The sequence below is a fragment of the Ovis aries genome, chromosome 14, assembly GCF_016772045.2.
Source record: "Ovis aries strain OAR_USU_Benz2616 breed Rambouillet chromosome 14, ARS-UI_Ramb_v3.0, whole genome shotgun sequence".
Classification (NCBI taxonomy): Eukaryota; Metazoa; Chordata; class Mammalia; order Artiodactyla; family Bovidae; genus Ovis; species Ovis aries.
In genome coordinates, this window is record NC_056067.1 from 60,035,491 (window position 1) to 60,323,848 (window position 288,358).

At 42.0% G+C, this 288,358-nt stretch overlaps 4 protein-coding genes, 1 long non-coding RNA gene and 2 pseudogenes across 39 annotated transcripts; 2 read left to right on the forward strand and 5 right to left on the reverse strand.

Moving 5' to 3' along the window:
* Window positions 1-7,038: 7,038 nt before the first annotated feature.
* Window positions 7,039-176,144, reverse strand: LOC105605893 (zinc finger protein 665). Of its 23 annotated transcripts, none has more exons than XM_060399045.1 (9): window positions 45,980-46,619; window positions 44,373-44,459; window positions 36,965-37,023; window positions 33,794-35,224; window positions 26,173-26,251; window positions 25,259-25,419; window positions 24,526-24,608; window positions 19,163-19,289; window positions 7,039-9,904 (listed from the first exon to the last, which is right to left on the reverse strand). In XM_060399045.1, exons 7-9 carry the CDS (start codon window positions 24,538-24,540, stop codon window positions 7,656-7,658), a joined length of 2,391 nt encoding a protein of 796 aa, XP_060255028.1. In that variant the 5' UTR covers window positions 24,541-24,608; window positions 25,259-25,419; window positions 26,173-26,251; window positions 33,794-35,224; window positions 36,965-37,023; window positions 44,373-44,459; window positions 45,980-46,619; the 3' UTR covers window positions 7,039-7,655. The 23 variants fall into 23 exon arrangements, with proteins under 23 accessions (XP_060255028.1, XP_060255015.1, XP_060255017.1 ...); XM_060399032.1 differs by lacking the exons at window positions 44,373-44,459; window positions 45,980-46,619 and adding an exon at window positions 38,422-38,471 and having other exon boundaries at window positions 33,794-33,886; window positions 35,143-35,224; XM_060399034.1 differs by lacking the exons at window positions 44,373-44,459; window positions 45,980-46,619 and adding an exon at window positions 38,422-38,471 and having other exon boundaries at window positions 26,173-26,299; window positions 33,794-33,886; window positions 35,143-35,224.
* LOC121816406 (ATP synthase F(0) complex subunit C2, mitochondrial-like) lies at window positions 20,117-20,515 on the forward strand (annotated as a pseudogene).
* Window positions 77,978-90,041, reverse strand: LOC105605777 (zinc finger protein 665-like). Its single transcript, XM_027978694.3, is given in 5 exon segments — window positions 77,978-79,544; window positions 79,546-81,448; window positions 83,224-83,350; window positions 86,561-86,631; window positions 87,139-90,041. Coding segments are annotated over 4 exon segments (2,181 nt in total). The 5' UTR covers window positions 86,618-86,631; window positions 87,139-90,041; the 3' UTR covers window positions 77,978-79,450.
* Window positions 145,891-232,543, reverse strand: LOC101108416 (zinc finger protein 160-like). 8 transcript variants are annotated; one of them, XM_042231178.1, is made up of 6 exons: window positions 202,780-203,109; window positions 201,906-201,992; window positions 173,902-173,960; window positions 168,439-168,521; window positions 160,140-160,266; window positions 145,891-151,066 (listed from the first exon to the last, which is right to left on the reverse strand). In XM_042231178.1, exons 4-6 carry the CDS (start codon window positions 168,451-168,453, stop codon window positions 149,385-149,387), a joined length of 1,824 nt encoding a protein of 607 aa, XP_042087112.1. In that variant the 5' UTR covers window positions 168,454-168,521; window positions 173,902-173,960; window positions 201,906-201,992; window positions 202,780-203,109; the 3' UTR covers window positions 145,891-149,384. The 8 variants fall into 8 exon arrangements, with proteins under 8 accessions (XP_042087112.1, XP_060255053.1, XP_060255052.1 ...); XM_060399070.1 differs by lacking the exons at window positions 168,439-168,521; window positions 173,902-173,960; window positions 201,906-201,992; window positions 202,780-203,109 and adding exons at window positions 211,826-211,952; window positions 212,907-212,989; window positions 232,463-232,543; XM_060399069.1 differs by lacking the exon at window positions 173,902-173,960.
* Window positions 202,103-215,535, forward strand: LOC132657786 (uncharacterized). 3 transcript variants are annotated; one of them, XR_009596441.1, is made up of 4 exons: window positions 202,103-202,760; window positions 204,742-204,812; window positions 204,998-205,074; window positions 215,157-215,535. It is a non-coding gene; the product is annotated as an uncharacterized LOC132657786 (long non-coding RNA). The 3 variants fall into 3 exon arrangements; XR_009596439.1 differs by lacking the exon at window positions 202,103-202,760 and adding an exon at window positions 203,149-203,464; XR_009596440.1 differs by having other exon boundaries at window positions 204,742-205,074.
* Window positions 203,464-232,543, reverse strand: LOC121816390 (bolA-like protein 3; annotated as a pseudogene).
* LOC101112635 (zinc finger protein 665-like) lies at window positions 225,353-238,965 on the reverse strand. 4 transcript variants are annotated; one of them, XM_060398976.1, is made up of 4 exons: window positions 236,387-237,112; window positions 235,809-235,879; window positions 232,463-232,589; window positions 225,353-230,300 (listed from the first exon to the last, which is right to left on the reverse strand). In XM_060398976.1, exons 2-4 carry the CDS (start codon window positions 235,821-235,823, stop codon window positions 227,707-227,709), a joined length of 2,736 nt encoding a protein of 911 aa, XP_060254959.1. In that variant the 5' UTR covers window positions 235,824-235,879; window positions 236,387-237,112; the 3' UTR covers window positions 225,353-227,706. The 4 variants fall into 4 exon arrangements, with proteins under 4 accessions (XP_060254959.1, XP_060254960.1, XP_060254962.1 ...); XM_060398977.1 differs by lacking the exons at window positions 235,809-235,879; window positions 236,387-237,112 and adding an exon at window positions 238,915-238,965; XM_060398979.1 differs by lacking the exons at window positions 232,463-232,589; window positions 236,387-237,112 and adding an exon at window positions 238,915-238,965.
* Window positions 238,966-288,358: the final 49,393 nt, after the last annotated feature.

The following is a 288,358-nucleotide window of genomic DNA, read 5'->3' on the forward strand; positions in this document are numbered from 1 at the left end:
ATTCTTGGCATTTGGGGATTAATAGCTATTTGCACCACTGCTGCCATCACTGGCATTGCTTTACAAACCTCAATTCAAACACATAATTTTATCCAAAATTGGACTAAAGATGCTCATACTACGTGGGTCACTCAGGCTCAGATAGATGAGGATATTCAAGATGAAATACAGGAACTAAAAACAGTCATCAACTGGGTTGGAGATCCAATTAATAGATGTACAAAAACAGGTGAAGCTAAAATGTGATTGGAATTCTACCCAATTTTTTGTTACACCTGTTCAATTCAACAATAGTACCTAGAACTGGGAACAAGCCAAATTTCATTTACAAAACATACATGACAATGCTCTCTGAACGTACAATTATTACAAACTGAAAATTTTGAAACCTTTTCTAAAAAATCTGCCCTCTTCCACTAATTTGGAAACTTTAGCTGAACAAATAGCTGATTATCTGGGTTAGACCCACGCGGATGGTTTCAAAGCATTACTCCCAGCACTGGGTCTGGAACTGTAATTTTGGTGATTGTCTTGACAATTATATTTGTCGTTCTTCGTTGCCTTCATGCAAAATTATTAGAACTAAACAAACTCAAATGGTCAGAACCCTTTTTACAAATATTATAAATAAATGGGAATTGTCAGGGAATGTTTAACAGGAGGATTCCAACGTGCTATTCCTCATAAATCCTCTGTTCCTTATCAGTTTCTATTGTCAGAAACCAGTGGAACAGCACGCCACTTCCAGGACTGAGGTCATAGGATGAGACAGGCTTGAAATGCCTTCAGTAAACATTCTCCTTATGACAAAACTGCTTAGTCTCGATCCTCTTTCTTGAGATATGGATTGTCTCCTGAGCTTGTGACCATTATTAATCCCTTGTTCCCTTGGTAATGTGCCGGGGGCCAGCGTGAGGAATTCCGCCCATGGCAAAGGTCATGAGGAAGGAGGCTTGGCATACGCAAAGGCATGATCAAGCCTCAGGAAACCCCCTGTTCCCGAGCATCTAACCCCAAAACCAGAGTCTGTTTCATGCTCTCACCTACACCTCTGACTTTACGGGGGGCTCTCCCCGATAACCATTTCTCTCTGAGAAGGAGTTAACTTGAAGCTCCAAGTCAATAAAAATTCCTGGGCGTGACCAGAGTGTTTCAACTTACGGACTCCTCTAAAGGTTATCTAGCCCACCTGTATAGGTTCGTCCACCCACGTGATTGTTTACAGCCTCCCAACCTGAGAGGCACCAGATGTTTTAGACTTACTAAAGGCAAATTCTTTTGGGGAGTTAGAAATTATTAGTATAGTGGGTTGGTTAGGAATTATATTGGTGAAGGGTTTTTCATTTTTTGTGCCAATAACTACTGCTAATTCCCTGCCCTGGGTGTGACAAGGTTGTCTCAGGTCAAACCTCTCTGCTGACAGACTAGCTTGTGTGAAAGGATTATCCATACTCCTGCCACTACTCACATGATTGTTTACTACCTCTCAACCATAAACAGCACAGAGTTTTGGAGTATTTTGAGAGTCTTAATTAGCATAGGGCTTTTCTCATTGTTGAGTCAATGATCGCTGCCAGGCCTCCATATCCTTAGGCACCTGGGAATATATTAATCAATGTATTTGGAATATAGAAAAGGAAATATAGTAGTTTTTAAGGTTAGCAATACTAGACTTTTTGAGTTAATGAATTTTCTCTTTTGTAATAGATCACTGTACTTTGTTATAAATCACTGTGTCCTTGCTATGTAAAAATGTAACTTTATCACTACCTTAAGACTAAATAGAGGAGAGTGAAAAAGTTGGCTTAAAGCTCAACATTCAGAAAACGAAGATCATGGCATCTGTCCCATCAATTCATGGGAAATAGATGGGGAAACAGTAGAAAGTGTCAGACTTTATCTTTTTGGGCTCCAAAATCACTGCAGATGGTGACTGCAGCCATAAAATTAAAAGACGTTTAAAGTAAAAATAAAAATTAAAAAAAAAACTTACAACTAAAAAATAAATAAAATTAAAAAAATTAAAAGCAGAGACATTACTTTGCCAATAAATAAATAAATAAAATGTATGTAGGATACATATATATATAATTACAACTGATTCACGTTGATGTATAGCAGAGACCACTGCAACATTGTAAAGCAATTATCCTCCAAAAAAGAATAAAAGAAAAAAGTATGTATAAATGGATAAAATAAAAATATATATATAAAAGACGTTTACTCCTTGGAAGACAAGTTATGACCAACCTAGACAGTATATTTAAAAGCAGAGACATTACTTTGCCGACTAAGGTCCGTCTAGTCAAGGCTATGGTTTTTCCTGTGGTCATGTATGGGTGTGAGAGTTGGACTGCGAAGGCTGAGCGCCAAAGAATTGATGCATTTGAACTGTGGTGTTGGAGAAGATTCTTGAGAGTCCCTTGGTCTGCAAGGAGATCCAACCAGTCCATTCTGAAGGAGATCAACCCTGGGATCTCTCTGGAAGGAATAACGCTAAAGCTAAAGCTCCAGTACTTTGGCCACCTCATGCGAAGAGTTGACTCATTGGAAAAGACTCTGATGCTGGGAGGGACTGGGGGCATGAGGAGAAGGGGACGACTGAGGATTAGATGGCTGGATGGCATCACGGACTCAATGGACGTGAGTCTGAGTGAACTCCAGGAGATGGTGATGGACAGGGAGGCCTGGCGTGCTGCGATTCATGGGGTCGCAAAGAGTAGGACACAACTGAGCAACTGAACTGAAGACTAAATAGATCTTAAGGAGAACATTGGTGAAAGGATTTTCATTTGTTGGGCTGATGTTTGCTGCTAAATCTCCATATTCCCTGCCCTTATAATGAATGTAACTAGCATATAGGAGAAATAAGTATTAACCTTTAAGATTAATCATGTTAACCTTGGGTTAAATAAATTCCTTTCTTGATTGTAACTGGCTACACCCTCACCCTATAGGAATGCAACTTTATTTGGAGGCTGGTTCGTGGTTTAAGAAAAAACACCCCTGGGAAAAATAAGTTTTTTGGTTATCAGAAAGAAAGGGTCTTAAAATGTCAGCAGGTCTCATGGCCAGAAGATGATGTAAAACCCTTAAGCCTTTTTTTTTTTTAATAATTTATGTAAAGCACCTGATTTTGATAAAGCTCAGGACTGCTGACCCCCACGTGACTCTGTATTCATCCCTATGTGCAACAAAAGGTATATAAGCAAACCCAAAAATAAAGAAATCGGATCAGTTTCCAGAAAAACTGATACCCCCATGTCACTTCTTTCTTGCTCTCCATTTTTCTGGCAGAATTCCCATTTGGTGCATGGGTACCCACCAAGGCTGCCTGGGCTTCTAAGATTGGACTGGGGTGGGGTGGGGTGGGGGGAGGGGAGCCTCAGTGCCTCCTCTCCTTCCGGAGAACGGGAAGACGCCTGCGGCCTATGAAGGTGGTGATTGGTATTCCATGTAAACCAAGTCATTCAGCCTCTTTTTCTCTGCTAATTTTCTAATACCTCTCTATCTGTAATTAAATAAGTTATTTCCAAGGACGCCAACTCCGTCCCCACCTTCAAATCACCCTGGATCCACCGGCAGTAATGGTTGCTGTATGTTTAGTTTTCTGATTTTTATCGAAAGAAATTTCTTGTACAACAGCCTGTATACACTCACAGAAAGATCATTAAAGCACCTTTGCTCCATCAGAGTTTGGGTGCCAGTGTCTTTCTTTCTCTTTCTCTTTCTTATCACCGACTCTGGACCGCCAGGTTCCGGTCCATTAAAGGACCCCAACAGATTCCAACACAATATACTCTTTAATCCTATAACTATTGTTAATACAGCTTTATTTGCTTAAAACTTTTAAACTTGCCGCAAGCGGATACTTTGACAAAGCAGAAAAACATATTGAGGCATTGAAGGATACCTCTCTTCCTCTGCCCATTTGGTATCAAGACGGGTTGACTAAACAATGGGAATTGGAAAATTAATATTACAGGGAAAGTGGTATGCTTGGATTTCTCCAGATGGACCCAACGAAATCAGTTGGCTCCCTCTTCGGAAGATCCAGCCCAGGGGAGCCACCAGCATAAAAGATAGAGAAGAAACGGCGAAATCCCCAGGAGGAGGAGTTTCCAGTACAAGCCATGGCGACTTGAAAATTTCCAAGAAACGCTACACTCAAGGTCATCGACCTTACGATTTCCCCACTTGGGGACAGATTAAAAACCCTTACTAATCAAGCTGAAAATCTGGTTTTTCAACAGGGAATGCCTCGGAATCCTAAAAATATTTTTGTCACTATGCTTGCTTTTGCTTCCCCCGCTCAGGCTGACTTGATTAATCACACTTATTGGGCTTATATACCTAACCCCCCTTTACTGCAGCTTGTAGAATGGACAGATGTAGGACCGGCTGTATCCACTAATGACTCAGTACATATGCCTCTTCCTTGGAGCTTGGAGGGGCACTCTCATCCTGAGGATGAAGGAAGATTAACATTTCTCTAGGCTATAAAATCCTTCCTTTATGCATGGGCCTAGCAGAATTATGTATTAATGTTAGTCGACAGACGTGGGCTTTCATCCTGCCTCCAAAAGAGAACTTCCACACATTGTTTAGACTGTTTACTGCCCTGTCCTTTTATGAGAACCATGGCAATACTACCAAAACTCTAGGACAAGGACAAAAGTTGGAATGTAAGGGGTTTACTTATAACGATTTTAAATATACTCCCGTTTATTGAGATAGATGTCAAGCTAAATCATGGAAATTCATGTTTGTGGCCAATTACACCATTGTTGATTGGGGACCCTATGGTATGTGTTTATCTAACTGCTCAGATGATATTAACAGTACTATGTGTCATTATGTTACTCAAGTAACATGGAAGATTACCAACAGTTCAATGGAACACTTCCATGACAAAGGACTCCTTGGCTGGTTTGATGGTGGAATGGCACCTCCTCGTCCTCAAATTGTCCTCAATAAACAAACTGGCCCTGAACAATGGGACATCTGGAAACTTGCTACAAATACTGAAAACTGGGAACCTGGACTGGATATTTCACAGAGACCAGTCATAGTCACAGTAACTATTCCTTCTGTTATAATCATTCATATTTTATACAAGCTTGTGTTCCCCTTCCTTTTGTTATCGCCATAGGAAACTTACAACTTAATAAGACTTTACATTTTGTGACTTGTATAGATTGCAAAGTGTATACTTGTCTTAATTCCTCTATTTCTCTAAAAACACGAATCCCTTTTGATTGTTCAATCTTGAAGTACTCTGTGGTTGCCAGCAGATCTCCAACGACCCTGGAAAGAGGATCCCATGGCAAGACTTACGTCCCAGTTACTCATTAAATTACTCTGATGATCTAAGCAATTAGAAGCTTGATGCTTGGCATTTTGGGTTAATAGCCATTTTCACCACTGCAGCTGTCACAGACACTGCTTTACTAACTTCAACTCAAACACAAAACTTTATTCAAAATTGGACTAAAGATGCTCATACTATATGGGTCACTCAGGTTCAAAAAGATGAAAAAGTTCAAGATAAAATTCAGGAATTAAAAAACAGCCATCCAATGGGTTGGAGACCAATTAGTAGATTTACAAAAACAAGTATTATTAAATTGTGATTGGAATTCTACTCAATTTTGTATCACTCCTCTTCGGTTCAACCATAGTGCTTACAATTGGGAAAAAAATCAAATTTCACTTGCAAGATATGCATAATAATGCTTCCTTAAATGTACAATTGTTGCAAAAGGAAATCCTTGAAACCTTCTCTAAGAGTCTACCCTCTTCCAACAATTTGGAAACCTTAGCTGAACAACTAGCTGATCAATTATCTGGGCTAGACCCTCAAAGATGGTTTCAAGGCATTACACATAGTATTGGATCTGGAACTATAACGCTCATAATTATCCTGGGGATTATAATTTTAACATACCAATGCCTTTCAACTAAAATTGTTCAAACTAAGCAAACTCACTTGCTCAGGGTCTTTTTCACACAAGTATCTACAGTCATCTCCAATTATGAAAAAGTAAAAAAGGGGGAACTGTCAGGGGACATTCAACTTTAAAGGGTCCAACATGATATTTTCTTCTTTTGTGTGCCGATTCTCAAGGACTCTATTCTTTATCAGTTCCTGGAAAACAGGAATGAGCAGAGCTGCACGCAGTTCTCAGGACTGAGGTCATGAGAAAGAGCATCTGCTTGGAATCCAATCGGTGACTCCCTTCAGTGACCTTTTACTTGAAGGTAATCTGTTCAGTTATGCCCCTCTTCCTCAGGATATGGAATGCTTTCTGGCCTTTTCAAGACTGTTATTTGCTTCGCTTTGTTTTTCCTCAATGTTTTTACTGCCTAAAGCTGCCTTGTATAAAGATATATAAACATGCGTTTTGGCAAATAAAGCACCCCTGTTTCACTCGAGACTTGGGTCCCCTGCTTCCTTCTTCTCGTCGACTCCATTCCTCAGGTCCCGGTCTACAAAGACCATGACAGCTCTGTCTTCAATTTCCACAAATAAGAGTAACTCTTCTTTAATCATACATACAACAGTTATTTCTATCCAATGGAGAATATGACCCTATTCCTATGCATTGTTCCTAGCACACCATCAGTCCTTGGTAACTATCCCTGTCCTCCTACAAAAAGCCCAGGCCTTTAAACATCTTGCCTACTCTGTTCAAGGTCAGTTGGTAGAACATTATGTTTTATAACAGGCTGGACTATGTACAGAAGCGCTTCCTGATCCTACTGACTATGAGTCATGTCCTAGTTTTACATTGTTTTCCACCCTCCCTGTTGCTAATTCACATACACTATTGAATTTTGTAATTCAGGCTGTGTGTTTTTCTAGGGAACATGGATGTGAATAAATTGTATCTAATGACGTCAGTCCCTTCATCTCATTGATTCCTTCCCAGAGATCATCGTGAAACGCATGTAGCAAATGCATTTGATCAGTGTATTACCAAAGTCAAGCTCTTAGAGCTCACCACACAACACGCCAATAAACTGAGAGACTACTTATTGGGCAAGAATAGTGATTTATTCAGAAAGCCAGGAGACCAAAAAGATGGCAGACTACTATCCCAAAGAATCATCTTTGCTGAATTCGGGTTTCTTTTGCACGAAAAGATCTCTATAGCTTCTCTTCAAATATGGACTTACTGCAGTTCCTGAGTACCTGAACTAAAGCCATCAGAGAAGACAAATAGTGAAAAAGGTAAAGAATTCGCTACAACCACTGAGTCTGGGAAGTAGAGCTCCACTACATTCCTATTTTGTGACTTTGGGGTAAGATCTTTGCCACACATATTACACTGCTGTGTGATTTCTTCAGGATAAATAGTCTGATACTACTGGTGAGATGTGAGCATAGGGTTATTTATTTTTTTAAAACATTTGTGAAATTGGTGAGGAATCTTTCTAGAATGAATTCATGTTCTAAAGACCTGACTAATAAATACATATATATCTGGCTTCTATCCAGTATGAATTTTCTCATGAAGCCTAAGATGTTGCCACACTCATGATATTTGTATGGTTTCTCAGTAGGATGAATTCTCTGAGCAACAGCAGGGTGTGAATTTTGAACTTTAAATTTTGAAGACTTCTACCATATACCACATTCACATGAGTTTCGCTCATGTATGGATTTTCTGATGTTTAGTGAGTGCTGAGACCTGAGTAAAGGATTTTCCACAGTTGAAACATTTGAAAGGTTTCTCTATATGTATTCTCCAATGTTTTTTAAGGAGTGAACTTTGACTGAAGAACTTGCAACACTCATTACATTTGAAAGGTCTCTCTCCAGTATGAATTCTCCAGTGAAGCTGAAGATGTGGTTTTTGACCGAAGACTTTTCCACACTCCTCACATTTGTAAGTTTTCTTACCAGTATGAACTGTCTGATGAGTTAAAAGGGTTGACTTTACATGAAAGGCCTCGCCATTCTCATCACATTTGTAATGTTTCTCTCCAGTATGAACTGTCTGATGCCTTAAAAGCGTTAACTTTAGACGAAAGGCCTTGCCACACTCATCACATTTGTAAGGTTTCTTTCCAGTATGAACTGTCTGATGACTTAAAAGGCTTGACTTTATATGAAAGGCCTTGACACAATCATCACATTTGAAAGGTTTCTCTCCAGCATGAACTGTCTGATGACTTAAAAGGGTTGACTTTACACAAAAGGTCTTGCCACACTCATCACATTTGTAAGGTTTCTCTCCACTATGAACTGTCTGATGACTTAAAAGGGTTGACTTTACACGAAAGGCCTTGCCACACTCATCACATTTGTAAGGTTTCTCTCCAGTATGAACTGTCTGATGACTTAAAAGGGATGACTTTACACGAAAGGCTCTACCACACTCATCACATTTGTAAGGTTTCTCACCAGTGTGAACTGTCTGATGAGTTAAAAGGTTTGACTTTACAGAAAAGGCCTTGTCACACTCATCACATTTGTACGGTTTCTCTCCAGTATGAACTGTCTGATGACTTAAAAGAGATGACTTTACACGAAAGGCTTTGCCACACTCATCACATTTGTAAGGTTTCTCACCAGTATGAACTGTCTGATGACTTAAAAGGTTTGACTTTACAGCAAAGGCCTTGTCACACTCATCACATTTGTAAGGTTTCTGTCCAGTATGAACTGTCTGATGACTTAAAAGGTTTGCCTTTAGACGAAAGGCCTTGCCACACTCATCACATTTGTAAGGTTTCTCTCCAGTATGAATTGTCTGATGCGTTAAAAGGATTGACTTTTCACGAAAGGCCGTGCCACACTCATCACATTTGTAAGGTTTCTCTCCAGTATGAACTGTCTGATGCCTTAAAAGGGTTGACTTTACACGAAAGGCCTTGCCACACTCATCACATTTGTAAGGTTTCTCACCAGTATGAACTGTCTGATGCCTTAAAAGGGTTGACTTTGCACGAAAGGCCTTGCCACACTCATCACATTTGTAAGGTTTCTCTCCAGTATGAACTGTCTGATGACGAGCAAGATTTGAATTCTGGCTGAAGACTTTGTCACATATATCACATTTAAATAATTTCTTTCCTGTATGAATTTTCTTATGTCTCCTGAGGTCTGAGCTGTGAATAAAGGCCTTGCCACACTCATTACATTTGTAAGGTTTCTCACCAGTATGAACTGTCTGATGAGTTAAAAGGGTTGACTTCAGGCGAAAGGCCGTGCCACACTCATCACATTTGTATGGTTTTTCTCCAGTATGAACCGTCTGATGACGAGCAAGGTTTGAATTTTTGCTGAAGACTTTGTCACATATATCACATTTAAATAATTTCTTTCCTGTATGAATTTTCTTATGTCTCTTGAGGTCTGAGCTGTGCATAAAGGCCTTGCCACACTCATCACATCTGTAAGGTTTTTCCCTGTGTGCTTTGAGTTCTTGTGTTATTCCTGAAGGATTCATAAAATCCTTCCCAGATATATTAGAAACACTGGTTTGGACACAAGGAGGAATTCTTTGAACTGATGAAAATGAGAAACTGTTGTTGACAGAACTCTTAACTTCATTATATTCAGAACTTATCCCGCCAGTCTGAAATATCTGCAGTTTATCCTGAAAGATAAATCCAAACCTCTTTCCAAAGGGCTTGATGACTGCATCCTTTCTATCATGCGAATCTCTTTCATCAGGCACATTTCCATTAAGGCTTACAGGTGTCCCTTTGTAATTTCTTTTGTCATCTCTCCTCTGATGCTCAAAGTCACACATATTTTCCTGACTTTCCCAAAGATGAAAATGTTTGATTTCACAGTTTTCAGGGCTTCCCAGCATCAATGTTTGGAATGTTTCTCGTTTATCACTGTTCACTTTGGGTTGTAAATGCTTGATCACATGTGTAGGAGAGATATCTACAAGATAAAAAGAATCATAGGTATCCTGCTCACAATAATTCAAAAATAAATGTTTCATGTTGAATATATATTACACCAAAAGCAATACTTACATCAAGTTATGAAACACCACAATGATGACCTTAAGTGTTTAGAAACACTAAGGGAATAGAATTCTTAACTTAAGAAAGCGTAACAGTAATTCACCGTTAAGGTAGCCTACTTTTAAAAACCATATGCCAAACACACTCACACACTCACATCGGACAATCTTATGCCAACTCTCAAAAACAGTATTTTTCTACCAGGACCCTTAGGAATCTATCAATCAACAGTTGTCTCAAATTGAAAAGAAAAATATTACACTATCATTTATTCTGCAAACTTACTGTACATAAATAAATTCTAAACAATATATTATATATTGTAACAGTAAATAATCCAAACCAAGCTTACGCAATTAATAATTAACTATTCACAAGTGGTTTACAATTGAAAACAAATGAGAAATTGAAGAATATGACTAAAACAATTTTTTGAAACAACAGTTTTCTAAATCTGCTATAGAACTACGTACCCAAAAAGAAAAGGCATTTTACAATGTTAACAAGTAGTATGTGTCAGCTGTATTGCAGAATACACACTAAAAGACCATCATCTGTAAATGACACATAAATTAAGATGTAAAATATTCACTGGTTTTCTAACAGCCAATAAACAATGCAACCCCCACCTATGTTGTTGTTCAGTCGCTCAGTCGTGTTTGCCTCTTTGTGACACTATGGACTGTAGCGCACCAGACTCCTCTGTCCGTGGGATTTGCCAGGCAAGAAAAGTAGAGTGGATTGCCACTTCCTTCTCCATGGGATCTTCCTGACTCAGGGATCAAACCTGCATCTTCTGCATTAGCAGATGCTTTACCACTGAGCCACCAAGGAAGGCTAATTTCTGCTGCTGCTGCTGCATTGCTTCAGTCGTGTCCGACTCTGTGTGACCTCATAGATAGCAGCCCACTAGGTTCCTCTGTCCCTGGGATACTCTGGGCAAGAATACTGGAGTAGGTTGCCATTTCCTTCTCCAATGCATGAAAGTAAAAAGTAAAAGTGAAGTCACTCAGTCTCTTAGCGACCCCATGGACTGCAGCCTACCAGGCTCCTCCATCCATGGGATTTTCCAGGCGGGATTTCCCAGGCAAAAACAGTGGAGTGGGTTGCCATTTCCTTCTCCATGGGATCTTCCTGACTCAGGGATCAAACCTGCATCTTCTGCATTAGCAGGTGAATTCTTTACCACTGAGCCACCAAGGAAGGCTAATCTCTAGCCATGCACTATTCTTAATTACCTAGTTTAATGGCACCAAAATATAATAAATAAAAAGTGAGTGCTTTGTGTATTTATTGACTAGGGTCAGACAAAATATTGCTGAAAAATGTTGCAAGTGAAACGCATACAAGATATAATGTAGTTGAGGTTTAACAGAAAACAAAATTTGGTAAAGCCATTATCCCTCAATTAAAAAATAAATGAAATTTTAAGAAGATATAATGTAGACCTAGAACAAATAATTTCACAATTTGTATGGAAATACAAAAAACCTCGAATAGCCAAAGCAATCTTGAGAAAGAAGAATGGAACTGGAGGAATCAACCTGCCTGACTTCAAGCTCTACTACAAAGTCACAGTCATCAAGACAGTATGGTATGGGCACAGAGACAGAAACATAGATCAATGGAACAAAAGAAAGCCCAGAGATAAATCCAGGCACCTATAGATACCTTATCTTTGACAAAGGAGACAAGAATATACAATGGATTAAAGACAATCTCTTTAACAAGTGGTGCTGGGAAAACTGGTCACCACTTGTAAAAGAAAGAAACTAGATCACTTTCTAACACCATACACAAAAATAAACTGACAATGGATTAAAGATCTAAACAGAAGACCAGAAAGAACATAGGCAAAACACTCTCTAACATACCTCACAGCAGGATCCTCTATGACCCACCTCCCAGAATATTGGAAATAAAAGGAAAAATAAACAAATGGGACCTAATTAAACTTAAAAGCTTCTGCACAACAAAGGAAACTATAAGCAAGGCGAAAAGACAGCCTTCAGAATGGGAGAAAATAATAGCAAATGAAGCAAATGACAAACAACCAATCTCAAAAATATACAAGCAACTCCTGCAGCTTAATTCCAGAAAAACAAACGACCCAATCAAAAAATGGGCCAAAGAACTAAACAGACATTTCTCCAAAGAGCACATACAGATGGCTAACAAACACATGAAAAGACGCTCAACATCACTCATTATCAGAGAAATGCAAATCAAAACCACAATGAGGTACCATTTCACGCCAGTCAGAATGGCTGCAATCCAAAAGTCTACAGGTAATAAAATGCTGGAGAGGGTGTGGAGAAAAGGGAACCCTCTTACACGGTTGGTGGGAATGCAAACTAGTACAGCCACTATGGAGAATGACCCAGTAATCCCACTGCTGGGCATACACACTGAGAAAACCAGAACTGAAAGAGACACGTGTACCCCAATGTTCATCGCAGGACTGTTTATAATAGCCAGGACATGGAAGCAACCTAGATGTCCATCAGCAGATGAATAGATAAGAAGGCTGTGGTACATATACACAATGGAGTATTACTCAGCCATTAAAAAGAATTCATTTGAACCAGTTCTGATGAGATGGATGAAACTGAAGCCTGTTATACAGAGTGAGTAAGCCAGGAAAAAAAAACAATACAATATACTAGCGCATATATATGGAATTTAGAAAGATGGTAACGATAACCCTGTATGCAAGACAGCAAGAGACACAGATGTATAGAACAGGCTTTTAGACTCTGTGAGAGAGGGAAAGGGTGGGATGATTTGGGAGAATGGCATTGAAACATGTATAATATCATATATGAAACGAATCACCTGTCCAGGTTCAATGCATGATACTGGATGCTTGGGGCTGGTGCACTGGGATGACCCAGAGGGATGGTACGGGGAAGGAAGAGGGAGGGGGGGGTTCAGGATGGGGAACACGTGTATACCTGTGGTGGACTCATGTTGATGTATGGCAAAACCAATACAATATTGTCAAGTAATTAACCTCCAATGAAAATGAATAAACTTATATTAAAAAAAGATATAATGTACATAAAGTCATATCATAAAGAATATGACAGAATATAGATATTACCTTTTTTAAACAAATAAATTTTGAGTATTTACTATAAGACATTTATTACTGACAGCACTAATTTGCTTTAAAAGGCTTGAGGTAAATTAACATGTTTTTCTCTAATCAGAGCAGGAGACACACCTAATTGGCCCACAAAGTGGTAACAGAACCAGGATATGAATCTGAACCTACTGGGATGACTGAAAAAACTTATTTGTAAACATGACCATCCCCCGAATGAATAGACTAGAAAATATTAGACAAAAAAAAAAAAAAATACAAGAAACATAGAAGGAAAATATCAAGGAAGATACAAGACAGAAGTAGTCTGTTTATTATTCAACCATCCCATCTCGAAATGGGTTGTGAGTCATCATGGATGCACAGTGATTTAGGTCATGTCCTGAGAAATGTGTTCAATAAATGATCAGACATTATCTTTACAGTGAGAGTATGTAGAAGGTGGAGGGATGTGATAGGTAAGAACAATGTTTCCATCCATATCAAGGTACTACGTGAGGACTGGTCAGGACTAAGAAAGGGCCTGCGCAGAGCACAGGGTACACAGGTTTATGTCAGATATCACCTTGTGACTGCATGTCTTTGTGAAAATAACTGAGAGTGCAAACTAATATACTGACCTTAAGAGAAAAGAACTGGTTCAGCAACTTTATGGGCATTATACTATGGGTATGGGACAGAAACAAGAGAGATTTTAAAAGTGACTGTGATATATGGAGAAAGCAGGATAATACCTGTAATACTATTTACAATGTAATGTATCTAACTGTGAATTTTGTAAGTTACAATGGAATGCTTATATTCAAGAAAAACATACACAATATTCCAGGATATTGTGTAACAATCTTATTAGCAGAAATCAGAAGGAAAATCCAGGAAAAGGCTATCTAAACCTGGGTTCCTCTGCCAAGTATGATTAACCGCTCTACTGGACATTTACTTCGTTTCTTCTTCCACACATGGTCATCTCAAGATCGAGGAGTATCAAAGGAAAGGAGGGACTGACACTGACTCTGGAAGACCTTCCCAGTTACAAAAGCCTTTCTGAGGCATCCAACTCTTTTTTGTAGAAAAAGGCTTTATTCTCCTAGACCTTCCCTGAGTTCAAAAGAGCAGATTCAAACAGTTACTAACACATTAAAGGACATTCAAGGATCATACCATGATCAAGTGGGATTCATTTCAGGGATGCAAGATTTCTCAATATCCACAAGTTAATCACTATGATACACCACAGTAACAGTTGAAGACTAAAAGCTGTATGATCATCAATAGACGTAGAAAAAGTTCTGACAAAATTCAAGTGCCATTTATGATAAAAACCCTTCAGAAAGTCAGCACAGATGGTCCCTACCTCAACATAATTAAGACTGTATATGTCAAACACACAGCTAACATCATACTCAACAGGGAAAAACTGAAAGCACTCCCCTTGAGTGCAACATGAATAAGACAAGAATGTTCACTACTGCCACTTTTATTGAACATATTTTTGGAAGTCCTAGCCACAACTATCAGAAAAGAAAAAGAAATAAAAGGTATTCAAAGTAAAAAAATAAAGAAGTAAAACTGTCACTATGATGCTACACACAGAAAATTCCGAAGATGCCCCCAGATGACTACTAGACCTCATCAATGAACAGAGTAAACTTGCTGGATACAAAATATATAGAAAACTGCTGCATTTCTATACACTAATAATGATATATCAGAAAGTGAAATTAATGAAACAATCCCATTCACCATCTCAGAGAAAACAATACAATTCTAAGGAATAAACCTACCTAAAAAGTCAAAAGAACTGTACTCATGAAACTAGAAGATGCTGATGACTGATACCAAAGATGACACAAACAGATGGCACAAACATATACCATGTTCTTGGATTGAAAGAAGTAACACTGTCACAATTACGATACTATCCAAGGCAATCTACATATTCAATGCAACCCTTATCAAATTAACAATGACATATTTCATAAAACAAAGAAAAACTTAATTTGTACCAAAATACATAAGACTCTGATATCTAAAATGATCTTGAAAAAGAACAGAGCTGGAGGAATCATGTTCCCTCAGTTCAGACTATACTACCAACTGACAGTCAACAAAGTCAAAGTGAAATTGCTCAGCCGTGTCCAACTCTTTGTGACCCCCATCGACTATAGACTACCAGGTTCCTCTGTCCATGGGGTTTTCCAAGCAAGAATACTAAACTGGGTTGCCATTTCCTTCTCCAGCAGATCTTCCTGACCCAGGGATTGAACCTGGGTCTCCTGCATTGTAGGCAGATGGCTTTACTGTCTGAGCCACCAGGGAAGTGGTATGATGATGGCACAAAACAGAAACACACATCAGTAGAACAGGATAGAAAACCCAGAAATAAACCAACTTACTTAAAGTCAATTATTCTATAACAAAGGAGGAAAGAATACAGAATGAAGAAGTCTCTTTAATAAGTGATGCTGGGATAAATGGATAGTTACATGGAAAAGAATGAAATTATAACATTCTCTAACACCACATACAAAAGTAAACTCAAAATGTCTTAAACATCTAAATGCAAGACCAGATACTATAAAGTTCATAGTGGAAAACAAATGCAAAACACTGACATAAATGTCAGCAAATTCTTTTTGAATCTATCTCTTAGTCATGGTAATAAAAGCAAAATCAAACAAATGAGACCTAATTAAATTTAAAACCTTTTTGCAGAGCAAAGGAAACCAAAAAAAGAACAAAAATTCAACTTTTGGACTAGGAGACTATATATGCAAATGACCACGGACTTGATGGACCTGAGTCTGAGTGAACTCCGGGAGATGGTGATGGACAGGGAGGCCTGGCATGCTGCGATTCATGGGATCGCAAAGACTCGGACAGGACTGAGCGAATGACCTGAACTGAACTGAACTGATAAGGGATTTATATCCAAAATATACAAACAGTTCATACAGCTTAATATCAAAACAAACAAACAAACAACCCAATCAAAAACTGGGCAGAAGATCAAAATAGATACTTCTCCAAAGGAGACAAACAGATGACCCACAGTCACCTGAAAAGATGTTTGACGTCTCTACTTATCAGAGAAGTGCAAATCAAAACCACAAAAATGTATCACCTCACACTGGTCAGAATGATCACCATCAAAGTTTACAAACGATAAATGTTTGAGACGGTGTGGAGAAAACAGAACCCTCCTACACTGTTGGAAGGAACATAAATTGGTACTGCCACTTTGGAGAATAGCATGGAGGTTCCATAAAGAACTAAAAATAGAGCTATCACATGAACCAGCAATTCCAATCCTGGGCATATATCCAGAAAGGATGAAAACTAATTCAAAATGATACATGCACCCCAATGTTTTTAGTAGCACTATTTATACCAGCCAAAACACAGCAGCAACCTAAATGTTCACTGACAGACAAAGGGATAAAGAATATGTAGTACATATATACAAGGGAATATTGTGAAGTGAAAGTAGCTCAGCCATGTCCAGCTCTTTAAGACCCCATGACCTGCAGCTGCCAGACTCCCCTGCCCATGAAATTTTCCACGCAAGAACACTGGAGTGGGTTGCCACCTCCAGAGCATAAAACACAATGAAGTAACGCCTTCTGCAGCAATATAGACAGACTTAGGGATTATTCTAAGTGAAATCAGACAGAGAAAGACAAATATCATAGGATATTATATGTTGAACTGAAATAAATGATACAAATGAACTTATTCACAAAATAAACTCACCAGAATGAAAAACAAACTTATGGTTACCAAAGGGGATAGTACAGGATGGTGATGGGGGCAGGAAAGGGAGAGATAAATTAGGAGTCTGTATATTTACAAACTAATGTATATAGAAAATAGATAAAACAACAAGAACTTACGATATAGCTCAGGGAACTATATTGAGTATCTTGTAAACAGCTGTATACCTGAAACACAAAATTGTAAATTAACTATACTTAAAAAGTGGAGAAAGAAATGGCAATCCACTCCAGTATTCTTGCCTGGAGAAACCCAGGGACAGAGGAGCCTGCTGGGCTCCCATCTGTGGGGTTGCACAGAGTCAGACATGACTGACACGACTTAGCAGCAGAAGCAGCAGCATACCTAAAAAAGAATGGTTAAAACAAAAACAGCTCTTGCAGAGATGTTCAAAAGATGTTTCACAAGGGTGTAAAAGCTACTAAATGGGGGAAGTAGTCTATGAAACAAGACATGTTGACAAAACAGAATACTCACCAGCAAAAGAATTTACTTGGAACATTATCTTACACTACAGACAAAAACGAATTCAAAATGGTTCAAAGACCTAAACCTAAGTCCCACGTGTATAAAACTCCTAGAAGTAAACGTGCAGGAAATGTTTCTGGAAATTGGACCCACAAATGATTTACCAGAAATAACACCAAAAGCAGAGGCCACAAAATAAAACCAGATATTAATAAATTGAACTATATCAAAATTATAAACTACTCTGCATTAAAGTGCAGGGAGTTTGAAAAGACAATCAACAGTAAAAGAGAAAATATGTGGAAATCATACATCTGATAGTAAGTGAATACAAAGAATATATAAAGAATTTTGAGAGACTGATCACCAGTTCCACCATAGGGACCATTCCCCAATCAACCATCCAATGCATTGCAAATACAAAACAGAAACACTAACAGTAACACAGAAATTTGAATTCAATGATAAAATAAAAAATACCTACAATACACAGAACAACAGTGCAGCCAATAGCTTCATAGATATAAGAATGTGAACTTGGACAAAGTTGTCCTGGGATAAATTCCCATACCATTTACAGAGGCTAAAATATATGGTCCTTGATACACATCAACAACACTGTCATGGTGCCCTTGACAGAGTTTCCAAAGCCAGAAAATAACCTGGAAAGATGTATCAGGCTCTCATGACATGTTCTCTCTCATAACCCTAGAACATACTGACTACTCTACTGGATAGCTTCAAGTGGTGACTTTGTACAGAGCAAGAAAATAACATTAGGAATAGTGTTTCCATCACAGTTTTCTGTTACCTACTAAATCCACTACACAAGACTCACTAGAGGCTGCCAATAAAACATAGGTGGATTATCACAGCAAGGAAACCAGATAAAATTTCAGACCCTCAGATATATATTTCAAAGACACTGAAGAGGTAAAATGATACAAAGTAAGGAGAATGGAACATCAGGAACAGTTGACATTCCCAGACGGGGCAGAGCAGCACAAGAGTAAAACTAATACAACATGAAGGTCAGACATTATAGCATCTTGAGATGGGACCACGCACTCGACCTACAGATGGCAAGCTAAGAGCCTGCGAGATTCACATGTGCTCTCCTCGTAGGATCTAGGATCAAAAAGATGATCTCTCTACCCACTCTTATATTTTCCTAAGTAACAACCACAGAGGATGCAATCCACGAACTTGTCCCACTCCTAAACAGAAAAAACCAGCCCTTTGAGATACTCATTTTTCTTTATATGTTGGTAGTTTTGGCTATTTTACATCACTCTCCACTGTCCAGAGCTTTTTCTCAGGCTCCAATGTGGAGATAATATTCAGACCAGACACAGAAATTCTGGGACTCCCCTGGTGATCCAGTGGTTAAGACTCTGCATTTCCAATGCAGTGGGTGCAGGTTTGATCCTCACTCAGGGAACTAAGATCCCACAAGCAGAATGGTGCAGCCCAAAAAAAGTAAACAAGCAAGCAAAAACAAACAAGTAGATATTCAGCATTATCAGAAGAAAGAAATCTAAAGTGCTGTGGATTTTTCTAAACACTGAGCCAAAAGTCAAAAGGTAGAAATTAGGAAATCAGGTTTTTTGGTATTTCTTTTAACATTTGCTACTGAGCTTTGCAGACAACCTCAGATATGACATGAAACAGACACAGCATCTGAAAAGGGTCAGTTTAACCTGATGAACCTGTGTCATGGCTGAGTCACCAGAACTCTCAGATTAAAGACATCAGGGCCTCCCAAGGGGCACACAGGGAAAATGCAGATACCCAAGGGCAGCTCTGGAAGGAAGTCATCCTCACCCACAGACAGCAGGTTCCTGTAGGTCTCCAGCATCACGTCCCTGTACAAGGCCCTCTGAGCAGGATCCAGGAATTCCCACTCCTCCTGAGTGAATTCGATGGCCACATCCTCAGAGGTCAGTTGTTCCTGAAATGAAACCACATGTCACCAAAAGGGCCATGAAAAGTTCTCATTTTCATGAAAAAGAGAAAGGGTGGTAAGGGGCAAGGATTGACTTGGTTGAAGTATGTGTTCTAACAGACCCCTGCAGGGGTATCTGGAGAAAGTATGGATCTCTAATTTTAATTTCTTATGCTTTTTCCTAAGACCTTATGAGATCCTCCAATTAATATGGATTTTTCATCATTGTTCAAAATCCATGGAATATATAAAAATAAAGCTCAACACTGTATTGGCTATACAGAAGTGTCAGATATTATGTTCTACCCAGTGAGTGCAATTCATTATCTTGATGAGGTACAGCATGAGTGGTGTCTTCAGAGATGACAAAGTCCACAGCACTTTTAATGGAAAGGTCAAAATTTTCAGGTATGATGTTGATAACAGCAGCAAGGACCAAAAGTGTCTGAGGGCTTCCTGTTGCCCTAAATTACTGTAGTATTACTCTAAACATTAAATAAGTACTTTACAGGCAAGAACCTGTCATCAATATAATAGCTCATTAAAGAACCATCTGTTCCCACCTTAGAGAAGAAAACCTGGGTCACAGACACTCTGAGAAACTCGACTCAGATCAAGAAGGGAAATGTTACATGAAGCACCTGAACTCAGAAGCTTGGGCTCAGCAACTGAAGCTTAAGCATCTAACAGTTAATACAGACAACATTAAAAGTCCTTTGACAGAAGGCTCCTAAAGAAAACTTGAAAGAAGTCCAAGGTGAGCCTCCTCCCTGCCCCTCTGTCTTCTCTGCAGGGGGAACAGCTCTCGGGCCTCGGGCCTTCATCCCCTGAAAATGGACACCTGTGCCAAATTAGTCTCTACCCTCTCCCTGATTGAGAGAACCTCCCCCCTGTTGAGTGATCACTGTCCACAGTGGTGGTGAAGGACTGGAAACACTGACCGATGAGAGCCACAGCAGCTTGGTAGTCCCAGGTCCCTGGACCATCTCACTTATTCCTAGCCACAGCTTCCAAACCAGTGCCATTTCAAAGCACTCTGACACAGCAGCCAAGTTTCCTGGAGCTGGAGCTGCCACAGCAAGGTTGGCTGGCTGCAGGGCTGGAAGTGGGACTGTGTTTGGGAGCTTCATCACTGTTATGCTAGGAACCCTTCTCTGAAACAGTAGCTCTTCTACGCCATGGGCTTGGCCCTCTCAAAGGCCATGGGGCTCCGTTGCTTGATGGTGGTCTAGCTCATCTTCTTCATGATGTGAAGGAGCTGTTTCCACCTCCCACAGTTCTTTCTCCTGTGTTGGCCCTGTATGTTCCCTTTCCTATAACTCCCCAGGCAGCCTGGGGAAAGTGGTGAGCTCAGGGTTTGACAGAAGGAAAACAAATAAATATTGTATTAATGTGAAAAAAAAAAAAAAAAGTCCAAGGTGAATAATGTGGAATGGCATGAAAGGTCATTATACACGTGGATATAGAAACACAAGTGTTAGTAATTTACTACTTAAAACACTAACAGGATTGCTTAGAAAATTTCAAGGCCACAGATTATACTGATAACATAATTTCAACTGAAAAAAAAAGGTGATATGTAGTTTTTAAATCATGATGTCCTCTATCTAAACCACAGACTTGCACATGCATGCATACTTATCTATAAAAAATTAACTGACATGAGAGGATTCATCTTTTGGCAGATTTTTTGGACAATTTTATATCATCCTTTTATTCACATGTATTTCAGCATCCTTCAGATGATAAACATGTATCCTTCGTACTCAGCTGAGTTTGTCAACAGGATTCTATACCAGGCTACCAAAAAACTGGTAAAAATATTAAAAAAGAAATACTTGAACTCAATTGATAATAAAATTACCATATACAAAGATACAATTTTATCCATTTAAATTTACACAGCAAGGCATTAACAGAAGCCAAAGACTTTGCCTTTTTTCATTAATAAAAGTGATTTGAAATTAGAAGAGTCATTAGATTAGTCATTAGATAGTCAAAAGAATTATCACAACAGCAAAGTAAAAAAAACTTCTCGGAGAATTAAAAATCATGGCAAAAAATAATATGAAAAAAAATACAGTTATTAAGCAAGACTATCTGAAGAAACATCATGATAGGAAGGGAACATTCAATACATTCCTTCTGAAATTACAGTGGCACAAAAGGAGCTGTCCAGGGTGCCTGTCTTTCACCACCATACGATGCACAGGAGCAGGGGCCACTAGAAGAAGTAAGAAGAGGTAAAACACAGGGCAAGAGACACAGAGTTTGTCAGAGAGTTGAAACAGGTGGTACTCACAAACCTAAGGACATGGAAAGGTGAACAGTGAAAGGATGGAAAAAGACAGTCCATCCTAAAGAGAGCAGGGGAGACTGTTGTATCAGACAAAATAAACTTTAGAAAAAAAAAAAGTGCAATGAGATAAATATTATATAATGATAAAATGGTCAATTTACTAAAAAGCTGTAACAAGTAAAAAAATATATATATCTAACATTAGATCTCTCAGAAAAATGAAGCAAACGTTGAAAAGGCATGTACAGATCACACGGCCCAACAAAAGCAGAAAACACATGTATCTCAAGGACACAGAAAACATTCTTTATGAGAGACCACATGTTAGGCGAAAATTAACCATTTTAAGAGATTGATACCATAAAAGTATCTTTCCTAACAACAACGAAATAAACACAAGAAAAAAAGAAAATTCCTCAAATGTGAACATTAAACAACTCATTCTTACACCATAAAAGGGGCTAAGAAAAAAATCACATGGAAATTATAAAATACATGGATCAAAACGAAAAGACAACATTACAAAATGTGTAACACAGAGAGACCACTGTACTAAAAGGAAAGTGTGAAAGGTTAAATGCTTACATTAAAAAAGAGAAAAGATTTTAAACCTGAAATGTATTTTTAGACGTCTAGGAGGTAGAAAACGGAAAACAAACTAAACTCAAGTTTAGCAGAAGGAAACATGTAAATAAGAAAGATTAAACCAGAGATACAATAGAAAGTAGAAAAATATAAAATATCAACAAACCAAGAGTTGATGTTTTTAAAAAACTGTATAGGAAAACCCCCACCTAGACTAAGGACAAGAGAAAAAACTAAAAACAGATATGAAACAGGAGTGATTACAACTGATGTCAAAGAAAGTTTCTAAAGATAAGGAAGTACTATGACCAATAATGCCTATAAATGACAGTATATAGGAGATACTGGCAAATTCTTAGAAATATACAAACTATTTTACTTATCAAGAAACAAAAAAATTGAGAAGTTTTGAAAGTGAAAGTGTTAGCCACTCAATTGTGTCTGATTCTTTGTGACCTCATGCACTGTAGCCCACAAGGCTCCTCTGTCCATGGAATTTCTCCAGACAAGAATATTGGACTAGAGAGCCATTCCTTTCTCCAGGGAATCTTCCAACCCAGGGATAGAACCTGGGTCTCCCACAATGCAGGCAGACTCTTTATGATTTGAGCCATCAGGGAAGCCCATTATAACTAGAGAGATTTAAAAAGTGGTGAGAAACCTCTAAGAAAAATACAGGACCAAATTCTACCAAACATTTACAGAAGAATTACCACTAATCCTGCTAATTCTATGCAGCAAGCATGATTCTAATAGTTTGCTGATTTCCCAAAGACACAAGAAAGGAAAACTAGAAACCAATACCCCTGATGAATACTGATGCAGAATTAAAATACTTGCAAACCAACTTCAACACATATTAAAAAGATCTGGAGAAACAGACACAGAGAACAGATGGAGGGGGAAGGGGAGGAAGGAGAGGGCGAGATGTATGGAGAGAGTAACATGGAAACTTTCATTACCATATATAAAGTAGAGAGCCAATGCGAACTTGCTGACTGACTCAGGGAACTCAAACAGGGGCTCCTAACAACCTACAGGGGTGGGATAGGGAAGAAGATGGGAGGGAGGGGACATATGTATACCTATGGCTGATTCATGTTGGTATTAGGCAGAAAACAACAACTTCTGTAAAGCAATTATCCTTCAATTAAAATAAATAAATAAAAAGATCTGACACCATGACCAAGTGGATTTTATTCCTATAAGGCAAGGGGAAGTCAACATACAAAAATCAATTAATATGACACACTACATTCAGAGATTAAAGGGGAAAAAAAACAGGATCATCTCGATGCAGGAAAAAAAAAACATTCGACAACAATTTGACAACCTTTCAAGATGGAACACTCAACAAACTACAAACAATAAATTATACCAACATCAACATAACAAATGCCATTATGAAAAGAGCACAGCAATGGGGGAATAATGAAAGCTTTTCCTCTGAGGTCAAGAAGAAGGCAAGGCCGCACACTCTGCACTACACTTCAACAAAGCACTGAAATCCTTAGAGGAACTAGATGAGAAAAGGAAATCAAAGGTCCCCAAATTGAAAAAGAAGTAAATGTATCTTCTTTCCCACATGACAAAGTTTCATCAGTAAAAATCATAAAGATTACAAAAGAAACATGTAATATCAAAAATGACTCTTTAATAACCACACAAAGGGTCAATCAACCAATTAACTCATTATCAAAACTGTCATGGCAATCTTTGTAGAAGCAGAATAAAATATGGTGAAAGTCAGAACTATTCAAAGAGGAAACAGCAAAACTCTTGAAGAAGGAAGATGGAAGTCTTTCTATTTCAACACCTATTACAAGGTAATCAAGGTGATGTGGTACTCGTATAAAAACAGATAAATAAACCGACTGAACAGAACACAGTACTCAGAAATAATTCTTTGTGTATATATATATGCAAGGTATATTCACAAGGATGTCAAGATACACACAAGGGAAAGGACAGGCTCAACTGATCTGATTCCCAGATTTTACCAGCTATTGTGCATACTAACACCTGACTTCCATGTGCAGTTTCCTTACCCTGGTTGACAGAGCAGACAGCGCATCCAGATAGGCCCTAAGCAATCCCTGCTGCCCAACAGCACAGAGACCCCAGCTCCAACCCGTGGGTGAGAAGCCCTGCCCTGGATGGTGCCCAGGGGAGCCTCCTCACAAGGGCCAGGTCACCGGGTCATGGGGAGACAGGATCTAAGTGGAGACTACAGGGCCTGAGGGAAGGCCTCGGGTGAGTGTGCATGTACAGGAGTCACACAGGACACTCCAGAATCAGACACGATTAGTGAGTCCAGAGAAGGGCATTTCAGGAAGGACAGACTAAATATGACCTTACCTGAGAAACAGCCATGCCTGACTCCTTTTCTTTCCTCTTCCTTAACTTCAGGGCTTCCTCAGGCAACACGAGTCTTCAGAGGCCTATCATGAAAGTGGAAAACATGCTGTTTAATGTTTACAGTCAACACATCCCCTTCCTGAGCCTCAACCACACACACACAGGGAAGCCCTCACCATGAGGAACAGACAGGCCCCTGTGGCCACTGTCTCAGAAGGGACTCAGGACAGTCAACTTCCGCAGAGAGACCAACATGGGACTTTCCCACACTTTCCCTCTGATCACATTCCCCTCCTGCTGAGGCCTCATGTACACAGCAGCAGGAGGCACCTCTACTGACCAGGCAGTCTCCTTCAGGTCACACAGCAGGCCCTGATCCATCCCCACTCAGAACGGAGGACCCCCTCCTCAGCCCAGATCTCAGCCCGCAGGACTGGGAGGACTCAAGAGTCCTGATGCTCAGTGAGGGATCCAGACTGGAATCAACTGGCCATGTTAAACATTCTCAAGCTGTGGACCAACACAAACTACCTGAAGGGGAATCTCTGGTCAGAGGGTACAAAACTTGTGTGCCGGAGCCACGTTACGCATTACTGACAAAATGGAGGCACGGCCCCAACCCCCTCTCCTTATCCCGCAGGCACGGCCCCAGGATGAAGGAGTTAGGTCTTGTGATTCTGACTTTTTTCCGTTCCTCGGTTGAGTTGACTGAAAAGAATCTTAAGGTGCTTACTGTCCTTGAGAGGAGCAGAAGGCACAAAGCCTTCTGCAGTTGTGCCCAGAGAATCCATAAAGTTAACCATTGATATTTGTTCAAGGGTCTTTACAAAGAGTGTTCCAGGATGATCATGTAGGCTGCAGCTTGAGGCCTTGGGAAGGACTGTCATCTGAGACCTATTTGTGAGGGAAATGTTTATGGCAAAGAAAGTTTGCTGAATTTAGGGTTTAGGAATAATTAAGAATAGTTAGAAGCTAAAAACTTAAGGAATGTGGTAGTGCTAGCATGTTTTACTATATCTTATACAGATTAGGAATTTCAGAGATACTAATAGCTGCTGCTGCTGCTAAGTCGCTTCAGTCGTGTCTGACTCTGTGCGACCCCATAGACGGCAATCCACCAGGCTCCGCCGTCCCTGGGATTCTCCAGGCAAGAACACTGGAGTGGATTGACATTTCCTTCTCCAATGCATGAAAGTGAAAAGTGAAAGTGAAGTCACTGAGTCATGTCCAACTCTCAGCGACCCCATGGACTGCAGCCTACCAGGCTCCTCCGTCCATGGGATTTTCCAGGCAACAGTACTAGGCTGGGGTGCCATTGCCTTCTCCTTATTAATAGCTATAAGTCTTTTTAGGAGATAGTGAGCTTAGGATGCTAGGGGCAAACAGAATTTAGAAAGATAAGAAACAAACTGAGGACTGTGGTATGCAGCCCAGAAATAAGCATGAGTTACAATGTAATCACAAGTTAAAGTAACCAGGATTCTGACAGAATTGCTGAAGCAGAAACTCTGTTTGAAGAGCAACAATGTTTTATGGAGACAATAAATCTGGGTGAGGAGAAACTGTAAATGCCAAAGCTCTGACCTAACGCTTTTGTCAAAGTATAAAAGAGAACCTGAAGCTTGAAATAAACATGCAGTCCCGAACCTTCCATCAGAGGCTGCATCATTCTCCGCCAACACCGCTCATCTCTTCAGGCTGATTCCCTGGCTGCTGGAGCTGGACTCTGGCAAAATGCATCATCAGTGAAACGTGAAGCCTGGACTGAGCACCACTGAGAGGAGAAAAGCACCCCCCAATTCTCTTTTTCTTTCCCAGCCTTACTAAGGTGTAACTAACAAAAATGGTATAAACGTACTGTGTACAAAGTGATCATGTGATAGACTCATACAATGAATAATTATTATAGTGGAGTAAGTTACACTTCCACCTGTGACTACACTGTATTATTTCTCTCTGGGCGAATTTCAAGGATATAGAAACACTACCGGCAGCATGTGGTATCTCAGATCCCCAGAACTCACTTATTTTACAACTGAAAATCTCTACTGTTTGACTACCAGTGCCCCATTTCCCCCTCCACTCAGCTCCTGGTAACAGCCTTATTACTTGATGGCTGTATGAGCTTGACAATTCTAGTTTGCACATAGGGTCTGTCCTCCTTTGTCAGGCTTATTTAAGTTGACATGATGTTCTCTAGGTTCATTCATTCTGGCATAAATGCAGGATTCTTGATTTTTATATTTATATACAGAGAAAAAATAGTTCATGAATATACAGTATATAATAAATATTGCTATACCACACTTTTGTAACCTATTCTTTTGTCAAGAGACATCTGGGCTTTGTCTATGCCTTGGCTACTGCAAATCCAGTCACACTCATGGGACTGTGGACATATCCCTGAAAAACTGATTGTTTTTACTATGGATATCTGTCAGAAATGGGTTTCATAGACTGTACGCCTGTTCTATATTAATTTGTTAAGGAACTTCCATTTTATTTTCCAACATAGTAGTACCATTAACATTGCCACCAACAGTGCAGTTAAGATTCTGTGTTTTCTGTACTGTGCCTGTATTTGTGCTTATTTTGGGAGGGACAGGAGTGGATAACACAGAACCCAGCCTGGCAGCAAGACAGTTGCAGCTGCATCTTCTAGAGGACAAGCCTCCAGGCTGCAGATCACTGTGGCATTGCTGCCCTCTTGATTTTTCGGAGCCATCCTCCCCTATGTCACAGAACTTTATGACTCTTCTCAGGTTGGGCCCAGAGATCCCTACCCAGCAGGACCACCTTATAACAAGCATTCTGTGATCTTAACCTTAGTACTCCTATTTTCCCAGCAGGACTCACACAAACTTACAAACTTTCATGGTGTCCAACAGAGTGTCCACAGAGCCCATATGAGCCTCTAATGCTCTTATACAAACACAAAGCATTCCAAGCCCTGATAGCTCATGCATGAGGCAAAATACAAAAGAGGACACCCAAGGATCCACAGACACAAGACACCATATTTTCATTTACAGTGAGTGATCCAGGTCAAACATTGAAATCTCCAAAGACTATGAAAAAAAGGGATAATTCCAATGATGCACATGGCCCACTGAGACCTCAGCATCTGCCAAGGAAACACTCCAGATTCTCTTGGTATTTTCCCAAATGCACATGAATCTTTCTGCACCAGCAACCCCAAGTACACAATGATATGAAAGTTGATGCAAAAAAATGACCTGAGATTTTCCGTTACTCTACGGTGCCTGCCTGCTAAAAGAGCCAACAAAAGCCAGGGACTGGAATGGATGCTGGGAGCACCTGCTAGAACCAGCCTCTCAAGCCCAAGGCTCCCATCCTCCTGCACCCACAGGTGCCTGCGGGCTCAGCCCAGGCCACAGTTCTAACAGCGGAAAAGACTTCTCTTGGCTCAATTCCACGTCCTTCATTGTTGCTCACGCGTGGTCACACAAGTTGTCAAATCAAACCTGTGCAGGCACACGTCAGCCTCAGCACTGCTGTCCCAGGGAACACGAGCTCAGGCAGTAGAACCTTAAACCACTCCATGCAGGCTCTCCAACAAACCCGCTTCCAGTTGCTCCAGCCTGAATGGAGACATTCTCTTCCAAAAGATCCACACACCCCTTGTCCCTGCAACTACACTTGGGATGGGTGCACACTCCATTCACTGGGCTCACCTTGATGCTCCCAAGTACTGCCACAACCCTCCTGCAGACCCCACAAGGCTCCCTCCGCTTTCCCCATTTGTCTACCTCTCCTCCCTGCATGACTGGACTAAGCAAGACTAAAGAGCACAGGGGTTTCCGGGCAAAGGGGGTCACAAGAGGAGTGCCCACGAGCTACCACCCAAAGGACACTGCACATGCAGTATGAAAATCAAGAGACTGGCGCTCCTGTTAAAGTCTGCCACCACCTGGGGACATTATGGAGTCGACGTACAAAGGCATTTGAGATGAGGAAGTCTCAAAGGAAGGGTCTCCAGGTCTCACTCTCTCCTGTTTTCTCCACTCACACCTACCTGGAAGATATTCTAGCTCTTGGGGGGCGCAGGGGGCAGTATCTCCTTCCTGCCCCATTAGGTTTTGGATTTCTGCTCATCCTCAGTGCACTGCAATCACAACGCTGACAGAGAGCACATGAACTCCTATATGGCAAAGCTGCTGTCCACGATGGTGACTGCTCCTGGATGGACAGAGCTTAGATCTGGGGGCTGCAGAGGATGAAACCCAGCAGACTAAACATGGGGACATCTTAGCCCACTGCTTGAGGACACCAGTTCTGTAGGGCTTTTCAGGACTTCCTATATTTCTTGGATCATCTTTTGAGTAATTAAGTAGTCACATGGGGTAAAGATCAATTACAGCTGAAATGTCCAGAACATGGGAAACATCATCACCTGCCCTGTTCTCTTGGTCTTCCCTGAGGATTATTCGGCCCAACCCATAGTCCTGTCATCTAAAGACATTTCCAGTAACAGGTACTGCAGCCATGCTGGGAAGAAGAGGAACACTATGAGCCCTAAAAAGAGGGGAACCAGGAAGGACTCAAAATAACCCATGAAGAAGGGCGCTAATTTCTGCTGCTGGCGACAGTCAATAAACCTGGGTAACATGAGAGAGACTGTTAGGAGGGGATGGGGAGACCTCCCTGAGCCTAGACTTGAAGGGTGACAAAGGGCCTGAAGCACAGCGACCTGAAGGTGAGAAAAGGAACTACAATGTCAGACAGAAATGGTATTTGGAAACAGAGAAAAGGTATTTGGTATTTGGAAACAGAGAAAAGGTAAATGAGACCAGGACAGGCTGAACCATGAGCAAAGGGTCAACTCCCAGGATGAGGCTGGAGACACTGACAGGGCCCTAAGCTTGACAGAGGGCTGTGGAGAAACAGCGAGGAGTCAAGCTTTTGACCCAAGAACAAATGAGAGCCAGTGGAGGTCTGAACGTCAGGATGTAAAAAAAAAATCTCCGTTCAGATTTAGCCTTAGTCATAAAAGTCATCTAATTCTGAGCCTGTGATCCTGCCTCCATCCTAGTTTTCCTTTCTGGTTTTCATTCAGGGAGGACTGGGATCTATTTAAAATTCTCATTACCACCAGAAACTCCCTCCAAACCAGAACTGCCACACACAGACACACAGCCAATATAGCTAATCATTTCAGGGGTCAGTGTTGCTCACGCTTAGAGATTCCGGTCTAGTCTCTCATCTGCATGTTACAAGTGGGCTCCCTCAGGCCCAGAGAGAAGCCATTTATGAGAAGGTCTGAGCTGAGTGAAGAGAACCGGGTATAACTGAATAATGAAATGGGAGGCTGAAGGGCAAGGGGGCCAAGTTTGTCCTTATTGCCCATCCCATTTAAGACCAGGAACATCTGTCATGTATCTGAGCAAAAGAAACTTTTTTTTTCAAGACTGGGTCAAACTGATACCAAGCAGGTAATTCTTTATTATAAGATTGCAGTAAAATATTTTAAAAATACAGAATTGTAAATATATATCCACTGGTACAAAAAACATTGTAAGGGGTCAGCTTGGAAATAGGATCTGAGCAATCTTTTTCATTATGAATAGAGAGGCTCTGTTGGAAAGTTCCAGGTCAATCCAGCCCATCCTTCCTCATCTGCACAGAAAAGTCACAAAGGGACCTGAGGGAAACATCTTCATATCACCACACAGCTCACTTTTTTTCACTGATCATAGAAAATGGAGAAAACAGACCATTAGACTAACCAGTTAAACTAGGTGTTGTTTTTTTTTTTTTCTTGTTTTGAAAGGAAAGAATGAAGCATTTTGTTGCTTTTATCATGTTAAATGTTCATTTTTCCATTTCTCAAAGAAATGCCTTTAATTTCACAAGATCTAACGTCATACCTCCGTTATTCTCTGGTAAAGAGCTGAGACCAGAAATATCCATTTGTGTGTGCACACATCAACACATACACACAATTCATGTCTTTGGTAAAACCACAGTCGAAAATATGTCTATTTTATTACAAGATGCTGAGAGAGTAACAGGCAGGATGGCCAGGGGTCTCCAAATGGAGGAAATAGGCTGCAAGTGTCAGGCATTTTTATCTCTCTTAAGCAGCAGGAGGAAACAAATTAGCGGTATTTTTTTCCTTCGCTATACAAATCTAAAAGGAGGTTTCTCTTAAAATACTGTGTTGTCATAATGACACCTGGGGTCAGACTCTCAAGACAATCAGGACTCAAGGTGCCCAGGGGTCCCCACACAAGCTCCTGTCCTAATTACACCTGAGGAACCCCAGGTACTAATAACTGTGGGGGGCCAATCCATTGATTTCCTTTTAGATACTGGGCAACTTACTCCATGCTTACTGAAGCCCCTGGCCCACTTTCTTCCTGATCCGCTTCTGTATTGGGACTGTCTGGACAAGTCAAAGGGTATTATTTCAGTTATTCTTTATGTTGTAACTGAGATTCTGGGCTATTTTCACACGAGTTTCTGATTGTGCCAGTCTCACTCACCCCTTTTGGTGAGGAATATACTGAACAAGGTCCATGCCTCTGCTTTTATAAATATGGAGCCCTCCCTTTCTCTCCCTTTAGTTGAACAAAATGTAAATCCTAGAGTGTGGGATGATGGAAAATCTGTGGGCCAAGCACAAAATGCTATTCCTGTAGTTGTTAAGCTCAAAGACTCACTTATTTCCATATAAGCAGTATCCACTGAAACCTGAGGTTAAGGGTTAAAGCACATCATCGAAAATTTAAAGGAGCAGGGACTATTAGTTCCCTGTAAAAGTCCATGCAACACTCCTATTTGGGGTATAAAGAAATCAAATGATAAATGGAGACTAGTTCAAGATTTACAAATAATAATTGAGGCTGTAGTTCCTTTACACCTCATGGTGCCTAATCCTTATACTCTATTGTCTGAAATTCCTCAACGAGCCAAATATTTCTCAGTAATTGATTTGAAAGATGCTTTCTATTCTGTGCCGTTGGTGGAGTAAAGTCAATTTCTATTTGCCTTTGAAGACCCTATGCAGCCAGCTTCTCAGTTAACCTGGACAGTTTTGCCCCCGGGATTTCGTGACAGTCCTCACTTATTTGGACAAAGTTTGTCACGGGATCTACAAAACTTTAATACCTCCGAAGCGGTGGTGTAACAATATGTAGATGGTATTTTGCTCTGTGCTGAGACAGAGGAAGCTTGTTCAGGAGCCTCAGATTTCATAAACGTTCTGGCAGGCTGCAGTTATAAGGCATGAAGAGAAAAGGCTCAGCTTTGTCAACAATCTGTTAGATATCTGAGCCTAATCATATGAGAAGGGACTAGGGCCATAGGCCCTGAGAAAATTAAACCCATACCAAATCATCCCCTATGACTTTAAGACAATTGAGAAGATTTCTGGGAATCACAGGCTACTGTCATATTTGGATTCTGGGTTATGGGGAACTTGCCCGGCCTTTATATAAACTTATAGTTGAAACTCAGCAGGCCCAAACAGACAAATTGCTTTGGTCTCTAGATACTCAAAAGGCTTTTAAGGTTCTTCAGACTGCCCTCCTGCAAGCTCCAGCTTTGAGCTTGCCCACAGGGTCAGGATTTAATTTGTTTGTTACTGAAACAAAAGGTATGGCCTTGGGAATTTTGACACAAGCCCGAGGGTCTCACCGGCAACCTATTGCTTATCTAAGCAGAAAATTAGATGTAATTTCACATGGGTGGCCCCACTGCCTAAGAGCAATTGGGGGCAGAGGCTTTATTAGCACCTGAAGCTTTAAAACTAATTAATCAACAAAATCTTACTGTCCTGACTTCTCATGATGTGAGTGGAATCTTAAATTCTAAGGTTAATATTTGGATGACAGACAGTAGGCTTCTTAAATATCAGTCTTTGTTGTTAGAAGGACCAATAACTAAGCTTAAAGTCTGTGGACATTTAAATCCTGCCACTTTCCTTCCTGAGAAGGAAAATGAAACACCTGATCACGATTGTTCCCAATTCCTAACTTTAAACTATGCAGCTTGGGAGGATCTAATGGATACCCCATTAGACAATCCTGACATGGAAGTATTTACAGATGGCAGTTCTTTTGTTCGGGATGGAAAGCATAAAGCAGGTTACGCCATGGTGACTGCTGAACAGGTTTCAGAAACAAAATCTCTCCCCCGAGGAACCAGTGCTGAGTTAGCGGAGCTTGTGGCTCTGACCCGAGCTCTAGAGTTAAGCAAAGGGCAGCGAGTAAATATCTTCATGGATTCTAAGAATGCTTATTTGACTATACATGCTCACGCTGCAATATGGAAAGAAAGACAGTTTAAAACAGCAACAGGAGAATCTATTAAGCATTTCAGAGAGATTGAGACACTTTTAACTGCTATGCTGCTGCTGCTGCTGCTAAGTCGCTTCAGTCGTGTCTGACTCTCTGCAACCCCATAGACGGCAGCGCACCAGGCTCCCGACCCTGGGATTCTCCAGGCAAGAGTACTGGAGTGGGGGGCCACTGCCTTCTCTGTTTAACTGCTATATATTGTCCTAAAGAAATAGCTGTTTTGCATTGCAAAGGGCACAGCAGAGATGGGAGTAAAGCAGCTGAAGATAAGCAGCTGGCTGACTGTCAAGCCAGAAAAGCTGGCACTTTATGAAACCCCTTCACTGTAGACGCCTTTGATCTGGACAGATCCTGTGGAACAGGAAAAAACACAATATACTGAGGAAGAATTAGAAAGACATGAGAAAAGACGAGCAAAGATTACAGATAAAGGATGGTTACAATCTGAGGATGGATGATTAATAATTCCTAAAACTGCTCAATGGAAAATTCTTAAGGGTGTACACCAGAGTTTTCATTTCGGTGCAGAGAGTACTTATCAGATGGCTTCTAGTTTGCTTGAAGGCAAAAATGTAATGAAAACTTTAAAGAACATTATCAAAAGGTGTCAGGTTCATCAGAAACATAACCCAAAGCCTGAGAAGCTAGCAATATCTGGATTACAATGAAGTGGAAAGTATCCTGGAGAGGGCTGGGAAATTGATTTTACTCATATGCCAAAAGCAAATAGATATTCTTGCTTACAAGTTTGGGTAGATACTTTTACTGTATGGATTGAGGCTTTTCCCTGTTGTAGTAAGCAGGCTAAGTAGGTTATAAAGATTTTAATCCATGAAATTATCCCCAGGTTTGGGCTGCCATGAGCCTTCAGAGTGACAATGGCTCTGCATTTAAAGTTGCTGTAACTCAGGGGGTATCTAAAGCTCTAGAAATAGAATATCACTTACACTGTTCCTGGAGTTCCCCTCTTCATCATGAAAGGATTCCTGTGGTGGACATCTCCACTTCAAGAAAAAGACTTTCTCCAAGTCTGTGAATACCTTCGACAACAATCATACGTGATGCCTCTTCTTCATCTGATGACATCTACCAACCCTAAAATGGACTGGTGCAACACTTTGTACTTTAACTATGGACATAATGTGACTTTTAATTTTGATTATGCATTGCCTCAGTTTAATGACTATTTCGCTACACATAAGGCAAATAGGTCTGGATCTAATGCTTTTTTACCTGACGTTTGTCAAATATGGGATGAGGTTATATGGCTAACTCCTCAAAAAGGACGTCTAGTATCTATTACCCCTATATGCTGGGAACAAACAGAGTCATCCCCAAAAATCAAACCAACAACTTCATTACAATGATTGGAAACAATTGGGATTTTGACCTCAGGAACTATGCAACGTAATCATTCCCGTGTTTTCCAACCCCAATTCAGGTCCTCCCTTTGTCTGGCCAGGCACTAATTGGGACTGGATATCTTAGTCAGCTGGCTTGCTCCAAACAGGACCTATTGGATATGTGGCTCTTACCTATGGGCATGGCTTCCCCTTGGTTGGATAGGGAGATGCACCCTGGGTCTAGCCTTTACTCACGGCTTTATATTTTCAGAGCTTCCAGAAAAGCCTGCTAATTTACTCCACCTGAAAACTCAGTGGACAAGGGCTGTGTTTCACTGGTATGATTATTTGGCTGCAGTCTTTGTTCCCTCTTTGGGAACTACAGATGTTATGCTACGAGTGGATCTTAGACTAATTTTACTCAACAGGCATTACAAGATTCTCAGAAAGCTATTGCAGCTCTTAATGCTGAACAAGCACAAATTAGAAAGGTGGTTTTACAAAACAGATTAGGTTTAGATATTCTGACAGCGGCTCAAGGAGGAACTTGTGCCATTATTCAGACGCAATGCTGTACATATAAACCTGATATGAGCACTAACGTTATTCACTTTACTAAACACATGAACAAGATGACTGGGGCTATGGATATTCTTGAAGCCTTAACTGCCTCATTTTGGGAGATGTTAACTAATGCCCCATGGTGGAAAACTATCTTATTTACAATAATTTTGATTGCTCTGTTTTTGCGGTTTGCTCCCTGCATCTGTAACTGTGTAACTGGATTTGTTTCTAGTTGCTTGAAAGCTTTTAAGTTACAAATGGCTGTGTTAGGGGAAGCACACTGATTGAAACCGCCCACCCTGGCCAGGCACCATAGTAACCATTTGCATGACTTGTTTTATGACAGGAGATCCTGATAAGGAATACGGAACTAATGAACCACCACCGGCCTGAAGAGTTTGGGAAAGGTCAAAAGGAGACACCGAGTGTCTGTCCACGTCCCAGAATCCCTCTCACTAGCATCCATCTTGGCTGAGTGATGCGTGTGCCACCAGGAAAGACTCCAAATTAGAATGATTGGCCAAAGACCACCCGGAAACTAATCTCATCACCATAAAACCCGAGACTGCGACCCACGCGGCAGAGCAGTTCTCCTGGGTTCCCTTACCCTACTGCTCTCCACCCAAGTACCCTTCCCAATACAATCTCTTGCTTTGTCAGCACATGTGTCTCCTCAGACAATGCATTTCCGAGTGTTAGACAAGAGCCCAGTTTCGGACATTGGAAGGGGTCCCCCTTCCTGCAATAGATGCTCAAACTCCTGCTTCTGCTGCAGCTTCTTCCAACTACTATTTGGGGGCCCTGGATCAGACATCTTCGGTATGAGGGTTAGGAGAATATGTTGCCTCACCAATTTAGGGACAACACCCCTTGTCAGCTCGGAAGCAGTTATGGAACGAGAACGATGCCCCTTGTCCCTAGGCAACATAATTCTTCTAAAACAAAAGGGGGGAATGAGAGGGTAACAGCCAGGAAAGCCAGGGGTCTCCAAATGGAGCAAATAGGCTGCAAGTGTTAGACATTTTAATCTCTCTTAAGCGGCAGAAGCAAACAAACTAGCGATACTTTTTTCCTTCTCTATACAAATTTAAAAGGAGGTTTCTCTTAACTTACGTGTTGCCATAATGACACCTGGTTTCACCTGAAGTTAACTATTCTCAAACCTTGAGGTAACCAATCCATTTTTCTTATGGAAAATGATTGTCTTAAGCTACGTTAATGGACAATGGACTACGCATTTACCCCAGACTCTGTCTTCAAGTCAGTTCCGCCTGATGGCTGAGAACCTACTTCACAAACCAGTATGTTATACTCAGATATTGTTCCCCTAATCTATGTAAACAAAACTATTTGTATGGTAATCTGCCCTTCTACAAGATTCAAGTTAATCATTTTATGGCCTGGGATGACTCATCTGGTGCCAAGACTATCCCAAAATGCACTTTATGGATGAGGGCCCTGGTGCCATTTTAAAACCTTCCTTTCCTTCATTAACAGACTGCTAGTGACTATAATGGCACCCCACTCCAGTACTCTTGCCTGGAAAATCCCATGGATGGTGGAGCCTGGTAGGGTGCAGTCCATGGGGTCGCTAAGATTCTAAGAGTCAGAAACTACTGAGGGACTTCACTTTCACTTTTCACTTTCATGCACTGGAGAAGGAAATGGCAACCCATGCCAGTATTCTTGCCTGGAGAATCCCAGGGACAGAGGAGCCTGTTGGGCTGCCGTCTATGGGGTCGCACAGAGTCAGACACGACTGAGAAGACTTAGCAGCAGGAGCAGCCCCTCCATTCTGAACCCCCTTCCACCTCCCTCCTCACCAGATCTCTCTGGGTTGTTCCAGAGCACTGGCTTTGGGTGCCCTGCTTCGTGCACTGAACTTGCACTGATCATTCTATTTTACATATGGTAATTTACATGTTTCAGTGCTATTCTCTCAAATCATCCCACCCTCAACTTCTCCCACTGAGTCCAAAAGTCTGTTCTTTACATCTGTGTCTCCCTTTGTTGCCCTGCATGTAGGATCACTGGTACCCTCTTTCTAAATTCCATATACATGCATTAATATACAGTACTTGTCTTTCTCTTTCTAACTTATTTCACTCTGTATAATAGGCTCTAGGTTCATTGACCTCATTAGAACTGATAAACGAGGTGACACTTTTGCTAAGTATGGCACAAAATAGTCTAAGATGATTTACTACTTACCAAAGAAAATTTCAAATGTATGAAATGAAGGGAAGAAAGCACTCAGGCAAGGAATGAATCTGAAAAAAATTTGAAACAAAAACCTGAGAATTATTTTTAATCTAAAAATCTGGTGTTAAAGTTTAAAAAAATGTGGAGAATAATCATATTTAGAATAGGATGATAAGAGTAGAATACTGGAAACTAAAAAAGCTTATTTCTGAAGTTAAAAATGAGTACAGAAACTGAATGAATTAAGACCTATTCCAAGACACAAAAAGCACCATACATAAAGAAAGGAGAAAATGTGAATCCGTTTTTTAAAAAAAGTGTTCCTTTAAAAATGCTACCCAATAATGATACAGTGGATAAGAATCTGCCTGACAATGCAGGGGACATGGGTTCTATCCCTGGTTCAGGAAGATCCCACAAGTACAAGCAACTAAGCCTGTGCACAACTACTGAGCCTGTGCTTTAGAACCTGGGAGCCACAACTCCTGAGCCCACCGCACAGCACAGCCAAAAAAATTCATTAAAAAAGAAAAGCTACCACAGAGTGACACTTTAGAGTCAGTCATTTCCTGCCCCAGGTCTCTTCTTCCCTGACCTCTATCTTATGATAGGGCAAGGGAAGAGGGTCACTCACATCTCAGTGAATCAAGTCACTGCCCCAGGCTCAACAGGGTTTGCAAATGAAAGTGATCTTCTGCCACAACTAATAAAAAAAGACACAAGCCTTATAGACAAGAGTTTTGAAATTCTCAGCCTCCTCTGTATAACTGAAAAAATCATCTGTATCCAAACAACTGGCCACACCTGGATTGAGCTTACCCCTCTGTTCACCTATCTCCCTATTTCATCTGGGTCTCCGTGTCTCTTTTTCTCCCCCTCTGCTCTCCTGCTGCTCCTGTCCTATTTCCTCCCTCACAGTGTCCTGTCCCAGGCGGCTGCAATTCGTTCCCCCTCGAAATGCTCTCTATCTCCAACCTTCCTGAGTCTTTCAAAAATCCATACCTATGTCTGCCTCCTTCTTTCCCCATTTCGGCTCAGGAGAAGCGAGGACAGAGGGGCTGGGAGGGAGGGGGCTCGGGAGCGGGGCGGCCTCTCCGGAATCCCAGGACCGGGAGAGGGCGCGCGGCCTATCTGGGCTCTGCCTCCAGCGGTCGAGAAGGCGACGCGGCGGGCGCGACTCCAACTCGCGAGAGGGCTTTACTTGGCGAGGCCAGAGGTCAAAAGGGGTTTTAAGCAGGAATATGTAGCCAGAGGCGGTGTCTACACTCACCGAGGGCCGAAACCGCCTCAGCAACACTTAAAACCCAAACGAAAAGATAACTGGGCCGCAACGGCAGCGGCAGTGTTTATTCGGGGCCGAGCACCGGGTGCCAGGGTGTTCAGGTCGCTGGCAATTCCCACACCATGAGGACGAGTGAGCGGGGCGGAGGTGGGGATTGGAGGGGTGGCGAGCTCTGCAAACTTACTCTAGAAGGAAGCGTAGGCGCCGCTCGGGAACCTCGGCTCCGCGCTCTCCGACTTCCGCCTCTGCGAGAAAGGGCTTTTTGTATTAGAGCCGCGGCTTCCGACCAAGAGCTGGGCGAGCACCCGCTGCGCGCAGAGTTGGTGGGAGGGGCGGGGCGCGGAGGGGGCGGGGCCTGTTACCTTGACAGCATTAAGTTACCCTCTGCTCAGGTAACGGCTTCAAGTTTTGTCGGAAGCCAAGATACTTCCTCTTAAGACTAAAAGGGCTTATTCTCAATAAAAAGCTGTTTTTCACAGCATTTTCTGCTCAGATCCTGCTAGTGAGGCTGAAGCAATTCAGGGATCTGGGGACTTGGGCAGCTTTAAGAAACAAGAATGGGACTAGTCTCTATATTACAAATACAAAACTCTGTTCAGTTCAGTTCAGTCGCTCAGTCGTGTCCGACTCGTTGCAACCCCATGAATCGAAGCACGCCAGGCCTCCCTGTCCATCACCAACTCCCGGAGTTCACTCAGACTCGCGTCCAAGGAGTCAGTGATGCCATCCAGCCATCTTATCCTCTGTCGTTCCCTTCTTCTCCTGCCCCCAATCCCTCTCAGCATCAGTCTTTTCCAATGAGTCAACTCTTCGCATGAGGTAGCCAAAGTACTGGAGTTTCAGCTTTAGCATCATTCCCTCCAAAGAAATCCCACGGTTGATCTCCTTCAGAATGGACTGGTTGCATCTCCTTGCAGTCCAAGGGACCCTCAAGAGTCTTCTCCAAAACGACAGTTCAAAAGCATCAATTCTTCAGCGCTCAGCCTTCTTCACAGTCCAACTCTCACATCCATACATGACCACAGGAAAAACCATAGCCTTGACTAGACGGACCTTAGTCGGCAAAGTAACGACTCTGCTTTTGAAAAAGCTATCTAGGCTGCTCAAAACTTAGAAATGGGCTATTCCCTACTCATACCCTACAAAACAGCAAACTTAGCATAGTGCTGAGTTCAATAAACTCAAGGTTAGTATCTGGGTGTCTGAGATGGAGGACTTAAGGGATGTGATCATTTGGGTCACTAACCACAGCCTTTTAAGACCAAGACACTTTAAATGATCACAAACTGCATAATTATTTCTTTTATCCAACACGTTTTAATTATTTCCCCTTTCTAAACCCAACTCTTTAAACAGTGACATAAAGGGGGTTGTATAAGCAACTCTTACAATGACAAACATCATTGTGTAAGTTTAAGCTACAGAGAAAAAATTCACTGATATGTATACTGTGAAATGATTATCACAATGTTTGCCTAGCATTCATAATTTCATATAGATAACTTAAAAGTGATTCTTGACAGTGGATTCACCAATGATTTATCAGATACAAACCAAAAGCTCACACCAACAAAATAAAAAGAGGTAAATTGCACACATCCTAATTATCAAATATTGTGCAGTAAACCATCCTCAGCAGTGAAAAAACAATGTACACTATATTACCAAAAAATTGCCAAGCATATATTCAGTAATAGTTTAAATCATCAAGAATAGATAAAGAAAATAGTTTAAATAGTTTAAATCATCAAGAATACATAAAGAACTCTAAAATGTACTGATCACCAATTCCACCATGGAGTGGGGGAGCTTTCTTTGCTTTTTTTGCCATCCTACACATGGCAAATAAAATACAAAGAGTAACATAAAATAGGAACTTAATGACAAAAATAAAAGACCATCATTTATAATGCATACAAATATAAAAAAAAAAAGGAAAGTAGCTATGCCTTGAAAAAAAACAAATGATGGTTCATCACTGAAGTTATCACTCCACTACATAAGCTCTGTCATTAAGTTGCTACAAAATTAAGTGTGGAGGCAGAATGATCAAGAGCATCCAGGTGACAAGCATGCAGCATCAGCAACAGTTTAGTCAACAGCCTCACAAATATGAGGGTGAACCTGGACAGTACCCTTGTCAGGAGAAGTTCCTACACCTCTTGGTGAGGCTCAAAGGGCATGGTGATAGTACACGTGGACAACACTATCACAGTGCCCTTCATGCAGGCATCTCTGACATCACTCAAAGCCAGAAAAAGATGTACAGGTCAAGGTCTTCAGATACTTTCTCATATCACAGAACACGCTGACCTCTATAGTAGAGTAGCTTCAAGTGGTATTTCTGTATGCAGCAGGAAAATATTACAACCAATAAGGGAAAGGATTCTCCTTTAAAAATTTTCTCTTACCCAGTAAACCCACACCACAGAGAGTCCATGAGGAGCTGCCCCATAAACACAGGCGGATTACCACAGCAAAGAAACTGGACATGACTTCAGACCCTAGAGCCACATACTTCCAAATCAAATTTAAAAGGAAAAATTATACAAACTAAGGGGAAAGCAAAGTCAGGAAGAGTCTACACTCTCTAGTCTAGTCTCCCAGACTAGATAGACCAGTACAAGAGTGGAGAACTATGAGATATGGGGGTCTCATATCCTAAGACCTTGAGATGGTACTATTTGGTCCACCCAGAGATGCCAAGCTAAGAGCCTGAAAGAGTCACACATATTCCCTTTGTTGGACTGCTGTCCCTACAGTTTTCCTAAGTAACAGGCACAGAAGATCCAATCCACCAGCTTATTCCACACACCCTGACATGTATGGCAGCAAAAGGAGAACAGCAGAAATGGCTGAGCGATCTCAAGAGGCAGACAGGGACTAAGACAGTTCATTACAGGTTCTGAGGTGCCAGATAAAATTAAAGAGCAGCCAGTACTTTCCCATTTGCCGATTCTATCTTCCAAATATGACAACTGTGATTAAAGCAGCAGTGGATCAGGGGTCAGATGCTTGGGGCATCAGCTGTGATCTATATGGACTAAGAATAAAGTAGCCAATACATCCAAGCCCACAAGGAGAAGAGGGGGCAAGGCAGCCCACCTCATGCTCCTCACACTCAAGAACAACCAGCTCACAGCAGGGAGACCGCGAGTGTTGCAGATACAAACCTTGCCTTTGTGTCTGATGGAGCTGCAGCACCACTGGCGGGTGAAAGAACACATGATACATGTTGAAGGACAGGCTGAGGACTCGGGGAAAGGTTAAGCTTCCTCTGGGACTTTAATAAACAAACTTCTCTTTGGTCAAAGAATTAAGAGAGTCAATTCCTAGGTAGGTTAAGAAGTCCAGGGTACCCAAGGAAGAGAAAGGGGTCTGGGGCTCTCAAGGAGTATAGAAAGTGGCCTGGAATTCTCAAGGAGGAGAAAAGGACAAACTTTTTTCTTTAAGCCCAGAGCTGATGATTACACAACAAAACAACTCCGCCTAAACTCTGTACTAAGCAGAGACATTACTTTGCCAACAAAGGTCCGTCTAGTCAAGGCTATGGTTTTTCCAGTGGTCATGTATGGATGTGAGAGTTGGACTGTGAAGAAAGCTGAACGCTGAAGAATTGATGCTTTTGAACTGTGGTGTTGGAGAAGACTCTTGAGAGTCCCTTGGACTGCAAGGAGATGCAACCAGTCCATTCTGAAGGAGATCAACCGTGGGATTTCTTTGGAGGGAATGATGCTAAAGCTGAAACTCCAGTACTTTGGCCATCTCATGCGAAGAGCTGACTTATTGGAAAAGACTCTGATACTGGGAGGGATTGGGGGCAGGAGGAGAAGGGGACGACTGAGGATGAGATGGCTGGATGGCATCACCGACTCGATGGACATGAGTTTGAGTGAACTCCGGGAGTTGGTGATGGACAGGGAGGCCTGGCGTGCTGCGATTCATGGGGTCGCAAAGAGTCAGACACGACTAAGCCACTGCACTGAACTGAAGATAATATAACAACAATGTGTCCTCCTTGAGGACAGGTTTCTCCTTCTTGAGAACCTTCTGACTAATCCTGTCATCTTGAAATGTCAATTCTGGGCATGGGTCTGGTAAGACCTTTACGACCTTGAGACATTCTTTTGACTTACTGTAATAACCAGTTGAGAAAGTATATAGCTCCCTTGCTAAGACTAGTGAGGGGGGGCATTCTCCATCCCCCTTCTGATGTCTATGTCAGAAGCTTTCTCTGTCCTATTTCATACTTTAATAAAACTCTGCTACACAAAAGCTCTTGAGTGATCAAGTCTGGTCCCTGGTCCCAAAACTATATCTTCTTCTTTGGAGATGATGAATCTAACGTTGTTCACTGTAAGCTCTCATCTCTATGTACCATTACAAGAAGTTTCCAACCACTGTTAATGTTGTGCTTTCCTCTCTGCCCTGAGATCTCATCTCTGTTCACACTTTTGATACATTCCCATCCATTTGGGGGTTTTGTTTTGTTTTCAAAACAAGTATCTCAAACTAAAATATATGATGTATGAAAAGAGCACACCTAACATTGTTCTCAATGGTGAAACACTGAAAACTTTTCCTCTGAGATTGGGAAGAAGGCAAGGACGTGCACTCTGCATCACTGTTCAGCAAAGGACTGAAACCCCTAACCAGAGCAATTAGACAAGAAAAAGAAATCAAAGCTTCCCAAAGTGAAAAATTAGAAAGTTACCTTCTTCCCTAGAGGACAAGGTCTTTTGTGTATACACTGTAGATTCCACACAGACACAAAAAACCTCCTGCCACATCAAATAGCAATTTTAGCAAACTTGCAGGATACAAAAGTCCACGTGCAAATCAGCTGCATTTCTATACACAATGAACAATGTAAAAAGAAAATCACATAAAAATTTTATTTACTATTGTATTAAAAATGGATGAAATATTTAGGAACAATTCACCAAGGAGGTGAAACATATAACTGAAAACTACTTAACCATTTCTAAAAGAAATCCAAAATAAACAAATAAATCTAGTAGTCATGGACTGGAAATCTCAGTACTCTATATTTCCAAATTACTCAAAGTGTTCCACAGATTTAATGAATTCATTATGAAACTTACAATAGAAATGTTTGCAGAAATAGAAAAAACTTGCCAGAAGTCATAAAGAGTCTCAAGGGGACCATAAACTGCAAAAGTACTCTTCAATAAGTACAAAGATGAAAGATGAAGGCCAACCTTTTTAAAATTTCAAGCTGTACACAATATCATCCAGATGGTGTAGTACTGGCATAAACACGGATTTATACACCAAGGGAACAGAAGTGAATTTTCAGAAATAACCATTTGCATATATTTTCCTATATTTAAAATATAACCATATGCATATAAATATTTGCATATATTTAAACTCTAATTACAAGGATGCTAAGAAAACCCAGTGGAAAAAAGACAGCTGCCATAACAAATGGTGAATCTATGGGTTAAACAATGAAGAGGAAACCTCACCTGCATCAAAAGTAAAAACATCTCTGTGCCAAACCACAAAATGAACACAGTGAAAAGACAAAATCTCAAGAATGAAGGCAATGTAAGTGAATTTCCAGCTCTCAGAGATTTAGATTCATGTCACAGTTTCAAACAGATGATGGAATAGCACACTATCACTGATACCTGACTCTGGATTTTCCATCCCATTTCCAATCAAGATTTTGAAGTCAGTGACTCACTCACTTAGCTTCAATTACCTTAGAACAAATTTCCCTTTTTAGGTCTGCTTCCAGATTTTACCAGGTACTGTGCATGTTAATACCTGACTTCCACCCACAGCTTCTTAATCCTGATTGACAGAGAGCAGACTGCACAGCCAAAAGGACCCGAGGTAATCCCTGCTGCCCAAAGGCACTGAGACCCCTTCTCAAACCTGTGGGTGTGAAGCCCTGCCCAGGATGGTGCCCTCCACACAAGGTCCAGGACACTGGGTCATGGGGAGATGCGATCTGAGTGGAGATGACAGGCCCTGAGGGAAGTTCCCTGGTGAGTGTGCATGTACCAGGGTCAGGAAGGATACTTCAGAGTCAGAGATGATTAGTAAGTCCAAAGAAGGGATTTCAGGAAGGACAGACAGAATCAACTGAGAATATGATTTTACCTGAGAAAGAGCCATTCCTCCTTTCTTGCCTTTTTTCCTCCTCTTCCCAGCTTCTTCCTCACACAATCTAAGTTTTTAGAAGTTGATCTGGCAAGTGGAAAACAGGCTGCTTAAGGCTTAGAATCAACGTCCCCCGCTCCTTTGCCACAACGAGAAAAACAGGAAGACCTCACTATGTGAAACACTCCTTTGGTGTCCACTGCCTCAGGTAGGATGCTGTTTCTGCCCTCCTATTTCTTCCCTCAAACCTCTCCTGCCCCCCTCAGCAACTTGTTTCTCCTCTTGCTCCTCTTCTCCCCCTACCCTTCTAATTGTCCTTAACATCTATACATCTGTCTCTTTCTTTCTCCAACTCTGCTCCCTCTCTGCCTTCTAGTCACACCCCTTCTCTCCCTGTTACACTCCCACTCTAGGGCACTCCAGGTGTCTAGGCTTCCTTCCTTCTCTTCTCAGTTCAGTTCAGTTCAGTTCAGTCGCTCAGTCCTGTCCGAATCATTGCGAACCCAGGAATCGCAGCACGCCAGGCCTCCCTGTTCATCACCATCTCCCGGAGTTCACTCAGACTCATGTCCATTGAGTCCGTGATGCCATCCAGCCATCTCATCCTCGGTAGTCCCTTTCTCCTCCTGCCCCCAATCCCTCCCAGCATCAGAGTCTTTTCCAATGAGTCAACTCTTTGCATGAGGTGGCCAAAGTACTGGAGTTTCAGCTTTAGCATCATTCCCTCCGAAGAAATCCCAGGGTTGATCTCCTTCAGAATGGACTGGTTGAATCTCCTTGCAGTTCAAGTGACTCTCAAGAGTCTTCTCCAAAACGACAGTTCAAAAGCATCAATTCTTCAGCACTCATCCTTCTTCACAGTCCAACTCTCACATCCATACATGACCGCAGGAAAAACCAAAGCCTTGACTAGACGGACCTTAGTCGGCAAAGTAATGTCCCTGCTATTGAATATGCTATCTAGGTTGGTCATAACTTTTCTTCCAAGGAGTAAGCGTCTTTTAATTTCATGGCTGCAGTCACCATCTGCAGTGATTTTGGAGCCCCCCAAAATTAAGTCTGACACTGTTTCCACTGTTTCCCCATCTATTTCCCATGAAGTGATGGGACCGGATGCCATGATCTTCCTTTTCTGAATGTTGAGTTTTAAGCCAACTTTTTCACTCTCCACTTTCACTTTCATCAAGAGGCTTTTTAGCTCCTCTTCACTTTCTGCCATAAGAGTGGTGTCATCTGCATATCTGAGGTTATTGACATTTCTCCCGGCAATCTTGATTACAGCTTGTGCTGTTTCTCTTCTAGGATCACCCCTTTCAGCCCTCCTACCGCAGACGCGGGGACCCTGTTTCCTTGTCTCCAACTCCTGGAGATCCCACGCCTTTGTCCATTATTCTTTCACCCACCCGTTACTTTAAGAGCTAAGTCTATTTCATTTTACCATCCCTTTGCAACTGCCTCAGCCATCCTGGGCGACCCCGTGGGTTCTCTCATTGTTTTCCACTTCTGAGTTTGCCTTTCACTCTCAGTCCCCGCTTCTTCTGATCCCCCTCGCCCACGTATCTACAGAAATGATGAGTAAATGAAACGCCCGCCTAACAAAAGAGCACCTTTTCCAAAGAGACGGACTCGTGACGGAAAAACACTGGGTGTCACACGTCCAGCCCAGGGGTGAGGAAAAGGGACTGACCAGGAAGCGAGGCCTGCGGGGCAGAGCGATCGGCCTGAGGAGACCGGGGGGCAGAGAGGGTGGGAGCCAGAGGGGTCTCGGGCCGGGCGGGCTCTCCAGAATCCCAGGACCGGGGAGAGGACGCGGCTTCTCCGGGAGCGGGGCTGCTGAAGCGACCTCCAGGGGCCGACAGGGTGAGGTGGTGGAGGTGGACGTGCCCGAATGCCCCTACGCCCGGGGACTTTACAGGGCACAGGCGTAGGTACTAACGGTTAAGTTTTAAGCAGGAAAATATCCCGAAAGGCGGTGTCTCTGGGGCCGAAGGCCGAAAAGCAAACGGCAAGGACAAGCCTCAGAGCGATTTCGAACACTCGACCTGCAACCGCGGCCTCTGGGTTTATTTGGGGCGGACGGCGGGGTGTTGGGATATTACTGCCGCGGAACCACCGGGACCCTGAAGATGGGCGTGGCGAGGGCGGTTGGACGGCTCAGCGCGCAGCACACCTTTACACTGGGAAAAAAAACCTCAAGGGCCGCCCGACGACCTCCTCTCGCGGCCTTCCGCTTCCGCAGGAAAGTGCGCACGCGCGGATTCCGAGGCGGAGCTTCCGGGTCGGGGGCTGGGCGGATCGCTGCAGGCGAGTGGCGGGGCGAGACAAGACGGGAGAAGGGTCCGCGAGGTGTTTAACAGCCATGTGATGCCCCATAAATTACAGCCTGTTTTTTTAAGTTTGTTGCCTTTAACGTCTAAATAGATAGCATATTCTTCTATACTTACAATATGGAAATGTCTATGAATAAAATAAACTTTCTGTCAAATGTTGAGGAAAGAACAGTGGTAGTAGTGAAAGTCGCTCAGTCCTTCCGACTCTGCGACCCCATGGTCTATACAGTCCACGGAATTCTCCAGGCCAGAACACTGGAGTGGGTAGTCTTTCCCTTCTGCGTGGGATCTTCCCAAGCCAGGTATCTAACCCAGGTCTCCCGCGTTGCAGGCAGATTCTGAGCCACAAGGGAAGCCCCTGTTAGTAAGATTCATCCAGTGTTTTAGCAACAAGATCTAAGCAGCCCAGGGTATGGTCAGTGTTTGGGGACAGACTTAAAAATCTGCAATCCGTGCCTAGCTTTGATTTCTTCTTTTAGTGCCTGTTGGCTGCTAGACAGTTCTCTTCTTAAATTCTTCCGATTTAATTTGAATTTTATACATTCCCCCACAGTCTCCTGGGAATTTTGAGGATTTGGGTCACTTTGAGCTCCCCTTCGGGATGCGAGGAAAACATGCACTGGGCACAGTGGAGAGGAGGAAGCTGGTGGGTTCCGCGGAGCAGAGGCACCGCTGTGGTGGGGCTCCACGCAGCCGTGCAGGCAGAGGCGGCCGGCCTTTCCAGGTCGCTGTGTCCCCCGATACACTTTTAAGGCAAAACCTTATAACTTTGGAGACCAGTATGTTGGAAACTAGGCTATGTCCTCCTAACAAGTAGAAAAGTTTCAATAAAGATTTTATTTTCCTTTCTAAAATTTTTTGAAATTACGAAAGTATGACAACACATTTACATGAGGCTTTCCAAATAGTTAGACAGTTCCACTATATATTACAATTTTTACGTAGACAAATTAAGATTTTCAGTTGGAATTTCAATATTAAACTCTCAAAAATTAATAGAATGGACAGGAAAGTAGGATATACTAGACCTGAAAAGAATTGTGAACCAATTCAACCTGATTAAGACTTATACACTTTTCACACAAGAGCAGGATACAAATTTTATTCAAGGTCCCATAGACTATTAACCAGGAGACACTGGAACATGACATAAAACAAGGTGCAAAAGTTTCATGGCCTAAATAAAGAGTATTGAAATCATACAGGGCCTGCTCTCTTATTGCTGTGAAACTATGTGAGAAATCAATACCAAAGGGTACTTGAAAATAACCCACATAGTTTCAAGTGCAATAAATAAATAAATGTTTTTGTCAGCAGGTTCTTGCCTGTCCTGTTCCTGGCACTTCAGGGGTTGGGAACCTGGGTCTCTGAAGAGTTCTTGTAGGGCGGTAATTGGATGCAGAACATTTCCTGCCATTAGAATAATTTAACCATCTTAAGAAAACAAGAAATTTTTCTGGATTTCTTTCTGTACTGAAAACTAAAATAAATATAAAACTATCCCTGGGGAAAATATGCCATTTTACAGTGACATCCTGTATCACAACTTTTCCTCTTTCCACATGGCTCAGTTCCAGAGACACAAGGTCAAAACCTATAGTCTGAGACTGGAGGACTAAGGTATGTGATGGGAACTTCCATCAGTACCTTGTTTTTTTGTTTTTGGTTTTGTTTTTGAAATTGACAAAGTTTACTAACCATTGCTTTTAAAAGAGCAATTTTCGTTGATCAGTTGCTAAGTCGAATCTGACTCTTTCCAACTCCATGAACTGCAGCACACCAGGCTTCCCTGTCCTTCACTATCTCCCAGAGTTTTCTCAAACTAGTCTTCATTGAGTGGGTAATGCCATCCAACCATGTCATCCTCTGTCACCCTCTTCTGCTGCCTGCAATCTTTCCCAGCATCAGGGTCTTTTCCATTGAGTCCACTCTTTGCATCATGTGGCCAAAAAGAGCAATACATCTTTAAAAATTGATGAAAACCGCATTGTTCCTTTAGTACACATTCTAAGCTTCTACTGCTCTCCACACAACAGGCCAATAATTGAGAGACAAGTTGCTGGGGCGGGAATAATGACTTTATTCAGAAAGTCAGCAAACCAAAAATATGGTGGACTTGTAGCCCCCAAACCATCTTATCTGAGTTAGAACTCAGTCCCCTTGTATACTAAAAGAAGAGGGAGCAAAGTCAAGTCAAATTCCTTTGAACCTAAGGAATCAAACAGTTAAGTAACAGAGCATAAAAGTCCATCAATAAGAGTTCCCTGAACAAACTAAAATAACATCAAGGAATTTGAAGAGCAATGGAAGGCCTTAAAAGGTCATTGTATAGGGTCACTCCTCAACCTCTCCCCCCCAACATAATATCAGTAATCTTATTACTATTTAAATCATTCATGTGCTGGGGTAGAAAAAATTTAAGGCTACATAATATATTTAAGATATAATTTCAACTGTTAAAAATTACAAAGCTTATTTATGAGATGATGTTTTGTAATAAAACCATGGAGTTGCATATCCATGCACACAGGCATGCACATGTAAACACACAACTGACTGAAATGAAGAGTTGCCTCTTGACACATTTTTAAATCATTTTCTCATTATCACTTTTAGTCATATGTATTTCAGCATCTCTGGGACCATGAAAATGAATCAACTGTACTTAAGTTTGTCAAACTACTTTTTTTTTAAAAACATGTTTATTTATTTAAGTTGTGCTGGTCTTTGTTACTTTGTGTGGCTTTTTCTAGTTGCACTGAGCAGGGGATACTCTGTAGTTGTGGTGAGTGGGCTTCTCACTGCAGTGGCATCTCTTGTTACAACAGGTTGCAGGTGGACTGCAGGCACAAGGCTTCTGTAGTTGCAACACATGGGGTCTGCAGTTTCCGCTCACAGGCTCTTGAGCATGGGCTCAGTAGTTGTGGTGGATGGGCTTAGTTACTCCTGGGCATGCGGAATCTTCTCGGACCAGGGAGATCAAACCCATATCCCCTGCATGGGCAGACACATTCTTATCCACTGCACCAATGCGGAAGTCTCAACTCTAATACTATATTAGTTATAAAAAAAAAAAGAAAAGGTAGTATACGTATAAAAAACATATATAGAATACTTTGAGTGCAATCTCTATAAAATACCTATATTCAAAAATAATATGAGGGCATCTGTCCTGGCACAATGGTAAAGAATCCACCCACAAATGCGGAAGACATGGGTTCTGCTCCAGGATAATGCCACATGCCTCGGGGCAACTAAGACCAAGTGACACCACTACTGAGCCTGTGCTGTAACGCCCAAGAGCCCAAACTACTAGGCCCATGTGCTGAAGCTACTGAAGCCCAAGCATCATACAGCCATGCTCTGCAACAAGATACCACAACGAGAATTGCATGCACCAGGGCTAGAGAACAGCCCCCACGGCTGGCAACTAGAGAAGAGACCAAGCAGCAACAAAGACCCAGAACACCTAAATAAATAATTTTTGTAAAAAAATAATTTTATCTGCAGTTAATTTTAGGTATGAAGTTGCTAACAAAATCCAAAGTTTATTTGTTAATTCCACAATAAAACAATGAACCAAGGTTAGTAAAGTTGGGGACTTCCCTGGCAGTCCCGTGGCTAAGACCTCAGGCTTCCATTTCAGGAGTTTCAGGTTCAATCTATACTCAGGGAACTAAGATTCTGCAAGCTGCACCATGTGACAAAGAAGACAAAAAAAATATCAGTGAACTTGGATTTCATAGTGAAAAATAAATGATGGAATGAAAAGCCCCCTAGCCCTGAGGTCTCTTTCTGTACTTTCCACTCCATTCCCAAACAGCAAGATTTTCAAGGAGGTCCTCATTTAGTTTTAAATGTACTATAAATAGTCAGCACTGATTTCCCCTTATTGGCCTCTTTTCCAGATTTTACCACATATTCTGAGTGTTAATACCTGATGTCCACGTGCAGCTTCTTTACCCTGGTTGACACGGAGCAGACAGTGCATCCAGATGGGCCCTAAGCAATTCCTGCTGCCCAACAGCACTGAGACCCCATCTCCAACCCGTGGGTGAGAAGCCCTGCCCAGGACGGTGCCCAGGGGAGTATTCTCACAAGGGCCAGGTCACCGGGTCATGGGGAGACAGGATCTAAGTGGAGACTACAGGCCGTGGGGGAAGGCCCCGGGTGAGTCTGCACATACAGGAGTCAGACAGGATTCTTCAGAGTCAGACACAATTAGCAAGTCCAAGTAAGGGCATTTCAGGAAGGACAGACTGAGAATCAACTGAGAATATGACCTTACCTAAGAAAGAGCCATTCTTGACTCTTTTTCTCCCCTCCTCCAAGTTTCTTCTCAGGCATCCTGCCGAGATTGATACTGAAAGTTGAAAACATGCTGTTTAATGCCTACAATCAACATTCCCCCTTCCTGAGCTCCAACCACACATACAGGGAAACCCTCACCATAGGGAACAGACAGTCCTTTGTGGCCACTGTCTCAGGAGGGACTCAGGAAAGGCAATTCCCACACAGAGACCAACCTGGGAGCTTTCTCACACTTTCCTTCAGATCACAGTCCCCTCCTGGTGAGGCCTCATGCACACAGCAGCAGGGGGCACCTCAGCTGACCCAACAAGTCCCTTCAGATCACAGAGCAGGCCCTGGTCCATCCCAACTCAGAACAGAGTGGCCTCCTCATCCCTGGGGCTGATCTCAGTCTCAGAAGTGGAAGCTAAGAGCCTTGGTGCTCAATGCAGGATCCCGATCAGATTTGCTGCACTGTGAACGTACCTGGGACTAGGACCCACACAAGTATCTGAGGACGTCTGATAGGGCAGGGGGTACCATACATGGTTTCACAAAATGCTTCATGGATCTCATGGGAAACACTGGGTTGAACACCACTAAAGGTGGCAAACCCAGCCCACCTCCTACTTTCTTCTTTTCCAGCCTTACTGAGATAGAACTAATCAAATGGATATGTGTATTCTTATCATGCATGATGTGACCATTTGAGAGATGTATATACTGTGAAATATTTATCACAATCCAGTCATCAACACATCCATCAACTCCCAGTTCCCATGTTTTGTATAGTGACAACACTTAAGATTTACGCTACTGGCACATTTAAAGTATTTAGTAACATAGAAGAATTTACTACAGTTAGAATGGTGCACATAGCTCCCCAGAACTTACTCATTTTACAACTCAAAGTTCATACCTTAACATCTTCCCATCTTCCCCAACTCCCAGATCCAGAAAACCACCATCCTATTGGCTGTTACTGACTTTCACTCTAGTAGATTCTACATGTAAGTGAGATCATACAATAGCTGTCTTTCTCTGCCTTAGTTCACTTAGCATAATGTTCTCTACATTCATCCAGGTTATCCTAAGTGGCAAAAATCTTCATTTTTTAATGGCTCAATAATATGTCATCTACTACTCCTTCAGTGACTATTCTAAAGCCTTTGACTGTGTGGACCTCAACCCACTATGGGAATTTATTAGAGATGGGAGTACCAGACCACCTTACCTGTCACCTGAGGAACCTGTATGCAGATGAAGGAACTGAACTAGAATTGGAACAGCTGGCTGGTTTAAAATTAGGAAAGCAGTAAGTTGTCACTCGGCTTATTTAACTTATATGCAGAGTGCATCATGAGAAATGCTGGGCTGGATGAATCAAAAGCTAGAGTCAAGAGTTCTGAGAGAAATCTCAACAACCTCAGATATGCAGATGATGCCATCCTAATGGCAGAAAGTGAAGAGGAACTAAAGAGCCTCATGATGAGGGTAAAAAGAGGAGAGTGAAAAACCTGGCTTAAAACTCAACATTCAAAAAACTAAGTTCATGGCATCTGATCCCATCAATTCATGGCAAATAGATGGGTACAAAGTGGAAACTGTGGCAGATTTTATTTTCTGAGGTTCCCAAGTCACTGTAGATGGTGACTGCAGCCTATGACAAACCTAGACAGCAGATTTAAAAGCAGAGATATTACTTTGGCGCCAAAAGTATCTGTAGTCAAAGCTATGGTTTTTTCCAGTAGTCATGTACAGATGTGGGAATTGTACCATAAAGAAGGCTGAGCACCAAAGAATTGATGCTTTTGAATTGTGCTAGAGAAGACGCTTGAAGAGTCCCTTAGACTGCAAGATCAAACCAGTCAATCCTAAAGGAAATCAACCTTGAATATTCATTGTAAAAACTGATGCTGAAGGTGAAACTCCAATACTTTGGCCACCTGATGCAAAGAGCTAACTGACTGGAAAAGACCCTGATGCTAGAAAAGATTGAAGGAAAAAGGAAAGGAGACAGAGACCATCACTTAGCTAGCATCACTCACTCAATGGACATGAATCTGAGCGAACTCCAGGAGATAATGGAGGACAGAGGAGCCTAGCATGCTGCAGTCCATGGGGTCACAAAGAGTTAGACACAACTTACCAACTGAACAACAAAAAGCAGCAGCTTGCAGAATTTTATTTCTCCAAACAACTATTGAATTCCAGCCCCTGGGGAATAAAAGATCAGTCTAACCACTGGATTGCTAGAGCATTATCTAGGTGATTTATTTATAAGTTATAAAGATATAGTCATGGAGAGGAGTAATGCATTACTCACACCTTATTTGGCAAAAGAGTTCTCATGGCCTTGTATAGCGGCACAGTGGCTGTGAAATTAAGAACACACATTGCTATGTATTAGGAATGAAGAAAGTCATTACACTGTAGTGATCTTCAGTGTGAATTTATATGTGGATATAAAAATGAATGAAAGAACTGAAAATAGCAAGAAAAAACTACTTCATGTCTTTGAGACAAACTTAAGTTCAAATATTGAAATAATAATTTAAAATAATTTCACAACTATAAACCGTTTATATATCTATTCCTCAGGCTCAGGTAGGGTGGTATGTATGACATCCTAAAATGGATTTTTTTTTTCATTTACCTACTTTGATGCTAGAATCAGAATATTTATATTAAAACTTAGAGACTCATTTTAGCTTGTTAAGATTCAGAAAAAAATCAAAAGGGAAACAAATCTGTGAGTTTAAAAAAAAAACACACAAAGGCCTCATTTAATTTTAAACACTCATTTGGGACAAGGAAGAGACTGGCCATGGGTTACATGGGGTATTTTACACTGAGGATAGACAGTGGGTTGGTTTATCTCTTTGAATAATTTTCCTTGACTGCCTTGTTATTTGGGGCTTCCAAGATGGCTCACAGAAGTTCAAGCTGGTTTTAGAAAAGGCAAAGGAACCAGAAATCAAATGGCCAACATCTGCTGGGTCATGGAAAAAGGAAGAGAGTTCAAGAAAAACATCTATTTATTGACTATGCCAAAGCCTTTGACTGTGTGGATCACAAGAAACGGTGGAAAATTCTGAAAGAGATGGGAATACCAGACCACCTGACCTGCCTCTTGAGAAACCTATACACAGGTCAGGAAGCAACACTTAGAACTGGACATAAAAAAACAGACTGGTTCCAAATAGGAAAAGGAGTACATCAAGGCTGTATATTGTCACCCTGCTTTTTTAACTTATATGCAGAGTACATCATGAGAAACCCTGGGCTGGAAGAAGCACAAGCTAGAATCAAGATTGCTGGGAGAAATATCAGTAACCTCAGATATGCAGATGACACCACCCTTATGGCAGAAAGTGAAGAGGAACTAAAAAGCCTCTTGGTGAAGGTGAAAGAGGAGAGTGAAAAAGTTGGTACCTCATTGTGGTTTTGATTTGCATTTCTCTGATAATGAGTGACATTGAGCATCTTTTCATGTGTTTGTTAGCAATCTGTATGTCTTCCTTGGAGAAATGTCTGTTTATTTCTTTGGCCCACTTTTTAATTGGGTTGTTTATTTTCCTGAAATTGATCTGCATGAAGTGTTTGTATATTTTGGAGATCAACTGTCAGTTGTTTCATTTGCTATTATTTTCTCCCATTCTGAAAGCTGCCTTTTCACCTTGCTTATAGTTTCCTTTGTTATGCAAAATCTTTTAAGTGTAATTAGGTCCCATCTGTTTCTTCTTGTTTTGATTTCCATTACTCTGGGAGGTGGCTCATAGTGGATCTTGCTGTGAGAGTGTTCTGCCTATGTTTTCCTCTATGAGTTTATGGTTTCTGGTCTTACACTTAGCTCTTTAATCCATTTTGAGTTTATTTTTGTGTATGGTTTTAGAAAGTGTTTCATTGTTTTACCAGGTTTCCCAGCACCACTTGTTAAAGAGATTGTCTTTTTTCCATTGTATATTTTTGCCTCCTTTGTCAAAGATAAGCTGTTCATAGGTCCATGGATTTATCTTTGGGCTTTCTATATTGTTCCAATGATCTATATTTCAGTCTTTGTGCCAGTGCCATAATGTCTTGATGACTGTAGCTTTGCAGTGCAGTCTGAAATCAGGAAGGTTAATCCCTCCAGTTGCATCCTTCTTTCTCAAGGTTGCTTTGGCTATTTGAGGTTTTTTGTGTTTCTCTGACATTATTTGTTCTAGCTCTGTGAAAAATACTATTGGTAGCTTGACCAGGATTGCATTGAATCTCTGGCTTGCTTTGCATAGAATACTCATTTTCACTATATTGATTCTTCCAAGCCATAAACATGGTATATTGCTCCATCTATTTGTGTCATCTTTCTTTCATTAGAGTCCTATAGTTTTATATACGAAAGTCTTTTTGTTTTTTTAGGTGAATTTATTCCTAAGTACTTTACTCTTTTCACTGCAAAGGTGGATGGGATTGTTTCCTTCGTTTTTCTTTCTGTTTTTCATTGTTAGTATATAGGAATGCAAGGGATTTCTGAGTATTAATTTTATATCCTACAACTTTACTATATTAACTGATTAGTTCTGGTAAGAAAAGGAGAAAAGGAAAGATATAAGAATCTGAATGCAGAGTTGCAAAGAATAGCAAGAAGAGATAAGAAAGCCTTCCTCAGTGATCGATGCAAAGAAATAGAGGAAAACAAGAGAATGGGAAAGACTAGAGATCTCTTCAAGAAAATTACAGATACCAAGGGAACAAATCATGCAAAGATGGGCTCGATAAAGGACAGAAATGGTAGGGACCCAACAGAAGCAGAAGATATTAAGAAGAGGTGCCAAGAATACACAGAAGACGTATACAAAAAAGATCTTCATGAGCTGGATAATCACAACGGTGTGATCACTCACCGAGAGCCAGACATCCTGGAATGTGAAGTCAAGTGGGCCTTAGAAAGCATCATTACGAACAAAGCTAGTGAAGGTGATGAAATTCCAATTGAGCTGTTTCAAATCCTCAAAGATGATGCTGTGAAAGTGCTGCACTCAATATGTCAGCAAATTTGGAAAACTCAGCAGTGGCCACAGGATTGGAATAGGTCAGTTTTCATTGCAATCCCAAAGAAAGGCAAAGCCAAAGAACGCTCAAAGTACTGCACAATTGCACTTATCTCACATGCTAGCAAAGTAATGCTCAAAATTCTCCAAGCCAGGCTTCAGCAATACATGAACCATGAACTTCCAGATGTTCAATTTGGTTTTAGAAAAGGCAGAGGAATCAGAGATCAAATTGCCAACATCTGCTGGATCATGGAAAAAGCAAGAGAGTTCCAGAAAAACATCTATTTCTGCTTTATTGACTATGCCAAATCCTTTGACTGTGTGGATCACAAGAAACTGTGGAAAATTCTGAAAGAAATAGGAATACCTGACCTGCCTCTTTAGAAACCTTTATGCAGATCAGGAAGCAACAGTTAGAACTGGACATGGAACAACGGACAGGTTCCAAATAGGAAAAGGAGTCCGTCACCCTGCTGTATATTGTCCCCCTGTTTATTTAACTTATATGCAGAGTACATCATGAGAAACGCTGGCTGGAAGAAGCACAAGCTGGAATCAAGATTGTTGGGAGAAATATCAATAACCTCAGATATGCAGATGACACCACCCTTCTGGCAGAAAGTGAAGAGGAACTAAAAGCCTCTTGATGACAGTGAAAGTAGAGAGTGAAAAAGTTGACCTAAAGCTCAACATTCAGAAAAAGAAGATCATGGCATCCGGTCCCATCACTTCATGGGAAATAGATGGGGAAACAGTGGAAATAGTGTCAGACTTTATATTTGGTGACTGCAGCCATGAAATTAAAAGACACTTACTTCTTGGAAGGATAGTTATGACCAACCTAGATAGCATATTCAAAAGCAGAGACATTACTTTGCCGACTAAGGTCCGTCTAGTCAAGGCAATGGTTTTCCAGTGGTCATGTGTGGATGTGAGCGTTGGACTGTGAAGAAAGCTGAGCGCCAAAGAATTGATGCTTTTGAACTGTGGTGTTGGAGAAGACTCTTGAGAGTCCCTTGGACTGCAAGGAGATCCAACCAGTCCATTCTAAGGAGATCAACCCTGGGATTTCTTTGGAAGGAATGATGCTAAAGCTGAAACTCCAGTACTTTGTACACCTCATGCGAAGAGTTGACTCTTTGGAAAAGACTCTGATGCTGGGAGGGATTGGGGGCAGGAGAAGGGGACAACAGAGGATGAGATAGCTGGATGGCATTATTGACTCATTGGACGTGAGTCTGAGTGAACTCTGAGAGTTGGTGAAGGACAGGGAGGCCTGGTGTGCTGCGATTCATGGGGTTGAAAAGAGTTGGAGACGACTGAGAGACTGAACTGAACTGAAGTGAACTGAGTAATTTTCCGGTGGTATCTTTAGGATTTTCTATGTAGAGGATTGTGTCATCTGCAAACAGTAAGCATTTTACTTCTTTTCCAATCTGGATACATTTTATTTCTTTTTCTTCTCTGACTGCATGGCTAGGACTTCCATAACTATGTTGAATACCAGTGGTGACAGTGGCACCCTTGTCTTGTTCCTGATTTTAGAGGAAATAGCATGCACAACTTTTGTGTGGTTTCTTTGAAAGACATAGGTATTTAAGTCTAGTACACTCTAAAGTCTTGAGAAAGCCCTTGCAGACACAGTTCATGACTTCTCTTCAATATGGACTCTTATTGCATAATACTTCAACTCAAGCTGAAATTTCTTGCACTCCAGTTACATCTATAAGGGAGATGCAATTGCTCTAGTATTGTCCCCAAAATTTGCTGTTTCAGAAAATTCTTTCCCGCAAACATATTTTTGTGGCTTGTCTCCAGAGAGTGAGAGAGTGAGTAGTAATTGTAAAAACTGCCATAGTCATTGCATGTCTAAGTATAAAGTATTTGATGAATCCTGAGTTTAAGGCAGCACCTAAAAGCCTTGCCACATTATATACACGTGTAAGTATCTCCCTAGTATGTATCATCTGATGATTGGTGAGATATGAGCCCTGAGTAAATGTTTTACAAACTCATTATCACTTGTAAGCTTTTCCTTCAGAATGACTTCTTAAGGAATCTTAAATTCAGACTGTTGTCTAAAAACCTTGACACACTCGTTACATCAACATCAGTTCAGTTCAGTTCAGTCACTTAGTCGTGTCTGACTCCTTGCAAACCCATTAATCGCAGCACGCCAGGCCTCCCTGTCCATCACCAACTCCTGGAGTTCACTCAGACTCACGTCCATCGAGTCAGTGATACCATCCAGCCATCTCATCCTCTGTCGTCCCCTTCTCTTCCTGCCCCCAATCTCTCCCAGCATAAGAGTCTTTTCCAATGAGTCAACTCTTCGCATGAGGTGGCCAAAGTACTAGAGTTTCAGCTTTAGCATCACTCGTTCCAAAGAAATCTCAGGGTTGATCTCCTTCAGAATGGACTGGTTGGATCTCCTTGCAGTCCAAGGGACTCTCAAGAGTCTTCTCCAACACCACAGTTCAAAAGCATCAATTCTTTGACGCTCAGCTTTCATCACAGCCCAACTCTCACATCCATACATGACCACTGGAAAAACCATAGCCTTGACTAGATGGACCTTTGTTGGCAAAGTAATGTCTCTGCTTTTGAATATGCTATCTAGGTTGATCATAACTTTTCTTCCAAGGAGTAAGCGTCTTTTAATTTCATGGCTTCAGTCACCATCTGCAGTGATTTTGGAGCCCCCAAATATAAAGTCTAACACTGTTTCCCCATCTATTTCCCATGATGTGATGGGACCGGATGACATGATCTTGGTTTTCTGAATGTTGAGCTTTAAGCCAACTTTTTCACTCTCCTTTTTCACTTTTATCATGAGGATATTTAGTTCCTCTTCACTTTCTGCCAGAAGGGTGGTGTCATCTGCATATCTGAGGTTATTGATATTTCTCCTGGCAATCTTGATTCCAGCTTGTGTTTCTTCCAGCCCAGTGTTTCTCATGATGTACTCTGCATAGAAGTTAAATAAGCAGGGTGACAATATACAGCGTTGATGTACTCCTTTTCCTATTTGGAACCAGTCTGTTGTTCCATGTCCTGTTCTAACTGTTGCTTCCTGGCCTGCATACAGATTTCTCAAGAGGCAGGTCAGGTGGTCTGGTTTTCCTATCTCTTTCAGAATTTTCCACAGTTTCTTGTGATCCACACAGTCAAAGGATTTGGCATAGTCAATAAAGCAGAAATAGATGTTTTTCTGGAACTCTCTTGCTTTTTCCATGATCCAGCAGATGTTGGCAATTTGATCTCTGGTTCCTCTGCCTTTTCTAAAACCATATTGAACATCTGGAAGTTCATGGTTCATGTATTGCTGAAGCCTGGCTTGGAGAATTTTGAGCATTATTTTACTAGCATGTGAGATGAGTGCAATTGTGTGGTAGTTTGAGCATACTTTGGCATGGCCTTTCTTTGGAATTGGAATGAAAACTGAACTTTTCCAATCCTGTGGCCACTGCTGAGTTTTCCAAATTTGCTGACATATTGAGTGCAGCACTTTCACAGCATCATCTTTGAGGATTTGAAACAGCTCAATTGGAATTTCATCACCTCCTCTAGCTTTGTTCATAGTTATGGTTTAAGGCCCACTTGACTTCACATTCCAGGATGTCTGGCTCTAGGTGAGTGATCACACCATCGTGATTATCCAGGTCATGAAGATCTTTTTTGTACAGTTCTTCTGTGTATTCTTGCCACCTCTTCTGAATATTTTCTGCTTCTGTTGGGTCCCTACCATTTCTGTCCTTTATCGAGCCCATCTTTTCATGAAATGTTCCCTTGGTATCTCTGATTTTCTTGACAAGATCTCTAGTCTTTCCCATTCTGTTCTTTTCCTCTATTTCTTTGCATTGATCACTGAAGAAGGCTTTCTTATATCTTCTTGCTCTTCTCTGGAACTCTGCATTCAGAGGCTTATATCTTTCCTTTTCTCCTTTGCTTTTCGCCTCTCTTCTTTTTCACAGCTATTTGTAAGGCCTCCACAGACAGTCAGTTTGCTTTTTTGCATTTCTTTTCCATGGGGATGGTCTTCATCCCTGTCTCCTGAACAATGTCACAAACCTCCGACCACAGTTCATCAGGCACTCTATCTATCAGATCTAGGCCCTTAAATCTATTTCTCACTTCCACTGTATAATCATAAGGGATTTGATTTAGGTCATAGCTGAATGGTCTAGCGGTTTTCCTACTTTCTTCAATTTCAGTCTGAATTTGGTAATTAGGAGTTCATGATCTGAGCCACAGTCAGCTCCTGGTCTTGTTTTTGTTGACTGTATAGAGCTTTTCCATCTTTGACTGCAAAGAATATGATCAATCTGATTTCAGTGTTGACCATCTGGTGATGCCCATGTGTAGAGTCTTCTCTTGTGTTGTTGGAAGAGGGTGTTTGCTATGACCAGTGCATTTTCTTGGCAAAACTCTATTAGTTTTTGCCCTGCTTCATTCCACATTCCAAGGCTAAATTTGCCTGTTACTCCAGGTGTTTCTTGACTTCTTCTTTTTGCATTCCAGTCCCCTATAATGAAAAGGACGTCTTTTTTGAGTGTTAGTTCTAAAAGGTCTTGTAGGTCTTCATAAAACTGTACGACTTCAGCTTCTTCAGCGTTACTGGTTGGGACATAGACTTGGATAACTGTGCTATTGAATGGTTTGCCTTGGAAATGAACAGAGATCATTCTGTCTTTTTTGAAATTTCATCCAAGTACTGCATTTCGGCCTCTTTTGTTGACCATGATGGCTACTCCATTTCTTCTGAGGGATTCTTGCCTGCAGTAGTAGATATAATGGTCATCTGAGTTAAATTCACCCATTCCAGTCCATTTTAGTTCGCTGATTCCTAGAATGTGGACGTTCACCCTTGCCATCTCTTGTTTGACCACTTCCAATTTGCCTTGATTCATGGACCTGACATTCCAGGTTCCTATGCAATATTGCTCTTTACAGCATCGGACCTTTCTTCTATCACCAGTCACATCCACAGCTGGGTATTGTTTTTGCTTTGGCTTCATCCCTTCATTCTTTCTGGAGTTATTTCTCCACTGATCTTGCGAAGCATATTGGGCACCTACTGCTCTGGGGAGTTCCTCTTTCAGTATCCTATCATTTTGCCGTTTTGTACTGTTCATGGGGCCCTGAAGGCAAGAATACTGAGTGGTTTGCCAATCCCTTCTCCACTGGAGCACATTCTGTCAGACCTCTCCACCATGACCTGCCCGTCTTGGGTTGCCCCGCAGGCATGGCTTGGTTTCATTGCATTTGCCCCACTCATTACATTTGCTTTCTCTGCGTTATGAATTCCCTGATGATGTAACTAATGAGACTTGTATTGAAGCACTAGTCACATATATTACATTTACATCCTTTCTTTCATGTACAGGTTACCTTATGGTCCCTTTAAGATTTACTGCCTTCTAAATGTGTGGCTTCTTTTCAGTATGCTTTTTTTCCCCATGATTTGTAACGTTTGAATGACTTCTAGAACACTTGCGCCAATCACTGCATGGGTAAGGTCTCAGAATTCATTATATGACGGTTAGTTAGGTCTGAACTCAGAATCCAAAGCTTTGCCACACCCACCATTATTTGTGCAGTTTTCTTACAGTTTGACTTTTCTGAAGGTCAAAAGGATGATATACTTTACTGCATTTATTACATCTATAAGGTTTCACTCCATTATGGATTCACTGATTATCTGCAAAATGATTCCTGTGACTGAAGGCTTTGACATATAAATTACATTTATGTGGTTTTGCCTAATGTGCAATCGAAGCTTTGCCAAATTATATTTGTATGATTTCTCTCTGGTATGAGTTCTCTGATGAATTAGAAGGCCAGAAACCTGACTAAAGACTTTGTCACACATGTTACATTTGTAAGGTTTCTCTCCAGTATTAATTCTCTGATGACTTCCAAGGTTTTCATTTTGAGTAAAGCACCAGCCACAAATATCACATTTATATGGTTTCTCTCCAGTATGATTCTCTGATGTACTGTAAGGTGTGCATTATGACTAAAGGCTTTGCCACATACATCACATTTAGATGGTTTTTCTCCAGCATGAATTCCAAGGTGTGCATTTTGAGTAAAGCACTGGTCACACACATCACGTTTATATGGTTACTCTCCAGTATAAATTCTCCAATGAACCGTAAGATAAAACCTGTAAAGGAAGGCTTTGCCACATAAATTATATTTATATGATTTCTTTCCTGTAGGAACTGCTTGATGCTTGGTTAGAGCTGAATGTGCATTAAAATCTTGGTCACACTCATTACATTTGTAAGTTTTCTCTCTAGTATGAATTCTCGGAAGAATTCCAAGGCTCGCATTTTGAGTAAAGCACTGGCCACAAACATCACATTTATACGGTTTCTCTCCAGTATGAATTGTCTGGTGAACTAGAAGGCGTGCAGTCTGACTACAGGCCTTGCCACATATGTCACATTTATATGGTTTCTCTCCAGTATGAATTCTCTGATGAACTCAAGATTGGCATTTGGACTAAAGGCCTTGCAACATACATCACATTTATAGGGTTTCTTTCCAGCATGATCTCTCTGATGAATTCCAAGGTGTGAATGTTGATTAAAGCATTAAAGATGGAAAGAAAAATACTTCACAAATTCATTCAGTCTCTGCCTCCTTCTGATGCATAAGGAATAGTACAATATGAAAATATCTATTACTTTTAAAGAACTACTAAACCAAGACTATAGGGGTAGAAAATAGGAAATTGGATATTTCAAAAGGTTGAAATCAGCTTTATAAATACTTAAGCTCTGGAAAAACTCCTGTGTATCATGTAGTGGACAGATCACTGAAGAAAGGACAAGTTTAAATTCCTAATGCCAATCATGAAGCTTTTCCTGTCTGAGTCAACAGGGCTTTGACCTAGGTCACAAAAAACGGGCTACCAAGAGGCATGGAGAGAAAATGCAGACACACCCCAGGGCAGATCCCAAACTTCAGAGGCAAGTTATCCTTACCCACAGAGAGCACATTTCTGAGGGTCTCCAACATCACATCCCTGTACAAGGCCCTCTGAACAGGGTTCAGGCATTCCCATTCCTCAGGAGAGAATTTGATGGCCACATCCTTGAAGGTCAACTGTCCCTGAAATGAAAATACATTTCACCAATAGGCCCTGAGCAGTTTTTATTTTCACACAAAAGGAGAAGAAGAAAAAGAGGGAAAGATCATTTCAGTAGAAATAATATTCTGATAAATCCATGGAAAGCTATTTGGAGCAAATTCTTGGTCTCTAATTCCCTACATTAAATATTGTTTCTGAAATAAATAATGAATCAAAATTAATAAAGTTGGGACTTCCCTGGTGGTCCAGTGGTTAAGATCCTGCATTTCCACTGCAGGGGTTTTAGGTTCAATTCCTCCTCAGGAACCAATATCCTGCAAGATGCAACTTGCAACCAAGAAGAAAAGACAAAAAATATTAGTAAACTTGATTTCATGGTTTAAATAGACAATGGAAAGAATTTTAAAAGAAAAAAAAAAGAAAACTGAAAAAGAAGAAAAAAGATAAAACAGACAATGATATGAAACACCATCTAGTCCTGAGATCTCTTTCTGAACTTTCCATTCCATTCCCAAACACTACGAAATTGAAGTAGGTCCTCATATAGTTTTAAATGTACTATAAAATGTCAGAACTGACTTCCCGTTTAGTTGCGTTTCCAGATTTTTCAGGTACTGGGCATGTTAATAACTGACTTCCAGATACAATTTCATTACCCTGGTTGACAGAGTGCAGACAGTTCATCCAGCTGGGCCCTCAGAAATCCCTGCTGCCCAACAGCACTGAGACCACAGTCCCAACCCATGGGTGTGAGTGAAGTCATGCCTAGGACGGTGCCCAGGGGAGCCTCCTCACAAGGTGCAGGTCATTGGGTCATGGGGAGATGGGATCTAAGAGGAGATGACAAGCACTAAGACAAGGTCTCAGGTGAATGTGTATAGAAAGCTGTCAGGTAGGATACATCAGCGTCAGAATGATTAGTTAGCAGAGAGAAGGGCATTTCAATAAGTGAGAATAAATTTATAATATGACTTTACCTGAGAAAAACCCATCCCTGACTTTTCTTTCTTCTTCTTCATCTTTTGAGCTTTTCCCTCAGGTATCATGAGTCTTTAGAGGTCTGTCATGCAAGTTGAAAAAAATTTTGTTTAATGCTTACAATTAAATGGTATGGACCTAACGGAGCAGAAGATATTAAAAAGAGATGGCAAGAATACACAGAAGAACTGTACAAAAAAGATCTTCACAATCCGGATAACCACAATCGTGTGATCACTCATCTAGAGCCAGACATCCTGAAATGTGAAGTCAAGTGGGCCTTAGAAAGCATCACAATGAACAAAGCTAGTGGAGGTGATGGAATTTCAGTAGAGCTATTTCAAATCCTGGAAGATGATGCTGTGAAAGTGCTGCACTCTATATGCCAGCAAATTTGGAAAACTCAGCAGTGGCCACAGGACTGGAAAAGGTCAGTTTTCATTCCAATCCCAAAGAAAGGCAATACCAAAGAATGCTCAAACTACTGCACAACTGCACTCATCTCACATGCCAGTAAAGTAATGCTCAAAATTCTCCAAGCCAGGCTTCAGCAATATGTGAACCATGAACTTCCAGATGTTCAAGCTGGTTTTAGAAAAGGCAGAGAAACCAGAGATCAAATTGCCAACATCTGCTGGATCATGGAAAAAGCAAGAGAGTTCCAGAAAAACATCTATTTCTGCTTTATTGACTATGCCAAAGCCTTTGACTGTGTGGATCACAAGAAACTGTGGAAAATTCTGAAAGAGATAGGAATACCAGACCACCTGACCTGCCTCTTGAGGAATCTGTATGCAGCTCAGGAAGCAACAGTTAGAACTGGACATGGAACAACAGACTGGTTCCAAATAGGAAAAGGAGGACGTCAAGGCTGTATATTGTCACCCTGCTTATTTAACTTCTATGCAGAGTACATCATGAGAAACGCTGGACTGGAAGAAACACAAGCTGGAATCAAGATTGCCAGGAGAAATATCAATAACCTCAGATATGCAGATGACACCACCCTTATGGCAGAAAGTGAAGAGGAGCTAAAAGCCTCTTGATGAAAGTGAAAGTGGAAAGTGAAAAAGTTGACTTAAAGCTCAACATTCAGAAAACCAAGATCATGGCATCCGGTCCCATCACTTCATGGGAAATAGATGGGGAAACAGTGGAAACAGTGGCAGACTTTTTTGGGGGGGGCTCCAAAATCACTGCAGATGGTGATTGCAGCCATGAAATTAAAAGATGCTTATTCCTTGGAAGAAAAGTTATGACCAATCTAGATAGCATATTCAAAAGCAGAGACCTTACGTTGCCGACTAAGGTCTGTCTAGTCAAGGCTATGGTTTTTCCTGTGGTCATGTATGGATGTGAGATTTGGACTCTGAAGAAGGCTGAGCGCCGAAGAATTGATGCTTTTGAACTGTGGTGTTGGAGAAGACTCTTGACAGTCTCTTGGACTGCAAGGAGATCCAACCAGTTCATTCTGAAGGAGATCAACCCTGGGATTTCTTTGGAAGGAATGATGCTAAATCTGAAGCTCCAGTACTTTGGCCACCTCATGCGAAGAGCTGACTCATTGGAAAAGACTCTGATGCTGGGAGGGATTGGGGGCAGGAGGAGAAGGGGATGACGGAGGATGAGATGGCTGGATGGCATTACGGACTCGATGGACGTGAGTCTGAGTGAACTCCGGGAGATGATGATGGACAGGGAGGCCTGCCGTGCTGCGATTCATGGGGTCACAAAGAGTCAGACACGACTGAGCGACTGAACTGAACATAACACATTTCCTTCCTGTGCCCCAACCATACACACAGAGAAGACCTCACCATGTGGAACAGACAGTCCTCTACTGCCCACTATCACAGGAGGAACTCAGAACAGTAAACACCCACACTGAGAAAAACAAGGAGTTTTTACACACTTTCTTCAACCATACTTCCTTCCAGATGAGGTCACACATAAACAGCAGCGCTGGGGACCTCAGCTGAGCCAATAATTCCTTTGAGGTCATAGACCAGGCCCTAGTCCATCCTCATGCAGAGTGGAGCACCTTAGCCTTCAGGAGTGAAGGACTCAAAAGTCCTGATGCTCAAGGTTAGATGCACTGGGGCCCCTTAAATATCACTGGGAATCAGCCCCACCCAGACTTTCTGAAGGAAAATCTCTAATCAGGGTGCAAAGGTATTTGCAAAATGCCTCACTGCCATAATTTACAGCCTGGATGAGCAGCACTCAAGAAATCAAGCCCTGCATACTGCCCACTTTTCCAGTTTTATTGACTTGAATTGTCTAATGAAAAGGGTATGTGTACATATAACATGTGATGATATGATATATGCACACTGTGAAATATTTATCACAATCCAGTAATCAAAATGGGCTTCTGGGGTGGCTAAGTAGCAATTTGCCTGCCAGTGCAGGAGTTTTGGGTTCAACAACCCCCTCAAAAAGATCTCCTAGAGAAGGAAATTGCAACCATACCAGTATTCTTCCTGGGAAAACCCATGGAGAGAGGAGCCTGGCGGGCCACAGTCCATTGGGTCGCAAAAGAGTTGCACATGAGTTAGCAACTCAAAACACACATCAACTCCCAATTCCCATGTTTTTTTTTGTGTGTGTGTGTGCAGTGAGAACACAAGATTTCCTCTCTCGGCAAATTTCAAGCTGTTGTAACAAAGTAGGATTAACTATAGTCAGCAAGCTGCACATAGCTCCCCAGAACATACTCATTTTATGTCTGAAAGTCTCTACCTTTGGACCAAGATCTCCCATATATCTTCACCATGTCCCGCTTCCAGATAACTACCATCCTACTGTCTGGTACTACTAAGTGTCACTTCTTCATATTCCACATGTAAGCTAGCACATATGTGTTTTCCTCTGTCTTAATTCACTTAGAATAATGTTTTCTACATTCATTCCACTTGTCTTAAGTGACAAAAATCTACATTTTTATGGCTGAATAATATGTCCATATATATATATAATATATATACGCACATACATGTATATGTGTGTGTGTTTGTACATAACTTACCTGGAACCTTGGGGTCTTTAATAACTGGAAATAATTAACAGACCAGAGGACAAATTCAGACAAGGCTTCATTGGGGCTCCTGCCGCAGTAAGAGCAAGAAAAAGTAGCTGCCGTTGCTGTTTTCCAACAGGTGGGAGTGGGAGGTAGGCCGGTCCCCTAAATGGGGTGAGGGTAGGGGGAGATTGGTGGGTTGGGCAGGACGGAAGCTGAGGTGATCTGCCCCTCCACTCCACTCCCTTTGGGGCTGTTGTGGGCAGAGATCATGGGCACACCCCTGCTTTTGCTTCTGGACCCGCAGAAATAGCAGCTGGTCTGTGGCCTTTTAACTTCTTATCGTTCAGAATTGCCCTGACTGTGCATGTGGGTGACTATAGTTTCTTTGGTCCCTTCTAGTGTCTTTGTGTTCTGTTGCCCAAGAAGCCTGTCATACACACGTTTTTATAATTGACTTATTTGTCAACAGACATTTAGTTTATTTCTACAACAAATGATTGTTGTGAATAAAGAAATATTGGTTATATGAATGCAGGTAACTCGTTCAAATCACTGATTTTTCACAGGACATTCCTGGTGGTCACAGGAATTCTAGCTTAAGAATCTGCCTTGCAGCAAAGAGAACTCGTGTTCAATCCTTCATAAAAGCAGGGCACACCCCTGCTTTTGCTTCTGGAGCCTCAGATATAGCAGCCTCAGAAATAACATGGGGATGTAAGATCCCACATGAGATGGAGGAACTAAGCCCAGGCACAACAAAGACAGAGGCTGCATACTCCAGAGACCCCATGCCACGATAAAACGTCCTGTGTGACGCAATGAAGATCCCATGATCCACAACTAAGACCCACTAGAGTCAAATAAATGAACAAATATTCTTTAAAAATATACTGATTCTGCTTCCTTTGGATGTAATAATCAGAAGTGAGACTGTGAGGTCCTATGCATGTTCTATTTGTAGTATTTGAGGAAACTCCGTACTGTTTTCCATGTACTATTTACATTCTCACCAACCATTCACAAGAGTTCCTGTGTATCTGTATTGTGAAGGTATGTGGTACATGCACATGATTTGGAAAGACATGGAGAGAACCCCACTGCCCTGGCAGCAAGAAATAGCAGCTGCATCATCTCCAGAATAAGCCTTTGTACTACAGATTGCTATGGAGCTGATGGTCCTCGGAGACTATGAATAATCCTTCCCTGTGCCTGTGAGCTAAGTCGCTTCAGTCATGTCTGACTCTTTGCGACCCTATGGACTGTAGTCCACCAGACTCCTCTGCCCATGGAGTAGGTTGCCATGCCCTCCCCCCGAGTCAGGCATCAAACCCGAGTCTCTTATGTCTCTGCCTTGGCAGGTGATTCTTTATCACTAGCACCACCTGGGGAGCCCGATCCTTCCTTACATCCTGAGATTTTTTTATGGCCCCTCCCTCACAAAATCCCTCTGCCATCAAAGTTTAGCATCATTTTCCATCTAGGTTGAAAGACCCTTATGAAATTTCATCTGGTTCAACACACAATCCACACATGCAGTAATAATCCATCCATCGTGCTATGCAATCCCCAGAAAGATTCCAAGGTTTAACAACTCATGCATTTACGATGGAATAATACACAAGAAGGCGCCCAAGCAGCAAACCGGTTTCAAGACAGCTTCTTATCAGTCACAGTGACCTCAGCCAGCCCAAAAACTGTCATCTCCAAACTCTAATAATAAAAAGTACCTGTGTACGCTGATGTACATGCTCCAGTGAGACTTCAACATCTAACAAGGATACACTCCAAGGTCTCTTTTGTTGTCCTTCCAAATGCACCAGAAACCTTCTTCATTACAACTCAAAATAACAGAAAATACTAAACGGAAGCAACAAAATCATCTCCGGGATTTTCACTTCAGTTAAGTTCAATCACTCAGTCGTGTCCGACTCTTTGCAACTCCATGAATAGCAGCACACAAGGCCTCCCTGTCAATCACCACTTCCAGAGTTTACCCAAACCCATGTCCATCAAGTCAGTGATGCCATCCAGCCATCTCATCCTCTGTCATCCACTTCTCCTCCTGCCCCCAATCCTTCCCAGCATTAGGGTCTTTTCTAATGAGTCAACTCTTGCATGAGGTGGCCAAAGTATTGGAGATTTAGCTTCAACATCAGTCCTTCCAATGAACACTCAGGTCTGATCTCCTTTAGGATGGACGTGTTGGATCTCCTTGCAGTCCAAGGGACTCTCAAGAGTCTTCTCCAACACCACAGTTCAAAAGCATCAACTCTTTGGCGCTCAGCTTTTTTCACAGTCCAACTCTCAATCCATACATGACCACTGGAAAATCTATAGCCTTGACTAGACAGACCTTTGTTGGAAAGGTAATGTCTCTGACTTTAAATATGCTATCTAGATTGGTCATAACTTTCCTCCCAAGGAATAAGCTTCTTTTAATTTCATGGCTGCAATCACCATCTGCAGTGATTTTGGAGCCCCCCAAATAAAGTCTGACACTATTTCCACTGTTTCCCATCCATTTCCCATGAAGTGATGGGACCAAAGGCCATGATCTTCGTTTTCTGAATGTTGAGCTTTAAGTCAACTTTTTCAATATCCTCTTTCACTTACATCAAGAGGCTCTTTAGTTCCTCTTCACTTTCTGCCAGAAGGGTGGTGTCATCTGCATATCTGAGGTTACTGACATTTCTCCCTGCAATCTTGATTCCAGCTTCTGCTTCTTCCAGCCCAGCATTTCTCATGATGTAATCTGCATATAAGTTAAAAAAGCAGGGTGACAATATACAGCCTTGACATACTCCTTTTCCTATTTGGAACCAGTCTGTTTTTCCATGTCCAGTTCTAACTGTTACTTCCTGACCTGCATAAAGGTCTCTCAAGAGACAGGTCAGATGGTCTGGTATTGGGATCGAACCCAGGTCTTCCGCATTGTAGGCGGATTCTTTAACAACTGAGCTATGAGGGAAGCCCCTCTGGGATTTTACCAACAGTTATTTTAGAGGTTGCATAATGATTCTTGCACTTCCAAAAGACATCACAAAATCTACTCCATGGAGTCAATGCTGTGGGGAACCTTCTGGATCCCACCTCCAGGACCAATGCACCCATCCCTCCCTGTGGGCTCAGCTCAGGCCTTGATTCTAAACACACTGCAGGGTAATAGTCCTCTTCCCAACTCCACTTTCTTCCTTCCTTCTCAAATGTGATCATGACTTTCCCAATCAACCGAAGCACACAAACCTCAGTCATAGCATCTGTGTCCCAGGGAAACTGAGCTAAGACACTGTGGCATGCCCACCCTTCCAGGCAACCCATAATTAGCCATGAGCCCACATCCAGGTCCTCCAGTCAAAACTGAGACCACCCTTGTCAACAGTTCCACACAACGTGATCCCACAACTGTTGCAGGGAAGAGCCAATGCTGATTCCAAGTTGGAACGGTTTCTTTGCCTTGCTTCTCACTGCTGTGGTTACTGTAATCATCCATAAAGCTGGCCTCAGAGGACCCTACCTCTTGGCCTGACTGTTAAATTAAAGTGCCTTTGTTGAGCTCACAGGGAGATACTCTGACTTCCCAAAGTGTGAATGCCTGCAAGGAAGAAGAGATGAACACAGAAGGCTGGCTGTCCCTGAGATGTATTGCAAGACTGATGGCCCTTTACTGATGGCACATTTTACCTTACTTCCCCAATGCCTCTCCCTCTCGATCCTCCCTTCTGACTTTATTTCCTCACTGCTTCTTTAGTTTCATAAAAGAATCTGGCATCCAGACACCAACAAGATGGCTATTTTAGGATATTAGTTAGCCATCTTCTTGGTCAGCTGGTTTTCAAAATGAAATCCGATTATTTGCCTCAAGAAGTCATCTTCCCGAAGCACTGGCCTCTCTCACAGGTGGCAGAGCGAGCTTGCACTGGGTCACACCACTATGCTTGCAACACACGCATATACCATTCATAAGGCTCCTTTTGCCTCCTCTCTCAACTCTCCTAGACCCCCAATAGCTTCCTCTTCACTTTCCCACATGTTTTTGCCACTATTCTGTGCTCTGTTGAACAACAGGGCTAAACAGCAGAGACCACTGGGCCTGGGCAACACACAGAAATATACAAGGCACAAATGCAAGGGCACTGGGCACTCAGTATGCTGCTGCTGCTGCTGCTGCTAAGTCGCTTCAGTAATGTCCGACTCTGTGCGACCCCATAGACGGCAGCCCACCAGGCTCACCTGTCCCTGGGATTCTCCAGGCAAGAACACTGGAGTGGGTTGCCATTTCCTTCTCCAATGCATGAAAGTGAAAAGTGAAAGTGAAGTCACTCAGTCGTGCCCGACTCTGCGACCCCACGGACTGCAGCCTACCAGGCTTCTCCATCCATGGGATTTTCCAGGCAAGAGTACTGGAGTGGGTTGCCATTGCCTTCTCTGATGGAGACCAAGAAACGGTCCCTCCTGGGAAAACATGCCAGGAACTGGGATATCACAGAGTTTTAAAGGTCTTTGAGATTTGGCTCGATTGAGTTCAGTGAAGAAGTCATAGGAAAGGCCACAATCTCACTGCCATCTGTGGTCCCTGAGTGAGCTAAATGGAAGATAACCCAGCTCTTTAAGGAAGCCGGGCCTCCTTCACAGCCCCTTAGATTCCAAAGCTTCTGGCCATTCTAACCACAGTAAAATCAGTATCCCCCACTCTGAGTAGATAAACCGCTGAAAGCAATGCATTTCCCCACTACAGCCCTCATTAGGAAGTCACCCATTAACAGGATTACCAATCATCACAGGCTTCAATTCTTAAGATCTTATTATCCAATCACCCCAAATGCTGCACACCAAGACCTAATTAATAACCTATTAATAACCCTGTCTAACCTAATTAATAACCTATTATAAACCCTGTCTAACCAAATTATTAACCTATTAATAACCCTGTCTAACCTAATTAATAACCTATTAATAACCCTGTCTCTACATCCCACACAGCTGTGTACAGCACTCGTGCCACTGGCTTCACAATTCTAGGACAAACTCCCTTCGCCGATTAATTTTAACTAATGAAGACAACCCACTCCTACTCAACTCTTATCAAACGTCTGTTAGCTAGAAGCATTTTCAAACTTCTTTTTTTTTAATCTCTGAAAATATTCCACCAACAGTTCAGTTCAGTTGCTCAGTCGTGTCCGACTCTTTGCAACCCCATGCAGCGCATCAGGCCTCCCTGTCCATCACCAACTCCCGGAGCTCACTCAAACTCACATCCAGCAAGTCGGTGATGCCATCCAGCCATCTCATCCTCTGTCGTCCCCTTCTCCTCCTGCCCCCAATCCCTCCCAGCATCAGAGTCTTTTCCAGTGAGTCAACGCTTCACATGAGGTGGCCAAAGTACTGGAGCTTCAGCTTTAGCATCATTCCTTCCAAAGAATACATCAGGACTGATCTCCTTTAGAATGGACTTGTGGATCTCCTTGCAGTCCAAGGGACTCTCAAGAGTCTTCTCCAACACCACAGTTCAAAAGCATCAATTCTTCAGCGCTCAGCTTTCTTCACAGTCCAACTCTCACATCCATACATGACCACTGGAAAAACCATAGCCTTGACTAGACGGACCTTTGTTGGCAAAGTAATGTCTCTGCTTTTTAATATACCTTCTAGGTTTGGTCATAACTTTCCTTCCAAGGGGTAAGTGTCTTTGAATTTCATGGCTGCAAACAGCATCTGCAGTGATTTTGGAGCCCAAAAAGATAAAGTCTGACACTGTTTTCATTGTTTCCCCATCTATTTCCCATGAAGTGATGGGACCAAATGCCTTGATCTTGGTTTTCTGAATGTTGACCTTTAAGCCAACTTTTCCACTCTCCTCTTTTACTTTCATCAAGGGGCTTTTTAATTCTTCACTTTCTGCCATAAGGGTGGTGTCATCTGCATATCTGAGGTTATTGATATTTGTCCTGGCAATCTTGATTCCAGCTTGTGTTTCTTCTAGCCCAGCGTTTCTCATGATGTAATCTGCATATAAGTTAAATAAGCAGGGTGGCAATATACAGCCTTGACGTCCTCCTTTTCCTAATTGGAACCTGTCTGTTGTTCCATGTCCAGTTCTAACTGTTGCTTCCTGAGCTACATATAGGTTTCTAAAGAGGCATGTTAGGTGGTCTGGTATTCCCATCTATTTCAGAATTTTCCAGTTTCTTGTGATCCACACAGTCAAAGGATTTCACATAGTCAATAAAGCAGAAATAGATGTTTTTCTGGAACTCTCTTGCTTTTTCCATGATCCAGCAGATGTTGGCAATTTGATCTCTGGTTTCTCTGCCTTTTCTAAAACCAGCTTGAACATCTGGAAGTTCATGGTTCACGTATTGCTGAAGCCTGGCTTGGAGAATTTTGAGCATTATTTTACTAGCATGTGAGATAAGTGCAATTGTGCAGTAGTTTGAGCATTCTTTGGTATTGCCTTTCTTTGGGATTGGAATGAAAACTGACCTTTTCCAGTCCTGTGGCCACTGCTAAGTTTTCCAAATTTGCTGGCATATTGAGTGCAGCACTTTCACAGCATCATCTTTCAGGATTCGAAATAGCTCAACTGGAATTCCATCACCTCCACTAGCTTTGTTCATAGTGATGCTTTCTAAGGCCCACTTGACTTCACATTCCAGGATGTCTGGCTCTAGGTGAGTGATCACATCATCGTGATTATCTGGGTCATGAAGATCTTTTTTGTATACATCTTCTGTATATTCTTGGCACCTCTTCTTAATATTTTCTGCTTCTGTTAGGTCCATACCATTTCTGTCCTTTATCGAACCCATCTTTGCATGAAATTTTACCTTGGTATCTCTGATTTTGTTGATGGGATCTCTAGTCTTTCCCATTCTGTTCTTTTCCTCTATTTCTTTGCATTGATCACTGAGGAAGTCTTTCTTGTCTCTTCTTGCTATTCTTTGGAACTCTGCATGCAGATGCTTATATCTTTCCTTTTAGCTTCTTTTCTTTTCACAGCTATTTGTAGGGCCTACCCAGACAGCCATTTTTCTTTTTTGCATTTCATTTCCATGGGGATGGTCTTGATCCCTGTTTCCTGTACAATGTCACGAACCTCCGTCCGTAGTTCATCAGGCACTCTATCTATCAGATCTAGGCCCTTAAATCTATTTCTCATTTCCACTGTATAATCATAAGGGATTTGATTTAGGTCATGGATGAATGGTCTAGTGGTTTTCCCTACTTTCTTCAATTTAAGTCTGAATTTGGTAATAAGGAATTCATGATCTGAGCCACAGTAGGCTCCTGGTCTTGTTTTTGCTGACTGTATAGAGCTTCTGCAATCTTTGGCTGCAAAGGATATAATTAATCTGATTTCAGTGTTGACCACTGGTGATGCCCATGTGTAGAGTCTTCTCTTGTGTTGTTGGAAGAGGGTGTTTGCTATGACCAGTGCATTTTCTTGGCAAAACTCTATTAGCCTTTGCACTGCTTCATTCCATATTCCAAGGCCAAATTTGCCTGTTACTCCAGGTGTTTCTTGACTTCCTACTTTTGCATTCCAGTCCCCTATGATGAAAAGGGCATATTTGGGGGGTGTTAGTTCTAAAAGTTCTTGTAGGTCTTCATAGAACCGTACAACTTCAGCTTCTTCAGCATTACTGGTTGGGGCATAGGCATGGATCACCGTGACACTGAATAGTTTGCCTTGGAAATGAACAGAGATCATTCTGTCTTTTTTGGGATTGCATCCAAGTACTGAATTTTGGACTCTTTTGTTGACCATGATGGCTACTCCATTTCTTCTAAGGGATTCCACAGCCTGGTCTAACTCAATGAAACTAAGCCATGCCCTGTGGAGCCACCCAAGATGGGCGGGTCATGGTGGAGAGGTCTGACAGAATGTGGTCCACTGGAAAAGGGAATGGCAAACCACTTCAGTATTCTTACCTTGAGAACCCCATAAACAGTATGAAAAGGCAAAATGATAGGATACTGAAAGAGGAACTCCCCAGGTTGGTAGGTGCCCAATATGCTACTGGAGATCAGTGGAGAAATAAATCCAGAAAGAATGAAGGGATGGAGCCAAAGGAAAAACAACACTCAGTTGTGGATGCGACTGGTGATAGAAACAAGATCCGATGCTGTAAAGAGCAATATTGCATAGGAACCTGGAATGTTATGTCCATGAATCAAGGCAAATTGGAAGTGGTCAAACAGGAGATGGCAAGAGTGAATGTCGACATTCTAGGAATCAGCAAACTAAAATGGACTGGAATGGGTGAATTTAACTCAGATGACCATTATATCTACTACTGCGGGCAGGAATTCCACCAACTTTCCCACAAATAACCAGGCCTCATTACTTGAAGCCACCTGCCCCACATAATCATCTTAGGTTTAGTGTCTCACTGACAGTCATCCTTGATGCACAAAAGCTAAAATTATCCCTCAACTGTCTTCAGATTCTCCAATTTCTTAAGATATTTCCCCACTATTATATGCCACTTTCCACTGCACCTGTCAGCAATCCATAATTCAACATTATCTACACTGAGTCTCATTGACTGGAAAACTACCAACCAAAACTCTCACTTCTTTAATTCAAATAAAAAACTAGTATCACATCAAAGAGGCTTCCCAGGCGGCTCAGTGGTAACAATCCTCCTGCTAATGCAGATGCAAGAGATGGGGGTTTTATCCCTGAGTCAGAAGATCCCTAGGATTAGGAAATGGCAACTCACTCCAGTATTCTTGCCTGGGAAATCCCATGGACACAGCAGCCTGCCGGGTCGTGGGGTCTCAGTCAGAGATGTCTGAGCAGAGAGACTACTTTATATTTTCTTTGATTCTAGAGCTCATACCAGTAACCAGCATCACTGGAAATTATCTCCTAAAATGAAGAGTCTCTGTAGTCAATTTATTACCCTGGTCATATAAACCAGAAAAGGACAGTAATATACCTCCCTAAGACTTGAGAAAGAACTCCAGCTCCACCACCAGTTGCAAAGATCAAATTCTAAGCTAGTTCCTGAACAAGAGTTTTGGTATATTAACAAAATTATCAAGCATCATGTCTCAATTATAATGACTTTCTCCCTATAAATTACTATATATTTCATGCACGATATATGTTACCTCAGGATTTTACACTGAAAGGAAATTAGACCACGGGCCTCTCAAGGTAACAATTGAATTTACTTGGGGAGGAAAGGCTGGAGGATTAGGAAGGTCCTAAGTGACCTGAGACCAGAGATATGGAGTAGAGGAGACCCTACACGCAGACCTTAACGAGACTAAAAAGCAAAAAATTACCTCACTATTCCTGGGGCAACCGCACCTACCACGTTTCGGCTTCAGGAATTGCTGTAAACTCACGTCTGAGTGGAGATAGCAGAGACTTCCAAGCAGTAGGTTCCAAAGGAAAGGGAGAATGAGGGTCAGAGCCTAGGACACAGGCCTGCGTCTGGACGTCAGAGGGGCGGGGGCGGGCGGAGCATACACCTACCTGCTTGTTCCTCCCTTTGGATCCAGAGGTGTCTTGTCAGGGTTAAGTAGTACTTGAGGGTCTCTCACATCTTGTCATACCATTGATTGCTCATTAGTTTAAGTAACTGTACCACTTTTAATAAAACCTTAATATTCTGTGGGGTAGTCACAATGGAAAGAAAGGTTTTGGCATATCATTTGGAGTCCTGCATGTCCAACGACAGAGGATGAGATGGTTGGATGGCATCACCAATACAATGAGTTTGAGTAAACTCTGGGAGTTGGTGATGGACAGGGAGGCCTGGCGTGCTGCAGTCCATGGGGTCACAAAGAGTCGGACATGACTGAGCAACTGAAACAAACTGTACTTGGAGTCCTACTGATGAGGCTGAAGTGATTCAGAGGCCTGGGAAGTGAAACCTGGTCTGCTGTCCAGGTTGGGGTTGGGTGCGAGTTGATGTAGGGGGACTGGTGGGGTGGGGCTGGATGTGGTGTGCTAGCTGAACGCATGAATATTCCTGTAATTAGAATTAATCTAAGCAGTTTAAGTAAACAAGAACTGGCTTCGTGTACAGATGACAAGCTAGAATGTGAAACACACAACTCTTAGAAAGGGCTACTTCATACTAACACTTTTAAGGAGAAAAATGGCTTGACATTTCACTTCTTCAAGGATCAAGCTTATTAGTCACTGCAGTGGCCCAGCGACAGTGCACCCTGAGGGGAATGCAGGATGGAGAAAAGCAGACCTTATACTGTGTTTTGGACATTCTGGCCTTGATATTTCAGGAAGGGTCTCTTGGGTCCATCCACTTCTTCAGCGAGTCCAGAGAAGTTTGGGGTAGTCTCTCCTGGTTTTCAGATCTCCTAGTTATTGGTTGATGACCCCCATTTTGTTTGGCAGTGTATTAACATACATAGCGCCCAGTTAAAAGACACTGAGTAGAACTTCCCTGGTGGTGCAGTGGTAAATAATCTACCTGCCAACGCATAGGACCCGGGTTTGATCCTGGTCTGAGAGGATGCCATGTGCCTCAAGCAACTAAGCCCGTGCTACACAAGTACTGAGCCTGTGCTCTGCAACAAGAGTAGCTACAGCATGAGAAACCTGCACACAAGTAACTAGAAAGTCACTTCTGCCTGCTGCAACTAGAGAAAGCCTACGTGTAGCAAAAAAAGAAAAAAAAAGGCTCAGCACAACCAAAAAAAGAAAAAAAGACATTGAATCCTCTGGACTGACCAAAAGAAGCATTAAAATGCCAGTCTCCAACCATACCCCAGCCAAGTTTATGTGCAGAATTCATACCCTGATTGCTGCAAAAAGAAAGATGCCAGCACAATGAAGACGTAGCATAGCCAAAAATAAATTTTAAAGATTATTAGAGAGAAAAAAACTTTTAATGAGAAATGCATTCTTCTTGATAAAAGTTTCTGTTCCATGCTTATGATGAGAAAACTTCAAATACTTATATGACGAAAACTTGTTTACATCATAATATGTAATACTTAAGCCAATACTTCAATGTAATATTCAAATAATATTTCTAAAAATCAAATATCTTGTCACATAGTAACATAGGTAATTGTGAGAGTCATGTACAGAGTAGAAAGCCATGTACTACCAGGGAATACAGAGAAGTAAAGACACAGCCCAAGCTTAAGGCGTCAACAAAAGAAGTAAATATCCAAGAAGAAATGCTGTAGGGGAGGTAAGATTACTTCTTGTTGGCTGGATCAGGAAAGACCTTAGAGGGCAGAGGTAGTGAGTTATACCTTAAAAAATAAGTATAATTTTGAACTGAGAAATAGACACATGGAGAGAATACTCTTCAGGATGGAAATGATAAGCAAAAGAAGAGAACAGGAAATTACAGAGCTTGGAAAGAACTTACCCTCAGAACTCTGGAAAGATACAGCTCCTACCCAGCTCTAAAAGGCTAGCAGCCAGGCTTACATTTATCACAAAGGAAACTTGAGAAAATCAACCATACAAAATGATACCGACATTTATGTTCCCCCATTACCATTTCCGGAAAAGGCAATGGCAACCCAGTACAGTACTCTTGCCTGAAAAATCCCATGGATGGAGGAGCCTGGTAGGCTGTAGTCCATGGGGTTGCTAAGAGTCAGACAGAACTGAGCAACTTCACTTTCACTTCAATTTCAATGTAATGGAATGTCAAATTACTAGATGATCACTTGACGGTAATTAGGCAATTTACTTCTTGCTGAAAATTGTAATATATTTTCTCTCATTTCTTTGTTGTCTGTTTCTGAAAGATCTGTCAGTTGTGGACAACAAAGCACACTGTAAAATATGAAATCTTAAGAAGACACTAGAATTTATTTTCACCAAAATTATTAACTTGGCACTATTTATAAATATTTCTATGTGTACAAATTGATTGAACTCAAGTCCTAAAGGAACTGTCTTTCTTTACATTTACAGGGCACCTACTATGTTCCCTGCCATTGTCTACGTGCATTTTAATGTTACAAAAGTCTCATAATAACCCACTGACTTAAGGCAGGAAAAAAATGTAAATTAAACAAAAATCTGGGTCATAACGTGGATAGAAAAAGTAACGCTAAGGAAAAACTATTGAAAAAAAGAAAAGAAATAGGATGGCAGGATTTAAGATATTACCACTGAAACGTATATATTATCATAAGTAAAAGAGCCAGTGGGAGTTTGATATAAGAGCGAGTGCTCTGGGACAATCTGGAGGGATACGGTGGTGAGAGAGGTGGGTTCAGGAGGGAGGGGACGTATGTATGCCTATGGCCTACTCATGTTGATGTACAGCAAAAACCATCACAATATTAAAAAAAAAAAAATTTAAGTGATGATGTTAGGCCTGAACACTAACTAAAGGCTTTGTTACACTCATGACATTTGCACTAACATGTTTTGCCACATAATTCTCATTTATATGGTTTCTCTCCAGTATGAATTCTCTGATGAACTGCAAGGCTTGTAGTTCTACCAAATGCCTTGCCACATACATCACATTTATAGGGTTTCTCTCCAGTATGAACTCTCTGATGAAAAGCAAGGTTTCCAGTATGACTAAACGCCTTGCCACACACATCACATTTATAGGGTTTCTCTCCAGTATGAATTCTCTGATGAAGAGCAAGGCCTGTTGCTTGAATAAAGGCCTTGCCACATACATCACATTTATATGGTTTCTCTCCAGTATGAACTCTCCGATGAACAGCAAGTTGTCCAGTACGACTAAATGCCTTAGCACACACATCACATTTATATGGTTTCTCTCCAGTATGAACTCTCTGATGAACTGCAAGGCTTGAACTTACACTGAAAGCCTTGCCACATATACCACAATTATATGGTTTCTCTCCAGTATGAACTCTCTGATGAACTGCAAGGTTTGAAGTTCGATTAAAGGCCTTGCCACATACACCACAATTATATGGTTTCTCTCCAGTATGAACTCTCCGATGAACAGCAAGGCTTCCAGTATGACTAAATGCCTTGGCACACACATCACACTTATATGGTTTCTCTCCAGTATGAACTCTCTGATGAACAGCAAGGTGTCCAGTATAGTTAAATGCCTTGCCACACACATCACATTTATATGGTTTCCCTCCAGTGTGAATTCTCTGATGAACAGCAAGGCCTGTTGTTCGAATAAAGGCCTTGCCACATACATCACACTTATATGGTTTCTCTCCAGTATGAACTCTCCGATGAACAGCAAGTTTGCCAGTACGATTAAATGACTTGCCGCACACATCACATTTATATGGTTTCTCACCAGTATGAACTCTCCAATGAACTGCAAGCCTTGAAATTTCACTAAAGCCTTTACAACATTCATCACATTTATATGGTTTCTCTCCCTTATGAGTTCTCTGATGAACTTCAAGTTCTGAGTTCTGAGTAAAGCATAGGCCACATACATCATGACATTTATATGGTTTCTTTCCAGTATGAAGTCTCTGATGAACTGCATGGCTTGCATTTTGACTAAAAGCTTTTCCAGAAACATCACATTTAGATGGTTTCACTCCAGTATGAGTTCTCTGATGATTTTCAAGGTGTGTACTTTGTTTAAAGCAGTGACCACACACATCACATTTATATCGTTTCTCTCCAGGATGAATATTCTGATGAACTGCAAGGTTTCCAATTTGAATAAAAGCCTTGTCACATACATCACATTTATGTGGTTTCTCTCCAGTATGAATTCTCCAGTGAATGGCAAGTTTGGTAGTTTGATCAAAAGCCTTGCTACACACGTCACATTTATATGGATTTCCTCCTATATGGATTCTTTGATGTCCAGTGAGTTCTGAGTCCTGAAGAAAGGTTATGTCACATTCATTACATTTGTAAGGTCTTTTTTTGTGTGTTTCATGGTCTTGGAACAGTTTTGAAGGATGCATAACAGCATTCTCATGTTTATGAGAAAAGCCTTTGCAGACATTACAAGTTCTGTGAGGTGGTAAACCTGAGGCGCTGACGTTTGTCACAACTTGACTACATTCAAAAATTATCCTTTCAGACTGTACCATCTGCAATTCATCCTGAAAGCTTGATCCGTGCCTTTCAAAAGGTCCATTTCCTGCATCACTTCTACTATGATGATCTCTTCCATCAGTGAGATTTTTGTTATAGGATGTAGACATTTCCTTGTCATTTCTTTCATCATCTGTCCACAGACAGTCAAAGTCATGTATATTTTCCTGAATCTTCCTGAGGCGAAAATCTCTGATTTCAAGGATTTCAGCTCTTCCAAACATCACTCTTTGAAAAATTGCCCCTTTCCCACTGTTTGCTTTGGCCTGTAATTTCTTGGTCATATGTATATGAGACATATCTACAAGACATAAAGAACCACAGATATTCTATTAATTACAATTCATAAATAAATTATTTCCTGTTGAACACATGATATTATACCAAAGGTCATATCCATCCTGAAGAGAATTATGAATCTTCACAATGATGATCTTAAAACGATACAACACTAAAGGAATATAACTCTTTAAAAAAGAGTGATCATAGGTAATTCAAATTAATTTTAGGGTAGTATAGTTTCCAACACAATCAGAAAACATTCATTTTATGCAAACTCATGTCAGTTCACAAAGAAAATGTATTTTCCCACCACGACCTCAAAGCTCACCCTACTTTGTACTAAACACATTGCTGTCTCATAATTGAGGAGAAACTAATGGTATATTGTACACACTTTATGCACACTTATACTTATTTAAATGGTAAAGAACATACAGGCCTAGAGAGGTGACTCAGTGGTAAAGAAACTGCCTGCCAATGGAGAAGACATGGCACAGGGGGATATAAACCCTGGATAGGAAAGATCCCCTGGAGCAGGAAATCAAAACCCAGTGCACTATTCTTGTCTGAAAAAAATTCCATTGACGGGAAAGCTTGGTGGGCTACAGTTCATGAGATCACAGAGTCAGACAGGACTGAGCAACTGAGCAAACAAGCGTCAATCAGGCAATACATGGGAATGGTAAACAAGGCAAAAGAAACATTCTAATGAATAATGTGAAAAATAAATGGCAATTAGTAATTGTTCCACAAATACTGCATTGAGAAAATAAAGAATTCCGTAAAGTATATATATAAGTTGATGAGCCACAGATACTGAGCTTGCATTGTAAAATTACTCAAGCCCGTGTGCCAGGGGCCTGTGCTTTCCAACAAAAGAAGCCACCACAATGAGAAACCATGTTTCCTGCAACTAGCGAGTAGCCCTCTGTCATCTCAAACAGACAAAAGACCACAACAGCAAAAAAGACCCAGTACAAGCCAAAGGAAAAAAAAGACTTTGCCTTCATCTCTGTGGGTGCTACAGCACCACTGGAGGGTGCTGTACATTTCACATGTCAAAGAACACAGCCGTAAGTTAGGGAGAAGAAAACTCTCTTGTGAGAGTTCACAAACATTAAACATCTGTTTTCTCACAGAACTCTCCCACTTGGAGAGTTTCCCAAACACTATGAATGGTGTGGCTTCCTCTCTGTCCTTCTGACAGTTGACCTGTGATCACAGTGTGGATACTTTCCCACTCATCTGGATGTTTGCTATTAGCACCTCATTCTCCACAATCCAGGGGTCTTCTTCCTTGTGCCACAAGAATGGAAATAACGTTCAGATCAGAAACAGAACTTCCTACTCAGAAGTAATGCCATATACTGTGGCTTCTTCCAGAATCCAACCTTTCTTTTTTAAATAAATGCTTCTGTTACTCTCTGCCGCCTTCTGAATGCACAGGGAACAGTATAATATACAGTATAACATGCAGCAGGGATCCAGTTCCTGTCTAAGAACTACTGAACCAAGAACACAAGGCTAGAAAACAGGCAACTGGAGATTTCACAGTTTGAAATCAGCTTTATAAACACCTGAGTTGTGGAGAAACTCCTTGTGCATCACACAGTGGGCAGGTCACCTGAAGGAAAGTCAAGTTTAAACGCCTGATGCCAATCAGGAAGCTTTACATGTGTGAGTCAACAAGGTTTTGAGCTTAGTCAAGAAAAACAGGGGATCTCAAAAGGTACAGAGGGAACATGCAGAGATACCCCAGGGCAGATCCCCACTTCAGGGGGAAGTGACCCTCACCCACAGACAGCAGGTTCCTGAGAATCTCCACCATCACGTCCTTGTACAAGGTCCTCTGGGCAGGGTCCAGGCATTCCCACTCCTCAGGAGTGAAATCTAGGAACACATCCTTGAAGGTCAATTGCGCCTGAAATGAAAACAGATTTCACCAAAGGGCCCTGAGGAGGATTCTTAGTTTCACACAAAATGAGAAGAGGTGAGAGGGGTAAAGCTCAATTCACTTGAAGTAATATACTTTCTGATAGATCCATTAAAAGCTGCTTGAAGCAAACTGTTGGTCTCTAATCTAATGTATAATTTCCTCTTTTTCCCTAAGATTATGATATCCTGCAATCAACATGAATTTGTCATGTATGTGGAAAACACATGAAAAATACACAAAGTAAAACCAAGACTGGGTTTTCTATGCAGAAGTGTTCCATTCAACACAGTGAGTGACACAGTGTCACTATCTAGGTGAGTTACAGCAAGACTGGTGTCTTCAGAGACGACAAAGTCCACAGTGACTTTAAAAGAACATACATTGTGATGATGATGACACCATCACACTGACGACAGGTGTTTCAGCATGTCCTACACACTAAGCATTACTCTAAAGACTTCACACGGATGAACTTGTCATCAACATAACAGCACGTTAGAGAAAGATCTGTGTCCACCTTACTGGGGAGAAAACTCTTGTCACTCTAAGAAATCGCTCAGATCAAACAGTTAAGAAATGAGGCAACAGCACCTGAGCTCAGGTGGTCGGGAGAGACAACTGAACCTAAGGAATCAACCAGTTAACTAGCAGAGAAGGAAAGAGCATCCACAGAGAGTTCCCTGAGAATACCTGAAACAAGTTCAAGGTAGCTGAACTACAATAGAACAGCATAAATGGTCACAATACAGGGTCACACCCTCTCCATGGCAACCCTCACAACGTCAATAATCTTACTTCAATCTACATCATTCATGTGATGATGTAGAAAAATCAACACCATGAAATACACTTAAGAGACAACTGAAACTGCTACAAAGCATACACCATAATTTATAAGCTGATGTTTTTGTAATAAAACCATGGAGTTACATATCCATGCATTCATGCATGCATGTGTAAACACACGATTGAAAAAAGAAGAGTTGTCTTTATTTTTTTTCTTTCATTCTATCAAAATGCATTCAGCATCAGCTTTGTGCTTGAAATACAGCAGTGAACATGATGGAGCTTACAATCTAGCAGCCAGCCAGCCAATTTCATCCACAATTTTGATGTTACTACTGAAATCAGTGCTCTGACACAGGCCTGGTGCTAGGACAAGATTAAACAGAAAGTCTTCACCTACATTGAGAAATCAGACAAGGTCTCTGTGAGGAAGAAACATTTAGGACTGGCAAGGTGGGAAATGGAAGAGTGTTGCAAGCAGAGAGAACAGCCTGTGTGCCGGCTCTGAGGCAGGAAGATATTTACTGAACAGAAAGTCAGTCAGTGTGACTGGGACACAGGGAATGCAGATGGGGTGATGCCAGGTAGAGATAATTTATGCAAGATCTATGGATTTTGGACTTTATTCCAAAAGCTAATGGAAGTCACTGAAGAATGTCCAGGAGGAACGTTAGATGCTTAGATTTGTTTTTCAGAGCTCAATCTACTGTGTGTGGAAGTTGTTGTTTACCTGCTTACTCATGCCAGACTCTTCGAACCCTGCTGAGGGCAGCTCACCAGCTCCTCTATCCATGGAATTCTCCAGGCAAGAATACTGGAGTGGGTTCCCGTTCTCTTCTTTCATTGTACTTCTTCCTTCAGTAACTTTGTCAACATTCTATTTCTTTTTCAAAGTTTATTTATTTTGCTTATGTTGGGTCTTTGTTACTGTGAGTGGGCTTTCTCTAGTTCCAGCTGCAGTGCCCGGGCTTCTCCTAGCAGTGGCTTCTCTTGTTTTGGAGCACAGGCTCTAGAGAGTGCGGGCTTCCATAGTAATGGCTCCCAGGCTCTAGGGCACAGGCTCAGTAGTTGTGGCCCATGGGCTTAGTTGCTCTGAGGCATCTTCCCGGACCTGGGATGGAACCCATGCACCCAACACTGGCAGGCACATTCTTAGCTACTGTACCACCAGGGAACTCCTCAACATTATCTTATTCTAGTTCAAAAACTAATAATAATAATAATAATAATACAAGCAGAAAATAACATACAGGAGATTTCTTCCAATCTTTATAAAATACCTGTATTTAACAATATGTGGCCCTCCCTAGGGGTAAATGGTTAAGAATCCACTGGGCAATGCAAGAGATGTGGGTTGTTGCCTGGTCTGAGATCCCACTTGCTAAGGGGCAACTAAGCCTGTGAGTCTCAATTCCTGAGCCAGAGTTGTAGAGCCCAGGAGGTGAAACTACTGAAGCTGGTGTGCTCTAGAGCCTGGGCTGCAAGACAACAGAAGCCACCACAGTGAGAAGTGTGCACACTGCATCCAGAGAGTGGCCACCACTCGCCAGAACTAGGGAAAAGACACTGAAGCAATGAAGTCAGAGTACAGGAAATAAATGTATTTTAAAATTAATAATGTGATTTTTATCCTTAGTTTTAGCTATGTACTTATTAACAAACTCCAAGTTTATTATTTTATTTCATTAGGAAAATACTGAATCAAGATTAGTAAAGTTGGAGAATTCCCTCATGGTCCAGCGGTTAAGATTCCTCACTTCCTGCATGGTTTCAGGTTCGATCCCTACTCATCAAACTAAGACCCTGGAAGCTGTATCATGTGGTCAAAAAGAAAGAAAAAAAATTAGTAAGCCTGATTTCACAATTTAAATTAGATGGTGTAACAAACCACTCTCTAGCTCTGACATCGCTTTCTGAACATTCCATTCCATTCCATTCCCAAACACTTAAGTTTTCAAGGAGGTGCTCATTTAGTTTCAAATGTGCTATAAAAAGTTATAACTGATTTCCACTCATTGGCCTCTTTTGCAGATTTTCCCGTGTACTGTACATGTTAATACCTGTGGTCCACGTACAGCTTCTTTACCATGGTTGACTGAGAGCAGACAGCACATCCAGATGGGCCCTCAACAGTCCGTGTGCCCAACAGCACTGAGACCCCGTCTCCAACCCGTGGGTGAGAAGCCCTGCCCAGGATGGTGCCCAAGGGAGCCTCCTCACAAGGGCCAGGTCACCGGGTCATAGGGAGACCAGACCTAAGTGGAGTTGACAGGGCCTGAGGGAAGGCCCCGGGCAAGTGTGCTTATACAGGAGTCACACAGGACACTCCAGAGTCAGACACGATTAGCGAGTCCTGAGAACGGCACTTCAGGAAGGCAGTGTGAGAATCCACTGAGAATATGACCCTACCTGAGAAAGAGCCATGCCTGACTCCTGTTCTTTCCTCTTCTGGGCCTCTTTGTCCATGAGTCTTCACAGTTCTATCATGAAAGTTGAAAATATGCTGTTTAATGCTTAGAGTCAACACATCCCTCCTTTCCTCATCCCCAACCACACACACAAGGAAGCCCTAACCATGTGGAACAGACAGTCCTCTGTGGTCACTGTCTCAGGAGGGACTCAGCACAGTTAACTCCTGCAGAGAGTCCAACACGGGACTTTACCACAATTTCCTTGGATCACACTCCCCTCCTGGTGAGGCCTCATGCACACAGCAACAGGGGGCACCTCTGCTGACCCCATGATGCCCTTCAGGTCACACAGCAGACCCTGGTCCAGCCCCACTCGGAGCAGAGCACCCTTCCCTCTCCCAGGGCCTGATCTCAGTCTCAGAAGTGGAGGCTAAGAGCCCTGGTGCTCACTGCAGGATCCAGATCGGAATCATCTGCGGCCTGTGCACATTCCTGGGGCGAGGCCCCACACGAGAACCTGAGGAGCCTGTCTGACTGGGGAGAACCGACTAACCAAAGGAGTATGTGTATACATACCATACACCCTGTGAGCATGTGACACATGTGTATAGTGTGAAATATTTATCACAATCCACTAATGAACACACCCATCTCCTCCAAATTCCCATGTTCTGTGTGTGGTGAAATCATTGATGACGTACTCCCCTTGACAAATTCCCAGCATGAAGTAACAGAACAGGATTAACTATAGTTAGCATGCTGCACATACCTCCCCAGGACGCACTCATTTCACAACTCAAAGACTATACCTTTTGACCAACATCCCCCCATCTTCCCCACCCCCCAGCCCCAGATGACCACCATCCTATCCTCTGGTACTAGTGAGTTTCATTTTTTTAAATATTCCATATAATGGAAGGACATATAATACCAGTCTTTCCCTGTCTGTCTTAATTCACTTACCATAATATTCTCTACATTCATCCAAGTTGTCCCAAGTGAGACAAATCTCCATAATTGTTTACAAGAAAGTCGCTATTGAATGAACGAATCTTTATCCCAAGCTACAAAAATAATTAAATGTAAAGAAAGCAGAAAGCCAAAAGTAAAACCTACACAAAGAACATGTTGAAAGTTCCTTGAAAAGGCATCATGTAGTAAGTGAATCAGTTCTTGCCCCATTTTTTCTCTCGCATAACCTCTACTCCGCATCAGGAAGAGCGAAGGGGGTGACCCACAGCTGAGAGAATCAAGTCACTGCCACAGCCCCCACCTCAACTGGCTCTAAAAATGCATGCACTTTTAATACAAATAATTACAAAATACACATGCCTCACAGACAGAAGTTTTGCAATTCTCATTCTGATCTGTATAATTTAAAGAAGCAAGATTTGCATTAGATTTTAAAGACAAGAATCAATGTATAACGACTTAATAATTCTTACCCAACTGATTCAGCACTCTTCTGGATCTAGTCCCCACCATCACCTGCACACTAGCTGTTTTCACTTCATTTGGTTGATCTATTTCCCTGCTTCTTTCTACATCTCCCTTTCTCTGCTTGCATCTCTGCTCTCCTGCTGTGCCTGTCCTCCTCTCTACTTCTTCCCTGCCTCCCATCCCGCCTCTCTCTGCCATCTGTTCGCCTTCAAGTTGCTTTCTCTCCAACCTCCCTGGTGATCCTCAGTCTCCATGGATTTCTGCTTTTCTTCTTCCACCTCTGCCCTCCCTTCCTCCCAACTCTCTGGCACTCCCAAGTGGCTATGCTTCCCTTCAACTCGCTTTTTCTCTCAGCTCCTCCAATCACTAGGAGTCCCCTTTCTCTCCCACCAGGATATTGTTGCTCTGGTTCCAGCTCTTGTATCCCCTTTGCGGGCTGTGTGAACTGCCTCTCCACTGTCGCCCTCTTTGGGACCCCTGATTTACAGACGCTCTCCCTTGAAGGCTACAGAAGGGGGCGGTAGAAGATGAGATGGTGAGATACCATCCCTGGACTCAACAGACCTGGATTTGAGAAAACTCTTGGAGATACAGGGCTTCCAAAGAGTCGGAATGAACAACCACACCTCCCTATGTTGCTCACCCTTAACTCTACGGAGACCCTGCTTTGCTCTGAATTTCTCTCCTTTCCCCACTCGCTCCCTTCAAAGCTCATTCTCTTTCATGAAGCTGTCTCTTCCAAGTTCCTCACAATCCTCTTCACTGCCATCTCTTGTCCCACAGGCTTTTCTCAATTTTCCATTTCTCTAGGAGTCGCTGTCTCTGCTTCTTCTGATCCCGCCTTCCGCCCACTATTTACAGGATAGGAGACTGAATAAAAAAGGCCCTCCCGCAAGAGCCAAATTCCAGCGGGTGGTATTTGGGGCCTAAGAACCATGGGTGTCACGTGGCTGGCTCAGGTCACCTTCCCCACCAGGGATCAGGGGAAAAGTCACTCTGGAGGGCAGAAGGACCTGCCTAGGAGACGTGAGGACAGACGGCTGGGAGAGAGGGGATCTCAGGAGCGGGGCAGGCTCCCCAGAATCCCAGGACCGGGGAGAGAACGCTGCCCCTCCGGGGGCGGGGCGGCCGGCGAGGCCTCCAAGGCCCGAGAAGGAGAGGCTGAAGAACGTGGAGCGAATAAACCACCTCACCTAATAGAATTGTATGTGGTGCAGAAAGGGTAGAGGGGTCAGTGAGGTCAGTAAACGGTTTTTAGCCAGAAAAAGGTGCGAAACGCAGCGTTTCAGTGTTCCAGAAGCAGAAACCGGCTTCAATGCAGAGTTCAACCAAATGGCAGGCGCCCCTTCGCCGCTTACGGAGACGTTTGAATTTGCTGGGGGTGGTGGGGCGGGAGCGGGGATTTAGAGTCATGCTCAGAGGTTAAAGCGTCTGCCTCCAACGCTGGGAAACCCGGGTTCGATTCCTGGGTCGGGAAGATCCCCTGGAGAAGGAAATGGTAACCCACTCCAGTATTCTTGCCTGGAGAATGCCATGGACGGAGAAGCCTGGTAGGCTACAGTCCACGGGGTCGCAAAGAGTTGGACACGACTGAGCGACTTCACTTCAGAGTCAGTAGCGACCCTCAGATCCGGGGTACAAGGAAGAGGAGACGCGAGAGGCAGGTTTGACTCCAAAGACAGAAACTCACGCCGCGATGGGACCTCCAGTCGCCGCTCTCGGCCTCCGCGTGGGTCACAGTGCGCGCACGCGCAGACAAATAGCTGACCGGCCTGCAGGCGGGGCCAGGCCGTCAAGGGTGGGTGGTGGAGAGAAGCCGGACCAACATAAGGTATTTGAAAGGTGAGGCGGAAACTCGCTGCGTGGCGGGGCGGAGCGTCCTGGCGCGGAGCAGGGGCTACTCGACGCGGAGGGACTGGGATACTCGGCGCGGGGCGGACGCGTCGGGGCGGGGCGGACGCGTCGGGGCGGGGCGGACGCGTCGGGGCGGGGCGGACGCGTCGGGGCGGGGCGGACGCGTCGGGGCGGGGCGGACGCGTCGGGGCGGGGCGGACGCGTCGGGGCGGGGCGGACGCGTCGGGGCGGGGCGGACGCGTCGGGGCGGGGCGGACGCGTCGGGGCGGGGCGGACGCGTCGGGGCGGGGCGGACGCGTCGGGGCGGGGCGGACGCGTCGGGGCGGGGCGGACGCGTCGGGGCGGGGCGGACGCGTCGGGGCGGGGCGGGGCGGCTCGGCTCAGGGTGGCGAAGTGTCGCGGCACAGAAGGCGGAAGTGAAGTGAAGTGAAGTGAAGTGGCTCAGTCGTGTCCGACTCTTTGCGACCCCGTGGACTTTAGCCTACCAGGCTCCTCAGTACATGGGATTTTCCAGGCAAGAATACTGGAGTGGGTTGGCATTTCCTTCTTCAGGGGATCTTCCCGACCCGGGGATCGAACCTGGGTCTTCCGCCTTGTAGGCCGGCGCTTTACCGTCTGAGCTACCAGGGGGGCAGAGGAAACTGTAATTCAATATTGTAATCACTGCTAAAGGGGACTGCAGCCAGGAGACTGCTCCTTGGAAGTAAAGTTATGATAGAACTACATGGTGTATTAAAAAGCAGAGGAATGACATTGCCAACAAAGGTCCCTATAGAGAAACTATGGTTTTTCCAGTAGTCAGCTAGTTCAGTTCAGTTCAGTCGCTCAGTCGTGTCTGACTCTTTGCACCCCATGAATCGCAGCATGCCAGGCCTCCCTGTCCATCACCAACTCCCGGAGTTCACTCAAACTCACGACCATGGAGTCAGTGATGCCATCCAGCCATCTCATCCTCTGTCATCCCCTTTTCCTCCTGCCCCCAATCCCTCCCAGCATGAGAGTCTTTTCCAATGAGTCAGCTCTTCGCATGAGGTGGCCAAAGCTAGGGATGTGATTAAAAGAGGGATGTGAGAGTCGGTCCATAAAGAAGGCTGAGCATAGAAAAATCGATGCTTTTGGATTGTGGTGCTGGAGATTAGTGTTGAGAGTCCCTTGGAGAGCAAGGAGATCAAAGCAGTCAACCCGAAAGGAGACCAACCATGAATAGTCATTGGAAGGACTGATGCTGGAGCTGAGGCTCCAATACTTTGGCCACATGATGCAAATATCGGACTCACTGGAAAAGACTTCGAGGCTGGGAAAGATTGAAGGCAGGAGGAGAATGGAATGACAGAGGATGAGACGGTTAGATGGCATCACCAACTCAATGGACATGAGTTTGAGCAAACTCCAGGAGATGGTGAAAGACAGGGAAGCCTGGCATCCACGAGGTTGCAGTGAGTCAGTCATGACTGAGCGACTAAACAACAACAACAACAACAACAGCACATCACTGATAGGGCATAGACTGGGAATTTGTGGAGGGTGTGTCTGTTTTTTCCCAGGGAAACAGGGGGCCTAGTGGGGGTCTCAAATCAGTGATAATGGGGAAGGGTGGCTCTTGGCAGTAACCCTTTTCCTGGAAGTGAAGTGGCAGAATTCTTTAATCTTTGCTCTTTTCCATAATTACAGGATCCGAAGTAAGCTTCAACTCTGTCATCAGAAGCTATAATACCAAGAAAAGTCAAAGAAGATAAATACACATGTAATAGTTAAAAATGGAACCTTAGGAATATTAACCCAATAATAATAAAAACAACAAGGAAGACCTGAGAACCTTGGTGTATGTACCTTAGAATATTGGTGAGGGGCCCTGCGTGTTCCTTTGGGCTGTGTTGTGTCTGGTCCTGTCACATCTTAGAGACATCAGTACGTGTTGGACGACGTTCCTCTGAATAAACAAGTCAAAGGTCTGGGTTGAACCAGAACCCAGAGGTTATATTGATGCCAAAATCTTGGCTCTCTGTGCAGAAATGCCAAACCGAAATATAAGAAATACAAACACAGAGACAGGGTTATGGAGGATAAACAGTGGCTTTATATATGTGCGAGGCTAAAAGGGAACACTTTAGGCCCCCTCCCTGGTGAGTAGGGAGATGTTATATCATCCGCTAGGGATATATGCTAAGGATCAAGGCAGTAACAGTCTTGTATTCGTTTCCTCTGCAAAGTTGTAAAAGGATGGGGTTGGTGACAAGATGAAGTTGTGTGCAGGGTCTTAGGTGGTCTGGTGTCCTAATCAGTGCAGTGGTAAAGAATCCACCTGCCAGTACAGGAGACTTGGGTTCGATTCCTGGGTCATGAAGATCCCCTGGAGGAGGAAATGACAACCTATTTTGTGTCCATTGAGTCACAAAAGAGTTGGACACGATTGACCCGGTGTCAGCATCCTTCTTTGATTAGCAACTGTTCTGCCCTTTGGAACTCACAGAAGGTCATGGAGGCTGCAGGCCTGTCTTTAAGAAATGGGAACCAAAAAGGCCTCTGTGCCTGGGAGCACCACAGGGCCCTGCTCTGCAGCCTCAATACTAGGAAAAATATTTTCCATTTTGCCATTTCTCTGGTGATCACGGAAAAAAAAGTCCTTGCACAGCATCCTGCATATTATGTGTATGATTAGACAGTGACGAAATATCATACTGATGTAACTAAATTATCCCCTCATCTCTTGTTACCAGCTGTGCTCTGGTGAAGAAATTGCTGGTGGGAATAAGCCTTTCTTCATTAATAAAGTGAAAAAGCAGTCAGTTGTTTTCTGTGTTCTGAGAAAAAAGCTGGATGTGAATTGTCCACGTTCCACATGCAGCCAGAAAACTCGGATGTGGATAGATGTGGTCTTACCTTAAAATGGTTTCACCCAGACACCTGGGGGAAAGTCTTCACGGAATTCCAAGAGTAGATGTACTGAGGATTTAGCACATATGAGGCAGTAAACACAAACTGAATGGAATTATCCAAGACAAATGCAACATTGTTGGGAAAACAAAACTAAACACCAAAGTGAATGGCCTGGAAATTATCATACTGAGAGGGTAACACACAGGAAGGTCAGGGGTCCCCACATGGAGGATATAGGCTGCAAGTGTCAACATTTGTCTTTCTGAAGATTTATTTATTCCTCGAATTCTCTCTTTTGTGATCTGCTGTAAGAACTGTCATAAAAAATGGCCAAATTCATTAAAATTGTAAGGATTCCCTCCAATATGAGTTTTTTGGGGGGAGGAATCTTGAGGAAATATTGTTTTCTTAAACATGTTTCCAAATTCAGTATAGTGTACCGTTTCTGACACACATGAATCACTTCATTATGCCCATGGTGTGAATATTTCATGGAACAAACTACACAATATTCATTACCTGTCCAAGTTTGCTTTCCATATATATCCTCTCACGTTCCACAGTTTTGATCTTTGAGTTAAAGCTTCAGTGTGCACACTACTTTTGTATGGTTTCTCGGAAAAACATATATTCTGAATTCTACACCCCACTCCAGTACTCTTGCCTGGAAAATCCATGGACGGAGGAGCCTGGTGGGCTGCAGACCACGGGGTCGCTAAGAATTGGACACAACTGAGCAACTGCACTTTCACTTTTCACTTTCATGCATTAGAGAAGGAAATGGCAACGCACTCCAGTGTTCTTGCCTGGCGAATCCCAGGGAAGGGAAGCCTCGTAAGCTGCCATCTACGGGGTTGCACAGAGTCGGACACGAATGAAGCGACTTAGCAGCAGCAGCAGGAGCAGCAGTGTACTCTGAACCCTCCAGAAAGCCCTTGCCAGTCCATTTCCAAGACTCCTCTTCACTATGGAGTCTTGTCTAACACTTCAACTCAAGGTGAAATTTTTCCCACTCCCATTGCATTTGAGCATTGCTCCAGAATGTTCCTGAATTTGGATGTTTGGTAAAATCCTTCCCACAAATATTACATTTGTGTGGTTTAACTCCAGGATATGTATTCTTACACACCTAAAGAGTGAGCAGTAACTATAAAACTTCCATAAAGCATAAAATAAAGTATAAAACTGCCAAAGTATAAATTATTTAGTGAATCCTGAGTTTAAGCCACTACCTAAAGGTCGTGCCATATTCTGTACACTGGTAAGGTTCTCTCTAGTATGGATCATCTGATGACTAGTGCAATGTGAGTCCCAAGTAAAGGTTTTACACACTCATGTCATTTGTAAGCTTTCTCTCCAGAATGACTTCTTTACTGCATCCTGACTTAGGATTGTTGTCTAAAAGCCCTGACACACTCATTACACTGATATAGTTTCTATCCATTGTGAATATTCTCAAGAAGCCTTTTGACCCTCAGAAAAGTCAAACTAGAAGAAACCTCACAAAAGCTTTGGTTCTGTGTTCAGACATAACTAACCATCACATAATTAATTCTGAATGGAAATCGTACACACATAGTGCATGTGGTGTCTTTTGGAAGGCATTCAGTATTTACAAAACATGAGAAAATTCATACTGGTGAGAATCCATACATTTGGAGCACAGTCCGTCCCTCCAATCTTAAGATTGGAGGAAATCATGTAAATATAATGTGTGTGGCCAGGGCTTCAATAACAGGTCTCACCTTTCCCATCAGCAGAGAATTCGTAATGCAGAGACACAAATGTAAGAGTGGGGCAAATCCTTCAGGTGGCATTCAGGCCTCAAGAGACATCAGGTGACGGACTGGAGAGACCATCCGAATGCAGTCAGTGTGTCCAGGCTTTTGTCAGGTGTGTTTACACCTTAGGATTCTTGAGAATATTCACACTGGATAGAAACTATATCAATGTAATGAGTGTGCTTTTAGAAAACAGTCCTAAGTCAGGATTCAGTAAAGGAGTCATTCTGGAGAGAAAGCTTACAAGTGACATGAGTGCGTAAAACCTTTACTTGGGGTTCACATTGCACTAGCCATCAGATGATCCATACTAGAGAGAACCTTACCAGTGTACAGAATATGGCACGACCTTTAGGTGGTGTCTTAAACTGAGGAGTCACTAAATAATTTATACTTTGGCAGTTTTATACTTTGTTTTAGAGGACTTTCATGGTGGCTCAGATGGTAATTTGTCTGTCTACAATGCAAGAGACCTTGCTTCGATCCCTGGGTTGGGAAATGCCCTGGAGAAGGAAATGGCAACCCACTCCAGTACTCTTGCCTTGAAAATTCCACTTATGTGGTTTCCCTCCTGTATGACCTGCCCAACAGTCAGCTGAGGCTGAACATGCACTAGAAGCTTTACCATATTTCTTTCATTTGTATGGTTTCTATACAGTATGAATTCTTTGATTAATTATAAGGCCTGAACTCTGACTAAAAGCTTTGCTACACTCATTATATCTGCACTAAAACGTTTCTCATAATTTTTGTATTTATAACATTTTTCTCTACTATGAATTATCTGATTTCTTAGATGGTCATTTCAAGCACTGCCCACATACATCACATCTCTATGCTGTCTCTCCTGTATGAACTGCATGATGGTGAGGCTAACTGTGCAGTAAAACTTCTGTCAGAATGGTTACATTTGTAAGGTTTCTCTCCAGTATGAATTCTCCAATGAACTGCAAGGTTTGCATTTAAAGGCCTTGCCACTGAGATCACATTTATATGGTTTCTCTCCAGTATGAATTCTCTGATGAATTCCAAGCTGTGGGTTTCCAGTAAAGCATCAGCCACACATAGCACATTTACACAGTTTCTCTCCAGTATGAATCCTCTGATGAAATGCAAGGTTTCCCATTTGACTGAAGGCCTTGCCAGATAGATCATTATTGATATGGCTTCTCCCCAATATGCTTCCAATGAACTGCAAAGACCTGCAACTGAAGACTTTGCCACATAAATTACCTTTCTACACTTTTCCTCCTGTATGAACTGCCTGATGGCAATTTAAGGATGACTGTGCACTGAAATGTTTGTCCTAATTGTTATATTTGTAAGGTTTCTCTCCAGTATGAATTCTCTGATGAATTACAAGAATTGTATTTCGACTAAAGGCCTGTCCACATACATCACATTTATATGGTTTCTCTCCAGTATGAACTCTCCGACGAACTACCAGCCTTGAATTTACACTAAAGGTCTGCCACACACATCACATTTATATGGTTTCTCTCCAGTATGTACTCTCCAATGAACTACAAGCTGTGAATTTAGACTAAAGGCCTTGCCACATAGATCACATTTATATGGATTTTCTCCAGTATGAAATCTCCAATGAATTACAAGTATTGACTTTCGAGTATAGCCACATACATCACATTTATATGGTATGAATTCTCCAGTGAATTAAAAATATTGACTTTTGAGTATAGCCACGGCCACATACTTCAGATGTATATGGTTTCTCTCCACTATGAAGGGTCTGATGAACTGTACACCTTGCTTTTCGACTAAAGGCCTTTCCACACACATCACATTTGTATGGTTTCTCTCCAGTATGATTTCTCTGATGAATTATAAGGGTCAATTTATCATTAAACACCTTACAACATATGTTACATTTATATGCTTTTCTTCCTGTATGCATTCTTTGATGTCTAGTAAGTTCTGCGTACTGAAGAAAAGTTATGTTACACTCATTACAACTGTAACTTTTTTTCTTGTGTGCTTCCTAGTCTGGTACCAGTTCTGAGGGATGTATAACAGCACTCTCTTGTTTATGAGAACTGTCTTTACAGACACTACAAGTTCTCTGAGGTGGTAAACCTGAGGCGCTACTGTTGATATTCGCCACAACCTGACTACATTCAGAAACTGTCCCTTCAGATTCAAGTATCTGCAACTGATCCTGAAAGCTTGATCCATGCCTTTCAATGGGCTTATTTCCTGCATCACTTCTACTATCATGAGCTCTTCTATCGGTGAGATTGTTGTTATGGATATAGAGGTTCCTCTGTCATTTCTTTCATCATCTGTCCACAGACACTCAAAATCATACATATTTTCCTGTATCTTTCTGAGGAAAAACATCTTCAATTTCATGGCTTTCAGCTCTTCCAAACCACTCTTTGAAAAATTTCTTCTTTACCACTGTTTCCTTTTGCCTGTAATTTCTTGATCATATGTATTTGAGACACATCTACAAAATATGAAAAACAAATGCATTCTATCAATTACAATTCATAAATAAATTGTTTCATGCTGAATACATGGTATTATACCAAAAGGCATATTCATGCTGAACGGAATTACACATCTTCCCAATGATGATCTTAAAAATATTTGAAATGCTAAACAAATAGAATTGTTTAAAAATGAAAGAGCAATCACATGTAATCCAAATTAACTTTAGGGTAGCCTAGCTTCAAAGATACAGTCAGAACATATTAATTTTTTCCAAACTCATGTCAGTTTTCAAAGAAAAGGATATTTTTGCACCATGACTTCTAAACTCATTCTACTTGGTAGTAAACACACTGCTGTCTCATAATTGAGGAGAAAATATAGCATATTGTACACATTTTATGCATACTTACACATAAGTAAATGGTAAAGAAGAGACAGGGCTATGTAGGTGATTTGGTAGTAAAGAATTAGCCTGCCAATGCAGGAGACATAGGCTAGGGAGCTTCAATCCCTTGGTGGGGAAGATCCCCTGGAGGAAGAAATGGCACCCACAGAACTATTCTTGCCTAAAAAGAATTCCATGGATAAGGAGCTTAGCAGGCTACTATCCATGAGATCACAAAGAATCAGATAGGACAATCAACTGAACAAGCATTCATTAACAGGCAATACACTGCAATGGTAAATAATCCCAAAGAAGCACTTTAACAAATAATGGAAAACATAAATAGTAGTTGACAACTGTTCAGGAAATTCCCGACAATAATGGGGAGGAAGAAAAGAAAACTTTTCTAAATACCTCTTATAAATGTATCAGTAGATAGACGTATAGGCATTTTATGACATTGACAAGTGGTTCACGTCAGTTACATTGTGTAATACATAAAGACCATCTTTAAATTAAAAATATTAATAAATGAAACATTGTCTACTTAAAGAACAGTCATTCAGTAGAGCAATTCCCTATCTATACAGTAACTTTAACTTATTCAGTTCATTGGTTCCAGGATACATGTCAAGGAACAAGCTTTGGGGCCTCCCTTCTGGCTCAGAGGTAAAGAATCCACCTGGTAATTAACACAGGGCACAAGGGTTCCATCCCTCATCCGGGAAGTTCCCACATACCTTGGAGCAACGAAGCCTGTAGGCCACAACTCTGTGTTCCAGAGTTAGGGAGTCACAACTACTGGGCACAGGCATAGAGCCCACACACGGTAACAAGAGAAGGCATTAGAATGAGAAGCCCGTGCACTGCAAGTAGAGAGTAACCCTTGCCTGCCACAAGTGGCGAAAAGCCCCTGAAGCAACAAAGACCCAGTGCAACCAAAAATAAAAAACATTTTAAAAATGTAATGTATTGGTATGAAGAAAACCAATATTATTTGAAAACTTATTAACCAGAGTCAGAGACAACACTCATAAAAATGAAAAGTAAAATAAAAAACATACAAGATATAAAGTAGACAAAGAGATGTCACCATAAGCAAGACAGGAAGGAAATATATTCTTTAAACAAAAGTATGACCCAGATAATCTTCATGACCCAGATAATCATGATGATGTGATCAATAATCTAGAGCCAGACATCTTGGAATGTGAAGTCAAGTAGGCCTTAGGAAGCATCACTATGAACAAAGCTAGTGGAGGTGATGGAATTCCAGTTGTGCTGTTTCAAATCCTGAAAGATAATGCTGTGAAAGTGCTGCACTCTATATGCCAGCAAATTTGGAAAACTCAGCAGTGGCCACAGGATTGGAATAGGTCAGTTTTCACTCCAATTCCAAAGAAAGGCAATGAGAAAGAATGCTCAAACTACCGCACAATTGCACTCATCTCACATGCTAGTAAAGTAATGCTCAAAATTCTCCCAGCCAGGCTTCAGCAATACATGAACCGTGAACTCCCTGATGTTCAAGCTGGTTTTAGAAAAGGCAGAGGAATCAGAGATCAAATTGCCAACATCTGCTGGATCACGGAAAAAGCAAGAGAGTTCCAGAAAAACATCTATTTCTGCTTTACTGACTATGCCAAAGCCTTTGACTGTGTGGATCACAAGAAACTGTGGAAAATTCCGAAAGAGTAGGAAATACCAGACCACCTAACCTGCCTCTTGAAAAATCTATATGCAGGTCAGCAAGCAACAGTTAGAACTGGACATGGAACAACAGACTGGTTCCAAATAGGAAAAGGAGTACGTCAAGGGTGTATATTGTCACCCTGCTTATTTAACTTCTATGCAGAGTACATCATTAGAAATGCTGGACTGGAAGAAACACAAGCTGGAATCAAGATTGCCAGGAGAAATATCAATAACCTCAGATATGCAGATGACACCACCCTTAAAAAGCCTCTTGATGAAAGTGAAAGAGGAGAGCGAAAAGTTGGCTTAAAGCTCAACATTCAGAAAACGAAGATCATGGCATCCAGTCCCATCACTTCATGGGAAATAGATGGGGAAACAGTGGAAACAGTGTCAGACTTTATTTTGGGGAGCTCCAAAATCACTGCAGATGGTGATTGCAGGCATGAAATTAAGGACGCTTACTCCTTGGAAGAAAAGTTATGACTAACCTAGATAGAATATTTAAAAGCAGAGACATTATTTTGCCGACTAAGGCCCGTCTGGTCAAGGCTGTGGTTTTTCCTGTGGTCATGTATGCATATGAGAGTTGGACTGTGAAGAAGGCTGGGCGCCGAAGAATTGATGCTTTTGAACTGTGGTGTAGGAGAAGACTCTTGAGAGTCCCTTGGACTGCAAGGAGATCCAACCAGTCCATTCTGAAGGAGATCAGACCTGATGTATTCTTTGGAAGGAATGATGCTAAAACTGAAACTCAAGTATTTTGTGCACCTCATGTGAAGAGTTGACTCATTGGAAAAGACTCTGATGCTGGGAGGGATTGGGGGCAGGAGGAGAAGGGACGACCGAGGATGAGATGGCTAGATGGCATCATGGACTCAATGGACGTGAGTCTGAGTGAACTCCAGGAGATGGTGATGAACAGGGAGGCCTGGCGTTCTGCGATTCATGGGGTCGCAAAGAGTCGGACACGACTGAGGGACTGAACTGAACTGAAACAAAAGTAATCTTTGAAGCAAATTCCCTGATGGTCCAATTGTTAGGACTATGCACATACCCTGGAGGGGGCACAGATTCCATCCAGCAATGGGGAACTAAGATACCACCTGCCACATGGGACAGCAAAAAAAAAAAAGAGTAACTTCTGACTTTTTCTGTAAAACAGGCAACATTCCATGCAACCAAATAAAGGTAGTGGATTCACAGGGTTCCTGTACACAACTCCATGGAACATGAAAGTAAATGAGCAAAAGCAGGACTGAAACAGAGACTTACAGATTCATCCATGCTCTGAACCACCAGGGCCTACTTGGGCAAAATAGAGGACAAAAAGTTACAATGAACCCCAGGAGTGTAAAAAGGAAACTTCAGATCAGACACAAGAACTGACCTGTGTAATTGTGTTACTCTTGGAAATTGTTCCCAAGGCACCAACAACACATCAATTCAGGTCCTGTCTAAGAGAGGACCTCAATGTGCACTGTCCTTACAGGTTTCCTGAGTTACAATCACAGAAGATCCAAACCACATTCCTGTTACACACACCCCTGAAGGATCTGGCAAAAGTAGTAACAAAAGAACAGCTGAGGGCTCTGAACAGAAAGACAGGTTGAAGGCAGCTCTGTGTAGGATCTGAGACACCAAATGCGGTCGAAGAGCTGCCAGTCTTCCCCTTCTTCCAGTGAGGTCTCCCAAGTGCAGCAAACAGGAAGAGAACCAGGCTGGGTCTGAAATAATCTCTGGAGGTGTCAGTGATGTTCTACACGGACCAAAAAGCAGGCATCCGATGGAATCCAGCTCAGAAGGGGGACAAAGAGGAAATAGATCCCTTTGAAACACCTCATCACATGCTTCCCATAGTCGAGCAACAACACTGACAGGAGTCAAATGACAGATTGTTACAGATCATATAAAGACTTTGCCTCTTGGGACCTCTTTTCTTGGAGGTCCACTTTGCATAAAAACTCTTTTTTTTTCCTAATTAAATCATTTTCTTAATTTAGCAACAGCCACCTGTAAGTCAGACCAACTTTCTTTCTCCCTAATAAAATGTAATTTTCTCATAGTTGACTGATGGGCTCCATGTTAAATGTCTTGAATGTGTCATCTTCCCCTTTGCATTCCCTGAGATAAGAGATAGGTAGGATCCAGTTGAGGAATTTACACCCAACAAAAATGGTAAATACACAGTCATTCTCTAATCTCAGGGAATAATTATGGCAAGGACAAAGAAAGGAAAAAACCCTGTTTGTTAAGGGAGACACTACACATGCCCAGAAAGGCTGCTTGGAGTCAAAACTCACAGGATAATCCCAGGCCATAATGAGTCCTGCTCCTCCCAGAAGCCTTCACTTTGAGATCTAACTTGGCTAAGGTGTGCATGCACACTCCAGGAGGGTCCTGAGACAAATTAGCCAGGGCCAATAAACAAGGTGATGGGCCTGAGGGAAGATGAAGACCTGGAAAACTGCCCCTTTGTAAAGAATTTACACTTCTCAAAGGCATCTCTCTCTCTCTGAGGCTGCCCTTGTGCCTCGCCACATGTACTTTTCCTTTCAATAAACTTTTTCCTTTACTCTTTATCTTCTGCCTCATCATCTGAATTTGTTCTTGACTAGGCAGGTCAGACTAGGGACCTTAGCCCTAAATGTTGGCTCCTGTGGTCGAGGGGTTAGGAGTCTCGATCTGGGAAATTAAGAACTTGCTTCCAGCTTCTGCTTGCTTCCAGCTTCTGCTTGCTCCCACTCACTGCTATGAGCAACCCAAATCAATTTCACTGTTCATACCTTTTGTTACTAAAAACACAGATCTTACTTTCCTTAAGCAACCATGAACTGTCCTTTATATTAGCATTTTGTAGAATGGTGACCATAAATACCAGTGATAACTTCTAAAAACATTTGCTCTCTTATGGAGAACATCTCAGAGTAGCAGCAAACATATTCATTAATAATCCAAAATGTCTTTAGTGTCGGGAGCCAGCGTGAGGAATCCCACCCATGACAAAGTCATGCGGAAGGAAGCCTGACAAAACACAAGGACATGTTCGGCTTCAGGGATCCCCCCTGGAAATTCCTGAGCATCCACCCCCCAAGACCAGAATCTGCCTGCTTTACTATGTTATGCTTTCCACCTACTCTTCTGTCATTAACAGGGGACTGTCCTCCCACCACCTTTTTCTGGAAAAAATTAGAGCTTCTAGATAATAAATCTCCTGGGCATAATAACAAGTGTTTCAATCCAAAAACCCGTCTGATGGCTTTCTAGCCTGCCTGCAGGACTCGTACAGCTGCACATGTGATTGTTTGAGGCCTCCTGACCGCAGGAGGCACAGGAAGCTTAAAAGATCCTAGGAATGTCGGGGCTTCCGAGGAGTCAAAATCATTAGAATAGGACTTATTAAAGGTTTCATTTGTTGAGCCAATACTTGCTGCCAAATTTTCGTATCTTTTATTTTTAGGTATAGTTGGTATATAGAAAAACAGGTAGTAGACCTGGTATTAGCAACACTAGATCTTTGAGTTAAGTACTTTCTTTGTTATAACCCACTGCACCTTTGTTCTATAGGAATGTAACTTTTTTGTACTTTGAGGGTGATGCAGAGTAAAGAAAAAACACTTCTAGGGAAAAGGAGTTTTCTGGACAATTATCCAGGAAGAGAGCCATAAAAATGTTAACAAGCCTCTTGGCCAGAAGATAATGTAAACCACCTGAGACCTTTTGTATACGGGAGGGTATGCAAAAAGAAAGTCTTGTCTCAATGAGGGTCACGACTGCTGCCCCTGCATAACTCTATTTCTTTATGTACAACTTGGGGTATATAAGCTGATTTTGAAAAATAGTTTTTGGAGTCTTGCACCGCTGCTGGGCTTCCCCATGTCATTCTTTTCTTTTTCCGGCTGAATCCCCATCTGGAGCAGGGAGGTTCATCATGTCTACTTATTTGTCCCGGCTTCTAAGATCCCTAAGAGAGAGAGCCCAAGGCGGGGCACTCTCCAATATTCAAACGGATGCCGGTGGCCTAACGTAGATGGTGCAAGTTCCTTGTCTGGAACTTTATTGGTCTTCCACATAATCCAAGTTATTCAGCCCTCTTTCTCTATTTAATTTTCCTACTATACTATTGTTTCTTAATCTAATCTTATATTAATAAACAAATAAGTTTTTCTCATGCCAATGCAGTCCCCGCTTCGAATTCCCTGGATCCACCGGGGCAGGACCTCGGCACTTTAGTTTCTCTATGAGAGGAAATTATCAATAATCAGTGCCTATGTGTGTGCTAAGTCGCTTCAGGAATGTAAGACTTTTTCCAAACCCATGGACTGTAGCCTGCCAGCTCCTCCATCCATGGGATTCTCTAGGCAAGAATACTGAAGTGGGTTGCCATTTACTTCTCCAGATCTTTCCGACACAGGGATTAAGCTCTCAATTCAATCAATTCAAAAGGTTGAGGCCTCAGGCAAAGTGAGTAGTGTATTTCAAGGACTTGGTAAAGGTTCTAAATAATCCATCTACTCACACTGATATTTCCTGATTCGAGTTCCAGGCTGTTGGAATCCCTGGCGTGGTGACAGGAGGCTGGAAGTTTCTGGCTCAGAGGGGTACATGAAACTCTTCCTACCAGGCCCCCTTCCTTGGAGATTCACGCATGCTGTGCTAAGCTGCTTCAGTTACGCCCTATCTGCAATCCCATGGACTGTATCCTGCCACGCTCCTCTTTCCATGGGACTCTCCAGGTAAGAACACTCTGATGGGTTGCTATTCCCTCCTCCAGGGGATCTTCCTAACCCAGGGATCAAACCCACCTTTCCCACACGTGCAGGCATGTTCTATACCATTAGAGTCATCTAATAGTAATACAAGCAGAAAATAATACACAAAATACTTTAATGCCAGTCTGTATAAAATACCTGTATTTAAAAATAATATGAGGGCATTCCCAGTGGCTCACTGGTAAAGAGTCCACTGACCAATATATGAAACACAGGTTGTTGCCTGGTCCGGTAAGATCACACTTGCTGTCAGGGAATGTTTGATAGGAGGATTCCTACGTGGTGTTTCTCACAAGTTCTTTGTTTCTTTTCAAGAGAAGCAGCACACTGCTCCCAGGACTGAAGTCATTGTGTGAGACAAGCTGGAATCTCCTTTAGTAAACATTCTCTTTACTACAAAACTGCTTAGTCTCGATCCCCTTTCTTGAGATATGGATTGTCTCCTGACCTTGTGACCATTATTAATCCCATTATTAATTCCCTTGTTAACAGTTGCTGTACGTTTGGTTTTCTGATCTTTATCACAGTCGTAAGAAACTTCTTGTACTACAGCCTATATATATGCACAGAAAAATCATTAAAGTGCCTTTGCTCCATCAGAGGTTAGGGCCTCATGACGTTTTTGTTTCTCTCTCTCCCCCGCTAGTTCTCTGGATGTAGAGACCCATCGAGCTCACTCCTGCAGGAGAGTGAGGCGCACCGTGTGAAGGCGCACTGTGCCTTCACCCCCTCGAGAGGGCGTCTGGTGCTTTTGCGAGCGACGCAAGGCCTGTGTCAAGGATTTTATTGGTTTTCTGCGTAAACCACGGAATATCAGCCTCTTTCTCTCTTTCACGTTCTGATCATTGACTCTGGACCACCAGGTTCCAGTCCGTTAAAGGACCCCAACAAGTGGCACCCAGAACAGGGACACTGGTATACGTGGCATTTCGGACGGAGTGACTCCAGACTCCTATTGAGGTCGGTAAGTACTAATACTAAGACACTGGTCAAAAGGCTAGAAACTATTTGTCTATTTTACTTTACTATTTGTTTAAAGCTCAGGGACTTTCGGTTTAGCCCAATAAATAGAGGCTTACTTTCAAACAGTGGTTAAAAGTAATCCTTGTTTCTTTGATAAAGGCAGTTTTGATTTAGAAATTTGGCACCAGGTCAAAGAAAATGTTGAATGGGCTGCCAAACAGGGAAAACATATTCCAATTGATTTCAGGCCCCTATGGGCTCTCATTAAAGTTGTAATTCTGCCATTTCAAGGTAAATTCTAGCCCTCCCAATATTCAACAACAGACAGAACACTTATTGCATGAATATCAAGTAGATGATAAACTTTATAAAAGGCCCAATTAGAACATAAAATATTTCAAATTTTTCTTACTAAACCTACCCCAGTTACTCCAAATGTTCCTCCTCTGCCAACCAGTGCAACTCCAAAAGTCTCTCCTTTGTCAGATGTTTTTTGACACCAAAATTGGCAATGCTCTTCTGGACAATAATGATAAGTCCTTGGCACAGACTCATATTTGCAGAAAACCAGCACTTATTGCTCTCCTCCGAGAATGAGACTCTGAATTACTGGTTTTGCAAGCACAAGTTACTAACACCAGTGCTTTCTCCATCCTTCCAGTTTTAAGAAATCCTGATGCTCAAGTGCACATAATACCTCAATATGACGGTATTAATCTTTTTCACATGCAACAAATGAAAAAGGCTATAACTATGTATGGCCCACATTTGCCTTTTACTAGAGAGCTTCTAACGCAAAAGTAGGAAGTCAAGAAACACCTGGAGTAACAGGCAAATTTAGCCTTGGAATACGGAATGAAGCAGGGCAAAGACTAATAGAGTTTTGCCAAGACAATCCACTGGTCATAGCAAACACCCTCTTCCAACAATACAAGAGAAGACTCTACACAAGGACAACACCAGATGGTCAACACCGAAATCAGATTGATTATATTCTTTGCAGCCAAAGATGGAGAAGCTCTACACAGTCAACAAAAACAAGACTAGGAGCTGACTGTGGCTCAGATCATGAACTCCTTATTACCAAATTCAGACTTAAATTGAAGAAAGTAGGGAAAACCGCTAGACCATTCAGGCATGACCTACATCAAATCCCTTATGATTATACAGTGGAAGTGAGAAATAGATTTAAGGGACTAGATCTGATAGATAGAGTGACTGATGAACTATGGAATGAGGTTCGTGACATTGTACAGGAAACAGGGATCAAGACCATCCCCATGGAAAAGAAATGCGAAAAAGCAAAATGGCTCTCTGGGGAGGCCTTACAAATAGCTGTGAAGAGAAGAGAGGTGAAAAGCAAAGGAGAAAAAGAAAGATATAAACCTCTGAATGCAGAGTTCCAAAGAATAGCAAGAAGAGAAAGAAAACCTTCCTCAGCGATCAATGCAAAGAAATAGAAGAAAAGAATAGAATGGGAAAGACTAGAGATCTCTTTAAGAAAATCAGAGATGCCAAGGGAACATTTCATGCAAAGATGGGCTCGATAAAGGACAGAAAAGGTATGGACCTAACAGAAGCAGAGATATTAAGAAGAGGTGGCAAGAATACATAGAAGAAGTGTACAAAAAAGATCTTCATGTCCTGGATAATCACGATGGTGTGATCACTCACCTAGAGCCAGACATCCTGAAATGTGAAGTCAAGTGGGCCTTAGAAACCATCACTATGAACAAAGCTAGTGGAGGTCATGGAATTCCAGTTGAGCCGTTTTAAATCCTGAAAGATGATGCTGTGAAAGTGCTGCACTCAATATGCCAGCAAATTTGGAAAACTCAGCAGTGGCCACAGGACTGGAAAACGTCAGTTTTCCTTCCAATCCCAAAGAAAGGCAATGCCAAAGAATGTTCAAACTACCGCACAATTGCACTCATCTCACATGCTAGTAAAGTAATGTTCAAAATTCTCCAAGCCAGGCTTCAGCAATACGTGAACCATGAACTTCCAGATGTTCAAGCTGGTTTTCGAAAAGGCAGAGGAACCAGAGATCAAATTGCCAACATCCGCTGGATCATGGTAAAAGCAAGAGAGTTCCAGAAAAACATCTATTTCTGCTTTATTGACCTTGCCAAACCCTTTGACTGTGTGGATCACAAAAAACTGTGGAAAATTCTGAAAGAGTAGGGAATACCGGAGCACCTGACCTGCCTCTTGAGAAATCTGTATGCAGGTCAGGAAGCAACAGTTAGAACTGGACATGGAACAACAGACTGGTTCCAAATAGGAAAAGGAGTACGTCAAGGGTGTATATTGTCACCCTGCTTATTTAACTTCTATGCAGATTACATCATGAGAAACGCTGGACTGGAGGAAACACAAGTTGGAATCAAGATTGCCAGGAGAAATATCAATAACCTCAGATATGCAGATGACACCACCCTTATGGCAGAAAGTGAAGAGCAACTAAAAAGCCTCTTGATGAAAGTGAAAGTGGAGAGTGAAAAAGTTGGCTTAAAGCTCAACATTCAGAAAACGAAGATCATGGCATCCCGGAAATAGATGGGGAAACAGTGAAAACAGTGAGGGGTGAAGGGGGTGAAGTCACTCAGTCGTGTCCGACTCTTGGCGATCCCATGGACTGTAGTCTAGCAGTCTCTGTTCATGGGAATTTCCAGGCAAGACTACTTGAATGGGTTGCCATTTCCTTCTCCAGGGGATCTTCCTGACCCAGGGATCGAACCCAGGTCTCCTGCATTGCAGGCAGACTCTTTACCCTCTCAGCCACCAGGGACAGTGAAAACAGTGTCAGACTTTATTTTTCTGGGCTCCAAAATCACTGCAGATGGTGACTGCAGCCATGAAATTAAAAGTCACTTACTGCTTGGAAGAAAAGTTATGACCAACATAGATAGCATATTGAAAAGCAGAGACATTACTTTGCTGACCAAGGTCTGTCTAGTCAAGGGTATGGTTTTTCCTGTGGTCATGTATGGTTGTGAGAGTTGGACTGTGCAGAAAGCTGAACGCTGAAGAATTGATGCTTTTGAACTGTGGTGTTGGAGAAGACTCTTGAGAGTCCCTTGGACTGCAAGGAGATCCAACCAGTCCATTCTAAGGAGATCAACCCTGGGATTTCTTTGGAAGGAATGATGCTAAATCTGAAACTCCAGTACTTTGTGCATCTCATGCGAAGAGTTGACTCATTGGAAAAGACTCTGATGCTGAGAGGGATTGGGGGCAGGAGGAGAACGGGACAACAGAGGATGAGATGGCTGGATGGCATTACGGACTCGATAGACGTGAGTCTGAGTGAACTCCGGGAGTTGGTGATGGACAGGGAGGCCTGGCATGCTGCGATTCATGGGGTCGCAAAGAGTCAGACACGACTGAGCGACTGAACTGAGAGAGCTTCTAAATGTTGCGGCATCTTCTAATGGAAACATTTTCCCCTATGATTGGCGAACTTTAATAAAAGCTCTCCTTAAACCAGGAGAATATCTTCAATGGACATGTGATTTCATGATAGAGCCAGAGATCATGCTAACAAGAATGCTCGAGCTGGCACTCCCCAAAACCAAATTACTTACGAAATGTTAACTGGCTCCAGACAATTTGATACCACAGAAGCTCAAATACAATGCCCTCCTTTGTTGTATTAACAATTAAAAACAGTGGCCTTTGAAGCTTGGGATCGAATTACTTCTCAAGGAGAGCCTTCAGGTAGTTACACTAAAATATTACAAGGGCCTAATGAAAGTTATGCTGGTTTTTTAGCTCGATTAGAAACTGCCATTTCCTGTACTGTAATCGGAGAAGAAACCAAAAAACAGCTAGAAAAATTACTTGCTTATAAGAATGCAAATCAGGAATGTCAAAGAGCTATCACTCCAATCCGTGAGTTGGGACTATTATTGACTATTTGAAGGCTTGTGGCAATCTAGGATCAGAAACTCAAAAGATGCAAATGCTAGTTGAGACAATGGTTGCTGCCTTTAGAAAGGGAAATGAAGGATCCTTTACATGTGGAGATAAAAACCATTTAGAAAGGGACTGCCCTAAGAAGGCTAATAAGAAACCTCCAAGAATTTGCCCTCTCTGCCTTAGAGGAATGCACTGGGCCAAAGACTGTAAATCTAAATTTGATATTGATGAAAAACCTATTCCAGGAAACTCCAAACAGGGGACCCCCCCACCCAGGTCCCCTACAACAAAAACCAGGGGCAACTTCTATCTTTCCCTTCAAACCCTCAATATCTGGCAGTGCTGCCGTCAATATACCAGCCCTAAATGATTTTTCCCTTTACCCTCAAGCAGTCCTTTCCAGAGTACCTACCGGACTTTTCAGACCTCTGCCCCCACAAACCTTCAGTCTCTTGCTTGGCCAATCTAGTTTGACTTCTAAAGGAATTACTGTTCACCCTGGAGTAATTGATTCAGATTATAAAGGAGAGATTCAAATGATGATGTCATCTCAGATTCTATGGCAATTCAAAAAGGGGGACAAAATTGCTCAATTACTTCTTTTGCCTTACATTTCTATTAACTCCTCTAATAATGTACGGACAAGCAGATTCGGCAGTACAGATCAAAACCAATCCTTATGGACATCATTGATATCTCTATGTGCCCAACCAAATATAAATATCAAAATTAATGGTACAAGATTTTCTGGTCTCCTCGACACTGGATCTGACATTACTATTATTTCCAAACACTTATGGCCCAAATCTTGGCCTATACAAAAGGTCTCTTGCCAAATTGTGGGAATTTCTCAAACTAAAGTACAAGAAGTCTATCAAAGTGTTCAGATACACCCATGTGAGGGACCAGAAGGCCAGCCTGCAACATTAAGAGCTTATATGATAGATGCACCCCTTAATCTAATAGGAAGGGACTTACTTATGCAATGGCAAACTCAGATATACATTCCACACTTTTCCTAGGGGCCACTGCTCATTTAACAAACAAAACAATTATCAAAATAACTTGGAAGAATGACGAGCCTAGCTGGACAGAGCAATGGCCCCTTACAAAAGAAAAATTACAGGCTGCTAAAGAACTTATAGACACACAATTTGAACTGAAACATATTGAGACATCTTGCTCTCCTTGGAACTTTCCTATTTTTGTTATAAAAAAGAAATTTAACAAATGGTGCCTTTTAACAGACCTTAGAAAAGTTAATGCATCTATGAAACCTATGGGTGCGTTACAACCAGGAATCCCATCACCTACTGCTGCTGCTGCTGCTAAGTCGCTTCAGTCGTGTCCAACTCTGTGCGACCCCATAGACGGCAGCCCACCATCCCTGGAATTCTCCAGGCAAGAACACTGGAGTGGGTTGCCATTTCCTTCTCCAATGAATGAAAGGGAAAAGTGAAAGTGAAGTCGCTCAGTCGTGTCCCACTCTTAGAGACCCCATGGACTGCAGCCTACCAGGCTCCTCCGTCCATGGGATTTTCGAGGCAAGAGTACTGGAGTGGGTTGCCATTGCCTTCTCCCATCACCTACTACTATTCCTCAAAATTGGCATATTATTATTATTATTGATTTACAAATTGCTTTTTAAATATACCTTTACACCCTTTAGACCAAGAGAGATTCACTTTGTCTCGCCCTATTCCTAATCACACTGGGCCTCATAAAAGATTTCAGTAGAGTATGTTACCTAAAGGTATGCTTAGCAGTCCTACTATTTGTTAAAATTTTGTAGTCAAGGCTTTACATCCAATGTGACAGCATTTCTTTCATGCATATATCATGAATATATTGTAACTACAAAAAGGAGAAATTATATTTTTGACACTGAATGGCCAGAATATTCTTTAGACTCTAGAGAATACTGATTAAAATAAACTCTTTTGAAACTGCAAAACCGGTTCTTCTTACACATGCAGTTAGGAATGGGTTAACTTGTTAAAATACTTTTTTGGAGTTCCAGTTCTGCCTGGGAAACAAATCAGGCCTGAAAATACCTTAACTCTTATCATGTCCTTGGGATACACAGACCACTCTATCTAGGACTCCAGCCGTAAACAAACTGGTGAAACTCAAAAATAATAATATGACACAAAGATATTTTAAATTTCAAGCAGAAAACTATGCCTATCTATCTAAAATTATCTATGTCTCAATATATGTCTTTGTTTTTGGATAATATGAAGTTAATGACCTCTATTTAAATTCAACTTCACGTGAACTGAAAAATATACAATATTAAAAATAATGTTTATTTAAATTTAACTGTTTGCTAATCTAATTAAGACACATCTTAAGTCATCAACATTGTATAATACTTTTATTATGCCTAGTTTAAGGTAAACTAAATTTGTCAGCAAAAATATAACTTTATATATATATAAATATATAATGATATAATAAATATATTCAATCTATAAAATGCTAACATACAATACACTTCATAATTGCTAAAGAAAAATAAAATATATGCTTTTAATAAAAAGATATGAGAAATGGCAAATAAAATGATAAATATAAAAATATAAAAAGGGTTTATGATAAATAAAAAGAATTTTATGACAAATGGATATAACTCATTGCCCTGAACTTTCTTCCTCTTCCTTCTTATATGTCTGAATCGATACACATTCTTTTATAGGGGCCACACCTCTCTGGAATGAAACTACATGATATGTTATAACCCACCTATTACCTTACTTTGCAATAACACCTAATTCGATAAAGACAGACAATGGCCCTGCCTATATTTCTAAACAATTCAAACAATTTTTAAATTCATTCTCTATTAAACAGATTACAAACATTCCTTATAATCCACAAACACAAGACATAATTAAACTAACACATTATACACTAAAACTACAAATACAAAATTAAATAAGGAGATCTACACAGGAATACTTTTATCTTCCTTATCCAGAGCAGACTTTACTAGATTCTAATGCAATATATTCTTTAAGCCTATAACTATTGTTAATATAGCTGAATTTCTATTTCCAGTCTGTAAGATTCTTAAAACAAAATAACATCAACTTTAATGCCTGTTTCACAATACAAAACAAAAACAAAATAAAAAAGACACCATTTGCGAAATAAGTTATTTGTTCTTAAGAGTATCAAAAATGCAAACTATTCACCTTCTTTTCAGGTCTGTCTTGAAACTATAATCATCTTCCTTAACACACTGAACAGAGAGATTCAACAGCTGCCAGACTACGTTTCTTTTCCGGGAAAAGGTCAGGTATTTGGATGTGAGCAGCGTTTCATTTATCAAGTTGTTCTCCATCAGCTTTTCAATAATTTCACTTAGGAAAAAATGTTTGACTGTTTGCTCCTAATCCTTTGCCACAAATAACACAAACCACTTAAAACAGAGTCAGATCCCATTTCTTTTTATATCAGAAAAAATGTATGTACGGAATGAGGAAGAAATCAACACATTAATTCAATTTGGGCTGGAGGAAGGGATCAAGGAATAGCGAGGTGCGAAGTGACAGGAGACCACGGATAGGGAGGAGAGGGGACGCCACAGGCACAGCTTAACAACGACAAAAATGAACAAACAAAAAAAGTACCTCAGGTTTCCAGTGGTCGGCCGCACCTACCAAGTCTCCGTTTGCGGAATTGGCTGTAGAATCGCTTTCGAGGAAGCAGAGACTGGAGACTCCTCAGCCATTGGTATCAGAAGAATGCCACAGCGAGGGGCGGGCATAGGGCACACTCCTGCCCCTGGGTGAGTGAGGGGCGCAGGGTGCGACACAAGCCTGCGCGCATGTGAGGGGCAGAGCCGAGCAGGGCCAAGCAGGGCCCAGGGGAGCCGAGGGGGGCCGATCAGGAACAAGAGGACACCTGCTGGGTTCTTCCTTTTGATCCCTAGGTATCTTGTCAGGGTTTAGAAGTACATGAGGGTTTTTCCCGTCTTGTGTTGCATCATTGATTGCTCATAACTTTAACAGTTTTAAGTAAAAACTTAAAATTCTGTGGGATAATTGCGTTGGAAAGAAAGGTTTCCTCTTAACAGGATTCCTGCTGATGAGGCTGAAGCAGTTCAGTACGGGAACTGAAACCTGGTGTGGTGGCCGGGCTGGGGGTGGGTAGGGGTGGGTGGGGGTTGATGTGGGGTGGTGGCTGGACCCAGAAATATTCCTGCTGTAGGGAACAAGGTATAAGGAAGGTTGGGAAGTGCTTGCAAACAAGACTCTCAACCAGGGCTGAACATTCTTGCAAACGAGATGTTCTGCCCAGAATCCTCTATTTGTTCCCGTGGGAAAAGAACATTTCTTGCACACAAGGATGTTTCTCTGATTCCTCAAAAGGAACAGACCCAGGGACAAAACGGATTCTAAGTTGATAACGAAGTTCTCAAAACAAAGTCTTAGCTGCAGTAAATAAGTTAGGTAAAGGTTATCTCGCCCCGCGCCTGCGCACTGTATAGTCACTGAATTATGGTGTTTGGCAACTTGCCCCACAGGTTGTTGTGCAAAAGATATAAAATAAAGCAGCTGCAAGAAGCAAGAGAAAGATTCAAACCACTCTGCAGTGTTGGTGTTTCATTCCGTCGCTAGCATCTGGCGCCCAGCTCGGGGGCTCTACGGAACCTAAAGGGTAAGCACCCCGGGGCGGGACGCTGAAAGGGGGACTATCGGGGAAAAAGAAAAAAAAAAAGAGAAAAAGAAACAAAAAAGAGAAGAGAAAGAAAAAAACCATGGGGAATTCCCCGTCTTTAAAGTCACAATATATGGAGCTGGTCACAATATATGGAGCCCCTGCATTCTATAGGAATTAAAACATCTACTCGCCGCTTGAGTGAGTTGTTTCGCCTTATAGAGCAGCATTGCTATTGGTTTCAATATCAAACAAAAGTACAGCTAAATTTGAGGGAATGAAAAGTGATACAAAAGGAGTTAAGAAGGCAGCATCAAAAAGGAAATGTGATTCCTTTAAAGCTGTGGACTCTATGTAGTGCTATAACGCAGGCTTTAAAATTAAAGGCTGCTGATGGTGAGGCCGTCTCATGTTCTCTTAAGAAGGATGATCCCCTGTATGAGGATGTGCCTGTGAGTGAGGAGAAGGAAGGCGAATGTGAGTGGGGGCTTCACCTCGGCCTCCGCCCAAACCTCCGGATGATAGTACAGATTCATCCACTGAGACAGATAGAGATGTGAATTCGGGGGAGGATTCAGATTCTGTAGAGAGTCGGTGGTTTGGGAAGTACGGGACAAAGCATATTTTGGGAAATGCTTATTAATGACTCTCGTCCTTTAATGTCACTGATTATTGAAGATAGACAGTTTGAAGGATTAGTGGATACAGGAGCAGATGTTTCAGTTATTTCTCTCCAGCAGTGGCTTAATGACTGGAAAAAAGAAAAAATTCCTCGTTTTAACAGGCTTAGGATCTATAGCAAATGTGTGGAGAAGCGCTCAACCTTTGTCATGCCAATTGTCTAATGGAAAAAAAGTATTTATTTTTTTACATTGTTAATATACCTATTACTATCTGGGGAAGAGATCTTTTACTTTCTTTAGGAACAACACTCACCATCTCGTCGGAAAACTTGTAGCCACTGCTCAGATTCCTGGAGCTCTCCCATTGAAATGGTTAACTGATGTCCCTAAATGGGTTAAGCAGTGGCCGCTTCCAAGAGTGAAGCTCGAGGCTTTAGAACAATTCGTAGAAGAACAGCTTCAATCTGGCCATATGGAACCTTCCACCTCTGCTTGGAATTCCCCTGTTTTTGTCATTAAGAAAAAATCTGGTAAATGGAGAATGTTGACTGATTTAAGGGAAGTTAACAAATGTTTACAACTTATGGGAACTTTGCAATTAGGTCTCCCTTCTCCTGCCTTGATTCCACAAAATTGGTCTTTGATGGTTTTAGATTTGAAGGATTGCTTTTTTACTATTCTTTTACAAATAAAAGATAGAAATAAATTTGCTATTACTATTCCAGTGTATAATCATGGGCAGTGTCAGGTAACCTTACTTTATGGATGGGAAACTTTACTTTGAATATTAATGATCCTAGAGGGCCATTTCAAGTTCATTTGCATATTAATAAATCTTACTCTGCTATAGCATGTGCAAAATTTCCTTATTCTTTACTGTATGGGCAATGGATTTGGAATGAAATTTTGGGAGTTTTATCGTGTTCTGATTGTAATTTGACTCAATGTATAAACCGTTCCTGGTGGGAAAATGTTGAAAACAAGATGGTCCATTCCAGTAATTACTCTTTGGTTATTGTGAAAGCACGGACTGAACTCTGGTTACCTGTTAATCTTACTTGGCCTTTGGTCAGACTTTTTTGCTGTCACTCATCTTGTGAATGCTGTACAAACTCTCCTCCATCAATGCTTGGCATTGTCATCGCATCAATTCTCACTGTGGCTTCAGTAACAGCAACAGCAACTGTAGCAGGTCTTGCTTTGCATCAGGGCATACAGACTGCTGATTTTGTCAGGGAGTGGCATAAGGATGCTTATTTATTGTGGCAACAACAGCATGATTTGGACGCTCAATTGGCTACTGATGTATTGAATTTACAACACACTGTTTCCTGGTTAGGAGATCAAGTGACTGTGTTAGCTACAAGGAGTGTGTTAAAATGTGATTGGAACTCATCTCACCTATGTGTAACCCCTGTTCCCTTTAATATGAGTGAGGGTTGGGAAAAGGTGAAAAGGTATTTGATGGGACACCAGAATTTAACTGCTTAAATTATGAAACTGGAGCAAACTATATTGTCAACTTTTAGTAAGATGCTGCCTGATATTATTGGTTCTGATACACTAAAGAGTCTTCAAGAAGGATTAGATAACCTTAATCCTTTAGGGCATGTATCTACATTGTTAACAACATCCTTTGTGAATTCTTTGTTAATTGTTGCTTTATGTTTCATTGCTTTTATAGTCTACCACCACTGGGAAAAAGGGAAACAACTGAAAGCTTTGCATATTCAAGCGCTTATTCAGCACCTGCAAGAAAAGAAAGGGGGAGATGTAGGGAACAAGGTATAAGGAAGGTTGGGAAGTGCTTGCAAAGGAGACTCTCAACCAGGGCTGAACATTCTCGCAAAGGAGATGTTCTGCCCAGTGTAGGGAACAAGGTATAAGGAAGGTTGGGAAGTGCTTGCAAACAAGACTCTCAACCAGGGCTGAACATTCTTGCAAACGAGATGTTCTGCCCAGAATCCTCTGTTTGTTCCCATGGGAAAAAACATTTCTTGCACACAAGGATGTTTCTCTGATTCCTCAAAAGGAACAGACCCAGGGACAAAAGGGATTCTAAGTTGATAAGTTCTCAAAACAAAGTCTTAGCTGCAGTAAATAAGTTAGGTAAAGGTTATCTCGCCCCGCGCCTGTGCACTGTATAGTCGCTGAATTATGGTGTTTGGCAACTTGCCCCGCAGATTGTTGTGCAAAAGATATAAAATAAAGCAGCTGCAAGAAGCAGCAGACAGATTCAAACCACTCTGCAGTGTTGGTGTTTCATTCCATCACTAGCACCTGCAATTAGAATTAATTTAAGCTGTTTAAGTAAACAAGAACTGGCTTTGTGTAGGGATGACAAGCTGGAATGTGAAACACACAGCTCTTAGTAACACCTCATAGTAACACCTAGAAGGAGAAAAATACCTTGACATTCCACTTCTTCAAAGATCAAGCTTATTACTCACTGCAGCAGCCCAACGACAATGCACCCTGAGGGGAATGCAGGCTGGAGCAAAACAGGTACTGAAGAATCAAAGCTACTCCATTTTGTAAAGTTCCGGGAAAAGAGCCTTTGGAAATCCCCTGACCTCACCCCACCACCTGCGAACCAATCAGAACCCTTGGCTAGCCCAGGAAATTTGAGTCAAGCCCGGGAAAGGAGAACCAATCAGAACTCAACACCTAACCCTTCACCAGAAGGTGACCAATCAGACCCGGAGACTCCCGTTTTTGAATTTTTTGCGCCGTAATACCCTATATAAGCAATGTAACCTAGAGCTCAGGGCTCCTCCCTATAGCTGCTGCGTCAGTATCGGTGGGAGCCCCAGCTCGAGCTTGGTAGTAAAAACTCTCTTGCTTTTGCATCGGATATTGACTCCCTGGTGGTCATTGGGAGATTTTGCGACTTGGGCATAACAGTACCATTCTGAGCTTCCAACATAGTAGCCTTGGTAAATCAGAAACAGCCTCTTGGGCCCATCGTCCTCCTCAGGAAGTCCAAGTAAGTTTTGGGGAGTCTCTCCTGGTTTTCAGATCTCCCAGTTATGGGGTGATGACTGCAAATTTTATTTGGAAGGGTATTAACAGTTAAAAGACACAGGAGGATCCTGGTTGAAAGATACTGGGATTTGCTCAGTTGAAAGCCACTCAGTGACACTTCCCTGGTGGTCCAGAGATAAAGAATCCACCTGCCAATGCATGGGACACAGGTTTGATCCCTGGTCTGGGAGGATACCACGTGCCTTAGAGCAACTAAGCCCGAGCAACACAAGTACTGAGCCTGTGCTCTAAAGCTTGTGCTCTGCAACAAGAGTAGCTACAGCAGTGAGAAGCCAGCACAGCAATTAGAGTAGTTCCTGCTTGCTGCACCCAGAGAAAGCCCACGTGTGGCAAAAAAAGGCTCAGCACAGGCAAAAGAAAAAAGACATTGAGTGATCTGGACTGACCAAAAAAGGAGATTCAGAATGCCAGTCTCCAACCAACCAGCCACGTTTATGTATTTTATGTACAGAATGTATAGCCCCTGCCTGCCGCAAGGAGAGAAAAGCCAGGAGCACAGTGAAGACCCAGAACAGCCAAAAATAAATTTTAAAGTTATTAAATAAGAGAGAAAAAATTTCCTATAATGAGAACTGCATTCTTCTTTATAGAAACTGTTTGTGTTCCATGCTTATGATGACAAAGCTTCAAATACTTTTGAGAAAAACTTGTTTACATCATAATATATAATACATAAGTGAATACTTCCTCAATGTAACGGAATGTCAACAATTACTAGATAATCATTTGACGGTAATCAGGCAGTTTTAATTTTTGTTCTCTCTTTGCTGTGCTGTTTCCAAAAGCTCTGTCAGATATGGACAACAAAGCAGACTACAAAACATCATCTTGAGAAGACATTACAATTTCTTTTTACCAAAATTATCACCAACTTTGCACTATTTATAAATATTTCTGTGTGTATTAACTGACTGAACTCAAGTCCTAAAGGAACTTTCTTCATGTTTATAGGGCAGCTGCTATGTTCCCTGTCATTGTCTTCTGTGCATTTTCACATTACAAAAGTCTCAAAATAACCCACCGACTTATGTATTTGTTAGTGTAAGGCAGAGAAGAAATGTAAATTAAACTTTAAACCTCGGTCACAACATGTGGACAGAGAAAATAACGCTAAGGAAAAACTTGAAAAAAAAACAAAAGAAATAGGGTAGCATGATTTGAGAGAATCGCATTGAAACATATATATTCAGTTCAGTTCATTTCAGTCGCTCAGTCGTGTCCGACTCCTTGCAACTCCATGAATCGCAGCATGCCAGGCCTACCATATGTAAAATAGATAGCCGGGGGAGTTTGATATATGACTGGGCATCCAGAGCCACTGCTCGGTGACAACTTGGAGGGATAGGGTGGGGAAGGAGGTTGGGGACACATGAATGCCTATGGCCGATTCGTGTTGTGGAATGGCAAAAACCATCACAGTATTTAAAAAAAAAAAAAAAACAACTCAAGAAAAAGGAAATTCTACCACAGCTGACAATGAACTATGGAGCATATTTATTAATTCTATAATGTTACATCAACATTTTAATATGCATTGGAAAACTAGACTTCTATTTTTTATTAATTATTTCTAAACATTACTGTTCATTAGGCTAGTGTAAAAATATCTTAGGCAATAGATAGTAAATAGTAATTTTTCTGTTTAGTAAAACAGATAAATAGTAATTTACTACCATCTTCAACAACCAGATAGAACAATGGGACATATCTGCACAGCAGGAAAAGGAATGTAACAAATTCATAGCATGAGTAAACATTCAGTGTTTTGTTAAACAGTCTCACTGTGGTTTCTCCGATGTTTGACTACTGATACCTCTAGACTTTAAACCAACCAATTCCTATGCTGCCTATTTGGGCATGCCAAAAATTGCCAAAAGATTGGAAGTCTATAGTGCTCCAACTAGAAAGCTTCATCAGTTAACAAATATTCTCATAACATATCATCTGTCCCAGTATCCAAACAATACTTTGGGTTTGGTTCCATCTTGTGCTTTCAGTGACTTCAAAGTAATAAGAACAAAAAAGTTGGGATTGAATCTATGAAATTTCTAGTTTATCAAACAAACAAACAAAAATGCCAGCATGTAGTGTGCATTCTCAATGATTTCCGGACTTCCCTGGTGACTCAGGGATAAGGAATCGGCCTGCCAATGCAGGAGACGAGGGGTCAATGCCTGGTCCAGGAAATTCCCACATGCTGTGGAGCCACTAAGCCCCTGAGCCACAAGTGTTCAGCCAATAATACATAAATAATCAAAAATAAATTGCTTACGAATTCTCCAAGGTCAAAAAGAGATACCATTTTTAACCTTAGTTCCTGAAGTTTATTTCCTAATAGTTTACATGTTTATTTTTCTATTTTCACTTTATGTAAATCAGGTGCATCAGTTCAGTTCAGTTCAGTTCATTCGCTCAGTCGTGTCCTACACTTTGCGACCCCATGAATCGCAGCACGCCAGGCCTCCCTGTCCATCACCAACTCCCAGATTCACTCAGACTCAGGTCCATCAAGTCAGTGATGCCATCCAGCCATCTCATCCTTTGTTGTCCCCTTCTCCTACCCCCAATCCCTCCTAGCATCAGAGTCTTTTCCAGTGAGTCAACTCTTCGCATGAGGTGGCCAAAATACTGGAGTTTCAGCTTTAGCATCATTCCTTCCAAAGAAATCCCAGGGCTGATCTCCTTCAGAATGGACTGGTTGGATCTCCTTGCAGTTCAAGGGACTCTCAAGAGTCATCTCCAACACCACAGTTCAAAAGCATCAATTCTTCGGCACTCAGCTTTCTGCACAGTCCAACTCTCACATCCATACATGACCACAGGAAAAACCATAGCCTTGACTAGACGGACCTTTGTTGGCAAAGTAATGTCACTGCTTTTCAATATGCTATCTAGGTTGGTCATAACTTTCCTCCCAAGGAATAAGCTTCTTTTAATGTCATGGCTGCAAACACCATCTGCAGTGATTTTGGAGCCCAGAAAAATAAAGTCTGCCACTGTTTCCACTGTTTCCCCATCTATTTCCCATGAAGTGATGGGACCAGATGTCATGATCTTCATTTTCTGAACGCTGAGTTTTAAGTCAACTTTTCACTCTCCTCTTTCAGTTTCATCAAGAGGCTTTTTAGTTCCTCTTCACTTTCTGCCATAAAGGTGGTGTCATCTGCATATCTGAGGTTATTGGTATTTCTGTTGGCAATCTTGATTCCAGTTTGTGCTTCTTCCAGCCCAGCCTTTCTCGTGATGTACTCTGCATATAAGTTAAATAAGCAAGGTGACCATACACAGCCTTGATGTACTCCTTTTCCTATTTGGAACCAGTCTGTTGTTGCATGTCCAGTTCTAACTGTTGCTTCCTGACCTGCACACAAATTTCTCAAGAGGCAGGTAAGGGGGTCTGGTATTCCCATCTCTTTCAGAATTTTTCACAGTTTATTGTGATCCACACAGTCAAAGGCTTTGACATAGCCAATAAAGCAAAAATAGACGTTTTTCTGGAACTCTCTTGCTTTTTCAATGATCCAGCGGATGTTGGCAATTTGATCTCTGGTTCCTCTGCCTTTTCTAAAACCAGCTTGAACATCAGGAAGTTCACAGTTCACGTATTGCTGAAGCCTGGCTTGGAGAATTTTGAGCATATGACAGTAATCCAAGCCTATGCCCCAACCAGTAATGCTGAAGAAGCTGAACATGGACATGAGTTTAAGTGAACTCAGGGAGTTGGTGATGGACAGGGAGGCCTGGGGTGCTGGGATTCACTGGGTCGTAAGGAGGCGTACACGACTGAGCGACAGAACTTACTGAACTGACAAGCTAGAATGTGAAACACACAATTCTTAGAAAGGGCTACTTCATACTAACACTTCCAAGGAGAAAAATGTCTTGACATTCCACTTCTTCAAGGATCAAACTTATTAGTCACTGCAGTGGCCCAGCGAAAGTGCACCCTGAGGGAATGCAGGATTGAGAAAAGCAGGGACCATACTGTGCTTTGGACATTCTAGCCTTGGTATTTCAGGACGGGTCTTTTGGGTACATTCACCTCTTCAGCAAGTCCAGAGAAGTTTGGGGGAGTCTCTCCTGGTTTCAGATCTCCCAGTTATTGGTTGATGACCCCAATTTTGTTTGGCAGTGTATTAACATACATAGCACACAGTTAAAAGACAATGAGCAGAACTTTCCTGGTGGTCCAGTTGTAAATAATCTACCTGCCAATGCATAGGACCCGGGTTTGATCCCTGGTCTGAGAGGATGCCACATACCTTGGAGGAACTAAGCCCGTGCAACACAAGTACTGAGCCTGTGCTCTAAAGCCTGTGCTCTGCAACAACAGTAACCCCAGTAATGAGAAGCCTGTACACAAGTAACTAGAAAGTCACTTCTGCTTGCTGCAACTAGAGAAATCCCACGTACAGTTTAAAAAAAAAAAAAAAGGCTCAGTACAGCGGAAAGAACAAAGAGACATTGAGTCCTCTGGACTGACCAAAAGAAGCCTCAAAATGCCAGTCTCCAACCATACCCCAGCCACGTTTATGTGGAGAATTCATTGCCTGATTGCTGTAAAAAGAGAAAGAAGCCAGCAAAATGAAGACTTAGCATAGCCAAAAATAAATTTTAAAGATTATTAAAGAGAGAAAAAAACTTTTAATGAGAAATACATACTTCTTTATAAAACTTTCTGTTCCATGCTTAGGATGACAAAGTTTCAAATACTTATATGAGAAAAAGTTGTTTACATCATAATATATAATACTTAAGCGAATACTTTAATGTAATGGAATGTCAAATTACTATATGATCACTTGACGGAAATTAGGCAATTTACTTCTTGTTGAAAAGCTGTAATATATTTTCTATCATTTCTTTGTTGTCTGTTTCTGAAAGACCTGTCAGTTGTGGACAACAAAGCTCATTGTAAAACATAAAGTCTTAAGAAGACACTAGAATTTCTTTCACCAAAATTATCAACTTGGCACTGTTTGTAAATGTTTCTATGTGTATTATCTGACTGAACTCAAGTCGTAAAGGAACTGTCTTTCTTTACATTTACAGGGCACCTACTATGTTCCTGGTCATCGTCTATGTGCATTTCAACGTTACAAAAGTCTCAAAATAATCCACTGACATGTATTTTTTAGTGTAAAGCAGGAAAGAAATGTAAACTAAACATTAAAACTGGGTTACAACATGTGGATAAAAAAGTAACGCTAAGGAAAACCTATTGAAAAAAAAACAACAAGAAATAGGATGGCAGAACTTAAGAGATTAGCACTGAAACATATATATTACCATATGTAAAAGAGCCAGTGGGAGTTTGATGTTCTAGCGAGTGCTTTTGGACAACCTGGAGGGATATGGTGGGGAGAGAGGTGGGTTCAGGCAGGAGGGCACATAAGTACGCCTATGGCCTATTCATGTTGATGTACAGCAAAAACCATCACAATCTTGTAAAAAAAGAAAAAAAATTAACGGATGGTGAGTTAGGATGAACAGATAATCAAAGCTTTCCCACACCTAACACATGTGTGTAGTTTTCCTACAGTTTGAATTTTCTGAGGGTCAAAAACTTGATATATTTTACTGCTTTCTCTACATGCGTAAGCTTTCCCTGCAGAATGGATTCTCAGATGATCTGCAATGTCATTTCTTGTGACTGAAGGGTTTGCCACATAAATAACATTTACGTGGTTTCTCTTATGTATGAACTGCCTAATGGGCAGTTAATGCTGAACATGCACTAGAAACTCTGACACATTCATTTCACTTCTATGTTTTTTAATACACTATGGATTCTCTGATGAATTATAAGGCCAGGACACTTGACTAAAGGCTCTGTCACACTCACGACATTTACACTAAAATGTTTCTCACAACTGTCACATCTCTAATGTTTCTCTCTAGTATCAATTCTCCAATGGTTTCTAAGTTCATCATTTCAAGTAAAGCACCGGCCATATACATCATATTTATATGGTTTCTCTCCTGTCTGAACTGCCTGATGAGTTATGGATGACTCTGCCTAAATGGTTTGTCACAATTGAATTTTCTGATGAACTGCAAGGTTTGCATTCACACTGAAAGCCCTGCCACATATACCTCATTTATATGGTTTCTCTCCAGTATGAACTCTCTGATGAACAGCAAGGCTTGAACTTACAGTGAAAGCCTTGGCACATATACCATAATTACATGGTTACTCTCCAGTATGAACTCTCCGATGAATAGCAAGGGTTCCATTATGACTACTTACAGGTGGCTTTTTAGGATCGAAGAACAAAGTAATGGGTGCAGAAAGTGATAAGGTTTGTGAAAAGTGAACCATGAGAAGTGAACTTTGTACATGGTTTAAAAGAAGTGTAAAATAAATTTAATTAAGTTTGCCTTTTAAATTAAGTAAAACTTATTTAGCTTTGAATTTTGCTTTTCTGTCTGTTACAAAATATGAATTTAGCTTTTCTGCCTGTTAAGATGACACCTTTTCTTCAGATGGTGAACTGCCTTTGATAACAGATTAAAGTTTCTTTATCTCTTAAATGATCTGTTCTGAAATCTTTCATTGTTACTTTGGCTATATGAATAGCTATTGTTTCAAAATGACCTATAATCCTATCTGACTGAGTGTTCTAAACCTATTTGATATTTGTTGACAAAACTTCCTAAGTCATTGTAATGAAGAACTTGATTTCTAGCTAACTTTGGGATGCTTCAGAGGGCCCTGAAACACCCCAAAGAGAGATATTACACTAATTAGGCTCATTTTTTATACAGAATGACATGGGAAGTATTGTCAAGTGAGGAATAAGTCTCGGGTTATACTGTATGGTAAATGTTACTAACATAGATATCAGAGAAACCATATGGTGCTGCTAAAATTCTGATATGTTTGGGTAAAGTGTTATCAGGCTTAATTCTAATTACTATTTCAAAATATTGTCATAGCACTAATCAAGTTTTGCAAAAATACTTGCTCTTCAAGAATATTTATAGAAAGGACTTTCGGATAAATACCAGTTTCTAAAATGGGTAAGGATTCTGAAAGAAAACCTGATGACTTCACAAAGCTTAACAGAAGGACTGATGAATATGCTTATAACTTTTATGGTTTATATCCAAAAAATCATTGGTTTGAATATGTGTCATCCAGGTGTAAGGAAAAGAAACCTTCCTCTGCAACTAATTATGACAGCAATTTGGTAAAATTATATTTTATACACAAATTGAAACATTTCTCTTTTCTATCTGAACCCTTCTAGAATGCAAAAGTAGGAAGTCAAGAAACACCTGGAGTAACAGGCAAATTTGGCCTTGGAGTACCAAATGAAGCAGGGCAAAGGCTAACAGAGTTATGCCAAGAGAACGCACTGGTCATAGCAAACACCCTATTCCAACTACACAAGAGAAGACTCTACACATGGACATCACCAGATGGTAAACACTGAAATCAGATTGATTATATCCTTTGCAGCCAAAGATGAAGAAGCTCTATACAGTCAGCAAAGCAAGACTGGGAGCGGACTGTGGATCAGATCATGAACTCCTTATTGCCAAATTCAGACTGAAATTGAAGAAAGTAGGGAAAACCACTAGACCATTCAGGTATGACCTAAATCAAATACCTTATGACTATACAGTGAAAGTGAGAAACAGATTTAGGGGACTAGATCTGATAGACAGAGTGCCTGATAAACTATGGATGGGGGTTCGTGATATTGTACAGGAGACAGGAATCAAGACCCTCTCCAAGAAAAAGAAATGCAAAAAAGCAAAATGGCTGTCTGAGGGGGCCTTACAAACAGCTGTGAAAAGAAGAGAAGTCAAAAGCAAAGGAGAAAAGGAAAGATATACCCATTTGAATGCAGAGTTCCAAAGAATAGCAAGGAGACATAAGAAAGCCTTTCTCAGGGATCAATGCAAAGAAATAGAGGAAAACATGTAGGGAACAAGGTATAAAGTAGGTTGAGAAGTGCTTGCAAACGAGACTCTCAACCAGGGCTGAACATTCTTGCAAACGAGATGTTCAGCTAAGAATCCTATTTGTTCCCGTGGGAAAAGAACATTTCTTGCACACAAGGATGTTTCTCTGATTCCTCAAAAGGAACAGACCCTGGGACAAAACGGATTCTAAGTTGATAAGGAAGTTCCCCAAAACAAAGTCTTAGCTGCAGTAAATAAGTCAAGGTAAAGGTTATCTCGCCCTGCGCCTGCGCACTGTATAGTCTCTGAATCATAGTGCTTGGCAGCTTGCCCTGTAGGTTGTTGTGCAAGGGATATAAAATAAAGCAGCTGTAAGAAGCAAGTGTTAAAATATAAAGATTCAAACCACTCTGCAGTGTTGGTGTTTCATTCTGTCGCCAGGATCTGGTGCCCAGCTTGGGGCACGATGGAACCAAAAGGGTAAGCACCCTGGGGCAAAAGGCTGAAAGGGGGACTTTTGGGAAATAGAGAAAAAGAGAAAAGAATAAAAATCCGAAAGGGTGAGCACCCCGGAGCGAAACGCTGAAATGGGGACTTTCGAGAAAAAGAAAAATAAGAGAAAAAGAACAGAAAAAAGAGAAGAGAAAAAGAAAAAACTATGGGGAATTCCCCGTCTTTAAAGTCACAATATATGGAGCTGGTTAAGGGGCTCCTGCATTCTATAGGAATTAAAAGGTCTACTCGCCGCTTGAGTGAGTTGTTCTGTCTTATAGAGCAGCATTGCTATTGGTTTCAATATCAAACAAAAGTACAGCTGAATTTGAAGGAATGGAAAGTGGTGCAGAAAGAGTTAAGAAGGCAGCATCAAAAAGGAAACGTGATTCCTTTAAGGCTGTGGACTCTATGTAGCGCTATAACACAGGCTTTAAAATTAATGGCTGTTGATAGTGAGACCGCCTCATGTTATCTTGAGAAGGGGGCTTCACCTCGGACTCCGCCCAAACCTCCGGATGATAGTAAAGATTCATCCACCGAGACAGATAGAGATGTGAGTTCTGGGGAGGATTCAGATTCTGTAGAGGCAATGACTACTGCCTTTTAAAAGGTTTTATTAAATAGAAAACGAACTTCCAAGGCTGTTAACCCTTCGGCACCACCTTACGCATCCCTATTTCCAGTAGCCGCCGACAAGGCTGAGGTAGGGAGAGAGAGTCAATGGTTTTGAAAGTACGGGAAAAAGTATATTTTGGGAAATGCTTATTAATGACTCTCATCCTTTAATGTCACGGATTATTGAAGGTAAACAGTTTGAAGGATTAGTGGATACAGGAGCAGATGTTTCAGTTATTTCTCTCCAGCAGTGGCCTAATGACTGGAAAAAAGAAAAAATTCCTCTTGTTTTAACAGGCTTAGGATCAATAGCAGATGTGTGGAGAAGCGCTCAACCTTTGTCATGCCAATTGTCTAATGGAAAGAAAGTATTTATTTCTTTAATAAAGTATTAATATCTGGGTAAGGGATCTTTTATTTTCTTTAGGAACAATGCTCACCATCTCATCGAAAACTTGTAGCCACTGCTCAGATTCTTCGAGCTCTCCCATTGAAATGGTTAACTGATGTCCCTAAATGGGTTGAGCAGTGGCCGCTTCCAAAAGTGAAGCTCGAGGCTTTAGAACAATTAGTAGAAGAACAGCTTCAATCTGGCCATATTGAACCTTCTACATCTCCTTGGAATTCCCCTGTTTTTGTCATTAAGAAAAAATCTGGTAAATGGAGAATGTTGACTGATTTAAGGGAAGTTAACAAATGTATAGAACCTATGGGAGCTTTGCAACTAGGTCTCCCTTCTCCTGCCTTGATCCACAGAATTGGTCTTTGATGGTTTTAGATTTGAAAGATTGTTTTTTTAATATTCCTTTGCAAATATAAGATAAAAATAAATTTGCTTTTACTATTCCAGTGTATAATGATGGGCAGCCCGTAAAACGTTATCAATGGACAGTGTTGCCTCAAGGAATGATTAATAGCCCTACACTTTGTCAGGAGTTTGTTGATCGTGCTCTTATTACTGTGAGACAACAATTTTCTAATTGTCTTCTTTATCATTATATGGATGATCTTCTATTGGCAGCTCCTAGTAAAGAGGAATGAGATAAATTTTTTATTCATGTGAAGAAAGCTTTAAGTGATTTTAATCTTCAAATTGCTCCTGAAAAAATTCAAACTGAATTTCCTATTTCATATTTAGGTGCTATTTTGGAAAGACAAAGAATAAAACCTCAAAAAGTCCAAATTAGACGAGATAATTTGAAAACTCTTAATGATTTTCAGAAGCTTTTGGGTGATATTAACTGGTTACGTCCTATGTTAGGGATTCCTACACATCAATTGCGTCATTTATTTTCTACTTTGGAGGGTGATACTGCTCTTAACAGTCCTCGATCTCTTACTTCTCAAGCAATAGAGGAATTACACTTTGTAGAGCAACGGTTGAATGAAGGGTTTCTTACTTATCTACAACAGGATCAACCTATATATTTTATAGTGTTCCATACTCCCTATTCTCCTACTGGAGTTATTGCTCAATCTGCAGGGTTGATTGAGTGGGTATTTTTACCCAATAACTATACAAAAAAGCTTGCTACTTATATGGATAAAATTGCTTTCCTTATTTTGAAAGGTCAAGGCCGTATTACTCAGTTAATTGGAAGTGACCCTCAAACAATTATTACTCAACTTACTTCCACCCAAATTTCTAATTGCTTACAGTTTAATGAAAATTGGCAGATAGCTCTTGCATCTTATTCAGGGACTTTTGCTAATCAATATCCTCAATCTAAAATGATAGATTTTCTTCAACATACATCAATGGTTTGTAAATCTCCTATATCTAATATTCCGGTTGAAGGGAAAACTATTTTTACAGATGCCAGTAAAAATACTGCTGGCTATTGGACTGATACTACTTCTAAAGTTGTTCCACATTCCTTTTCTTCTGTGCAGCCTGCTGAACTTTGGGCCATTTGTTTGGCATTACAGGATTTTTTTGATATTCCTATTAATATTGTTTCTGATTCTAAATATGCAGTCTTTTCATGTATTTATCTTCCTGAAGCCACTCTACCAGTAACTTTAAAAACTAATATTGATAAATTATTTTTTCAGGTTCAACAATTATTAATTAGGTGAACTAACCCTGTCTTTTTTACTCATATTCGAGCTCATTCTTCTCTCCCCGGACCATTATCTCAAAAAATGCAAATATAGATGCCTTACTTTATCCTTTACAGTCTGCAACACAAGAACATTGCTTACATCATACTAATTCTAAAGGGTTACAAAAAGCTTATTCGTTAACATGAAAACAAGCTCAATGCATTGTTCGTTCTTGTTCCATATGTGCACCATTTATTTTGCCCTTTGCCCCTCCTGGAGTAAATCCCAGAGGACTACAATCTAACCAAATCTGACAAATGGATGTTGTTTTTATTTCTTCATTCGGTAAACAGAAATATGTTCATCATACTATAGATACTTATTCTCATTTTCAATGGGCTGCAGCTTTAAGTTCAGAAAAGGCAGATTCTGTTATCACTCATTTACTATTTTGTTTTGCTATTATGGGCATACCTATAGAATTAAAAACTGATAATGCTCCTGCATATCAATCCTCTAAATTATCTCAATTTTTAGAAAATATCATGTTAAGCACACTTTTGGTATTCCTTATAATAGTCAAGGACAAGCTATAATTAAAAGAGCTAATCGGACTCTTCGAAAATACATTGAAAAAATAAAAGGGGGAGAAAGGTGTGATATCACCAAGGGATGTATTAAATAAAACACTATTAACTCTTAACTTTTTGAATGTCTGGGGAAAAAGTAAGATGACTCCAGCAGAACAGCATTTTGGCAGTTCAGAAGAGAAGACAAAAAGCTTTGAACATTCCCAGGTATGGTATAAGGATGAGATTAAGGGATGGATTCCAGCAGTACTTCACTTCTTGGGGCGAGGGTGTGCTTTTATTTCTGTGAATAATTCCAGGATCTGGGTTCCATTGAGATTGGTGAAGTTGCAGGATGAGCGACCCATTCGTGCGCCAGTTTCAGGAACTGTCAATGCAGAGGACTTTCACCTTTGCGACAAGACAGGCAGGCCCACCGACATGGGGACAGTTGAAAAAACTGACTCAAGAAGCTGAGAGAACATTGCAGGGATCATGACCCTCGTCTAGTTATGAATTTTTCAAATCATGTAATTGTAGATTGGATTCCTACTCATGGAGAATTTTTAGAAAAATGGTCTAATCGATCTTTAAAATGGCATCGCATAAATGGTACCCTGAATGGTCAAGGAAATGAAACTGTAAAATGGCAACATTTTGCATTGGTTCCACCTCAGTTACAAATGGATGGGCACCCTCAATTACAAGGAGACATATGGAAATTATGGGCAGTGTCAGGTGACCTTACTATATGGACGGGAAACTTTACCTTAAATATTAATGATCCTAAGGGGCCATTTCAAGTTCATTTGCATATTAATAAATCTTACTCTGCTATAGCATGTGTAAAATTTCCTTATTCTTTACTGTATGGGCAATGGATTTGGAATGAAATTTTGGGAGTTATGTCATGTTCTGATTGTAATTTGACTCAATGTATAAATCGTTCCTGGTGGGAAAATGTTGAAAACAAGATGGTCCATTCCAGTAATTATTCTTTGGTCATTGTGAAAGCACGGACTGAACTTTGGCTGCCTGTTAATCTTACTCGGCCTTGGTCGGACTCTTTTGCTGTCACTCATCTTGTGAATGCTGTACAAACCCTTCTCCATCGATCTCGAAAAATGCTTGGCATCGTCATCACATCAATTCTCGCCGTGGCTTCAGTAACAGCAACAGCAACTGTAGCAGGTCTTGCTTTCATCAGGGCATACAGACTGCTGATTTTGTCAGGGAGTGGCATAAAGATGCTCATTTATTGTGGCAACAACAGCATGATTTGGACGCTCAATTGGCTACTGATGTACTGAATTTATAACACACTGTTTCCTGGTTAGGAGATCAAGTGACTGTGTTAGCTACAAAGAGTGTGTTAAAATGTGATTAGAACTCATCTCACCTATGTGTAACCCCTGTTCCCTTTAATATGAGTGAGGGTTAAAAAAAGGTTAAAAGGTCTTTAGTGGGACACCAGAATTTAACTGCTAAAATTATAGAATTGGAACAAACTATATTGTCAATTTTTAGTAAGATGCTGCCTGATATTATTGGTTCTGATATACTGAAGAGTCTTCAAGAAGGATTAGATAACCTTAATCCTTTAGGGCACGTATCTGCATTGTTAACAACATCCTTTGCGAATATTTTGTTAATTGTTGCTTTATGTTTTATTGCTTTTATAGTCTACCGGCGCTGGCGAAAAGGGAAACAATTGAAAGAAGAAGCTTTGCGTATTCAAGCGCTTATGCAGCATCTACAAGAAAAGAAAGGGGGAGATGTAGGGAACAAGGTATAAAGAAGGTTGAGAAGTGCTTGCAAACGAGACTCTCAACCAGGGCTGAACATTCTTGCAAATGAGATGTTCAGCTAAGAATCCTGTTTGTGCCCGTGGGAAAAGAACATTTCTTGCACACAAGGATGTTTCTCTGATTCCTCAAAAGGAACAGACCCTAAGACAAAACGGATTCTAAGTTGATAAGGAAGTTCCCCAAAACAAAGTCTTAGCTGCAGTAAATAAGTCAAGGTAAAGGTTATCTCGCCCTACGCCTGCGCACTGTATAGTCTCTGAATCATAGTGCTTGGCAGCTTGCCCTGTAGGTTGTTGTGCAAGGGATATAAAATAAAGCAGCTGTAAGAAGCAAGTGTTAAAATATAAAGATTCAAACCACTCTGCAGTGTTGGTGTTTCATTCCATCGCCAGCAAAAACAACAGAATAGGAAAGACAAGACATATAAATTTTTAATGCTGCACATAATATGCCAGCAAATTTGGAAAACTCAGCAGTGGCCACAGGACTGGAAAAGGTCAATTTTCATTCCAGTCCCAAAGAATGCTCAAACTACCACACAATTGCACTTGTCCCACATGCTAGTAAAGTAATGCTCAAAATTCTCCAAGCCAGCCTTCTGCAATACGTGAACTGTGAACTTACAGATGTTCAAGCTGGTTTTAGGAAAGGCAGAGGAAACAGAGATCAAATTGCCAACATACGCTGGATCATCAAAAAAGCAAGAGAGTTTCAGAAAAACATCTATTTCTGCTTTATTCACTATGCCAAAGCCTTCGACTGTGTGAATCACAATAAACTGTGGAAAATTCTGAAAGAGATGGGAATACCAGACTACCTAATCTGTCTCTTGAGAAATCTGTATGCAGGTCAGGAAGCAACAGTTAGAACTGGACATGGAACAACAGACTGGTTCCAAATAGGAAAAGGAGTACGTCAAGGCTGTATATTGTCACCCTGCTTATTTAATTTTTCCCTCAAACATTCAACATCCGGCAGTGCTGCCGTCAATATACCAGCCCTAAATGATTTTTCCCTTTACCCTCAAGTCCCTTCCAGAGTACCACTGGACTTTTTGGACCCCTGCCCCCACAAACCTTCGGTCTCTTGCTTGGCCAATCTAGTTTGACTTCTAAAGGAATTACTGTTCACCCTGGAGTAACTGATTCAGATTATAAAGGAGAGATTCAAATGATGGTGTCATCTCAGATTCTATGGCAATTCAAAAAGGAAGACAAAATTGCTCAATTACTTCTTTTGCCTTACATTTCTATTAACTCCTCTAATAATGTATGGACAAGCAGATTCGGCAGATCAAAAATAATCCTTATGGATATGCCGGGAGCCAGCGTGAGGAACTCCACCCATGGCAAAGGTCATGAGGAAGGAGGCTTGGCATACGCAAAAGCGTGATCAAGCCTCAGGAAACCCCCTGTTCCCGAGCATCTAACCCCAAAACCAGAGTCTGTTTTATGCTCTCACCTACACCTCTGACTTTACGGGGGGCTCTCCCCCATAACCATTTCTCTCGGAGGAGTAAACGTGCAGCTCCAAGGCAATAAAAATTCTTGGGCATGACAAGAGTGTTTCAGCTTACGGACTCCTCTGAAGGTTATCTAGCCCGCCTGTATAGGTTTGTCTGGCCACATGTGATTGTTCATAACCTCCCAACCTGACAGGCATGAGATGTTTTAGACTTACTAAAGGCAAATTCTTTTTGGGAATTAGAAATTATTAGTATAATGGGTTGGTTAGGAATTATATTGGTGAAGGGTTTTTTCATTTGTTGTGTCAATAATTGCTGCTAATTCCCTGCTCTGGGTGGGACAAGGATGTCTCAGGTCAAACCTCTCTGCTGACAGACTAGCTTGTGTGACAGGATTATCCATACTCTTGCCACATGATTGTTTACTACCTCTCAACCATAAACAGCACAGAGAATTTTGGAGTATTTTGAGAGTCTTAATTAGCATAGGGCTTTTTCTTCTTGTTGAGTCAATGATTGCCGCCAGGCCTCCATATCCTTAGGCACCTGGGAATATATTAATCAATATATTTGGACCATAGAAAAGGAAATATAGTAGTTTTTAAGGTTAGCAATACTAGACTTTTTGAGTTAATGGATTTTCTCTTTTGTAATAGATCACTGTACTTTGTTATAAATCACTGTGCCCTTGTTATGCAAAAACATAACTTTATAACTATCTTAAGACCAAATAGATTTTAAGGAGAACATTGGTGAAAGGATTTTCATTTGTTGGGCTGATGTTTGCTGTTAAATCTCCATGTTCCCTACCCTTATAATGAACATAACTAGCATATAGGAGAAATAAGTATTAACCTTTAAGCATATAGGAGAAGTAAGTATTAACCTTTAAGATTAATCCTGTTAACCTTGGGTTAAATAAATTCCTTTCTTGATTGTAACTCACTACACCCTCACCCTATAGGAATGTAACTTTATTTGGAGGGTGGTGCCTGGTTTAAGAAAAAACACCCTTGGAAGAAATAAGTTTTTGGTTATCAGAAAGAAAGGATCATAAAATGTCAGCAGGTCTCACTCATGGCCAGAAGATGATGTACCTTTTTTACATTTATGTGAAACACCTGATTTTGATAAAGGTCAGGGCTGCTGACTCCCGCATGATTCTGTATTCATCCCTATGTGTAACACAAGGTATATAAGCAAACCCCAAAATAAAGAAATCGGATCAGTTTCTGGAAAGACTGATTCCCCTGTGTCGCTTCTTTCTTGCTCTCGTTTTTCTGGCTGAATTTCCATCTGGAGCGTGGGTGCCTCCAAATCAACTTATTTGCCCTGGTTTTCAAGCCCACGCGAGAAGGAGCCCAAGGAGGGGCACCTTCCGATATTCAAGTGGCACCGGTGGCCCAACGTAAATGGTGCAAATTCCTTGTCTTGGAATTTTATTGGTATCCCACGTAAACCAAGTTATTTAGCCCCTTTTTCTCTCCTACTATTTTCTGGCTGAATTCCCATCTGGTTCATGGGTACCCACCAAGCCTGCTAATTTTGCCTGGGCTTCTAAGATCGGACCAGGGGGGCCTCAGTGCCTCCTCTCCTTCAGGAGAACGGGAAGACGCCTGCAGCCTGCGTAGGTGGTGATTGGTATCCCATGTGAACCAAGTTATTCAGCCTCTTTTTCTCTGCTAATCTTCTAATCCCTTCCTATCTGTAATTAAGTAAGCCATTTCCAAAGACGCCGTGCTGTCCCCACGTTCAAATTCCCTGGATCCACTGGGGCTGGACCCCGGCATGGATATCACTGGTATCTCAATATGCCCGACCACATATAAATATCAAAATTAATGGTTCAAGACTTTCTGGTCTCCTCGACACTGGATCTGATATTACTATTATTTCCAAACACTTATGGCCCCAAACCTGGCCTATACAAAACATCTCTTGCCAAACTGCAGGAATTTCTCAAACCAAAGTACAAGAAATTTATCAAAATATTCAAATCTACCCATAAGAAGGACCAAAAGGCCAGCCTGCAACATTAATACCTTATGTGATAGATGCACCCATTAATCTAATAGGAAGGGACTTACTTATGCAATGGCAAACTCAGATATACATTCCACATTTTTCCTAGGGGCCACTGCTCATTTAACAAAGCAATTCTTAAGATAACTTGGAAGAATGACGAGCCTATTTGGACAGAACAGTGGCCCCTTACTAAAGAACTTATAGACACACAATTAGAATTAAAATATATTGAGGAATCTTACTCTCCTTGGAACTCTCCTATTTTTGTAATAAAAAAGAAATCTGGCAAATGACATCTCTTAACAGACCTTAGAAAAGTTAATGCATCTATGAAATCCACGGGTGCACTACAACCAGGGATCCCATCCCCTACTACTGTTCCTCAAAATTGGCACATTATTATTTCTGATTTACAAGATTGCTTTTTAAATATACCTTTACACCCTTTAGACTGAGAGAGATTCACTTTCTCTCTCCCTTTTCCTAATCATATCAGGCCTCATAAAAGATTTCAATAGACTGCGTTGCGTTAACTCAAGATATACTTAACAGTCCTATTTGTCAAAATTTTGTAGCCAAGGCTTTACATCCAATGTGACAGCAACTCCCTCATGCATATATCATTAACTGTAACTACTGTAACTACAAAAAGGAGAAGTGGTATTTTTGACACTGAATGGCCATGATATTCATTCTTTAGACTCCAGAGAAAACTGATTAAAATAAAATCTTTTTTGAAATTGCAAAACCGGTTCTTCTTACATGTGCAGTTAGGAAAAGGTTAACTTGTTAAAATACTTTTTTGGAGCTCCAATTCTGCCCGGGAAACAAAAAGAGGCCTAAGAAAAAACCCAAAGTTAACTCTTATCATGTACTTTGGATACACAGCCCACTCTATCTGGGACTCCAGCCATAAAAAAATTGGTGGAACACAGGAAAAAAAAAAAAAAAATATATATATATATATATATATATCAAAAAGAGATTTTAAATTTCAAGCAGAAAACTATATCTATCTAAAATTATCTATGTCTCAATGTATGTCTCTTTTTTGATAATATAAAATTAATGGGCTTTATTTAAATTCAAGTTCACATGAACTGAAAAATATTCAATATTAAATGTTTATTTAAATATAAATATAATTTAAATATAATTGGTTGCTAATCTAATTAAGGCATGTCTCAAATCAACATTATATAACACTTTTATTGTGCCTAGATTTAAGGTAAACTAAATTTCTCAACAAAAAAGTAACTCTTTATATATATAAATATATAAATGAGATGACAACTTTTAGATAAACTCTATTAAAAATAATTATATTTTTTAAATGTCTATCAAATAATCTCTTAGGGTTGGGGTAACTTAAATTCATAAAATTGTACTAAATAATAAAAGTTTATTAAATAGCTAGGTCATTTCCAAATAAAGTAAGATTTTAAAACATTAATTACTGAACACTAACTTCCTCTTACAAAAAGTTTTTCTTACATAAAAACTAAAGAGATTTTACAACTATTAATAAATACATATAAATGTATATATAATAAATATAATATATAATACATATATTCACCAATCTATAAAATGCTAATATATAAGACGCTTCATAGTTGCTAAAGAAAAGATGTGTGCTTTTAACAAAAAGATATAAGAAATAGCTAATAAAATGATGAATACAAACATATAAAAAAGGTTTACAACAAATGAAAGAGAATTTATGCCAAATGGATGTAACTCATGGCCCTGAACTTTCTTCCTCTTCCTTCTTACATGTCTTGATCGATACAAATTCTTCTTTTATATGGGCCACACCTCTCCGAGGTGAAACTACACAACATGTTACAACCCACCTGTTAGCTTACTTCGCAATAATGACAACACCTAATTCTATAAAATCAGACAATGGCCCTGCCTATATTTCTAAGCAGTTCAAACAATTTTTACATTCATTATCTATTAAACAGATTACAGACATTCCATGTAATCCACAAACACAAGACATAGTTAAACAAACACATTACACACTGAAACTACAAATTAAAAATTAAATAAGGGGGAATACACAGGAACACTTTTATCTTCTTTACCCAGAGCAGACTTTACGAGATTCCAATGCACTATGTTCGTTAAGCCTATAACTGTTAATATAGCTTTATTTGTTTTAAATTTTTTAAACTTACTGCAAGGAGATATCTTGACAAGAGCAGAAAACCATTTCCAGGAATTGAAGGACTCTTCTCCTCTGCCCATTTGGTACCAAGACAGGTTGAATAAACAATGGAAATCTGGGAAATTAATCTTACAGGGAAAGGGGTATGCTTGTATTTCCCGAGATGAATCCAATGAACTCACATGGCTTCCTCTTCGGAAGATCTGACCCAATAGGGCCTCCAGCCTTCAAGATAGAGGCGAGACAACAAAAACCCCAGGAGGAAGAAATTCCAATACAGGCCATGGTGGCTCTAAAGATCTCCAGAAAGCACCGCCCTGATGGCATCACCCTTATGATCTCCCCTCTTGGGGACAAATAAAAACCCTTACAATAATCAAGCTGAAAATCTGGTTTCTCAACAGAGAATGCCTCGGAGTCCTGAAAATATTTTTGTTGCCCTGCTTGCTTTGCTTGCTTGTGCCTCCTCGCCCGCTAAAGCTGAACTAATTAATCACACTTGCTGGGCTTACATACCCAATCCCCCTTTACTTCAGGTTGTAGAATAGACGGAGAAAGGACCAATCGTATTAACCAATGACTCTATATATATGCCTTCTCCCTGGAGCCTTAAAGGGCCCTCACACCCTGAAGGGAAACTAATTAATATCTCTCTAGGTTATGAAGCAGAAAAGGCAATGGCACCCCACTCCAGTACTCTTGCCTGGAAAATCCCATGGATGGAGGAGCCTGGAAAGCTGCAGTCCATGGGGTCGCTGAGGGTCGGACACGACTGAGCGACTTCACTTTTACTTTTCACTTTCATGCATTTCGTGTTCTTGCCTGGAGAATCCCAGGGACAGGGGAGCCTGGTGGGCTGCCGTCTATGGGGTCGCAGAGTCGGACACGACTGAAGTGACTTAGCAGCAGCACCAGCAGGTTATGAAGTCCTTCCTTTGTGTATGGGCCCAGCAAAATTATGCATAAACGTTAGCTGACAAACTTGGGCTTTTGCCCTGTGTAGCTTATTTACTGCCCTTTCTTTGTCTGTGAACCATGTTTATACTACTGAAACGCTGGGGAAAGAACAAAGAACACTAAAGGGTTTACGAATAATAACTTTAAATATACTCCGGTTCATTGGGACAAATGTCAGGGCAAATCAGGAAAATTAATGTTTGTGGCTAATCATACAATTGTCGATTGGGAACCCCATGGTATGTGGTTATCTAACTGCTCAGATGATATTAACAGTATTGTGTGTGATTATGCTACTCAAATAGCATAGGAGATTACTAACACTACAATGGAATATTACCATGACAAAGGACTTCTTGGGTGGTTGACAGTGGAATGGCACCCCCTCCTCCTCGAATCGTCCTTAATAAACAGATTGGGCCTGAACAATGGGACATCTGGAAACTTGCTGCATCCACCCAAGAACTTGGGATTTGGACTGGACATTTCACAGGGACCAACTGTAGTCTCAGAAACTATTTCTTTCATTATAATCAGTCATATTTTATACAAGCTTGTGTTCTCCTTGCTTTTGTTCTAGCTATAGGAAGTTTACAATTCAATAAGACTTTACATTCTATAACTTGTATAAATTGCAAATTATATACTTAAATCTTCTGTTTCCTTAAGAAATGAATCCCTTTTGATTCTTTGATCTCGACGTAGTCTGTGGTTACCAATAAATCTCCAGCGTCCCTGGGAAGAAGGCCCCATGGCTGGACTTGCTTCCTGGTTACTTACTAAACTGCTCTGGCAATCTAAACGATTCATTGGATGGCTGATTCTTCGCATTTTGTGATTAATAGCTATTTGCACCACAGCCGCCGTCACTGGCATTGGTTTACAAACTCAATTCAAACACATAATTTTATCCAAAATTGGACTAAAGATGGTCATATTACGTTGGCCACTCAGGATCAGATACATGAAGATATTCAAGATGAAATACAGGAACTAAAAACTGCCATCAAATGGGTTGGAGACCAATTAATAGATGTACAAAAACAGGTGATGCTAAAATGTGATTGGAATTCTACTCAATTTTGTGTTACACCTGTTCAATTCAATAATAGTACCTGCAACTGGGAACAAATCAAATTTCATTTACAAAACATGCAGATAATGCTTCTCTGAATGTACAATTATTACAAAAAGAAATCTTTGAAACCTTTTATAAAAATCTGCCCTCTTCCACTAATTTGGAAACTTTAGCTGAACAACTAGCTGATCAATTATCTGGGCTAGACCCACACAGATGGTTTAAAAGCATTACTTATAGCATTGGGTCTGGAACTGTAACTTTTGTGATTGCCTGGACAATTATATTTGTCCTTTACTGTTGCCTTCATGCAAAAATTGTTAAAACTAAACAAACTCAAATGGTCAGAGCCCTTTTTACAATTATTATAAATAAATAAGGGGGAATTGTCAGGGAATGTCTAACAGGAGGATTCCTACATGCTGTTTCTCTTAAATCCTTTGTTCCTTATCAGTTTCTGTTGTCAGAAACCAGTGGAATGGCACACTGCTCCCAGGACTGAGGTCACAGGATGAGACAGGCTTGAATCTCCTTCAGTAAACATTCTCCTTATGACAAAGCTGCTTAGTCTCAATCCTCTTTCTTGAGATATGGATTGTCTCCTGACCTTGTGACCATTATTAATTCCTTGTTCCCTTGGTAACAGTTGCTGTACGCTTGGTTTTCTGATCTTTATCATTATCGAAAGAAATTTCTTGTGCAACAGCCTATATATACTCACAGAAAGATCATTAAAGCACCTTTGCTCCACCAGAGCTTCGGTCCCTGTGTCTTTCTTTCTTTCTCTCTCTCTGTTTCTCTTTCTTATTGTCAACAACAGACCGCCAGGTTCCGGTCCATTAAATGACCCCAACAGATTCCAACACAATATGTTCCTTAATCCTGTAACTACCGCTAATACAGCTTTATTTGTTTAAAAACTTTTTTAACTTACTGCAAGGGGATATTTTGACAAAAGCAGAAAAACATTTCGAGGCATTAAAGGATACCTCCCTTCCTCTGCCCATTTGATATAAAGATGGGTTGACTAAACAATGGAAATTGGAAAATTAATATTACAGGGAAAAGGGTATGGTTCTATTTCTCCAGATGGACCCAACGAAATCAGTTGTCTTCCTTTTTGGAAGATCCGCCCCAGGGGAGCCACCAGCATTCAAGACAGAGACGAAACGGTGAATGCCGGGAGCCAGCACGGGAGATCCCACCCATGACAAGGTCATGTGGAGGAGACCTGATGAGCAAGGCTGATCAGGACTCGAGGGACCCCCCGGACCTGTGCCGGGAGCCAGTGTGAGGAATCCCGCCCGTGACAAGGTCATGAGGAAGGAAGCTGACATACGCAAGGCGTGCTCAGACTTCAGGGGCCCCTCTGGAAATTCCTAAGCATGTACCCCAACAAAAATCTGCTGGGTTTTGTGCTCTGTTCTTCCACTCCTCTGACATTCTCTGGAAAAAGTCAATTCAGGGCTTTAGTCTTCTGCATTTCAAAGAGTGTTTCAATCCAAAAACCCCCCTGATGGCTTTCTAGCCTGCCTGCAGGACTCCTACAGCTGCACATGTGATTGTTTGAGGCCTCCTGACCGCAGAAGGCACAGGAAGCTTAAAACATCCTAGGAATGTAGGGGCTTCCAAAGAGTCAAAATCTTTAGAATAGGACGGATTAAAGGTTTCATTTGTTGAGCCAATGCTTGCTGCCAAATTTTCATATCCTTTATTTTTAAATATAGTTGGTATATAGAAAAACAAGTAGTAGACCTGGTATTAGCAACATTAGATCTTTGAATTAAGTACCTTCTTTGTTATAACCCACTTGTGCCTTTGTTCTATAGAGACGTAACTTTAGGACTTTAAGGAGATGTAGATTAAAGAAAAACACTTCAGGGGAAACGAAATTAACATTCATTAAGGAAGAGAGCCAAAAAGTGTTAACAAGCCTCTTAGCCAGAAGATAATGTAAATCACCTGAGACCTTTTGTATACAAAGATATACAGAAAAGAGTCTGGGCTGCGAATGCTACATAATTTTGTATTACCCATTGATCTCTATGTATAATCAAAAGTATAAAAGGCCTTGAAGGACAATAGAAGGAGAGCCAGTCGCTGGACTGGTTCCCCCTGTCTCTCTCTCTCTTTCCCTCCCTCTGCTCTTTACTTTAATTTCAGGCTGAATTTCCACCTGGGGTGCAGAGGCCCGCCAGGTCTACTTACTTGCCCTGGCTGTTAAGACCCGCGCTAAAGGGAGCCTAAGGCGAGGCACCCTTAGATATTCAAGCGAGCGCTGGTGGCCCAACATAGATGGTGCAAATTCCTTGTCTGGAATTGTATTGGTCTTCCGCATAACCCAAGCTATTCAGCCCTCTTTCTCCACTTAATCTCCCTACTACACTATTTCTTCCTAATCTAATATTAATAAATAAACAAGTATTTCTCATGCCAACGCCATCCACCCTTCGAATTCCCTGGATCCACCGGGGCTGGACCCCGGCAGACCAGCTTGAGCATCTACCCCAAAACCAGAAACTGTCTATTTTATGCGTTTCATCAACTCTTCTGACATTAACAGGGGACTATCCCCGACCACCTTTCTCTGGAGAAAGTCAACTTAGGGCTTTAGCTAATAAGTCTCCCGGCCATGATAGGAGTGTTTCAATTCAAACCCCTCTGATGGCTTCCTAGCTTGCCTGACAGGTTTATCCAGACTCTTGCAGCTAAGCATGTGATTGTTCACAGCCTCCCAATCGTGAGAGGCACGAGAAGCCTAAAACATTCTAAAAATATGGAGCCTTTCAAAGAGTTATAAATTATTAGAATAGTGCTGGTGTAGGATTTCATTGTTGAGCCAATGCTTGCTGCCAACTTCCCATATCCCTTATCCACTGTGTACCTGCAATAGTTAATGCAGTTGGAATGTAAGTAAAACAAGTAGTAGCCTTGGAATTAACCACATCAGATCTTTGAGCTAATTGGTTCTTTCTTTGTTGTAACTCATTGCACCTTTGCTCAGTGAGAATGTAACTCTGTTTAGCACTTTTTGAGGCTGACATAGATTAGAAATATAAAGAAAAAACACTTCAAGGGAAAATAAGTTTTCTGGTTGAGCAGGCTTTATCAAAAGAGGGTCATAAAATGCCCATAGGCCTCCAAGGCCAGAAGATAATGTACACAACATTGTTTATGGGAAAGGTATGCAGAAAAAATCCTGGTTTCAATAAGGGCAAAACTGCTGGAATGTTTGGGCTAACTCTGCATGACTTTGCATTTTTCATTTCCCTCTATGTACAAGTCAGAGTATAAAAGTTCCTTTTGAAAATAAAGTTATGGGCCTTGCTCACCAAAGCTTGGTCTCCCCGTGTCATTCTTTCTTTCTCTTTCCCTTTCTCCCTTTCCCTCCCTCTTTTTCAGGCTGATCCCTTGGAGCACAGGGGCTCTCTGAGTTCACTTTTCTGCCTGGGCTTCTAAGACCCAATCAAGAAGGCACTCTGCGTCTTCACTCTGGCGAGAGGGTGCCTGCGGCCTCCGTGAACAGAGCAAGTCCCTTGTCTGGGGCTTTATTGGCTTTCTTTGTAAACCAAGGAATATCAGCCTCTATTCTTTCTTCTCTCTCTCTCCTCCCCCCTCGCCGACGCCGTTCATCCTGAGGATATCCCTGGATCCTGCCGGGGCTGGACCCCGGTAGGTGAAATCCCCAGGAGGAGGTTTCCAGTACAAGCCATAGCAACTTTAAAATTTTCTAAGAAATGCCACACTCAAGGTCCTTGACCTTATGATCTCCCCACTCGGAGACAGATAAAAACCCTTACTAATCAAGCTGAAAATCTAGTTTCTCAACAGGGAATGCCACAAATCCAGAAAATATTTTTGTTGCTATGCTTGCTTTGCTTGCTTTTCCTTCTCCCGCTCAGGCTGCCTTGATTAATCATACTTATTGGGTTTATATACCTAACCCCACTTTACTGCAGGTTGTAGAATGGACAGATATAGAACCGGTCGTATCCACTACTGACTCAGTACATATGCCTCCTCCTTGGAGCTTGGAGGGGCCCTCTCATCCTGAGGAAGAAGGAAGATTAATTAACATTCCTCTAGGCTATAAAATCCTTCCTTTATGCATGCGCCCAGCAGAATTATGTATTAATGTTAGTCGACAAACGTGGGCTTTCATCCTGCCTCCAAAAAAGAACTTCCACACATCGTTTAGACTGTTTACTGCCCTGTCCCTTTATGAGAACCATGTCAATACTACCAGGACTCTAGGAAAAGGACAAAAGTTGGAATGCAAGGGGTCTATTTATAAGGACTTTAAATATACTCCTGTTTATTGAGATAGATGTCAAGCTAAATCATGGAAATTAATGTTTGTGGCTAATTACAGCATTGCTGATTGGGGACCCTATGGTATGTGGTTATCTAACTTCTCAGATGATATTAATAGTACTATGTGTGATTATATTACTCAAGTAACATGGAAGATTACCAACAGTTCAATGGAACACTTCCATGACAAAGGACTCCTTGCCTAGCTTGACGGCGGAATGGCACCTCTTCACCCTCAAATAAATGAATTGGGCCTGAACAATGGGACATCTGGAAATTTGCTCCAAATACTGAAAAACATGGAAGTTGGACTGGATATTTCACAGGGACCATAGTAACTATCCTTTCCATTATAATCATTCATATTTTATACAAGTTTGTGTTCCCCTTCCTTTCGTTATAGCCATAGGAAACTTACAATTTAAAAACACTTTACGTTCTGTGACTTGTATATTTGCAAACTGTATACTTAATTCCTCTATTTTTCCAAAAGAAAGAATCCCTTTTGATTCTTCGATCTCGACACAGTCTGTGGTTGCCAGTAGATCTCCAATAACCCTGGAAAGAGGATCCCATGGCAAGACTTGTCTCCCAGTTGCTCTCTAAATTACTCCGAAGATCTAAGCGATTCATCAGATGGTTGATTCTTGGCATTTTGGGGTTAATAGCCACTTGTACCACTGCCGCTGTCGCAGACATTGTTTTACAAACTTCAAACACGAAACTTTATTCAAAATTGGACTAAAGATGCTCATACTATTATATGGGTCACTCAGGTTCAGATAGATGAAAAAGTTCAAGATAAAATTCAGGAATTAAAAACAGCCATCCAATGGGTTGGAGATGAATTAATAGATTCACAAAAACAAGTATTATTATATTGTGATTGGAATTGCACTCAATTTTGTATCACTTGTCTTCGGTTCAACCATAGTACTTACAATTGGGAACAAATCAAATTTCATTTGCAAGATATGGATAATTATGCTTCCTTAAATGTACAATTGTTGCAAAAGGAAATCCTTGAAACCTTCTCTAAGAGTCTACCCTCTTCCAACATTTGGAAACCTTAGCTGAACAGCTAGCTGATCAATTATATGGGCTAGACCCTCAAAGATGGTTTCAAGGCATTACACATAGCATTGGATCTGGAACTATAATTATCCTGGTGACTATATTTGTAATATACTGATGCCTTTCAACTAAATTGTTCAAACTAAACAAACTCAATTGGTCAGGGCCCTTTTTCACAAAAGTATCTACAGTCATCTCCAATTATGAAAAAATAAAAAGGGGGAACTGTCAGGGGACGTTCAACTTTAAGGGATCCAATATGTTAGTTTCTTCTTTTGTGTGCCATTTCTCAAGGACTCTCTATTCCTTACCAGTTCTTGGAAAACAGGAACGAGCAGAGGTGCAGGCAGTTCTCAGGACTGAGGTCATGAGAAAGGGCACCTGCTTGGATTTCTTTCAGTGACTCCCTTCCATGACTTTTTACTTAAAGGTAATCTATTCAGTTATGCCCCTCTTTCTCAGGATATGGAATGCTTTCTGGCCCTTTGAAGATTGCTATTTGCTTGGCTTTGTTTTTGCTCAATACTTTTTACTGCCTAAAGCTGCCTTGTATGAAGATATAATAAACACGTGTTTCTTCAAATAAAGCACCCGGTTTCACTCGAGACTTGGGTCCCCTGCATCCTTCTTCTCGTCGACTCCAGTCTCCAGTTCCTGGTCTACAAAGACCGTGACAGCTCTGTCTTCAATTTCCACAAATAAGAGTAACTCTTCTTTAATCACACATACAACAGTTATTTCTATCCAATGGAGCACATGACCCTTTTCCTATGCATCATTCCTAGCACACCATCAGTCCCTGGTAACTGTCCCTCTCCTCCGAAGAAAAGCCCAGTCCTTTTAACATCTTGCCTACTCTGTTCAAGGTCAGTTGGTAGAACATTATCTTTTATAACGGGCTGGACTATGTATGGAAGGGCTTCCTGATCGTACTGACCATGAGTCATGTCCTAGTTTTACGTTATTTTCTGCCCTCCCTCTTGCTAATTCACACACACCATTGAATTTCGTAATTCAGGCTGTATGTTTTTCCAGGAAACACGAAAGTGAATGAATCATATCTAATGAAGTCGGCCCCTTCATCTCACCGATTCCTTCCCAAAGAGCATCATGAAAAGCATGTAGCAAATGCGTTTGATCAATGTATCACCAAAGCCAAGCACTTAGAGCTCACCACACAACAGCTCAATCAACTGAGAGACTACTTGTTGGGCAAGGAAGAGTGACTTTATTCAGAAAGCCAGGAGACCAAAGAGATGGTGGACTACTGTCCCAAAGAATCATCTTTGTTGAGTTAGAATTTGGGTTTCTTTTACACGGAAAGATCTCTATAGTTTCTCTTCAAATATGGACTTACTGCAGTTGCTGAGTACCTGAATTAAGTCATCAGAGAATACATATAGTGAAAAAGGTAAAGGATTTGCCACAACCACTGAGTCTGGCTCCACTATGTTCCTATTTTGGGTAAGATCCTTGCCACACACATTACATTGCTGTGTGTTTTCTCCAGGATACTCTGATACTAATGGCGAGATGTGAGCTGTGAGGATAGGGTTGTTTTTTTTTTTTTTTCACACTTGTGAAATTGGTGAGGAATCTTTCTAGAATGAATTCATGTTCTATAGACCTAATAAATACATATATATCTGGCTTCTATCCAGTATGAATTTTCTCATGAGGCCTAAGATGTTGCCACACTCATGATATTTGTATGGTTTCTCAGTAAGACGAATTCTCTGACCAACAGTAGGCTGTGAATTTTGAACTTTGAATTTTGAAGACTTCTACCATATACCACTTTCACATACATTTCTCTCATGTATGGATTTTCTGATGTTTAGTGAGTGCTGAGACCTGAGTAAAGGATTTTCCACACTTGAAACATTTGAAAGCTTTCTCTATATGTATTCTGTGATAACTTGTAAGCTGTGACTTTCGACTGAAGAACTTGCCACACTCATCACATCTGAAAGGTCTCTCTCCAGTATGAATTCTCTAATGAAGTCGAAGATGTGTTTTTTGACCAAAGACTCTTCCACACTCAGCACATTTGTAAGGTTTCTCTCCAGTATGAACTGTCTGATGACTTAAAAGGATTGACGTAACATGAAAGGCCTTGACACACTCATCACATTGGTAAGGTTTCTCTCCAGTATGAACCCTCTGATGACCAGCAAGGTGTGCATTTCGGCTGAAGACTTTGTCACATATATCACATTTAAATAATTTCTTTATTGTATGAATTTTCTGATGTTTCCTGAGGTTTCAGCTGTCAGTAAAGGCTGCAGGCGACAGAATGAAACACCAACACTGCAGAGTGGTTTGAATCTTTTTACAACTGCTGCTTCTTGCAGCTGCTTTGCATCTTTTGCACAACAATCTACAGGGCAAGTTCCCAAAAACCATAATTCAGCGACTATACAGTGCACAGGCATGGGGCGAAATAACCTTTACCTTAACTTATTTACTGCAGCTAAGACTTTTTCGGGAACTTCCTTATCAACTTAGAATCCATTTTGTCCCTGGGTCTGTTCCTTTTGAGGAATCAGAAACATCCTTGTGTGTAAGAAATGTTCTTTTCCCAAGAGAACAGAGGATTCCTGACTGAACATCTCATTTGCAAGAATATTCAGCGCTGGTTGAGAGTCTCGTTTGCAATCACTTCTCAACCTACCTTATACCTTGTTCCCTACATCTCCCCCTTTCTTTTCTTGAAGGTGCTGAATAAGCACTTGAATACTCAAGCTTCTTCTTTCAATTGTTAGCAACAATTAACCAAGTATTCACAAAGGATGTTGTTAACAATGTAGATACATGCCCTAAAGGCTTGAGGTTATCTAATCCTTCTTGAAGACTCTTCAGTATATCTGAACCAATAATATCAGGCAGCGTCTTACTAAAAGTTGACAATATAGTTTGTTCCAATTCCATAACTTTAGCAGTTAAATTCTGGTGTCCCACTAAAGATCTTTTCACTTTTCCCCAACTCTCACTCATATTAAAGGGAACAGGGGTTACACATAGGTGGGATGAGTTCCAATCACATTTTAACACATTTTTTGTAGCTAACACAGTCACTTGATCTCCTAACCAGGAAACAGTGTGTTGTAAATTCAATACATTAGTAGCCAATTGAGAGTCCAAATCAGGCTGTTGTTGCCACAATAAATGACCATCCTTATGCCACTCCCTGACAAAATCAGCAGTCTGTATGCCCTGATGAAAGCAAGACCTGCTACAGTTGCTGTTGCTGTTACTGAAGTCACAGTGAGAATTGATGCGATGATGATGCCAAGCATTTTTCGAGATCGATGGAGAAGGGTTTGTACAGCATTCACAAGATGAGTGACAGCAAAAGAGTCCGACCAAGGTCGAGTAAGATTAACAGGCAACCAGAGTTCAGTCCGTGCTTTCACAATGACCAAAGAGTAATTACTGGAATGGACCATCTTGTTTTCAACATTTTCCCACCAGGAATGGTTTATACGTTGAGTCAAGTTACAATCAGAACATGATATAACTCCCAAAATTTCATTCCAAATCCATTGCCCATAGAGTAAAGAATAAGGAAATTTTACACATGCTATATAGCACAGTAAGATTTATTAATACACAAATGAGTTTGAAACGGCCCTCTAGGATCATTAATATTCAAAGTAAAGTTTCCCGTCCAAATAGTAAGGTTACCTGACACTGCCCGTGATTATACACTGGAATAGTAAAAGCAAATTTATTTCTATCTTTTATTTGGAAAGGAATAGTAAAAAAGCAATCCTTCAAATCTAAAACCATCAAAAACCAATTCTGTGGAATCAAAGCAGGAGAAGGGAGACCTAATTGCAAAGTTCCCATAGGTTCTATACATTTGTTAACTTCCCTTAAATCAGTGAACATTCTCCATTTACCAGATTTTTTCTTAATGACAAAAACAGGAGAATTCCAAGCAGAAGCGGAAGGTTCGATATGGCCAGATTGAAGCTGTTCTTCTACGAATTGTTCTAAACCCTCGAGCTTCACTTTTGGAAGCGGCCACTGCTCAACCCATTTAGGGACATCAGTTAACCATTTCAATGGGAGAGCTCCAGGAATCTGAGCAGTGGCTACAAGTTTTCTGACAAGATGGTGAGTGTTGTTCCTAAAGAAAGTAAAAGATCTCTTCCCTAGATATTAATAGGTGTATTAACAATGTAAAAAGAAAAAACTACTTTTTTTCCATTAGACAACTGGCATGACAAAGGTTAGCACTTCTCCACACATCTGCTATAGATCCTAAACCTGTTAAAACAAGAGGAATTTTTTCTTTTTTCTAGTCATTAGGCCACTGCTGGAGAGAAATAACTGAAACATCTGCTCCTGTATCCACTAATCCTTCAAACTGTCTATTTTCAATAATCAGTGACATTAAAGGACGAGAGTCATTAATAAGCATTTCCCAAAATATACTTTGTCCCGTACTTCCAAAACCACTGACTCTCTCTCCATAACTCAGCCTTGTCGACAGCTACCGGAAATCGGGATGCGTAAGGTGGTGCAGAAGGGTTAACAGCCTTGGAATTTGTTTTCTATTTAATAAAACCTTCCAAAAGGCAGTGGTCATTGCCTCTATAGAATCTGAATCCTCCCCCAAACTCACATCTCTATCTGTCTCTGTGAATGAATCTGTACTGTCATCCGGAGGTTTGGGTGGAGGCCGAGATGAAGCCCCCTCCTCACATTTGCCTTCCTTCTCCTCACTCACAGGCACATCCTCATACAGGGAATCATCCTTAAGAACATGAGATGGCCTCACCATCAGCAGCCATTAATTTTAAAGCTTGCATTATAGCACTACATAGAGTCCAGAGCCTTAAAGGAATCACATTTCCTTTTTGATGTTGCTTTCTTAAGTCCTTCTTTACCACTTTCCATTCCTTCAAATTCAGCTGTACTTTTGATACTGAAACCAATAGCAATGCTGCTCTATGACACAGAACAACTTACTCAAAGGGCGAGTAGACGTTGTAATTCCTATAGAAAGCAGAAGCCCCTTAACCAGCTCCATATATTGTGACTTTACAGACGGGGAATTTCTCCAAGGTTTTTTCTTTTTCTTTTCTCTTTTTTCTGTTCTTTTTCTCTTATTTTCTTTTTCCCAAAAGTCGCCCTTTCAGCATCTCGCCCCGGGGTGCTTACCCTTTCGGTTCTTTTCTTTTTTTCTTTTTGCCGAAAGTCCCCCTTTCAGCGTTTTGCCCGGGGTGCTTACCCTTTTGGTTTAGTCGGGCCCCGCGCTGGGTGCCAGATGCTGGCGACGGAATGAAACACCAACACTGCAGAGTGGTTTGAATCTTTTTACTTTACAACTGCTGCTTCTTGCAGCTGCTTTACTTTATATCTTTTGCACAACAATCTACAGGGCAAGTTGCCAAACACCATAATTCAGCCACTATACAGTGCCCAGACACAGGGTGAGATAACCTTTACCTTATGTACTGCAGCTAAGACTTTTTCGGGAAGTTCCTTATCAACTTAGAATCCGTTTTGTCCCAGGGTCTGTTCCTTTTGAGGAATCACAGAAACATCCTTGTGTGCAATAAATGTTCTTTTCCCACGGGAACGGAGGATTCTTGACTGAACATCTCGTTTGCAAGAATGTTCAGCCCTGGTTGAAAGTCTCGTTTGCAAGCACTTCTCAACCTTCCTTATATTTTGTTCCTTACACTGGGCAGAACATCTCGTTTGCAAGAATGTTCAGCCCTTGTAGAGAGTCTCGTTTACAAGCACTTCTCAACCTTCCTTATACCTTGTTCCCTACATCAGGCCTTGCCACACTCATCACATTTGTCCTTGTTTCTCTCCAGTATGAACTGTCTGATGACTTAAAAGCATTGACTTTACATGAAAGGCCTTGCCACACTCATCACATTTGTAAGGTTTCTCTCCAGTATGAACTGTCTGATGCCTAAAAACGGTTGACTTTAGACGGAAGGTCTTGCCACACTCATCACATTTGTAGGGTTTCTCACCAGTATGAACTGTCTGATGACTTAAAAGGAAGGTTTTAAGACGAAAGGCCTTGCCACACTCATCACATTTGTAAGGTTTCTCTCCAGTATGAATTGTCTGATGCCTTAAAAGGACTGACTTTACACAAAAGGCTTTGCCACACTCATCACATTTGTAATGTTTCTCTCTAGTATGAACCCTCTGATGACCAGCAAGGTGTACATTTCGTCTGAAGATTTTGTCACATATATCACATTTCAATAATTTCTTTCTTGTATGCATTTTCTTATGGCTCCTCAGGTATGAGCTGTGAGTAAAGGCCTTGCCACACTCATCACATTTGTAACGTTTCTCTTCAGTATGAACTGTCTGATGCCTAAAAATGGTTGACTTTAGACGAAAGGCCTCGCCACACTCATCACATTTGTAAGGTTTCTCACCAGTATGAACTGTCTGATGACTTATAAGGAAGGTTTTAACACGAAAGGCCTTGCCACACTCATCACATTTGTAAGGTTTCTCTCCAGTATGAAGTCTCTTATGACTTATTAACTGTGAAGAGTAACTATACTGCTTGCCACACTCATTACATTTGTAAGGTTTCTCTCCAGTATGAACCCTCTGATGAACAGCAAGGTCTGCATTTCGGCTGCAGACTTTGTCACATATATCACATTTAAATAATTTCATTCCTATATGAATTTTCTGATGTCTCCTGAGGGTTGATCTGTGAGAAAAGACTTTGCCACACTCATCACATTTGTAAGGTTTCTCTCCAGTATGAATCCTCTGATGACCAGCAAGGTTTTCATTTCGGCTGAAGACTTTGTCACATGTATCACATTTAAATTTCTGTCCTGCATGAATTTTCTGATGTCTCCTGAGGTTTGAGCTGTGAGTAAAGGCCTTGCCACACTCATCACATTTGTAAGGTTTGTCTCCAGTATGAACTGTCTGATGACTTAAAAGGACTGACTTTACACGAAAGGCCTTGCCACACTCATCACATTTGTAAGGTTTTTCCCTGTGTGCTTTGAGGTCTTGCGATACTACTGAAGGATTCATAAAATCATTTCCATATGTATTAGAAACACTAGTTTGGACACAAGGAAGAATTCTTTGAAGTGGTGAAAATGAGTAACTGTTGTCGACAGACCTCTCAACTCTATTATATTCAGAAATTATCCTGCCAGTTTGAAGTATCTGCAGTTTCTCCTGAGACTTAAATCCAAGCCTGTTTCCAAAGGGCTTGATTCCTGCATCCTTTCCATCATATGAATCTCTTCCATCAGGCACACTTCCATTAAGGCTTACAGGTGCGCCTTTGTAATTTCTTTTGTCATCTCTCCCCTGACACTCAAAGTCACACATATTTTCCTGACTTTCCCAAAGATGAACATGTTTGATTTCACAGCTTTTAGGTCTTCCCAGCATCAATGTTCGGAATGTTTCTCGTTTATCACTGTTCACTTTGGGTTGTAAATCCTTGATCACATATGTAGGAGAGATATCTACAAGATAAAAAGAACCACAGGTATCCTGCTCACAATAATTCAAAAATAAATCTTTCATGGTGAATACAGATTACACTAAAAGTAATACTTAACACCAAGTTATGAAACACCACAATGATGACCTTAAGTTTTTAGAAACACTAAAGGAATAGAATTCTTAACTTAAGAAAGCATGATAACATAAATTCACTGTTGAGGTAGCTTAGTTTTAAAAACCATATGCCAAACACACTCACATTGGACAATCTTATGCCAACTCTCAGAAACAGGAGTATTTTTCTACCAGGACCCCTAGGAACCTATCAATCAACAGTTGTCTCAAATTGAAAAGAAAAACATTACACTATCATTGTATTCTGTATACTTACAGTACATAAATAAATTCTAAACAATATATTACATATTGTGATAGTAAATAATCCAAAAGCAAGCTTACCCAAGTAACTATACATAATTGGTCGTATACAATTGAAAACAAATGAGAAAATGAAGAATATGACTAAAACAATTTTTTGGAAACAACATAGTTTTCTAAATCTGCTATAGAACTACATACCCAAAAAGAAAAGGCATTTTACAATGTTAAGAAGTAGTATGTGTCAGCTGTATTGCAGAATATATGCTAAAAGACCATCATCTGTAAATGACACATAATTTAAGATGTAAAATAGTCACCAGTTTTCTAACAGCGAATAATCAAAGCAATGCATACCTATGTTGTTGTTCAGTCGCTCAGTCGTGCCTGACTCTTTGCGACCCTGTGGGCTGTAGCCCACCATACTCCTGTGTCCATGGGATTTCCCAGGCAAGAATAATGGAGTGGGTTGCCATTTCCTTCTCCATGGGATCTTCTTGACTCAGGGATCAAACCTGCATCTTCTGCATTAGCAGGTGAATTCTTTACCACTGAGCCACCAAGGAAGGCTTCTCTCTAGCCATGCACTATTCTTAATTACCTGGTTTAATGGCACCAAAATATAATAAATAAAAAGTGAGTGCTTTGGGTATTTATTGACTAGGGTTAGACACAATATTGCTGAAAAATGTTGCAAGTGAAACGCATACAAGATATAATGTAGTTGAGGTTTGACAGAAAACAAAATTCTGTAAAGCAATTATACTTCAATTATAACATTAATAAAATTTTAAAAAGATATAATGTAGATAACATCATATCATAAAGAACATGACAGAATATAGATTATTACATTTTTTAAACAAAAGTAAATTTTGAGTATTTACTATAAAACATGCACTACTTGTAAGCCAACCAACAGCACTAATTTGCTTTGAAAGGCTTGAGGTAAATTAACATGTTTTTCTCTAATCAGAGCAGAAGACACACCCAATTGGTGCACAAAGTGGTAATAGAAACAGGATATGAATCTGAACATACAGACTGAGAAAACTTATTTGTAAACATGACCATCCACTGAATGAATAGATTAGAAAATATTTTTAAAAAATACAAGGAACTTGGAAAGAAAATATCAAGGAAGATACAATATAGAAGTAGTCTGTTTAACTATTATTCAACCATCCCATCTAGAAATGGGTAGTGAGTCATCATGGATGCACAGAGTGATTTAGGTCATGTCCTGAGAAACTTGTTCAATAAATGACCAGAGATTATCTTTACAGTGAGAGCATGTAAAAGGTGGAGGGATGTGGTAGGTAAGAACGATGTTTCCGTCCATATCAAAGTACTATGTGAGGAATGGTCAGGACGAAGAAAGGGTCTGCGTGGAGCATAGGGTACACAGGTTTATGTCAGATATCAGCTTGTGCCTGCCATGTCTTTGTGAAAATAACTGAGAGCACAAACTAATATCCTGACCTTAAAAGAAAAGAACTGGTTCAGCAAGTTCATGGGCATTATACTATGGGTATGGGACAGAAACAAGAGAGATTTTAAAAGTGACTGTGATATATGGAGAAAGCAGGATAATACCTGTTATACTATTTACAATGTAATGTATCCAACTGTGAATTGTGTAAGTTACAATGGAATGCTTATATTCAAGAAAAGCATACACAATATTCCAGGATATTGTGTAAGAATCTTATTAGCAGAAATCAGAAGGAAAATCCAGGAAAAGGCTATCTAAATCTGGGTTCCTCTGCCAAGTATGATTAACCTCTCTGTTGGACATTTATTTTGTTTCTTCTTCCACACATGTTCATCTCAAGATCGAGGAGTATCAAAGGAGGGACTGAAACTGACTCTGGAGGACCTTCCCAGTTACAAAAGCCTTTCTGAGGCATCCAACACCTTTTTGTAGAAAAAGGCTTTATTCTCCTAGACCTCCCCTGAGTTCAAAAGAGCAGATTCAAACACTTACTAATACATAAAAGGATCATACCATGATCAAGTGGGATTTATTGCAGGGATGCAAGATTTCTCAATATCCACAAGTTAATCACTGATACACCACAGTAACAGTTGAAGACTTAAAACCATATGATCATCAATAGATGCAGAAAAGTTTCTCACAAAATTCAAGTGGCATTTATGATAAAAACCCTTCAGAAAGTCAGCAGAGATGGTCCCTACCCCAGCATAATTAAGACTGTATATGTGAAACACACAGCTAACATCATACTCAACAAGGAAAAACTGAAAGGATTCCCCTTAACAACATGAATAAGACAAGAATGTTCACTATTGCCACTTTTACTGGACAAATTTTTCGAAGTCCTAGCCACAACAATCAGAAAAGAAAAAGAAATAAAAGGAATTCAAGTAAAAAAAAAAAAAAAAAAAGAAGAAGAAAGAAGTAAAACTGTCACTATGATGCTATACACAGAAAATCCCAAAGCCACCAGATGACTACTAGACCTTATCAATGAACAGAGTAAACTTGCTGGATACAAAATATATAGAAAACTGCTACATGTCTATACACTGATAATGATACATCAGAAAGTAAAATTAATAAAACAATCCCATTCACCATCTCAGAGAAAAGAATAAAATTCTAAGGAATAAACCTACCTAAAAAGTCATAAGAACTGTATTCATGAAACTATAAGATGCTGATGACTGATAGCAAAGATGACACAAACAGATGGAAACATATACTGTGTTCTTGGATTGAAAGAAATAACAGTCAAAATGACCATACTATCCAAGGCAATCTACATATTCAATGCAACTCTTATCAAATTAACAACGACATATTTCATAAAACAAAGAAAAACTTAATTTGTACCAAAATACAAAAGACTCTGATATCTAAATCGATCTTGAGAAGGAAGAACAGAGCTGGAGGGATCGTGTTCCCGGAGTTCAGACCATACTACAAACTTATAGTCATCAGAGAAAAAGTGAAGTTGCTCAGACGTGTCTGACTCTTTGCGACCCCATGGACTGTAGCCTACCCATGGGATTTTCCAGGCAAGAATACTGAAGTGAGTCGCCATTTCCTTCTCCAGAGATCTTCTGGACCCAGGGATTGCACCTGGGTCTCCTGCATTGTAGGCAGACACATTACCATCTGAGCCACCAGGGAAGTGGTATGATGATGGCACAAAACAGAAACACAGATCAGTAGAACAGGACAGAAAACCCAGTAATAAACCAATTTACTCAGAGTCAATTATTCTATATAAAAAGGAAGAAAGAACATAGAATGAAGAAGTCTCTTTAATAAGTGATGCTGGGATAAATGGATAGTTACATGAAAAAGAATGAAATTACAACATTCTCTAACACCACATACAAAAATAAACTCAAAATGTATTAAACATCTAAATGCAAGACCAGATACTATGAAATTCATAGTGGAAAACAAATGCAAAACACTGACATAAATGTCAGCAAAATTTTTTTGAATCTATCTCTTAGAGTCATGGTAATAAAAGCAAAATCAAACAAATGACACCTAATTAAATTTAAAACCTTTTTGCAAAGCAAAGGAAACCAAAAAAAAAGAACAAAAATACAACTTTTGGACTATGAGACTATATATGCAAATGATGCTACCTATCAGGGATTTATTTCCAAAATATGCAAACAGTTCATACAGCCTAATATAAAACAATGAACAAACAAGCCAATCAAAAACTGGGCAGAAGATCAAAACAGATATTTCTCCATAGGAGACAAACAGATGACCGACAGTCACCTGAAAAGATGTTTGATGTCTCTACCTAGGAGAGAAATGCAAATCAAAACCACAAAAATGTATCACCTCACACTGGTCAGAATGACCACCATCAAAAAGTCTACAAACAATAAATGCTTGAGAGGGTGTGGAGAAGCGAACCCTCCTACACTGTTGGAAGGAACATAAATTGGTACTGCCACTTTGGAGGATAGCATGGAGGTTCCATAAAGAACTAACTATAGAGCCATCACATGAACCAGCAATTCCAATCCTGGGCATATATCCAGAAAGGATGAAAACTAATTCAAAATGATACATGCACCCCAATGTTTTAGTAGCACTACTTACATGAGGCAAAACATGGCAGCAACCTAAATGTTCACTGACAGACAAAGGGATAAAGAATACGTGGTACCTACATACAAGGAAATATTGTGAAGTGAAAGTAACTCAGCCATGTCCAACTCTTTAAGATCCCATGGCCTGCAGCCTGCAAACTGCCCTGTTTATGAAATTCTCCAAGAAAAAACAGTGGAGTGGGTTGCCACCTCCACAGCATAAAACACAATGAAGTAATGCCTTTTGCAGCAATATAGACAAACTTAGGGATTATTCTAAATGAAATCAGACACAGAAAGACAAATATCATAGGATATTATATGTTGAACTGAAACAAATTATACAAATGAACTTATTCACAAAATAAACTCACCAGCATAAGAAACAAACTTATGGTTACCAAAGGGGATAGTGCAGGATGGTGGCTGGGGCAGGAAAGGGGGAAATAAATTAGGAGTCCGAATATATACAAACTAATATATATTCTGCAAGCCAGGCTTCAGCAATACGTGAACCGTGAACTTCCTGATGTTCAAGCTAGTTTTAGAAAAGGCAGAGGAATCAGAGATCAAATTGCCAACATCCGCTGGATCATGGAAAAGCAAGACAGTTCCAGAAAAACATCAATTTCTGCTTTATTGACTATGCCAAAGCCTTCGACTGTGTGGATCACAATAAACTGTGGAAAATTCTGAAAGAGATGGGAATACAGACCACCTGACCTGCCTCTTGAGAAATCTGTATGCAGGTCAGGAAGCAACAGTTAGAACTGGACATGGAACAACAGACTGGTTCCAAATAGGAAAAGGAGTACATCAAGGCTGTATATTGTCACCCTGCTTTTTTAACTTCTGTGCAGAGTACATCGTGAGAAACGCTGGACTGGGAGAGGCACAAGCTGGAATCAAGATTGCCAGGAGAAATATCAATAACCTCAGATATGCAGATGACACCACCCTTCTGGCAGAAAGTGAAGAGGAGCTAAAAGCCTCTTGATGAAAGTGAAAGAGGAGAGCGAAAAAGTTGGCTTAAAGCTCAACATTCAGAAAACAAAGATCATGGCATCCGGTCCCATCACATTATAGGAAATAGATGGGGAAACAGTGGAAAACAGTGTGAGACTTTGTTTTTTGGGGCTCCAAAATCACTGTGGGTGGTGACTGCAGCCATGAAATTGAAGGACGCTTACTCCTTGGAAGAAAAGTTATGACCAACCTAGATCACATATTCAAAAGCAGAGACATTACTTTGCTGACTAAGGTCCGTCTAGTCAAGGCTATGGTTTTTCCTGTGGTCATGTATGGATGTGACAGTTGGACTGTGAAGAAGGCTGAGTGCCGAAGAATTGATGCTTTTGAACTGTGCTGTTGCAAATGACTCTTGAGAGTCCACTGGACTGCAAGGAGATCCAACCAGTCCATTCTGAAGGAGATCAACCCTGGGATTTCTTTGGAAGGAATGATGCTAAAGCTGAAACTCCAGTACTTTGGCCATGTCACGAGAAGAGTTGACTCATTGGAAAAGACGCTGATGCTGGGAGGGATTGGGGGTGGGAGGAGATGGGGACAACCGAGGATGAGATGGCTGGATGGCATCACAGACTCGATGGATGTGGGTCTCGGTGAACTCCAGGGGATAGTGCTGAACAGGGAGGCCTGGCGTGCTGCAATTCATGGGGTCGCAGAGTCGGACATGACTGAGTGACTGAACTGAATTGAATATATGTATACAATAGATAAACAACAAGAACCTACGATATAGCTCAGGGAACTATATTAAGTATCTTGTGAATTGCTGTATACCTGAAACACAACATTGTAAATTAACTATACCTAAAAAGGGGAGAAGGAAATGGCAACCCACTCCATCATTCTTGCTTGTAGAATCCCAGGGACAGAGGAGGCTGGTGGGCTGCTGTGTATGGTGTCGCACAGAGTCGGACATGGCTGAAGTGACTTAGCGTGCATACATGCATTGGAGAAGAAAATGGAAACCCACTCCAGAATTCTTGCCTGGAGAATCCCAGGGACAGAGGAGCCTGTTGGGCTGCCGTCTGTGGGGTTGCACAGAGTTGGACAGGACTGACGCGACTTAGCAGCAGCATACCTAAAAAGAATGGTTAAAACAAAAACAAAAACACCTCTTGCGGAGATATTCAAACAATGTTTCACAAGGGTATAAAAACTACTAAATGTTGGAAGCAGTCTATGAAATAAGACATGTTGACAAAACTGAATACCCACCAGCAAAAGAATTTACTTGAAACATTATCTTACACTATAGACAAAAATGAATTCAAAATGGTTTAAAGACTTAAACCTAAGTCCCAAATGTATAAAACTCCTAGAAGTAAACATGCAGGAAATGTTTCTGGAAATTAGACCCACAAATGATTTACCAGATGTAACAACAAAACCACAGGCCACAAAATAAAACCAGATATTAATAATTTGAACTATATCAAAATTATAAACTACAGCCATGAAATTAAAAGACGCTTACTCCTTGGAAGGAAAGTTGTGACCAACCTAGATAGCATATTCAAAAGCAGAGACATTAACATTACTTTCCCAACAAAGGTCCATCTAGTCAAGGCTATGGTTTTTCCAGTGCTCAGGTATGGATATCAGAGTTGGACTGTGAAGAAAGCTGAGTGCCAAAGAATTGATGCCTTTGAACTGTGGTGTTGGAGAAGACACTTGAGAGTCCCTTGGACTGCAAGGAGATCAAACTAGTCATCCTAAACAAGATCAGTCCTGGGTGTTCATTGGAAGGACTGATGCTGAAGCTGAAACTCCAATACTTTGGCCACCTCAGGCGAAGATTTGACTCACTGGAAAAGACTCTGATGTGGGGAGGGATTGGGGGCAGGAAGAGAAAGGGACGACAGAGGCTGAGATGGCTGGATGGCATAACCAACTCGATGCACGAGTTTGAGTAAAGTCTAGGGGTTGGTGATGGACAGGGAAGCCTGGTGTGCTGCGATTCATGGGGTAACAAAGAGTCAGACACGACTGAGCAACTGAACTGAACTGAACTATATATTAAAGTGCAGTGAGTTTGAAAAGACAATCAACAGTAAAAGAGAAAATATGTGGAAATCATACATCTGATAGTAAATGAGTATAAAGAATATATAAAGAATTTTAAGAGGGACTGAGATCACCAGTTCTGCCGTAGGGATCATTCCCCAATAAACCATCCAACGTGTTGCAAATACAGAACAGAAACAGTAAGAGTAACACAGAACTTTGAACTCAATGATAAAATAAAAAAATACTGACAATGCACAGAACAACAGTGTAACCAACAGCCCAATACATATGAGAATGTGAACTTAGACCAAGCTGTCCTGGGCTAAATTCCCATACCATTTACAGAGGCTAAAATATATGGTCCTTGATATACAGGAACAACACTGTCATGGTGCCCTTGACAGAGTCTCCAAAGCCAGGAAATAACCTAGAAAGATGTAACAGGCTCTCGTGATACTTTCTCTCTCATAATCTTAGAACATACTGACCATTTTACTGGATAGCTTCAAGTGGTGAGTTTGTGCAGAGCAAGAAAATAACATTAGGACTAGTGTCTGTTAGTAAATCCACTCCACAGAGACTCAGCAGAGGCTGCCAATTAAACATAGGTGGATTATCACAGCAAGGAAACCAGATAAACTTTCAGACCCTCAGGGATATATTTCAAAGAAATTTAGGTGGTAAAATGATACAAAGTAAGGAGAATGTAACATCAGGAACAGCTGACATTCCCAGGCTGGGTAGAGCAGCACAAGAGTAAAAATACAACATGAAGGACAGACATTACAGCATCTTGAGATGGGACCATGCGCTCGACCTACAGACGGCAAGCTAAGAGCCTGTGAGATTCACATATGCTCCCCTCGTAGGATCTAGGATCAAAAAGACAATCTCTCTACCCACTCTCCTTACATTTTCCTAAGTAACAACAACAGCGGATCCCATCCACCAGCTTGTCCCACTCCTAAACAGAAAAAAAACAGCCCTTTTGAGATACTCATTCTTCTTTATATGTTGTATTTTTGGCTATTTTTACATCACTCCCCACTGTCCAGAGCTTTTTCTCATGCTCCAATGTGAAGATAATATTCAGATCAGAAACAGAAATTCTGAGACTCATCTGGTGATCCAGTGGTTAAGACTCTCACTTCCAATGCAGGGGGTGCAGGTTTAATTCTTAGGGAACTAAGATCCTACTTGCAGAATGGTAGAGCCAAAAAAAAGGCAAGCAAAAACAAATAAAAAGAAATAGATATTCAGGGTTATCAGAAGAAACAAATCTAAAGAGCTGTGGATTTTTTAAAACACAGAGCCAAAATCAAAAGGCAGAAAATAGGAAATCGGGTTTTTTGGTGTTTTTTTTTTTTTAACATTTGCCAGTGAGCTTTGTACATAATTAAGCTCCGGGACAACCTCAGATGTGACAGGAAACAGACACAGCATCTGAAGAGGGTCAGTTTAACCTTGTGAACCTGTGTCATGCCCGAGTCACCAGAACTCTCACATGAAAGACATCAGGGCCTCCTAAGGGGCACACAAGGAAAATGCAGATACCCAAGGGCAGCTCTGGAAGGAAGTCATCCTCACCCACAGACAGCAGGTTCCTGTAGGTCTCCAGCATCACGTCCCTGTACAAGGCCCTCTGAGCAGGATCCAGGAATTCCCACTCCTCTTGAGTGAATTTGATGGCCACATCCTCAGAGGTCAGTCGTTCCTGAAATGAAACCACATGTCACCAAAAGGGTCATGAAAAGTTCTCATTTTCATGCAAAAGAGAAAGGGTGATAAGGGGTACGGATTGACTTGGTTGAAGTATGTGTTCTAACAGATCCATGCAGGGGTATCTGGAGAAATTATGCATCTCTTAATTTTAATTTCTTATGTTTTTTCATATGGCGTTATGAGATCCTCCAATTAATATGGATTTTTCATCACTGTTCAAAATCCATGAAATATATTTGAATAAAGCTCAACACTGTTTTGGCTATACAGAAGTGTCAGATATTATGTTCTACCCAGTGAGTGCAACTCATTATCTCGATGAGGTACAGCATGAGTGGTGTCTTCAGAGATGACAAAGTCCAAGGCACTTTTAACGGAAAGGTCAAAAGTTTCAGTTATGACGTTGATAACAGCAGCAAGGACCAAAACTATCTGAAGGCTTCCTGTTGCTCTAAATTACTGTAGTATTACTCTAAACATTAAATAAGTACTTCACAGGCAAGAACCTGTCATCAATATAATAGCTCATTAAAGAACCATCTGTTCCCACCTTACAGAAGAAAAACTGTGTCACAGACACTCTGAGAAACTCGACTCAGATCAACAAGGTAAGAAATGTTACACGAAGCACCTGAACTCAGAGGCTTGGGCTCAGCAACTGAAGCTTAAGCATCTAACAGTGAAGTAATACAGAGAACATTGAAAGTCCTTTGACAGAGGGCTCCTAAAGAAAACTTGAAAAAAGTCCAAGGTGAGCCTCCTCCCTGCCTCTCTGTCTTCTCTGCAGGGGGAGCAGCTCTAGGGCCTCAGGCCTTCATCCCCTGAAAATTGACGCCTGCGCCAAATTCGTCTCCACCTCCTCCCTGATCAGAACCTCCTCCCTCTGTTGAGTGATCACTGTCCACAGTGGTGGTGAAGGACTGGAGACACTGACGAGAGCCACAGCAGCTTGGCAGCCCCAGGTCCCCAGACCATCTCACTTACTCCTAGCCACAGCTTCCAAACCAGTGCCATTTCAAGGGACTTTGACACAGCAGCCAAGTTCCCTGGAGCTGGAGCTGCCACAGAAGGGGTGGCTGGCTCCGGGGCTGGAAGTGGGACTGTGTTCGGGAGCTTCATCACTGTTCAGCCAGGAATCCTTCTCTGAAACAGTAGCTCTTCTACGCCATGGGCTTGGCCCTCTCAACGGCTATGGGCTGTTTTGCCTGATGGTGGTCTAGCTCATCTTCTTCACGATGTGAAGGAGCTGTTTCCACCTCCCATAGCTCTTTCTCCTGTGTCTACCCAGTATGTTCTCTTTCCTGTAACTCCTCAGGTAGCCTGGGGAAAGTGATGGGCTCAGGGGTTGACAGAAGGAAAACAAATAAATATTGTATTAATGTGAAAAAAAAAAAAAAAGTCCAAGGTGAACAATGTGGAATGGCATGAAAGGTCATTATAGACGTGGATATAGAAACACAACTGTTAGTAATTTACTACTTAAAACACTAACAGGATTGCTTAGAAAATTTCAAGGCCACAGATTATACTGATAACATAATTTCAACTGAAAAAAAAAAAGGTGATATGTAGTTTTAAAATCATGATGTCCTCTATCTAAACCACAGACTTGCACATGCATCCATGCTTATCTATAAAAAATTAACTGACATGAGAGGATTTGTCTCTTGACATATTTTTTTGGACAATTTTATGTCATCCTTTTATTCACATGAATTTCAGCATATTTCAGATGATAAAAATATATCCTTTGTATTCAGCTGAGTTTGTCAACAGGATTCTATATTAGGCTACCAAAGGAAAACTATTAAAAATATTAAAAAAAAAAAAACTTGAACTCAATTCATAAGAAAATTACCATATACAAAAGTACAAATACAATTTTATCCATTTAAATTTACATAGCAAGGCATTAACAGAAGCCAAAGACTTTCTTTGCTTTTTTTTCCATTAATAAAATAGAGATTTGATATTAGAAGAGTCCTAGATTATGACCAAAAAAAATTATCACAATAGTAAAGTACAAAAACTTCTTAGAGAATTAAAAATCATGGCAAAAAAGAATATGGAAAAAAATAAAGTTATTAAGCAAGACTATCTCAAGAAACATCATTGCTGGGAGCCAGTGTGAGGAATCCCGCCCGTGACAAGGTCATGAGGAAGGAAGCTGACATACGCAAGGCGTGCTCAGACTTCAGGGACCCCTCTGGAAATTCCTAAGCATGTACCCCAACAAAAATCTGCCGGCTTTTGTGCTCTGCTTTTCCACTCTTCTGACATTTTCTGGAAAAAGTCAATTCAGGGCTTTAGTCTTCTGCATTTGAAAGAGTGTTTCAATCCAAAAAACCCTCTGATGGCTTTCTAGCCTGCCTGCAGGACTCCTACAGCTGCGCGTGTGATTGTTTGAGGCCTCCTGACCGCAGGAGGCACAGGAAGCTTAAAACATCCTAGGAATGTAGGAGCTTCCGAGGAGTCAAAATCTTTAGAACAGGACTGGTTAAAGGTTTCATTTGTTGGGTCAATATTTGCTGCCAAATTTTCACATCCTTTAGTTGTAGATATAGTTAGAAAAACAAGTAGTAGACCTTGTGTTAGCAACATTAGATCTTTGAGTTAAGTACCTTCTTTGTTGTGTCCCGCTGCACCTTTGTTCTATAGAGATGTAACTTTAATGTTAATGCTTTAAGGAGATGTAGATTAAAGAAAAACACTTCAGGGGAAACAAGATTAACATTCATTAAGGAAGAGAGCCAAAAGTGTTAACAAGCCTCTTGGCCAGAAGATAATGTAAATCACCTGAGACCTTTTGTATACCAAATGATGTATAGAAAGAGCCTGAGCTGCGAACGCTACATAATCTTGTGTTACCCATTGATCTCTGTGTTTTATCAAAAGTATAAAAGGCCTTCTGAACAATAAAAGACGGGGGCCAGCTTCCCGGGGCCAGCTTCCCGGGGCCAGCTTCTGGGGCCGGGGGCCAGCTTCTGGGGCCGGGGGCCAGCTTCTTTGACCAGCTTCTCTAACTAGTCTCCCGGCCTGGTTTCTAGGCACTCTGGCTCCCCCCGTGTCTCTCTCTCTCTTTCTTCTCCTCTCTCTTTCCCTCTCTCTGCTCTTTACTTTAATTTCGGGTTGAATTTCCACCTGGAGCGCGGAGGCCCACCAGGTCTACTTACTTGCCCCGGCTGTTAAGACCCGCGAGAAAGGGAGCTTAAGGCGAGGCACCCTTAGATATTCAAGCGGGCGCCGGTGGCCCAACGTAGATGGTGCAAATTCCTTGTCTGGAATTTTATTGGCCTTCCGCGTAAACCAAGCTATTCAGCCCTCTTTCTCCACTTAATCTTCTTACTACACTATAGTTTCTTAATCTAATCTTTCATTAATAAATAAACAAGTCTTTCCACGCCGACGCCGTCCACCCTTCGAATTCCCTGGATCCACCAGGGCTGGACCCCGGCACATCATGATGGGAAGGAAACATTCAATACATTCCTTCTGAAATTACAGTGGCATGAAAGGAGCTGTCCAGGGTGCCTGTCTTTCGCCACCATATGATGCGCATGGGCAGGGGCCACCAGAAGAAGTAAAAGGAGGAAAACTACAGGGCAAGAGACGCAGAGTTTGTCAGAGAGTTGAAACAGGTAGTACTCACAAACCTAAGGACACGGAAAGGTGAACAGTGAAAGGATGGCAAAAGACAGTCCATAGTAAAGAGAGCACGGGAGACTGTTATATCAGATAAAATAAACTGAAGAAAAAAAAAGTGCAATGAGATAAACACTGTGTAATGATAAAACGGTCAATTTACCAAAAAGCTGTAACAAGAAAAATATATATACAGCTAACATTAGATATCTCATAAAAATGAAGCAAACATTAAAGGAAAGGAAGACCGAAATAGCGGCACAGGAGTAGTACAAGTTTTCAATGCCCAAGTTGAACAGGCATGCACAGATCACACAGCCCAACAAAAGCATGAAACACATGCATCTCAAGGACACATAAAACATTGTCTATGAGAGACCACATGTTAGGCCAAAATTAACCATTTTAAGAGACTGATACCATAAAAGTATGTCCCCTAACAATGAAATAAACACAAGAAAAAAAGAAAATTCCCCAAATGTGGACATTAAACAACTCACTCTTACACCGCAAAGGGGTCTAAGAAAAAAATTACATACAAATTCATGGGAAATTTTTAAATATATGTATGAAAATGTAAAGACAACATTGCAAAATTTATAACACACAGAGAAGACTGTACTGAAAGGAAAGCTGAAAAATATAAAAATCAACAAACCAAGAGTTGATGTTTTGAAAAAACTGTATAAGAAAGCCCCGACCTAGACTAAGGAAAAGAGAAAAAAAGATTCAAACAACTAAAAACAGATATGAAACAGGAGTGATTACAACTGAGGTTAAAGGAAGTTTCTAAAGATAAGGAACTACTATGACCAATAAATAGATCTTCATGACCAAGATAATCACGATGGTGTGATCACTCACCTAGAGCCAGACATCCTGGAATGTGAAGTCAAGTGGGCCTTAGAAAGCATCACTACGAACAAAGCTAGTGGAGATGACGGAATACGAGTTGAGCTGTTTCAAATCCTCAAAGATGATACTGTGAAAGTGCTGCACTCAATATGCCAGCAAATTTGGAAAAGTCAGCAGTGGCCACAGGACTGGAAAAGGTCAGTTGTCATTCCAATCCCAAAGAAAGGCCATGCCAAAGAATGCTCAAACTACCGCACAATTGCACTCATCTCACCTGCTAGTAAAGTAATGCTCAAAATTCTCCAAGCCAGCCTTCAGCAATACATGAACCATGAACTTCCTGATGTTCAAGCTGGTTTTGGAAAAGGCAGAGGAACCAGAGATCAAATTGCCAACATCCACTGGATTATGGAAAAAGCAAGAGAGTTCCAGAAAAACATCTATTTCTGCTTTATTGACTATGCAAAGCCTTTGACTGTGTGGATCACAAGAAACTGTGGAAAATTCTGAAAGAGAAGGGAATACCAGACCACCTGACCTGCCTCTTGAGAAACCTATATACAGGTCAGGAAGCAACAGTTAGAACTGGACATGAAACAACAGACTGGTTCCAAATAGAAAAAGGAGTACGTCAAGGCTGTATATTGTCACCCTGCTTATTTAACTTATATGCACAGTACATCATGAGAAATGCTGGGCTGGAAGAAGCACAAGCTGGAATCAAGATTGCCAGGAGAAATATCAATAACCTCAGATATGCAGATGACACCACCCTTGTGGCAGAAAGTGAAGAGGAACTAAAAAGCCTCATGATAAAAGTGAAAAAGGAGAGTGAAAAAGTTGGCTTAAAGCTCAACATTCAGAAAACTAAGATCATGGCACCTGGTACCATCACTTCATGGGAAATGCATGGGGAAACAGTGGAAATAGTGTCAGACTTTATTTTTTTGGGCTCCAAAATCACTGCAGATGGTGACAGCAACCATGAAATTAAAAGACGCTTACTGCTTGGAAGAAAGTTATGTCCAACCTAGATAGTATATCAAAAGCAGAGATATTACTTTGCCCACAAAGGTCCCTGTAGTCAAGGCTATGATTTTTTCAGTGATCATGTATGGATGTGCGTGTTGGACTGTGAAGAAAGCTGAGTGCCAAGGAATTGATGCTTTTGAACTGTGGTGTTGCAGAAGACTCTTGAGAGTCCCTTGGACTGTAAGCAGATCCAACCAGTCCATCCTAAAGGAGATCAGTCCTGGGTGTTCATTGGAAGGACTGATGCTAAAGCTGAAACTCCAATACTTTGCTCACCTTGTGTGAAGGGTTGACTCATTGGAAAAAACCCTGATGCTGGGAGAAACTGAGGGCAGGAGGAGAAGGGGACGACAGAAGATGAGATGGCTGGATGGCATCACCGACTTGATGGACATGAGTTTGACTAAACTCCAGGAGTTGGTGATGGACAGGGAGGCCTGGTGTGCTGTGATTCATGGGGTCGCAAAGAGTCAGACACTACTTAGAGACTGAACTGAACTGACTGACTGATGACCAATAATGCCTATCAATGACAGTATATAGGAGATACTGGCAAATTCTCAGAAACATGCAAACTATTTTACTTATTAAGAAATAAAAAAATTGAGAAGTGTTGAAAGTGAAAGTGTTAGCCACTTAGTTGTGTCTGAATCTTTGTGACCTCATGGACTGTAGCCCACAAGGCTCCTCTGTCCATGGAATTTCTCCAGACAAGACTGGACGAGACAGCCATTCTTTTTTCCAGGGAATCTTCCAACCCAGGGACAGAACCTGGGTCTCCCTCACTGCAGGCAGATTCTCTATGATTTGAGTCACTAGGGAAGCCCATTATAACTAGAGAGATTTAAAAAATAGTCAGAAACCTCTAAGAAAAATAGAGGACCAAATTCTACCAAACATTTACAAAAGAATTACCACTAACCCTGGTAATTCTATGGAGCAAGCATGATTCTAATAGTTTGCTGATTTCTCAAAGACACAAGAAAGAAAAACTGGAAACCAATACCACTGATGAATACTGATGCAAAATTAAAATACTTGCAAACCAACTTCAACACATATTAAAAAGATCTGGAGAAACAGACATAGAGAACAGATGGAGGGGGGAAGGGAGGAAGGAGAGGGCGAGATGTATGGAGAGAGTAACATGGAAACTTACATTACCATATATAAAGTAGAGAAGAGAGCCAATGCAAATTTGCTGACTGACACGGAACTCAAAGAGGGGCTCCTAACAACCTACAGGGGTTGGATAGGCAGGAAGATGGGAGGGATGGGACATATGTATACCTATGGCTGATTCATGCTGGTGTTTGACAGAAAATAACAACTTCTGTAAAGCAATAATCCTTCAATTAAAATTATTTAGATAAATAAATAAAAAGATCTGACATCATGACCAAGTGGATTTTATTCACATAAGGCAAGGAGAAGTCAACATATAAAAATCAATTAATATGACACACTACATTAACAGATTAAAGGGAAAAAAACCAGGATCATCTAGATGCAGAAAAAAATATTTTTCTTCCTTCCCACATGACAAAGTTTCATAGGTAAAAATCATAAAGACTACAAAAGAAACATGCTATATCAAAAGAGATTCTTTAATAACCCCACAAAGGATCAATCACCCAATTAACTCATTATCAAAACTGCCATGGCAATCTTTGTAGAAGCAGGATAAAACATGGTGAAAGTCACATAACTATTCAAAGAGCAAATAGCAAAACTCTTGAAGAAAGAAGATGGAGGTCTTTCTATTTCAAAACTTATTACAAGGTAATCAAGGTGATGTGGTATTGGTATAAAAAGAGACAAATAAACCAACTGAACAGAACACAGTACTCAGAAATAATTCTTTGTGTATATGTAAGGTATATTCACAAGGATGTCAAGATACACAAAAGAGCAAGGACAGTCTCAATAACCATGATACTGAGAAAATAGATATCTACCAGCAAAAGAGTGAAGCTGGAATCTTGCTTGCATTCAAGGTTAAAACATCTCTGTGTCAAAGGATTCAATCCACAGAGTGAAAGGACAACCTCTGAAGAACGGAGGTGATGAAAATTTCCACCTGCCACACTTAGATCCATTTCATAGTTTAAATCTGACGATAAACTAAAAAACCCTGTATCACTGATGTCTATTTCTGAACTTTCCATTCTATTAACAAGAAGGATTTAAAGAGATTGACCCACATCTTTAGTTTGAACTGCCTTAAAAAAGTCAGAACAAACTGTCCCTAATTGATCTGGTTCGCAGATATTACCAGCTATTGTGCATATTGATACCTGACTTCCACGTGCAGTTTCCTTACCCTGGTTGACAGAGAGCAGACAGCACATCCAGATGGGCCCTAAGCAATCTCTGCTGCCCAACAGCACTGAGACCCCGTCTTCAACCCGTGGGTGAGAAGCCGTGCCTGGGACGGTGCCCAGGGGAGCCTCCTCACAAGAGCCAGGTCACCAGGTCATGGGGAGACGAGATCTAAGTGGAGATGATGAGCCCTGAGGGAGGGCACCAGGTGAGTATACGTGTACAGGAGCCAGACAGGATACTCCAGAGTCAGACACGATTAGCAAGTCCAGAGAAGGGCATTTCAGGAAGGACAGACTAAATATGACCTTACCTGACAAAGAGCCATGCCTCACTCCTTTTCTTTCCTCTTCCTCAACTTCAGGGCTTCCTCAGGCAACACAAGTCTTCAGAGGTCTATCATGAAAGTTGAAAACGTACTGTTTAATGCTTAGAGTCAATACATCCCCTTCCTGAGCCCCAACCACCCACATGGGAAGCCCTCACCGTGTGGAACAGACAGTCCCCTGTGGCCACTGTCTCAGGAGAGACTCAGGACAGTCAATTCCAGCACAGAGACCAACATGGGACTTTCCCACACTTTCCCTTAGATCACACTCCCCTCCTGGTGAGGCCTCATGCACACAGCAGCAGGGGCCACCTCTGCTGACCCTACGATCCCCTTCAGGTCACACAGCAGGCCCCTGTCCAGCCCCAGTCCGAGCAGAGCACCCCCTCCTCAGCCCAGATCTCTGCCCTCAGGACTGGGAGGACTCAGAGTCCTGATGCTCAGTGAGGGATCCAGACTGGAATCAACTGGAACACCTTAAACATTCTCGTGCTGTGGACCAACACAAACTACCTGAAGGGGAATCTCTGGTCAGAGGGTATAAAACATGGGTATGCAAAACGCCTCATCAATGAAGCGTGAAGCCTGGATTGAGCACCATTCAGAGGAGAAAAGCTCCTCCCAACTCTCTTTCTTTCCCAGCCTTCCTAAGGTGTAACTAACAAAAATGGTATAAACGTACTGTATACAAAGTGATCATGTGATAGATTCATATATTGAATAATTGTTATAGTCGAGTAAGTTACACTTCCACCTATGAGTACACTTTTTTATTTCCCTCTGGGTTAATTTAAGTATATAGAAACACTACAGGCAGCATGCAGTACCTCAGATCCCCAAAACTTACTTATTTTACAAAGGAAAATGTCTACTCTTTGACTAACAGTGCCTCATTTCCCCCTCCAAACAGCTCCTGGTAACAGCCTTATTACTCGATGGTTCTATGAGTTTGACAAGTCTAGTTTCCACATAGCGTCTGTCCTCCTTTGTGAGGCTTATTTAACTTGGCATAATGTTCTGTAGGTTCATTCATTTTGGCATAAATGCAGGATTCTTGATTTATATATTTATAGATAGAGAAAAAATAGTTCATGAATATACAGTATATAATAAACATTTCTATACCACACTTTTGTTACCTATTCTTTTGTCAAGAGACATCTGGCCTGTGTCTATGCCTTGGCTACTCCGAATCCAGTCACACGCATGGGACTGTGGACATATCCCTGAAAAACTGATCGCTTTTTCTTTGGATATCTGTCAGAAATGAGTTTGACAGACTGTAGGCCTGTTCTATGTTCATTTGTTAAGGAACTTCCATTTTGTTTTCCAACATAGCAGTACCATTTACATTACCACCAACAGTGCACTTAAGATTCTGTGTTTTCTGTACTATGCCTGTGTGTTTGCTTATTTTGGGAGGGAGAGGGGTGGGTAACAGAGAACCCAGCACTGGCCAGGCAGCAAGAGAGTTGCAGCTGCATCTTCTAGAGGACAAGCCTCCAGGTAGCAGATCACTGTGCATCACTGCCCTCTGATTCTCTGAGCCATCTTCCCCTACGTCACAGGACTTTATGACTCTTCTCAGGTTGGGCCCAGAGATCCCTACCGAGCAGGACCACCTTATTAACAAGCATTCTGCGATCTTAACCTTAGTACTCCTAATTTCCCAGCAGGCCTCAAACAAACTTACAAACTTTCACGGTGTCCAACAGTGTTCATAGAGCCCATAATGAGCCTTCAACCCCCTTACACAAACACAAAGCATTCCAAGCCCTGATAACTCATGCATGAGGCAAAATACAAAAGAGGACACCTAAGGATCCACAGACACAAGACACTATATTTTCATTTACAGTGAGTGAGGTAGGTCAAAGATTGAAATCTCCAAAGACTATGAAAAAGAGGGATAACTCCAATGATGCACATGGCCCAGTGAGACCTCACCATCTTCCAAGGAAACACTCTAGAGTCTCTTGGTATCTTCCAAAATGCACATGAAACTTTCTTCACCGGCAACTCCAAGTACACAATGATACCAAAGTTGATGCAAAAAATGACCTGAGATTTTCCCTGTTACTCTATGGTGCCTGACTGCTAAAAGAGCCAACAAAAGCCAGGGTGTCGAGTGGATGCTGGGGGCACCTGCTAGAAACAGCCCCTCAAGCCCAAGGCTCCCATCCTCCTGCACCCACAGGTGCCTGTGGGCTCAGCCCAGGCCACAGTTCTAACAGTGGAAAAGACTTCTCTTGGCTGAATAACACGTGCTTCATGGCTCCTCACGTGGGGTCACCAGCTGTCAAATCAAACCTGTGCAGGCAAGAGTCAGCCGCAGCACTGCTATCCCGGGAACACGAGCTAAGGCGTTGGAACCTCAAACCATTCCATGCCAACAAACCCGCTTCCAGGTTCTCCAGCCTGAACTGAGACATTCTTTTCCAAAAGATCCACACACCCCTTGTCCCTGCAACTACACTTGGGATGGGCGCACACTCCATTCACCGGGCTCACCTTGATGCCCCCAAGTACTGCCACAAGCCTCCTGCAGACCCCACCAGGCTCTCTCCGCTTCCCCATTTGTCTCCCTCTCCTCCCTGCATGACTAGACTAAGCAAGACTAAAGTGCACAGGGGTTTCTTGGCAAAGGGGATCACAAGAGGAGTGCCCACAAGCTACCACCAAAAGGACACTGCACATTCAGCATGAAAATCAAGAGACTGGCCCTCCTGCGAAAGTCTGCCACCACCTGGGGACATTATGGAGTCCACGAACAAAGGCACTTGAGATGAGCAAGTCTCAAAGCAAGGGTCTCCAGGTCTCACTATCTCCTGTTTTCTCCACAGACACCTCCTTGGAAGATATTCTAGCTCTTGCGGGGGCACAGGGGGCAGCTTCTCGTTCCTACTCCATTAGGTTTGGGATTTCTGCTCATCCTCAGTGCGATGAAATCACAATCGCTGACACTGAGCACATGAACTCGTAGATGGCAAAGCTGCTGTCCACGATGGTGACTGGTCCCTGGATGGACAGAGCGTAGATCTAGGGGCTGCAGTGGACTAAACACAGCAGACTAAACATGGGGACATCTTAGCCCACTGCTTGAGGATACCAGTTCTGTAGGGCTTTTCAGGACTTCCTATATTTCTTGGCTCATCTTTTGAGTAATTAAGTAGTCACATGGGGTAAAGATCAATTACAGCTGAAATGTCCAGAACATGAGAAACATCTTCATCACCTGCCCTGTTCTCTTGGTCTTCCCTGAGGATTATTTCAGCCCAACCCATAGTCCTGTCATCTAAAGACATTTCCAGTAACAGGTACTGCAGCCATGCTGGGAAGAAGCGGAACACTATGAGCCCTAAAAAGAGAAGAACCAGGAAGGACTCAAAATAACCCATGAAGAAGGGCATTAATTTCTGCTGATGGCAACTGATACACAGACAATAAACCTGCGTAACAGGAGAGAGACTGTTAGGAGGGCATAGGGAGACCTCTCTGAGCCTAGACTTGAAGGGTGACAAAGGGCCTCAGCCAGGGTGACTTGAAGGTGAGAAAAGAAACTAAGATGTCAGACAGAAATGGTTTTGGTATTTGGAAACAGAGAAAAGGTAAATGAGACCAGGACAGGCTGAACCATGAGCAAAGGGTCAACTCCCAGGATGAGGCTGGAGACACTGACAGGGCCCTGAGCTTGACAGAGGGATGTGGAGCCACAGCAAAGAGTCAAGCTTTTGTCCCAGGAAAAATTGAAAGCCAGAGGAGGTCTGAACGTCAGGATGTAAAAGAAATCTCCCTTCAGATTTAGCCTTATTCATAGAAGTCACCTAATTCTGAGCCTGTGATCCTGCCTCCATCCTACAGTTTTCCTTTTCGTTTTTCATTGAGGGAGGACTGGGATCTATTTAAAATTCTCATTACCACCAGACACTCCCTCCAAACCAGAACTGCCACACACAGGCACACAGCCAATTTGGCTAATTATTTCAGGGGTCAGTGATGCTCACGCTCAGAGTTTCCGGTCTAGTCTCTCATCTCCATGGTACAAGTGGGCTCCCTCAGGACCAGAGAGAAGCCGTTTATGAGAAGGTCTGAGCTGAGTGAAGAGAACCGGATGTAAGTGAATAATGAAATGAGAGGCTGAAGGACAAGAGGGCCAAGTTTGTCCTTATTGCCCATTCCATTTAAGACCAGGAACATCTGTCATATATCTGAGCAAAAGAAACTTTTCTTTCAAGATTGGGTCAAACTGATACTAAGCAGGTAATTCTTTATTATGAGATTGCAGTAAAATATTTTAAAAATACAGAATTGCAAATATATATCCACTGGTACAAAAAACATTGTAAGGGGTCAGCTTAGAAATAGGATCTGACCAATCTTTTTCATCATGAACAGAGAGGCTCTGTTGGAAGGTTCCAGGTCAGTCCAGCTCATCCTTCCTCATTTGCACAGAAAAATCCAAAAGGGACCTGAGGAAAACATCTTCATATCACCTCACAGCTCACTTTTTTCACTGATCATAGCAATGGAGAAAACAGACCATTAGACTAACCAGTTAAACTAGGTGTGGTTTTTTTTCCCCTTTTTTTTGAAAGGAAAGAATGAAGCATTTTATTTTGTTGCTTTTATCGTGTTAGATGTTCTTTTATTTTTCCCATTTCTCAAAGAAATGCCTTTAATTTCACAAGATCTAATGTCATACCTCTGTTATTCTCTGGTAAAGAGCTGAGACCAGAAATATCCATTTGTGTGTGCACACATAAACACATACACACTATTCATGTCTTTGGTAAAACCACAGCTGAAAATATGTCTGTTTTATTACACGATGTCCCATACATAAAACCCTCCAAGATGTATTTCTCTTTGAATTCAGAGAAAGAGAAGGGAAGTGATCTTTGCTTATTAACTTTTATTTTTTCAACTTCCTCATTTTTAATTTTTAATTATTTTAATTGGAGGATAATACTTTATAATATTATGATGGCTTTTGCCATACATCAACATGAATTGGACATGTGTCTTCCCCATCCTGAACCCCCTTCCACCTTCCTCCTCACCAGATCTCTCTGGGTTGTTCCAGAGCACTGGCTTTGGGTACCCTGCTTCATGTATCGAACTTGCACTGATCATTCTATTTTACATATGGTAATATGCATGTTTCAATGCTATTCTCTCAAATCATCCCACTCTCGCCTTCTCCCACTGAGTCCAAAAGTCTGTTCTTTACATCTGTGTCTCCCTTTGTTGCCCTGCATGTAGGATCACTGGTACCATCTTTCTAAACTCCATATATACGCATTAATATGCAGTATTTGTCTTTCTCTTTCTGACTTATTTCACTCTGTATAATAGGCTCTAGGTTCATCTACCTCATTAGAACTGATAAACGAGGTGACACTTTTGCTAAGTATGGCACAAAATAGTCTAAGATGATTTACTACTTACCAAAGAAAATTTCAGATGTATGAGATGAAGGGAAGAAAGCACTCAGGCAAGGAATGAATCTGAAAAAAATTTGAAACAAAAACCTGAGAATTATTTTTAATCTAAAAATCTGGTGTTAAAGTTTAAAAAAATGTGGAGAATAATCATATTTAGAAAAGGATAAGAGTAGAATACTGTAAACTAAAAATGCTTATTTCTGAAGTTAAAAATCATTACAGAAACGGAATGAATTAAGACCCATTTCAAGCCACAAAAAGCACCATACATAAAGAAAGGAGAAAGTGTGAATCCATTATATTAAAAACAGTGTTCCTTTAAAAATGCTACCCAACAGTGATACAGTGCATGAGAATCTGCCTGAAAATGCAGGGGACATGGGTTCTATCCCTCCTTCAGGAAGATCCCACAAGTACAAGCAACTAAGCCTGTGCACAACTACTAAGCCTGTGCTTTAGAACCTGGGAGCCACAACTCCTGAGTGCACGGCACAGAACTGAAGACAGCCCAGCCAAAAAAAGTCATTAGAAAAAAAAAAGCTACCACAGAGTGACAGAGTCAGTCATTTCTTGCCCCAGGTCTCTTCTTCCCTGACCTCTGTCTCATGATAAGACAAGGGAAGGGGGTCACTCACAACTCAGTGCCACTGCCACTGAGTTGCCACTGCCCCAGGCTCAACAGGGTTTGCAAATAAAAGTCATCTTCTGCCACAACTAATAAAAAAAGACACAAGCCTTATAGACAGGAGTTTTGAAATTCTCATCCTCCTCTGTATAACCAAAAAAATCATCTGTATCCAAACAACTGGCCACACCTGGATCGAGCTTACCCCTCTGTTCACCTAGCTCCCTATTTTATCTGGGTCTCAGTGTCTCTTTCTCTCCCTCTGCTCTCCTGCTGTTCTTGTCCTATTTCCTCCCTCACACGTGTCCTGTCCCAGGCTGCTGCAATTCGTTCCCCCTCGAAATGCTCTCTCCAACCTTCCTGAGTCTTTCAAAAATCCATACCTAAGTCTGCCTCTTTCCTCCCCCTTTTTGGCTCCCTCTCTGCGCTCCAGATTACTCCCCTTCTCTCGCTGTAACTCTCCCTTCCTCCCCACTCTCTGGCAGGCCATGTGGCTATGCTTCCTTCCAGCCTTTTCTTCCTCTGCTCCTTACCTCTTTCTCTGCCAGCACCATGATAAAACCGGCCACCTCAAATTAAAACTTGAACCCATGTGGCGGGACTCGAACCGGGTGAAAACACAACTCGGCACTCTAACCCAAGAGATCTGGACTCAAACCCGGCCAAAACCCAGTTAGGTTTTCCACCTCTGACGTCCCTCATTGCCCTTCGCCTCCCCGCTCCCATCACTAAGACAGGGCAGTTCTCCCTATGCTGTCCAATCCCTGGAGATCTGGCTTTCTAATTTACTCACTTGGCTATTTTCAAGGCTTAACCTCTTTGACTTGACTATCCCTTTGCAAATCCCTCAGCCAGTCTGTTTTCCCATTGGTTCTCCCTGATGCTTTTCTCCTCAGTTTCAATTATTTCTCTCAGTCCTTCTGACTCTGCTTCTCCTGATCCTCCTGCCTCCTGAATTACTGAGTGGGCGACAGAACGAGACGCCCCCGGATCGGAAGAGCACCTTTTCCGACCGAGTTGAATTGGGCATGCAACAGCACTGGATGTCACACGGCCCTATGAGGGGTGAGGGGACGGGCTGACAGGAAAGGGGGCTGCTGCTGGGCAAAAAGACCGGCCTCAGGAGACGCGAGGACAGTGGGGCTGGGAGAGAGGGGGCTCAGGAGCGGGCGGGCTCTCCGGAATCCAGGGACCAGGGAGAGGGCGCGGCCTCTCAGGGAGCAGGGGCGACCGGCTCTGCCTCCAGCGATCGAGAAGGCGACGCGGCGGGGCGCTGCTCCAACTAGCGAGAGGGCTTTACTTGGCGAGGCCAGAGGTAAACAAGGGTTTTAAGCAGGAAAATGTCGCCAGAGACAGTGTCTACGCGCACCGAGGGCCGAAACCGCCTCAGCAACACTTAAAACCCAAACGAAAAGATAACTGGGCCGCAACGGCAGCGGCAGCGTTTATTCGGGGCCGAGCACCGGGTGCCAGGGTTTTCAGGTCGCTGGCAATTCCCACACCATGAGGACGAGTGAGCGGGGCGGAGGTGGGGACTGGAGGGGTGGCGAGCTCTGCAAACTTACTCTAGAATGACGCTTAGGCGCCGCTCGGGGACCTCGGCTCCGCGCTCTCCAACTTCCGGCTCTGTGTGAAGGGGCTCTTGCTTTTAGAGCCGCGGCTTCCGACCAGGGGCGGGGCGAGCACCCGCTGTGCGCACTGTTCCTGGGAGGGGCGGGGCGCGGAGAGGGCGGGGACTGTTACCCTGACAACATTAAGTTACCTTCTGTAACACTGCTCAGGTAAGCTTCAGGTTATGTCGGAAGCCAAGATACTTCCTCTTAAGCCTGAAAGGGTTTATTCTCAATAAAAAGCTGTTTCTCACAGCATGGTGCGCTAAGATCCTGCTAGAGAGGCTGAAGCAATTCAGGGATCTGGGTACTTGGGCAGTTTTAAGAAACAAGAATGGGACGAGTCTAAATTCCAAACACAAAACTCTCCCTAAGTAGAAATGGGCTATTCCCTACTGACACACTACAAAACAGCAAACTCAGCATAGTGCTCAGTTCAACAAACTCAGGGTCAGTACCTGGGTGTCTGAGATGGAGAACTTGAGGGATGTGATCATTTGGGTCATTTACCACAGCCTTAAAAAGAGCAAGACACTTTAAATAATTATAAACTGTGTTATTGTTTCTTCTATTCAACGTGTTTTAATTATTTCCCTTTCTAAAATTATTTCCCTTTCTAAACCTTATATGCAGAGTACATCATGAGAAACGCTGGGCTGGAACAAGCACAAGCTGGAATTAAGATTGCCGGGAGAAATATCAATAACCTCAGATATGCAGATGACACCACCCTTATGGCAGAAAGTGAAGAGGAACTAAAAAGCCTCTTGATGAAAGTGAAAGAGGAGAGTGAAAAAGTTGGCTTAAAGCTCAACATTCAGAAAACGAAGATCATGGCATCTGGTCCCATTGCTTCATGTGAACTAGATGGGGAAACAGTGGAAACAGTGTCAGACTTTATTTTGGGGGGCTCCAAAATCACTGCAGATGGTGACTGCAGCCATGAAATTAAAAGACGCTTACTCCTTGGAAGGAACGTTATGACCAACCTAGATAGCGTATTGAAAACCAGAGACATTACTTTGCCAACAAAGGTCCGTCTAGTCAAGGCTATGGTTTTTCCTGTGGTCATGTATGGATGTGAGAGTTGGACTGTGAAGAAAGCTGAGCGCCGAAGAACTGATGCTTTTGAACTGTGGTGTTGGAGAAGACTCTTGAGAGTCCCTTGGACCGCAAGATCAAACCAGTCAATCTTAAGGGAGATCAATCCTGAATATTCACTGAAGGGTTGATGTTGAAGCTGAAGCTCCACTACTTTGGTCACGTGATGTGAAGAGCCGACTCATTAGAAGAGACCCTGATGCTGGGAAAGATTGAAAGCGGGAGAAGAAGGAAAGACAGAGAATGAGATGGCTGAATGGCATCATCAACTCAATGGACAGGAGTTTCAGCAAGCTCTGGGAGATGGTGAAGGACAGGGAAGGCTGGCATGCTGCTGTCCACAGGGTTGCAAAGAGTCGGACATAACTGTCCAAATGAACAACAACAATGTTCTCTCAAATGTGGGTAACAAAGTCTGAAAAATATAGTCTTCTGAAGATTTGGGATTTATGGATGAGCACCATACCCCCATCAAATCATGGAATCTAACAACATTTTCAGAACATTCAAAAATGGCAGATTAGACGTTATTTTCCAAAACACATGTCAAAATATTTCAATCTTAGCAATATCTTCTTAGATGCCCTTCTAGTAGCCAACTCCCACGCTTAGGTTTGTTTCAGAGCAGGCTGATTCGAAATCTCATAGGCATTCTTTTCCTCATTCAGTTCAGTCACTCAGACGTGTGCAACTCTTTGCGACCCCATGAATCCTAGCATGCCAGGCCTCCCTGTTCATCACCAACTCCCGGAGTTCACTCAAACTCACATCCATCAAGTCTGTGATGCCATCCAGCCATCTCATCCTGTCATCCCCTTCTCCTCCTGCCCCCAATCCCTCCCAGCATCAGAGTCTTTTCCAATGAGTCAACTCTTTGCATGAGGTGGCCAAAGTATTGGAGTTTCAGCTTTAGCATCAGTCCTTCCAATGAACACCCAGGATTGATCTCCTTTAGAATGGACTAGCTGGATCTCCTTGCAGTCCAAGGGACTCTCAAGAGTCATCTCCAGCACTACAGTTCAAAAGCATCAATTCTTCGGCGCTCGGCTTTCTTCACAGTCCAACTCTCACATCCATACATGACTACTGGAAAAACCATAATCTTAACTACATGGACCTTTGCTGTCAAAGTAATGTTTCTGCCTTTTCATATGCCATCTAGGTTGGTCATAATGTTCCTTCCAAGGAGTAAGCATCTTTTAATTTTATAGCTGCAGTCACCATCTGCAGTGATTTTGGAGCCCCCCAAAATAAAGTCTGACACTGTTTTCCACTGTTTCCCCATATATTTCCCATGAAGCGATGGGACCAGATGCCATGATCTTCATTTGCTGAATGTTGAGCTTTAAGCCAACGTTTTCACTCTCGTCTTTCACTTTCATCAAGAGGCTTTTTAGCTCCTCTTCACTTTCTGTTAGAAGGGTGGTGTCATCTGCATATCTGAGGTTATTGATATTTCTCCCGGCAATCTTGATTCCAGCTTGTGCTTCTTCCAGCCCAGCGTTTCACATGATGTACTCTGCATATAAGTTAAATAAGCATGGTGAAATATACAGCTTTGACATACTCCTTTTCCTATTTGGAACCAGTCTGTTGTTCCATGTCCAGTTCTAACTGTTGCTTCCTGACCTCCATATAGGTTTCTCAAGAGGCAGGGTCAGGTGGTCTGGTATTCCCATCTCTTTCAGAATTTTCCACAGTTTATTGTGATCCACACAGTCAAAGGCTTTGGCATAGTCAATAAAGCAGAAATAGATGATATTCTGGAACTCTCCTGCTTTTTCAATGATCCAGCGGATGTTGGCAATTTGATCTCTGGTTCCTCTGCCTTTTCCAAAACCAGTTTGAACATCAGGAAGTTCACGGTTCACGTATTGCTAAAGCCTGGCTTGGAGAATTTTGAGCATTACTTTACTAGCATCTGAGATCAGTGCAATTGTGTAGTAGTTTGAGCATTCTTTGGCATTGCCTTTCTTTGGGATTGGAATGAAAACTGACCTTTTCCAGTCCTGAAGCCACTGCTGAGTTTTCCAAGTTTGCTGGCATAGCATGATTAGAAGCTCCCATCACTATGACTTGGCGCCTGGGATCCATATCCAGTCCATCCCAAAGACTCATAAACTGAGCTTTCATCATGGCTAGGCTTCATGGTCAGAAAGTGAACATTCTCATGATCAGATGGCTCAAGTCCTGATACCTGAACTCAACGTAAAGCTTTTCCCATACTCATTGCATTTGGGAGGTGTTCCTCCAGTAGTTCCCCCAACTTGTGATCTTTGGGTAAAAGCCTTGCCACACACTTTACATCTGTGTGCTTTCTCTTCAAGATGAACATTCTGCCATCTAGTGATAAATGAACAAGAACATGAAGCTTTGCCATATTCACTGCAATTTAAGTCATGATATATTTGGTAAGTTTAAGGCCCAAGACGGCAAAGGCAATGGCACCCCACTCCAGTACTCTTACCTGCAAAATCCCATGGATGGAGGAGTCTGATGGGCTGCAGTCCATGGGGTCGCTAATAGTCGGACACGACTGAGCGACTTCACTTTCACTTTTCACTTTCATGCATTGGAGAAGGAGATGGCAACCCACTCCACTTTTCTTCCCTGGAGAATCCCAGGGACGGGGGAACCTGCTGGGCTGCCATCCTTGGGGTCGCACAGAGTCAGACACGACTGAAGCAACTTAGCAGTAGCAGTAGCACCAGGCAGAAGCTAAAAGCTACTCAAAATCCAGTACATTAGTACTGTTTGGTGCAGTACAAACAACTTGATTACTGGTGCAAGTGGGACCAATGAGAAAAGACTGCTCACATTCCTGGCACTGGTGATAAACTTTTTGAGAATGACTAGATTTTCAACGGCCTGACCACATTCAATATCATCTGCACTCGGTCCAGTGTGAATATTCTCATGAAGCATAACATATGAACCATTGCCAAAAGCACTGCAACCTCAATTATATTTTCAAGGGCTCTCACCTCTGTACATCATTTGATGGTGAGTTAGGCTTGAAAGTACACTGAAGAATTTACCACACTCATTACATTTTTAATGTTTCTTTCTAATATGGATCATAAGGTATCCATGCAGACTAAGTACTCTGAGACACTCACTACATTTGTAATGTTCCACTCTTCTATGAATTATCTGATCGTGAGGCTTCCACTCACAAAAGTTTTGCCACACTCATGACATTTGTATAGTTTCTTTTGAACTCTGACAGTTAAAGATCAGCATATATCACACTTGGATGATGTCTCCCATTTGTGGATTTTCTGATGTTTAGTGAGGTGTGAGACCTAAGTAAAGGATTTTTCCCACTCAAAACATCTGAAAAGTCTCTCTACAAAACGTACTCTCCGATGACTTGTAAGGTGTGATTTTCAACTGAAACACCTGCCACACATTACATTTGTAAGGTTTCTCTCCCATAGGTATTCTCCAATGAAGCTGAAGATGTGCTTTTTGACTAAAGGCTATTCCACACTCATTACATTTGTAAAGTTTCTCTCCAGTATGAATTCTTTGATGCTTTGCAAGGGTTGCCTTTTCACTAAAGTCCTTTCCACATTGATTACATTTGTAGGGTTTCTCTCCCATGGGGATTTAAAAGGTTGTTGCTGACCAACAAGATGCCAGGATTCTTGGCCTCTGGAGGAAAAGAATTCAATCTGGGGCGAGACACGAGGCTTGATCACTCAGAGCTTTTGTGTAATAAAGTTTTATTAAAGTATAAAGTAGATAGAGAAACCTTCTGACATCGGCATCAGAAGGGGGCAGAAAGAGTACCCCCCTGCTAGTCTTCAGCTGGATGTTATATAATCACTACCAGTCTGTTAATGAAAGAAAGGAATGTCTTAAAACTCAGAATGGCACCAGGCCCCTCATCCATAAGATGCATTTCGGGATAATCTTGGCACCAGACAATTCATCCCGGGCCATAAAGTGATTGACTTGAATCTCGTAGAAGGGCAGATTACCATACAAATAGTTTCATTTACATAGATTAGGGGAACAATATCTGAGTATAACATACTGGATTGTCAAGTAGGTTCTGAGCCATTAGGCAGAACTGACTTGAAAACGGAGTTTGGGGTAAATGCGTAGTACATTAACATAGCTTAAGACAAACATTTCCATTAAAAGAAAAATGCATTGGTTAACTCAAGGTTTGAGAATAGTTAACTTCAGAAGAAACCAGGTGTCATTGTGGCAACACAGTATTTTAAGAGATACCTCCTTTTAAATTTATATACAGAAGGAAAAAAATATCGCTAGTTTGTTTCCTCCTGCCGCTTAAGGGAGATTAAAAATGTCTGACACTTACAGCCTATTTCCTGTTTGCAGACCCAATTTGTTTCCTACTGCAGCTTAAAAGAGATAAAAATGTCTGACACTTGCAGCCTGCTGCTGCTGCTGCTAAGTCGCTTCAGTCATGTCCGACTCTGTGGACCCCATAGACGGCAGCCCACCAGGCTCCCCCCATCCCTGGGATTCTCCAGGCAAGAACACTGGAGCGGGTTGCCATTGCCCTCTCCAACGCATGAAAGTGAAAAGTGAAAGTGAAGTCGCTCAGTCGTGTCTGACTCAGCGACCCAATGGACTGCAGCCTACCAGGCTCCGCAGTCCCTGGGATTCACCAGGCATTTTCAGCCTAGTTCCTCCATTTGGAGACCCCTGGCCTTCCTGCCTGTTACCCTCTCAGATTCTCTAAAGAATTAAAAGGTATGAACTGTAACTAAAAAGCTTACCACAAAAATTACAGTTATAACCTTCTCCCACTTTTCTTCGCTCTACTCCACTATGAACTCTGATGATCTGAGGTTTGGTTTTCGACTAAAGACACTGCCACATACCTCACATTTATATAATATACATCCTATATGAATTATCTGGTGTCTAGAGAGATTTGCTTCAGTATGCTTACCTGGAAAATCCCATGTATGGAGGAGCCTGGCGGGCTGCAAGTCCATGGGGTCGCTAACAGTGGGACATGACTGAGCTACTTCATGTTCACTTTTCACTTTCAGGCACTGGAGAAGGACATGGCAACCCACTCCAGTGTTCTTGCCTAGAGAATCCCAGGGACAAGAGAGCCTGGTGGGCTGCTGTCTGTGGGGTCGCACACAGTCGGATACGACTGAAGTGAATTAGCAGCAGTAGCAGCAGCAGAGAGATCTGAGCAGTGATTAAAGCTTCTGCCACACTCATTACATTTGAAAGGTTTCTCTCCAGTATGAATTCTTTGATTATTTGCAAGGGTTGTTTTATGACTGAAGACCTTGCCACACTCATCACATTTGTAAAGTTTCTCTCCCTTATGAATTCTTTGATGAACTGCAAGGTGTGAATTTGTACTGAAGACCTTGACACATATGTCACACTTATGTAATATCTCATCTGAATAAATTATCTGATGATTCCTGAGAGCTGAGACATGACTAAAGGTTTTCCTACACGCAATACACTTGGAAGCTCTTTCCTGGTATGCTGTTGGATCTTGTGTCAGTAACAAAGGATGCAAATAATCATTCCCAAATATATTAGAAACGTTAGTTTGGACACCAGGAGATATTCCTTGAAATGGTGAAGGTGACAAACTACTGTTGACTACCTCATAACTTTATTACATTCAGAAACTATCCCGTCAGTTTGAAATATCTGCAGTTTATCCTGCACATTTAATCCAAGCCTATTTACAAAAGGCTTGATTTCCACATCCTTTCTACACTGTTGACCTCTGCCATCAGTGAGATTTCCATCATGAGTTATATGCGTTCCTTTGTTATTTCTTCCACCACTTCTCCAATGACACTCAACGTCATACATGTCTTCCTGAAGTTCTCTGAGGTAAAAATGTTTGATTTCATGACTTTTAGGTCTTCCCAAAATTGCTGTTTGGAATACTTCTCCTGTATCACTGTCTGTTTTGGGTTGTAATTGGTCGACCACATGTTTCAGATAGATAGATCTACAAGACATAAAGAATCTATTCACTAAAATTCATCAATAAGTGTCTCAGTGTCTATTACACCAAAAGCAATACATCTATCACAGTTATAAAACTTTTCCCAACTATGTAATATTTTTCATTTTCAAAAATTTTTGAATCTTTCCAAATATGATCTTAAAATTCTTAGAAACACTAGAGCAATAAGCTTGTTTCCTAAAAAAAAAAAGAGTTGTAAAAGACAATTAAAATTGATTTTAGGGAAGAATACTTGCAAACAGCCTATGACAAAAACACTTGCACTAGTAAAACATGTCAGCTCACACAAAAACACAATTTTTCCACCATGACTTCAAAGCATGTACCAGTTAACAGTAAATGTATTACAGTCTCATAATTGAGGAGAAAAATGTATTCTACTATAGATATATTCTGCATACTTACTGTACACAAATAAATGCTAACGAACACACAATATATTGTAATGCTAAAGAATCTAAAATGAGTTTATCTAATAATATGTTGCTATTTAGAACTTTAATATATATACCATAGAGAAAAAAATTCAATAGTACTGTTTTTATGAAACAAAATATCTTTCTAAATATGTCCTACAAGATGACACACCCATAATAGGCATTCTGCAACATTAACAAGTTAAAAAAATATATAGAAATAATGAAAGACTTCAACGCAATTATAAGATACAATATCAACATGCAAACCCAATTGGGTTTCTAAACATTAAAAATGAAAAATCAAAGTAATTCAATTGACAAGAAAATTAAAAAAAGAATACTTCATCATAACATTATATAAGAAGGGAAGAATTTTTATACTGCAAACTAATGACTTCTGAAAAATATTAGAGAAGACACAAATAAATGTAACACCCTATGCTTCAGAGATATTGTGAGGCTGATATTGTCAAGATGTCAATAATAGTCAAAGTTAACAAAAGATTCAAAACAATACCTAGTGAAATCCAAACTCTGCTTAAGAAACAGATGAATCTATCCTACAGTTCCTATGGAATCACAGAAGCCAATGAACAGCAAAAACAAACTAGAAAGCAAAGTCAGAAGTCTCACATGTCTTGAATTATTTCAAAACTGATTCCCAAACTACACTAATCAAAGCAGTATGGTACCGATATAAGGACAGACACCTGAGGAACACAACAGATTCAGAAAAATACTTTAGTGTGTAAGGTCACATATTGTTACACAATTGTTTCCAGACTAAGTAAAGGGGGAAGGGCAATCTATGGAACAAAGGTGTTGTGAAAACTGGATATTCATATATAGAATTTAGCTGGAGCATTATTATACACTATACACAAAACTTAACTCAAAATGCTTCAAAGACCTAAACCTCAGTCCCTAGTGTATAAAGCTCCTATAAGTAAATGAACAAAAAATGATTCTTGACAGTGGACTCACCAATGATTTAACAGATACAACAACAAAAGCTCATGCCAACAAAATAAAAAGATAAACAGAACACATCCTAATTATCAAGTACTGTGCACTAATCTATTCTCAGCAGAGTGAAAAAACAATGTACACTATAATACAAAATATTTGCCAAGCATATATTCAATAATAGCTTAACATCAAGAATACATAAAGAATTCTAAAAAGTACTGATCCCCAATTCCATCATAGGGGTGGGGGCACTTTCTCAACCAACCATCCCACCATAATGCAAATAAAACACAAAGAGTAACACAAAATAGAAACTTAATGATAAAAAAATAAAAGACATTCATTTATAACACATAAAAATTTTTTAAAAAGAAAGTAGCAATGCCTTGAAAAAAAACAAATGATGGTTCATCACTGAACTTATCACTCCACTACCTAAGCTCTGTCATTAAGTTACTACAAAATTAAGTGTGGAGGCAGAATGATCAATAGCACCCAGGTGACCAGCATGCAGCAACAGCAACAGTTTAGTCAACAGCCTCACAAATATGAGGATGTGAACCTGGACAATACCATTGTTAGAAGTTCCTACACCTCTTGGTGAGGCTCAAAGAGTATGGTGATAGTACACATGAACAACATTATCACAGTGTTCTTCACACAGGCTTCTCTGACATCACTCAAAGCCAGAAAAAGATGTACAGGTCAAGGTCTTCAGATGCTTTCTCATATCACAGAACACGATGACCACTATACGAAGTAGCTCAAGTGGTAATTCTGTATGCAGCAAGAAAATATTACAACCAATAAGGGAAAGTATTCTCCTTTAAAAATGTTCTCTTACCCAGTAAACCCACACCACAGAGAGTCCATGAGGAGCTGCCCCATAAACACAGGCGGATTACCACAGCAAAGAAACTGGACATGACTTCAGACCCTAGAGCCACATACTTGAAAGTCAAATTTAAAAGGAAAAATTATACAAACTAAGGAGAAATCAAAGTCAGGAAGAGTCTACACTCCCAGACTAGACAGACCAGTACAAGAGCAGAAAACATATGATGTGGGGGTCTCACATCATAAGACCTTGAGATGGGACTATTTGGTCCACCCAGAGATGCCAAGCTAAGAGCCCAAAAGATTTACACATTTTCTGTTTGTTCGACTGCTGTCCTTATGGTTTTCCTAAGTAACAGGCACAAAGGATCCATTCCACAGGCTATTCCACACACCCTGACATGTATGGCAGCCAAAGGAGACCAGCAGAAACGGCTGAGCGATCTCAAGAGGCAGACAGGGACTGAGACAGTTCATTACAGGTTCTGAGGTGCCAGATAAAATTAAAGAGCAGCCAGTATTTTCTCATTTTCCGATTATATCTTCCAAATAAGACAACTGTGATGAAAGCAGCACCGGATCAGGGGTTAGACACTAGGGGCGTCAGCTCTGATCTACACGAATTAAGAATTGCATAGCCAATAGATCCAAGCCCACAAAGAGAAGAGGGGTCAAGACAGCCCAGTAAGGCAGCCCACGTCATGCTCCTCAAACTCAAGAACAACCAGCTCACAGCAGGGAGATGGCGAGTGTTGTGGATAAAAACCTTGCCTTTGTGTCTGATGGAGCTGCAGCACCACTGGAGGGTGAAAGAATACATATGTTGAAGGACAGACTGATAGCTCGGGGAAATGTTAACTTTCCTCTAAGAATTTAATAAACAAACTTCTCTTTTGTCAAAGATCTGAGAGAGTCAATTCCTAGATAGGTTGATAAGTCCAGGGTACCCGAGGAGGAGAGAGGGGTCTAGGGCTCTCAAGGAGGATAGATAGGGGTCTGGAATTCTCAAGGAGAAGAAAAGGACAAATGTTTTCTTCCTTAAGCTCAGAGCTGATGATTACACAACAAAAAAACTAAGTTTAAACTCTGTACTAAGATTCAGTTCAGTTTAGTTCAGTCACTCAGTCGTGTCCGACTCTGCGACCCCATGAATCGCAGCACGCCAGGCCTCCCTGTTCATCACCATCTCCCGGAGTTCACTCAGACTCACGTCCATCAAGTCCGTGATGCCATCCAGCCATCTCATCCTCGGTCGTCCTCTTCTCCCCTTGCCCTCAATCCCTCCCAGCAACAGAGTCTTTTCCAATGAGTCAACTCTTCGCATGAAGCGGCCAAAATACTGGAGCTTCAGCTTCAGCATCATTCCTTTCAAAGAAATCCCAGGGTTGATTTCCTTCAGAATGGACTGGTTGGATCTCCTTGCAGTCCAAGGGACTCTCAAGAGTCTACTCCAACACCATAGTTCAAAAGCATCAATTCTTCGGCACTCAGCCTTCTTCACAGTCCAACTCTCACATCCATACATGACCACAGGAAAAACCATAGCCTTGACTAGATGGACCTTAGTCGGCAAAGTAACGTCTCTGCTTTTGAATATACTATCTAGGTTGGTCATAACTTTCCTTCCAAGGAGTAAGCGTCTTTTAATTTCATGGCTGCAGTCACCATCTGCAGTGATTTTGGAGCCCCCCAAAATAAAGTTTGACACTGTTTGCACTGTTTCCCCATCTAGTTCCCATGAAGTGATGGGACTGGATGCCATGATCTCCGTTTTCTGAATGTTGAGCTTTAAGCCAACATTTTCGCTCTCCTCTTTCACTTTCATCAAGAGGCTTTTTATATAACAATGTATCCTGCTTGAGGACAGGTTTCTCCTTCTTGAGAACTTTGTGACTAATCCTGTCATCTTGAAATGTAAATTGTGGGAGTCGGTCTGGTAAGACCTTTACAACCTTGAGACATTCTTTTGACTTACTGTAATAACCAATTGAAAAAGTATATAGCTCCCTTACTAAGACTAGTGAGAGGGACACTCTCTGCCCCCTTCCGATGTCTATGTCAGAAGCTTTCTCTGTCCCCTTTCATACTTTAATAAAACTCTGCTACACAAAACCCTTGCATGTTCAAGCCTGGTCCCTGGTCCCGAAGCTAAATCTTCTTCAGAGATCACGAATCTGACATTGTTCACTGTAAGCTATCATCGTTGAGGCTCATCCCGGATCTTCAGGACAAGGTAAGAACGCTCAGAGCTCTAGCCTCTCTGCTTCTCAGTATACATGTTTTCTGCTTTACTAACTCTACAGGGTGCTTGTGTGAATGAATGACATGCCCTGTGCGAAGCAATTGATGAGCCCTGCTCTATGGTTTTGGGGTGCCTCATAATGACTGAAGGCAGCCCCCCAAAGGGGAGTCTTGCCAGGGGGTTATACCAACCTGCCAATGCCAAGAGACACCGAATGTCCCTGCGAGGGGAATGGCCAGAAATGGGTGAAGTGTGTGGACTGAGCTTTCCTTTCTTGGTCACCTTTTCCTGATCCCTTTGACCATTTCCTAATTGCGTGGGAAATTAGAACTCCTAACCTAACCTGTCAGATTATAAACTTTCAAGGGACTTGTGATCCATGCTATTCAGTTCAGTTCAGTTGCTCAGTCGTGTCTGACTCTTTGCAACTCCATGGACTGCAGCATGCCAGGCCTCCCTGTTCATCACCAACTCCCAGAGTTTACCCAAACTCATCTCCACTGAGTCAATGATGCCATCCAACCATCTCATCCTTGTAGTCCCCTTCTCCTCCTGCCCTCAATCTTTCCCAGCATTAGGGTCTTTTCAAATGAGTTGGCTCTTTGCATTAGGTTGCCAAAATATTGGAGTTTCAGCTTCAGCATCAGTCCTTCCAATGAATATTCAGGACTGATTTCCCTTAGGATGGACTGGTTGGATCTCCTTGCAGTCCATGGGACTCTCAAGAGTCCTCTCCAACAACACAGTTCAAAACAATCAATTCTTTGGCACTCAGCTTTCTTTATAGTCCAACTCTCACATCCATATATGAATACTAGAGAAACCATACCTTTGACTAGATGGAACTTTGTTGGGAAAGTAATGCCGTTGCTTTTTCATATGCTGTCTAGGTTGGTCATAACTTTCCTTCCAAGGAGTAAGCATCTTTTAATTTCATGGCTGCAGTCACCATCTGCAGTGATTTTGCAGCCCAAGAACATAAAATCAGCCACTGTTTCCACTGTTTCACCATCTATTTGCCATGAAGTAATGGGACCGGATGCCATGATCTTAGTTTTCTGAAAGTTGTTAAGCCAACTTTTTCACTCTGCCCTTTCACTTTCATCAAGAGGAAGAGGCTCTTTAGTTCTTCTTCACTTTCTGCCATAAGGGTGGTATCATCTGCATATCTGAAGTCATTGATATTTCTTCCAGAAATCTTGATTCCAGCTTGTGCTTCATCCAGCCCAGCGTTTCTCATGATGTTTTCTGCATATAAGTTAAATAAGCAGGGTGACAATATACACCCTTGACGTACTCCTTTTCCTATTTGGAAGCAGTCTGTTGTTCCATGTCCAGATCTAACTGTTGCTTCTTGACCTGCATATAGGTTTCTCAAGAGTCAGGCCTGGTGGTCTGGTATTCCCATCTCTTTTAGAATCTTCCATAGTTTTTTGTGATCTACACAAAGGCTTTGGCATAGCCAATAAAGCAGATATAGATCCATGCTGTTACTATGGACTTTTACTTAGACCCCAAGTGTGGAAGCGCCTAGCCCTGCTAGGAGCCAAAATTTACAACAGCACGTTTGGGATTGAGGCAGAGCCCTAACTCCAGGAACGTCCCTCAAGTCCCTCAAGCTAGCGGTCACTCTCTTGCCTGCCTGCCTCAGGGGCCAGTCATCTGAAAATGATTCTTTGTTACAGTTGTGTCTCCAAACTTTATGGATGGACGTACTGATAGCAGGCATGAAGTTTCAAAGAACATATGTTCAGAATCTCAGGTTAAAAGTACAGTGGTCTTCTTCCTTTGGTGGTGCTAGCTGTTAGCAGACCAGAAAAAGCTCTCCAGTGGCTTCTGTCTCAACTCTTCTTATATATTCCTTCTGTGGAATCTGTGGAAATGAACGGGAAGAATTGGCCCTAGTAGCTTAAGGACAAAAATCACTTTCTCCTTGCTGGCCAACCCTTTTGCTACTACATATCCTGGTGTGGTGACACTCAGAAGAGACACCTTGGGTTTTCTGTTCATCCCTTGATAACTCAACGCTTCTATTGTGGTCAGCACTGTACTCAGGAATGTGGAAAGGCACACATAAGATGGATGCTTCCTCTAGTATTCCTAGCTTGGGAAACATTCTGGGAAAGCTACGCTGCTCCACCCCAGGGGGCATCAGAGGAAAAGGACAAATCAAACAATGCCTTGGTGGTAAGAAACTAGAAATCAATTTGGGATGCCATCAGGTCTACTCCTAGTGCATCTCCACCCCACCTAGGTGATATAACCAGGAGGGATGAACAAGGCACCTGTGTCAGTAAGGGACAGACTAAGTCCAACCACAGAAGGAAAGCTTTGGTGCAAGTCTGTCTACACCCCCATCTAGAAGAGGGAGGGACATTTCTGGTGGAAAAAAGCCACAGCTGTGGATGTAGCTTTCTTCTCTCTTATACATGGGAGCTAGCAGTTCCAAGAACCACTCCTTCAAATTTTCTGTAGAAAACAAGAGAAATGAGTAGAAGTGTAACAGGAGGCAAAGCAGCAGGGCACAACTATGTCAAAGGATGACATAGCCCAAGGACACAACATAAACCGATTAGAATCAAATGGGACCAAGATGGCAGACAAGACTAGACCTTAATCCTCAATCAGAAAGTGAAGTGACACACCCAGAGGTGCCATGACAGTTCCAACCACTGTTAAAAGACCAAAGTGAAAGTGAAGTCACTCAGTCGTGTCTAATTCTTTGAGACCCCATGGACTAGTAGGCTACCAGGCTCCTCCCTCCATGGGATTCTCCAGGCAAGAGTACTGGAGTGGGTTTGCCGTTTCCTTCTCCAGGGGATCTTCCCAACCCAGGGATCGTACCCGGGTCTCCTGCATTCCAGGCAGACGCTTTAACCTCTGAGCCACCAGGGAAGCGTGGCCCAAATCCTGACAGTCTCCACTCCTGCCCAAAAACAGTTGGAATAATCCTCCCAATCATTAGCATAAGAAATTACCCAGTCTATAATAACCATATCAAATTTCACTGGCTATATTTGCCCTCTGCGATGGCCCACACTCTGTCTGTGGAGTGCGCTTCTTTCTGTATCTGAATAAATCCATTTCTTACCTTTCACTCTGTCTCACTGAATTCTTTCTGTGATAAGACATCAAGAACCTGAGCTTCATCAGGTCCTGAAAACAGTACTGTGGGTTTTGGCTGGGATCAAGTCCCTACCACGTAGGTTCAAGTCCCAAGCAGGGTTTTGGCTGGGTTCGAGGCTTAGCCACATGGGTTCAAGTCCCAATCAGGGTTTTGTCTGGGCTTGGGTCCAGTCCCAGCCATGGGGATTCAAGTCCCAAACTGGGTTTTGGCTGGGTTCGAGTCACAGGCTGTGGTAAACGGTATCAGCTGGTGATGCAGATGGGGCAGTGATAAGGTGAGAAAAGTTTTAGAGTCAGGTCTTGGTCCTAAAGAGGTCCCTGGGACATTGAGTCAGGTATGCTGAGGAAAATACTTGCTGTTGTCTGCTTATTTGTGACGGGCACATGTAAGGCTCGGAGAACCGCACTCTGAAAGGAACACTCAGGGACAGCCTCTAGTGGACTGACAAAGTTTATTATCCAGCTGCGCAGTTTTATGGTCTCAGGGAACAGAGCATAAAGCAGACTTGCAAGTAGCCTTTCTTGATAAACATCAAAGCATTCAAGCATAAAATACAGTTCCCACCACCCGAGACATAACATAGCTTTGGCGAAACTCTAAAGGGAGTCTTATCAAGAAACAACAGCCCTTGCTCCAAGAAATAGGTGGTCAAAATGAAGCCTTTGAACGCTTCAAGGCAGGGCGTATGACCCTTCGTCATCCGTTCCCAGCCTCAGGCACTCGATGAACGCTCATAACCCTTTGTTATGCTCATTCCAACTTCCAACTTTCCTCAAGAGTGGAGCAAATACATTTTCAGTATTTGCTCAAAGCCTTCCAGCTCCTCCACAGGCACGTCAATCCTGTATTCTTACACATGTCCAACAGCAGGTCCAAGACATAATTATACTGTTTGACTCTGAGGTTTTTCTGTTCTTGCTCATTTCTGCTTTGTTTCTTCCGTTCACCTCAGAAGATTGCTTTTATCCCCTCTCTCTAAGCTTTACAAGTGTTGACCCTTTATTCCCAACTTATAGCCAAATTACCTCCAGCTCATCATCAACACCATTGGGGAAGTCTTTGTGCCGATTTTTTGTGACAACTTTTGGGCACTAACAACTGGTTGGGAGACTCCCTTGGAAGGGATAGCATATAAAATCATTAGTGCAAATCTTAATCAAATAGTGTGGTAGATTCTGATTTAAGGGTAAAATTTTGAATAGAACAGGAGTTACAGACATCATCTCCGGTTTGGGTTTGAAATGGGTCAGGCTGCATCAACCCCAACAAATACCCAGGCTTGAGTCCCAGCCATGTGGGCTCAAGTTCTGACCTGAGGTAAACAGTTCCGGAAGTGCCATAACTTGTGTCCTAAGGCTGCATATTTGGGTGTGAAACCTTCAGCTCCCTCCTGTCGTCTTACTTTGCCCCTGTATCTGGGACTCCTAACTGAACAGGCTGAGAGTCAAGGCACTCTTCCAAGAGGGGTTGCCTCAGTCTCAGCAGAATTTCAAACAGTCCCAACTGTGGTCAAGACTATTTAGAGGATCCAAGAAGTACACAGGAGGCTTTACAGGACCTACTTTACCTTACGAGATGAATGGCTTGAATGTGGGACAAGGGGAAAGAGGGAACACAAAATAGCCCTCCTCCCTACTAGGAGCCAAGCAGTTTCTGTAACAGAGCCACTTTGCTGGATGCATTCTTGAAGGACTGAAGCGAGCACATATTAAGACTTTAAACTATGCTAAGTTGGCTGACAGAAAAGGGGGAAAAGAAGCTCCTGGTAAATTCCTAGATAGACTACAGGAAGCTCTCTGCAAGTTTACTGACATTGATCCTGAAAGTGCAGAGGGAGGAATGATCTTAAAAGATAGATTTCTCACTTATTCAGCTCCAGATATCCACTGTAAGCTACTAAAACAGGTGTTCAGACCAAATCAGTCTCTAAGCCACCCCTAACTCCCTGTCCAGTCTACAAAGGACTACATTGGAGAAGACACTGCCCTATGAGGCATAGGTCCCAGGGGTCAGACTCTCAGGACAATCGAGACTGAAGGTGCCCAGGGGTCCCCACACAAGCTCCCATCCTAACTACACCTGAGGAACCCCAGGTATTAATAACTGTGGGAGGCCAATCAGGTGATTTTCTTTTGGACACTGGGGCAACTTTCTCTGTGCTCACTGAAGCCCATGGTCTGCTTTCCTCTCAATCCACTACCATAACAGGACTGCCTGGACAAGCCAAATGCTATTATTTCAGTCATCCTTTAAGCTGCAACTGGGACTCTACTATTTTCTCACAATTTTCTAATTGTGCCAGAGTCTCCCTCACCCCTTTCAGGGAGGGATATACTGAATAAGGTTGAAGTCTCTGTTTTCAGGACTATGGAATTCACTCATTTTAACTGAACAAAATGTAAATCCTAGAGTGTGGGCTGATGAAAAAATTGTGGGTCGAGCACAAAATACTGTTCCTATCGTTATCAAGCTCAATGATAGATGATATCTTATTGTACTGACTTCTCTTATTGTACTTCTTCTTATTGTACTGCTGTAAGTGGGATCTTAACTCCAAAGTGCAGAGTGACAATGGCTCCATCTTTAAAGCTGCTGTAACTCAAGGGGTGTCAAAAGCTCTAGGAATATGGTATCACTTACACTGTTCCTAGAGACCCCATCTTCAGGAAAGGTTGAAAAGGCTAATGACATTATTAAGGGACATCTGCATAAGCTAACTCAGAAAACACAATACAGTTGGTTTAAAGGTTAATCCATGGCTTTCATGCCCATAAGAAAAAGGGATTGTCTCCACAGAAGACCATTTTTGTGTACAGATATTCTCATAGATCCTGAAGCCTTAGAATGAACTATGTGACTCAGCTTTCAGCTTTTCAACCTCCTCATCAACTGAAGGCTTCACATGGTGGGTTTCTTTGCTTTAAGGAAAGGACTTTTTTCAACTCTGCAAATCTGATGACATCTAGCAACCATAAGATGGACTGGAATAACACATCATACCTTAACTATGGACATAACGTGACTTTTCATTTTGATTATATTTTAACTTGGTTTAATGACTATTTTGCTGCATATAAGAAGGTAAATGGGTCTAGATCTGATGGTTTTCAACCTGATGTTTATCAAATATGGGATGAGGTCATATGGCTAACTCTTGAAAAAGGATGCCTACTATTTACTGCCCCCATATGCCAGGAACAGACAGAGCCATCCCCAGAAGTTAGCCAACAACTTAATTATAATGGCTGGAAACAATTGGGAGTTTTGCCTCAAAAAAATATATAATGTAATCATTTCTGTGTTTGTCAATCCCAGTTCAGGTTCTTCTTTTGCCTGGTCAGGCACTGACAGGGACTGGATCCCTCAGTCATGATGGCTTGCTCCAAGCAGGACCTACTGGATATTATCCATGGGTGGCTCTCACTTATGGGTGTGGCTTCCCCCTGGCTGGATAGGGAGATACCTTCTAAGTCTAGCCTTTACTCATGGCTTCATATTTTCAGAGCTTTCAGAGAAGCCTGCTAATCTTCCACACCTTAAAACTTGCTGGGCAAGGTCTGTATTTCGGTGGTATGATTATTTGGCTACAATATTCATTCCCTCTCTGCGAACTATAGACATTATACTACGAGTTGATGCTCTGATTAACTTTACTCAAGAGCCTTTACAAGATTCTCATAAAGCTATTTCAGCCCTTAATGCTGAACAAATACAAATTAGAAAGGTGGTTTTACAAAAACAGATTGGCCTTACATATTCTAAGTGCTGCACAAGGAGGAACTTGTGCCATTATGCAAACCCTATGTTGTACACATATACCAGAGATGAGCATTAATGTTACTCACTTTACTAAACACATGAACAAAATGATTCAGGCTACAGATACTCCTGAAGCCTGTCACCTCAGTCACTGTGGGAAACATCAACTAGCTTCCCATGGGGAAAAACTACCTTAATAGTATTAATCCTAATTGTTCTGTTTTTACTGTTTGTTCCCTGCATCTGAAACTATATAGCTGGATTTGTTTCTAGCCCTCTGAAAGCTTTTAAGTTACAAATGGTTGTTTAGACTCCTACAAGTACCACAGCCTCCTCCAACTATTACTTGGGGCCCCTGGATCAGAGACCCTCAATATGAGAATTAAGACAATAAGTTCCCTCAACAATTTAGGCACAATGCCCCTCAAGAGCAGAAAGTAGTTATGTTATGAAAACAACACCCCTTTCCCTTGGCAACATAATGCTCCTGAAAGAAAAGAGGGGGATGAGAGAGTCAATTCCTAGGTATGTTGATAAGAAATCCAGGGTCCCCGAGGAGGAAAGAGGAGTCTGGGGCTCTTGAGAAGGAGATAGGGGTCTGGAGTTCTCAAGCAGGAGAAAAGGACAAACTTTTTTTTTCTACATTCCTTAGTGTTAGTCACATAAAAGGGTTTTTCTTTAAGCTCAGAGCTGGTCACACAACAAAGCAACTGAGCTTAAACTGTGTACTAAGGATTATATAACAATGTATCCTGCTTGAGGACATGTTTCTCCTTCTTGAGAACTTTCTGACTAATCCTGTCATCTTAAAATGTAAATTCTGGGCAAAGGTCTGTAAGACCTTTACAACCTTGAGACATTCTTTTGACTTACTGTAATAACCAACTGAAAAAAAGTATATAGCTCCCTTGCTAAGACTAGCGACGGGGGGCATTCACCGTCTCCCTTCTGATGTCCGTGTCAGAAGCTTTCTCTGTCCCATGTCATACTTTAATAAAACTGTGCTACACAAAAGCTCTTGAGTGATCAAGCCTGGTCCCTGGTCCCAAAGCTATATCTTCTTCGGAGATCATGAATCTGACATTGTTCACCATACGCTATCACCTCTACGTACCATAAGAAGAGGTTTCCAACCACTATTAATGTTGTGCTTTTCTCTCTGCCCTGAGATCTCATCTCTGTTCACACTTTTGATACATTCTCGTCCATTTGGGGTTTTTGCTTTGTTTTGTTTGCTGCTTTCACACCACTCATCACAGTACTAGGCTCTTTCTCTTGCACCTAAACGGAGATGATGTTTAGATCAGGAATAGAAAATCATGCTTATCAGAACAAGGAAATGTAAAGTGCTATGGTTTTTCCAGAATCACAGCTCTTTGTTCAGCTGAGTAGTAAGAACAGTACAGGTGGGTCTGGAAAAATATTCCACAAATTCTTCCACTGCTTTGCCTCCTTCTAAATACACGGGGAAGAATGTAATATATGTATCTAACACCCTTCCAAGAAATACCGAGTCAAAAGTAAAGGACAGAAAACAGAAAATTGGGTATCTTTTAAAATTTGGCATTCAGTTTTATACATAATTAAGCTCTGATGCTGGGGGCAAAAGGAGAAGGGGACGACAGAGGATGAGATGGCTGGATGGCATCACAAAACTCAATGGATGTGAGTTTGAGTGAACTCCGGGAGTTGGTGATGGACAGCGAGGCCTGGCATGCTACAATTCATGGGGTTGCAAAGAGTCAGAGCGACTGAACTGAACTTAAGCTCTGGGAAAACCTCTGATGTAACATGAAATGGGCAGATCATTGGAAGAAAGGGTCATTTTAAATTCGTGATGCCACATCATGTCTGTGTCAACAGGGCTCTAAGATCATGCAATGAAAACAGGCCTCCTAAGAGACACATAGGGAAAAATGCAAAATACTCAAGAGGAGATCTTAACGTCCAAAAAGCAGCTATCCTCACCCCGGGAGAACAGGTTCTTCTAGGTCTCCAGCATCATGTCCCTGTACAAGGCCCTCTGAACAGGGTCCCAGTATTCCCACTTCTCCTGAGAGAATTTGATCACCACATCCTTGAAGGTTAACCATCCCTGAAATGAGAATATATTTCACCAATGGATCCTGAGACAACTTCTTATCTTCATAAAAACTGAAAAGATGATGAGAGAGTAAGGATTGATTCAGATATGTTCTGAAAGAGTTGTGTTAAGGTATTTGGAGGGCATCCCTGGTGCCTCAGAAGGTAAAGAATCTACCTTTACCTGGGTAGAAGAGACCTGGGTTCACTCCCTGGGTCAGAAAGATCTCCTGGAGAAGGGAATGGCTACCCATTCCAATATTCTTGCCTGGATTAGAGGAACTGGTGGGCTACAGTCCATGAGGTAACAAAGAGTTGAACACAATTAACCAGAGAGACTAACATACATTGTGTCCCTTAAATTCTTCTGTATTTTCATAAAAGATTTTTATATCTTCCAGTAAATTTGTATTTTTCACTTTTTGTGAAGAATCCATGAAAAATAGTTAATAACAAAGAGTTGTCTATGCAGAAGTGTCAGATACTATGCTCTACATATTGAGAGATATTCAATACCTAAATGAGTTACACTCTGAGTGGTGGCTTCAGAGATGACAAAGTCCAGCAACGGCTTTAAAGAAAAATCAAAATCATCAATCATGATAATAACAGAAATAGCAATGACTGAAAGTGTTTGAATACTCTAAGTCAAGAAGCTAAGCAATGACACTTATGGCTCAAAGAAATCAAGAAAAGTTTTGAACATCTCCATGAAACTCAAAGTACAACATTCCAAAATTTATAACATGCAGTGAAACATATTAAAAAGCAGAGACATTACTTTGGCGACAACGATCCATCTAGTCAAGGCTATGGTTTTCCAGTGGTCATGAATGGATGTGAGAGTTGGACTATAAAGAAAGCTGAGCACCGAAGAATTGATGCTTTTGAACTGTGGTGTTGGAGAAGACTCTTGAGTGTCCCTTGGACTGCAAGAAGATCCAACCAGTCCATCCTAAAGGAGATCAGTCCTGGGTGTTCATTGGAAGGACTGATGTTGAAGCTGAAACTCCAATACTTTGGCCACCTCATGCGAAGAGCTGATTCAATGAAAAGACCCTGATGCTGGGAAAGATTGAGGGCAGGAGGAGAAGGGGATGACAGAGGATAAGATGGCTGGATGGCATCACCAACTCGATGGACATGGGTCTGGGTAGACTCCAGGAGTTGGTGATGGACAGGGAGGACTGGCATGCTGTGATTCATGGAGTCACAAAGAGTTGGATACGACTGAGCGACTGAACTGAACTGAGTGAAGGACATAATAAAAGAGAAGTCTACATGGCTAAGAAACTTCTCAGGTGGTTCAGTGGTAAACAACATGCTTGCCAATGGAGGACACCCAGGAAATTCAGGTTTGATCCCCAGGTTGGGAAGATCCCCTGGAGAAGGAAATGATGACTCACTTAAGTATTCTTTCTTGGGAAATCCTACGAACAGAAGAGCCAGATGGGCTACAGTCCATGGGATGCAAAGAAACTGACAAGATAGAGCACGCACACACACACATGGCTAAATGGTTACCACAAAAAGGAAAAAGAAGTCCAATTAGGAAACTATTTTTACATCTCAAGGAAGGAGAAAGAGAACAAACTAAATCCAGCTTTGGCAGAACAAAAGAGTTAAATAAGAAAGATTCAGATCCTGCAAACCCACTCCTGGGCATTTATCTGAAGAAAACCATAATTCAAAAAGAAAATGCACCCTAATGTTCACTGCAGCACTATTTACAATAGGCAAGGCATGGAAACAATCTAAATGCTCAGCAACAGAGGAATGGATAAAGAAGACGTACATATATACAAGAATATCAGTCGTGTCTGACTCTTTGTGATCCCACAGACTATACAGAATACTGGAATGGGTAGCCTTTCCCTTCTCCAGGGGATCTTCCCAACCCAAGGATCAAACACAGGTCTCCTGCATTGCAGGCAGGTTCTTTACCAACTGAGCTATCAGGGAAGCCCGAATGAAATATTAACTTCTGCATTAAAAAAAAAAAAAAAAAAAGGAAGAATCCCATTTGCAGCTACATGAATGGAATTAGAGATTATCATACTAAGTGAATAAGCCAGACAAAGACAAATTATCACTTATATGTGAAATTTTAAAAAAGATCTAATTGAACTTACGTACAAAACAGAAACAGACCCAGAAACGCAGAAAACAAACACAGAAGTGACCAAAGCAGAAGGTAGGAGGGATAAATCAGGATTTGGGATTAATACAGACACACTCCTAGGTATAAAACCGATACCCAACAAGGAGCTACTACACAGTACAGGGAACTATACTTCATAGTTTGTAATAGCCTATAAGGGAAAAGGATGTGTCAAAGAATATATATAAATAAAACTGAATCACTTTGCTCCATACCCAAAATTAACTGAACATTGTAAATCAACAACTTCAATAAAAAATTTCTAAGTAATAATACCTACAAATTACATATCATAAAATAAACAGGCAAATTTATAGAAACATACTATCTAATCCTTAATCATAAAGCCAATAAAAATGTGAACCAAATTATAACTAGAAAGATTCAAGCAGTAATTAAAATCCTCAAACTAAGAAAAACCTAGGGTCAGATGCCATCTGTGAAATTATACTAAACCTTTACAAAAGAAGCACCTCTAATCCTGCCAAAAATATTACAAAGAGTTGAAGATGCAACACTGACAAACTCACTGAATGGAGCCAACATGATTCTGAAATCGACCCAAAAAAGATAAAAGAACAAAAAAGTAAAATCCAATACTCCCTGATGAATATTGATGCAAAATCCTTAAAAAAAACCACCAGCAAACCAACTTCAACACCACATTAAAAAGATCTGAATTCATGACCAAGTGAATTTTATTCATATAAAGTAAAGAGGACTCAACAAACAAAAATCAATTTATACATCACATTAACAGAATAAAGGGAAAAAACAACAGATGACCACCTCAATTGATACAGAAAAAACGCATATTACAAAATTCAACAACCTTTAAATATATACACACAATCTAGAAAAAATAAAGTTATCTCAAAGTAAAATATACCCTGTATGAAAAGAGCACACCTAACATTGTTCTCAATGCTGAAAGACTGAAAACTTTTCCTCTGAGATCAGGAAGAAGGGAAGGACGCACAATCTGCATCACTGTTCAACAAAGGACTGAAACCCCTAACCAGAGCAATCAGACAAGAAAAAGAAATCAAAGCTTCCCAAAGTGAAAACTTAGAAAGTTACCTTCTTTCTTAGAGGACAAGGTCATTTATGTATAAACTGTAAAGACTCCGCACAGACACAAAAAAACTCCTGCCACATCAAATAACAATTTTAGCAAACTGGCAGGATACAAAAGTCAACATGCAAATCAGCTGCATTCCTATACACAATGAACAATGTCAAAAGAAAATCAATAACAATTTTATTTACTATTATATTAAAAATGGATGAAATATTTAGGAATAATTCACCAAGGATAACTGAAAACTACTTAACCACTTCTAAAAGAAATCTAAAATAAACAAATAAATCTAGTAGTCATGGACTGGAAATCTCAGTACTCTTTAAATTTCCAAGTTACCCAAAGTGTTCCACGGATTTAATGAATTCATTATGAAAATTACAATAGAAGTGTTTGCAGAAATAGAAAAAAACTTACCATAAGTCATAGAGAATCTCAAGGGACCACACACTGCAAAAATACTCTTTAGTAAGTAGAAAGATGTTGAGGTCCTTTAATGGACCAGAACCTGGTGGTCCGGAGTCAACCGGTAAGAAAATTAAGGAGAGAGAAAGGCTGATATTCCTTGGCTTACCCAAGAAGCCAATAAAGCCCCTGCAGAGGGCTTGCTCTGTTCACAGAGGCCTCAGGTGCCCTCTCAATGGGCTGAAGGCACAGTGCACCTTCTCGAGAGGGTCTTAGAACCCCGGGCAGGAAAGTGAATGCAGAGAGCCTCTGTGCTCCAAAGAAATAGCTTGAGAGAGAGAGCGAGTGAGACATGGGGACCAAAGCTCTGATGGAGCAAAGGTGTTTTACTCAACATTGTGTAGGTGTTTATACTGTCTTACAAGATAGCTATTTTCAGCAGAGATAAAATCAAAACTTACAAGGAAACATGAGTTCATCCATGTGAAAGAGAGAGGGTTGTAAATAATTACTTTTACCATATGGTTCATAAAAAGGAAGAGGGTACTTATCCCCATATAGAAAAACTAATGAAGGAAATGCCTGGGTTCCTCAGCCCCCAGGGGAGGCTTGCCTCTTCTCTTAATTCCTGATTCAGGAATTAATAAGGAACAGAGAATTCCTGATAGATCCAAAAGGGCACACAGGAAGCCTCCTGTTAACAGAAAGAAGAAAGATGAAGGCCACCCTTTTTAAAATTTCAAGCCATATCACAATATAATCCAGATGGTGTAGAACTGGCATAAACACGGATTTATACACCAAGGGAACAGAAGAGAATGCTCAGAAATAACCATTTGCATGTATCTAAAATCTATTGACAAGGATGCTAAGAAAATCCAGTGGAAAAAAGACAGTTGCCATAACAAATGGTGAATCTATGGGTTAAACAATAAAGAGGAAACCTCACCTGCATCAAAAGTAAAAACATCTCTGTGCCAAACCATAAAAAGAACACAGTGAAAAGACAAAATCTGGAGAATGAAGGCAATGAAAGTGAATTTCCAGCTCTCAGATTTAGATTCATGCTACAGTTTGAAACAGATGATGGAATAGCACACTCTCTATCACTGATACCTGATTCTGAACTTTCCATCCCATTTCCAATCAAGATTTTGAACTCAGTGACTCACTCACTTAGCTTCAATTACCTTAGAACAAATTTCCCTTTTTAGGTCTACTTCCAGATTTTACCAGGTACTGTGCATGTTAATAACTGACTTCCACCCACATCTTCTTAATGCTGAATGACAAAGAGCAGACTGCACAGCCAGAAGGACCCGAGGCAATCCCTGCTGCCCAACAGGACTGAGACCCCTTCTCAAACCTGCGGGTGTGAAGCCCTGCCCAGGATGGTGCCCTCCACACAAGGTCCAGGCCACTGGGTCATGGGGAGATGGATCTAAGTGGAGACGACAGGCCCTGAGGGAAGTTCCCTGGTGAGTGTGCATGTACCAGGGTCAGGAAGGATACTTCAGAGTCAGAGATGATTAGTAAGTCCAAAGAAGGGATTTCAGGAAGGACAGACTGAGAATCAACTGAGAATATGATTTTACCTGAGAAAGAGCCATTCCTCTTTTCTTGCCTTTTTTCCTCCTCTTCCCAGCTTCTTCCTCAGACAATCTAAGTTTTTAGAAGTTGATCTGGCAAGTGGAAAACAGGCTGCTTAAGGATTAGAATCAACATTCCCCCTTCGTTTGCCACAACCAGAAAAACAGGAAGACCTCCCTATGTGGAACAGTGCTTTGGTGTCCACTGCCTCAGGTGGGATGCTGTTTCTGCCCTCCTATTTCTTCCCTCACACCTGTCCTGCCCCCCTCGGCAACTTGTTTCTCCTCTTGCTACTCTTCTCCCCACTCCCACCCTTCTAATTGTCCTAAATATCTATACATCTGTCTCTTTCTTTCTCCAACTCTGCACCCTCTCTGCCTTCTAGTCACACCCCTTCTCTCCCTGTTACACTCCCACTCTGGGGCACTCCAGGTGTCTATGCTTAGCCCCTTCTCTTCTCTTCCAGTCAACACCTACCCGTTTCTCTCCCAGGATCACCCCTGTCAGCCCTCCTACCGCAGACGCAGGGCCCCTGTCCCCTTGTCTCCAACTCCTGGAGATCCCACGCCTTTGTCCATTTCTCTTTCACCCACCCGCTACTTTAAGGGAGGGCTAAATCTATTTCATTTTACCATCCCTTTGCAAGTGCCTCAGCCATCCTGGGCCACTCCCTCTGTTCTCTCATTGTTTTCCACTTCTGACTTTGCCTTTCACTCTCAGTCACTGCTTCTTCTGATCCCCCTCGCCCACGTATCTACACAAATGATGAGGAAATGAAACGCCCGGCTATCGAAAGAGCATTTTCCAACGAGACGGACTCGCGGCGGAAAAACACTGGGTGTCACACGTCCAGCCCAGGGGTGAGAAAAAGGGACTGACCGGGAAGGGAAGCCTGCGGGGCAGAACGATCGGCCTGAGGAGACGCGAGGGCAGAGAGGGTGGGAGCGACGGGGTCTCGGGGGCCGGCCAGGCTCTCCAGAATCGCAGGATCGGGGAGAGGACGCGGCTTCTCCGGGAGTGGGGCTGTCGACGCGACCTCCAGGGGCCGACAGGGTGAGGCAGAACCAGCGGAACCCTGAAGATGGGAGTGGCGAGGGCGGGTTGGACAGCTAGGCGCGCAGCACCCCTTTACGCTAAGAGAAAAAAACTAGGGGGCCGCCGGGCGACCTTCTCTCGTGGCCTTCCGCTTCCGCAGGAAACTGCGCACGCGCGGATCACGAGGCGGAGCTTCCGGGTCAGGGGGTAGGCGGATCGTTGCAGGCAAGGGGCGGGGCGAGGAGCGTCCAAGTCTGCAGAGCGAGAGCAAGGCGGTGCAAGGGGCAGGGAGATGCTTAACAGTCCTATGAAAGTGAAGTAGCGCAGTCGTGTCCGACTCTTTGCCATCACACGGACTGTGGCCTATCAGGCTCCTCCCTCCATGGGATTCTCCAGGCAAGAATACTGGAGTGGGTTGCCACTTCCTTTTCCAGGGGATCTTCTCGACCCACGGATCGAACCCTGCTCTCCCGCATTGCAGTCAGATGCTTTAACCTCTGAACCACCAGGGAAGCTCCGTAACAATCCTGTGAGACCCCATAAATTACAGCCTGGTTGTTTTTTTTTTTTTTTAATCTGTTGCCTTAAATAGATAGCATATGCTTCTATAATTACAACATGGAAATGTCTATGAACAAAATAAACTTTTTGTCATATGTTGAGGAAAGAACGGTGGTAGTGGTGAAAGTCGCTCAGTCGTGTCCGACTCTGCCACCCCATGGTCTATACAGTCCATGGAATTCTCCAGGCCAGAACACTGGAGTGGGTAGTCTTTCCTTTCTGTGTCAGATCTTCCCAAGCCAGGGATCCAATCCAGGTCTCCCGCATTGCAGGCGGATTCTTTACCAGCTGAGCCACAAGGGAAGCCCCTGTTTAGTAAGATTCATCCAGTGTTTTAGCAACAACATCTAAGCAGCCAGGGTTTCGTCAGTGTTTGGAGACAGACTTAAAAATCTGCAATCTGTGCATACCTTTGATTTCTTCTTTTAGTGCCTGTTGTCTGCTGGACAGTTCTTTTCTCCTTAAATTCTTCCGATTTAATTTGAATTTTATACATTCCCCACAGCCTCCTGGAAATTTTGAGGATTTGGGTCACTTTGCGCTCCCCTCTCGGGATGAGAGGAAAACATACACTGGGCACAGTGGAGAGGAGGAAGCTGGCGGGTTCCGCGGATCAGAGACACTGCTGCGGCGGGGCTCCACGCCTCCATGCCGGCAGAGGTGGCAGCCTTCCCAGGTCGCTGTGTCACCCCGTTACACTTTTAAGGCAAAAGCTTATAACTTTGTAGACCAGTTATGTTGGAAACTAGGATGTTTCCTCCTAACAAGTAGAAAAGTTTCAACAAAGATTTTATTTTCCTTTTAAAAATTTTTTGAAATGACGAAAGTATGACAACACATTTACATGGGCTTTGAAAATAGTTACAGATAGTCCTACTGTATGTTACAATTTTTTAAGTAGACAAGATAGAATTTCAATATTAAACTCTCAAAAATTAATAGAATGGACAGGAAAGTAGAATATACTAGACCTGAAAAGAATTGTGAACCAATTATACAGTTTTCACACAACAGCAGGATACAAATTTTATTCAACTTCCCATAGACTATTACCCAGGAGACACTGGAACATGATGTAAAACAAGGTGCAAAAGTTTCATGGTCTAAATAGAGCAGTGAAATCATACAGGGCCTATTCTCTTATTACTGTGAAACTATGTGAGAAATCAATACCAAAATGTATTTGAAAATAACCCACATAGTTTCAAGTGCAATAAATAAATAAATACATGTTTCTGTCAGCAGGTTCTTGCCTGTCCTGCTCCTGGCAATTCAGGGATTGGGAACCTGGGTCTCCGAAGAGTTCCTGTAGGGCGGTAATTGGATGCAGAACCTTTCCTCCCAGTAGAATAATTTAAGCATCTTAACAAAACAAGAGATTTTTCTGGATTCTCTCTGTACTGCAAACTAAAATAAGAAATAAAAAACTATCCCTGGGGAAAACGTGCCATTTTACAGTGACATCCTGTATCACAACTTTTCCTGCTTGTTCCTCATTCAGCTGGAAGGCCAGACTCCACACGGCTCAGTCCCAGGGACACAACGTCAATACCTACAGTCTGAGAATGGAGGACTAAGGTATGTGATAACTTCCGTCAGTCCCTTGTTTTTTTCATTTTAGAAATTGACAAATTTTACTAACCATTGCTTTAAAAAGAGCAATTATCGTTAATCTGTTGCTAAGCTGAATCTGACTCTTTGCAACTCCATGAACTGCAGCACACCAGGCTTCCCTGTCCTTCACTATCTCCCAGGGTTTTCTCAAACTTGTGTTCATTGACTGGATAATGCCATCCAACCATCGCATCCTCTGTCGCCCTCTTCTCCTGCCTGCAATCTTTCCCAGCATCAGGGTCTTTTCCATTGAGTCCGCTCTTTGCATCATGTGGCCAAAAAGAGCAATACATCTTTAAAAATTGATGAAAATCGCATTGATCCTTCAGTACACATTCTAAGCTTCTACTGCTCTCCACACAACAGGCCAATAATTGAGAGACAAGTTGCTGGGGCAGGAATAACGACTTTATTCAGAAAGTCAGCAAACCGAAAATACGGTGGACTTGTACCCCCAAAACCATCATATCCGAGTTAGAACTCAGTCCCCTTTTTTATACTTCCTGACCTGCATGCAGGTTTCTCAAAAGGCAGGTCACGTAGTCTGGTATTCCCATCTCTTTCAGAATTTTCCACAGTTTATTGTGACTCACGCAGTCAAAGGCTTTGGCATAGTTAATAAAGCAGAAATCGATGTTCTTCTGGAACTCTCTTGCTTTTTTGATGATCCAGCAGATGTTGGCAATTTAACCTCTGGTTCCTCTGCCTTTTCTAAAACCAGCTTGAACATCTGGAAATTCACGGTTCACGTATTGCTGAAGCCTGGCTTGGAGAATTTTGAGAATTACTTTACTAGTATGTGAGATGAGTGCAATTATGTAGTAGTTTGAGCATTCTTTGGCATTGCCTTTCTTTGGGATTGGAATGAAAACTGACCTTTTCCAGTCCTGTGGCCACTGCTGAGTTTCCCAAATTTGCTGGCATATTGAGTGTAGCACTTTCACAGTATCACCTTTCAGGATCTGCAGAGGAATGGAAGGCCATAAAAGGTGCTTGTATAGGGTACTCCTTAACCCCTCTGCTCCCACATACAATATCAGTAATCTTATTACTGTTTAAATCATTCATGTGCTGGAGTAGAACAAATTTAAGGCTACATAATATATTTAAGATATAATTTCAACTGTTAAAAACTACAAAGCTTATTTATGAGATGATGTTTTGTAATAAAACCATGGAGTTGCATATCCATGCACACATGAAGGCACATTTAAATACACAATTGACTGAAATGAAGAGTTGCCTCTTGACACATTTTTAAATCATTTTCTCATGATCACTTTTAGTCATATGTATTTCAGCATCTCTGGGGCCATGAAAATGAATCAACTATACTTAAGTTTGTCAATGTTACATTTTTTAAAAGCTTGTTTATTTATTTAGGTTGTGCTGGTCTTTGTTACTTTGTGTGGCTTTTTCTAGCTGCACTGAGCAGGAGATACTCTGTAGTTGTGGTGAATGGGCTTCTCACTGCAGTGGCATCTTTTGTTACAGAGAACAGGTTGTAGGTGAACTACAGGCACAAGGCTTCTATAGTTGCAACACATGGGGTCTGCGGCTTTGGCTCGCAGGCTCTCAAGCATGGGCTCAGTAGTTGTGGTGGATGGGCTTCATTACTCCCGGGCACGCGGAATCTTCTCGGACCAGGGAGATCCAACCCATATTCCCTGCACTGGCAGACACATTCTTATCCATTGTACCAACAGGGACGTCTCAACTCTAATACTCTATTAGTTTAAAAAAACAAAATAGTATACATATAAAAGATATGTATACAATACTTCAAGTCTAATCTGTATAAAATACCTATATTCAAAAATAATATGAGGGCATCTCTCCTGGCACAATGGTAAAGAATCCACCCACAAATGCAGAAGACATGGGTTCTGCTCCAGGATAAGGCCACATGCCTCAGGGCAACTAAGACCAAGTGACACCACTACTGAGCCTGTGCTGTAACGCCCAAGAGCCCAAACTACTAGGCCCACGTGCTGAAACTACTGAAGCCCAAGCATCATACAGCCCATGCTCTGCAACAAGACACAACGAGAATCCCATGCACCACAACTAGAGAAAGCCCCCACTGCTGGCAACTAGAGAAAAGACCAAGCAGCAACAAAGACCCAGAACACATAAATAAATAATTTTTCTAAAAAAATAATGATTTTATCCTTGGTTAATTTTAGGTATGTCACTTCAGTTCAGTTCACTCGCTCAGTCATGTCCGACTCTTTGCAACTCCATGAATTGCAGCACATCTGGCCTCCCTGTCCAATATCAACTCCTAGAGTTCACCTAAACTCTTGTCCATCGAGTAGGTGATGCCATCCAGCCATCTCATCCTCTGTTGTCTCCTTCTCCTCCTGCCCCCAATCCCTCCCAGCATCAGAGTCTTTTCCAATGAGTCAACTCTTTGCATGAGGTGGCCAAAAGATTGGAGTTTCAGTTTTAGCATCAGTCCTTCCAAAGAACACCCAGGGCTGATCTCCTTCAGAATGGACTGGTTGGATTTCCTTGCAGTCCAAGGGACTCTCAAGAGTCTACTCCAACACCACAGTTCAAAAGCATCAATTCTTTGGCTTTCTTCACAGTCCAACTCTCATATCCATACATGACCACTGGAAAAACCGTAGCCTTGACTAGACGGAACTTATTTGGCCAAGTAATGTCTCTGCCTTTTAATATGCTATCTAGGTTGGTCATAACTTTCCTTCCAAGGAGTAAGCGTCTTTCAATTTCATAGCTGCAATCACCATCTACAGTGATTTTGGAGCCCCCCAAAATAAAGTCTGACACTGTTTCCACTCTTTCCCCATCTATTTAGCATGAAGTGATGGGACCAGATGCCATGATCTTCGCTTTCTGAATGTTGAGCTTTAAGCCAACATTTTCAGTCTCCTCTTTCACTTTCATCAAGAGGCTTCTTAGCTCCTCTTCACTTTCTGCCATAAGGGTAGTGTCATCTGCATATCTGAGGTTATTGATATTTCTCCTGGCAATCTTGATTCCAGCTTTTGCTTCCTCCAGCCCAGCATTTCTCATGATGTACTCTGTATATAAGTTAAATAAGCAGGGTGAGAATATACAGCCTTGACGTACTCCTTTTCCTATTTGGAACCTGTCTGTTGTTCCATGTCTGGTTCTAACTGTTGCTTCCTGGCCTGCATACAGATTTTTCAAGAGGTAGGTCAGGTGGTCTGGTATTCCCATCTCTTTCAGAATTTTCCACAGTTTCTTGTGATCCACACAGTCAAAGGCTTTGGCATTTTCAATGAAGCAGAAATAGATTTTTTTTTCTGGAACTCTTGCTTTTCGATGATCCAGTGGATGTTGGCAATTTGATCTCTGGTTTTTCTGCCTTTTCTAAAACCAGCTTGAGCATCTGGAAGTTCATGGTTCACATACTGCTGAAGGCTGGTTTGGAGAATTTTGAGCATTACTTTACTAGCGGGTGAGATGCGTGCAATTGTGTGGTAGTTTGAGCATTCTTTGCCAGTGCCATTCTTTGGGATTGGAATGAAACTGACCTTTTGCAGTCCTGTGGCCACTGCTGGGTTTTCCAAATTTACTGGCATATTGAGTGCAGCACTTTCACAGCATCATCTTCCAGGATTTGAAATAGCTCATCTTGAATTCCTTCACCTCCACTAGCTTTGATCATAGTGATGCTTTCTAAGGCCCACTTGACTTCACATTCCAGGATGTCTGGGCTCCAGGTGAGTGATCACACCATCATGATTATCTTTGTCATGAAGATCTTTTTTGTACAGTCCTGTGTATTCTTGCCACCTCTTCTGATATCTTCTGCTTCTGTTAGGTCCATACCATTTCTGTCCTTTATCGAGCCCATCTTTGCAAGAAATGTTCCCTTAGTATTTCTAATTTTCTTGAAGAGATCTCTAGTCTTTCCCATTCTGTTCTTTTCCTCTATTTCTTTGCATTGATCCCTGAGAAAGGCTTTCTTATCTCTTCTTGCTATTCTTTGGAACTCTGCATTCAGATGCTTATATCTATCTTTCCTTTTCTCCTTTGCTTTTCGCTTGTCTTCTTTTCACAGCTATTTGTAAGGCCTCCCCAGACAGCCATTTTTCTTTTTTGCATTTCATTTCCATGGGGATGGTCTTGATCCCTGTCTCCTGTACAATATCATGAACCTCCATCCATAGTTCATCAGGCAGTCTATCTATCAGATCTAGTCCCTTAAATCTATTTCTCACTTCTACTGTATAATCATAAGGGATTTGATTTAGGTCATACCTGAATGTTCTAGTGGTCTTCCCTACTTTCTTCAATTTAAGTCTGAATTTGAGCCACAGTCAACTCCTGGTCTTGTTTTTGCTGACTGTAAAGAGCTTCTCCTTCTTTGGCTGCAAAGAATATAATCAATCTGATTTCGGTGTTGACCATCTGGTGATGTCCATGTGTAGAGTCTTCTCTTGTGTAGTTGGAAGAGGGTGTTTGCTATGACCAGTGCGTTCTCTTGGCAAAACTATATTAGCCTTTGCCCTGCTTCATTCCGTATTCCAAGGCCAAATTTGCCTGACTTCCTCCTTTTGCATTCCAGTCCCCTATAATGAAAAGGACATCTTTTTTGGGTGTTAGTTCTAAAAGGTCTTGTAGGTCTTCATAGAACTGTTCAACTTCAGCTCCTTCAGCATTGCTGGTTAGGGCATAGACTTGGATTACTGTGATATTGAATGGTTTGCCTTGTAAACAAACAGAGATCATTTTGTCGTTTTGAGATTGCATCCAAGTACTGCGTTTCTGATGCTTTTGTTGACCATGATAGCTACTCCATTACTGAATCTTAAATTCAGACTGTTGTCTAAAAGCCTTGACACATACATTACATCAACATAGCTTCTATGTATTATAGTATCAATTTTCTCATGAAGCCTGAATGTAAACACCTGACCAAAGCCTCACCACAATGATTACATTTGTAAGGTCCCTTGCGTATGGATCACCTGATGTCTTTTTAGGTCTGAATGCTACCTGATGCATTTGACCCACTCATTACATTTGCTTTCTCTACATTATGAATTTCCTGATGATGTGACTAATGAGACTTGTATTGAAACACTGGTCACATATATTACATTTACATCCTTTCTCTCATGTACAGGTTACCTTATGGTCCCCTTAAGATTTACTGCTCTCTAAATGTATGGCTTCTTTCCAGTATGATTTGTTTTCACGATTTGTAAGGTTTGAATGCCTTCTAAAACACTTGCCACAATCACTACATGGGTAAGATCTCAGAATTCATTACATGACGGTTAGTTAGGTCTGAACTCAGAATCCAAAGCTTTGCCACACCCACCGTTATTTGTGCAGTTTTCCTACAGTTTGACTTTTCTGAAGGTCAAAAGGATGATATACTTTACTGCATTTATTACATCTGTAAGGTTTCACTCCAGTATGGATTCACTGATTATCTGCAAAATGATTCCTGTGACTGAAGGCTTTGATATTTAAATTACATTTATGTGGTTTTGCCTAATGTGCAATCAAAGCTTTGCCACACTAACTATATTTGTATGATTTCTCTCTGGTATGAGTTCTCTGATGAATTAGAAGGCCAGAAATCTGACTAAAGGCTTTGTCACACATGTTACATTTGTAAAGTTTCTCTCCAGTATTAATTCTCTGATGACTTCCAAGGTTTTCATTTTGAGTAAAGCACCACCCACAAATATCACATTTATATGGTTTCTCTCCAGTATGATTCTCTGATGAACTGTAAGGTGTGCATTTTGACTAAAGGCTTTGCCACATACATCACATTTATATTTCTTTCCAACATGAATTCCCAGATGAATTCCAAGGTGTGCCTTTTGAGTAAAGCACTGGACACACACATCACATTTATATGGTTTCTCTCCAGTATGAATTCTCCAATGAACTGTAAGATAAAACGTGTAACAGAAGGCTTTGCCACATAAATTATATTTATATGATTTCTTTACTGTAGGAACTGCATGATGGTTGGTTAGAGCTGAACGTGTGTAGAAATCTTGGTCACACTCATTACATTTGTAAGTTTTCTCTCTAGTATAAATTCTCTGAAGAATTCCAAGGCTGGCATTTTGAGTAAAGCACTGGCCACACACATCACATTTATACGGTTTCTCTCCAGCATGAATTCTCCGATGAACTAGAAGGCTTGCAGTCTGACTACAGGCCCAGTATGAATTCTCTGACGAACTGCAAGTTTGGCATTTGGACTAAAGGCCTTGCAACATACATCACATTTATATGGTTTCTCTCCAGCATGAACTCTCTGATGAATTCCAAGGTGTGAATATTGATTAAAGCATTAAAGATGGAAAGAAAAATACTTCACAAATTCATTCAGTCTCTGCCTCCTTCTGATACATAAGGAATAGTACAATATGAAAATATCTATTACTTTTAAACAACTAATAAACAAAGACCATAGGGATAGAAAATAGGAAATTGGATATTGCAAAGTATTGAAATCAGCTTTATAAATACTTAAGCTCAGGAAAAACTCCCGTGTATCATGTAGTGGACAGATCACTGAAGAAAGGACAAGTTTAAATTCCTAATGCCAATCATGAAGCTTTTCCTGTCTGAGTCAACAGGGCTTTGAGCTCAGTCACAAAAAATGAGCTACCAAGAGACATAGAGAGAAAATGTAGAGACACACCCCCAGGGCAGATCCCAAACTTCAGAGGCAAGTTATCCTTACCCACAGAGAGCACATTTCTGAGGGTCTGCAACATCACATCCCTGTACAAGGCCCTCTGAACAGGGTTCAGGCATTCCCATTCCTCCGGAGTGAACTTGATGGCCACATCCTTGAAAGTCAACTGTCCCTGAAATGAAAATACATTTCACCAATAGGCCCTGAGCAGTTTTTATTTTCACACAAAAGGAGAAGAAGAAAAAGAGGGAAAGATCATTTCAGTAGAAATAATATTCTGATAAATCCATGGAAAGCTATTTGGAGCAAATTCTTGGTCTCTAATTTCCTACATTAAATATTGTTTCTGAAATAAATAATGAATCAAAATTAGTAAAGTTGGGACTTCCCTGGTGGTCCAGTGGTTAAGACCCTGCATTTCCACTGCAGGGGTTTTAGGTTCAATTCCTCCTCAGGAACCAATATCCTGCAAGGTGCAACTTGCAACCAAGAAGAAAAGACAAAAAATATTAGTAAACTTGATTTCATGGTTTAAATAGAATGGAAAGAATTACAAAAAGAAGGGAAAAAAAGGAAACTGAAAAAGAAGAAAAAAGATAAAACAGACAATGATATGAAACACCATCTAGTCCTGAGATCTCTTTCTGAACTTTCCATTCCATTCCCAAACACTAAGAAATTGAATGAGGTCCTCATATAGTTTTAAATGTACTGTAAAAAGTCAGAACTGATTTCCCGTTTAGTTGCTTTTCCAGATTTTTCATGTACTGGGCATGTTAATAACTGACTTCCAGATACAGGTTCTTTACCCTGGTTGACAGAATGCAGACAGTGCATCCAGCTGGGCCCTCAGAAATCCCTGCTGCCCAACAGCACTGAGACCACAGCCCCAACCCATGGGTGTGAAGTCATGCCTAGGACAGTGCCCAGGGGAGCCTCCTCACAAGGTGCAGGTCATTGGGTCATGGGGACATGGGATCTAAGAGGAGATGACAAGCACTAAGACAAGGTCCCAGGTGAAAGTGAATAGAAAGGTGTCAGGTAGGATACTTCAGGGTCAGAATGATTAGTTAGCACAGAGAAGGGCATTTCAATAAGTGAGAATAAATTCACAATATGACTTTACCTGAGAAAAACCCATCCCTGACTTTTCTTTCTTCTTCCTCATCTTTTGAGCTTTTCCCTCAGGTATCATGAGTCTTTAGGGGTCTGTCATTCAAGTTGAAAAATTTTTGTTTAATGCTTACAATTAACACATTCCCTTCCCATGCCCCAACCACACACACAGGGAAGACCTCACCGTATGGAACAGACAGTCCTCTACTGCCCACTATCACAGGAGGGACTCAGGACAGTAAACACCCACACTGAGAAAAACAAGGAGTTTTTACACACTTTGTTCAACCATACTTCCTTCCAGATGAGGTCACACATAAACAGCAGCGCTGGGGACCTCAGCTGAGCCAATAATTCCCTTGAGGTCATAGACCAGGCTCAAGTCCATCCTCATGCAGAGTGGAGCACCTCAGCCTTCAGGAGTGAAGGACTCAAAAGTCCTGATGCTCAAGGCTAGATGCACTGGGGCCCCTTAAATATCACTGGGAATCAGCCTCACCCAGACTTTCTGAAGGGAAATCTCTAATCAGGGTACAAAGGTATTTGCAAAATGCCTCACTGCCATAATTTACAGCCTGGATGAGCAGCACTCAAGAAATCAAGCCCTGCATACTGCCCACTTTTCCAGTTTTATTGACGTTGAATTGTCTAATGAAAAGGGTATGTGTACATATAACATGTGATGATATGATATATGCACACTGTGAAATATTTATCACAATCCAGTAATCAAAATGGGCTTCTATGGTGGCTAAGTAGCAATTTGCCTGCCAGTGCAGGAGTTTTGGGTTCAATCCCCACCTCAAAAAGATCTCCTAGAGAAGGAAATGGCAACCGTACCAGTATTCTTGCCTGGGAAAACCCATGGAGAGAGGAGCCTGGCGGGCCACAGTCCATTGGGTTGCAAAAGAGTTGCACATGACTTAGCAACTCAAAACACACATCAACGCTCAATTCCCATGTTTTGTGTGCGTGTGTGTGTGTGCAGTGAGAACACAAGATTTCCTCTCTTGGCAAATTTCAAGCCGTTGTAACAAAGTAGGATTAACTATAGTCAGCAAGCTGCACATAGCTCCCCAGAACATACTCATTTTACATCTGAAAGTCTCTACCTTTGGACCAAGATCTCCCATATATCTTCACCATGTCCCACTTCCAGATAACCACCATCCTACTGTCTGGTACTACTAAGTGTCACTTCTTCATATTCCACATGTAAGCTAGCACATATGTGTTTTCCTCTGTCTTAATTCACATAGAATAATGTTCTCTACATTCATTCCCCTTGTCTTAAGTGACAAAAATCTACATTTTTTTTGCTGAATAATATGTCCATATATATATAACATATATATTATTTCTGGACATATATTATATATATACACATACACGTATATGTGTGTGTGTTTGTACATAACTTACCTGGAACCTTAGGGTCTTTAATAAGTGGAAATAATTAACAGACCAGAGGACAAATTCAGACAAGGCTTCACTGGGGCTCCTGCCGCAGTAAGAGCAAGAAAAAGTAGGTTTCCCTTGCTGTTTTCCAACAGGTGGGAGTGGGAGGTAGGCCGGTCCCCTAAATGGGGTGAGGGTAGGGGGAGATTGGTGGGTTGGGCAGGATGGAAGCTGAGGTGATCTGCCCCTCCCCTCCACTCCCTTTGGGGCTACTGTGGGCAGACATCATGGGCATAGTCCTGCTTTTGCTTCTGGAACCTCAGAAATAGCAGCTGGTCTGTGGCCTTTTAATTTCTTATCGTTCAGAATTGCACTGACTGCGCATGTGGGTGACTACAGTTTCTTTGTTCCCTTCCAGTGTCCTTGTGTTCTTTTGCCCAAGGAGACATTTGTCCAGGAGCAAGCCCTGCAGTAAAGGGCCTCAGGCCCCAGTCTGTCTCATGTGCTGTGTGCTCAGACACTTCAGTCATGTCGTACTTTTTGTGATGCTATGGACCTTAGCCCACCAGGGTCCTCTGTCCATGGGATTCTCCAGGCAAGAATGCTGGAGTGGATTGGCATGCCCCCCTTCAGGGCATCTTCCCAACCCGGGGGTCAAACCTTCGTCTCTTATGTATCCTGTAGGGGCAGGTGGTCCTTAACCAACAGTACTACCTGGGAAGCCTGTCACACACACGTTTTTATAATTGATTTATTTGTCAACAGACATTTAGTTTATTTCTACAACAAATGATTGTTGTGAATAAAGAAATATTGGTTATATGAATGCAGGTAACTCGTTCAAATCACTGATTTTTCACAGGACATTCCTGGTGGTCACAGGAATTCTAGCTTAAGAATCTGCCTTGCAACAAAGAGAACTCGTGTTCAATCCTTCATAAAAGCAGGGCACACCCCTGCTTTTGCTTCTGGAGCCTCAGATATAGCAGCCTCAGAAATAACATGGGGATGTAAGATCCCACATGAGATGGAGCAACTAAGCCCAGGCACTGCAAAGACAGAGGCTGCATACTCCAGAGACCCCATGCCACGATGAAACGTCCTGTGTGACGCAATGAAGATCCCATGATCCACAACTAAGACCCACTGGAGTCAAATAAATGAACAAATATTCTTTAAAAATATACTGATTCTGCTTCCTTTGGATATAATAATCAGGAGTGAGACTGTGAGGTCCTATGCATGTTCTATTTGTAGTATTTGAGGAAATTCCGTACTGTTTTCCATGTACTATTTACATTCTCACCAACCATTCACGAGAGTTCCTGTGTATCTGTATTGTGCAGGTATGTGGTACATGCACATGATTTGGAAAGACATGGAGAGAACCCCATTGCACTGGCAGCAAGAAATAGCAGCTGCATCATCTCCAGAATAAGCCTCTATACTCCAGATTGCTATGGAGCTGATGGTCTTCGGAGACTATGAATAATCCTTCCCTGTGCCTGTGAGCTAAGTCGCCTCAGTCATGTCTGACTCTTGCGACCCTATGGACTGTAGTCCACTAGACTCCTCTGCCCATGGAGTAGGTTGCCATGCCCTCCCCCCGAGGCAGGCATCAAACCCGCGTCTCTTATGTCTCTGCATTGGCAGGTGATCCTTTATCACTAGCACCACCTGGGGAGCCCGAGCCTTCCTTACATCCTGAGATTTTTTTATGGCCCCTCCCTCACGAAATCCCTCTGCCATCAAAGTTTAGCATCATTTTCCATCTAGGTTGAAAGACCCTTATGAAATTTCATCTGGTTCAACACACAATCCACACATGCAGTAATAATCCATCCATTGTGCTATGCAATCCCCAGAAAGATTCCAAGGTTTAACAACTCATGCATTTACGATGGAATAATACACATGAAGGCGCCCAAGCAGCAAACCGGTTTCAAGACAGCTTCTTATCAGTCACAGTGACCTCAGCCAGTCCAAAAACTGTCATCTCCAAACTCTAATAATAAAAAGTACCTGTGTACGCTGATGTACATGCTCCAGTGAGACTTCAACATCTAACAAGGATACACTCCAAGGTCTCTTTTGTTGTCCTTCCAAATGCACCAGCAACCTTCTTCATTACAACTCAAAATAACAGAAAATACTAAACGGAAGCAACAAAATCATCTCCGGGATTTTCAGTTCAGTTGAGTTCAGTCACTCAGTCGTGTCCGACTCTTTGCAACCCCATGAATAGCAGCACACAAGGCCTCCCTGTCAATCACCACTTCCAGAGTTTACCCAAACCCATGTCCATCAAGTCAGTGATGCCATCCAGCCATCTCATCCTCTGTCATCCACTTCTCCTCCTGCCCCTAATCCTTCCCAGCATTAGGGTCTTTTCTAATGAGTCAACTCTTCGCATGAGGTGGCCAAAGTATTGGAGAGGTAGCTTCAACATCAGTCCTTCCAATGAACACTCAGGTCTGATCGCCTTTAGGATGGACTTGTTGGATCTCCTTGCAGTCCAAGGGACTCTCAAGAGTCTTCTCCAACACCACAGTTCAAAAGCATCAACTCTTTGGCGCTCAGCTTTTTTCACAGTCCAACTCTCAATCCATACCTGACCACTGGAAAATCCATAGCCTAGACTAGACAGACCTTTGTTGGAAAGGTAATGTCTCTGACTTTAAATATGCTATCTAGGTTGGTCATAACTTTCCTTCCAAGGAATAAGCGTCTTTTAATTTCATGGCTGCAATCACCATCTGCAGTGATTTTGGAGCCCCCCAAAATAAAGTTTGACACTGTTTCCACTGTTTCCCCATCCATTTCCCATGAAGTGATGGGACCAAATGCCATGATCTTCGTTTTCTGAATGTTGAGCTTTACGTCAACTTTTTCAATCTCCTCTTTCACTTTCATCAAGAGGCTCTTTAGTTCCTCTTCACTTTCTGCCATAAGGGTGGTGTCATCTGCATATCTGAGGTTATTGATATTTCTCCCTGCAATCTTGATTCCAGCTTCTGCTTCTTCCAGCCCAGCACGTCTCATGATGTACTCTGCATATAAGTTAAAAAAGCACGGTGACAATATACAGCCTTGATGTACTCCTTTTCCTATTTGGAACCAGTCTGTTCTTCCATGTCCAGTTCTAACTGTTACTTCCTGACCTGCATAAAGGTCTCTCAAGAGACAGCTCAGATGGTCTGGTATTGGGATCGAACCCAGGTCTCCCGCATTGTAGGCGGATTATTTACCAACTGAGCTATGAGGGAAGCTCCTCTGGGATTTTACCAACAGTTATTTTAGAGGTTGCATAATGATTCTTGCCCTTCCAAAAGACATCACAAAATCCACTCCATGGAGTCAATGCTGTGGGGAACCTTCTGGATTCCACCTCCAGGGCCAATGCACCCATCCCTCCCTGTGGGCTCAGCTCAGGCCTTGATTCTAACACACTGCAGGGTAACAGTCCTCTTCCCAACTCCGCTTTCTTCCTTCCTTCTCAAATGTGATCATGACTTTCCCAATCAACCAAAGCACACAAACCTCAGTCACAGCATCTGTGTCCCACGGAAACTGAGCTAAGACACTGTGGCCTGCCCCCCTTCCAGGCAACCCACAATTAGCCATGAGCCCACATCCAGGTCCTCCAGTCAAAACTGAGACCACCCTTGTCAACAGTTCCACACAACATGTTCCCACAACTGTTGCAGGGAAGAGCCAATGCTGATTCCAAGTTGGACCTGTTTCTTTGCCTTGCTTCTCACTGCTGTGGTTATTGTAATCATCCATAATGGCTGGCCTCAGAGGACCCTACCTCTTGGCCTGACTGTTAAACTAAAGTGCCTTTGTTGAGCTCACAGGGAGATATTCTGACCTCTCAAAGTGTGAATGCCTGCAGGAAAGAAGAGATGAACACAGAAGGCTGGCTGTCCCTGAGATGTACTGCAACACTGATGGCCCTTTACTGATGGCCCTTTTTACCTTACTTCCTCACTGCCTCTCCCTCTCGATCCTCCCTTCTGACTTTATTTCCTCACTGCTTCTTTAGTTTCATAAAAGAATCTGGCATCCAGACACCAACAAGATGGCTATTTTGAGATATTAGTTAGCCATCTTCTTGGTCGGCTGGTTTTCAAAATGAAATCGCATTGTTTGCATCAAGAAGTCGTCTTCTCAAAGCACTGGCCTCTCTCATAGGTGGCAGAGCGAGCTTGCACTGGGTCCCACCACTATGCTTGCAACACACGGATATACCATTCATAAGGCTCATCCAGAGGCCAAAATTTGCCTCCTCTCACAACTCTCCTAGACCCCCAGTAGCTTCCTCTCCACTTTCCCACATGTTTTCGCCAGTTTTTTGTGCTCTGTTGAGCAACAGGGCTAAACAGCAGAGACCACTGGGCCTGGGCAACACACAGAAATATACAAGCCACATATGCAAGGGCACTGGGCACTCAGTATGCTGCTGCTGCTGCTGCGGCTGCTGCTAAGTCGCTTCAGTAATGTCCGACTCTGTGCGACCCCATAGACAGCAGCCCACCAGGCTCACCCGTCCCTGGGATTCTTCAGGCAAGAACACTGGAGTGGGTTGCCATTTCCTTCTCCAATGCATGAAAGTGAAAAGTGAAAGTCAAGTCACTCAGTGGTGCCCGACTTCACGACCCCATGGACTGCAGCCTACCAGGCTTCTCCACCCATGGGATCTTCCAGGCAAGAGTACTGGAGTGGGTTGCCATTGCCTTCTCCGATGGAGACCAAGAAACTGTCCCTCCTGGGAAAACATGCCCGGAACTGGGATATCACAAACTTTTAAAGGTGTTTGAGATTTGGCTCGACTGAGCTCAGTGAAGAAGTCATAGGAAAGGCCCCAATCTCACTGCCATCTGTGGTCCCTGAGTGAGCTAAATGGAAGATACCCCAGCTCTTTAAGGAAGCGGGGCCTCCTTCACAGCCTCTTAGATTCCAAAGCTTCTGGCCATTCTAACCACAGTAAAATCAGTATCCCCCACTCTGAGTAGATAAACTGCTGAAAGCAATGTGTTTCCCCACCACAGCCCTCATTATGAAGTCTCCCATTAACAGGATTACCAATCCTCACAGGCTTGGATTCTTAAGATCGTATTATCCAATCACCCCAAATGTTGCACACCAAGACCTGAGCCTATTAATAACTCTGTCTCTACATCCCAGAGAGCTGTGTTCAGCACTCGTGCCACTGGCTTCATAATTCTAGGACAAACTCCCTTCTCCAATTAATTTTAATTAATGAAGACAACCCACTTCTACTGAACTCTATCAAAGGTCTGTTAGCTAGAAACATTTTCCAAAAAAATTTCTCTTAATCTCTGACAATATTCCACCAACAGTTCAGTTCAGTTGCTGAGTCGTGTCCGAATCTTTGCAACTCCATGCAGCACATCAGGCCTCCCTGTTCGTCACCAACTCCCGGAGCTCACTCAGACTCACGTCCATGGAGACTGTGATGCCATCCAGCCATCACATCCTCTATCGTCCCCTTCTCCTACTGCCTCTAATCCCTCCCAGCATCAGAGTGTTTTCCAATGAGTCAACTCTTCGCATGAGGTGGCCAAAGTACTGGAGTTTCAGCTTTAGCATCATTCCTTCCAAAGAACACATCAGGACTGATCTCCTTTAGAATGGACTGGTGGAACTCCTTGCAATCCAAGGAACTCTCAAGAGTCTTCTCCAACACCACAGTTCAAAAGCATCAATTCTTCAGCCCTCAGCTTTCTTCACAGTCCAAATCTCACATCCATACATGACCACAGGAAAAACCATAGCCTTGACTAGATGGACCTTTGTTGGCAAAGTAATGTCTCTGCTTTTTAATATACCTTCTAGGTTTGGTCATAACTTTTATTCCAAGGGGTAAGCATCTTTTAATTTCATGGGTGCAATCACCACCCGCAGTGATTTTGGAGCCCAAAAAAATAAACTCTGACACTGTTTCCATTGTTTCCCCATGTATTTCCCATGAAGTGATGGGACCAGATGCCTTGATCTTCCTTTTCTGAATGTTGAGCTTTAAGCCAACTTTTTCACTCTCCTCTTTCACTTTCACCAAGAGGCTTTTTAGTTCCTCTTCACTTTCCGCCATAAGAGTGGTGTCATCTGCATATCTGAGGTTATTGATATTTCTCCTGGCAATCTTGATTCCAGCTTGTGTTTCTTCCAGCCCAGCGTTTCTCATGATGTACTCTGCATAGAAGTTAAATAAGCAGGGTGACAATATACAGCCTTGACGTACTCCTTTTCCTATTTGGAACCAGTCTGTTGTTCCGTGTCCAGTTCTAACTGTTACTTCCTGACCTGCATATAGGTTTCTCAAGAGGCAGATTAGGTGGTCTGGTATTCCCATCTCTTTCAGAATTTTCCAGTTTATTGTGATCCACACAGTCAAAGGATTTGGCTTAGTCAATAAAGCAGAAATAGATATTTTTCTGGAACTCTCTTGCTTTTTCCATGATCCAGCGGATGTTGGCAATTTGATCTCTGGTTCCTCTGCCTTTTCTAAAACCAGCTTGAACATCTGCAAGTTCATGGTTCACATACTGCTGAAGCCTGGCTTGGAGAATTTTGAGCAGTATTTTACTAGAGTGTGAGATGAGTGCAGTTGTGCAGTACTTTGAGCATTCTTTGGTATTGCCTTTCCTTGGGATTGGAATGAAAACTGAACTCTTCCAGTCCTGTGGCCACTACTGAGTTTTCCAAATTTGCTGGCATATTGAGTACAGCACTTTCACAGCATCATCTTTCGGGATTTGAAATAGCTCAACTGTCCATCACATCAACTAGCTTTGTTCGTAGTGATGCTTTCTAAGGCCCACTTGACTTCACATTCCAGGATGTCTGGCTCTAGGTGAGTGATCACATCATCGTGATTATCCGGCTGGTGAAGATCTTTTTTGTACAGTTCTTCTGTGTATTCTTGGTACCTCTTCTTAATATTTTCTTCTTCTGTTAGGTCCATACCATTTCTGTCCTTTATCGAACCCATCTTTGCATGAAATGTTCCCTTGGTATCTCTGATTTTCTTGAAGAGATCTCTAGTCATTCCCATTCTGTTGTTTTCCCCTATTTCTTTGCATTGATCACTGAGGAAGGCTTTCTTGTCTCTTCTTGCTATTCTTTGGAACTCTGCATTCAGATGCTTGCATCTTTCCTTTTCACAGCTGTTTCTAAGGCCTCCCCAGACAGCCATTTTGCTTTTTCGCATTTCTTTTCCATGGGGATGGTCTTGATCCCTGTTTCCTGTACAATGTCACGAACCTCTGTCCGTAGTTCATCAGGCACTCTATCTGTCAGATCTAGGCGCTTAAATCTATTTCTCACTTCTACTGTATAATCATAAGGCATTAGATTAAGGTGATACCTGAATGGTCTAGTGGTTTTCCCTACTTTCTTCAATTTAAGTCTGAATCTGGTAAGAAGGAGTTCATGATCTGAGCCATAGTCAGCTCCTGGTCTTGTTTTTGCTGGCTGTATAGAGCTTCTCCATCTTTGGCTGCAAACAATATCATCAATCTGATTTCAGTGTTGACCACTGGTGATGCCCATATGTAGAGTCTTCTCTTGTGTTGTTGGAAGAGGGTGTTTGCTATGACCAGTGCATTTTCTTGGCAAAACTCTATTAGCCTTTGCACTGCTTCATTCCATATTCCAATGCCAAATTTGCCTGTTACTCCAGGTGTTTCTTGACTTCCTACTTTTGCATTCCAGTCCCCTATGATGAAAAGGGCATATTTGGGGGGTGTTAGTTCTAAAAGGTCTTGTAGGTCTTAATAGAACCATACAACTTCAGCTTCCTCAGTGTTACTGGTAGGGGTATAGGCTTGGACCAACGTGACACTGAATAGTTTGCCTTGGAAATGAACAGAGATCATTCTGTCTTTTTTGAGATTGCATCCAAGTACTGCATTTCGGACTCTTCTGGTGAACATGATGGCTACTCCATTTCTTCTAAGGGATTCCACAGCCTGGTCTAACTCAATGAAACTAAGCCATGCCCTGTGGAGCCACCCAAGATGGGCGGGTCATGGTGGAGAGGTCTGACAGAATGTGGTCCACTGGAAAAGGGAATGGCAAACCACTTCAGTATTCTTGCCTTGAGAACCCCATGAACAGTATGAAAAGGCAAAATGATAGGATACTGAAAGAGGAACTCCCCAGGTCGGTAGGTGCCCAATATGGTACTGGAGATCAGTGGAGAAATAAGTCCAGAAAGAATGATGGATGGAGCCAAAGAAAAAACAACACTCAGTTGTGGATGTGACCGGTGAAAGAAGCAAGATCTGATGCTGTAAAGAGCAATATTGCATAGGAACCTGGAATGTTATGTCCATGAATCAAGGCAAATTGGAAGTGGTCAAACAGGGATGGCAAGAGTGAACGTCGACATTCTAGGGATCAGCAAACTAAAATGGACTGGAATGGGTGAATTTAACTCAGATGACCATTATATCTACTACTGCGGGCAGGAATTCCACCAACAACATTCCCACAAATAACCAGGCCTCATTACTTGAAGCTAACTGCTCCTTTTCCATCTGCCCCACATAATCACCTTAGGTTTAGTGTATCACTGACAGTCAACCTTGATGCACAAAAGCTAAAATTATCCCTCAACTGTCTTCAGGTTCTCTGATTTTTTAAGATATTTCCCCACTATTATATGCCACTTTCCACTTCACCTGTCAGCAATCCATAATTCAGCATTATCCACACTGAGTCTCATTGACTGGAAAACTACCAACCAAAACTCTCACTTCTTTAATTCAAATAAAAAACTAGTATCACATCAAAGAGGCTTCCCAGGTGGTTCAGTGGTAACAATCCTCCTGCTAATGGAGATGCAAGAGATGGGGGTTTTATCCCTGAGTCAGAAGATCCCTAGGATTAGGAAATGGCAACCCACTCCAGTATTCTTGCCTGGGAAATCCCATGGACACAGCAGCCTGCCGGGTTACACTTCATGGGGTCTCAGTCAGAAATGTCTGAGCAGAGAGTCCACTTTATATTTTTCTTTGATTCTAAAGCTCATACCAGTAACCAGCATCACTGGAAATTATCTCCTAAAATGAAGAGTCTCTGTAGTCAATTTATTACCCTGGTCATATAAACCAGAAAAGGACAGTAATACACCTCCCTAACACTCGAGAAAGAACTCCAGCTCCACCACCAGTTGCAAAGATCAAATTCTAAGTTAGTTCCTGAACAAGAGTTTTGGTATATTAACAAAATTATCAAGTACCAGGTCTCAATTATAATGACTTTCCCTCTAACTATATATTTCATGCACGATATATGTTACCTCAGGATTTTACACTGAAAGGAAATTAGACCACGGGCCTCTCAAGGTAACAATTGAATTTACTTGGGGAGGAAAGGCTGGAGGATTAGGAAAGTCCTAAGTGACCTGAGACCAGAGATATGGAGTAGAGGGGACCCTACGCGCGGACCTTAACAAGACTAAAGAGCAAAAAAATTACCTCACTATTCCTGGGGCAACTGCACCTACCACGTTTCGGCTTCAGGAATTCCTGTAAACTCACGTCTGAGTGGAGACAGCAGAGACTTCCAAGCGGTAGGTTTCAAAGGAAAGGGAGAATGAGGGTCTGAGCCTAGGACACAGGCCTGAGTCTGGACGTCAGAAGGGCGGGGTCCGGCGAAGCGTACATGCTTGCTCCTCCCTTTGGATCCAGAGGTGTCTTGTCAGGATTAAGTAGTACTTGAGGGTCTCTCACGTCTTGTGTCATACCATTGATTGCTCATTAGTTTAAGTACTGTACCACTTTTAATAAAACCTTAATATTCTGTGGGGTAGTCACACTGGAAAGAAAGGTTTTGGCATAACATTTGGAGTCCTGCATGTCCAACGACAGAGGATGAGATGGTTGGATGGCATCACCGACACAATGAGTTTTGAGTAAATTCTGGGAGTTGGTGATGGACAGGGAGGCCTGGCGTGCTGCAGTCCATGGGGTCACAAAGAGTCGGACATGACTGAGCAACTGAAACAAACTGTACTTGGAGTCCTACTGATGAGGCTGAAGTGATTCAGAGGCCTGGGAAGTGAAACCTGGTCTGCTGTCCAGGTTGGGGTTGGGTGGGAGTTGATGTAAGGGGGCTCGTGGGGAGGGGCTGGATGTGGTGTGCTAGCTGAACGCATGAATATTCCTGTAATTAGAATTAATCTAAGCAGTTTAAGTAAACAAGAACTGGCTTCGTGTACAGATGACAAGCTAGAATGTGAAACACACAACTCTTAGAAAGGGCTACTTCATACTAACGCTTTTAAGGAGAAAAATGGCTTGACATTTCACTTCTTCAAGGATCAAATTTATTAGTCACTGCAGTGGCCCAGTGACAGTGCACCCTGAGGGGAATGCAGGATGGAGAAAAGCAGACCTTATACTGTGTTTTGGACATTCTGGCCTTGGTATCTCAAGAAGGGCCTCTTGGGTCCATCCACTTCTTCAGCGAGTCCAGAGAAGTTTGGGGTAGACTCTCCTGGTTTTCAGATCTCCTAGTTATTGGTTGATGACCCCCATTTTGTTTGGCAGTGTATTAACATACATAGCGCCCAGTTAAAAGACACTGAGTAGAACTTCCCTGGTGGTGCAGTGGTAAATAATCTACCTGCCAATGCATAGGACCCGGGTTTGATCCCTGGTCTGAGAGGATACCATGTGCCTCAAGCAACTAAGCCCGTGCTACACAAGTACTGAGCCTGTGCTCTGCAACAAGAGTAGCTACAGCATGAGAAACCTGCACACAAGTAACTAGAAAGTCACTTCTGCTGGCTGCAACTAGAGAAAGCCTACATGCAGCAAAAAAAAAAAAAAAAAGGCTCAGCAGAACCAAAAAAAAAAAAAAAAAAGACATTGAATCCTCTGGACTGACCAAAAGAAGCATTAAAATGCCAGTCTCCAACCATACCCCAGCCAAGTTTATGTGCAGAATTCATAGCCTGATTGCTGCAAAAAGAGAAAGGACCCAGCACAATGAAGACTTAGCACGGCAAAAAATAAATTTTAAAGATTTTTAGAGAGAAAAATACTTTTAATGAGAAATGCATTCTTCTTGATAAAAGTTTGTGTTCCATGCTTATGATGAGAAAGCTTCAAATACTTATATGACGAAAACTTGTTTACATCATTGTAATACTTAAGCCAATACTTCAATGTAATATTCAAATAATATTTCTAAAAATCAAATATCTTGTCACATAGTAACATAGGTAATTGTGAGAGTCATGTACAGAGTAGAAAGCCATGTACTACCAGGGAATACAGAGAAGTAAAGACACAGCCTAAGCTTAAGGCGTCAACAAATGAAGTAAATATCCAAGAAGAAATGCTGTAGGGGAGGTAAGATTACTTCTTGTTGGCTGGATCAGGAAAGACCTTAGAGGGCAGAGGTAGTGAGTTATAACTTAAAAAACAAGTATAATTTTGAGCTGAGAAATAGACACATGGAGAGAATACTCTTCAGGATGGAAATAATAAGCAAAAGACGAGAACAGGAAATTACAGAGCTTGGAAAGAACTTACCCTCAGAACTCTCGAAAGATACAGCTCCTACCCAGCTCTAAAAGGCTAGCAGCCAGGCTTACATTTATCACAAAGGAAACTTGAGAAAATCAACCATACAAAATGATACCGACATTTATGTTCCCCCATTACCATTTCCGGAAAAGGCAATGGCAACCCACTCCAGTACTCTTGCCTGGAAAATCCCATGGATGGAGGAGCCTGGTAGGCTGTAGTCCATGGGGTTGCTAAGAGTCAGACAGAACTGAGCAACTTCACTTTCACTTCAATTTCAATGTAATGGAATGTCGATCACTTGATGGTAATTAGGCAATTTACTTCTTGTTGAAAATTGGAATATATTTTCTCTCATTTCTTTGTTGTCTGTTTCTGAAAGATCTGTCAGTTGTGGACAACAAAGCACATTGTAAAATATGAAATCTTAAGAAGACACTAGAATTTATTTTCACCAAAATTATCAACTTGGCACTATTTATATTTCTATGTGTACTAATTGATTGAACTCAAGTCCTAAAGGAACTGTCTTTCTTTACACTTACAGGGCACCTACTATGTTCCCTGCTATTGTCTACGTGCATTTTAATGTTACAAAAGTCTCAAAATAGCCCACTGACTTAAGGCAGGAAAGAAATGTAAATTAAACATTAAATCTGGGTCATAACATGGATAGAAAAAGTAACGCTAAGGAAAAACTATTGAAAAAAAAAAAAAGAAACAGGATGGCAGGATTTAAGATATTACCACTGAAACATATATATTATCATATGTAAAGAAGCCAGTGGGAGTTTGATATAAGAGCAAGTGCTCTGGGACAATCTGGAGGGATACGGTGGTAAGAGAGGTGGGTTCAGGAGGGAGAGGACATATGTATGCCTATGGCCTACTCATGTTGATGTACAGCAAAAACCATCACAATACTGAAAAAAACAAAAAATTAAGTAATGGTGTTAGGCCTGAACACAGAATCAAAGCATTCCCACACATAAAACATTTGTGTAGTTTTCCTCCAGTTTGAATTTTCTGACGGTCAGAATATATTCTGATACATTTTACTCTACTTATGTGTAAGTTTTCACTGCGGTATGGATTTTCAGATGATCTGCAACATCATTCCTTGTGATCAAAGGGTTTGCCACATAAATAACATTTATGTGGTTTCTCTGCTGCATGATCTGCCTAATGGGCGGTTCATGCTGAACATGCACTAGAAACTCTGCCACATTCATTTCACTTGTATGTTTTTGATACAGTATGAATTCTCTGAATTATAAGGCCTGAACACTGACTAAAGGCTTTGTCACACTCACGACATTTGCACTAAAATGTTTCTCACAACTGTTGCATCTCTAATGTTTCTCTCTAGTATGGATTCTCTGATGGTTTCTAAGTTCGTCATTTCAAGTAAAGCACCGGCCATATACATCATATTTATTTGGTTCCTCTCCTGTCTGAACTGTCTGATGATGAGTTATGCAAGACTGTGCCTAAATGGTTTGTCACAATTTTTATATTTGTAAGGTTTTCTCCAGTATGAACTCTCTGATGAACTGCAAGGTTTGCATTCACACTGAAAGCCCTGCCACATATACCTCATTTATATGGTTTCTCTCCACTATGAACTCTCTGATGGACAGCAAGGTTTCCAGTACAAATAAACACCTTGCCACATACAACACATTAATATGGTTTCTCTCCAGTATGAACTCTCTGATGAACAGCAAGGCTTGAACTTACACTGATAGCCTTGCCACATATACCACAATTATATGCTTTCTCTCCAGTATGAACTCTCTGATGAACTGCAAGGCTTGAACTTTGACTAAAGGGATTGCCACATACTTCTCATTTATATGGTTTCTCTCCAGTATGAAGTCTCTGATGAACTGCAAGGCTTCTAGTTCTACTATATGCCTTGCCACATACATCACATTTATATGGTTTCTTTCCAGTATGAACTCTTCGATGAAAAGCAAGGTTTGCAGTATGACTAAACGCCTTGGCACACACATCACATTTATATGGTTTCTCTCCAGTATGGATTCTCTGATGAAGAGCAAGGCCTGTTGCTTGAATAAAGGCCTTGCCACATACATCACATTTATATGGTTTCTCTCCAGTATGAACTCTCTGATGAACAGCAAGGCTTGAACTTAGACTGAAAGCCTTGCCACATATACCACAATTATATGGTTTCTCTCTAGTATGAACTCTCCGATGAACAACAAGGTGTCCAGTACGACTAAATACCTTGCCACACAGATCACATTTATATGGTTTCTCTCCAGTATGAATTCTCTGATGAAGAGCAAGGCTTGTTGTTTGAATAAAGGCCTTGCCACATACATCACACTTATATGGTTTCTCTTTAGTATGAACTCTCCGATGAACTGCAAGGTGTCCAGTACGACTAAATGCCTTGGCACACACATCACATTTATATGGTTTTTCTCCAGTATGAACTCTCCGATGAACAGCAAGGCTTGAACTTACACTGAAAGCCTTGCCACATATACCACAATTATATGGTTTCTCTCCAGTATGAACTCTCCGATGAACTGCAAGGCTTGAAGTGTGATTAAAGGCATTGCCACACACTTCACATTTATATGGTTTCTCTCCAGTATGAATTCTCTGATGAACTGCAAGCCTTGTAGTCCTACTAAAGGCCTTGCCACATACATCACATTTATGTGGTTTCTCTCCAGTATGAACTCTCTGATGAACTGCAAGGCTTGTAGTTTGACTGAAGGCCTTGCCACATACACCACATTTACATGGTTTCTCTCTAGCATGAACTCTCCGATGAAAAGCAAGGCTTGAACTTACACTGAAAGCCTTGCCACATATACCACAATTATATGGTTTCTCTCCAGTATGAACTCTCCGATGAACAGCAAGGCTTCCAGTATGACTAAATGCCTTGCCACAGACATCACACTTATATGGTTTCTCTCCAGTATGAACTCTCCTATGAACATTAAGGTGTCCAGTATGACTAAATGCCTTGCCACACACATCACATTTATATGGTTTCTCTCCAGTATGAATTCTCCGATGAACAGCAAGGCCTGTTGTTTGAATAAAGGCCTTGCCACATACATCACATTTATATGGTTTCTCTCCAGTATGGACTCTCCGATGAACAGCAAGTTTGCCGGTATGATTAAATGACTTGCCACACACATCACATTTATATGGTTTCTCTCCAGTATGAATTCTCCGATGAACAGCAAGGCCTGTTGTTCGAATAAAGGCCTTGCCACATACATCACACTTATATGGTTTCTCTCCAGTATGAACTCTCCGATGAACAGCAAGTTTGCCAGTACGATTAAATGACTTGCCGCACACATCACATTTATATGGTTTCTCTCCAGTATGAACTCTCCAATGAACTGCAAGCCTTGAAATTTCACTAAAGCCTTTGCAACATTCATCACATTTATATGGTTTCTCTCCCTTATGAGTTCTCTGATGAACTTCAAGTTCTGAGTTCTGAGTAAAGCATAGGCCACATACATCACATTTATATGGTTTCTTTCCAGTATGAAGTCTCTGATGAACTGTATGGCTTGCATTTTGACTAAAAGCTTTTCCAGAAACATTACATTTAGATGGTTTCACTCCAGTATGAGTTCTCTGATGATTTTCAAGGTGTGTACTTTGTTTAAAGCAGTGACCACACACATCACATTTATATCGTTTCTCTCCAGGATGAATATTCTGATGAACTGCAAGGTTTCCAATTTGAATAAAAGCCTTGTCACCTACATCACATTTATGTGGTTTCTCTCCAGTATGAATTCTCCAGTGAATGGCAAGTTTGGTAGTTTGATCAAAAGCCTTGCTACACACGTCACATTTATATGGATTTCCTCCTGTATGGATTCTTTGATGTCCAGTGAGTTCTGAGTCCTGAAGAAAGGTTATGTCACATTCATTACATTTGTAAGGTCTTTTCTTTTGTGTTTCATGGTCTGGTAACAGTTCTGAAGGATGCATAACAGCATTCTCATGTTTATGAGAAAAGCCTTTGCAGACATTACAAGTTCTGTGAGGTGGTAAACCTGAGGCGCTGACGTTTGTCACAACTTGACTACATTCAAAACTTATCCCTTCAGATTGTACCATTTGCAATTCATCCTGAAAGCTTGATCCGTGCCTTTCAAAAGGTCCATTTTCTGCATCACTTCTACTATGATGATCTCTTCCATCAGTGAGATTTTTGTTATGGGATGTAGACATTTCCTTGTCATTTCTTTCATCATATGTCCACAGACAATCAAAGTCATGTATATTTTCCTGAATCTTCCTGAGGCGAAAATCTTTGATTTCAAGGATTTCAGCTCTTCCAAACATCACTCTTTGAAAAATTTCCCCTTTACCACTGTTTGCTTTGGCCTGTAATTTCTTGACCATATGTATATGAGACATATCTACAAGACATAAAGAACCACAGATATTCTATTAATTACAATTCATAAATAAATTATTTCCTGTTGAACACATGATATTATACCAAAGGTCATATCCATCCTGAAGAGAATTATGAATCTTCACAATGATGATCTTAAAACGATACAACACTAAAGGAATATAACTCTTTAAAAAAGAGTGATCATAGGTAATTCAAATTAATTTTAGGGTAGTATAGTTTCAAACACAATCAGAAAACATTCATTTTATGCAAACTCACGTCAGTTCACAAAGAAAATGTATTTTCCCACCATGACCTCAAAGCTCACCCTACGTTGTACTAAACACATTGCTGTCTCATAATTGAGGAGAAACTAATGGTATATTGTACACACTTTATGCACACTTATACTTATTTAAATGGTAAAGAACATACAGGCCTAGAGAGGTGACTCAGTGGTAAAGAAACTGCCTGCCCATGGAGAAGACATGGCACAGAGGGATATAATCCCTGGATAGGAAAGATCCCCTGGAGCAGGAAATCAAAACCCAGTGCACTATTCTTGTCTGAAAAAAATTCCACTGATGGGAAAGCTTGGTGGGCTACAGTTCATGAGATCACAGAGTCAGACAGGACTGAGCAACTGAGCATAAAAGCGTCAATCAGGCAATACATGGGAATGGTAAACAAGGCAAAAGAAGCATTCTAATAAATAATGTGAAAAATAAATGAGTTAGTAACTGTTCCACAAATACTGCATTGAGAAAATAAAGACTATATATAAGTTGATTGAGAAAATACAGTATATATATAAGTTGATGAGCCACAGATGCTGAGCTTGCATTGTAAAACTACTCAAGCCCGTGTGCCTAGGGCCTGTGCTTCACAACAAAAGAAATCACCACAATGAGACACCGTGCTTCCCGCAACTAGGGAGTAGCCCTCTGGTGTCTCAAATAGACAAAAGACCACACAGCAAAAAAGACCCAGTACAAGCCAAAGGAAAAAAAAAAACACTTTGCCTTCATCTCTGTGGGTGCTACAGCACCACTGGCGGGTGCTGTACATTTCACATGTCAAAGAACACAGCCGTAAGTTAGGGAGAAGAAAACTCTCCTGTGAGAGTTCACAAACATTAAACATCTGTTCTCTCACAGAACTCTCCCACCTGGAGAGTTTCCCAAACACTATAAATGGTGTGGCTTCCTCTCTGTCCTTGTGACCTGTGATCACACTGTGGATACTTTCCCACTCATCTGGATGTTTGCTATTAGCACCTCATTCTCCACAATCCAGGGGTCTTCTTCCTTGTGCCACAAGAAAGGAGATAACGTTCAGATCAGAAACAGAACTTCCTACTCAGAAGTAATGCCATATACTGTGGCTTCTTCCAGAATCCCACCTTTCTTTTTTAAATAAATGCTTCTGTTATTTTTAATACATTAGGGTACTCATTTCTTCTGGATCAGGTGAGTGTTCGTTGCTGCTTGGTCTTTTCTCCAAGTTCAGCAAGTAGGGGCTACACTCCAGTTGCAGTGCCCATGTTCCTCACTTGCTGCGGCTTCTCCTGGGTGCACGGGCTTCAGTAGTTGTCCCATGTGGGCTCAGTAGTTGCAGCTTCCAGGCTCTAGAGTGCTGGCTCATAGTTAAGGCACACAGGTGTAGCTGCTCTGTGACGTGTGGGATCTTCTCAGACCAAGGATCGAACCTGTGTCTCCTGCATTGGCAGGTGTAGAATCCAGCTCTTTTGTCAGCCAAGGAATGCAGACATTATAAACTGACAGAAAAACACTTCTCATTAAATTTACTCTCTGCCTCCTTCTGAATGCACAGGGAACAGTATAATATACAGTACAATATGCAGGAGGTATCCAGTTCCTGTCTAAGAACTACTGAACCAAGAACACAGGGCTAGAAAACAGGCAACTGGAGATTTCACAGTTTGAAATCAGCTTTATAAACACTTGAGCTGTGGAGAAACTCCTTGTGCATCACACAGTGGGCAGGTCACCTGAAGGAAAGTCAAGTTTAAATGCCTGATGCCAATCAGGAAGCTTTACATGTGTGAGTCAACAAGGTTTTGAACTTAGTCAAGAAAAACAGGGGATCTCAAAAGGTACAGAGGGAACATGCAAAGGTACCCCAGAGCAGATCCCCACTTCAGGGGGAAGTGACCCTCACCCACAGACAGCAGGTTCCTGAGAATCTCCACCATCACGTCCTTGTACAAGGTCCTCTGGGCAGGGTCCAGGCATTCCCACTCCTCAGGAGTGAAATCTAGGAACACATCCTTGAAGGTCAATTGCGCCTGAAATGAAAACAGATTTCACCAAAGGGCCCTGAGGAGGATTCTTAGTTTCACACAAAATGAGAAGAGGTGAGAGGGGTAAAGCTCAATTCACTTGAAGTAATATACTTTCTGATAGATCCATTAAAAGCTGCTTGAAGCAAACTGTTGGTCTCTAATCTAATTTATAATTTCCTCTTTTTCCCTAAGATTATGATGTCTTGCAATCAACATGAATTTGTCATGTATGTGGACAACACATGAAAAATACACAAAGTAAAACCAAGACTGGGTTGTCTATGCAGAAGTATTACATTCAACACAGTGAGTGACACAGTGTCACTTACTAGATGAGTTACAGCAACACTGGTGTCTTCAGAGACAACAAAGTCCACAGCAACTTTGAAAGAACACACACTGTGATGATGACGACATCATCACACTGACGACAGGTGTTTCAGCATGTCCTACACACTAAGCATTACTCTAAAGACTTCATACGGATGAACTTGTCATCAACATAACAGCACGTTAGAGAAAGATCTGTGTCCACCTTACTGGGGAGAAAACTCTGTCAGTCTAAGAAATCGCTCAGATCAAACAGCTAAGAAATGAGGCAACAGCACCTGAGCTCAGGTGGTTGGGAGAGACAAGTGAACCTAAAGAATCAACCAGTTAACTAGCAGAGAAGGAAAGGGCATCCACAGAGAGTTCCCTGAGAATACATGAAACAAGTTCAAGGAAGCTGAAATACAATAGAACAGCATAAATGGTCACGATACAGGGTCACACATTCTCCATGGCAACCCTCACAATGTCAATAATCTTACTACAATTTACATCATTCATGTGATGATGTAGAAAAATCAACACCATGAAATAAACTTAAGAGACAACTGAAACTGCTACACAGCATACACCATTATTTATGAGGATGTTTTTGTAATAAAACCATGGAGTCACATACCCATGCATTCATGCATGCATGTGTAAACACACAATTGATTGAAACAAGTAGAGCTGTCTTTATTTTTTTCTTTCATTCTATCAAAATGCATTCAGCATCAGCTTTGTGCCTCAAACTTGAAATACAGCAGTGAACATGATGGAGCTTACAATCTAGCATCCAGCCAGCCAATTTCATCCACAATTTTAATGTTACTACTGAAATCAGTGCTCTGACACAGGCCTGGTGCTAGGACAAGATTAAACAGAAAGTCTTCACCTACACTGAGAAATCAGACAAGGTCTCTGTGAGGAAGAAACACTTAGGATTGGTAAGGTGGGAAACGGAAGAGTGTTGCAAGCAGAGAGAACAGCCTGCGTGCCTGCTCTGAGGCAGGAAGATATTTACTGAACAGAAAGTCAGCCAGTGTGACTGGGACACAGGGAATGCAGATGGGGTGATGCCAGGTAGAGATAATTTATGCAAGATCTATGGATTTTGGACTTTATTCCAAAAGCTAATGGAAGTCACTGAAGAATGTCCAGGAGGAACGTTAGATGCTGAGATTTGTTTTTCAGAGCTCAATCTACTGTGTGTGGAAGTTGTTGTTTACCTGCTTACTCATGCCAGACTCTTTGCAACCCTGCTGAGAGCAGCTCAGCAGCTCCTCTATCCATGGAATTCTCCAGGCAAGAATACTGGAGTGGGTTCCCGTTCTCTTCTTTCATTGTACTTCTTCCTTCAGTAACTTTGTCAACATTCTATTTCTTTTTCAAAGCTTATTTATTTTGCTTACGTTGGGTCTTTGTTGCTGTGAGTGGGCTTTCTCTAGTTGCAGCTGCAGTACACAGGCTTCTCCTTGCAGTGGCTTCCCTTGTTTTGGAGCACAGGCTCTAGAGAGTGCGGGCTTCCATAGTAATGGCTCCCAGGCTCTAGGGCCCAAGCTTAGTAGTTGTGGCCCATGGGCTTAGTTGCTCTGAGGCATCTTCCTGGACCTGGGATGGAACCCGTGCACCCTACATTGGCAGGAACATTCTTAGCCACTGTACTACCAGGGAACTCCTCAACATTATCTTATTCTAGTTCAAACACTAATAATAATAGTAATAATACAAGTAGAAAATAACATACAGGAGATTTCTTCCAATCTTTATAAAATACCTGTATTTAACAATATGTGGCCCTCCCTAGGGGTAAATGGTTAAGAATCCACTGGGCAATGCAAGAGATGTGGGTTGTTGCCTGGTCTGAGATCCCACTTGCTGAGGGGCAACTAAGCCTGTGAGTCTCAATTCCTGAGCCAGAGCTGTAGAGCGCAGGAGGTGAAACTACTGAAGCCGGTATGCTCTAGAGCCTGGGCTGCAAGACAACAGAAGCCACCACAATGAGAAGTGTGCACACTGCATCCAGAGAGTGGCCACCACTCGCCAGAACTAGGGAAAAGACACTGAAGCAATGAAGTCAGAGTACAGGAAATAAATATATTTTAAAATTAATAATGTGATTTTTATCCTTAGTTTTAGCTATGTACTTACTAACAAAATCCAAAATTTATTATTTCATTCCATTAGGAAAATACCGAATCAAGATTAGTAAAGTTGGAGAATTCCCTCATGGTCCAGTGGTTAAGTTCCCTCACTTCCACTGCACGGTTTCAGGTTCAATCCCTACTCAGCGAACTAAGACCCTGGAAGCTATATCATGTGGTCAAAAAGAAAGAAAAAAAATTAGTAAGCCTGATTTCATAATTTAAATTAGATGGTGTAGCGAACCACTCTCTAGCCCTGACATCGCTTTCTGAACATACCATTCCATTCCATTCCCAAACACTTAAGTTTTCAAGGAGGTGCTCATTTAGTTTCAAATGTGCTATAAAAAGTTATAACTGATTTCCACTCATTGGCCTCTTTTGCAGATTTTCCCGTGTACTGTACATGTAAATACCTGTGGTCCATGTACAGCTTCTTTACCATGGTTGACTGAGAGCAGACAGCGCATCCAGATGGGCCCTCAACAGTCCCTGTTGCCCAATAGCACTGAGACCCTGTCTCCAACCCGTGGGTGAGAAGCCCTGCCCAGGATGGTGCCCAGGGGAGCCTCCTCACAAGGGCCAGGTCACCAGGTCATAGGGAGACCAGATCTAAGTGGAGCTGACAGAGCCTGAGGGAAGGCCCCGGGTGAGTGTGCATATACAGGAGTCACACAGGACACTCCAGAGTCAGACACGATTAGCGAGTCCTAAGAACAGCATTTCAGGAAGGCAGTGTGAGAATCCACTGAGAATATGACCCTACCTGAGAAAGAGCCATGCCTGACTCCTATTCTTTCCTCTTCTGGGCCTCTTTGTCCATGAGTCTTCACAGTTCTATCATGAAAGTTGAAAACATGTTGTTTAATGCTTAAAGTCAACACATCCCTCCTTTCCTCATCCCCAACCACACACATAAGGAAGCCCTAACCATGTGGAACAGACAGTCCTCTGTGGTCACTGTCTCAGGAGGGACTCAGCACAGTCAGCTCCTGCAGAGAGTCCAACACGGGACTTTACCACAATTTCCTTGGATCACACTCCTCTCCTGGTGAGGCCTCATGCACAAAGCAACAGGGGGCACCTCCGCTGCCCCCACAATGACCTTCAGGTCACACAGCAGGCCCTGGTCCAGCCCCACTCGGAGCAGAGCACCCTTCCCTCCCCCAGGGCCTGATCTCAGTCTCAGAAGTGGAGGCTAAGAGCCCTGGTGCTCAGTGCAGGATCCAGATCGGAATCATCTGCGCTCTGTGCACATTCCTGGGGCGAGGCCCCACACGAGAACCTGAGGAGCCTGTCTGATCGGGGAGAACCGACTAACCAAAGGAGTATGTGTATACATACCATACACCCTGTGAGCATGTGACACATGTGTATAGTGTGAAATATTTATCACAATCCACTAATGAACACACCCATCTCCTCCAAATTCCCATGTTCTGTGTTTGGTGAGATCACCGATGACATACTCTCCTGACAAATTCCCAGCATGAAGTAACAGAACAGGATTAACTATAGTCAGCATGCTGCACATGCCTCCCCAGGAAGCACTCATTTTACAACTCAAAGTCTGTACATTTTGACCAACATCCCCCCATCTTCCCCACCTCCCAGCCCCAGAGGACCACCATGCTACCCTCTGGTACTAGTGAGTTTCATTTTTTTTAATATTCCATATAATGGAAGGACATATAATACCAGTCTTTCCCTGTCTTAATTCACTTACCATAATATTCTCTACATTCATCCAACTTATCCCAAGTGAGACAAATCTCCATAATTGTTTACAAGAAAGTCGCTATTGAATGAACAAATGTTTATCCCAAGCTACAAAAATAATTAAATGTAAAGAAAGCAGAAAGCCAAAAGTAAAACCTACACAAAGAACATGTTGAAAGTTCCTTGAAAAGGCATCATGTAGTAAGTGAATCAGTTCTTGCCCCATTTTTTCTCTCCCATAACCTCTATTCCGCATCAGGAAGAGCGAAGGGGGTGACCCACAGCTGAGAGAATCAAGTCACTGCCACAGCCCCCACCTCACTGGCTCTACACATGGCATGCTGTTTTAATACAAATGATTACAAAATACATATGCCTCACAGACAGAAGTTTTGCAATTCTCATTCTGATCTGTATAATTTAAAGAAGAGTTGCATTAGATTTTAAAGCCAAGAATCAATGTATAACGACTTAATAATTCTTACCCAGCTGCTTCAGCACTCTTCCGGATCTAGTCCCCACCATCACCTGCACACTAGCTGCTTCACTTCATTTGGTTGATCTATTTCCCTGCTTCTTTCTACATCTCCCTTTCTCTGCTTGCATCTCTGCTCTCCTGCTGTGCCTGTCCTCCTCTCTACTTCTTCCCTGCCTCCCATCCCGCCTCTCTCTGCCATCTGTTCGCCTTCAAGTTGCTTTCTCTCCAACCTCCCTGGTGATCCTCAATCTCCATGGATTTCTGCTTTCTTCTTCCACCTCTGCCCTCCCTTCCTCCCAACTCTCTGGCACTCCCAAGTGGCTATGCCTCCCTTCAGCTCGCTTTTTTTCTCAGCTCTTCCAATCACTAGGAGTCCCCTTTCTCTCCCACCAGGATATTGTTGCTCTGGTTCCAGCTCTTGTATCCCCTTTGCGGGCTGTGTGAACTACCTCTCTACTGTCGCCCTCTTTGGGACCCCTGATTTACAACCCCTCTCCCTTGAAGGCTATAGAAGGGGGCGGTAAAGGATGAGATGGTGAGATACCATCCCTGGACTCAACAGACATGGATTTGAGAAAACTCTTGGAGATACAGGGCTTCCAAAGAGTCGGAATGAACAACCACCTCTCCTATGTTGCTCACCCTTAACTCTACGGAGTCCCTGCTTTGCTCTGAATTTCTCTCCTTTCCCCACTCGCTAACTTCAACGCTCATTCTCTTTCATGAAGCTGTCTCTTTCAAGTTCCCCACAGTCCTCTTCACTGCCATCGCTTGTCCCACAGGCTTTTCTCAATTTTCCATTTCTCTAGGAGTCGCTGTCTCTGCTTCTGATCCCGCCTTCCGCCCACTATTTACAGGGTAGGAGACTGAATAAGAAAGGCCCTCCCGCAAGAGCCAAATTCCAGCGGATGGTATTTGGGGCCAAAGTGGGTGTCACGTGGTAGGTGTCACGTGGCTGGTTCAGGTCAGCTCCCCCAATCAGGGATCAGGGGAAAGGTCACTCTGAAGGGCAGAAGGACCGTCCTGAGGAGACGTGAGGACAGACGGCTGGGAGAGAGGGGGTCTCAGGAGTGGGGCAGGCTCCCCAGAATCCCAGGACCGGGGAGAGAACGCTGCCCTCCGAGGCCGGGGCGGCCGGCGAGGCCTCCAGGGCCCGAGAAGGAGAGGCTGAAGAACGTGGAGCGAATAAACCACCTCACCTAATAGAATTGTATGTGGTGCAGAAAGGATAGAGGGGTCAGTGAGGTCAGTAAACGGTTTTAAGCCGGGAAAAGGTGCGAAACTCAGCGTTTCAGTGTTCCAGAAGCAGGAACCGGCTTCAGTGCAGACTTAAACCAAAAGGCAGGCGCCCCTTCGCCGGTGGGGCAAAAGCGGGGATTTAGAGTCAGGCTCAGAGGTTAAAGCGTCTGCCTCCAACGCTGGAGACACGGGTTCGATCCCTGGGTCGGGAAGATCCCCTGGAGAAGGAAATGGTAACCCACTCCAGTATTCTTGCCTGGAGAATGCCATGGACGGAGAAGCCTGGTAAGCTACAGTCCACGGGGTCGCAAAGAGTCGGAAACGACTGAGCGACTTCACTTGATTTCACTTCAGAGTCAGTAGCGACCCTCACATCCGGGGTACAAGGAAGAGGATACCGCGATAGGCAGGCTTGACTCCAAAGACAGAAACTCACCCCGCGCTGGGACCTCCAGCCGCCGCTCTCCGCCTCCGCGCAGGTCACAGTGCGCGCACGCGCAGACAAATAGCTGAACGGCCGGCAGGCGGGGCCAGGCCGTCAGCGGGTAGGTGGTGGAGAGAAGCCGGACCAGCATAGGGCCTTTGAACGGCAATGGGGAAACTCGCTCTGTGGCGTGGCGGGGCGGAGCGTCCCGGCGCGGAGGCGGGGCTACTCGTTGCGGAGGGACGGGGCTACGCCGCGTGGGGCGGGCGCGTCGGGGCGGGGCGGGCGCGGCGTCGGGGCGGGGCGCGCGCGGGCGTCGGGGCGGGGCGCGCGCGTCCCGGCGCGGCGGGGCGGGGCCATTCGGCGCAGCGTGGCGAAGCGTCGCGGCGCAGAGGGCGGAAGTGAAGTGAAGTCGCTTAGTCGTATCCGACTGTTTGCGACCCCATGGACTTTAGCCTACCAGGCTCCTCAGTCCAGGCAAGAATACTGGAGTGGGTTGCCGTTTCCTTCTCCAGGGGATCTTCTCGACCCAGGGATCGAACCGGGGTCTCCCGCATTGTAGGCAGATGCTTTACCGTCTGAGCTACCGGGGGGCAGAGGAAACTAATTCAATACTGTAATCACTGCTAAAGGGGACTGCAGCCACGGGACTGCTTGCTCCTTGGAAGTAAAGTTATGATAGAACTACATGGTGTGTTAAAAAGCTAAGGAATGACGTTGCCAACAAAGGTCCCTATAGACAAACTATGGTTTTTCCAGTAGTCAGCTAGTTCAGTTCAGTTCAATCGCTCAGTCGTGTCCAACTCTTTGCGACCCCATGAATCGCAGCACGCCAGGCCTCCCTGTCCATCACCAACTCCCAGAGTTCACTCAAACTCACGACCATCGAGTCAGTGATGCCATCCAGCCATCTCATCCTCTGTCATCCCCTTCTCCTGCCCCCAATCCCTCCCAGCATCAGAGTCTTTTCCAATGAGTCAACTTTTCGCATGAGGTGGCCAAAGCTAGGGATGTGATTAAAAAAGGGATGTGAGAGTCTGTCCATAAAGAAAGCTGAGCATAGAAAAATCGATGCTTTTGGATTGTGGTGCTGGAGATTAGTGTTGAGAGTCCCTTGGAGAGCAAGGAGATCAAAGTAGTCAACCCGAAAGGAGACCAACCATGAATAGTCATTGGAAGGACTGATGCTGGAGCTGAGGCTCCAATACTTTGGCCACATGATGCAAATATCGGACTCACTGGAAAAGACTTAGAGGCTGGGAAAGATTGAAGGCAGGAGGAGAATGGAATGATAGAGGATGAGACGGTTAGATGGCATCGCCAACTCAATGGACATGAGTTTGAGCAAACTCCAGGAGATGGTGAAAGACAGGGAAGCTTGGCATCCACGAGGCTGCAGTGAGTCAGTCATGACTGAGCGACTAAACAACAGCAACAACAACAACACATCACTGATAGGGCATAGACTGGGAATTTGTGGAGGGTGTGTCTGTTTTTTTTCCCAGGGAAACAGGGGGCCTAGTGGGGGTCTCAAATCAGTGATAATGGGGAAGGGTGGCTCTTGGCAGTAACCCTTTTCCTGGAAGTGAAGTGGCAGAATTCTTTAATCTTTGCTCTTTTCCATAATTACAGGATCCGAAGTAAGCTTCAACTCTGTCATCAGAAGCTATAATACCAAGAAAAGTCAAAGAAGATAAATACACATGTAATAGTTAAAAATAGAACCTTAGGAATATTAACCCAATAATAATAAAAACAACAAGGAAGGCTTGAGAACCTCGGTGTATGTACCTTAGAACTTTGGTGAGGGGCCCTGCGTGTTCCTTTGGGCTGTGTTGTGTCTGGTCCTGTCACATCTTAGAGACATCAGTACGTGTTGGAAGATGTTCCTCTGAATCGACAAGTCAGAGGTCTGGGTTGAACCAGAACCCAGAGGTTATATTGATGCCAAAATCTTGGCTCTCTGTGCAGAAATGCCAAACCGAAATATTTGAAATAGAAACACAGAGACAGACTTATGGAGGATAAACAGCAGCTTTATATATGTGGGAGGCTAAAAGGGAACACTTTAGGCCCCCTCCCTGGTGAGTAGGGAGATGTTATATCGTCCGCTAGGGATATATGCTAAGGATCAAGGCAGTAACAGTCTTGTATTCTTGTTTCCTCTGCAAAGTTGTAAAAGGATGGGGTTGGTGACAAGATGAAGTTGTGTGCAGGGTCTTAGGTGGTCTGGTCTCCTAATCAGTGCAGTGATAAAGAATCCACCTGCCAGTACAGGAGACTTGGGTTTGATTCCTGGGTCGGGAAAAACCCTGGAGGAAGAAATGGCAACCTATTTTGTGTCCATTGGGTCACAAAAGAGTTGGACACAATTGACCCGGTGTCAGCATCCTTCTTTGATCAGCATCTGTTCTGCCCTTTGACTCACAGAAGGTCATGGAGGCTGCAGTCCTGCCTATAAGAAATGGGAACCAAAAAGGCCTCTGTGCCTGGAAGCCCCACAGGGCCCTGCTCTGCAGCCTCAATACTAGGAAAAGTATTTTCCATTTTGCCATTTCTCTGATGATCACGGGAAAAAAAAGTCCTTGCACAGCATCCTGGATATTATGTGTATGATTAGACAGTAATGAACTATTATACTGATGTAACTAAATTATCCCCTCATTTCCTCTTTTACCAACTGTGCGCTGGTGAAGAAATAGCTGCTGAGAATAAGCCTTTCTTCATTAATAAAGTGAAAAAGCAGGCAGTTGTTTTCTGTGCTCTGAGAAAAATCTGCATGTGAATTGTCCACGTTCCAGATGCAGACAGTACACACGGATGTGGACAGATGTGGTGTAACCTTAAAACAGTTTGGCCCAGACACCTCAGGGAAAGTCTTCATGAAATTCCAGGAGTAGATATACTGAGGATTTAGTACATATGAAGTAGTAAACACAAACTGAACTGAATTATCCAAGAAATACTCAACATTGTTGGGAAAACGAAATTAAACACGAAAGTGATTGGGCCTGGAAATGATCGTTCTGATCGTGTAACACGCAGGAAGGTCAGGGATCTCCAAATGGAGGATACAGGCTGCAAGTGTCAACTTTTTTTATCTTTCTCTTAAGCTGCAGGAGGAGGAAACAATCTACAAGTGTCAGATATTTTTCCCTTCTCTATTCAAAATTTTAATTTTGTATAGGAGGTTTCTCTTAAAATTCTGTGTTGCGATGACGACACCTGGTTCCATGGGAACTTAACTTTTCTCAAACCTTGAGCTAACCAATACATTTTTATTATGGAAGTGTTTCTATTAAGCTATGTTAATGAACTATGTATTTACCCTAAACTCTTTCTTCAAGTTGGTTCACTTAAGAGACTCAGAATGGATAATGGCTCAACAAACCAGTATGTTTTACTCATACAATTATTCTCCTAATCTATGTTAATGAAACTATTTATTTGCTCAGAAACCTGCCTGTCTTCAATATTCATGTCAATCGTTTTATGGCCTGGGACAACTCACCTTGTGCCAATGTTATCTCAAAATACATGTTGTGGGTGAGGGGCCTGATGCCAATCTCTTGAGTTTTGAGACATTTCCTTTCTCCAATTAGCAGTCTGCTAGTAGCTATATAATATTCAGCTAAAGACAAGAGGGGGGGCACTCTTTTTGTCCCCTTGTGATGTTTATGTCAGAAAGCTTCTCTATGTCTCTTATACTTTAATAAAACTTTATTACACAAAAGCTCTGAGCGATCAAACCTCATCATTGGCCCCGGATTGAATTCCTCTCCTCCGGATGCCAAGAATCCTGGAGTGTTTCACGGCTCAGCAACAACCTTTCAATACTAAGTGAATAAGTCAGAGAAAGACAAAGATTAGACATCACTTATATTTGGAATCCGATTGTATAGCACAGGGAGCTCTGCTCCATGTTATGTGGCAGCCTGGATGGGACAGGGGTTTGGGGGAGAATGGATACATGCATATGTGTGGCTGAGTCCCTCTATTGTCATTTATCCTGACCCCTTAAAAGATCTGAATCCTCTTGGGACCCAGCAGTAACCTACACCCATACCCACCTCAACCCCCAGTATAAATCCACCTCACCCTGCCTCGTCTTTGCTCTTTTGTTAAAATTTGAAAGAAGTAGAGTAGATTCACAATGTTGTGTTAGTATCAGGCATAGAGCGAATTGAATGCATTAATTTAAAAAATTATGAAGAGAAAAAATCTCCTTTAATGAGAACTGCATTCTTTATAAAAAGTGTTTCTGTTTCATGCTTGTGATGACATAGCTTCAAATACTTGAGAAAAAGTTGTATAATAATATATATAATTATTATATATGTTATGTATAATAATTACATATAGTAATTATCATTATATAATAAATATATAACAATACATAGTTGTCAATATTTCCTCAATGTACCAGTGCCAGTGAAGTTGCTCAGTCAGTCGTGTCTGACTCTTTGCAATCCCATAGACGGTAGGCTACCAGGTTCCTCCATCTATGGAATTTTCCAGGCAAGAGTCCTGGAGTCGGTTGACATTTCCTTCTCCAGGGGATCTTCCTGACCCAGGAATCGAACCCAGGTTTCCCACATTGTGGGCAGACGCTTTACTGTATGAGCTACCAGGAAAGCCCAATGTAATGGAATGTCAAATTACTGTATGACCATTTGAGGGTAATATTCAGAAAATGAAGATCATGGCATCCGGTCCCATCACTTCATGGCAAACAGGTGGGGAAACAGTGGAAACAGTGTCAGACTTTATTTTGGGGGGCTCCAAAATCACTGCAGATGGTGACTGCAGCCATGAAATTAAAAGACGCTTACTCCTTGGAAGAAAAGTTATGACCAACCTAGATAGCATATTCAAAAACAGAGACATTACTTTGCCGACTAAGGTCCGTCTGGTCAAGGCTATGGTTTTTCCAGTAGTCATGGATGAATGTGAGAGTTGGACTGTGAAGAAGGCTGAGCACCAAAGAATTGATGCTTTTGAACTGTGGTGTTGGAGAAGACTCTTGAGAGTCCCTTGGACTGCAAGGAGACCCAACCAGTCCATTCTGAAGATCAACCCTGGGATTTCTTTGGAGGGAATGATGCTAAAGCTGAAACTCCAGTACTTTGGCCACCTCATGCGAAGAGCTGACTCATTGGAAAAGACTCTGATGCTGGGAGGGATTGGGGGCAGGAGAAGGGGACGACAAAGGATGAAATGGCTGGATGGCATCACGGACTCGATGGATGTGAGACTGAGTGAACTCCGGGAGTTGGTGATGGACAGGGAGGCCTGGGGTGCTGCGATTCATGGAGTCGCAAAGAGTCGGACACAACTGGGCGACTGAACGAACTGAACTGAGGCAATTTACTTAAAAAAATTGTAATCTATTTTTCTCTTTTCTTTGTTGTCTCTTTGGAAGCACTGTCAGATGTGAACAACAAAGCAGAGTATAAAATATAACGTTTTCAGAAGACATTAGAATTTATTTTCACCAAAATTATCAACTATGCACTATTTGTAAATATTTCTGTGTATTAACTGTAAATAAATATTTGTGTATTAACTCAAGTCCTAAAGGAATTGTCTGTCTTCATAGTTACAGGGTACCTACTATGTCCCGTCACTGTCTTATGTATGTGCATTTTTCATGTTCTAAAAGTCTCAAAACAACCTACTGATGTGGATTTGTTAGAGTAAGGCAGGGAAGGAATGTAAACTAAACGTTAAATCTGGGTCAAAAATGTGGACAGAAAAAATTATACTAAGGAAAAACTATTGAAAAAACAAAATAGGGTGGTGGGATTTGAAACAATAGCACTGAAACATATATTGCCATATGTCAAACATAGCCAGTGGAAGTTTGATGTTTGAAGCAGGACACCCAGAGCCAGTGCTCTGTGAAGACCTGGACAGATAGGCTGGGGAGGGAGGTGGGTTCAGAAAGGAGGGGACATATGTATGCCTATGGCCAATTCGTGCTGATGGAAAGCAAAAATCATAAACCATCACAACATTGTAAAAAGAAGAAAATTGTAAAAATACATTTAAGAATGAACAATGGAGCATCTTACTTAATTCTATAATGTGACATTAAGAGTCTAATATCCCCTGGACTTCTATTTATTACCTAATAAATAATTCCAAACATTGATGTTCCTAATGTTCTTAGGCTAGTGTAAAAGTCTCACAGGCAATAGACAGTAAATAGCAATTTATCCGTCTAGTAAAATAGATTAATAGTAATTTATACCATCTTCAACACGCTATGGAACAATAGAAAATATGTGCACAGCAGGAAGAGGAACATATAAACTCAAAGCACGAGTAAACAGTCAGTGTTTTGTTAAACAGTCTCACAATGTGTGTGTGTGTGTTGTTTTTTTTTTAATGTTTGACTACTGACATCCTTAGACTTTATTTGGTGCCATCTTCCTTCAGTGGTTGACTACAAAGTAACAAGAACTGAAACGCTAGGGACTGAATATATGAAATTTCTAGTTTAGCAAACAAACAAGTTCCCATCATATAGTGTGCCTTCTAAATTATTTCCAGGGCTTCCGTGGTGGCTCAGGGGTAAGGAATTCGTCTGCCAATGCGGTAGACAAGGGATTGATAATTCCTGGTCTGGGAAATTCCCATATGATGTAGAGCTCCTGACCCCATGAGCCACAGTTATTCAGCCAACAATAAAATTTTTTTTTCAGAATGCTCAAAGGTCCAAAAGACATGTCACTTTTACCCTTATTTCCAAAGGTTTTTATTTCCTAATTTTTGCATGTTTATTATTCCTACCTTCACTTCATGTAAATCACGCACATACTTTTTAGTTTTATTTGGGCACAAAAGATAACATTGGGAAATATCATATAGTGCACATATAAACGGGGGGTAGGTTTTACAGGGCCAGAATCTATAATTGCTCTGCTATGGACAAAGTGTGGAGAGAATAACTCAAGTGCGTATTGTTAGTATACAGTCCCAAAATTGTCTATTTGATTTCACCATGCAAAGAACCTCTTAGAGATTCTTTCAACCTTGAGAGTCTTTGGGGCATTGCTAGTTTCTGTTAGGAAGTACTGAGGTGGATTAAAACTGTGTTGTTGGAAGAAACATGATCCATTCAGAGTTATGGATAAAATGATACAAATTTTATTGGAGCACAAGACTTATGATACATTCTGAATAAAACAGAGGCACATTGTAAATGGCAGCAGGTAATGATGAAGCAGATACATGGGCATCCTGTTTCTGGTTCCTTTGATTAACATTTTTGAAGAAAACTGCTCTCTTCAATTTCCAAGTCTCCATTAATCATTTATACATAACAGCATTTGCTAGTTAAGGGAGAAAAGGACCACCATTTCCCTGGTAGTATTTCTCCCACACAATCAGTCCCCAGTAACCTGTCAACTCCCCTCCCATGAAAAGCCCAAGTCCCTCAATGTCCAGCCTGCTGTTTGCATGGTCAGATGGCAGAGCATTCAGTTCTTTAACCACGGTGACCTGTGGACAGAAGGGCACCCTGAACATGATGAGCATGCTGACTCATCTCATGGTTTTACATGGTTCTCTGTCCCTCGCTGATCCTAATTCACACACCATCGAATTTGATATCTCAGTGTCCCTGTTTTACCAGGATAGATAGATATAAATGAACCACACCTAATGAAGTCAGCCCCTTCATCTTACTCATTTCTTTGCAGAGACCATCATGAAAGTCTCTAAGAAAGCTATAAGAATTTAAAACTTTCAGGAAATAAAGAACAATAATGTGATGTTCTCAAGAAAATTCAACTAATTAAACACACACTGAAGATAATGGGCCATTTCCACACATGTGATTAAGCTTCAACATACTTAATTATTCTGCAGTAATATTGTAGCTTAGTGCTGGAGAACTGAAGATTTATTAGTACCTCAAGTGAATTCTCTCTTCTGTGATCTGCTGTAAGAACTGTCACAAAAGATGGCCAAATTCATTACAATTGTAAGGATTCTCTCCAATATGAATTTGGGGGGGGGGGACTCGAGGAAATATTCTTTTCTTAAACATGTTTCCAAATTTGGTATAGTGTATAGTTTCTGACACGCATGAATCACTTCATTATTCCCATGGTGTGAATAGTTCATGGAACAGACTACACAATATTCATTACCTGTCCAAGTTTGCTCTCCATATATATCCTCTCATGTTCCACAGTTTTGATCTTTGAGTTAAAGCTTCAGTGTGCACATGACTTTTGTGTGGTTTCTGGGAAAGACATATATTCTGAAGTCTAGTGTACTCTGAACCCTCCAGAAAGCCCTTGCCCGTGCATTTCTAAGACTCCTCTTCACTATGGAGTCTTGTCTAACACTTCAACTCAAGGTGAAAATTTTCCCACTCCCATTGCATTTGAGCATTGCTCCAGAATGTTCCCGAATTTGGAAGGTTGGTAAAATCCTTCCCACAAATATTACATTTATGTGGTTTAACTCCAGGATATATACTCTTACACACCTAAAGAGTGAACAGTAACTGTGAAAACTTCCATAATGCATAAAGAATAAAACTGCCAAAGTGTAAAGTATTTGGTGAATCCTGAGTTTAAGGCAGTACCTAAAGGTTGTGCCATATTCTGTACACTGGTAAGGTTCTCTCTAGTATGGATCATCTGATGGCTAGTGCAATGTGAGCCCCAAATAAAGATTTTACACACTCGTGCCACTTGTAAGCTTTCTCTCCAGAGTGACTCCTTTACTGAATCCTGACTTAGGATTGTTGTCTAAAAGCCCTGACACCCTCATTACATTGATATAGTTTCTATCCAGTGCGAATATTCTCAAGAAGCCTAAGGTGTAAACACACGTGACAAAAGCCTGGACACACTGACTGCATTCGGATGTTCTCTCCGGTCCGTCACCTGATGTCTCTTGAGGCCTGAATGCCACCTGAAGGATTTGCCACACTCTTACATTTGTGTCTCTGCATTACGAATTCTCTGCTGATGGGAAAGGTGAGACCTGTTATTGAAGACCTGGCCACACACATTATATTTACATCATTTCCTCCAATCTTAGGAGGGATGGACTGTGCTCTAAATGTATGGATTCTCACCAATATGAATTTTCTCATGTTTTGTAAATAACTGAATGCCTTCCAAAAGACACCACATGCACTATATGGGTAAGATTTCCATTCAGAATTAATTACCTGATGGTTAGTCACGTCTGAACACAGAACCAAGGCTTTGCGCCACCTACCACATTCGTCAGGTTTCCTCTAGTTCAACTTTTCTGAGGGTCAAAAACTTGATATACTTTATGACTGAAGGGTTTGTCATATGAATTCCATTTATGTGGTTTCCCTCCTGTATGAACTGCCCAATGGTCAGTTGAGGCTAAACATGCACTACAAGCTTTACCGTATTTTTCATTTGTATGGTTTCTATACAGTATGAATTCGTTGGTTAATCATAAGGCCTGAACTCTGACTAAAGGCTTTGCTACACTCATTACCTCTGCACTAAAATGTTTCTCATAATTGTTGTATTTGTAACATTTTTCTTCACTATGAATTATCTGATTTCTTAGATGGTCATTTCAAGCACTGCCCACATACATCACATCTCTATGCTGTCTCTCCTGTATGAACTGCATGATGGTGAGGCTAGCTGTGCAGCAAAATGTTTGTCAAAATGGCTACATTTGTAAGATTTCCCTCCAGTATGAATTGTCCAATGAACTGCAAGGTTTGCATTTAAAGGCCTTGCCACTGAGATCACATTTATATGGTTTCTCTCCAGTATGAATTCTCTGATGAATTCCAAGCTGTGTGTTTCCAGTAAAGCATCAGCTACACACAACACATTTACACAGTTTCTCTCCAGTATGAATTCTCAAATGAAATGCAAGGTTTGCCGTTTGACTAAAAGGCCTTGCCACATACATCATTATTTATATGGTTTCTCTCCAATGTTTCCAATGAACTGCAAAGACCTGCAACTGAAGACTTTGCCACATAAATCACTTTTCTACACTTTTCCTCCAGTATGAACTGCCTGATGGCAATTTAAGGATGACTGTGCACTAAAATGTTTGTCCTAATTGTTATATTTGTAAGGTTTCTCTCCAGTATGAATTCTCTGATGAATTACAAGAATTGGATTTCGACTAAAGGCCTGTCCACATACATCACATTTACATGGTTTCTCTCCAGTGTGAACTCTCTGATGAACTACAAGGCCTGAATTTCGACTAAAGGCCTTTCCACACATATCGCATTTATATGGTTTCTCTCCAGTATGAACTCTCTGATGAATTACAAGCCTTGCATTTACACTAAAGGCCTTGTGACATACATCACATTTCTACGGTTTCTCTCCAGTATGAACTCTCCAATTTATTCCAAGGTGTGACTTTCGAGTATAGCCATGGCCACATACTTCACATATGGTTTCTCTCCAGTGAACTCACCAATGATGTGTATACTGTTTAAAGCAGTGGCCACATACATCACATTTATATGGCTTTTCTCCAGTATGATTTCTCTGATGAACTACAAGGGTCGATTTATCATTAAAAGCCTTACAACATATGTTACATTTATATGCTTTTCTTCCTGTATGGATTCTTTGATGTCTAGTGAGTTCTGAGTCCTGAAGAAAAGTTATGTTGCACTCATTACAACTGTAAGATTTTTTCTAGTGTGCTTCCTGCTCTAGCGCCAGTTCTGAGGGATGCATAACACCAATCTCATGTTTATGACAATTGCCTTTACGGACACTACGAGTTCTCTGAGGTGGTAAACCTGAGGCACTACTGTTGATATTCGCCACAACCTGACTACATTCAGAAACTGTCCCTTCAGATTCAAGTATCTGCAACTGATCCTGAAAGCTTGATCCATGCCTTTCAACAGGCTTATTTCCTGCATCACTTCTACTATCATGAGCTCTTCTACCAGTGAGATTTTTGTTATGGGATATAGAGGTTCCTCTGTCATTTCTTTCACATCTATCCACAGACACTCAAAATCATGCATACTTTCTTGTATCTTTCTGAGGAAAAAATCTTCAATTTCATGGCTTTTGGCTCTTCTAAACATCACTCTTTGAAAAATTTCTTCTTTACCACTGTTTCCTTTTGCCTGTAATTTCTTGATCGTTTGTATTTGAGATACATCTACAAAATATAAAAACCCATATGCATTCTATCAATTACAATTCATAAATTGTTTCATGCTGAATACATGGTATTATACTAAACGACATATCCATGCTGAACAGAATTATGCATGTTCCCAATGATGGTCTTAAAAATATTTGAAATGCTAAACAAATAGAACTCTTTAAAAATGAAAGAGCAATCACATGTAATCCGAATTAATTTTAGGGTAGCCTAGCTTCAAAGATATAGTCAGAACATATTAATTTTTTCCAAACTCATGTCAGTTCTCAAAGAAAAGGGTATTTTTGCACCATGACTTCTAAACTCATTCTACTTGGTAGTAAACACACTGCTGTCTCATAATGGAGGAGAAAATATAGCATATTGTACACACTTTATGCATACTTATACATAAGTAAACGGTAGAGAACAGATAGGACTTGGTAGTAAAGAATTAGCCTGCCAATGCAGAAGACATAGGATAGGGAGCTTCAGTCCCTAGGAGGGGGAGATCCCCTGGAGGAAGAAATGGCACCCACAGAACTATTCTCGCCGGAAAAAAAAAAAAATCCATGGATAAGGAGCTTAGCAGGCTACTGTCCATGAGATCACAAAGAGTCAGACAGAACAATTGACTGAACAAGCATTCATTAACAGGCAATACACTGCAATGGTAAATAATCCCAATGAAGCACTATAACAAATAATGGAAAACATAAATAGCAGGTGACAACTGTTCAGGAAATTCCCTAAAATAATGGGGGAAAAAACAAAGAAAACTTTTCTAAATACCTCTTATAAATCTATCAGTAGATAGACATATAGGCATTTTATGACGTTGACAAGTGGTTCATGTCTGTTACATTGTGTAATACATAAAGACCATCATCTTTAAATAACAAAATATTAATAAATGAAACATGGTCTACTTAAAGAAAAGTCATTCAGTACAGCAATTCCCTATTTATACAGTAACTTTAACTTACTCAGTTCATTGGTTCCAAGATACATGTCAAGGAACAAGCTTTGGGACCTCCCTTCTGGCTCAGAGGTAAACAATCCACCTGGTAATTAACACAGGGCACAAGGGTTCCATCCCTCATCTGGGAAGTTCCCACATACCTTGGAGCAACTAAGCCTGTAGGCCACAACTCCGTGTTCCATGTTCGGGAGTCACAACTACTGTGCACAGGCATAGAGCCCCACACGGTAACAAGAGAAGGCATTAAAAGAAAAGTCCATGCACTGCAAGTAGAGAGTAACCCTTGCCTGTCACAAGTAACGAAAAGCCCCTGAAGCAACAAAGACCCAGTGCAACCAAAAATAAAAAACATTTTTAAAATGTAATGTGTTAGTATGAAGAAAACCAATGTTATTTGAAAACCTATTAACCAGAGTCAGAGACAACACTCATAAAATGAAAAGTAAAATAAAAACATACAAGATGTAAAGTAGACAAAGACATGTCACAATAAGCAAGACAGGAAGTAAATATATTCTTTAAGCAAAAGTAATCTTTGAGGCAAATTCCCTGGTGATTCAGTCTTTAGGACTACGCACATACCCTTGAGGGGGCACAGATTCCATCCAGGAATGGGGAACTAACATACAAGCTGCCACATGGGACAGAAAAAACCCAAAAAACAAAAAACAAGAAACAGTAACTTCTGACCTTTTCTGTAAAACAGGCAACATTCTATGCCACCTAACAGCACTAATTACCTCAGTTTTACAAATAAAGGTAGTGGATTCACAGGGTTCCTGTACACAACTCCATGGAATATGAAAGTAAATGAGCAAAAAGCAGGACTGAAACCGAGACTTACAGATTCATCCATGCTCTGAACCACCAGGGCTCACTTGGGCAGAACAGAGGACAAAAAGTTGCAATGAACTCCAGGAGTGTAAAAAGGAAACTTCAGATCAGACACAAGAACTGACCTGTGTAATTGTGTTACTCAGCCATCCCTCTTGGAAATCGTTTCCAAGGCACCAACAAGATATCAATTCAGGTCCTGTCTAAGAGAGGACCTCAATCAGTACCCACTGTCCTTACAGGTTTCCTGAGTTACAATCACAGAAGAGCCAAACCACATTCCTGTTACACACACCCCTGAAGGTTGTGGTAAAATTAATAACAACAAGAACAGCTGAGGGTTCAGAACAGGAAGACAGGTTGAAGGCAGCTCTGTGTAGGATCTGAGACACCAAATGCAATCGAAGAGCTGCCAGTCTTCCCCTTCCAAAGAGGTCTCCCAAGTGCAGCAAATAGAAGAGAACCAGGCTGGGTCCAAAATAATCTCTGGAGGTGTCAGCGCTGTTCTACAGGACCAAAAAGCAGGCATCCGATGGAATCCAGCACAGAAGGGGGACAAAGAGGAAATAGATCCCTTTGAAACACCTCATCACATGCTTCCCATAGTCAAGCAGCAACACTGACAGGAGTCAAAGGACAGATTGTTACAGATCATATAAAGACTTTGCCTTTGGGGACCTCTTTTCTTGGAGATCTACTTTGCATAACAACTCTTTTTTTTTTCCTAATTAAATCATTTTCTTAATTTAGCAACAGCCACCTGTAAGTCAGACCAACTTTCTTTCTCCCTATTAAAATGTAATGTTCTGGTAGGAGACTGATGGGCTCCATGTTAAATGTCTTGAATGTGTCATCTTCCCCTTTGCATTCCCTGAGATAAGAGATACATGGGCTCCAGTTGAGGAATTTACACCCAACAAAAACAGGGTAAATACACAGTCGTTCTCTAATCTCAGGGAATAATTATGGCAAGGACAAAGAAAGGAAAAAACCCTGTTTGTTAAGGGAGACACTACACATGCCCAGGAAGGCTGCTTGGAGTCAAAACTCACAGGATAATCCCAGGCCATAATGAGTCTTGCTCCTCCCAGAAGCCTTCACTTTGAGATCCAACTTGGCTAAGGTGTCCATGCACACTCCAGGGAGGGTCCTGAGACAAATTAGCCAGGGCGAATAAACAAGGTGATTGGCCTGAGGGAAGATGAGGACCTGGAAAACTGCCCCTTTGTAAAGAATTTACACTTCCCAAAGGCATCTCTCTCTCTCTGAGGTTGCCCATGTGCCTCGCCACATGTACTTTTCCTTTCAATAAACTTTGTCCTTTACTCTTTATCATCTGCCTCATCATCTGAATTTGTTCCTGACTAGGCAGGCCAGACTAGGGACCTTAGCCCTAAATGTTGGCTCCTGTGGTCCAGGGGTTAGGAGTCTCGATCTGGGAAATTAAGAACTTGCTTCCAGCTTCCACTCGCTCCCACTCACTGCTATGGGCATCCCAAATCAATGTCATTGCTCATACCTTTTGTTACTAAAAACACAGATCTTACTTTCCTTAAGCAACCATGAACTGTCCTTTATATTAGGATTTGTAGAATGGTGACCATAAATACCAGAGATAACTTCTAAAAACATTTGCTTTCTTATGGAAAACATCTCAGGGTAGCAGCAAACATATTAGTAATCCAAAATCTCTTTAGTTTCTCTATGACAGGAAATTATCAGTAATCAGTGCCTATGTGTATGCTAAGTTGCTTCAGGCATGTACAACTCTTTGCAAACCCATGGACTGTAGCCTGCCAGTTCCTCCATTGGATTCTCTAGGCAAGAATACTGAAGTGGGTTGCCATTTGCTTCTCCGGGGATCTTTCCCATGCAGGGACTGAACTCTCAGTAATCAGTGTAATACAATAAAAGCATTACACAGTTTGAAGACTCAACTCATGTCTGTCTTAGATGAGCAAACAAACGTTTTTACTAGATATTTAATGGTGACTATTTCCTGGTTCATGTGCATCTGAAATTCATTTAGGTGAATTTCTCATAACTGTTTGATTTGTAAGTGCTTAGTTTTTCTTTTTTAAAGCCAACTGAATTAGATCTCACTTACAAAGTAAGCTCAGCAATATTATCCAAAACCCAAGACACACAGTGTGACATGCATAAATCCAGACACACAGATGGACAGACAGACACCATAGTTTTCTGCTTGAGATTTAAAATGTCTCTTTGACCTTTTACTTTCCCCTTGGTTTGAAATTCTAATTTGCCCAAGGTTGATGTCTCAGGCAAAGTGGGTTATGTGTTTCCAGGACTTGGTAAAGTTTGCGTGCTGTGCTAAGCTGCTTCAGTCATGCCCGACCATCTGCGATCCCATGGACTGTATCCTGCCAGGCTGCTCTTTCCATGGGACTCTCCAGGCAAGAAAACTTGGTGGGTTGCTATTCCCACCTCCAGGGCATCTTCCTAACCCAGGGATCAAATCCACCTTTGCCACACTTGCACGCAGATTCTGTACAATTAGAGTCATCTGGGATGCCCTGGTAAAGGTTAACTTCAAGCTTTTTTCTAGGCTAGCTGTCTCAATGGGTTAGTTGCTTTTAACTCCATATGCAAAAAGAACCAGTTGTGCACTTTCAAAAAGAAAAAAAAATTCATTTCAACCAGTTTTTTCCAGAATCTAGAGAATAGCACAGTTATCCCATGTCAAAAAACTTTCCTTTCCTTTCCACAGTCATAGTTTTGTAGCTAAAATACAGATCAAATAGTGCTGAAATTGACAGTGAAAACAACAGCAGATGGGGTGATAAAAATCTTGGATTGTCCCTCTGGGGCGATGCGGGTCTTGGATTGTTCAGAAGGAACTGAAGGGGAAAAGAAACTTCCTTTTTTGGGGGAGGGGGCGGGCAGGAGTGGGGGAAGCTGGGCTCATCCTCCCCTCCGAGAGACAGACGAAGTTAGAAGGGAGCCAACTGATGGAGGAGAGACAGAGGGGTTGGGAGGGGTAAAAGGCCATAAAAGGACAAAGAATGGAGAGAGAAAGGGCAGTGGGGGACACTACTGGAGCTGTGGGCTGGCTCAACAGAGAACTGACTTAAAAAGTGAGGATTTGATCAGCCAAAATATAATTTTCACACTGTAATATGGACAAACATCCTCACTAATCACATAATTACTTTTCCAGTAACTTCTCTAAGACAGTTTTAAGTTCGCTTTATGTACTTCGTGGTAGGAGACAGGAGGACCCAGCCTCTCATCCAGCAGGGCAGATTCTTATCCTTTCTCAAGGGGCAAGAGTCACAAGAATTCAGTAACTTCTAAGGGCTCAGCCCTGTTTAATTTACAGTTCCACTGCTCACACAACCCAGAGAAGATGTCCCATGTATTAGCTAATGAGTAACAAGGTGAATTTTCCCATCCGGAAATAAAAACGTCATAAACCTTAATCTCTTGCTTCTTAACAAGTGGTGTTTTGTCTCACAATTCCTGCTCACAGCACCAATTCATGCCTTGCCAAAAGTTTTCACTTTTGTCTCAGGTTCCAAGGATTTGTTAATAGGACACTCATTCTATACAAATAAATATTCCAATGTTTATTAGAGAATCATCTAGCTGACTTTCAATATACGAAGTAATCCAACCAGTTTGTCCTAAAGGAGATCAGCCCTGGATGTTCACTGGAAGGACTGATGTTAGCTTTGTCTAATTCAATGAAACTAACCCATGCTGTGTGGGGCCACCCAAGACAGGCGGGTCATGGTGGAGAGATCTGACAGAATGTGGTCCACTGAAGAAGGGAATGGCAAATCACTTCTGTATTCTTGCCTTGAGAACCCCATGAACAGCATGAAAAGGCAAAATAATAGGCTACTGAAAGAGGAACTCCCCAGGTCAGTAGGTGCCCAATAGGCTACTGGAGATCAGTGGAGAAATAACTCCAGAAAGAATGAAGGGATGGAGCCAAAGCAAAAACAACACCCAGTTATGGATGGGACTGGTGATAGAAGCAAGGTCTGATCCTGTAAAGAGCAATATTGCACAGGAACCTGGAATGTCAGGTCCATGAATCAAGGCAAATTGGAAGTGGTCAAATAGGAGATGGCAAGGGTGAATGTTGACATTCTAGGAATCAGTGACCTAAAATGGACCGGAATGGGTGAATTTAACCCAATGACCATTATATCTACTACTGTGGGCAGGAATCCCTTGGAAGAAATGGAGTAGCCATCATGGTCAACAAAAGAGTCCAATACTTGGATGCAATCTCAAAAATGACACAATGATCTCTGTTCATTTTCAAGGCAAACCATTCAATATCACAGTAATCCAAGTCTATGCCCCAATCAGTAATGCTGAAGAAGCTGAAGCTGAACGCTTCAATGAAGACCTACAAGACCTTTCAGAACACCCAAAAAAGATGTCCTTTTCATTATAGGGAACTGGAATGCAAAAGTTCGAAGTCAAGAAACACCTGGAGTAACAGGCAAATTTGGAATATGGAATGAAGCAGGACAAAGGCTAATAGTTTTGCCAAGAGAATGCATCGGTCACAGCAAACACCCTCTTCCAACAACACAAGAGAACACTCTACACATGGACATCACCAGATGGTCAACACCGAAATCAGATTGATTATATTCTTTGCAGCCAAAGATGGAGAAGCTTTATACAGTCAGCAAAAACAAGAACAGGAGTGGACTGTGGCTCAGCTCATGAACTCCTTATTGCCAAATTCAGACCTAAGTTGAAGAAAGTAGGAAAAACCACTAGACCATTCAGGCATGGCCTAAATCAAATCCCTTATGATTATACAGTGGAAGCGAGAAATAGATTTAAGAGACTAGATCTGATCGACAGAGTGCCTGATGAACTATGGGATGAGGTTCCTGACATTATACAGGAGACAGGGATCAAGACCATCCCCATGGAAAAGAAATGCAAAAAAGCAAAATGACTAGCTGGGGAGGCCTTACAAATAGCTGTGAAAAGAAGAAAACTGAAAGGCAAAGGAGAAAAGGAAAGACATAAGCATCTGAACGGAGAGTTCCAAAGAATAGCAAGGAGAGAAAAGGAAGCCTTCCTCAGAGATCAATGCAAAGAAATAGAGGAAAACAACAGAATGGGAAAGATGAGCGATCTCGTCAAGAAAATCAGAGATACCAAGGGAACATTTCATGCAAAGATGAACACAATCAAGGACAGAAACGGCATGGATCTAACAGAAGCAGAAGATATTAAGAAAAGGTGGCAAGAATACACAGAAGAAGTATACAAAAAAGATCTTCACAACCAAGATAATCACGATGGTGTGATCACTCAACTAGAGCCAGACATCCTGGACTGTGAAAGCAGTCCATCCTGGACTGGGCCTTAGAAAGCATCACTACCAACAAAGCTAGTGGAGGTGATGGAATTCCAGTTGAGCTATTTCAAATCCTGGAAGATGATGATGTGAAATTGCTGCAGTCAGTAAGCCAGCAAATTTGGAAAGCTCAGCAGTGGCCACAGGACTGGAAAAGGTCAGTTTTCATTTCAATCCCAAAGAAAGAAAATGCCAAAGAGTGCTCAAACTACCTCACAATTGCACTCACCTCACACGCTAGTAAAGTAATGCTCAAAATTCTCCAAGCCAGGCTTCAGCACTACATGAACCATGAACTTCCTGATGTTCAGGATGGTTTTAGAAAAGGCAGAGGAACCAGAGCTAAAATTGCCAACATCCACTGGATCATGGAAAAAGCAAGAGAGTTCCAGAAAAACATCTATTTCTGCTTTATTGACTATGCCAAAGCCTTTGACTGTGTGGATCACAAGAAACTGGAAAATTCTGAAAGAGATGGGAAAACAGACTACCTGACTTGCCTCGAGAAATCTGTATGCAAGTCAGGAAGCAACAGTTAGAACTGGACATGGAACAACAGACTGGTTCCAAATAGGAAAAGGAGTACGTCAAGGCTGTATATTGTCACCCTGCTTATTCAGCTGATTATGCAGAGTACATCATGAGAAATGCTGGGCTGGAAGAAGCACAAACTGGAATCAAGATTGCCAGGAGAAATATCAATAACCTCAGATATGCAGATGACACCACCCTTATGGCAGAAAGTGAAGAGGAGCTAAAAAGCCTCTTGATGAAAGTGAAAGAGGAGAGTGAAAAAGTTGGCTTAAAGCTCAACATTCAGAAAACTAAGATCATGGCATCTGGTCCCATCACTTACTGGGAACTGATGGGGAAAGAGTGGAAACAGTGTCAGACTTTATTTTTTTGGGCTTCAAAATCACTGCAGATGGTGATTGCACCCATGAAATTAAAAGATGCTTACTCCTTGGAAGGAAAGTTATGACCAACCTAAATAGCATATTCAAAAGCAGAGACATTACTTTACCAACAATGGTCCCTCTAGTGAAGGCTATGGTTTTTCCAGGGGTCATGTATGGATGTGAGAGTTGAACTATAAAGAAAGCTGAGCATCGAAGAATTGATGCTTTGAACTGTGGTGTTGGAGAAGACTCTTGAGAGCCCCTTGGACTGCAAGGAGATCCAACCAGTCCATTCTAAAGGAGATCAGTCCTGGGTGTTCTTTGGAAGGACTGATGCTAGAGCTGAAACTCCAATACTTTGTGCACCTCATGTGAAGTGTTGACTCATTGGAAAAGACTCTGTAGCTGGGAGGGATTGGGGGCAGAAGGAGAAGGCGAGGACAGAGGATGAGATGGCTGGGTGGAATCACCGCCTCAATGGACATGAGTTTGGGTAAACTCCGGAAGTTGGTGATGGACAGGGAGGCCTGGCGTGCTACAGTTCATGGGGTCGCAAAGAGTCAGACATGACTGACTGACTGAACTGAACTGAAAAAACAAGGAAATAGAAACATCAGAGGATACATCACGAAATTGGCTTCTGACCCACATGCCGACTGGAGCAGCCCTGGGAAGTCCCAGGACATAGCATATCTGGAGTCTCAATTGGGTAAAGATCCCCGGCAGCCTGTCCACTCCATGAGTGGGGCTTTAGCACTGTAGTTTGGGGTTCCTGCTTATCATCCCAGGATGCAGACTGATATCATCAATCTGTGAGCAAACAGCAGCTCTGGTTTCATCTTAATGCTGTTTGCTTTGTCTTATGAAACTTGGATGTTCTTCAGCCTGGGGCTGGGTTGGTCAGAGCCTCTTTGAACAATCTCAAAGGTGAACCGTCTCAAGATTTGTGTGCCAAATCTTCTATGGTGCTGCAAGCCTTGCACTCACAGCAGGCAGTCAGGGTACTCACAGTCAGGGTGTGTCCAGGCAGGTTGGAGGCAAGCACAGAGGAATGCACTGCTTTGTCTTGAAGCCTAAATAGGACTGTTTATTTAATTTCCCTAACACATTGGTGGCCGCATGGTAAAAAGTTAGGTTGCCAATGCGGGAGACATGGGTTCAATCCTTGTTCTGGGAAGATCTCACATGCCAGGGAGCAACTAAGCTGAAGGACAGATACTGAGCCTGTGTAGCGAAACTACTGAAGCGCGTGTGCCTAGAGCTGGTGCTCCACAACCAAAGAAGCCACCGCAACGAGAAGCCATGCACCCTGCAAGCAGGGAGTAGCCCCCACTTGTCTCAAATAGAGAAACGTCTCAAATAGAGAAATGGCCATACAGGAAATAGACACCCAGTACAGCCAAACAAAAAAAATCCCCAAAAGCCTTGCCTTTGTCTCTGTGGGCACTAAAGCACCACTGGAGGGTAACGTACATTTCACAGGTCAAAGAACAGAGCAGGAAGTTAAAGACAAGAAAAATCTCCTGTGAGAGTTCACACAGAACTCTCGCACTTCAAGAGTTTCCCAAACACAGTGAATGGTGTGGCTTCCTCTGTGTCCTTGTGACAGCTGACCTGAAATCACACTGTTGATCCTTTCCCATTCATCTGATTTTCTGCTAATTAGCACCTCATTCTCCACAATCCAGGGATCTTTCTCATGCTACAAAAATAGAGGTATGATTTAGGTCAGAATCAGAAATTCCTGCTCAGAAGAAATGTCATACTTGGCTTCTTCCAGAATCCAAACTTTCTTTTTTTTTAAAAAAATGAATTTGCTATCTTTAATAATTTTGTTTATTCATTTACTTTGGCTGGAGTGAGTGATCCTGGCTGTTTGGACTTTTCCCCAAGTTGGGCAAGTAGGGGTTACTGTCCAGTTGCAGTGTTTGGGCTTCTCATTTGCTTTGGCCCTTCCTGGGTGCACGGGCTTCAGTAGTTGTCCCGTGTGGGCTCAGTAATTGCAGCTTCCAGGCTCTAGAATGCTGCTTTAGTAGTTCTGGCCCACAGGCTTAGCTGCTCTGTGATGTGGGATCTTCCAGACCAGGCATCGAACCTGTGTCTCCTGCATTGGCAGGTGGAAAATCCCAGCTCTTTTGTCAGTCAAGAAGTGAGGCCATTATGACGGACAGAAAAATATTTCACAAATTACTTTACTATTTGCCTCCTTCTGAATGCACAGGGAACAGTATAATATACAGTATAGGATGTATCAGGTATCTAGTTCCTTCCCAGGAGTTACTGAACCAAGAACACAGGGGTATAAAACAGGCAACTGGATATTTCAAAGTTTGAAATCAGCTTTATAAACACTCAAGCTCTGGAAAAACTCCTTGTGGATCACACAGTGGGCAGGTCATCAGAAGGAAAGACAAGTTTGAACTCCCAATGCCAGACACAAAGCCTTACATGTCTGAGTGAACAAGGTTTTCAGCTCAGTCAAGAAAAACAGGGCTCCCAAGAGACGGCAAGGGAAAATGCAGAGATACCCCAAAGTAGATCCCTACTTCAGAGGGAAGTGATCCTCACCCACAGACAGCAGGTTCCTGAGGGTTTCCACCATCACAACCTTCTACAAGGTCCTCTGGGCAGGGTCCATACAGTCCCACTCTTCGGGGAGTGAAATCTGTGAACACATCCTTGAAGGTCAACTGTGCCTGAAATGAAAACACATTTCACCAACAGGCCCTGAGAAGGGTTCTTATTTTTACGGAAAAGGAGATGTGAGACAGGTAAGGTCAATTCAGCTCAAGTAATATTCTGATACATCCATGCAAATCTATATGGAGCAAATTGTTGCTCTCTAATTTAATTTCCTGTTTTTTCATAAGATGATGATATCCTCCAATCAACACGAATTCATCATGGGTGTGGACAAGACATGAAAAATATACAAATTCCAATCAACAGTGGGTCGTTGATGCAGAAGTGTTACGTTCTACACACTGAGTGACATTCACTATCTAGCTGAGTTACAGCAAGACTGCTGTCTTCAGAGAGGACAAAGTCCACAGTGGCTTTAAAAGAACACAGACTGTGATGAGGATGGCGTCATCACACTGATGAGAGGTGTCTCAACACTTCATACACACTAAGCATTACTCTAAAGACTTTACCCATATGAACTTGTCATCAACAAAACAGCAACAGTAGAGAAAGATCTGTGTCCATCTTACTAGAGAGAAAGCTCTGTCACTCTAATAAATAGCTCCCATCAAACAGTTAAGAAATGAGGCAACAGCACCTGAGCTCAGGTGGTTGGGAGAGACAACTGAACCTAAGGAATCAAAGAGTTAAGTAACAGTATAAAAGACCATCCTCAGAGAGTTCCCTGAGAATACCTGAAACAAGTTCAAGGGAGCTGAAGCGCAATGGAACAGCATGAATAGTCACTGTACAGGGTCACCCCCCTCTAACCCCCAACCCACACAATGTCAGTAATCTGGATACTACTTACATTATTCATGTGTTGAGGTGGAAAATATTAAAGGCCATGGAATACACACTTAAGATACAACTGCAACTGCTCTAAGCATAAACCATATTTATGAGATGGTTTTGCACTAAAATCATGGAGTTATATATTCATGCACTCATGCATGCACATGGAAACACACAACTGACTGAAACAAGAAGGGTTGTCTTTATTTTTTTCTTTTGTTCTATCAAAACTTAGTGAGTATCAACTCTGTGTCCCTAACTGGGAGTACAGCAGTGAACATGATGGAGCTTACCATCCAGCAGCCAGTCGGCCCATTACATCCATCATTTTAACATCACTATTTTTATATGTGCTCTGAAACAGGCCTGGTGCTAAGAGAAGATTCAACAGAAAGTCTTGACCTACATCCAGAAGTCAGACAAGGTCTCTGTGAGGAAGAAACACTTAGGATTGGCAAGGTGGGAAATGGAAGAGTTTTATAAGCAGAGAGAAGAGCCTGAGTGCTCTAACATAGAAGATATTTACTGAACAGAAAACCAGCCAGTGTGACTGCAACGTGGGAACGAGGATGGGATAATGCCAGGTAGAGGCTGATTTCTGCAAGGCGTATAAATTGAGGACGTTATTTCAAAAGCAACTGGACATGACTTAAGAATCTGCAGGAGGAAAGTTAGAGGTTTAGGTTTGTTTTTCAGCACTCACTCTGCTATGTGAGGAAGTTGTTCAGTTGGCTCAGTCATGTCAGACTCTATGGGACTCCATGGACTGTAGCCTGCCAGGCTCCTCTGTCCATGGGATTCTCGAGGCAAGAAAACTGGAGTGGGTGGCCATTCCCTTCTCCTGTATTTCAGCATCTTTGGGACATTAAAAGTGAATCAATGGTAAGTTTGATTCGGTAAGTTTGTTAACATTCTATTTCCTTTTTACAGCTTATTTGGTTTGTTTATGCTGGGCCTTCATTGCTGTGATCCAGCTCTCTCTACTTGTGGCTGCACTGCATGGAGTTGTGTCTGCAGTGCCCAGACTTCTTATCGCAGTGGCTTCTCCTGTTTCGGAAGATAAGCTCAAGCATGCGGGCTTCAGTCCGGGCTCCAGAGCACAACCACAGCAGTTGTTGGGCATGGGCTTAGTTGCTCTGCAGCATCTTCCAGGAATTGGGATGGAACCCGTGTTTCCTACATTGGCAGACACATTGCTATCCACTGTATCACCAGGGAAGTCCTCAACATTATCTTATACTATTAAAAACATAAAAAGTAGTACAAGCAGAAAATACAGAAAATACTTTAATGCCAATCTGTATAAAATACCTATATTTAAACATAATATGACGGCATCCCCAGTGGCTCAGTGGTAAAGAGTCCACTGACCAATGTAAGAAACACAGGTTGTTGCCTGGTCCGGTAAGATCCCACATGCTGAGGGGCAACTAAGCCCGTGAATCGCAACTCCTGAGCCAGAGCTGTAGAGCCCAGGGTGTGAAACTACTGAAGCCAGCGTGCTCTAGAGCCTGGAGTGCAAGACAAGAGAAGCCACCACAATGAGAAGCGTGCACACCACAACCAGAGTGGTCACCGCTCTCCAGAACTAGGGAAAAGACACTGAAGAAACGAAGTCAGAGTATAGGAAATTAATATATTTAAAAAATCATACTGTGATTTTTATCATTAATTTTAGGTATGTACTTATTAACAAACCCCCAAATTTATTATTTTATTCCACTAAGAAAATACTGAATCAAGATTAGTAAAGTTGGAAAATTGTTTTCAGGAAGGTGCTCATTTAGTTTTAAATGTACTATAAAAAGTCAGAACTGATTTCCCCTCATTGTCCTCTTTGGCAGATTTTACCGTGTACTGTACATGTTAATACCTGAGGTCCACCTACAGCTTCTTTACCCTGATTGACAAGAGAGCAGACAGCACATCCACATGGGCCTTAAGCAATCCCTGCTGCCCAACAGCACGAGACCCCATCTCTAACCCACGGGTGAGAAGCCCTGCCCAGGACGGCGCCCAGGGGAGCCTCCTCACAAGGGCCAGGTCACCGGGTCATGGGGAGACGGGATCTAAGTGGAGATGACAGGCCCTGAGAGAAGGCCCCGGGTGAATGTGCATGTACAGGAGTCAGACAGGATACTTCAGAGTCAGACACGATTAGCAAGTCCAGAAAAGGGCATTTCAGGAAGGCAGTGTGAGAATCCACTAAGAATATGACCTTACCGGAGAAAGAGCCATGCCTGACTCCTGTTCTTTCCTTTTCTGCGCTTCTTCAACCATGAGTCTTCACAATTCTATCATGAAAGTGGAAAACATGCTGTTTAATGCTTAGGGTCAACACATTCCCTACCTGAGACCCTACCACACACACAGAGAAGTCCTCACAGTGTGGAACAGACAGTCCTCTGTGTCTTTCTCTCAGGAGGGACTCAGGGCAGTCAACTCCCGCACAGAGTCCAACATGGACTTTCCCACACTTTCCCTTGGATCACACTTTCCTCCTGGTGAGGCCTTATGTACACAGAAGCAGGAGGCACCTCCACTGACCCCACGATCCCCTTCAGGTCACACAGCAGGCCCTGGTCCAGCCCCACTCAGAGTAGAGAGCCCTCCCCTCCCCCAGGGCTTGATCTCCACCTCAGAAGTGGAGGCTAAGAGCCCTGGTGCTCAATGCAGGATCCAGATCGGAATCATCCATGGCCTGTGCACATTCCTGGGTCAAGGCCTTGCTTGAGATCTTGAGGGGCATGACTTTTGGGGGAGGGGTACAAAACATGCCCTGGCAAAAAGCCTCATGATCTCATTTGAAGTCTGGGTTGATCACTAGTGAAGGATTAAGGCCAGGCCACCTCCCACTTTCTTCTTTTCCAGCTTTACTGAGACCAACAAGAAGGGTTATGTGTACATATACCATACACCATGTGATCACGTAACATGTGTACCCTGTGAAATATTTATCACAATCCATGAACCAACACATCCATCACCTCCAAATGCCTATGTTTTGTGTGTGGTGAAAACACTGACGACGGACTCTCTTGACAAATTCCCAGCATGCAGTAACAGAACAGGATTAACTACGGTCAGCGTGCTGCACACACCTCCCCAGGACGCACTCATTTTACAACTCAAAGTCTGTACCACCCTTCCACCAACATCTCCCCAACCTCCCCAGCTCCCAGCCCCAGATAACCACCATCCCACTGTCTGGTACTAGTGAGTTTCACTTTTTTACATTCTACATGTAAGCAAGCACATATAATATCAGTCTCACCCTGTCTGTTCAAATTCAATTAGCGTAATATTCTCTACATTCATCCAAGCTGTCCCAAGTGACAAAAATTTTCATCTAAACAGGAAGGGATAAGAAAACCTTCCTCAGTGATCAATGCAAAGAAATAGAGGAAAACAATAGAATGGGATAGACTAGAGATCTCCTGAAGAAAATCAGATACCAAGGGAACACTTCATGCAAAGATGGGTACTGCCGGGAGCCAGCGTGAGGAATCCCGCCCATGGCAAAGGTCATGAAGAAGGAAGCCTGACAAAACACAAGGGCGTGATCAGGCTTCAGGGGTTCCCCCTGGAATTTCCTGAGCATCCACCCCAAAAAACCAGAGTCTGCCTGCTTTACTGTGTTATGCTTTCCACCTACTCTTCTGACATTAACAAGGGGCTGTCCCCCACCACCTTTTCCTGGAAAAAGTTAATTTAGAGCTTTTAGATAATTAATCTCCTGGGCATAATAAGAGTGTTTTCATCCAAAAACCCCTTTGATGGCTTTCTAGCCTGCATGCTGGACTCTTACAGCTGCACATGTGATTGTTTGTGGCCTCCCGACCTCGAGAGCCACAGGAACCTTAAAATATCCTAGGAATGTAGGGGCTTCCGAGTAGTCAAAATCATTAGAATAGGACTGATTAAAGGTTTCATTTGTTGAGCCAATATTTGCTGCCAAGTTTTCATATCTTTTATTTGTAGATATAGTTGGTATATAGAAAAAACAGGTAGTAGACCTGGTATTAGCAACATTAGATCTTTAAGTATTTTCTTTGTTATAACCCACTGCACCTTTGTTCTACAGGAATGTAACTTTATTTAGTACTTTGAGGGTGATGCAGAATAAAGAAAAAACACTTCCAGGGAAAAAAAGTTTTCTGGTTGATAGACATTTACCTAGGAAGAGAGCCATAAAAATGTTAACAGGCCTCTTGGCCAGAAGATAATGTAAACCACCTGAGACCTTTTGTATACGAGAAGGTATGCAAAAAAGAAAGCCTGGTCTCAATGAGGGTCAGGACTGCTGCCCTTGCATAACTCTGCATATTCCATTATTTCTTTATGTACAACTTGGAGTATATAAGCTGATTTTGAAAATAAAGTCTTGAGTCTTGCACGGTTGCTGGGCTCCCCATGTCGTTTTTTTCTCCCCTTTTCCGGTTGAATTCCCATCTGGAGCGGGGAGGCTCACCACGTCTACTTACTTGCCCTGGCTTCTAAGATCCACGCAAAAGGGAGCCTAAGGCGGGGCACCCTTCGATATTCAAGTGGGCACCGGTGGCCTAACGTAGATGGTGCAAACCTCTTGCCTCGAGGTTTTATTGGTTTTCCCCGTAAACCAAGTTATTCAGCCTCTTTTCTCCACTTAACTTTCCTACTACACTATTTCTTCCTAATCTAATCTTATATTTCTAATTAAATAAATAAATAAGTTTTTCTTCGCCTATCCATCTCCCCTTCGAATCACCCTGGATCCACCGGAGCAGGACCCCGGCAGGGCACAATAAAGGACAGAAATGGTATGGACCTAGCAGAAACAGAAGATGTTAAGACATGGCGAGAATACACAGGAGAACACTACAAAAAAGATCTTCACAACCCAGATAATCACGATGATGTGATCACTCACCCAGAGCGAGAAATCCTGGAATGCAAATTCAAGTGGGCCTTAGGAAGCACCACTATGAACAAAGTTAGTGGAGGTGATGGAATTCCAGCTGAGCTATTCCAAATCCTAAAAGATGATGCTGTGGAAGTGTTGCACTCAATACGACAGCCAATCTGGAAAACTTAGCAGTGGCCACAGGACTGGAAAAGGTCAGTTTTCATTGAATCCCAAAGAAAGGCAATGCCAAAGAATGTTCAAACTACCGCACAATTGCACTCAGCTCACATGCTAGCAAAGTAATGCTAAAAGTTCTCAAAGCCAGGCTTCAACAATATGTGAACTGTGAACTTCCAGATGTTCAAGTTGGATTCACAAAAGGCAGAGGAACCAGATATCAAATTGCCAACATCCACTGGATCATCAAAAAAGCAAGAGAGTTCTACAAAAACATCTACTTCTGCTTTATTGAATAGGCCAAACCCTTTGACTGTGTGGATCACAACAAACTGTGGAAAAATCTTAAAGAGATGGGAATACCAGACCACCTGACCTGCCTCCTGAGAAATCGGCATGCAGGTCAAGAGGCAACAGTTAGAACTGAACATAGAATAACAGACTGGTTCCAAATTGGGAAAGGAGTTCATCAAGGCTGCAAACTGTTACCCTCCTTACTTAATTTACACACAGAGCCCATCATGCGAAATGCTGGGCTGGATGAAGCACAAGCTGGAATCAAGATTGCCAGGAAAAATATCAATAAACTCAGATATGCATATGACACAACTCTTACGGCAGAAATTGAAGAAGAACTAAAGAGCCTCTTGATGAAAGAGAGAGAGTGAAAAAATTGGCTTAAAACCCAACATTCACAAAACTAAGATCATGGCATCCGTTCCAATCACTTCATGGCAAATAACTGGGGAAACAGTGAAAACAGTGACAGACTTTATTTTGGGGGGCTCCAAGATCATTGCTTATGATGACTGCACAAATGAAATTAAAAGACGCTTGCTCCTTGAAAGAAAAGCTATGTCTATGACCATCCTAGACAGCATATTAAAAAGCAGAGACGTTACTTTACCAACAAAGGTCTGTCTAGTCAAAGCTATGGTTTTTCCAGTAGTCATGTATGGATATGAGAGTTGGAGTATAAAGAAAGCTGAGTGGCGAAGAATTGATGCTTTTGAACCGTGGTGTTGGAGAAGACTCTTGAGAGTCCCTTGGACAGCAAAGAAATCCAACCAGTCAATCCTAAATGAAAGCATTCCTGACTATTCATTGGAAGTATTGATGCTAAAGCTGAAACTTCAATACTTTGGCCACCTGATGCAAAGAACTGAGTCACTGACAAAAACCCTGATGGTCGGAAAGATTGAAGGTGGGAGAAGGGGATGACAGAGGGTAAGATGGTTGGATGGCATCACCATTGTGATGGACATGAGTTTGAGTAAGTTCCGGGAGTTGGTGATGGACAGGGAAGCCTGGCGTGCTGCAGTCCATGAGCTGGCAAAGAGGCAGACATGGCTGAACAACTAAACTGAACTGAATATGCCATTACAAATATGTGTGTATATGTGCCTGGGTTACCAATGACGACTTCCCTGGGAGCTCAGAAGGTAAAGAATCTGCCAGCAATGCAGAAGACCCAGATTTGATCCCTTGGTTGGTAAGATCCCCTGGAGAAGGGAATGGCAACCCACTCCAGTACTCTTGCCTAGAGAATTCCATGGACAGAGGAGCCTGGCAGGGTACAGTCCCTGGGGTCACAAAGAGTGTGACATGACTGAGTGACTAACACTTACATGTTTTCAACCTGGATCCTGGGGCTCTGTAATCAACAGAAATAGTTATGAGACCAGAGGGGAATTTCAAGAAAGGCTTTACTGGGACTCTTGCTGCAGTAAGGAGAGACAGAAAAAGAAGTGTGTGCCCCTGCTCCTCCAAAAAAGGGGGGTGAGCTGATCCCTTTGGTTAAGGCTGGAAGGAAGCTGAGGTGATCTGCCCCGCCTCGAGCCCCCCAGTGGTGCAGTCAGCAGGGATCACGGGAAATTACCTGATTTTGCTTCTGGAGCCTCAGAAATCAAGCTTGGTTTGTGGTCCTTTTACTTATTGTTCAGAATTGCTGCCCGCTCATGAATGCGGGTATAGTTTCTTTGTTCAATTACACTTTCTTTGTGGCCTGTTGTCTGAGAAGACGTTCGTCCAGGTGCAAGAACTGCAGTAAAAGGTCCCAGGACCCAGCCTGTCTCATACACACATCACAGTTTCATCATCCACTCGGCCGAGAACAGACATTCAGGTTCTTTCTACAACACATGGCTGTTGTGAATCATACAGTATGGGTTACGGGAGTGCAGGTTACTCCTTCAAAATACTGATTTTTGCACAGGACTTCCCTGGTGGTCCAGTGGTGAAGAACCTGCCTAGCTCTGTGGGGGATGTGGGTCCAATCGCTAGTGGGGGAACTAAGATCCCACAGGCAGCGGAGCGACTAAGCCCGAGCACCACACTAGAATTTCAGTGCACTGAAACCGAAGATCCTGCAGGACGCAGGTGAAGCCAAATACATCAACAGTTTTTAAATTTTACTTTTCTTAGCTACATAATTAGAAGTGAGATTGCGCGATCCTATGCATGTTCTATTCTTAATCTTTGGGTAACTCTGTACTGTTTTCCATGTACCATTTGCATTGCCTTCAGCCGTTTACAACCATTAACTGTACTGTGCATGGACATGGCAGACGCCCGATTTCTGTAAAGATGATGAGAGAACAGTAGAGGAATCCACTGCGCTGGCAGCAACAAGTAGCAGCTGCGTCATCTCCAGAATAAGCCTCTGTACTACAGGTTGCTGTGGAGCTGATAATCCTTGGATTCTAAGAACAAGCCTTCACTGCATCATGCAAAACTTCTGCCATCAAAGCTGAGGCCAAATCATTACCCTCTGAGGCCGAAAGAAACTTCCAAACCTGCATCTGGGCCAACACACTTCCCAGAGACCTAGTAATAATCCACCCATCCGGCTATGCAATCCCCAGAAGGTTCCAAGCCTTAACAACTCCTGTGCTAATGATGGAATAATATACACGAAGACACCCAAACACCAACAAGACTCAAGACATCTTATCAGTCACAGTGACCCCACCAGCCCCAAACTGTCATCACCAAAATCTAATAATACAAGACAGATGTGTAGGCTGATGCACACGCCCCAGTGCAACTTCACCATCTTCCAAGGAACACGCCAACTTCTCTTTTGTTTACATTCCATCTGAAATCTTCATTAGCAACTCTAACAGAAAAACTATAGGTAATCCACAAAGTGATTTCTGGAATTTTAATGATAGTTATTCTATTGGCCTGATTCTAGCCCTCCCTAAAGACCCCACAGAATCCACTGTGTGGAGGGGGTGCTGTGGGGCACCTCCTGGATCCCAACCCCCTTCTCTGTGACCACTGTGCCCATCCTCCTGCACCCAGACCTCCCTGTGGGCTCAGCTCAGGTCTTGATTCTAACACACTGCAGGGTAACAGTCCTCAACCCAATTCCACTTCCTTCCTTCCTCCACAGGTGTAATCATGTGTTTCCCAATGAAACCCAGTCATGCAAACCTCAGTCACAGCATCTGGGTCCCAGGGAAACTGAGCTAAGACACTATGGCATGCCCACCATTCCACGCAGCCCACAATTGGCCATGAGCCCACATCCAGGTCCTCCAGGTAGAACTGAGACCACCTTTGTCAACAGTTCCACACATCACGTGATCCCACAAGTCTGAATATCTCTCTTTCTCTCTCTCTCTCACACACACACATACACACACACACCCATTCACTGGGTTCATCCAGAGCCCTACTCTTGCTGCCACAGCCCTCCTGGAGACTCTGACAAGCTCCCCTTCACTTTCCCCCATTTTTCTACCTCTTCATGCATGTTGAACAAGAGGGTTAAACAGCAGAGACCAAGGGCATGAGCATCGCAACAGCGGTGCGCACAGGCTGCAAATCCAAGGACGCTCGGCCCTCAGTACAGAGACCAAGGAGCCGGCCCTCCTGGGAAAGCCTGCCAGCAGCTTGGGACATCAGAAAACTTTACAGGCCCTTCAGATCTGGGTGGATTCAGCTCAGTGAAGAACTAACACAGACAGAGAGACCCCAGTCTCACTGACCCCTGTTCTCCCCAGTGAGAGCTAACTGGAAGATATCCCCAATCTTTAAGGAGGGGGGGGACTCCTTCATATCCCCTTGGATTCCAAACCTTCTGGCCACTAACCACAGTAAACTCAGCATCTCCTGATCTGAGCAGATAAACTGCTGGAAGGCAGAGCTGCTGTCTAAGATGGCAACCGGTCCCTGGGTGGACAGAGCTTAGAAGACCTGGGGGCTGCAGTGAGCAGTGACACAGCAGACTAAAACATGGGGACACCTCAAGACACTAGATCTATCGGGCTCATTAGGACTCCCCGTATCTTTTTGCTTTTCAGTGATTAAGTGTCCACATGGGGTAAAGATTAATTAGAGTTGAAATGTTCAGAACAGATACAGAAACCATCAACACCTACCTTGTCCCCTCTGTCTCCCCTGAGAATTCTTCAGCCCAATCCACATTCCCAGTCCTCACCCCCAGAGTGAGATGTTGTGAGCACCCAGGGAGGAAGAGGAACACGGTGCATCCTTCAATGGAAGAAAAAAAGCAAAAACTCCAAACAGTCAAAGGACAAGGGCATTTCTGATGAAGGTGATTAATATAGAGGCAGGAAGCCTGGTTAATGTGACAGAGAATAGGGGAAGGAGACGGGGAGACCTCGCTGGCCTAGACCTGAAGGAAGAGAAAGAGCAAGAGCCATGGTGATTAATGATGAAAGGCAGGTGTAGAAACTAAGATCCGAGACGGAGAAGGTTTTGGTGTCTATGAACAAGGACTAAGTGAATGTGACCAGGACAGACTGACCATGAGAACGGGGTCAGCTCCCAGGATGAGGCTGGAGACACTGGCAGCGACCTGAGGGTGACAAAGGGCTGTGGAGCCACCTGAGGAGTCAGGATGCTGCCCAGAGGACACGGGGAAGCCAGTGGAGGTGGAAGGCCTCCCTGCAGATTGACCCTTATTCATAGAAGACATCTGCTGATAATCTATCTCACTCTAAGCATATGTTCCCGCCTCCATCCTACTGTTTCCTTTCTCATTTTGAAAAACTGGGACCCATTTCAAATTCTAGTAACTGGGCTCTCCCTCCAAGAAGAACTGCCACACAACAGTCACACACCCAATTTGGCCAGTCATTTCAGAGGTCACTGTTGCTCAGATGCTGGACCCGATGGAAACATCATCAGATCACCTCATTGCTCACTAGTTACCAGATGACATAACAGAGAGGAAAATGGAGTATCAGACGAACTGCTTAAATTAGGTCCTGACTCTTAATATGAAAGATCACTGACATTCTTCCTAAGTACTCATCAAAACAGTCTACATCTCTTTACTAGTTACCAGAAAAATGCTTCAAAAATATAACATCAAGAAGAAACAGCAAATGGGACTCAAGTAAACATGAAACAAGCCTAACGTGAATCAGCTTGTTAGAAATTTTTCCACTGAAGAATTAAGGTGTCAAGTGAAAAAAACACTTTTGAGAACACAGCATACTTAGAAAACAATGACATGAATTAACTACAGGAGGGCAACAAATCTTATTTCAGAAGCGAATAATTCTTTACTTCGGTATTGAATGAGCTAATCTATCCCAAGCTACAAAAAGAATTAAATGTAAAGAAAGGAGAAAGCAAAAAGGAAAATGATCACCAAGAACATATTTAATGTTCCTGGAAAAGGCACCATGTAGTAAGAGAGTCAGTCAGTTCTGCACATGGATGTTATCTTTTAATACAAATGATTATAAAAGGCACAAGCCTTACAGACAGAAGTTTTGCATTTCTCATCTGTATACTATAAAGAAAAAGTTTTAAATTTATTAGATCCTAAAGCCAAAAATCAATGAGTTGGTTTTGTCACTAAGTCGTGTCAGACTCTTGCGATCCCATGGACTGTAGCCAGCCAGGCTCTTCTGTCCATGGGATTCTCCAGGCAACAATACTGGAGTGGGTTGCCATTTCCTTCTCCAGAGGATCTTCCCCACCCAGAAATTGAACTCGGGTCTCCTGCATTGCAGGCAGATTCTTTACCAACTGAGCTATGAGGTAAGTCAAAAATCAATGCATCACGACTTCATAATCCTTATCCAACCAATTCAGCACTCTCCTGGATCCAGTCCCCTCCCCCACCTGCACACTACTTGTTTCCACTTCATTTACTTCATCTGCTTCCCTACTTCTTTCTCCGTCTCCCTTTCTCTTCCCCTCTGCTCTCTGGCTGTCCTCCTCTCTACTTCTTCCCTGACTCCCATCCGGCCTCTCGCTGCCATCTGTTCCCTGTAAAATGCTTTTAATCCAACCTCCTTGATGATCCTAAATCTCCTATGAATTTCTGCCTTTTCCTCCATCTCTGCCCTCCCTTCCTCCCAACTCTCTGGCACCCCCAAGGGGCTATGCTTCCTTTCACCTTGCTTGATTTCTCAGCTCCTCCAATTACTGGATGTGAGTGAAAGTCGCTCAGTCCTGATGACTCTTGCGACCCCATGGCAGTAGTCCGTGGAATTCTCCAGATCAGAATACTGGAATGGGTAGCTGTTCCCTTCTCCAGGGAATCTTCCCAACCCAGGGATCAAAGCCAGGTCTCCCGCATTGCCAGCAGATTCTTTACTAGCTGAGCCACGAGGGAAGCCCGATCAGTAAGAGTCCCCTTTCTCTCCCAGCAGGATATTGCTCTGTAAGCCAAGGTTCCAACTCTTGTATCCCCTTTACGGACTCTCTGTGAACCGCCTCTCCACTGTCACCCTCTTTGGGACCCCTGATTTACAGCGCCTCTACTTGAAGGCTATAGAAGGGGTCGGCAGAGGATAAGATGGTTAGATAGCATCCCTGGACTCAATGAATTTGAGCAAACTCTCAGAGATAGAGACTCTCAGGGGTCACCAAACTCAGACTGATCAACACCTTCCTATTTTGCTCACCTTTAACTGTCCGGAGAGTCTGCTTTTCTCTAAACTTCTGTTCTTGCCTACCCGCAACTTTCAAGACTTCCTCTCTTTCATGTTGTCGTCTCTTCGCAAGTTTCTCACCAATTCTCTTGTCATCGATTCTTCCTTAGGCTTTTTTCAGTTCTCTCTTTCTCTCGATGTCTTTGCTTCTCATGACACCCCACCACACTACACCCCCACTATTTACGGGAATGGCGGCTGAATAAGAAGCCCTCCTCCTGCAAGAGCCAAATTCCAGCTGGTGGAATTTGGCAGGGAAGAACCACAGGGGTCAAGTGGCTGGCCCAGGTCACCCACCCCGACACAGGATCAGGGGAAAGGTCATTATGAAGACAAGGCCGAGGAGATATGGGCGCTGAGAGGGAGTGGGTCTCAGGAGCGGGGCGCACTCCCCAGAATCCCAGGACCTGGGAGAGGACGTGGCCTCCCGGGGCCGAGAAGGCGAGGCTGAGGACCGCGGAGCATAAATACCCACCTCGTGGAAGAGAATTTTATGCGCTGCAGGAAGTGCAGAGGGGACAGTAAATGGTTTTAAGACAGAGGTGCGAAATGCAGCGTTTCGGAGCTCCAAAAGCAGGAACCGGCTTCAGTGCAGACTTTAAACCAAAAGGGAGGCGCCCCTTCGCTGCTCACGGAGGCGTCTGAATTTGCTGGGGTTGGTGGGGCGGGTGCAGGGATTTAGAGGCAGCAGAGACCCTCAGACCCCGGGTACCGAGGGAAGCCGAGTGAGAGCGGCACATGCCACTAAGAAGAGAGAAATTCACGCCGCGCTGTTGAGACAGCTGCACCACAGGCTCTCCGCTTCTGGATGTAGGAAGCTGTGCGGGCCGGGAGTGAAACGGCGGGGTCGGCCTGGGGATGCGGCCTAAAGGGAGACAAGCTCTCAGGGTGCGGGTGGTGGAGGGAAGCCGGGTCTGCCCTGCACCTTGGGAAGGTGAGGCGGGCGGGGCGAACAATAGTGTAATCTCTGAGGAAGGTGACTGCAGGAAATTAAAAGACGTCTGCTTCCTGGAAGGGAAGTTAAAAAGCAAAGGCATCACACTGACAACAAAGGTCCCTATACTCAAAATAACGTAATATCAGTCGCTCAGTCGTGTCCGACTCTTTTCGACCCCATGCAGTCGGACTCCTCTGTCCATCAGGCTCCTCTGTCCAGAGAATTCTCCAAGCAAGAATACTGGAGTGGGTACCTATTTCCTTCTCCAGGGGATCTTCCTGACCTACGGATCAAACCATGTCTCCTGCAATGCAGGCACATTCTTTACTGTCTGAGCCACCAGGGAAGCTCAGATATAATGTAAGTGCGATGGAAATAGATGAGATGAGTGGCAAATTCAAGTTGTGCTTTTTGGAATATCATGGAATTTTGTCCCCAAATATTTTCCATGTTTCGATTGAATCCATGGATATGCATTTATGAAGGATCGACTGTATTTTCTTCTCTCCAAATATCAAATTCCTAGCAAATATGTAATATCATATACAGTTTCAAATTAAATTCACGGGTTTTTGTTTGATTTTGCTTTAACCTGTCACAAAACATACTGCCATTGAGTCTTTGGATGTGGCATCTAACCAAAAGCAGCTGCATATGGTAACCCTCTGTATGAGAGGTGTAAATAGGTAAGAAGGCATTTTTGTGGACTATTTTAAAAACATGATAAATGGCATTATCAACATTATTCACGACTTAAATATTATGTACACATTATAGATCATCTCCATTTCAACAATTATGTAAGGGGAGCACTAGAAAATAAAAATTTTATCATGTTCTTATGCAGCGCTTAAGCAACTGAATGTTTTATCTGAAGAGCCTATGATATAAAAATTAGAATCAAAGTTTTGCATTTTGAATGCTGGTGCATAAAGAAGACTGAACATAGAAGAATTCATGTTTTTGGACTGTGGTGCTGAAGACGACTCTCGAGAGTCCCTTGGACAGCAAGGCGAGTCCTCTAGGACCATCATTCTGTTGGGGCTGCTTTGAGGAGGGCAGGAAGAACTCCATCTTGAAGCCTGTCAGTCATCTTAAGACAGCAGCTGAACTGGGCCTGAACTTTGCCCAAGAATGAGGAAACCATCCTTAAAGTAAAACCAGGTCTCCTTGGAGACCTCTCTCCCCACACATGACAAAGATTGGAGTTAAGGTCAGGCTGCCCGGGTTAGATTAACAATGAAGATATCCCCCTTGAAGTATAATTACTGTTCCCTTTTAACCTTGTTAGTTTTCCCTACACCTATATGTTGTAAAACTAAATCATATACATCAAAAAAAGTTGCGAACATGTGAACACTCACTTAGTGAGGGGTATAAAACCAAGTCTCTGGAAAATGTTGGGGTCCTTGTTCGGAACTGATTCCCCTGGGATGTGCTGGGGTAATAAACTGTTCTCCACTGTCTTGACTGTCCTCCGAGGTGTGTTTTGCGACTCTGGATTCTCATTTTTCCATAACAAATCCTAAAGGAAATCAACCCTGAATATTCCCTGGAAGGACTGATGCTGAATCTGAAGCTCCAATACTTTGGCTACCTGATGTGAAGAGCCGACTCACTGGAAAAGACCCTGATGCTGGGAAAGATGGAAGGCAGGTGGAAAAGAGGATGGGATGGTTGGATGTCATCATGGACTTGATGGACAGGAGTTTGAGGAAGTTCCAGAGATGGTGAAGGGCAGGGAACCCTGCCTGGTGCAGTCCATAGGGTTGCCAAGGTCCGATGGGACTTAACAACGACCCACTCCAGAATTCTTGCCTGGGATTCCATGGACACAGGAGCCTGGCGGGCTACAGTCCCTGGGGGATCTCAAAGAGCTCTGACTGAGCACTGCAACCATTTTGTATTTCTCTTTGATTCTAATGCTCATACAAGTAACCAGCATCACTGAAAATAATTTCCTAAAATGAAGTCTTTGTAGTCAATTTACTACCATGCCCATATAAAACAGAAAAGGACAGTAATACGCCTCCCTAACACTCGAGAAAGAACTTCAGCTCAAGCACCAGTCCCAAAGCTGAAATTCGAAACTAGTTCCTGAACACGTGATTTGATATTCATAAAATTATCAAGTGCCACGTCATAATTAAAATGACTTTTTCCTTATAAATTACTACGTGTTTCATGCACTGTATCTGTTACCTCAGGATTTTACATCCAGAGGAAATCAGACCCTGGGCTTCTCACAGCAACGGCTGAATTTATTTGGGCTAGAGGAAGGGGTCAGGGAATAGGGAGGCGTGAAGTGACTGGAGACTATGGATAGGGAGGAGAGGGATCGCCACAGGCGCAGCTTAACAACAAAAACAAAAACAAGTACCTGACGTTTCCGATGGTCAACCGCACCTACCAAGTCTCAGCATAGGGAATTGGCTGTAGAATCGCTCCTCAGCGATTGGTATCAGAATGCCACAGCGAAGGGCGGGGTGTAGAGCACATGCCTGCGCCTGGGCGTGAGGGGCGGGGCATAGGACACACGCCTGTGCCTGGGCCTGTGAGGGGGCCGAGCAAGCCGGCGATCCTGGCCAAGAGGACACCTGCTGTGTTCTTCCTTTTGGCTCCCAGGTATCTTGTCAGGGTTTAGAAGCACATGAAGGTCTTTCCCGTCTTGTGTTGCATCATTGATTCCTCATAATTGTAACAGTTTTAAAGTAAAAACTTAAAATTCTGTGGGATAATTGCGCTGGAGAATAAGGTTTCCTCTTAACAGGATTCCTGCTGATGAGGCTGAAGCAGTTCAGTATGGGAACTGAAACCTGGTGTGGTGGCCTGGCTGGGGGTGGGTAGGGTGGGTGGGGATTGATGTGGGGTTGTGGCTGGACCCAGAAATATTCCTGCAATTAGAATTAATTTAAGCAGTTTAAGTAAACAAGAATTGGCTTTGTGTAGGGATGACAAGCTGGAATGTGAAACACACAGCTCTTAGTAACACCTCATAGTAACACCTAGAAAGAGAAAAATATCTTTATATTCCACTTCTTCAAAGATCAAGCTTATTACTCACTGCAGCAGCCCAATGACAATGCACCCTGAGGGGAATGCAGGCTGGGGCAAAACAGGTACCATTCTGAGCTTCTGACATAGTGGCTTTGGTAAATCACGAACAGCCTCTTGGGCCCATCGTCCTCCTCAGGAAGTCCAGGTAAGTTTAGGGGAGTCTCTCCTGGTTTTCAGATCTCCCAGTTATGGGGTGATGACCCCAAATTTTATTTTGCAGGGTATTAACAGTTAAAAGACACAGGAGGATCCTGGTTGAAAGATACTAGGATTTGCTCAGTTGAAAGCCTCTCAGTGACACTTCCCAGGTGGTCCAGAGATAAAGAATCCACCTGCCAATGTATGGGACACAGGTTTGATCCCTGGTCTGGGAGGATACCATGTGCCTTGGAGCAACTAAGCCCAAGCAACACAAGTACTGAGCCTGTGCTCCAAAGCGTGTGCTCTGCAACAAGAGTAGCTACAGCAGTGAGAAGCCAGCACAGCAATTAGAGTAGTTCCTGCTTGCTGCACCCAGAGAAAGCCCACGTGCGGCAAAAAAAGGCTCAGCACAGCCAAAGGAAAAAAGACATCGAGGGATCTGGACTGACCCAAACAAGGAGATTCAGAATGCCAGTCTCCAACCAACCAGCCACGTTTATGTATTTTATGTACAGAATGTATAGCCCCTGCTCGCCGCAAGGAGACAAAAGCCAGGGCACAGTGAAGATCCAGCACAGCCAAATATAAATTTTGAAAGTTATTAAAGAAGAGAGAAAAAATTTCCTGTCATGAGAACTGCATTCTTCTTTATAGAAACTGTTTCTGTTCCCTGCTTATGATGACATAGCTTCAAATACCTTTGAGAAAAACTTGTTTATATCATAATATATGTTATATACATATAAACATCATAAGAAACGCTGGACTGGAAGAAAAACACAAGCTGGAATCAAGATTGCAGGGAGAAATATCAATAACCTCAGATATGCAGATGACACCACCCTTACGGCAGAAAGTGAAGAGGAACTAAAAAAGCCTCTTGATGAAAGTGAAAGTGGAGAGTGAAAAAGTTGGCTTAAAGCTCAACATTCAGAAAACGAAGATCATGTCATTCAGTCCAGTTACTTCATGGGAAGTAGATGGGGAAACAGTGGAAACAGTGTCAGACTTTATTTTGGGGGGCTCCAAAATCACTGCAGATGGTGACTGCAGCCATGAAATTAAAAGACGCTTACTCCTTGGAAGAAAAGTTATGACCAACCTAGATAGTATATTCAAAAGCAGAGACATTACTTTGCCAGCTAAGGTCCGTCTAGTCAAGGCTATGGTTTTTCCTGTGGTCATGTATGGATGTGAGAGTTGGACTGTGAAGAAGACTGAGCGCCGAAGAATTGATGCTTTTGAGCTGTGATGTTGGAGAAGACTCTTGAGAGTCCCTTGGACTGTAAGGAGATCCAACCAGTCCATTCTGAAGGAGATCCGTCCTGCATGTTCATTGGAAGGACTGATGTTCCATGTACCATTTACATTTCCACCAACCATTCACAAGAGTTCCTGTTTACCTGTATTGTGCAAGTATGTGGCACATGCCCATGATTTGGAAAGACATGGAGAGAACCCCACTGCACTGGCAACAAGAAATAGCAGGTGTATCATCTCCAGAATAAGCCTTTGTACTCCAGATTGCTATGGAACTGATGGTCCTTGGAGTCTATGAATAATCCTTCCCTGTGCCCGTGAGCTAAGTCACTTCAGTCATGTCTGACTCTTTGCGACCCTGTGGACTGTAGTCCACCGGACTCCTCTGATCATGGAGTAGGTTGCCATGCCCTCCTCTAGACTCAAGGATCAAACCTGCATCTCTTATGACTCCAGCACTGGCGGCTGCTGCTGCTGCTAAGTCACTTCAGTTGTGTCCGACTCTGCATGACCCCAGATATGGCAGCCCACCAGGCTCCCCCATCCCTGGGATTCTCCAGGCAAGAACACTGGAGTGGGTTGCCATTTCCTTCTCCAATGCAGGATAGTGAAAAGTGAAAGTGAAGTCATGTCCGACTCTTTGAAACCCCATGGACTGCAGCCTACCAGGCTCCTCCTTCCATGGGGTTTTCCAGGCAAGAGTGCTGGAGTGGGGTGCCATCGCTCACTGGCAGGTGATTCTTTATCACTAGCACCACCTGGGGAGCCTGATCTTTCCTTACATCCTGAGATTTAATGGCCCCTCCCTAACGAAATCCCTCTGCCATCAAAGTTTAGCACCATTTTCCTTCTAGGTTGAAAGACCCTTATGAAATGTCATCTGGTTCAACACACTCTCCACACATTCAGTAGTAGTCCACCCATTGTGCTATGCAATCCCCAGAAAGATTCCAAGGTTTAACAACTCATGCATTTACGATGAAATAATACAAATGAAGGTGCCCGAGCAGCAAACAGGATTCAAGACTGCTTCTCATCAGTCATGGTGACCTCAGCCAGCCCAAAAACTGTCATCTCCGAACTCTAATAATAAAAAGATGTGTCTGCTGATGCACATGTCCCACTGAGACTTCAACAACCTCCAAAGATACACTGCAAGGTCTTTTTTCCCTTCCAAATCCATTGGAAACCTTCTTCATTACCACTCAAAATCACAGAAAATACTAAAAGTAACCAACAATATCATCTCTGGGATTTTACCAACAGTTATTTTAATGTTTCATAGTGATTCTTGCCCTTCCAAAAGACATCACAAAATCCACTCCATGGAGTTGATGCTGTGGGGAACCTTCTGGATCCCACCTCCAGGACCAATGCACCCATACCTCCCTGTGGGCTCAGCTCAGGCCTTGATTCTAACATATTGCCAGGTGACAGTCCTCTTCCCAATTCCACTTTCTTCCTTCCTCCACAGGTGTGATCATGACCTTCCCAATCAACCAACACACACAAACCTCAGTCACAGCATCTGTGTCCCACGGAAACTGAGCTAAGACACTGTGGCATGCCCACCCTTCCAGGCAACCCACAATTAGCCATGAGCCCACATCCAGGTCCTCCAGTCAAAACTGAGACCACCCTTGTCAACAGTTCCACACAACGTGATCCCACAACTGTTGCAGGGAAGAGCCAATTCTGATTCCAAGTTGGAACGGTTTCTTTGCCTTGCTTCTCACTGCTGTGGTTATTGTAATCATCCATAATGGCTGGCCTCAGAGGACCCTACCTCTTGGCCTGACTTTTAAATTAAGGTGCCTTTGTTGAGCTCACAAGGAGATACTCTGACCTCCCAACCTGTGAGTGGCTGCAGGAAAGAAGAGACGAACACAGAAGGCTGGCTGTCCCTGAGATGTACTGCAAGACTGATGGCCCTTTACTGATGGCCCTTTTTACCTTACTTCCCCAATGCCTCTCCCTCTCGATCCTCCCTTCTGACTTTATTTCCTCACTGCTTCTAAAAGAATCTGGCATCCAGACACCAACAAGATGGCTATATTGAGGTATTAGCCATCTTCTTGGTCGGCTGGTTTTCAAAATGAAGTCCCATTGTTTGCCTCAAGAAGTCATCTCCCCGAAGCACTGGCCTCTCTCGCCTCGCAGGCCAGCAGAGCGAGCTTGAACTGGGTCACACCACTATGCTTGCAACACACACATACACCATTCACAAACCTGCCTCCTCTCACAACTCTCTTAGACCCCCCGAAAGCTTCCTCTCCACTTTCCCACGTTTTTTCACCATTTTTCTGTGCTCTTTGAGCAACAGGACTAAACAGTAGAGACCACTGGGCCCAGGCAACACACAGAAACACACAAGCCGCAAGGGCTGGGCACTCAGTATGGAGACCAAGAAACTGGCCCTCCTGGGAAAACATGCCTGGAACTGGGGATATCACAAAGTTTTAAAAGGTCCTTGAGATATGGCTCGACTGAGCTCAGGGAAGAAGTCACAGAGGCCCAAATCTCACTGCCGCCTGTTGTCCCTGACTGACCTAATTGGAAGATACCCCAGCTCTTTAAGGAAGTGGAGCCTCCTTTATAGCCCCTTAGATTCCAAAGCTTCTGGCCACTCTAACCACAGTAATATCAGTATCCCCCACTCTGAGTAGATTAACCGCTGAAAGCAATGTGTTTCCCCACTACAGCCCTTATTATGAAGTCTCCCATTAACAGGATTACCAGTCCTCACAGGCTTGGATTCTTAAGATCTTATTATCCAATCAGCTCACATGTTGTACATCAAGACCTGAGCCTAGGGAATTCCCTGGTGGTCCAGTGGCTAAGACTCTGAGCTCCCAGTGCAGGGGGCCCAGGTTCGATCCCTGGTCAGGGAGCTAGATCCCACATGCTACAACTAAGACCCAGAGCAGCCAAATAAATAAATAAAAATTAAAAAAAAAAAAAAAAAAAAGACCTGAGCCTATTAATAACCCTGACTCTACATCCCACACAGCTGTGTACAGCACTCCTGTCACTGGCTTCACAATTCTAGGACAACCTCCCTTCTCCAATTAATTTTAATTAATGAAGACAACCCAATCCTACTCAACTCTATCAAAGGTCTGTTAGCTAGAAGCATTTTCAACCAATTTTTAATCTCTGACAATATTCCACCAGCAACATTCCCACAAGTAACCAGGCCTCATTACTTGATGCTGACTGCTCCTTGTCCACCTGCCCCACATAATCATCTTAGGTTTAGTGTAGCACTGACAGTCAACCTTGATGCACAGAATCTAAAACTGTCCCTCAAATGTCTTCAGATTCTCTGATCTCGTAAGATATTTTCCCACTATTATACACCACTTTCCACTGCACTTGCCAACAGTCCATAATTCAGCATTATCCACACTCGGTCTCACTGACTGGAAAACTACCAACCAAAACTCACTTCTTTAATTCAAATAAAACACTAGTATCAGACCAAAGAGGCTTCCCAGGTGGCTCAGTGGTAACAATCCTCCTGCCAATGGAGATGCAAGAGATGGGGGTTTTATCCCTGAGTCAGAAGATCCCCAGGATTAGGAAATGGCAACCTACTCCAGTATTCTTGCCTGGGAAATCCCATGGACACAGGAGCCTGGCAGCTACACTCCATGGGGTCTCAAAGAGTCGGAAATGTCTGAGCATAGAGACCATTTTATATTTTTGTTTGATTCTAGAGCTCATACCAGTAACCAACATCACTGAAAATAATCTCCTAAAGTGAAGAGTCTCTGTAGTCAATTTATTACCCTGGTCATATAAACCAGAAAAGGACAGTAATACACCTCCTTAACAATTGAGAAAGAACTCCAGCTCCACCACCAGTTGCAAAGATGAAATTCTAAGCTAGTTCCTACAAGTGTTTTGGTATATTTACAAAATTATCAAGTGCCATGTCTCAATGATAATCACTTTCCCTCTATAAATTACTATATATTTCATGCACGATATATGTTACCTCAGGATTTTACATTGAAAGGAAATTAGACCACGGGCCTCTCAAGGTAACAACTGAATTTACTTGGGAAGGAAATGCTGGGGGATTAGGAAGGTCCAAAGTGACCCGTGACCACAGATATAGAATAGAGGGGACCCTATGGGCGGAGCTTAACAAGACTGAAAAGCAAAAAACAGTATCTCACTATTCCCGGGGAGCCCGCACCTACCAAGTCTCGGCTTCAGGAATTGCTGTAAACTCACGTCCTTCAAGTGGAGACACCAGAGACTCCCAAGCGTTAGGTTCCAGAGGAAAGGGACAACGAGGGGCGGAGCCTAGCACACACGCCCGCGTCTGGACGTGTGTCCAGATGTGTGTCTGGACGTGTGTCCAGATGTGTGTCTGGACGTGTGTCCAGATGTGTGTCTGGACGTGTGTCCAGATGTGTGTCTGGACGTGTGTCCAGATGTGTGTCTGGACGTGTGTCCAGATGTGTGTCTGGACGTGAAAGTGCACCCTAAGGGGAAAGCAGGATTGAGAAAAGCGGGCACCATACTGTGCTTTGGACGTTCTGGCCTTGGTATTTCAGGAAGGGTCTCGGGGGTCCATCCACCTCTTCAGCAAGGCCAGAGAAGTTTGGCGGAGTCTCTCCTGGTTTTCAGATCTCCCAGTTATTGATTGATGACCCCCATTTTGTTTGGATGTGTTTTAACATATATAGCGCCCAGTTAAAAGACACTGAGTAGAACTTCCCTGGTGGCCCAGCGGTAAATAATCTATCTGCCAATGCATAGGACCTGGGTTTGATCCCTGATCTGGGAGGATACCACGTGCTTCAGAGCAACTAAACCCGTGCAACACAAGTACTGAGCCTGCGCTCTAAAGCCTGTGCTCTGCAACAACAGTACGCACGCAATGAGAAGCCTGCACACAGGTAACTAGAAACTCGCTTCTCCTTGCTACAGCTAGAGAAAGCCCACATGCGCAAAAAGAGGCTCAGCACAGCCAAAAAAAACACAAAAAACAAAAAACTGAGTCCTCTCGACTGACCAAAAGAAGCATCAAAATGCCAGTCTCCAACCATACCCCAGCCAAGTTTCTGTGGAGAATTCATAGCCCGACTCCTGCTGCAAAAAGAGAAAGAAGCCAGCACAATGAAGACTTGGCATAGCCAAAAATGAATTTTAAAGATTATTAAAGAGAGAAAAAACTTTTAATGAGAAATGAACTCTTCTTTATAAAAGTTTCTGTTCCATGCTTATGATGACAAAGCTTCAAATACTTATATGAGAAAAACTTGTTTACATCATAATATGTAATACTTAAGTCAGTACTTCAATGTAATGGAATGTCAAATTATTATAAAATCACTTCATGGTAATTAGGCAATTAATTCTTGTTGAAAAATTGTAATATATTTTCTCTCATTTCTTTGTTGTCTGTTTCTGAAAGATCTGTCAGTTGTGGACAACAAAGCACACTGTAAAATATAAAGTCTTAAGACATTAGAATTTATTTTCACCAAAATTTTCAGCTTGGCACTGTGTCCACGTCAATCAACTGTACATTGCTGTACCAATGTCTGCTGTACCAGTGGAAAAGTGGAAGGGGTGGCATAGAAGGTCTTCTTGGCCAAGTATTGGGTTGGCCAAAATGTTTGCTGCATTTTTCCATAAGATGTTATGTGTATTATTTGACTGAACTCAGGTGCTAAAGGAACTGTCTTTCTTTACATTTACAGGGCACATACTATGTTCCCTGTCATTGTTGACATGCATTTTAATGTTACAAAAGTCTCAAAGTAACCCACTGACATGTATTTGTTAGTGTAAGGCAGGAAAGAAATGTAAATTAAACATTAAATCTGGGTCATAACGTGGATAGAAAAAGTAACGCTAAGGAAAAACTATTGAAAAATAAAAAGAAATAGGATGGCAGGATTTAAGAGATTAGCACTGAAACATATATATTCAGTTCAGTTCAGTTCAGTCGCTCAGTCCTGTCCGATTCTTTGTGACCCGATGGATCGCAGCACGCCAGGCCTCCCTGTCCATCACCAACTCCTGGAGTTCACTCAGACTCACATCCATCGAGTCAGTGATGCCATCCAGCCATCTCAGCCTCTGTTGTCCCCTTCTCCTCCTGCCCCCAATCCCTCCCAGCATCAGTCTTTTCCAATGAGTCAACTCTTCGCATATTACCATATGTAAAAGAGCCTGTGGGAGTTTGATGTATGAGCAAGTGCCCTGGGACAATCTGGAGGAATACGGTGGTGAGAGAGGTGGGTTCAGGAGGGAGGGGACAAATGTACGCCTATGGCCTATTCATGTTGATGTACAGCAAAAACCATCACAATAGTGAAAAAAAAATTGTGATGGTGAGTTAGGCCTGAACACAGAATCAAAGCTTTCCCACACCTAACACATTTGTGTAGTTTTCCTCCAGTTTGAATTTTCTGAGGGTCAAAAAGTTGATATATTTTACCACATTCTGTACATGTCTAAGTTTTCACTGCCATATGGTGTCGGGGTCCAGCCCCAGTGGATCCAGGGAATTTGAAGTGGGGACGGAGTTGGCAATTCAAGAGAGATTAATTAGAAATTTAAAGAGAGATTAGGGAAGAATAATGTAGTGAAAAAATAGAGGAGAAAAAGAGGCTGGTATTCCTTGGCTTACACAAAGAGCTAATAAAGCCTCAGACAAGAGGCTTGCTCTGTTCACGTAGGCCACTGGCACCCGCTTGAATAGTGAAGGGTACCCCGCCTTGGGCTCCCTCTCGCGTGGGTCTTAGAAGCCCGGGCAAAAAAGTGAACGCAGAGAGCCTTTGTGTTCCAAGTGATCAGCCTGAAAAAGAGAGGGAGGGAGAGGGAGAAAGAGAGAGAGAGAGTCAACACGGGGGAGGCCAAGCTTGTGCAAAAAACCGATAAATTTATTTTCAAAAGGTGCTTATAATATGGATTCTCAGATGATCTGCAACGTCATTCTTTGTGACTGAAGGGTTTGCCACATAATACCATTTATGTGGTTTCTCTCTTGTATGAGCTGCCTAATGGGCAGTTCAGGCTGAACATGCCCTAGAAACTGCCACATTCATTTCACTTGTATCTTTTCTATGCAGTATGAATTCTCTGAATTATAAGGCCTGAACGCTGACAAAAGGCTCTGTCACACTCACGACATTTGCACTAAAATGTTTCTCACAACTGTCACATCTCTAATGTTTCTGTCTAGTATGAATTCTCTGATGGTTTCTAAGTTCATCATTTCAAATAAAGCACTGGCCATATACATCATGTTTATATGGTTTCTCTCCTGTCTGATCTGCTTGATGATAAGTCATCCATAGATGACTGTGCCTAAATGGTTTGTCACAACTTTTATATTTGTAAGGTTCTCTCCAGTATAAACTCTCTGATGAACTGCAAGGTTTGTATTCACACTGAAAGCCCTGCCACATATACCTCATTTATATGGTTTCTCTCCAGTATGAACTCTCTGAAGAATACCAAGTTTTCCAGTATGACTAAACACCTTGCCACACACATCACATTTAGGTGGTTTCTCTCCAGCATGAAGTCTCCGATGAACAGTAAATTTGGCAGTATGACTAAATGCTTTGTCACATACATTGCATTTGTATGGCTTCTCTCCAGTGTGAATTCTCTGATGAAGTTCAAGTCTTGTAGTTTGATTAAAGGCCTTGCCACATACATCACATTTATATGGTTTCTCTCCAGTATGAACACTCCGATGAACAGCAAAGTTTGAACCTACTCTGAAAGCCTTGCCACATATATCCCATTTATATGGTTTCCCTCCAGTATGAAGTCTCCGATGAACAATAAGGTTTCCAGCACGACTAAAGGCCTTTCCACACATATCGCATTTATAAGGTTTCTCTCCAGTATGAATTCTCTGATGAAGTCCAAGTTTTGCAGTCTGATTAAAGCCCTTGCCACATACATCATATTTATATGGTTTCTCTCCAGTATGAACTCTCTGATGAACAGCAAGGCTTAAACTTATACTGAAAGCCTTGGCACATATACCACAATTACATGGTTTCTCTCCAGTATGAACTCTCCAATGAACAGCAAGGTTCCCAGTATGACTAAATGCCTTGCCACACACATCACATTTATATGGTTTCTCTCCAGTATGAACTCTCCAATGAACATCAAGGTTTGCAGTTTGACTAAAGGCTCTGCCACAAATATGATATTTATGTGGTTTCTCTCCCATATGGAATCTCTGATGAACTGCAAGTTTTGCAGCTTCATTAAAGGCCATGCCACATATATCACATTTATATGCTTTCACTCCAGTATGAAGACTCTGATGAACAGTAAGGCTTGCAGTATGACTAAACACCTTGTCACATACATTGCATTTGTAAGGCTTCTTTCCAGTATGAATTCGCTGATGAACTGCAAGGTTTGAATTTTGACTAAAGGCCTTGCCACATACATCACATTTATATGGTTTCTCTCTTATATGATATCTCCAATGAATTACAAATTTTGCAGCTTGATTAAAGGCCTTGCTACATACATCACATTTATGTGGTTTCTCTCAAGTATGAATTCTCCAATGCATTGCAAGTTTTGTAGTTTGATTAAAAGCCTTGTCACACATGTCGTATTTATCTGGTTTTCCTCCTGTATGGATTCTTTGAGGTCTAGTGAGTTCTGAGTCCTGAAGAAAGGTTATGTCACACTCATTACATTTGTCAGGTCTTTTCTTTTGTGTTTCATGGTCTGGTAACAGTTCTGAAGGGTGCATAACAGCATTCTCATGTTTATGAGAAAAGCCTTTGCAGACATTACGAGTTCTCTGAGACAATAAACCTGAGGTGCTGACGTTTGTCACAACTTGACTACATTCAAAAATTATCCCTTCAGATTGTACCATCTGCAATTCATCCTGAAAGCTTGATCCGTGCCTTTCAAAAGGTCCCTTTTCTGCATCACTTCTACTATGATGATCTCTTCCATCAGTGAGATTTTTGTTATGGGATGTAGACATTTCCTTGTCATTTCTTTCATCATCTGTCCACAAACAATCAAAGTCATGTATATTTTCCTGGATCTTCCTGAGGCGAAAATCTTTGATTTCAAGGCTTTCAGCTCTTCCAAACATCACTCTTTGAAAAATTTCCCCTTTCCCACTCTTGCTTTTGCCGGTAATTTCTTGGTCATATGTATATGAGACATATCTATAAGACATAAAGAACCACAGGTATTCTATTAGTTACAATTCATAAATAAATTATTTCTTGTCAAACACATGATATTATACCAAAAGTCCTATCCATCCTGAACAGAATTACAAATCTTCATAATGATGATCTTAAAACTATAGAACACTAAAGGAATAGAACTCTTTAAAAAAC

Coding starts and splice junctions, on each gene's coding strand:
- LOC105605893 (XM_060399043.1), bottom strand. Junction 9,905..19,162: donor CAGGAACCTGCTGTCTGTGG/GTGAGGATGACT, acceptor TTTATCTTGTAG/ATATCTCTCCTACACATGTG.
- LOC101108416 (XM_042231180.2), bottom strand. Junction 151,067..160,139: donor CAGGAACCTGCTGTCTGTGG/GTGAGGATGACT, acceptor TTTATCTTGTAG/ATATCTCTCCTACATATGTG.
- LOC101112635 (XM_060398975.1), bottom strand. CDS start 236,597: ATGAGTGCTTCCTGGGGAGGCATGTGCAGCATGCTGACTATAGTTAAT. Junction 235,880..236,457: donor TGGGAATTTGGAGGAGATGG/GTGTGTTCATTA, acceptor CTTTCATGATAG/AACTGTGAAGACTCATGGAC. Junction 230,301..235,808: donor CAGGCATGGCTCTTTCTCAG/GTAGGGTCATAT, acceptor TATGTCTTGTAG/ATATGTCTCATATACATATG.